General features: G+C 47.7%; 10 protein-coding genes and 2 long non-coding RNA genes across 64 annotated transcripts; 7 read left to right on the forward strand and 5 right to left on the reverse strand.

Moving 5' to 3' along the window:
* Positions 1-2,359: 2,359 nt before the first annotated feature.
* Positions 2,360-37,342, forward strand: ATXN2 (ataxin 2). Of its 33 annotated transcripts, none has more exons than XM_060691943.2 (25): positions 2,366-2,730; positions 10,201-10,237; positions 12,159-12,218; positions 14,275-14,346; positions 15,501-15,651; positions 17,464-17,588; positions 19,269-19,360; positions 19,679-19,876; positions 20,146-20,324; positions 21,668-21,874; positions 23,546-23,752; positions 24,317-24,514; positions 25,285-25,398; positions 26,279-26,349; positions 26,470-26,777; positions 27,279-27,342; positions 27,813-27,965; positions 28,275-28,341; positions 28,504-28,688; positions 29,628-29,760; positions 32,122-32,175; positions 34,438-34,583; positions 35,034-35,261; positions 35,803-35,971; positions 36,513-37,342. In XM_060691943.2, exons 1-25 carry the CDS (start codon positions 2,531-2,533, stop codon positions 36,539-36,541), a joined length of 3,447 nt encoding a protein of 1,148 aa, XP_060547926.2. In that variant the 5' UTR covers positions 2,366-2,530; the 3' UTR covers positions 36,542-37,342. The 33 variants fall into 33 exon arrangements, with proteins under 33 accessions (XP_087736253.1, XP_060547926.2, XP_060547927.2 ...); XM_060691944.2 differs by having other exon boundaries at positions 28,275-28,335; XM_087880114.1 differs by having other exon boundaries at positions 23,546-23,722.
* Positions 37,343-37,817: 475 nt separating this feature from the next.
* Positions 37,818-68,205, reverse strand: SH2B3 (SH2B adaptor protein 3). Of its 4 annotated transcripts, none has more exons than XM_060691947.2 (8): positions 68,049-68,205; positions 60,189-60,965; positions 45,592-45,693; positions 44,910-44,998; positions 44,013-44,107; positions 41,721-41,935; positions 40,808-40,979; positions 37,818-40,388 (listed from the first exon to the last, which is right to left on the reverse strand). In XM_060691947.2, the coding sequence occupies exons 2-8, from the start codon at positions 60,933-60,935 to the stop codon at positions 40,081-40,083; spliced, it is 1,728 nt and encodes a 575-aa protein (XP_060547930.2). In that variant the 5' UTR covers positions 60,936-60,965; positions 68,049-68,205; the 3' UTR covers positions 37,818-40,080. The 4 variants fall into 4 exon arrangements, with proteins under 4 accessions (XP_060547930.2, XP_060547928.2, XP_060547931.2 ...); XM_060691945.2 differs by lacking the exon at positions 68,049-68,205 and adding an exon at positions 67,558-67,719; XM_060691948.2 differs by lacking the exon at positions 68,049-68,205 and adding an exon at positions 66,531-66,634.
* A 2,480-nt stretch (positions 68,206-70,685) lies between these two features.
* On the forward strand, positions 70,686-75,141 carry PHETA1 (PH domain containing endocytic trafficking adaptor 1). 5 transcript variants are annotated; one of them, XM_034428841.3, is made up of 2 exons: positions 70,686-70,773; positions 73,318-75,141. In XM_034428841.3, the coding sequence occupies exon 2, from the start codon at positions 73,329-73,331 to the stop codon at positions 74,154-74,156; it is 828 nt and encodes a 275-aa protein (XP_034284732.2). In that variant the 5' UTR covers positions 70,686-70,773; positions 73,318-73,328; the 3' UTR covers positions 74,157-75,141. The 5 variants fall into 5 exon arrangements, with proteins under 5 accessions (XP_034284732.2, XP_034284728.2, XP_034284731.2 ...); XM_034428837.3 differs by lacking the exon at positions 70,686-70,773 and adding an exon at positions 70,883-71,046; XM_034428840.2 differs by lacking the exon at positions 70,686-70,773 and adding an exon at positions 70,887-71,132.
* Positions 75,142-77,217: 2,076 nt separating this feature from the next.
* CUX2 (cut like homeobox 2) lies at positions 77,218-171,280 on the reverse strand. Of its 3 annotated transcripts, none has more exons than XM_060691934.2 (23): positions 171,142-171,280; positions 105,191-105,301; positions 104,844-104,891; positions 98,711-98,789; positions 94,600-94,713; positions 94,046-94,166; positions 93,301-93,377; positions 92,419-92,485; positions 91,636-91,684; positions 91,412-91,516; positions 90,084-90,275; positions 89,586-89,644; positions 89,018-89,066; positions 88,123-88,222; positions 86,581-86,732; positions 86,093-86,498; positions 84,730-84,831; positions 83,074-83,867; positions 81,895-82,054; positions 81,352-81,624; positions 80,254-80,442; positions 78,930-79,203; positions 77,218-78,130 (listed from the first exon to the last, which is right to left on the reverse strand). In XM_060691934.2, the coding sequence occupies exons 1-23, from the start codon at positions 171,205-171,207 to the stop codon at positions 77,356-77,358; spliced, it is 4,362 nt and encodes a 1,453-aa protein (XP_060547917.2). In that variant the 5' UTR covers positions 171,208-171,280; the 3' UTR covers positions 77,218-77,355. The 3 variants fall into 3 exon arrangements, with proteins under 3 accessions (XP_060547917.2, XP_087736268.1, XP_087736269.1); XM_087880142.1 differs by lacking the exon at positions 171,142-171,280 and adding an exon at positions 153,597-153,886; XM_087880143.1 differs by lacking the exon at positions 171,142-171,280 and adding an exon at positions 153,597-153,724 and having other exon boundaries at positions 104,822-104,891.
* Positions 111,948-115,987, forward strand: LOC117672245 (uncharacterized). Its single transcript, XR_004593153.3, has 2 exons — positions 111,948-112,317; positions 114,022-115,987. It is a non-coding gene; the product is annotated as an uncharacterized LOC117672245 (long non-coding RNA).
* On the forward strand, positions 165,814-169,962 carry MYL2 (myosin light chain 2). The gene is made up of 7 exons (XM_034428832.3): positions 165,814-166,103; positions 166,905-166,994; positions 167,747-167,822; positions 168,606-168,710; positions 169,110-169,185; positions 169,496-169,544; positions 169,705-169,962. Exons 1-7 carry the CDS (start codon positions 166,101-166,103, stop codon positions 169,801-169,803), a joined length of 498 nt encoding a protein of 165 aa, XP_034284723.1. The 5' UTR covers positions 165,814-166,100; the 3' UTR covers positions 169,804-169,962.
* Positions 171,281-172,567: 1,287 nt separating the features above from the next.
* CCDC63 (coiled-coil domain containing 63) lies at positions 172,568-191,342 on the reverse strand. Of its 5 annotated transcripts, none has more exons than XM_087880145.1 (12): positions 191,205-191,342; positions 180,804-180,881; positions 179,551-179,717; positions 178,672-178,861; positions 177,660-177,779; positions 176,928-177,109; positions 176,188-176,369; positions 175,249-175,466; positions 174,312-174,386; positions 174,011-174,203; positions 173,257-173,454; positions 172,568-172,886 (listed from the first exon to the last, which is right to left on the reverse strand). In XM_087880145.1, the coding sequence occupies exons 2-12, from the start codon at positions 180,813-180,815 to the stop codon at positions 172,753-172,755; spliced, it is 1,671 nt and encodes a 556-aa protein (XP_087736271.1). In that variant the 5' UTR covers positions 180,816-180,881; positions 191,205-191,342; the 3' UTR covers positions 172,568-172,752. The 5 variants fall into 5 exon arrangements, with proteins under 5 accessions (XP_087736271.1, XP_034284720.1, XP_060547919.1 ...); XM_034428829.3 differs by lacking the exon at positions 191,205-191,342 and adding an exon at positions 182,151-182,364; XM_060691936.2 differs by lacking the exon at positions 191,205-191,342 and adding an exon at positions 182,151-182,319 and having other exon boundaries at positions 172,568-172,883.
* A 5,836-nt stretch (positions 191,343-197,178) lies between these two features.
* On the forward strand, positions 197,179-211,594 carry PPP1CC (protein phosphatase 1 catalytic subunit gamma). 2 transcript variants are annotated; one of them, XM_034428825.3, is made up of 8 exons: positions 197,179-198,028; positions 205,804-205,935; positions 206,576-206,806; positions 207,608-207,712; positions 208,806-209,029; positions 209,526-209,660; positions 210,339-210,399; positions 211,200-211,594. In XM_034428825.3, the coding sequence occupies exons 1-8, from the start codon at positions 197,974-197,976 to the stop codon at positions 211,211-211,213; spliced, it is 957 nt and encodes a 318-aa protein (XP_034284716.1). In that variant the 5' UTR covers positions 197,179-197,973; the 3' UTR covers positions 211,214-211,594. The 2 variants fall into 2 exon arrangements, with proteins under 2 accessions (XP_034284716.1, XP_034284715.1); XM_034428824.3 differs by having other exon boundaries at positions 210,339-211,594.
* Positions 211,595-212,758: 1,164 nt separating this feature from the next.
* On the forward strand, positions 212,759-226,146 carry HVCN1 (hydrogen voltage gated channel 1). Of its 7 annotated transcripts, none has more exons than XM_034428823.3 (6): positions 212,759-213,091; positions 217,191-217,428; positions 218,363-218,467; positions 219,386-219,617; positions 220,389-220,501; positions 220,902-221,359. In XM_034428823.3, the coding sequence occupies exons 2-6, from the start codon at positions 217,228-217,230 to the stop codon at positions 220,965-220,967; spliced, it is 717 nt and encodes a 238-aa protein (XP_034284714.1). In that variant the 5' UTR covers positions 212,759-213,091; positions 217,191-217,227; the 3' UTR covers positions 220,968-221,359. The 7 variants fall into 7 exon arrangements, with proteins under 7 accessions (XP_034284714.1, XP_060547915.1, XP_034284713.1 ...); XM_060691932.2 differs by having other exon boundaries at positions 212,980-213,091; positions 217,144-217,428; positions 220,902-226,146; XM_034428822.3 differs by lacking the exon at positions 212,759-213,091 and adding an exon at positions 213,574-216,014 and having other exon boundaries at positions 220,902-226,146.
* On the reverse strand, positions 220,713-231,046 carry TCTN1 (tectonic family member 1). The gene is made up of 14 exons (XM_034428820.2): positions 230,592-231,046; positions 229,630-229,750; positions 228,079-228,209; positions 227,395-227,564; positions 227,089-227,173; positions 226,206-226,315; positions 225,962-225,982; positions 225,160-225,285; positions 224,292-224,417; positions 223,906-223,988; positions 223,449-223,589; positions 222,906-223,059; positions 222,370-222,495; positions 220,713-222,058 (listed from the first exon to the last, which is right to left on the reverse strand). Exons 1-14 carry the CDS (start codon positions 230,890-230,892, stop codon positions 221,915-221,917), a joined length of 1,839 nt encoding a protein of 612 aa, XP_034284711.2. The 5' UTR covers positions 230,893-231,046; the 3' UTR covers positions 220,713-221,914.
* A 2,667-nt stretch (positions 231,047-233,713) lies between these two features.
* On the reverse strand, positions 233,714-235,720 carry LOC117672156 (uncharacterized). The gene is made up of 2 exons (XR_015730251.1): positions 235,538-235,720; positions 233,714-234,508 (listed from the first exon to the last, which is right to left on the reverse strand). It is a non-coding gene; the product is annotated as an uncharacterized LOC117672156 (long non-coding RNA).
* A 323-nt stretch (positions 235,721-236,043) lies between these two features.
* On the forward strand, positions 236,044-253,799 carry PPTC7 (protein phosphatase targeting COQ7). Its single transcript, XM_034428818.3, has 6 exons — positions 236,044-236,513; positions 244,330-244,509; positions 247,456-247,654; positions 250,576-250,699; positions 251,249-251,378; positions 252,300-253,799. The coding sequence occupies exons 1-6, from the start codon at positions 236,312-236,314 to the stop codon at positions 252,356-252,358; spliced, it is 894 nt and encodes a 297-aa protein (XP_034284709.1). The 5' UTR covers positions 236,044-236,311; the 3' UTR covers positions 252,359-253,799.
* The last annotated feature ends 2,855 nt before the right edge of the window (positions 253,800-256,654 follow it).

A 256,654-nucleotide genomic window follows, 5' to 3' on the forward strand; every position in this document is an offset into this window, starting at 1 on the left:
TTCCTCTCATTAAGATCGGCCGATTTTTGCTGCCCTGTTTCCTTTGCTAACCCTCCTGATAAAGTGACTTTTGTGAGGAAAGGGGGCTTGTATAGAAAACAATGGATGCCAAAGAGGCCACCGGACAAAGGACACATTGAAATCCAGCAGCCGTTCCAACCATGGGCCAGTCCTTTGTGGTGGGGGAGAGGAAGTGGCAGGGCCAGCTTTCCCTCTTGGGCACCCCGGGGGCTCTTCGCCAGTTGCCACGTAGGCACAGGGTGAAACGGTCCGTAAGCTGCTTCTGCTGGATCCTCCAATCCCATTCCGCTGTAGAAGGATCTGGAACAGCCTCCCTCATTTCCCCGATCCCTGGTTGCTGTTCTCCTTGGACCAGACTGAGAAGGCCAGTTTTTTAAGCCTTGCTCCGCAGAGGCCTCTTCCTGCGTTCAATGGGACCCATTCAAAATACATCATGGTTTTTAACACGGGGATCTCCAACCTTGGCAACTTTTTAAGACTTGTGGACTTCAACTCCCAGAATTCCAGCAAGAGTGGGGAATGCTGGGAGTTGAAGTCCAGAAGTCTTAAAAGTTGCCAAGGTTGGAGACCCCCGTCTCAGGTTAGACCAAGAAAGACGCCAAAGGGGTTGCCAAGTAGCCCTTTCAGTCTTCAAATGGCCTTAAGCGACGGAGGGCCCCTGGCTTTACAGGTGGGTTAAGCCCACTCTCCGTGGTGCCCCCCGCCCGGTGAATCGGTTGTGTCCTTTGCTCCATTGGGCGACTAATGGGCGGTGCCCCCTCGCAACCCTCTTGTCCTATCAATCAATCAATCATTGATTTTTGTTTTCTCCCTCATGGCCCAGCTGAGACTTTTGTTTTCACCTGAAGCATCTCAGACCCTTGAAGCTTTAGCTTAAGTTTCCTTTCACACTGAAGTGGGTTGCAAAAAGAAAGGTTTTATCTCTGAACGGCAAGGGATAAATTATAATTTGTTTCATGCCAATCTGTTTGGCCTCTGGACTCGGTGATCTTTCCTTGCCCCAGTCCCCGAGTCCCTCCCAATGGTGATTTTGCAGCCCCCCTCCCCTTTGCTCCCTATTTTGCTGAGCAGCCAGTTTGGGAATGAATTCTGGAAAATCACAAGATTGCTCTTCTCTCTTTTTTTTTTTTTGTGTTGGTCACAACAAAGATGTCACCTCTCTGGGTATTTAAGCAATTCTTCCCTTCCTGCAGCTAGCTTCCAACTAAACAGGAAGCAAACTCAGCTTTCTTATAACTAATTAAGCAAACATCTATTAATACACAGTAACCTTATTGTATACATTATTACATACGTAATTCACATATTGTGGTTTTTCGACTTGCAACATCCATTTCCCAGGGATCTTTGCAGATTCGAGAGGTAAGAGATCTCCGGGGGGGGGGGGGGGGAATACATGTTTTTGGCACGGCAAAAACGAATTGTGCCTTCTAGCCCCCGTTTTCAGTTGCTTGCTCCGGATCCCCACCTGTGAAGTCGGGGGAATCCGCATCTCCGCTTCTATTGCTGCCACCAATCCGGTTTTATTAAACGAGTCTTAATTCATTGACAAATACGCCCCCCCCCCCAAGTATGAAACCCGCAGATCGAGAGGTCGGCCGAGTTCAGAGCTAGGGCTGGGTTGAACCCGCTCGACACGGAGCCCGAATGGAACCGCTCGAAAAGGGAAACCAGCCCGGCCGCTGATGGGTTTTCACGTGTAGAGTTTGCGGCTCGATCTGTCGTGTGAACGGTGGCATCCTTTCGCCAGCCGGAATTAAACCGGGCTCTTGTTTCTCCCACCCTTGAAGCAAGACCCCCCCCTCCCCACTCTCTCCTTTCTCCACCACCGGTTACACTGGAGCGGGCCCGACCTCAAGAAGAGAGACCAGCCGGAGAGCAAAGCAGCAGCGCTCTTTTTGCAACCGGGCGCCCGCCGCCCTTCGCGCCATTGCCCCGCGGGCGCCTTCCCGGCTCCTGGAAGGAGAGGCAGCCGGGCAGGTCTTTTGTGTGTGTGTGGGGGGGGGGGCGCCTTTGCTTACAGACCTCCAAATTGTGGGGGGGGGGGGGAGAGAGGAAAGGGGGGAGTCCTTCCAGAAACTGGGGGGGGGGTCCTTGTAGAAAGGTGGGGGGGGGTTTCCGTCCAGAAAGGGGGATCATTGCAGAAACGAGCCGGGGGGGGGGTCCCTGCAAAAAAAAAAAAAAAGGAGGGGGGGTTGCAGTGGAAGCGAGGGTATATAGAGAGAGGCTCCACTCTGCACGTGCTCAGAGGCTGCTGGGGGGGGGGGGCGGGGGCGCGCGCGCGTGCCCGGGGCAGCAGCAGGGGGAGGAGGAGGGGGAGGAGGAGGGAAGCGGTTCCGGGGCTGGGCGGGCGCGAGCGAGCGAGGGAAGGAGGGAAGGAGGAAGGAGGGAGGGAGAGCCGAGCGAGAGAGCCGGGCGGGCGGGCGGGCAAGGCAGCCTCCTCCTCCTCCTCCTCCTGCTCGTCCTCCGCTCCGCCCCGCGCCCGGATCCCTCCGCGGGCCTCCTCGCCATGGCGCTGAAGCCGTCCCCGCAGCCCTCGCCGCCCCCGGAGCCCCCGCCGGGCCCCGCCGCGACGCCCCCGCAGCCCTCGGCCTCTTCTTCCGCCGCCGCCGCCGCCGCCTCGCCCTCCGCCGCCGCCGCCGCTGCTCCTCCGTCGGGCGGGCGCAAGGCGGGCGGGCCTGGCCCGGGAGCGCGGCCCACGCTGGGCAGGTGGGTGCCGGGGAGGGGGAGGGGGCGGTGGGGGGGGGGGTCGCCGCGTCCCTCCGCTGCCCTTCAAGGCCGGCCGAGAGGGGAGGAGAGGAGCCCGCCCGGGCAGAGGGCACCGCCAAGGCCTGCTCTGCCGCAGGGACCCCGGGCCGGCCTGGGGAAGGGGAAGGGGGAGAGGGAGGGGAGGGGAGGGGAGGGGGGGCTCAGCCCCCAGAGAATGGGGACCCCCCCCAAAGGGGAGGGCGACGGGGGGGCTCCCTGGGTGGGCTGAGGGTCTCAATCCCCCCCCCACAAATAATGCCAGCCTGGCCCTGCGTGGCCCCCCTCCTCCCTCCCTCCCTCCCTCCTGGGCATCCACCAAAGTGGGGAGGGGGCTGCGGTGGAGGAAGGCCGAGCCTGGGAGGGGGAGGAAGGTGGGCCGCCCTCTCTTATCGGCCTCTCCCTCCCCCCCCCCCCATTGCAAGGCCGCGCAGGAGAATGGGTGCGGGGGGGGGGGGAATTCTTGTGGTTTTGCAACGCTGGAGAAAAATAACTGGATTTGTTTTTTTTTTCCTCGCTTTGACCTCCGAAATTTCAGCCTTTTCAGCTAAGCTGCTGCTGCCCGGGAGGGGAGGCCAGGCCTGGGGAGGGGGAGGGAGTGGGGGTCTCTGCTTGCCTCCCTTGAGGGGCTTCTAAGGAAGAGAACAAAGTTGTGGCCGGATCAGTCGGTCAACGGGACCAGAGGTCAGCCTCTGCTCCTGGGGTGACCGACCCAGATTGGATCTTGCAACCTTAGCCCAAATATCTCAGTATTTGCCTTCCATTTGGGGGAAAAAGTTCTACCTCCTAAAGGTTGCAGGTCCAGAGGGTCTAAGTTTGGGGGGAGGGGTCTCCCCAAAGCCTTTGATTGACGGGATATTGATCATTGGAGGAGCCTGTTGGCTTTCCCAGGGAGACAGCTGTTGACCCCACTACCTTAAACCCTCCAGTACCTTTTTCGGGTTATGCAATGCCGTAGTATGAATGGATGGTCGACGGTTACCCCCAGCAAAAGCAAAGCACTCTCCTGCTTTCTATTCTGAGGCCGCTTTTCATATTTTGAACGTGACTAAATTCACCCACTTTAGACTTCCGGAGTAAAAAATCTGAAGGAAAGAAAGGTAAGCTTGTTCCACTGAATGGGAATCGCTGCTCGGTCTGCACCAAAACGTTCCCCTCTCTCGTGCTGGGAGTTTTCGGTTTGCAAGGACTCCTCTTCCTTTTTTACGTAAGCTCATTAGCAGAGAGACGGACGCAGGAGCAACTCCTTTGTAAACCGGCCTGCTGGGCGCCGGCCGAGGGCTCCTCCTGTCCTGACCCTTATAGTGACCTGGGGAGTCCATTAAATCCCCTGTGTGCGTCAACTCTAGGACGGAGATGCCCCAAAGGGGCCTTTTCAGGAGGCAACTGGACTTCCTTGGTTTTTCTTTGAAGACGTTTCCCTTCTCATCCAAGAAGCTTCTTCAGCTCCCAACAGGATAGTGGGGAATGGAAGGATTTTATATATTCCTTGCAGACAGCTGGTCATTTGCATCCTTTGAGAGGGTCGTTGAGGCCGCTTGGAGGCTTCTCTGTGTCCTCAGGGACACCTGAGCGGTGCAAATGGTTCCTGTAGTCTGCAATTTTTCCCTCTCGAAATCCGTTCCTACTCCCACCCCATTCCAAGGGTCTTCATCCCAAATTGTACAGCTAAAAAGTCTGTAGAGATTCTCAGTCCTCCATCCATGACTTGGAGGACCGAGAATCTCTACCGACTCCTAGGAAAAGAGAGGAAAGGCCCGCTAGGTGAGTGGATGGGCAGAGGGCACGGCCAAGGTTGGGAAGAGGGACAGCAGGAATTCACAAGATCTCCCAAGCATTTCTGAATGGAGCTTGGATTCTCTCCCCTCCTTTGCACCCTCTGAGACGTTCCCAAATTCTTTCCTTCCTTCCAGTTTCAAACTCAGTTTGACATTGGAACTCCTGGAGCTGAAAGCCACCAGGAGTTTCTTTGCTAGAAGACGTGGTGCCCATAATGTTAAGGAAGAAGGACGGTTCCTTGGTCATCAGCTTACTTGGGGCCTAGGTCCTGTGTCTGACATGCCCAAGGACAGCTTGGAAATACTCAACTGCTCCCCAGTTGGGTTGGGCTCCAAGCCTCCTGAGATGTGGCTTCATCTAAGACCGTTTCCTTAAGGTCAGAGTTGAATCGGTATCTGGCAGCTCACCTCAAAACTAAGTTGAAATAGGCCTGAAAAGCAAATTCTTCCCTTCTTATCATTGATTCCCCAGTTCAGGTGTTTGTATTGTGGACTTTTAAAATGTAAATTGATGCCTGACAACAACAGAACTTCAATTTTGGGGGTCATTATTTTAGTTAGATAGAAACTCATGCCTGTACCTATGCCTATCTGGTTATGTTTGGAAAACTTTTGAGAGTTTTTATATGCCAGGCCGTCCAGCTGCATTTTGTTTTATCCCTATCTGGAGCCTTGCTTGCCTGAGAGAGAAATAGTCAAAACTATTTTCAATCCTGTCTGTCTGGCCCTAAGGGCTTGATAAAAAACCGTCCTTGATTTATTATCAGAAGCATTTCTTCTTCTGTTCCTCTAATCCAGGGCTTCTCAACCTTGTGGCAGCTTTAAGAGGCGCGGACTTCAACTCCCAGAATTCCTGGCTGGGGAATTCTGGGAGTTGAAGTCCACACTTCTTAAAGTTGGGAAACTCCACTAATCTAATCTACTAGAATACTCTTTTCAGTAAAGCGAGGATAGAAAAAAAAACAACCACCCCAAAGCCATATAATTACGACTTTGGAGAAATATTTCAGACCATATAAATTGCAAGAAAGGATTAAGGCAGTCCTCGATTTACAACGGTCTGTTCAGTGACTGTTCAAAGTTACAACAGCGCTGAAAAAAGTGACTCGTGATTATTTTCCACACTTACGACCTCTGCAGCATCCCCATGATCGTGTGATCAAAATTCAGATGCCTGGCAATTGTCTCATACTTAGGACGGTTGGCGACCTTCTCACAAGCCAAGTCAACGGGGAAGCCAGATTCATTTAACAACCGGGTTACTAACTGAACACCTGCAGTGATTCACTTAACAACTGTGGCAAGAAAGGTTGTAAAATGAGGCAAACTCACTTAACAAATATCTCGTTTAACAATAGGAATTTTGGGCTCAATTTTGGTCGTAAGTGGAGGAATGCCTGTAGTGAACTTGCTGAGAAAGACTTAAATGAACAATCTTGGCGTCCTTACTGTTTGGAGCCTGAGAGTCATAAAAAAGGGGGATTTTATGCCCAGGTAGGTGAGACTTGAGGGCCGCGGTGGCTCAGTGGCTAAAACGCTGAGCTTGTCGATCGAAAGGTCGGCAGTTCAGCGGTTCGAATCCCTAGTGCCACGTAACGGGGTGAGCTCCCGTGACTTCTCCCAGCTTCTGCCAACCTAGCAATTCGAAAGCACATTAAAGAAAATGCCAGTAGAAAAATAGGGACCACCTTTGGTGGGAAGGGAACAGCGTTCCGTGTGCCTTTGGCGTTGAGTCATGCCGGCCACAGGACCACGGAGACGTCTTCGGACAGCGCTGTGCAAGGGGAACCTTTACCTTTACCTTAGGTGAGACTTGGGGCCAACCAAAAACGCTTAGCCTAATAAACTCAGTTCAAAGGATACATTTAATTTTTTTTGCATAGCGAAGCTGGGACAAAAGAGGAAAACGTGTAAGGAAGCTGAGTTTGAAGACGGCCCCAATGTTGAATGAAATCAACACTTCGGTTGTCCATCGAGAACTTAGAAGAATCGGCCCAGCTTCATTTGAAAGGAATTCTGTAAATATTTACAGGGCTCTCCAAAGAGGTTTGATAGTGTCTTATCCAGCAAACCCATTTTATTAAAAGGCAGGAGCTGAAGTCAGCTTGCGGCTCATAAAAAGGTCAGGGCTTTTAATAACATTTCACCGGCAAAGGTGCTCCCGGGATCCCAGGCCCACCTGGCAACAAAACTCCCGTTTTACGATGTCCTTGGCCTGCCTTTCCCACCCCTGCTGGAAACTTCAGGGTGCAAATTCCCAGCTTTTGTTTACACAGAAACCGCTTCGCAATACTTCTTGCTCCTGCTCCTGAAGTAGCCCTGAGCCTTGTTCGCCCACAGGCAGCCTTGGATTTGGCTTCGGGTTCAAATCCTTGGGAAATGCGGAAGGGAATCTTTTTCAGCCCAAGAGACACATACAGGTGGTCCTTGACTTGCAACAGTATATTTAGTGACCGTTCAAAGTTACAACAGCACTGAAAAAAGTGTTTTAGGACCATTTTCCACACTTACAATCTTTGCAGCCTCCCTATGGCCGCCTGATCAAAATTCAGGCCCTTGGCAACTGCTTCGTATTTATGACGGTTGCAGAGTCCCGGGAGGGCTCACGCGATCCCCTTTTGCGACCTTCCAACAAGCCGAATCCACAGGGAAGCCTGCCTCACTTAACAACCGTGTTACTAATTTATCAACTGCAGTGGTTCACTTCACAGCTCTGGCAAGAAAGGTCGTAAAACGGGGCAAAGCTCACTGAACAAATGTCTCACTTTGCAACAGAAATTTTGGGCTCAGTTGTGGTTGTAAATCGAGGACTGTACCAGCGATGAAAGGTAATTGATCCATATTCACCAATTTTTCCCATAAGCCCAGGGTCGAGTTTCAAATCCTGTTGTTATTGGTTCGCTTGTGGGCGCATCCGGGGTGGGTGGGCGGCGCCTGCTGCCGCTACCGATTTGCCCGATCCGGTGCGAACCGGTAGCAACCCACCACTGCGTGAGGCAAATGGGTCAGAAGTGACTTATAACTTAATACCGAAGACAGAAGTTTTGTAAGCAAAACCATTGATAGATTTAAAAGGATTGGTCGGTCATTGATAGATTAGATAAATTAGATAGATAGATAGATAGATAGATAGATAGATAGATAGATAGATAGATAGATAATATGGTTGTGGGAAAGGAGGCCGCAAGGAAGGATTGTGGGTGCTGCCTCCTCTGGTGCTTTGGTTACAAGTAGTTGAGAACACACCACCGAGTTGGGGGTCCTCTCTCCAAGGACCCCATAGCAGTAGCACTTAGACAGTGCTTTCCAGTCCTCTCTAAGCGGTTTACAGACTCCGCCTCTTGCAAACCCCAACAATCTGGGTCCTCCTTTTACCCACCTCGGAAGGACGGAAGGCTGAGTCAACCTTGAGCCTGGTGAGATTCGAACTGCCAAATTGCAGGCAGCCGGCAGTCAGCAGAAGCAGCCGGCAGTACCGCACTCTAACCACTGCGCCACCATGGCTCATGTGGCTGCTACAGCTTCTCTGTTGGCCACAAAGCATCTGCAGAAGCCAAAGCAGGCGGGCATCTTCACTTAGTGTCTGTCCCAGTTTGGCAGCTGGTCTAGGGACATGCCTGGTTCTTTTTCCTCTGGCTTGTGAATTGCTCCGAGGGAAGAAGAAAGGACTTGTGAGACAGTGACTGTGAGCACAAAGACGCCTTTTGCCTTGGAAGCCATCCAAGTCCTTGTTGGGCATTGGCTAAATATTCTTACAATGTCTTCTGGATTCCATTTGGAGAGCTTTCCCTTCAAGAAAATATTTTCTGGGACTTTCCTGATAGGAGACATCACTGATCTCTTTGGGGTGAGGAGATGTGTGGATCCCAGCTGGCGATTCCTATTTTCCAAGCCCTGATTTGCTTTGTCCCAACACAAGCTGGAGGATCTTCAAACTGGCTGAGAAGCCCCCTTGGAAATCCTGGGGTGGGAGCAACTCTTCCATGAAGAGCCAACCAGGCGTTGAAGCTCCCAGGACCTGATTGGGTCCTTCTTGGAAGCTGCCACCAGCATCTGGGCTGACCTGCCAAAACTTTGCTGGCTGGGGAATTCTGGGAGTTGAAGTCCACAAGTCTTAAAATGGCCAAGGTTGGAGACTTCGAGAATCCTCCTTTTGGCTGGGACCGCCTTTTTTCCAGCCTGTTTGGGTTATGGGAGAGAGGTTGAGGCCTCTGGGTGGGAAGGCACCACCATGCCCCCACCCCTTCCCAGGCTCAACAAGGGCTCTGAGTCACATGACTGAAATTTGAGTGTTTTGCTTCTGGTTGTAATGCAAGAGGAGGACCTGGTTGGGGGTAGGGGTGGAGGAAGTTACACCGAGTAGTTTGTCTTCTATGTGTACTAACATTTGCTTAGTGCTGCTCCTAACCAAAGCTCAGTTGTTGTTTTTTGATAAACATAAATTGGGGGTGGGGGAGATGGACATAGAGGGATTTTAATGGAAAATTGGGGAGCTTTCTAGGCAGGAAACGGGAGTTTTTGAGCTTGGAGAGCAGAGGGGGTCCTTAAGGGAGCAGGGAAGCTCTGAACCCAAAGCAAATGCCTTGAGTTAATTAACAAGCTTTAAGTATTATATTGGTTGTCAAATTGCGAGAGACTTTTATACAGGGAGACATAAGCATAAGCGCTTAATTACTTGGGAAAAATAACTGCGAAATGTCTGTTCTCGGGGCTCAAATCCATAGATTGGGAGAGAAAAAACAAATCGCGATAGGAAAACAGCCAAAGGTTTTAGCCCCTGCTGCATATTCCCACCGAAGGGAGTTGAAGAGCATGTTGTGAGTGAGTGCCACATTCCTGGGCTTCCTGGACTACACTTCCCAGCATTCCTAGGAAACCTGGCCGGTGGTGATGAATACCGAGCATTGTTGTCCGGCAAAATGGGAGTGTCACGGTGGCTTCTTCCTGGTGCATCGAGAGCCGCAGGGGCACCGGAGCGGTGTTGGAAGAAGGCAGGTGGCTTCTCTGCAGAGCTCAGCTGGGTCGCAAAGCATCCAGCCGCCTCCTGCAGCAAGGAAAACCCTGGCAGGATTTATTTTCATGCTTTGAGCTGGCCAAACGCCGCTCAGGAGGTTTGTTGTGCTGCGTGCACAACCTGATCGGCAGCCCCATCGGCTCGTCTGTGGCCATCACGAGCTGCATGGTTGCAGGCTTGGGTTTTTCAAACTCCAGCGAGGGAACCTCGGTTTAATTGGAGGCCTGTCTCAGGAGCCCAGGCGGCTCTTGAGACAGGCCTTTCATTTGGGGGCTCAAATACGCTTGTGGATTGTGGTTTATTGCTTCTCCCTCCTTGCGGGTTGGTTGCACTAGAAATCAACTTGGAGGCACATTACCCGAAACTTCGTTTCACCTGCGGCTTTTTAAGGGATGTTGTCAGAAAATGGGTACAATTTGCAAGCAAGCTATCTTGGCAGAGATTTTGGCTTAATCCGCGCTGAATCTGCACCAGGGTTTGATCTGTAAGAACATATTCCTGTTAACTGACATGCCTTCCAAAGTTCTGGATTTCGACATTTCTTAGCTTTCTTCATTCCTGGGGTGAACTTCCAATGTTTGGCAATGGAAACTCTTCAATTTGCTCCGATCTCATCTGTTTGTTTGTTTTTTATTATTTCAGAGGGCGCAGCAGTGGCAAAGGGCCCCCCCAACCACCAGTAAGTACCTCGTTTCGTTTTTCTGTTTCTTTGATCCTTGTGGGTTGATTCATTCTTTACAAAAGTCAAGACTCAAGGGTGTTTGATTGTTTAGAGCAATGAAGACTGTCTGATACAGTAAATACCTCACCCCAGTTAATGTCACAATACGCATACATCTGTAAGGGTCTATGCTGCGCCTTCAAATTGTCACATGGAAATATTCCCAGAGATAATTACCTAGTAAAAATTATTATTATTATTATTATTATTATTATTATTATTATTATTACTATTACTATTACTATTACTATTACTATTACTATTACTATTACTATTGATATTGATATTATTTGCCATAGGCTTTTGATGTCCTTTTGTCACAGCATCTGTTTTTAAGAAGTTATATATACTTACACTTGTGTAGTTTTCTCAATCTTCTGAGTCCCCATGGATGGTTTAGACCAGGGTGTCCAACCTGGACAACTCTTAAGACCTGTGGACTTCAACTCCCAGAATTCCCCAGCCACCATGGAATTCTCCCCAGCCAGGAATTCTGGGAGTTGAAGTCCACAGGTCTTAAGAGTTCCCCAGGTTGGACACCCCCTGGCTTCGGCATTTTCTGTTCTTAAAAATCTGCAATTACACTTGTTGGCAAGTCCAAGACTGCAGGTGGATACCCTGAGGAACACATGTTGAAGAAAGACGCGTTTCTCTCCGTTGGGCAGGCGAGGCCCCTCATCTCATCTGGTCAGGGCGCTCTGTATGTAGTTAGATACCTCATAAAATCTATCAGGGGCCCTACATTGGCTTGGCTTTTGTGCCCAGGAAGCCGTTGGGTTTAGAAACTCTCTACCGGCACCCTTAATGGAGGAATATGTTGAGTCCTCTATCATGCACCCCTTCCTACTCTCCCAAAGGGGCCCATGCCAACCTCATTGCAGATTCTGAGGAGGGATAAGACCCAGCAACCCAAAAGTCACATTTTAGCCAGGCTGCCCCTTCACTGAATAGTTTCCCCAGCACATTAATCGGTGATGTCACAAACCCCAGGCTACTTCAGTGTAAAGCAGGGGTAGACACCCACCCCCCATCCCTCCCCCTTTAGCAGAGCAGCCTGGATCACATCCAGTCAGAGGAGACACCCAGCTGCTCAAAAGGAGCGAACGATAGGATGGAGTTTCCGTTCTTCCTCCTCTCTGGCACACGAGAGTAACGTCCGAAAGGGAGGGGGAAAAAAACAAAACAATGGAAGACGGTCCCAGTTTAGAACCTCTGACCACACGACAAGGACGGCTGTGCAAGCCCACCAGAAGCAGCTCCATGGGGGACATTTCCTCTTTGCCCAGCCTGGGTGAACGAGGATCAGACGCTTGGAATGTACGTCCGTACGGGATTCTGTCGCGTAGGAAAACCTCTCTGTCCCTACGTTCCTCCCCACCTCCTAAGAAGGCTGTAGACACGTTGACGTGGTGGTGAGGTTCTAGGAAGCCTGAGGGTAGGCAGAGGCAGGTGGTTAGATTCTTGTGTTCCTGTGGTGCACCTGGACTGGCGGCAGAGATGTCCAAGCTCAAGAAGCATTAAGACCTTTAGAACTTTCTGAAGGCCCCCTTCTCAATGTTTTGGATGGCTTAGACTAGGGTTGTCCAACTGGGCAACTTTAAGACCTGTGGAATTCTGGGAGTTGAAGTCCAAAGGTCTTAAAGGTTGGACATTCCCAACCTGAGTTGTGGCTACCTTAGAGCGGTAAGGCATCCGATACGCAGACCTGGAGTTTCTCTCGATGTGCTTAGATGGTCCACGTTTTCCCATCCTTAAAGCTTTTCTCCTGGTGTCACGTCAGCCACTCCCAACTTAGAGCTTGCTGCCAATCCTGTGTTATTTGTGTGGTGTGTGCAGTTGTGCTCCGATGCGTATACCACACTCTTTTCTCTTCTTTCAGATTCCCTTTCAAGGCATATACGCAAACATGCGAATGGTTCACATACTCACATCCGTTGTCGTAAGTTATGGCTGCCTCTTTCCTTGGCGATGCTTCGCTTTTTATTGGAAATGGAAATTTTTAAATTCAGTAATCTAGCAGTTATTGGGTTTTTGTGTGTTTTGGGAAGGGTAATCTTTCTCTTTAAGTTTGCTCACATCCGCTGCTTCTTAACTTAGAGGCTTACGGAGTTTTTTTAGTTTGCTTTTTTGATGCAAAATTCAGTGTTGCTCCCAATATCCTACAGAGGGAAAAGTCATTTATTTTTTCTTTTTAAAAAATAATTTTTATTAAACGGGGCTTTTTTTAAACAAAAATTTTTTTTTTACAATTTTCTTCTTTTCAACATTTTTGCATCAGTAAACATTTCTTACATATCCCTTTTTCTCCCTTTCTTCAATTTACCATTATACATTGATTTATATACCTAAAAATAACAATATGCTCAATTTCAATCATACATTCTGTGTCCATTCCATTTCCACTTGTTTGTTACTACATTTCAACTCCTATGTCTTCCTCATTTACTCTTCCCTTGCCCTTTATACCTTTCTTCTAATCATTCATACCATTTCTCTCATACCATGTAGTATTCCGTTTGCTCCTTTCCTTGTATTTCTTTTGTGAGTTTGTCCATCTCTGCGCACTCCAAAACTTTTCTAATCAAATTTTCTTCCGTTGGTGTATTATTATTTTTCCAATTTTGTGCGTGTATTATTCTTGCCACTGTTGTAATAAGTATAATTAAATATTGTATTTTTTGTCATATGTCCCTGGAAGTATTCCTAACAGAAATATTTCTGGCTTCATCTCTATACGCTGTCTGTTTATCTCTTCTAAATATATTCTAATTTTACTCCAATATTGTTTTACTTTGGGGCACGTCCATCACATGTGTTAGTATGTTCCCTGATTTTGTTTACATTTCCAGCAGGTTGATGGGGTATTGGGGAATATTTTGGCCAGTCTCGCCGGTGGAAGGTGCCACCTAAAAAACATTTTATACATATTTTCCTTGTAGGCTACAGACATTCTCAGTTTATAGTTTTTAGTCCATAATTTCTCCCATTTCTCTAGTCATTTATTTTTTCATTGGTTTGCTGTTGCAAAGAAGAAAAAGGAATAGTAGCAAGCCCTTGCCTTCTATTTTGTGTCTTTGTCAGAGTGAAGTGAAGTGTGGTAGAAAAGAAGTAAGGCCGAGTACAAGTAGCCCTCAATTTACAACAGTTCACTTAGTAACCGTTCAAAGTTATGAAGTCACTGAAAAAAGAACGTATGGCTGTTTTTCAGCCTTATGACCATTGCAGCCATCCTCAGGGCTACATGATCAAAATTCAGAATGCTTGGCAACTAGCATGTACTTACGACAGTTGCAATGTCCCAGGGTCACAGGATCCATGGGGAAACCAGATTCGCTTAACAACCGTGGCAAGAAAGGTCATAAAATGGGGAAAAATCCACTTAACAACTGTCTCACTTAGCAGAGAAATTTCGGGCTCAATTGTGGTTGTAAGTCGAGGGCTACCTGTATCTTTTTTTTTTTTTTGACGCGTCGTTGAACAGATCAGCCCGTTGTAAGACTCGGAGTAACGTTGGGTCCGGTAATGGAAGGGGCCAGAATCTAGCTCACCTTCAGCCCGTTTTTGAAACCTTGATTTTATTGTATGTCCTATATTCTCTTGGGTTTTTTTCCCCTTCCTGTTTTGATTCTTGTTTTGCCCTTGGATTTCTATTCTCTGGATTTTGCTTTGATATATATATATATATTTGGCCTCATTGGATAATAAATTAATAAACTCAAAGCATGGGCAGATTCTGTTAATGTTGGGGGCGTCGTTTTGTATTGCACAGGGCATTGGGTGGGGGCTGCGTTTTAGGACTGAACTTTTTAGGGGAGCATGAAAAAAAATTAAGGAAGGTCAGAAGTTTTAGAGTTTAGACCCTGCCTATACATTTATGTAACTTTTATTTATTTGTAAAATTTATTAGCCGCCCATTTTACCCACATGGGTAACTCTTAATCCCAATTTTTGAGTGGATTTTCCTTCTCTTTCTCCTCTTTTTTTTTTTAACCCAGGGATCAAAATGTGAAGTACAGGTGAAAAATGGAAGTATATATGAAGGAGTTTTTAAAACTTACAGCTCTAAGGTAAATGCGTTTTCCTCCTTGGCTGAACCCAATCAAACTGATCTAAATCTTCTGGCTGGGGATTATGGTGCCTGGTGGGTCTCAGGGTTACGTAAGGTTGGGCTAGAACGAAAAACCCAGGATCGGGATTTTCCTCCACCACAGAAACTCATCATTTTCATGTAGTCCTCCTCTCTCAGCCAGACACCTGTCGTAATGATGTGGCAGGAAGCACAAGAAGGTTGGAGGCTATGTTTTGCCCTCTTCATTCTTGGAGAAAGTAGAAATCACATAAAACAAAATTAAGATGAACGGTTGGATCTTAAACTTCTCTATAATTTCATTGCTCTAGAATAGCATTTCTCAACCTTGGGCACTTTGAAGAGGTGTGGACTTCAATTCCCAGAATTCCCCAGCCAGCTGGCTGAGGAATTCTGGGAGTTGAAATCCACACGTCTGAAAGTTGCCAAGGTTGGAGACCCCTAATCTAGTGGCTAAGGGGGGGGGAGGAGAGGGGCAGAGGAGACCTTAGTCCTGAATTGGACCTCAAATGTCCAGCTGCAACTACTCCTCATGCCCATTGATATGTCCAGTTCTGGACCGTTGAGGGTCAATCATGTCTGTGGACATTTCACTCTCGGGTGGGGACAAAATGTTGTTTGTGATGGTTTTGCTCCATGAAGCTACCGTAGGCCAGGAAAATGGGCCTAATTCAGGGGTGAAATCCAGCAGGTTCTGACAGGTTCTGGAGAACTGGTAGCGGAAATTTTGAGTAGTTTGGAGAACCGGCAAATGCCACCTCTGGCTGGCCCCAGAGTGGGGTGGGAATGGAGATTTTGCAGTGTCCTTCTCCTGCCATGTCCATGCCCACCAAGCCACACCATGCCCACCAATTTTTATTTATTTATTAATTTATTAATTTAATTTATATACCGCCCTTCTCCCAGAAGAGACTCAGGGCGGTGAACAGCCAAAATTAAAAAAAACATACAAATACAAAAGTTAAGATAATTAAAAAGAATTAAATCACTAGCTTCCAATTTAAAACCCCCAAATCCATAAAATTTAAAATCCCAATTTAAAAACCATTTAGGCCACGCCCACAGGACTGGTAGTTTAAAAAAATTGGATTTCACCACTGGCCTAATCCCGATCCTGTCGGCCGTGTCTTTCAGTGTGATTTAGTCCTCGATGCTGCTCATCAGAAAACGGCGGAATCCAGTCTGGGCCCCAAACAGGAAGACATCATAGAGAGCATCCTGTTCAAGTCTTCAGATTTTGTTATGGTGCACTTTAAGGACATGGACTCCAGTTACGCCCAGAGAGGTACGGAATGAGGGTTTTTTTAAAAAAAAGCACGTGTTTGAATATTTTATAAAATTGGATCTACTTTTAAAATAGCAGCTATTGCTCTGTTGGTTTCAGTTGTCCAGAATACCATTATCTTTATTTTAAAAGAGAGTCAGAAGCCAATGTCATCTACTTAGGGTGTGGCCACTCTAGAGAAAAGAAGGACCAAGGGTGACATGACAGCAGTCTTCCAGTATTTGAAGGGCTGCCAGAAAGAGGAGGGGGTCAACTTATTTTGCAAAGGACCAGAGGGCAGGACAAGAAACAACGGATGGAAACTAATCAAAGAAAGAAGCAACCTGGAATTAAGGAGAAACTTCCTAACAGTGAGGACAACTAACCAGTGGAACGACTTGCCACCAGAAAAATTGTGGGTGCTCCATCACTGGAGGTTTTTCAGAAAACGCTGGACAGGCACTTGTCTCAAATTGTGTAGGGTCTCCTGCTTGAGCAAGGGGTTGGACTAGAAGTCCTCCAAGGCCCCTCCCAGCTCTATTCCGATGGATTGAGTTAAAACAGTTGTGATTGCACAAGAATTAAGTACGGGCCGTGAGTTCTTCTCTTGCTTCCTCCTGGCTTTGGCCATTTCAGCAATAATGTCTAGGAGAAGACGTCACTTTGAGGGGTCCTTGGTGCTCTCTTGAGCTTGCTTGTTTCAGCCCTGAGTTACAAATACTCGCCTTTATTGGAAGTCACTTTCTCCCCCTTTTAAAGGTGGCAGTTGGAAAGCCTTGTCGAGGTGCTGCAGAACATCTGGAGATCTTTTCCGGCCCAATGAGCCTGACCTATCTTGTATAAACAAATTAGTTTCCCCGCTTGGTGCCCAAATACAGTAGTTGGGTGTCTCTTCCTAGGGAGGGGTGAAGTTGGTTGAGCCGGATTGTCTACCAAGTAACCGCAGAGACTTTCCTTGGACTGGTTGAACAGGAAGTTCCTTTGAATAACAAAAGGATTCCTGAGGATCCGGTATCTTTGAGGGGGCGGAGTGGTAGCTGCATGCCAGCTCTGTCAGGAATCGCTCTCATGCAAGAAGATACCAAAGGGTTGCTTGGCCAAATGCACGGGCTCCTGGCCCCACCTGATTTTTCATGATTGATTGAGGACCAATCGAATTCCGAGATAGTAGGACACCGGTGGCTGTTTCATCGAAGCTCAGAACTTCAGTTGGGGAACGGAGATGATGATTCTGCTGTGGGGTCAGGAATAGTCATCCTTGACTCTAAATTCCTCCTTTCTGGAAAAAGAAGAAAGAGTCTGAAAAGGTTTCTGAGGTTATGCAGGGATGGCAGTGACCGTAGTTCAGACGATCAATTCTAGATCTTGTTTATCATAGGTGGCTACGTGTGCCTGTAAATTCTGGAGGTCCTGAGGGGTCCTGGTTATGGACCGGTCGGCTAGAGTTCTGTTTTAGGTTGTGGGGGTCTTTGGTGCTCTCTGAACTAGGTTGTTTTCTTTCAGACGTTTCCTTGGCCAGCTAGGTAACATCATCAGTGCTAGGAGGGAGAGGGGTTTTTGGAGAGGAAGAGAAGGAGGGCTCTGGGATCCTTGTGGCTCTTGGAGCTTGGTTGCCTTCTTGCAGACGTTTCATGACCCAACCAGGTCACGTCATCAGTGCTAACCTCTGTCCTAGGTGGTGGTTCCTTAAATTCTCCCAAATTTTAAGGGGGCTCGATTCTGACTCAACCTAGGTAGGATTCACTACCCAGGTTCCCTTTAGCCGTAACTTGCCAAAAGGTCGAATGCGCCCCAGGATATGATGTTTTCTGATGCCGTTTCCTTCAATCACAGATGCTTTTACGGATTCTGCCATCAGTGCTAAAGTGAACGGTGAGCACAAGGAGAAGGACCTGGAGCCTTGGGACGGAGGAGAAGGCGCCACCGCAGAGGACCTTGAAGCTTTAGAAACGGATGTTGTAAGCATCTCTTGGCTTTGGCTCCAGAGAGAGTGTGGGGTCTCTGAGGGGTTCACACCCCTGGTCCCAGAAAGAGAACTGCTTTCAATGACTGTCCAGCCTTCTATCCCTCGTTATCTATCTATCTATCTCTATTATCTCTGTCTGTCTATCTATCTTATCTATTTATCTATCTAATCTATTTATTTATCTATCTGTATCTACATCTCTCTATCTCATATATCATCTATATCTATCTATCTATCAGTCTCTCTACATCTATCTATCTCTGTATCATCTCTGTCTGTCTGTTATCTATTTATTTATCTAATCTATCATCTATATCTAGCTATTTATCTATCAATCAATCTCTCTACATCTATCTATCTCTTATCTATCTATCTATATCTATCCAATCCTATCAATCAATCAAAAGTATTGGTCACTGATCTTATTACAGGGAGACTTTGGGCAGCTTACTATATTAATACATAAAACTGTATAAACAGAAGACTACAAAATTATAAAAATACACAAGGTGGAGTCTGTTTGGAAAAGGGGCTTTTTAAATTCCTCCGGCTGTCAAAGAACTTCTCTTTAGTGAGTTGATCACTTGGTTAACTTCAGAAGTTTGGGGAATTTCATCTTTTTTTTTTGCTTTAATTTATATGCTGCCCTTCTCCTGAGACTCGGGGAGGCTTACAATCCGTTAAGCAATAGCCTTCATACTTTTGTATATTTATGCAAAGTCAGCTTATTGCCCCCACAATCTGGGTCCTCATTTCACCTACCTTTGAAAGGATGGAAGGCTGAGTCAACCTTGAGCCTGGTGAGATTTGAACTTGCAGTAATTGCAAGCAGCAGATGTTAATAACAGTGTTTTAGTCCACTGTACTACAGGCTCTTCCTCTTCTTAACAGAACAGGAAGAGCCAAAGTCCTCAATGAATTCATCCGGGAGCTTTGATTCAAAATTTCCCCTCTCCTCCTGGCTCTAAACCTGAGATTTTGGGTTTATTCCATTCGTCTTTAGATCCAGAATATTTACTCTTCTGGGTAGGGACTCCCCCCACCCCATGGCACCAGTGGGGTCCGTGTGTATGTGTGGGGGCTTGGGGGTTAAGTTGAACCCTTCCTCTGTTGCTGAAGGGGGTCTCTGCTTCGGAGAAGTTTCCATCGTTACATTCTGTGTAGTGTTTTATAAGGAAATTGACGCAAGGAGTCCACTAACAAAGAGCTCGATAGTTTGTGCAACTGTGTAGATTGAACTGCACGTTTCCAAGGGTAAAAACATCCCCCCCCCATTTCAAAAAGAGAAGGACAACCCCCCCACCCTCCTGTAAAGCTGAATGAAAGGGATTTTCCGGTTAGCATTTTGGCAAAAAAAAATTACGCCTGCCAGGCGTTTCCGCAGCCCGAGGCCCACAAAACCTTTGCAGCTTGTAAACCACAAGAATTCCTTTGGGCCACCAGGAAGGGAAAAAAACCAAACAATTTAATGTAATCCAAGTCAAGATGTGTTCAAGAGATGAGCATTGATCTGGGTCTGCCCACGCCTGGCTCTGCAGCCACAACTCTGGATAAAACAGGACCGAAAACTCCTTTGCAAGATTTGGGAAGATGCAGAGAGGGATTTTAAAGGCAGGGATTTTGAACCCCTGTGCCATTTTAACACTCGGAATTCTTTCTTTTCGCCTTCTAGTCCAACGGATGGGATCCCAACGACATGTTTCGCTACAACGAAGAAAACTACGGGGTGGTATCGACATATGACAGCAGTTTGGCTTCCTATACGTACGTTGCCATCGGTTGCACGGTTTTTACGGGGCTGCATCAAGATTTTGGCCTAGACCAGCCATTTTAAGAGGGGCAGACTTCAACTCCCAGAATTCCCTGGGGGATTCTGGAAGTTGAAGTCCGCCCCTCTTAAAATGGCGTAAAGTTGGCTGGCCTCAATAAACCATCGTTTTTTTCTTGTTCTGTGTACCTTATCATCAACAGATTCCTCAGAATTTTCTCCTAATGTGTGTAATCCATGGAAATGCGTATTTTTTTTTCTTGGACACACTCTGGGTCACAGATGGATCCCCTTATCTCTCCCCTTGGTTTTAGGGTACCCCTGGAAAGAGATAATTCAGAAGATTATTTAAAACGGGAAGCGAGAGCGACCCAGTTAGCAGAAGAAATCGAATCCAGCGCCCAGTACAAGGCTCGGGCTGCTTTGGAGAACGATGACCGGTCCGAGGAAGAAAAATACACCGCGGTTCAGCGAAATGCTGCCGAGCGAGAGGGAACCCTGGCAGCCCCCAGGTATGGGGATGGGGAAAGGGGGATGGTGGGGAACCAGGGACCCTTCCTTCCTTCCTCCCTTTCTTGAGTTCTTCCTTCCTTCCTTCCTTTCTCTCCCTTATTCATTCTTTCTTTCCTTCCTTTCTCTCCCTTCTTCCTTCCTTCCTTTCTCTCCCTTCCTTCCTTCCTTCCTTCCTTTCCCTTATTCATTCATTCCTTCCATCCATCCATCCATCTACCTATCCTCTTATCTTAAATGGCACCTCTGTTCCTTCCTCCACCCTTCCCAGGGAGAACAAGTACATCCCACCCAGCCAGCGGAATCGAGATGTCCTTCCTTGGGGGGCCGGAAGGCAGAACTCACCAAGGGCCGGACCGTCTGGATCAGGCCCTTCCATGTCCAGACCCGGCTCTCACTCGTCAGACTACAGCCTCAATTCAGGCACCGACCAGAGAATTGTGAACGGAGGCAAGTATTCCCCTTGACCTCCAGGCCAGCCTTTGGAAAGAGTGCCACCGTTGCGTCCTTGTAAGGGTAGCTGAACCCCTTAGCTGAAATGGGGCCTAAAGTTATTGGGGTGAATCTGCACCCATGGGACAGAGACTGAATTGTAGAGCAGTGTGTCTCAATCTTGGACCACTTCAGATGGGTGAACTTCAAGACCCAGAATTCCCCAGCCAGCTATGCTGGCTAGGTAATTCTGGGACTTGAAGTCCGCCCATTTTCAAGTTCTTCTCTGTAGCTTGACGATTCCAGGTCTTCTTACCACAAATGCTCAGGTCTGATTGGGCCTTCTGTCCACTTATAAGAAATATTAAGGAGCTAACGTCCTAGGGGTGGGGATTAGGTCTGGAGGCCTGTTGCAAAATATAGAATTTTCTGGAAGCTGAGAACGCTCTCAAATCGAGGGTAGGGACAAGGGAGGCTGGGCAATGTTGCAGGTAAGTGGAGGAGAAGGTAACTTCTCTACCAGTGGCCAACACTCTTCACCCACCCCGGAGTTCTCTTGCATTTGTGAAGCATCAAAGAATTTCAGCTTGCCAGGCTGAGGACTTCCAGGCCTACTTCGGACTGAACGAAGAAGCATTGATGTAACCATTCACACAACCTGGGCCACACCAGTAGCCTTTGGGACTTTGGGGGTGATGGAGATCTGGCATATTTCAGGAGGAAGCTGGGTTTGACGGTCATGCCTTCTAGAGAACTTTCTGCTAGGGCAAGCTGGAGTGTGCCCAGAGTTGGGGGCAGATTGGTTGCATTATTGGAAGAGTACCTACCATGACAGTCCACACCAGATTCCCAACACCATGATTGGGGAACTTCTGTTCTTCTGCCTTGTCTCTACCCATGGAAGACCTAGATCCAGCAGTCAGGGCCGCTATCTATTTAGAGACCGCCCTGTGAACCGCTTGCTTCTACCTCCACCGTTCAACCCAAGTCCTGCGACCAAAGCCTCTGGAGGGATCATCTCCAGAACTTCAGATGAGGAAGTGGACTCCAGAGGACGGCTGATCTAGACTTCATGGTGTCTTCCATGAGTTGGATTTAAGCCCTTGGTGGAAGCCCCCCTGGTCGATGGTGGCTTTCTAGGAGACGATATTCTGAGATACGACCCAAGTGACCTTCCCCCAAGCTTAGTGTGAGCGTGCAGAAACCCCCAGGGGGCTCAAAACGATATGATGAGAAATCATTTTGGTCATCTTTACTTTCCCCCTCACCCCCACCCTGTTTTTGCCCCCCTCCTTCCCCCCATGATTTTTATTTTGCTTTAGTTTTTATGCTTTCCTTCTTCATATCATTTGTTCTGTCAGGTGTTCCCTGGCCATCGCCTTGCCCATCTCCTTCCTCTCGCCCACCTCGCTACCAGTCAGCTCCCACCTCTCTTCCACCACGGGCAGCCACCCCTACAAGGCCGCCCGCCAGGCCCCCCTCGCGGTCCTCCAGGCCCCCGTCTCACCCCTCTGACCATGGCTCTCCAGCTCCCGTCTCTACTCTGCCTAAACGCATGTCTTCAGAAGGTACCAATACCACAAAAGTTTTGTTTGTTCATTGAGTTTGCGTTTTTGTCTTTGTGTTTGATTTCCTCCTCCCCTTTTCTGCGAGTGGCGGGTCAGAGGGGAGCCTGGGCTCTTGGAGAAGACCCGGTGGCTTCCTACTTGGTTGGTTGATCTTCTGGCCTCCAAAGCAGCTGGAATGAGTTGGCCCTTTTCTCAAACTGGGAAGAGGAGAAGACGCACCATTCATGGTGTTGCAAAGCCCATGTAGATGTAATAGCTTTGTGTGAGGGTTGCTCCCAGGTCTCATGTCTTCCCCAATCCCTTCTTAACAACAAGAAGGGTCAACTGTTAGGTGGACCCTTGCCTTAAGCCATCTTCAGGGCTCATGTTGCTTTTAACCAGAACGGACGGTCCATTCGGATGTGTGGTTCAACTCGTGTTTCTCAATCTTGGCCACTCATTGGCTGGGGAATTCTGGGAGTTGAAGTCTACTCATCCTAAAAGTGGCCAAGGTTGAGAAACTGGGTTAAATTGAAAACCCAGTTTATTTTCTCTTTTTGATGAATTACGAATTTTGCTCCAGAATGCAGACTAGAAGACTTTTGAGATCAAATAAATAAATTTGTTAAGAGGGATGTTGGAGGTTGTTTTGGCGGAGTGGGGGAAGGCAGATTGTAGGGCAAATTGGAGAAGATTTGGGGACTTGGATATGTAAGTTTCGGACCCACCCCAATGAGAATATTGTCTCTCTCTCTGCCCTCACAAAGTGACTGTTGGCTCCTCCACCCTTTTGACACAGATTTTTCCTTCTTTCCTATTTGCACATTCATCAGAAATGTCCCCTTTCAAATTTTAATCCCTGCACATCCCCGTTGAAGAGCCTGGGCTGTCTGGGAGAATAGATGAAATTAGGTAGAATTCCATGGGGGTCTCTGTGTTCCCTTTGAAGTCGTGGTGATTCCTAAAAAGTCTGTTTGAATGATTTGCAATGTCTCTTTGGAGAAGGGAGGCGTGTCCAGCAGGGAAGCACCGTAGAGAAGCAAAGCGCAGCTGAACTTACGTTTTGAAGGAGCAGGTGATCGATTCACCCTCCTGATGGATAGGATCAGCCTCTGATGGCAGAAATCCTATGGAAAAAAATATTGGAGATTGCCTTCGTTGCAGGGAGTTATAAAAAAAAAAAAACACAGAAGAAAACAATCAATTGAAACTGGGCTTTTGGGAAGAGATGCCCCATCTCATAAATTGCATTTTGCAAAGCCCTGAAGAGCTGTGAGGGAGGAAGACGCTGGCTTTAAATCTGGTGAAACCCCGTGTAGGTAGTCCTTGACTTACGACTACATTTGGGTACTGGAACTTCTGTTGCAAAGCGACATTAAGTGAACCATGCCTGATTTTACGACTTTACGACTGTAAGGCCAATCTGGCTTCCCCCGTTGAATTCGCTTGTGGGAAGCCGAGTACCCAAATTTTGCTCACATGACTATGGGGATACTGCAACGGACGTAAGTGTGGGAAAACGGTCATAAATCACTTCTTTCAGGGCTGTCGTAACTTCAAGCGTTCACTAAACGAATGGTTGTAAGTGAAGCATTACCTGCATGGCCACGTGGCTAAAATGTAGTTGGTGGACTGGTCAAAGGGGCTTTTTGCCTGGTGTTCACAGTTTGGGGGTTGTGTGGCTTTTTCCAGGACCCCCCCGGATGTCTCCCAAGGCGCAGCGGCACCCGCGAGGCCACCGAGTCCCGGCGGGGAGAGGCGTCATCTCCAGTGGCTTAGAATTCGTCTCCCACAACGTGCCCGGCGAAGCCAGCTCCTCCTCCTCCTCTTCCTCCACCTCTTCCTCCTCAGCCCGAGGCAGCTCTTCAGGTGGGACGTGGTCCTCCGTGGTCATGGGGGGTAAGTTGAAGCTTGGCACGCGGTAGGAATGTCCTACTCCAAACATTGGGGTTTAAAACGTCCCTGAATTTCCAGACCGGCCTCCTTGCCCGTGGTCCATTTTGGGGACGGACTACACCAGACACAGCCTTAACGCAACGCGCACACCTCCCCCTTTTGTAATGAGGAATCCTTTGGGCAGGCTGGCTGGGGATTCTGGCCCCAACAAGAGGGCCACGTTGAATCCCAGGCTGTCAACAAACATGCGTGACCAGAAATACCGGTTGCTGCATCACGCGTGTCTTAGGAAGTTCCTGGTCAGCAGCTGATGTTGCTGGCATTCATGCCCTGTGCTGCTAGTTTTATATCTCTTGTCTAGACCAGGGTTGGCCAAGCTTGGCAACTTTAAGACTTGTGGACTTCAACTCCCAGAATTCCCCAGCCAGCAATAGGATTCTGGGAGTTGGAAGTCCACAAGTCTTAAAGTTGCCAAGCTTGGCCATGTCTGGTCTAGATCATAGTGGGAGGTTTGCCTCTTAAGAGCTGGGGACCCCCGTAACAAACTGTCCTGTCCTTTCTTTCTAGTCACCAGGTCGTCCCCCAAGGCGCACAGACCCCGGTCTCCGAGGCAGAGCAGCGGGGCAGGGACCCCTTCCGGCCCGGCCTTGTCTTCCCCCCAAGCTGGCTCAACCCCGGCCGAATTTGCAGCCACCCCGGTGCCAGCGGCCTCGCCCACCCCCGCCAGCCCTGCCACCAACAGGGCAGGCACCCCATCTGCCGAAGGTAAACGACCCTGGCTGGCTTTTCAGCCTCCCCCCCTCTTCCCCGGGCTGAGCCTGACTCAGAAGGGAAAACCAGATGATGATCTAATGCAGAAGGAAATGGGGAACAGGGGCTTCCCCCAATTTTGGCCTTAGACATGAAGTGCGTTTACTAGTTTTTCTGGATGAGGGTTAGCATTTGGGCCGATATTTAATCTCTGGGCCTCGAGTGCCGTTTTTTTCCTCTACAGTAGGAAATAGATGAAGGAAAAGTTTGTTCGTGGGGTGCTTGGTGCTCTCTGAGCTTGGGGATTTTCTTGCAGACGTTTCTTGGCCCAACTAGGTAACATCATCAGTACTAGAAGGGAGGTTGGTTTACGGAGAAGGGGAAGGAGAGGGGAAGGAGGAGGACTGGTGGGTTCTTGGTGCTCTCTGAGCTTTGCGACCTTTTTACGCAGAGGTTTCATGACCCAGTTTGGTAACATCATCGGTACAAGGGAGAGTGGGGTTTGCTACATTCCCTCGCACTGATGATGTTCCCTAGTGGGGTCGTGAAAGGTATGGAAGAAAACCGCCAAGCTCAAAGAGCACCAAGGATCCCTCATTTCAACCCAGAGCTACAAATATTCTCTTCTATCCATCAAATTTTGCTTGGTGGACTTTTAAGTGGCATGGCGATCTGTTGCTCCCCTGCCTGCCTGCTGCCCCTTGGATCGTCAGGCTGCTGCGCGTGGGAATCTCAGCCAGGCGTTTGACTTACACAGCTGAAGTGACCCCAGTTTTCCTCCCTAGCAAAAGACTCCAGGCTATATGAGCAGAGGCAGGGCGGCTCCTCCCCTGCTGCAGCCAAGGAACATCTCAAGCCCAGTGAAGTTTCTCCCAATTTTAGCAAGCCGGAAAACAAAGGTAAGATCCGGCTAAATGTTGGGGTGGGGTGGGAGGGCCCTCTTGAAAACATGCTGAGATTTCTGGGGTGCTGGGTGCTGTCTGAGCTTGGCTGTTTTCTTGCAGGCCTTTCACGACCCAACTAAGGAACATAATAGCAAACCCCACATTCCCTACTAGCACTGATGACATTCCCTAGTTGGGTCATGAAACGTCCCCAACCTCAGCTCCCGGGGTGACATGAAATGTCACCCCAGGAGCCGAGGTGGCGCAGTGGTTAGAGTGCAGTACTGCAGCTACTTCAGCTGACTGCTAGTTCAGCAGATCAGCTGATCAAATCTCACCGGCTCAAGGTTGACTCAGCCTTCCATCCTTCCGAGGTGGGTAAAATGAGGACCCAGATTGTTGGGGGCAATGTGCTATTTAGTATACTTTCTTTGGTGTAAGCCGCCCAGAGTCCTCGGAGAGTGGGCGGCATAGAAATGTGACTAATAAAAATAAATAAAATAAATAGCTCAATCCTAAACTACAAATCTTCTCTTTATCGATGCTGCCATTGAAGGCCCATATTTCTGGACCTTAAAGAAGGCACATTGGAGGTGGCAACGTATAGATAAGGGACACCTCTGAGGGCATTTTCACGGAACTGTCAGCATTTGGGGAAAGTCTCAATGTTGGAGACTAATTTTGGGGAAGTGTCAGTACAGACGGTCCTCCCACTTACAACCATTTGTTTAGTGACCATTTCGAGTTAGGATGCATCTGAAAAAAGGGACTTATAATGGGGTCCTTGCCCTTACGACTGTTGCCCCATGCCCATGGCCATATGAATGAAATTGGGGTGCCCACCAAACGCCATTGGGGCGTGCCAGGGGATAAACTGGCATCTTTCCTCCAACAGGAGTTTCTCCGGCGGTTCTAGAACACAGAAAGCAGATCGACGATTTGAAGAAATTCAAGAACGACTTTAGGGTAAGGACTCTGGCGGTGCTGCCCCCCACCCTTCCAGACAGCGTCTTCCCTCTGTAAGTCCCAGATTAGGAAATAAATCCACTTTCTCCCTCCCCCCCTTTTTTTCTCTCTTTCCCCCAGTTACAATCCAGTTCTAACCCTGAAATGGTGGAGCAGCTGCTAAGTAAAAACCGGGAGGGTGAAAAAGCCCGGGAGGTCCCCAAGGAGAAGATGGACCCCACCTCTAAAGACTCGGCGGCCGAACCGGGCAGCAGCGCGGCCTCCTTAGCCGGCGGGAGCAACCCCCCGAACAGCCCGAGCGTGTCGCCCGCCATCAGCCTGGCCGAGCAGAAGGCCGGGCCGGAGGTGACCTCCCAGGGCGTGCAGACCTTGGGCCCCGGGGCCAAGCAGGAGAAGGAGGACAAGGAGGAGAAAAAGGATGCCACCGAGTGAGTGAGGCTGCCTGGGCTCCAGGGAGGGGCATTGAACCTATCTGCCAAGCTTTGCTGGGAGGGGCCGGGGGGGGGTTCTCTTTTGCCCAGCTGTGAAGGTTGGTGAGGGCTGGGACAGCAGGGCGGGTAGGTGCTTGGTTTGTCCACCAGGGGGCGCCCTGCCACTTGTGGACCGGAGAGTCCTCGGCCCTCCAATGCTTGATTCCGTTCCTCCTTTCTCTTTGCCATATTAATTCTATTTATTTTGCACCCTGCCATTTTATGCCAAGGCCTGCTGGTCTTCCTTCCTTCCTTCCTTCCTTCCCTTCCTCCCTCCCTCCCTCCCTTGTGCAACCTCAAGCCTTCTAAAACTTTAAGACTTGTGGATCTTAAATTCTGGGAGTTGAAGTCCACAAGTCTTAAAGTTGCCAAGGTTGGAGTCCCCTGTCCTAAAACAGAACCAAGATGGGTCTTCCTTGCCCTTTTGTGCAGGTGTGTTTGTGTCTTTTGTCCCCTCAGACAAGTCAGAAAATCCACGTTGAATCCCCACGCGAAGGAGTTCAACCCTCGGTCTTTTGCCCAGGTGAGCCCAGAGGACCTCCCCTCCCCCCTCTCCAAAGCAGTTCCCCCAAACTCTCCAAAATTGGCCTGTGGAGGAAAAGCGCCCACATTTTCCATGAAAGCTGAACTAAGATGGTCCTTGACTTAAGGCAGTTTGTTTAGTGGCTGTTTGAAGTTACAACGGCACTGAAAACGTGACTTTCACACGACCGTTGCAGTCTCCCTGTGGTCAGATGAACAAAATTCAGACGCTTAGCAACTGACTCGTATTGATGACGGTCGCAGTGTCACCGGGTCCCCTTTTGAGAGCTCCTGGCCAGCAAAATCCATGGGGAAGCCAGAGGGACCAGCCGAAACGTGAAGCTCGGTTGCGATCCTGACTCCCAGAAGGAGAGCTTGGAGCTCTGCGTCCTCCTGGGGTGTGTTGGGGCCCACTGGAGTTGCTCCTGAGTGGCCGTCTTGACCTCGTCCCTCCCCTCCTGTCCTTTTCAGCCCAAACCTTCCACCACGCCAACATCGCCCCGTCCGCAAGCCCAGCCCAGCCCATCTATGGTGGGCCACCAGCAACCTGCTCCGGTCTACACCCAGCCTGTTTGCTTCGCCCCCAACATGATGTACCCGGTTCCTGTCAGCCCAGGCGTTCAGGTAAGGGGGAGGCCCACCTGGGGCTTCTGTCTCGGAACTCCTCGGGAGAAGAAGATGGAGCCAGCCCAGAGGCAAGGGAGGGACCGTGGCCCAATCTTGGCCCACTTGAGGACTTCAACTCCCAGAATTCCCCAGCTGGCTGAGGAGTTCTGGGAGCTGAAGTTCACGAGGGGCCAAGGTTGGACACCTCTGCTCTAGAGGGCAATCATGCTGGCTGGGGAATTCTGGGAGTTGAAGTCCTCAAGGGGCCACGGTTGAGAAACCCTGGTCTGGCTTGCCCTCTTAACGGCCGTCCGCCTTCCCTTCCAGCCCTTGTACCCGATCCCCATGACTCCGATGCCGGTCAACCAGGCCAAGACCTACAGAGCAGGTAAAGGTGAGGAGAACACGGTGGTGTGTATGTGTTTTTGGGGGGCGCATGCAGAGGTCCCAAGGGGTTAAGGCTCAGCCGGGGGGCAGCGGGAGGGGGCCGGGGCGTGGAGGGGGCCCAGCCAAAGACGGTGCCCTCCTGGAAGTGTCCTTCTCTCTGTCTCCGCAGTGGCCAACATGCCTCAGCAGCGACAAGACCCCCACCCCCAGAACGCCCTGATGCACCCAGCCTCGGCCGCAGGGGCCCCCATGGTCGCCACGCCGCCGGCCTACTCAACCCAGTATGTCACCTACAGCCCCCAGCAGTTCCCCAGCCAGCCTCTGGTGCAGCACGTGCCCCACTACCAGTCTCAGGTACGGCTTGAGCCCCCCCTCCCCCTCCGCCCCCTGCAGCAGCGGGCCCCAACCCTCCCCCCCCACAGAACTCTGCTCTCCAGATCGAGGGGCAACCCCTCTCCACTTACAGACTGCCCCTCCCCCCACCCCTCCCCCACATGGCTGCAGGTGGCCAAAGACTTTCCTGGAGGGTCCCTCATTGCAAAGGGGTCGCCCTGTGGGAGGGAGGCATTTGGGCTGGTTCTGGATTCTATGGGGGGTGGGAGGGCCTGCTGTGGTTCCCACTGACTGGTCAGCCTCCGTGCTGTGGGCACCACCAAGTGGTGACCCCTGTCAGTAGCAGAATATTTCAGATTGGGGGGGGGCTGGTCTGGCTTCAGATGGGTCAGGGGTCCCAGTCGTAGGCTGCCTTGTAGGTACCTTCATGTGGGGCCAGAACCCACTCAGCAGCTTCCTCTGTGTATCCAGCGCTCACGGTCTCTCTCTCTCTCTCTTTTCCTCTGCCTCCTCCTTAACTTTTCCTTTCTCTCTCTCTTTTCCTCTGTCTCTTTCTCTTTACTTTTCCTCTTCCTCTTTCTTACTTTTCCTCTTTCTTCTTCCTTTTCCTCTCTTGTCTCTTTCTTACTTTTCCTTTTTTCTCTCTCTCTCTTTTCCTCTGTCTCCTCCTTAACTTTTCCTTTCTCTCTTTCTTTTCCTGTCTCTTTCTCTTTACTTTTCCTCTTCCTCTTTCTTACTTTTCCTCTTTCTTCTTCCTTTTCCTCTCTCTTGTCTCTTTCTTACTTTTCCTCTCTCTTGTCTCTTCTTTCTTTTCTTCTGTCTCTTTACTTTTCCTCTTCCTCTTTCTTACTTTTCCTCTTTCTTCTTCCTTTTCCTCTCTCTTGTCTCTTTCTTACTTTTCCTTTTTCTCTCTCTCTCTCTCTCTCTTTTCCTCTTCCTCCTTCTCCTTCTCCCCCGCAGCACCCCCACGTCTATAGCCCTGTCATTCCGGGCAACGCTCGGATGATGGCGCCGCCGGCTCACCCACAGCCCGGCCTAGTTTCTTCTCCTGCCACCCAGTACGGGGCCCACGAACAGACGCATGCGATGTATGGTAGGATGACATGATTTGCATTCTTTTTTAAACAAAAAGCACACAAAAACAACCCCACCCCTTTTTAATGCCCCCACCCACCCACCCACCACGCAGGGCAGCGCGTTTGCGGAGCTGAGGAGAGGAAAACCGGCACTTTGTGTTTTGAGTTTGTTCAGGAAAACAAAACCACTGTTCAAACGATGTTGGCTGGAAGAATAAAGTGCAATTCTAAAGCCTGGCCAGTCGTGGCCCCCGTTTCAGTCTCTGATCCTGTCTTCGGAATAGTCTGGATATCTGCCCACCCCCTTCCGGCCCAGCCGCTTCCCACGCTCCCTTTCGGCACCTCTGAACGTGCAGACCCTCCCGGCCGAAATGGTCTTGCAGACCCCAGGGCTGATGGAGAAAGAAGGGCGCTCGGCCTCTCTCCAGCCACGGGTTGGTACCCCCCCCATGGCGCTTCTCTCCTGGCGCGAGTCAGTGGGTCCCCCTCGGTGCTCGGCCCCCCTTCATCCTCCTGCACACACAGCCCCCCTGAACAATCCCTGCCTCTCGGTGGCTTCAGCTGGGCTGCTGTGCCTGCAGGCCCCCTCCCCAGGCAGGAAGCGCTCGACCGATTCTTCAGCCATGAATAGGTCTGTGTTCGCCTCCAGACGCCACAGCAGAGGCTCCTCTGTGCTCAGGCATCCCCAAGAGTGCCTGTCAGCAGCGCTCCTGGGAAGTGGGGGACCCCCTCACGCTGGTCCTTAGGACAGGAGGAAGGCCCGGGGGAGAGGGGGGGAAGCCCACCTTCCAATGACTCTCTGCCAAACTAAATTCTTTTATTTTGAGCGATGAAGTGGCTTGGATGAGTAATAAACTTTGGTTCCCATGATTTTAACATTTTTTTTAAAGATACTCCTGTTCCTCCTCCTGGGGGTGGGGTTGGGGGGCTCTGGGGCTGTTTCTTAGAGGCTTTTGCCCCTTTGTCTACAGAGAGGATTTTTGGAGGAGGGGGGGCAGCTGCTGCAGGTCTGGGTTTTCTTGCAAAATGCACAGCAGGACCATTGCAAGCAGGCAGCCCCCTTGCAAAAGAGGGTCCAAGCCATGGATACTCCTGGTTAGGAGAATCCTGAGACCCTTCTCTGCCTGATCCCCCCACCCAATTCAGCCATCCTCATCGCTAAGCAAGGTGCTTTATTTTATCTATTTATCAAATTTATCAGCCGCCCATCTTAACTTCTCTCCATTAAAACTTCCCCCCACATTCCCATTGAAAATCCAGCTATCCTGTCGACCTGGTCCTGAACAGGGGGGTGGGAGGGACAGGAACCCCTGAACCCCCGTTGTCATAGCCAGTGAAACCATTATGATCCTGGTCCCATCCCCCCCCCCCCCCCGGCAGGCTGGAGAGAGGGTCCGTTTTTAGGGAGGGGGCCTGCTTTTCCTGGACAAGAGGGTCTCGGGTATGATGCAACCCTTGAATTAAGAAATTGGTGGGGGATATTCTTGGGGCTTCAGCATTTAAGGCTACTGGCGGTGTTATGGCGGTCTTTAGCTTGTTGGAAAGGGAGAAAAATGTTGGTTAAAATCATCGTCATTAAAGTCATCATAAGCTTTGAGGGGGCGACAGCATTCAAAGGTAGTGTCTCTTAAGCTTGGCCCTCTGGGAGTTGAAGTCCGCCCATCTTCAAGCGGCCAAGCTTAAGAGACACTGCTTTAATGTGTGTCTCTCTCTGCAAAACTTAAAACGTGATGATGTTCCTGATCTCCGCCCCGAAATGTTTGCCATCTTCTGAATGTGTTGAAGCGCCAAAAGAAACGCTAACTCGCCCCTTCTTCCTTCCTCCGTTGCTTCCACGGGTCCCTAAAAGTCCCACCTAATAAAAAGCAGCGATGCCTTTGGCTCAGATTGACCCCCAATTCACCATTTAGATATAAACCTGTGTACAAAAGCAGCTTTGACGGCCAAACTAACAAGAGTTTGTTCCAGCGCCTGGGTTACATTCTGATTTTTAGTGGTTTCCTATGTCTTGATTTTCTTTTTTTCCCCCTCTCTCTGCTGGGAATCCAATATGATCAACTGCGCGGGAGCTTTGCAGGGGGGAAAAGAGAGCTCGGTTGCAGATTGCTCGAAATACGTTTGAATCCTGATTATTTTCTTTCCTGTTGTGTCTTAATCGTATGCAAAATGAACTTTTAATGATGAACGTCTTAATTGTAACGCATTCCGAATGACAATCGTAATCTGTTGAAAACTTTTGTTTTTTTTTAAATTGGCTTGTGCATGGAAAAAAAAAAAGCCATGTTAATTGACTGGTAAAACCTTTTCCAGAAGCTTGGAAAGTGGGGCTTTAATCTTACGGCATGTGGCTAATTTCCCTTTTTATTTCTCAAATCCAGCATGTCCCAAAATACCCTACAGCAAGGAGACAGGCCCTTCTTTCTACTTTGCCAGTGAGTTGAGGATTTTGTTTTTTGTACTAACTTTGATGTTACACGTTGCACAGATCTTGTCGGTAAAAGGGGGAAATCGGACGCCCTTCCCTCGGCCTTTGCACCAAACCTTCTCTCGGCAGACGGAGTTTTATTTTTCCTCTGGGGGGGTGGGGGGTGAGGGGTCGTGAACTTGTAGGATATCCAGAGATGCCGAAGGAAGCTGTCGGAGGAACTTTTGGTTCTGTTTGGCAGAGAAACGCAAGTAAAATGACCATCAGGACTGGGTCCCTTGGGAAAGAGTGGCCTCCTTATGCAAAATCCTGCTCGGTGTGTGTTTCTCATGGTCTTGTTGTTATTAATACATGTATTTGCCACCTAACTTGCTCCTCTAGGTGGGTAGGGTAGGGTAGGGTAGGATAGAGTAGAGTAGAGTAGAGTAGAGTAGAGTAGAGTAGAGTAGGAGAGGGGTAGGGTAGAGTAGAGTAGAGAAGGAGAGGGGTAGGGTAGAGTAGAGTAGAGAGTAGGAGGGGGTAGAGTGGAGTAGAGTAGAGAGTAGGAGGGGTAGAGTAGAGTAGAGAGTAGAGTAGAGAAGGAGAGGGGTAGGGTAGGTAGAGTAGGCTCTACTTCCCCCCTCTCCCAATCCCTTCCCTCCAGGCTATATTCCCTACCACTCTGAGCAGAGAGGGAGTAAGCGGGGGGGGGGGGCATTGAGTCTCATCCTGCAACAACTTCTACATTCGCTGGTGGTGTCCCAACTGCCCAAAGAGGCAGGTTCCGACTCCACCATAGATCCTCGGTCAATCCGAGGATCTGTGCAGCAGGATGGAGGGGGGGGAATACAACCCTCCTGGGGGAACTTAACACCCCCCCCCATCACCTGTCTGTCTTCCCCCTTGGGCAACCCTGGCCTGCCCACTTGGGGTCCTGACCCATCAGTTCGCTTGTGTGAAACGGAGCCCGTCCATCCTTGGGACCAGGGAATGGCCCTTTTATGACCTGTGGACTTCAACTCCCAGAATTCCATGCTGGCTGAGGACTTTTGGGAGTTGAAGTCCCCAGGTCATAAAGGGGCTGTAGTTGCCCACCCCTGCCCCGGACCATTTATGCTGGGAAAGAGGGCCGAGCTTTCTGCCTTTCAGGCAAAGTTCTTGACCATCATCTAACCGAGTTTGGCCGTCTCCTGCCTGAACGGTGGTCAGGGGTTCCTCCGAGCTCCCTTTTGGCATTCCAGTGGAACTGGGCTGCTTCCTTTCACCCCGTTCTTAGGCTCCGGTGTCTGTTGCACAATTAGCCTTTCTCCGTCTCCACCCCCCCTCCCCCAACCTCGGAGTAGCTACTCAGAGCTTTTGCAGGATTTTTTTCTGACTTTCTCTTTTCCTTCCCTTTCTTCTCCATTTTTTTTGCTGACCTTCAGTTTTTCACTTCTCCTCCTCCTCGTGCAGAATTAAGCCTCCGAACTGCTTCCTTGAGACATCAGTTTCAGGGAGGGCTGGGTCTCTCAAGGCCTGGCCTCTGCCCCTCTGCCCCCCCCTTTTTTTTTCTGGGGTGTCTAGCAGACTAGGAAGTTAAATCCAAATATTTTTCTCCTGTGCAGTTTCCCTGTGGGGCGTTTTTGGGTTCTCCTTCCCCAGAGGAGGGACGTGGTGGTGGCTGGAGGGCTACATCAGCAAGTTTCTCTCCCTGCCAGATTTTACTGCAAATGGTGGATGCCTCGTCGGTCTGAAAGGAAGGGGTTTGGGGGGCGGCAAGCCAGGATTTTGTCCTGTGGGGGGTGTCCAAAGCAGTTTGGCTTTGGGATAAACTGGAAGTTAGAGACACACCTTGGTGTGGTCCAGTCTAGAGCAGCGTTTCTCGACCATGGCAGCTTGAAGACGGGTGGACTTCCTGGAGTCCTAGGAGTTGAAGTCCACCCATCTTCAAGCTGCCGTGGTTGAGAAACCCTGAGCTGTGAAGGACCCCTGCCCAAGGACACCAGGAGGGTACTTCAGCGAATAGCATTAGCTTGAAGGACGGGGAATTGGGGGTATTTGACCCCTTGGTGGTGGGGTCTGCAGAGCCATTGTCCGCCTTAAGACTGCTGGCAGCCTCACCAGGGAAGCCCCCCTCCCCATCTTCCTCCGTGCACAGAGAAGCAGTGGGAGGGTGAAGCCAAGGGGCAGAGACCCCCCATCATGTTTGAGATGGAGGAGGATGTCAACCCCCGAAGGCGGGAGGGGGGAAGTGACCGCCTGAAAGGACGGGAGACCTTTGCCCATCCCTCTTTTCTCTCCCCCCATCCAGTTTCCACCGGTTCCCTCGCTCAGCAGTACGCCCATCCCAGTGCCACCCTGCACCCCCACAGCCCACACCCGCAGCAGTCGGCCACCCCCACGGGGCAGCAACAGACGCAGCATGGGGGCAGCCACCCGGCCCCCAGCCCGGTGCAGGTGAGTGCTTCCCTGGGCGGCCTGTGGGGGAAGGGAAGGGGGGAACGGGCAGGGGCCCCAGCAGGAGTGGGCAGCGGGGCCAAACACTCGGAGGAACGCCTGTCCGATATGGGTAGTTCCTGGCTTACAGCATCCATTCATTTAGTGACCGCTCAAAGTTACATAGCACTGAAAATGTGTGTATTTACAACGGTTGCATGTCCTGGGTGGGGAGGGGGTCACGTGATCCCCATTTGTGGCCTTCTGACGAGTAAGCGGGGAAAGCCAGATTCGTTTAATGACCATGCGATTCACTTAACAACAACTGCAGTGATTCGCCTGCCCCCCCCAAAAAATGGTAATAAAATAAGGTGTGGCTCATTTAACAACCACGCTGCTCCTAATTCTGGTCCTAAGCCGAGGACTAGCTGTCTCGCTGCGTGACGCATCCTCCTGGCCGTCTCTCCGCAGGCCCACCAGCACCAGGCGGCCCAGGCCCTCCACCTGACCAACGCCCAGCAGCAGTCGGCCCTCTACCACACCGGCCTGGCCCCGACGCCTCCCTCCATGACGCCCGGCTCCAGCGCCCAGTCTCCGCAGAGCAGCTTCCCGACCGCCCAACAGACCGTCTTCGCCATCCATCCGTCCCATGTCCAGCCTGCCTACACCAACCCGCCCCACATGGCCCACGTCCCCCAGGTAGCCCAGCTCCTCCGAGGTCTCGCCGGGCCCCTTTGCCCTCCCCGTCTTGGCTGCTTTTGGAAAAAGGGGCTTTGACCCACCTGGCTGTGGCCGGCCCTGCCAGGAGTGCCGTCCCAGGACTTGGGCCCACCCGAGAAGCTCCTCCCAGCGCCGAGGGTCTTGGGAGAAACAGGGGCCCGACAGGAGGAGATTAAGTTGGGTGTAGAGCTGAGTTTGTGGGGCAAGATGGGTGAATTCCTGCTTTCCAATCTCCTTTCTCCGCTCCGGCCTTCCTTACGTGCCTGCTGCTTAAGGGGCAAGGAGGAAGTGGAGGGGGAGATTACCCTGGACCCCTTGCCCCATCACTGGCCATCCCTGAGGGAATGAAGCCCCTTGTAGAACCTGGATCGGCAGGTAGCAGCCCCACCGCGAGTCACGACGGAGATTCCTCTTTAACCCAGGACAGAGAGCAGGAGTGCTTGTGGGGGGGAGATTGTGTCCCTCGAGGGTCCCCAGACAGACGAGGGGGGTCTCCTGACGGCCTCACCCTTTGTTCCAGGCCCATGTGCAGTCAGGCATGGCTCCTTCCCACCCCCCAACCCATGCTCCAGTGATGCTCATGACGACGCAGCCACCGCCCGGCGGACCCCAGGCCATCGCCCAGAGTGCACTGCAGCACATTCCAGTGTCGACCGCCACCCACTTCCCCTATATGACACACCCTTCAGGTGAGCCCTGCGCCGTTGGCCTAGCCGGCAAGGAAGCCAGGAGTACGAGAGGTTGCATCCAGCCGAGGGAGGGAGGGAGGGAGGCCAGGCACCACCACCAGTCCCTGCTTTGTTAATGCCTGACATGAAGACGGCACGAGAAGTGGGTCAAAGAAGGTGCCTTGTGGGCATCGTTGCCCGAGAGCCCTCTTGAGGTTGGGAAGATGGGTTTCCATCAGTGGCACCTGCCCTTCCCCCGGCCGTTGAATAAGGGTTGAGGAAAGGAGGGAGATTGGGCTGGGAGAAGGTCCGAAGACACCATCTGTTGACCAAGAGAGACTTAAGTTTTTTTCTCAACCTTGGCCTCTTGAAGATGGGTGGACTTCAACTCCCAGAGTTCCCCAGCCAACCATTTCCTGGGAGTTGAAGTCCACCCGTGTTCAAGAGAAGACGGTCGAGAAATTCAAGAGCTTTGAGTGGTTCCTCCCATTTAGATCTTCCAACATTTCTTGGGGTTTTTTCCCCCATTTTTATTTTTTTTTTCTTTCTCTCTCTCTTCCAGTTCCCACTCACCATCAACAGCAGTTGTAAAGCTGACCCGGAGTAACTGAGGCTGGATCCCTCTTTTTGTTTTCTCTTTTAAAAAAAAAAAAAAAGGCCAAATTCCTTTCTTTCTTCTCCTGCTTCATCCAACTTGGAAGCACAGAAACAAAAGCAAAACGAAACAAAAACAAACAAAAAAAACCACCTTAGTATTTCACTTATTTTTAAGGGGAGAGCAAAAAAAAAAAAAAAAAACACCCCACCCACCCAAAGCCGAGGTTTTCCCATCCGGTAGGAAAGCTAAATCGTTTCCAAGCTTTCCGTGGGAGAATTTTTGGACCGAGGCAAAGGCCTGTCGATCCCTCGGGGGGACGATTCCATGATGTGTTGTGTCAAAGAAACTAAACCCCCCCTCCCCCCCCAGTTCGCTTGCAGGAAAAAAAAAACTGGAAAAGCTATTTATTTTTTAAAACAGCCCTTCAGAGTTACGGATTCCTGAGCTTAAGAGAACAAGAACGAGAGGCGAGTCTTGTTGCTTGTTCTCACTAAAAAAAAAAAAAATAATAGCAAATAGTAATTATGAAAAATCAAGACTCTAAAACAAAAATCCCTTTTCCCCACTAACTAAACTTAAAAAGAGGTTTTGTGGGGGGGAAAGAAATCTAATGGTCAAATGGATATGGATTTATTATTTATAAAAAAAAAAAATCATGTTTGAGAGGGAAAGAGAACTGCCGTCCCAAGGCAGCGGTCTAACTTTTAAGTTAAGAGGAAAACTTACTTTGTAGATAATATAAAATAAAAACTAAAAAAATAATCATAAAAATAAAAAAAAGTTTTAAAAACTGACCTATCCTGCTGGCATCTGTGTGGTCTATTTGGTTCCCCTTCCTTTCCTTTCTCTCTCCCTCCCCCTCTTCCTTTTTCTTTCTCTTCCTTTTTTTTTTCCCTTTCTCCAAACACTTTGGCACCTGGTTGAGCAGCTTTGCCTTCAGACCCACAAGGAAGACATTGCTCTGCAACTTAGGTCAAATTTATACTATCAATGCTAGGAAACTTCCTCTCCCAAGAGAGGCGACTGCCTTAATCTTTGCTCTTAGCATAGAAAGCATCTTTTGTTGAGATTCAGCCAACAGGAGCGCCTGAGAAGAGGGGAGGATTAAAGAGATCCTAGAACCAGCCATGAACACCTCTGAATACTTTTCTTTTAAGGAAGGAGCACGTCTGAACCTCTTAGCAGGATTTGCCAGGGATGAGAACCAGATAAGAGACTTCTCTGTAAGTGAGCGGAGAGGCTGAAAAAGAACACACGGTTTTCTTCCTCAAAAGTCCAATTTGGTTTTCTTTATTATTTTCAAATGTATAATTTGAAAGAACCAAGCTGTGGAACCCACCTCATCCTGGGTGGGCTTCTGTCCCTGCAGAGGCCCAACCTCCTGGATTGCAAGGCTCAAACCCGCAGGAGGCCAAAGAACTTCTCTAACTTCTGCAGGTGGCATCTCCGCCACCCATCTGCCCCTCGTCTCCCGCGTGGAGTACAACTGGACAGTCCTCCGAGTGCAGAGGTCAGTCTCTTAAACCAGGGGTCTCCAAACGCCCCTTGTGGACTTCAACTCCCAGAATTCCCCAGCTGGCTAAGGAATTCTGGGAGTTGAAGCCCACAAGTCTTAACGTGGCCAAAGTTTGGAGACCCTAGGTTCCATTCTCCCCGAGGCCCCCCGTTTCCAACCCCCCCTCCCCCCCGGGTGTTTGTGGGTTTATAAAGCGAGGTTTTGTTCCCATTGTCCAGAAAGCTTTGGAACTCCATGTATTATCTTAAACACAAAAGAATCTCTGAAAGATGATGATCTCTTGTTAGCAAGGAAAGGGACTGAATTTGAAACCCTGTAAGGCAGTACAAAGTAGTTGGAACCCAAATGGTTGAGGCTCAGATCTCGTGGTGGTTTGGTTGGCCTCTATTTGAGGCTCTGTTGGGTGTTTAGAGATGCAGCAATGCACCAGAGAGGGAAATCAAATCATCATTGCTCTGTTTCTCAAGCCATTTTAAGATAGGTGGACTTCCAACTCCCAGAATTGAAGCCCACTGCTCTTTTACGTGGCTAATGTTGCTCCGAAATTAAATTTCAGGCTTAATTCAATATACCTCGCCCTGCCTACCTGGCGCCCTCTTGCTCCAAGGGAGCTTCTCCATTAGCTGTTTGGTGGGATCACAGAGCAAGGGAGGGGCTGCAAGGTTCACCCCTGGCAGTTCCTGGGGCTTTCCAGCCAAACTTCCTTCCAGGTTGAGCCACTGATTAGATAAAAGGCACTTCCAGTGAAAGGCACGTGTGAATTGGCTAAAAAAACCAACCCAAACCCAACCACCACAGGCCAGGTGTTTGTTGGCCTTCTCCGGGCACTGCGAGTTTGAACTTGTCTCGAAAGTCCAACTCCTTGCAGAAAACAGCCATTTCAACTTCCTCTGTTTGGTTAAGGGATGGCAACCCTGAACAGGCTTATCACTTCCCCTTTTGCCTTCCAGCTTCCTGCTGACAGCTAGATTAAGATGATTTGTGGTGGCTGTTTTGCAGCCTACAGTTCCTCCCCGAGGTACGTTCGGTCCCACAATGGGAACTAGGAAGTTCCCCCTCCTGTAACAGCCCTGGGCCCACATCGCCTCCTTTGCCCAGGCCTCCCTAGCCCACCAGAAGGGAAAACAAGAATTGAAATCCGTAACGCACCGAAATAAAAAGTCCTTAACAACGTCGACTTTTGATTCTGAGAGCACATCCCTGTAGCCGTTTGTGCATTTCCCCCCCTCCCCTCCCCTCCCAAATTAGGTTTTCGACTTCTGACGTAGGCCGACACAAGGCCGGGGAGCAGCTCTTTGCAAAAGAGAGGGGCTAGCAATGTTGTGCTTCCGTGGAAAAGGCCACAATGGGGCGACTCCTGAGCTTCTGAAATGCTGGTTTTAAGGCAGCCTTCCTGGTTTGTTTAAAGTTATTTTAAAGGGGTGGAAGCGATTTTTCTCAGGGTTTTTAAAAGGGAAGGAGCAGCTTCTGAAATGCCTTCGCAGCCAGAGGGGGACATCTTGACCCAGCAGGAAGGGAAGGAGGGAGGGGAGGGAAAGAAGGAAGGAAAAGGGAGGGAGAGAAGGAGAAATGAAAGGGAAGGAAGGAAGGAAGGAAGAGGGAAGGAGGAAGGAAGGAGGAATGGAAGGAAGGAAGGGAGTGGGGTTGGTTTTGATCTGGAACTGAAAGTGCTGGCTTTGCGTTTGCGTTGCCACAGCCAAACGAGAGGAATTTGCCTTTAACGGGTGTTGTTATCCAAGGGCATCTGGACACCCCAACTGGCCACTCTAAACTTCGCAGGTACCACCAAAAAACAAACAAAAAGGCTAAATGGAAAAGGAAGACGTGCAAACCGATGAGAGACCGGGGGGGGGGGGGGGGACACGCAGGCCGAAGGGATCCTGATGGAAAAGCTGCACCCGGAAGAGAGCGGACGCCCTTCCAAAGACGAAATGCAGCTGGAAGGGCCGAGTTTCTGGCAGGGACGTTCAGCGTCCTGGGCCAACGCCGTGGTGGTGGGGAGCTCCCCCAGCTGCGTCAGAGGGAGGTGTACTGGTTGCTGACCGCCCGGAGGTGTGCCCTGCTTTGCACGTCCATCTCGTAGTCACTGTCCCACTGACGGGCCGCAGGCGAAGGGGCCGGGGCGGCCTGGCTGGGGCTGTGCTGGAGGCTGCTGGCCAGTTCTTCGGGAGGGGGCACCAGGTGGAAGATCTGCTCCACGGAGTGGCGGCGAAGGTTGTCGGCCAGGCGGATCCGGGGGCAGCCGGCCGGATTCAGCTGGACAAAGCTGACCTCAGGCGTGCAGTGGTGGCCGGACGGAGGGAAGGCGGCTGGGTGGCCGGAGGCTGCGAGTCCAAAGGAAGGAAGGGGGCTTTACAACCGTCACAACTTACGACCATACAGGGTAGCTCCATTAGAGTCGTAAATGGGGGACTTCCTATATTTTGATTTGCCTGGGATAATTTTAGACCAGGGGGTCTCCAACCTTGGCAACTTGAAGACTTGGGGACTTTAACTCCCAGAGTTCCTCAGCCAGCAAAGCTTTGCTGGCTGAGGAACTCTGGGAGTTAAAGTCCCCAAGTCTTCAAGTTGCCAAGGTTAGAGACCCCTGATTTAGATGGCTGATCCGAGGGCTCCATTAAGCTCCAAGGGGGCTTTGCAGCGGAAAGGCTGAGCTTTGGGCCTGGTGGGGGCAGAAACCCCAGCCTGGGGGGAGGGGGAGCAGAGGGGGGGGGTCAAAGGGTCCTGGCCGGAGAACTCTTACCTTGAAGGGGCGGGATGACCACCACGTGCCGGGAGAGCTGGACGTTGCAGGCCGTGCCGCACTCGAGGGGGATGGGGCAGTGCTGGAAGTGATGCAGCATGTCTAGGATGGAGGAGAAGTGCAGGTGCTGAACTCGGCACTGGCCCCGCTCCGTCAGGGAAAGCCGCAGGTGCTGCCGGAAAACCCACAAGAGACGTTACCCTTCGCACCCCCCAGATCCTCCCCACCACCACCACCACCACCACCGCGGCACAGCCAGAGCAAGGAACGAGCCCTTCGCCCCCGCTAGGAACCCTACTTTCTACTTCCCTGGCTTCTAGACCTTCATGAGGACTAGAAGCTTTATCTCAGCAGCTCTGCATCGGGATTCCTTCTTAGCCCAAAGTCCTTACAGGTAGTCCTCGACTTACGGCCACAATGGAACCTCTTATCTCTAAGCGAGCCATTGATTCAGTGAGTTTTGTCCCGCTTTATCACCTCTCTTGCCTCGGTTGTTAAGTGAGTCACTGCCGTTGTTAAGTTAGCAACCCGCTCGTTAAGCGAATCTGGCTTCCTCATTGTCAGAAGATTTCAAAAGGGGAAATCGCGTAACCTCGGGACGCTGCAACCGTCGTAAATAGGAGTTGCCAAGCGTCTGAATTCAGATCACGCGAACGAACTCCCGACGGCCAGAAGTGTGAAAAACCGGTCATAAGTCCATTTCCTTTCCCAGCACCGTTGTAACTCAACGGTCGTTAAGCGAACTGTTGTAAGTCGAGGACTGCATGTGTTTCCAAAGGAAGGGCGGTTGGGCCCGTCTCCTAAGCAGAATCGGCTGGGAGACGTAGCGCCAATTGGGGTAAAGGCTGCCAATCTGAGCTCCCTCGGGGGGGGGGGGGGGCAGGGGAGGAGGGAAGCGCAGCCGGCTCCTCACCTTGGCTTTGCCTTGGAAGTTGAAGGTCAGCACGTATTCCCCCCGGCGGGTCTCGCTCTGCCGGATGAGGAAGACCCCGTGTCCCTCCAGGCCTTGCAGCTGGACCAGCTGGGCGGCCTTCACCCGCGAGATGGGGCCGTGGAACCAGGGGAAGGCGGACAAGTAGTGGTCGATCCTCTGGGCCGGCTGCTCGGCGGGCCTGGAGAGCAAGGCCCCTTTTGGGGGGGAGGGGGAGAGAAAGTAGGGTTTTAGTAGGGGCATCATATAGATTGATCAACAGTTTTTCCCCCAGAACGCCTTCGCTCTGCTTAACAACCAATTCCCACAACACTGTCAAATAATTTACTAAGGCTGCGTTACTATTACTCGTCTCTTCCTTACTAGTATGTATCTCTTCCCACCTATGACTATATCCATGTTGCTTGTATCTTCATATTGTTTTTATTTGTTTCCTAGTACAATTTCATAACTTTGGCTATCACTAAGTGTTGTATCTTTTTATTCTTGATGAATGTATTTTATTTTTCTTTATGTACAGAGAACGTATGCACCAAAGGCAAATTCCTTGTGTGTCCAATCACACTTGGCCAATCCTCTTCTATTCTATTCTATTCTATTCTATTCTATTCTATTCTATTCTATTCTATTCTATTCTATTCTATTCTATTCTATTCTATTCTATTCTCCTTCCTTCTTTCCTCCTCCTATTCTATTCTATTCTAATTTCTATTCTATTCTATTCTATTCTATTATTCTATTCTATTCTATTCTATTCTCCTTCCTTCTTTCCTCCTCCTATTCTATTCTATTCCAATTTCTATTCTATTCTATTCTATTCTATTCTATTCTATTCTAATTTCTATTCTATTCTATTCTCCTTCCTTCTTTCCTCCTCCTATTCTATTCTATTCTAATTTCTATTCTATTCTATTCTATTCTAATTTCTATTCTAATTTCTATTCTATTCTATTCTATTCTAATTTCTATTCTATTCTATTCTAATTTCTATTCTATTCTATTCTCCTTCCTTCTTTCCTCCTCCTATTCTATTCTATTCTAATTTCTATTCTGTTCTATTCTATTCTAATTTCTATTCTAATTTCTATTCTATTCTATTCTAATTTCTATTCTATTCTATTCTAATTTCTATTCTATTCTATTCTATTCTAATTTTTATTCTAATTTCTATTCTATTCTATTCTATTCTAATTTCTATTCTATTCTATTCTATTCTATTCTATTCTAATTTCTATTCTATTCTATTCTCCTTCCTTCTTTCCTCCTCCTATTCTATTCTATTCTAATTTCTATTCTATTCTATTCTATTCTAATTTCTATTCTAATTTCTATTCTATTCTATTCTATTCTAATTTCTATTCTATTCTATTCTAATTTTTATTCTATTCTATTCTCCTTCCTTCTTTCCTCCTCCTATTCTATTCTATTCTAATTTCTATTCTATTCTATTCTATTCTAATTTCTATTCTAATTTCTATTCTATTCTATTCTAATTTCTATTCTATTCTATTCTAATTTCTATTCTATTCTATTCTATTCTAATTTTTATTCTATTCTATTCTCCTTCCTTCTTTCCTCCTCCTATTCTATTCTATTCTATTCTATTCTATTCTAATTTCTATTCTATTCTATTCTATCTATTCTATTCTATTCTATTCTAATTTCTATTCTATTCTATTCTCCTTCCTTCTTTCCTCCTCCTATTCTATTCTATTCTAATTTCTATTCTATTCTATTCTAATTTCTATTCTATTCTATTCTATTCTATTCTATTCTAATTTCTATTCTATTCTATTCTATTCTAATTTTATTCTAATTTCTATTCTAAATCTTGTGCTTTCTCAACCTTGGGCACTAGAAGCTGTGTGGACTTCAACTCCCAGAATTCCCCAGCCAGCCTAGGGAATTCTGGGAGTTGAAGTCCACACAGCTTCTAATTCCCAAAGTTGAGAAACATGAGATTTTACATTTTGTATTTCAGGCAATAAACAAAGCCTTGCTGGGGATCAAGAGAGATCCCACCAGCTGGTGGGGCAAGAGCCCCCCACTCCAAACATAATCCTTACCATTTGATTCTCAGTCATCTGAACAAGCGGAATGGAAACCCACCCAAGGAAGGCTTCAGATTCACCCAAGTCTCTTTCCTAGGCCCGTCCCAACCTCCCCTCCCTCCCCCCCCCGGGGTCATCGGGGCTAGGAAGTCCTTTGCATTCTGCCCCCACCTGCCCCGCCCCCACCCACCCACTGACACCATCCCCCATGGCCACCAGGCACCTTGGTGCAGGGAGTCGGTGCTGCTGTTGGCAGGGCTGGGGGTGCCGGCCTCCGAATGAGGATCTGGGCTACTCTCGAGGTTGCCTCCTTCCGATCTGCAAATGAAGAGAGAGAGAGGGAGGGAGGGAGACGGATGAAAACAGGCAGGTGGGGAGCAAGGAGGACGGGCGGAGGGCGAGATTTCGTAGCAGCTGAGAATCCTAGATTTCACCTGGGCGAAAGCAGGTTTAACGGTGCTCCCGCCCATCTTTGCTGGGGTCTGGATAGAGGCCCCACAGCGCTATCAATACAGCAGAAATGCTGGAGCTCTCCTAGGGAAGAGCCAAAGCCAGGTGAGCAAAGTTCTTAAAGCCAGGTGAATCCTGGATGCTCTCTGGCCTTGGCTGTTTTCTTGCAGGCCTTTCACTGCCAAACTAGGGACCATCATCAGTGCTAGGAGAAAGAGGGATTGGAGGAGGAGGAGGAGGAGGAGGAGGATGGCGTCCATGGTGCTGTCTGAGCTTGGCAGTTTTCTTGCAGACGTTTTATGACCCAACTGGGTAACGCTATCAGTGCTGACCAAAACTCAAGAGAGCACCAAGGAACCCCACAAGTTCAATCCTGAGCTACAGCCATTTCCTTCTATCCGTCCTTCAGCCAGGGTTTCTTAACCTCGGCCCTCGTTGAGAAATCGGGACTTCAACTCCCAGAATTCCCCAGCTACAAAACGAAGTCCCGGCGCCCCGAACACCTCACTTCTACAGCCAGTTGTGGCCTTGAACAGAAAATAAAAATGGATGTGGTTTATTCCGAGAGCAGTTCTCAAAAGCCTCACCTCTTGGGAAGGCCGCATCAACCTTTTGCTCCTGCCCCCCAAAACTGCATTTTTCAAAGCCGCAGGTGCCGTGCACGACTCACCTGGGGAGGCACTGCTGAATCTCCGCTATCCAAGCGGCTAATTGCTGTTCGTCTCCAGCCTGGAATATTATTTCGGTGGTCGCATTTACCTATGGGGCAGGGATTTGGGGGCAAAAGTGAGGCATTAATCCCACCGCAGAGGCAACCCTGATGGGGGATTTCTTAATGAATTTTAAATTGGAATTTTAATTTTATATTGTCTTTTAATGAGCAACTGTGCATTTTTATCGTTGCGAGCCGCCCTGAGTCCTTGGAGATAGGGCGGCATATAAATTGCATTGTAAATAAATTATAAATAAACCCTCTCTAGATAAAATGGGGTGGGTGACATGGATGACTTCTCAGGGGGGGAGGGTCTCCTCTAATCCCAGAAGCACATTTCAGCTCTCTTAAGTGAAAAATCTGTGTTTTCAGCCAGGCAGGTGAGGGCCACTCGAGTTGGGAAAAGCATCTCTTGGGGGGGGGGGGAGAGGGTTGCAGACAGTCCCCCTCCAGCCCACCTCATGACCTCTGCTATTTCTGGGGTTCACGGCTCCCCACCTGCATTGCAGCAGCCCCCTCTGCTTTCTGGAGAGAAATCCTCTCCCCGAGCACAGCCATCCATGAAGGTCCCAGAGCGCCAGGTGGAGAGAAAACCTCACCTGCTCCCTGCTTGTAGCCATGGGGGAAGGAAGCCTCTCACCTTGACCACAAAAGTGTGCACGTGGTCGGGCATCTCCAGCCGAGTGCAGGCCCGGGTCTCTTGGATGGCCACGCAAGGGGAGCGCAGTTTGGGCCTTGAGCTCTGCCGAAAGAGAAGGACAAGCCAGAGTGAGACACGGGCCATCGGGAGGCCTGGCTCTGTGTCTGTTTCTGCAACCAAGAGTCCTGGCACGCTGTTCTTGGCTCCGAGGGGCATTGAACCAGCTGCCGGGAGAGGATACGGAGCAAGCCTGGGCCGGGGTTGGCAGTATCAGAGCAGGAGATGCAAGCGGGACCCCCAATCTCTCCCCCCCCCACTCTCTCTCTCTCTCTCACACACACACATGGGCTGCATCCTGGCACAGCCTTATCTGGGCAGGGAGAAGCTTTCCTCGGAGTTCAACTTCATGTCAAAGCGGCAGGAAACTCTTTGGATTCCAACGTCTGCGAAATCCCTCAGGGAGGGAGGGCCAAATCCCTGCTTCCCTCTCCCCCCCCCCCCGAAGAAGAGGAGGGAGACCCGTGTCTTGCCCCCCCAAAAGGAGAACGAGGGGAGAGCAAGGGCCATCGGGAAGCCCAGATTAAAACCAGGGCTGGAAAAAATCGCTCTTGAGCAACGACGTCCGGCATCAAATTCCTTCCTAAGCCTTTCTGTCAACACAAAGAAAGACACCGCAGATGCTTAAAAGCCCTTTTTAAGCTCTTTTTTTTTTCCCCTCCCTGCTCTGAGGGCAGGTCTGCTTTTATCGTTTGTTCACCTGTTGTTGCCTCTGCTTAAGACGAGCTTCAGAACTGGCCCAGGGCAGGGCTGAACTGGTAAAACTGGGCAGGTTGGGAATCCGAGCCTGACCGTATCCGGGAGATTCCCAGGACATCCAGCCAAGAGGGCATCTAAGGCCAAATCCCAAATTCCAGTCCTATCAACAGCCCCTCAGCCTGCCTCGATTTCCCCTTTGGGAATCCAGCCCCTGCACTGCCTTTTCTGCCCTCTCACTGGAAGACCCACCAAGGGGGGGGGGGAAGGGGGGGTTTCCACCATGCAGGAAAGCAAAACTGCTAAAATAGATCTATTGATAATGTGCAGGATCCGATCGGTTCAATTCTCAGCTTTTGGGACCCTCAGCCATGCTGGGCTGGAGAGGAGGGGTGCAGCCAAGTTCCTTCAATCCCTAAAAGGGGGGGAGGGGGGCTCCTCAAATATCCGATTCCACCCCCATCTCTCTGGGTCTCAGCCACTTCTGCTCCCTGTCTGGGTCAGGCAACGTCCGTTCCGGGTTTCGCCTCCTCCTGGGGCCCATGAGTCACAGCCGGTTTGCAGTTTGGAGCCAAGTGCGAGAACAGCTGGGGGGAAATGGACTGGGGGGGGAGGGTCCAGATTAATCATGCGTTGGGGGGGAGGGGCAGGGAAACAGCTTCAGTGGGGAAGGCAAGGAAAGCTTCTTCCGTTTTGCAATTTATATCCACTCCGGGTTTGTTTCTCTTTGTTGGCTTCCAACAGGCTTGGCAAATTTTCTTACTGGAAAATCTGGTCTGAAAAATGTCTTTTATCGTGAAGGAAAAAAAGATGTGAAATCCAAACAGGATGAGGCCATATTTAAGGATCCTGTGTGCAGCTGAGTTGGGAAGCCCAGCGGACAAGCAGGCCCCGGAAAAATCATCTCTTCCAAAGATCCCTGCAAACATTTTTCCCCCAAATTCAGGAGGGCCCATCTGAATATAAGTATGGCCAAAACTTTTTGATTTGGTTTTAATCCCTGCAAGTAGAAAGCTAATGCCTCAGGGAAGAAATACCTAACTCTCTTGGTGCTCTTTTCCTTATGCACTTTTTTCTATTTGCACGTAAAGAGCTGTGTTCATTCAGAGGTATATTCTATACCCTAACCCTAACCTTCAACCGTTCTAAACTCTTGGGTGTGCTACCCAAATTTACATTTCAGTTCAAAAATAGAGAAAAGAACCCTCGAATAGTAGAGAAGGAAGGAAGGAAGGCAGGAAGGAAAAGGGAGAGAAAGAGAGAGAGAGAGAAAGAAGAAAGAGGAAGGAAGGAAGGATGGGAGAGAGAGAGAGAAAGAAAGAATTAGAGAAAGAAAAAAAGGAAGGAAGAGAGAGAGAGAAAGAAGAAAGAGAAAGGAAAGAAGGAAGGGAGAAAAAGAGAAAGAAAGAAGAAAGAGGAAGGAAGGAAGGGAGAGGGAGAGAAAGAGAGTTAGAGAAAGAAAGAAAGAAGGAAAGAAAGAAGGAAGGAAGGAAGGAAGGAAGGAAGGAAGGAAGGAAGGAGAGATGGAGAAAAAGAAAAGAAAGGAAAAGAAAAGAAAAGAAAAAAAGAAAAAATTTCCCTGGGCCCCATAAGAGCCCTGGGGCTTTTGCAGTTGCTCCTCCAATCGGAATCCCGAGCCACAAAGCCACCGAAAACTCGGGAGCTGCCGTGTTTGGTGGCGAGAGATAAAGAGGCCGGCCTGCAGCCTGAACAGATGCCCTGCAAAAGGGAACAGAGCGTCCTCTGGGTGCGCAAACATCCCAAAACATCCCGACGGCAAACAAAACAGCCCCAACGGCCAGGGAGGGAAGAGGCGGCTCCTCCGCCAAGGGGAAGAAGCAGGGCGACCGACCGAAGCGAAGCCCCGGGAAGAGTCAGACGAGTCAGAGGCACAAAAGGAAATTGGGCATCCATTATCTTCTTTCCAGCCTGGGCTTTCGAAGAAGCGGGCAAAGGAGCAAAGGGACTTCAACGACTGGCCTGCATAAAGTTAACCGTTTCCAATTTATTTGGGGATCGCAACCCCCCCCAACCTCATTCCTAGCCCGAGTGTCGCAATGTCTCCCCAGCCAGAGCTGATAAACGAAACCTTCTCAGGCCCCAATGTGTGGGACTCCCTCGTCCCTCATCCCCCTCTGCCACCACCACCCCTTGCAGCCCAAGGGAGAGCCAAGAGCCGGGGGACCCCCTGGGCTCCCCAATGGAAGGGGGATCCTCAGAGAGACCGTCCAAAGACCACCACCCCTGCACCCAGACCACCTCCAACCTCCGAGCGACCCAGCATTGCGGCACAGGAAACAGGATGTCCGAGAAGCCAAAAATGCACTCAAGTTTACTCTTGGGCGCCGGGAGAGACTGTTTTCCAGGCCTGCTCAGCGAAATGTGTCAGCAGCCCCGGCTGATTGTCTTTGGCCCCCAAGAATTTATAGGCATTTTCTTGGAAAACAGAATTAAACCAGGGTCTAACAACAAACCTCCTTTAAACCACAGCCATCGCTCTGCAGGAGGAGAGTCGTGTTAATCTATCTGTTGGGATCGTTTCTCCTTCAGTGTCTTTTAATCATACGGGTAATCCTCGGCTCACAACACTTCACTCAGTGACCGTTTGAAAAGGGGCATCGGCAGCTGTAACGAGTAACTGGGGGAGCCATGGACGGACAACTCAAAAGCTGACCCATATATATATATTTTTTTTTAATATAAGGGAGAGGCGAGGAGTGGACATAGCAGATCATGGAAAGTGATTCTTCTAAACCAAGGCGAGTATCAGGACTACAACATCCATCATTCCAGCTCTCTAGAGCAGGGGTCTCAAACCTTGGCAACTTTAAGGCTGGCGGGCTTCAACTCCCAGAATTCCCCAGCCAGCTTTGCTTTTGGGTTTATTTGTGACTTAATTCAAGCTTTGCTGGCTGGGGAATTCTGGCAGTTGAAGTCCTCCAGGCTTAAAGTTGCCAAGGTTGGAGACCCCTGCTCTAGAGAGCCAGGTGTGTTCACAGCTGCAACCGTGACGAAGATTATGGTGCAGGATCCAATCTGGGTCGGTCGGTCGGTCACAAGAGCAGAGGTTCAGTCTTCCGAGCTTCTGGACTCGTGCTGGATCCCATCCTCCAAAAACCTCTCTCTCTCTCTCTCCCCCCAAAATGGAGAAGTCCAAAAGTTTGGACGAATAAACCTCCGGTCCCAGTGACCGACTGGATCCTGCAACATGACCCTGGGACACGTACCGTCTATCTGCCTTCGTTCGTGAAAATTATGGCCGTTCTTTGGAGGACCTTTAGCCAGAAACGGAGGCAATCTCCCCGGCCGAGGAGGAACCGCCATGGCTGACCAGAGAGACTGAAAAGAGGCTCTTGTGGGCCAGAAGCCAAATTCAATTTCCGGGACCTCCAAGCGGGGTTTGAGAAAGATTTGTCTGGAATCCTGGCATCCGAAACGGTTCTGGGAAAAGCGCTCAGAGGCCTCCCTGGTCAAATATTTCGGTTCAGAAGTCAGCCTCCCCATCCCAGGGTTAAGCATGACAGCGGGAGGAAGCCAAGGGGGGGGGGCTTCTATCAGCTGCACTGATGCGTCTCGTTTCCCCAAAGAAAGGCGGTTTCCAGCAATCCTAGCCTGAACAGGGAACAACACAACCCAGCATTGATAGGGACCCTAATGAGCAGCAGTTGATAGAAGTTAGAACCGGCCTTTTCTCTGGGAGCAACACCGTACCCCACAAGCATCCTGGGGGATTTGTGGCCCTCCGGAGACTTTCTCCTGGGTTTTCTTGGCAAATAGGAATAGGTATAGGATGGGGTGGGGTGGGGTGGGGTGGGGCGGAGCGGAACGGAACAGAATAGGATAACAGAGTTGGAAGGGACCTTGGAGGTCTTCTAGTCCAACCCCCTGCTTAGGCAGAAAACCCTACACTAGGGGTCAGCAACCTGCAGCTCTGGGGCCGCAGGTGGCTCTTTCACCCCTCTGCTGCAGCTCCCTGTCACTCAAAATATACGTCACAACTGCCAATGTGCAAAACCCACCAGCACGTGATTTATTGAGCTTTTCAACCCCTGATAGGCCAACCATGGATAAATCCAAGAAAAGAAAAGTTTCAGAAGAAAACAGAACATTTACTTCAACTACATATGCTAGTTTTGTGGCCGCTCAAGAAATTGTTCAGGCACGGGAAGGGTTTTGTGGCTCCCGGTGTTTTCTTTTCTGTGGGAAACGGGTCCAAATGGCTCTTTTGAGTATTTAAGCTTGCAGACCCCTGCCCTACACCAACTCAGACAAATGGTTATCTAATCTCTTCTTAAAAACTTCCAGTGGTGGAGCATCCACAACTTCTGGAGGCAAGGAGTTCCACTGGTTAATTGTTCTAACTGTCAGGAAATTCCTCCTTAGTTCTAGGTTGCTTCTCTCCTTGATTAGTTTCCACCCGTTGCTTCTTGTCCTGCCTTCGGGTGCTTTGGAGAATAGCTTCGCTCCCTCTTCTTTCCAGGGTGGTGGGCTGGCCTTTGTCCAACCCACCACCCTGGACAGGCTCCGACGTCCAACTTAAGCAGAGGAAGGCCCCTAGAGCCAGGCCTTCTGCCTCCTTTCCAAGTCCTGCACGCCGGATGCTGAACCAGGGGGGACGGGAGGGTGGGGGGACGGCTACAAGCTCCCTGCCCTCCGTTTGTTCACCAAGAGCCTCCCTGTTGCCAAATCAATACCGCTTATGGAGTTAGTGAGGGTGCGTGCCCAGCCTTGCCCCGAGCGTGCCCAAGAAGCAGGCAAGTTGGAGTCCTCGGCTCGGCACTGCACTGTGTGTCACCTCAGAAACCGCTTTTGGCCACGTGTGTTCCTGGGAGCGGAGGAAAGGAACTAATTCGAAGAAATGGCAATTCAGAGAAAGAAGAACCTCGAGGCTCTTAGAACTGGAAATGGGGCACAGAGAGAGAGGGGGGGGGCTCACGAAACGAGCCAGAACACACGAAGTTTGCAAAGAACGAAAGAGGCCTCCCACTGATAAGAAGCTTGTGGCACGCCAGGACACGCTTTCTCCAGGAATCTGAAGGACGCCGTGAGTTTGAGAGGCTCTTGGGTGGCACAGGCGCCCTTCGCAAGCGACAGGTAGCTCACATACAAGGATTTCCTACAAGATACCCACAGCACAGCCACAGTTCCTCCCTTAGGAGTAGTATGCCAAGTTTCTAGTCCTCTCCGCCTGGTCCTGGAACCTCTGAAGCCAAGGCAAAGGTGGCAGCAGCTGAGCTAATGCTATTTATTCGTCCCAAGCATGGGAATTTTATTTGCACAATGGAGCAAGCTTACTTGGTGTTAACTTTGGTGAGAAGATATTTTTTTAAAAATTACTTTATTCAGCCCATTCAGAGGTCCAGGCATTGACAGGTGCCAAAATCAAAACCCAGATGACATGTGTGATATGAACGTACAGGATCCACCCCGATTAAGCCACGGAAGAAGATCCCAAAAGGAATCTCTGTCATTCCTTCCACGTGCCTTGAATAACAGAATCATAGAGTTGGAGGGGACCTTGGAGGTCTTCTAGTCCAACCCCCTGCTTAAGCTGGAATATCTACACCATTTCAGACAAATGGTTGTCCAATCTCTTCTTAAAAGACCTCCAGTGTTGGAGCCCCCACAACTTCTGAGAAAGAGAAGAGAGGCTGGAGGACTCGGCACAATTCACAGCAATCCCGGAAAGGCGATTGCAAAGTCAGATCAAGGACGCAGCCTCCGTTGACTGCAAAAATTCCCCAGGGGGTCACAGCCAGCAGCAGCCAGCTAGACAAAAGGGCCTATTCAAGTCTTTAGAGCTCATAACCTCCTTGCATTTTAAAGATCAAAATAATTATTTTTAAAAAATCATGAGCGTTTTTGCATAATAATTTCACCCAAGAAATATCGTTTAACATACGTACATACGTCTGTCCGTCTGCATATTTTGCCAGTTGTGCACTGAATGGGGTCAAAACCCAGAATAACATTATAATAACATCCAATGCGAGGGTCTCCAAGCTTGGCAACTTGACGACTTGTGGACTTCAACTCCCAGAATTCCCCAGCCAGCAACGCTGGGAGTTGAAGTCCACCCGTCTTAAAGCTGCCAAGTTTGGAGACCCCCTGATCTAATAGATGGATTTACCAAACGGGCTGCTGGAATTTGCACGATGCCCAGCTAGGATGGAGGGCAGGGAGAGGTGTGGGTTCAACGTGTCTGCTCTCCCCTCCCCGAAGTCTCCCTCCCTTCAGTCTCCTGCACCCCTTCCCCTTAACATGGAAGGTGAGCAGGTGGATTTCACCTACGGATGCTTTAAACAGTTTCAAAAGGTTGTTAGTGTTTTTTTATACTTTCCCTGTTTGGGGTTTTGGTTGCAACCCTCTTAAGGTCGAGTAATTAGCAAGACAGAAATGAGTAACGCAATATAACTCTTGAATGTTTAAAAAAGAACCAGAAAGTTGAAAAGAAACTTCCCCCTCAAACAGCCAACATCCCACAAAAGCCTGCCTTCCTTCCTTCCTTCCTCTTCCCCTCCACTAACTTATCCAAACAATAAAAATAAATCTGTTGGGGGGTTTTTTTGCTTAAAAAAAGAGCATTTCAGGGCCTTTAAATATTCTGTGCCGAAGGCAATTCCAAACTTTCGAAAATGCAAGGGAATTTCCCTTTCGCAAGGATGAAAAAAATGCAGAAAGCAAAATAATTTTCCCCATGCTGGTGTCCCCGATGTGCTGGACTATGTCCCAGAGGGGCAGCCCTTGTAGCCTCCAGATGTGCCGGATTACAACGCCCATCCTTCCCAGCCCGCACAAAAGAGAGCAGCAATGGCACATCTCCCAAAGAAAGAAACCAGGTGGAGAAATCTGAAGGCCTCAGAGGAAGAGGAGGCCAGCGAGTTTCTCAGCCTGGATAGGAAGGAGTTGATATTGGGTGTTGATCTTCTTCAAATCGGAAAAAGGAAAGACGAACAAAAACCGCACAACTTTCATTCTGCTCAAGAGCAAAACGTGTTATGCTGCTGCTCAATTCTCTGTCAAAACAAAACCATTTTCAGGGAGAATATTTCATTGTGAAAAAGGAAAGAAGAAAGGAAAAAAGGAAGAAAGGAGAGGAAAGGAAAGGGAAGGGAAGGGAAGGAAAAGTTTTATAGATTGATTGCTTTTTCATATGGCACCTTTGCATCACCTCTCGATAAAAACGCAAGAGATAAAAAACCGATAATTTTATAGACAATAACAGCCGTAAAAAAATTCAGCCATTGGGAGCCCTTGAAAGCCAGAGGCAGTTGGTGGACCTCGCTCCAAGGGCCAAAGGCCTCCGGGCGGATTAAAAGTCCACTTTTCTTCAAATTAAAGCAGATTTGGAAACGAAAGCCGGGTGGGGGATGGGGAAGCTGCACGTTTTCGCCTTTTTTTTTTTTTTTTTGGCCAACGGGGAGTCCCGAGCCAGCCCCCCCTCCCTCCCTCCCCCTGGCCTGCCCTCCCCGACTTCCGCCGATGCTTCTTCCCACCAAGCACATGACTGCATTCAGCCCCAGAACACAGGAAACAGATGGTGCTGGTGTGTGCATCCCAGCCGAAGGAAGACAGATATGCAGGAAATCAGAACAACAAGAGCAACAACAACAAAAAGGGAGCCAGATCTGGAGAAAATGCGTCCTCCCCCCTCCCCGGTCGCCCTCCCCCAAACTGATCCCCAGGCAGTTGTGCAAGAGGAGACACCGCCGGATGAAGCAAAATGCTGAGACAGCAAAAAAAGATTCTTCTCTGTGTGTGTGTGTCTGTGTGTCTGTGTGTGTAGGAAGACAAGAGAGGTGTGTGGTGGTGGGGGGGGGGAGAAATCAGCCAATTGGGAGCAAACATCCATATAGGTGGCAAGGGAAGCCACAGGTCCCGTGTCTTTGCAAGGAGGGAGGGTGTCTCCAAGAATCAGACCCTGGATGATGGGCCACGGAGTCCCTAGCAGGAAGAGGTAGCATACGCAAAAGGCTTTTGAAGGATGGGGGGGAGAGCTTTCTGGGGGAGCTTCCTGATTAGGTGAGGGGGGGGCAGACCCTAAAACTTGTCTGAAAACTTGCAGAGGGGTGGGTGGGGGTAATCTGGAGGGTAGGAATCCCCATTAGAGGCAATGACAGAAGGAAGGAAGGAAGGAAGGAAGGAAGGAAGGAAGGAAGGAAGGAAGGAAGGAAGGAAGGAAGGAAAGAAAAAGAAAGAGAGAGAGAAAGAGAAAGAGAAAGAGAAAGAGAAAGAGAAAGAGAAAGAGAAAGAGAAAGAGGGAGGGAGAATGAGGGAGAAAGAAAAAAAAGAAAGAGAAAAAGGAAAGAGAAGAGAGAAGAGAGAGAAGAAAGAAAGAAAGAGAGAGAGGGAGGGGGAAGGAGAGAGAGAGAGAGATTAAAGGAAGGAAGGAAGGAAGGAAGGAAGGAAGGAAGGAAGGAAGGAAGGAAGGAAGGAAGGAAGGAGAGAGAGAGATTGATTGATTTGGAGAGCAAGTATCCTCCAGCCAGGTTAGACTAGTAAACCTGGAGAGCAACTACAAAAGCAGCGGAGAGATTTCGGGAGGGCTGGGGGGGGGGAGGATTATCCACTATCTGAGTTCCTCCCTGCTGACAAAATCCCGCCAGGCCTCCCGAAGGCCACGAGAAGCCGCAGTGTCGCTTCTCAAAACGTTCCTGGAAGGAATCGCTGAATTGCTGCACACAAGATAATTTCGAAAGGACGCAAATGTTGAGCTCTGTTTCCGATACCTACAGGAAGTGTTTCCTCCGTCACACGGGGTGGGGGGGCTAGTTCAGACTCTGCAGATTAGGACGTCTCGGGCTCCAAAAATTCGTTGGTCAAATAAAGGATAAAACTGATGGACTTCAACTCCCAGAATTCCCCAGCTAGCAACGCGGGGAATTCTGGGAATTGAAGTCCACATGTCTTAAAGTTGCCAAATTTGAAGATCCCCAGTCTAAAGTTAGACCAGGCAAGACTTGCAAACTTTGCAAATGGGGTGAGAAGCCGGAAGAAAACAAGGAAAATGAAGATATTCCCACATCTGGTGCTTCGTGAAACGGCACAACTGCTTTGAAAGTGTTTTGAATCCCTTTGCATTCAACGAAGGCACAACAGAGTAGGAAGAGGCAGGATCACAGCTTTACCAGCCGCCACTCTGGACAACAAGACAGGCAGCATATAAGTTTAATAAATAAGTAAAAATGCAGTCAAAAGAAAGTACATTTAGCAAACTTGCAGAGAGAGAGAGAGAAAGAAAGAGAAAGAGAGAAAGAAAGGGGGAGGGAGGGAGAAAGAAAGAGAAAGAAAGAAAGAGAAAGAGAGAAAGAAAGAGAAAGAAAGAAAGAGAAAGAGAGAAAGAGAGAGGGAGAAGGGGGCACCCCTTTGCCTAATTTCCCAGTTCCCCCAGTGTCCGGCCATACCAATGCCCCTCGTACTGGACTAAGGTGATACCTGCCCTGCCTGGCCCACTGCCCCTATTAAGCCGCCAACATTACAAAACTCTGAATTTTCCTCCCCACTTTTGCAAGCAGGCTAAAACCATCCCTTATGCAAACTTTCCATAACTTCATGGTGTTATAACAACAAATTGTAATATCCACTTTGCGCCTCGGGAGACTGGAATTTTTTCCCCAATAACCCACGCATGCAAACAAGACAGGGAAAGCATTTTTTTCCTGTGTGCGTGTGGGGGGGAAGCCTGGAAAACTGGCCCCCACCGCACTCACCCACCCACAAAAGGCAGGAGTTAACAACTCTCTCTCTCTCTCTCTTTTTTTTTTTTTTTTCCCTTTTTCTTCTAGCGCCCCTCGGAAAACAACCAACCAGCCAAGCAAGAAAACATCCAGTTCACACACCCTTGGGTAACCGAGTTTCCAAAATAAGCAGCCAGGGTGGAGTGGGGGGGGGGGGAATCTTCAGCCATGAACGTCAGTCCGTGTGGTTAAGAGAGCCGGGTCCAACCTTCCCTGCGAGCCGCCCTCCCCCTGCCCCAAACGTCCTCAACCGGAAATGACCAAGGATGGAAAAAAGTTGTGGTTTAATAAATGACAAAGCTTTTGACACATCTTGCCTTGCTTGGGCTGCTTGCAAAACTCCGCAAGGAAAAGGCACCCAGATGACACAACGCCCCGAAGCCCTGGCAGCCTTCGAAGAAAAAGGAGGGACCTCACGGCTGCCCCGAGAGAGGAGGAGGGTGGCAGGTGAAGGCAGCTCCCAGACCAGGCATCAAAGCTAGGCTGGGCCTCCAGGCTTTGCCATAAAGCAAGGATCTCCACCCCTGGCGACTTTAAGACTGGTGGACTTCAACTCCCAGAATTCCCCAGCCAGCAACGTGTTGATGGCTGGGGAATTCTGGGAGTTGAAGTCCACAAATCTTGCTGGCTGGGGAATTCTGGGAGTTGAAGTCCACCAGTGTAGCTGGCTGGGGAATTCTGGGAGTTGAAGTCCACCAGTGTAGCTGGCTGGGGAATTCTGGGAGTTGTGAACTTTTCTGCACAAGCTCAGCAGCGTTTGGAGAAACAGAGCCCAGCAGACTCTCCTGACCCACCGCAGAGTGACAACGTGGCACAGAGGGCTGAATCTGAACCCGGGACATGCCCTTCCAACAACATCTTGCGCATTCAAGAATCAAGGTGGATTTATAATGCAAAGTCTCGTTCTTCGGAGCCGAGCAAGGCCTGCCTACCCCCATTTTAAGCCACGAAACAACTGTGGCTTGCAAGCCATGACCATGATCCAACAATGCCGCTAGGGTCACTAGGAGTAGTAGACACGGAGATGTCAAGCAAAGGGATTTGGGGGGGAGGGGGCTTTGAAATCCGCAGTCTAAAGTAAGGGGTGTTATTTGGGGCACAGTCCGAGGGGAAGCCCACCGTCTGGCCCTCAGAAGGCCTCAATCCCTCATGCCATGAGTCAACCATGCAAGGAAGGCTCCTCCAGGATCTCAGATGGGCCTTGAGGGCCTCCAGGACGCTAGGAAACGGTGCGGAGAAGGAGGACAGGCGTGTTTTGAAGACGACAATCCATTTGCTATGGAAAAGGGAAGGAATTCTAAGTCTCGGATGGGGGTCACCAAGAGTTGTGGGTGGGGGGGAGGTGAAGAGGAAGAGTGAATCCTCTTTGACCCCCAGGGTGAAGAAGTCGCTTCCCACCACACTTTCTCCTCCTCCTCCTCCTCCACCTCAACCTGCCTCTGACCAGAACATCTGGATGACATAAACAACTGCAAATATTTCCATAGGAAACGCAGATGTTCCTGGGAATTTCAGCTTGGCTGTAAATACTACATTGGAAGCTAGCAAAAAATGGACAAGCCAGACCTTGAATAGGTTGGGGGGAGGATGTGGGGGAGGGGGGAGGGAGGAAAGCTTTCCTGGGGTGGCTGAGTCCAGCCTCCATCCGCTGCATTTGGGGCTGGGGTGGGACGGGGTGGGGGCTCCAGAGATGCTGAAGGCAAAGCTCCAAGGCCTGTCCTGCTCCAGCCCTTCAACTTTTTATCTTCCATCCTGGAGAACCTCAAGGCCACCAACGGAAGAAAACAAAAAGCAAAAAAACCCCAAAAACTGGCTTTGCAAACTTTGCTAGACTTGAGTTGTGCAAACGAGTAATATTTGAAGTCTCCAAACGCCGAAGAAAATGCCTTCAATGAATTTCGGAGAGGATGCTTGTCACAGACGTTCCTCTTTTGCTCGCCTCTCAAAGAAAATATGCTAACTTAGATTCGGTTGCAGGGGTGAAATTTCCGGGCTCTGCTACAAAACGTGACCATCCCATCGCTGCACTTTTATCCACGCACAAAAATCAGGTCAGGCTCTGTGTGTTCCTCTCTTTGCAACGCATTTCCAGAGAAGTGTAAAAGCGCTCTCTCACAACAGAACAGAATAAGAGAGTCGGAAGGGACCCTTGGAGGTCTTCTAGTCCAACCCCCTGCTTAGGCAGGAAACCTTACACCACTTCAGTCAATGAGCGAGGGGCTCTTTCCGAGGAAAGGCAATGTCCGAATTCTCCAGCCAAAATATTCAATATAATGACAGGTTTTTTTAAAAAAATTATCATTATTTTAGGAATATTGGGGGGCGGGAAGAGTAACAATCTGGGGCAAGACCAGGAAAGCATCATTTTAGATAATCCAAACTGTAAAAAAGGCAGGATATAAATAAAATAAATAAATACAAGAGTAAAGTAATAAAGGCCGGGTAAAATCTAATCAATCTAATCAATAAACAATCAAACTTGCGCTTTGAGGAATTGTGGATGGGCTCAACCAGTTTTTTCCACCTGTTGGCTTTCAAATTAATCAGACTGGATGTTTGGTTCCTCCCCCCCCCTTGGGAGCAGCTGCCTGACCACGGCATGGAGTCCCGGGTCTGCCCACCCAGAGGGTGCCATGCATTCTGGGCACAAAGTCAAAGATCTTGACTGAGCAGGCAGGCCAAGCAGGGCCGAACTGCCCATCGCCTTCTCTTCCTTAAGGTTCAGGCGAAAAGAGGGAACAGGCAGCCCCACCTCCACCCGAGGGAAGGCCACCCTGTTTTTGGAAAAGAAGAGGAAACCCAGAGCGCCACGTTTAGCATTCGGGAAGGGGGGCAGCCGGGCGAAGAGGCGGTGGGGGCACCCCCCAAACCAGGAGCGCCGTTTTCTGCCAAGGCTCCGCCAACTTCAGCTGAATCCCCCATTCACCGCCTGCCTGGAGGGATGAATGGATTTCTGTTCCCATCGCAGAGCTTTGTAAGAGGTGGGAGACGAGGCCGCCTTCTAAAAAAAAAAATCCATTTTCACCATCCATTTTCTCTCTAACTGGTTTTGACCTTCCTGAGCTGGTCAAAAGAAGAAGGGAAGAGGGGGAGACCATTTCATATTTTTATTATTTGCTTGGGGAAAATCCAGATTTTTTTGGCTTTTCGGTTTATTTCCTAGAGGCCGGATCTTGATGGCATCTAAGAAGCCTCCTGGCCTCAGGTCCTTGGCTCACCGGGGAGGGGGAGGACAGGGAAGGACATTTTGCAGTCACACCGAGTCTTGGCAGCTAAAGTAGGGATGGGAACCTGCAGGAACCCTTTGAAGATCCTGCCCACCACGAGGGGCACCAACCAAACGGCAACCACCAAAGCAACTCTTGAGGGCATCGGACTTGCAACTCATCTCGGTGTTTCCACCCAGGCAAAAGCAGCTAAGGAAACGGAGTTGGGGGACAATAAATTTAACAAATAAAGTAAAATATAAAATAGACACATCCAGCCATGATATTCAACTAAGGTAATCATCCCAAAACAAAGAAAAGACGAAAGGAAAAACAAGTTGAAAGAACAAGTTCTGAAACCAGAAGCCTTTAGAAGATCTCGGATGAGTTAAAGCCAGCCTTTTAAAGCAGCTGTGTCAATTGGAGATGTCCTGAATGGTTGGGGCCATCCAGAAGAGCCAACTCCCCCATCCCTCAAAAAATGCCAATTATATCTCCAAAGAGCAAAGACAACACCGAACAAACTCCGTATCAAAGTCCGTATCATTCTAGAGATCCCAAATCCCACCATCAGATCTAAGTACGAAGACTCCGATCATCCCAGCATTCATTCCTGAGATCTTATTACCCAAAGGATCACTATTTAACGTGGAGGAGGTCTCATTTGGCTGAAAGCCCATAACTACCAATATGACTTCGCTTGATTTCTCCAAACGGTTTTTAAGAGCATTTAAGCATAGTTCCTGGCCTAATTTTTAAGGTCAGCAAGATCCCAGCAACTTCATGACCTGCTGAATGAAGAGGTTATTTATTGGGTGTGTCTACATCACAGATGTTTAGAAAAGAGAGAGATCACAATGCAGAGAGGAGGGGGGGATTTGCAAGACTAGAGACTGCTTACCTTGGGGGGATCAAACAGCGCCAAGGCGTAATTCTGGCGGTCCGGAGACCCTTCCTTGTATAAAACTAACCGGCATTTCTGCCAGCGAGTCCCACTGTCCTCCGTCACCATCATGTACTTCAGATTCCCTTCTTTCTGGATCTGCAAGGAGCCCTCCCTGGAGATGGTCCACGGGAAGATCTTTCGGGCCAGGCTAGATCTCCAAACCAAGTCCGCCATCTCCCCTTCGCCAGGGCCCGGCTCCGAGGATCTCCGGCGGAACAAGCTACGCCAGCTCCTCCGTAGCCGATCCAAAGAAAAATGCCTCCTGATGGCCAACGAAGAGGCGGGTGCCGCCAGTTCTTCAGAACTCCAGGACTTGGGTAGTCCACTGGAGTGGACATCAGAGGCCCGGGTGACCTGGTCCGACAAGTCCACCTCAACCTTGGACCGAACCGTGACCGAGGAGCCCTCAGCATGTTTCTGGCCCGTCTCCCGGTAGTCCCGCACTCTGCTGAAGGGCAGGATATGGAGCTGCTCCGTACCGTACGTATCCTTCACCTCGTGGCGGAAATATTGCTGGAAGAGGTCGGCAAACTGAAGGGAGAAGTTCTCAGCAGCCAAAACTTCGTGCTGGGGGTTCTCGCTGACGAAGTGGAGGTACTCCCTGGCCAGCTCTCTGGCGGTGGTGATGGCGTGCTGCTTGCAGAACTCGTTCCACCCACCGGGGTGTCCGGAGTCACCTGATGGGACAGTGTGTCCATTCATGGCCAAGTCTGGAGATCTCCTGGTGAGGTTCTACGAAGGAAACGGGAACCAGAAACAGACAACAGGGAAGAGGAAAGGTGTGAGGATCTGGCGAGTTGTAAGATTCAAAGAGCAGATTCAAATAGCAGAGAAGGTCAGTCCAGGAAGCTGGGGGTCATGTTGGAAAAAGGATAACCCATCAAGGAGCAGAGTGAGTAAGATGCCCTCTTACTGTATACCTCATGGACCTTCAATGGTGACGAATAACTGATAGACCTATAACCAACTCAATCAACAACAACCAATCAAGGAACTACCAAGAACACTCCCACCAAATTGATGGGGCAAGCCACCTGTATGTAAACAGAGAGCAAACCCCACTCTCTTCTAGCATTGATGATGTTACCTAGTTGGGTCAAGAAAGGTCTGCAAGAAAACCAAGCTCAGAGAGACCCCGTAGTTCAACTTCGAGCTACAAAGATTCTACTAGTCTGACTGGTGAGCTCTGCAGACAATTCTTGGACATGCACCAGGGTCCCACTCTCCTCAACCCAACTTCATCGAAGTGCATAAGTCATCTCGAGGACCTTTAGCTAGGTCTCTCAGGACTATCTCCAAAAGCCCTCTCGACCCATAGGGGTAAGGCACAAGGAGGGACCGGGCCCTTCAGCGACCCAGCCCGTCTCGCCTACGGGCCCTTCCTAAACCGGTTATGAACTCCTGGAGTAGAATTGAGGTGGGTACAACACTCTTCAAACATGACCTGACATGTCCTGGAGAGAGTGAGCAAGAAGGGAGACGCCCATCAACATTCTTAGAGAGCACCCATGCCGCTGAGCTGAGCGGAGGAAGGACCAGCCGAAAGGCAGACCAGACAGGAAGCTGCCAAACCTGTTTTTGCTAAGAATTGGCTCTCTTCCCCCCCCCCCGCCATGTGATCTACGTCAACATCACACTCTTTGGATGGATTAATTAACCCCGTGTTTCTTCTTCAGCCTTGGCCACTTGAGGATCGGTGGACTTCAACTCTGGGAGTCTACATGGCTGGGGAATTCTGGGGGGCTGAAGCAGTGGTGAAATCCAATTTTTTTTTTACTACTGGTTCTGTGGGCGTGGCTTGGTGGGCGTGGCAGGGGAAGGATACTGCAAAATCTCCACTCCCACCCCACTCCTGGGGAAGGATACTGCAAAATCCCCATTCTCTCCCCACTCAATTTTCTGCTACCGGTTCTCCAGAACCTGTCAGAACCTGCTGGACTTCACCCCCAGGCTGAAGTCCACCCATCTTCACGTGGCTTCAGGTTCTCCCATCTTCGAGTGGCATGGCTGGCTGGGGAATTCTGGGAGTTGAAGTCCACCTCCAAGTGGCCAAAGTTGAGAAACGCTAGTTAAGAGACGGTTGGTGTTCCCATCTCTCCTTGCCATGGCAGACTGGGCGACCCTCCTTAGCCGATCCTCTCTGGTCTTCCCTAAACATAACAGAATAACAGAGTTGGAAGGGACCTTGGAGGTCTTCTAGTCCAGCCTCCTCTTTGCACATGCCAGATTTAAACACAGAAAATTCCCCGATCCTTCCTCCAGGACTCATCCTGCATGTCTGAATGGTGCCCAGCTGGAAAAAAAGACAGATTCTACACCACTACCACTCCACTTGCAGAATATTCCACTACTAGCTTCGTCTTCTCTCTGAGGATCGTCACGCTTGCAAAAGAAACCCCCGAGCACTCGAGGGGTCTCGTCGGGTGTGCAAAACACCTCACCCAGCCTCGACTCTGCCCAAGTGTGCAATTGAGAAGTCCACTTTGCTCCAAAACTTTGCAGAAGTTCCCAGCCCAGAAGCGGCCCTCAAACTTTCTTTCTCTCTCTCTCTCTCTCTCTCCCTCCTGCACAACCGCTTGTTTTATCGTCGTCAGGCACGGCGCTGAAACAGGAAGCCCCGGTCGTTGTGCGGCCCCACATTGCCGCCCTCGTGCGAGCAGGCCCGAGGCCTTCCTCGCCGCAGCATGGGCTGGCCAGGGAGTCACCTTGAGGAAGTCTTCCCGAGGGGCCAAAGTTCTTTTTTCCCAAAAGCAAAACAAAACACACAGTAACCGACATGTCGCTGTCCCAACTGTTGTGAGGCAGCGCACAGAATGCCTGTTTACTCCCCTGGAGACTAAACGACAGAACTGAAATGCAGGCAGATTTGGAGTGTGTATGTACACCAACACGGCCACACCCACAAACACAGCGCTTTCAACTTTCCGTTAAGCAAGCCGGGCACTTTTTGACATGCCCGAGTAAGATTAAAATCAATAGATTACGTCTCTCTTTCGCTGCGCTGTGTTTATACAGTCTGTGTGTGTGTGTGTGTGTGTGTGCACACCTCCATGTTTTCTCATACCTGTGCAAAGCACACCCCCGCCACCCATGAAAGGCGTGTCAATGACCTACTTAACACTAAGCACTAACCTGAGCTTCGCAAACCACAAGGCTCGCGTTGCGCACGTCCCACAACCAGCCCTACGCTGACCCAGCACAAAAAGGTGTGAAGCTGTGTCACCAACGTATGGCCCCGATACAAATCTTTCAAGAAATTGGGCACGCGGATAGGAACGCCACTCTGCCAGGTCAGAAAGAGAGCAGCTCTTAAAAGTTTCATCGCCCAAGGAATGACGTCCGGTCTCTCGCTTCCGGCTCTCCCTTCTCGTCAGGCCCCAGAGCCCTGCTGTAACCGCTACACCTCGCCCGGCCGGTTTTCCATTCGGGAGAGAACCCTGAATCTGGGTTTTGCCTTTTGGAGACAGGTGAAAAGAGGCAGTTCCCAATTCAGGGGTGTAGACAACATTATGAAGGAAGGAACAGAATACCAGGAGCTGGGCATTTCACCGTGACACCCCTTTCCTCCTGATGGATAAAGGGGGGGGTGTTCCAATGCTCAGTCTACAGGGCCCCTGCAGCCCTGCCTGGCTGGCGAATGAGCAGGGATGAGTGGAAGTCATGCCTGCAAAGCTCTGGAAGGGACCACCTGCCTGGTTCCCACCGGACTTTGGCTCTTGCGCACGCGCCCTCTGGCCCAGTCATGTGGCCGTAATGGGGAGACGTTGGTGGGCATCTCGTGGCTTCTAAGAGGAAAGGGCAGCAGAGAAACCAGGCTCAGCCGAAGGGGTGGAGAGCGAGTGTCCAGCCTACAGGCGGTAGGTACCTGGACGGGCTTAAGCAGCGGAGACCAAGAGCATTCCAGGAAGATCCCATCTCCTGACTTCTAAGAAAAAGGGTTGCTTTTAAGCAGCAGCAGAGGAGAAAGCAGAATTGACAAGAGTTGGAAGGGCCCCTGGAGGTCTTCTAGCCCAACCCCCTGCTCAAGCAGGTGACCCTATCCCATTTTGGACAAATGGCCGTCCAATCGAAAACCTCCAGTGATGGAGAACCCACAACTTCTGGAGGCAACTTCTGTTCCACCGATTAATGGTTATCAACTGTCGGGAAATTTCTCCTTAATTCCAGGTTGCTTCTCTCCTTGACTGTCCTTAAGTCTAACCCTCCAAAACAGAGCTCAGCTGGAGGGGTGACCAACCTACAGGCAGGTACCCAACAGGTTTAACAAGCAGAGCCTCAACACAACGGAGCGTTTATGCACTGGGGGAGTGTGTGGGGGGGGGACCAAGACACCAAAGAGCCCTCCCCTTGCAGAAGTCAGCCTCTCCCAATGGGGGGAGGGGGGACAACACTTCACTGGCTAGGCACGGCCACCATCCTTGCCAAAAAAAAAAAAAAAGCCACCACACAAGCTTTCCAAACCAACCGGAGAGACGCCAGAAGGAGCCGAAACTTCATGCCGCGGCGTTAACGTGCTTCGTGCAGCAGGTGCCCGAGTCTCTTGCCCCCACGGGGCCCCCAGCTCTGGGTCTATCTGTGTGACCAGCCTGCCAATGACTCAGCACCACGCTTCCTCTCAGACGTAACCACAACGTCCTCCCGTTGCGCGGGGCAGTGGTCCCTGGGAAACCGAGGCCGAGGGGTGGGCAGCGCCCTCCAGCTGGGTCTTTCTCGGCTTCTGCGCGGCCCGCCTGGCCGTCCCTGCCTCCCAGAGGGGCCATCTTTGCATGGGCTTTTCCAAAAGACCCAAAATGCAGAGAAGAGCAAGGAAGAGGATCAAAGGCCTGGAGGCTAAAACATACAAACAACGGTTGCAGGATTTGGGGCCAGCCAGTCAAGAGAACAGAAGGACTAAGAAGGGCACGATAGCAGCCTTCCAATCTCCGAGGGGCTGCCACAAGGAAGGGGGGGGGGTCCACCTATTTTCCAAAGCACCAGACGGCAAGGCAAGAAACAATGGATGGAAACAACTCAAGATAACAAGCAACCTGGAATTTAAGGAGAAATTTCGTAACAGTGAGAACAATTATAACCAGTGGAACAGCTTGCCACCAGAAGTTGTGGGTGCTTCATCACTGGAGGTTTTTGAGGAGAGACTGGACAGCCACCTATTTTAAATAAGATAAAGTATCCTGCTGGAGCAGAGGGTTCGGACTGAAACCAGGTACACACACCTGGTTGGGCTCCACTGCTAGAGAGGCTCTGCCTGGCCCCCGATTCTTGCAGAAATCTCGCTGGCGTTCCCATGCAATGAAGACACACACATGCACGCAAGCAGAAACACAAAGGAACGGAAAGCAGAGTCGTGCCCGTGACGCAGCCCGAAGTTACATAAGTTGGCTCCCGCGTCACAGAGCTGAGGATCTCTGTGGAGTCTGGCGGGCGGCCTGCCCCTCTGGGACGAGGAGAGCAGCCGCCGCCTTTGCAGAGCCCGCCGAGAACACGAGGCTGTGGGGAAGGCAGTTTGGCGGCTGCAGCTCTGAGCCTCCAGCCCGGTTCGGCGCAAAAAGGGACACATCGGACGCACGTCACAACAAAAATAGAAGGCTCCCCCCCCCCACACACTCTCTTTTTTGTGCTTAGAAACGCACAATGGCTTTTTTCTCCCCCTTAACTCGCACTGTGGAAGGAAGGAAGGTCCCTCCCAAACTTCCCCTTGTTATGAAAGGTGCTGGGGGCCCCGGTGGGAAGGGGAGTTGCCGTGTGTGGGAGGAAAGAGAGGGTGGAAAGAGCAAAGGACTATTCACACACACAAAAACACACACACACACATATTCAATTCACCCTGGGCACCCTCAGATGCCTAGAAAGTCAGCCCTTTTGTCCCTCTGGAACAGGAAATGAGCTTTTCGAGGGAAGAGATCTGAACGGAGCACATGGGTCTCCTACTTGAGAAGGGGGGGTGGACTAGAAGACCTCCAGGGTCCCTTCCAACTCTGATATTTCTCTCTCCTGTGCTTGGCTTTCTTCAACAGAGTCCCCACTCTGGGGGGGGTTTAAATTAGGAAAAAGCAAAGCAGAGAGAGAAGCCAAATTGAAGGCAAATTAGAGAGGTTAATCTGTCGTGTCGTGTCTTGAACCCGGGTTTGTCTCAGGGAAGTTTCTGCTGGAGCAGAGAGGGCTAAGGGCCACCCACCCTCCAAAGAGTCTCCTGGGCCAATCCTGCACAGCACCACCACCGCCGCCGCGTGCAAAGAAAGCTCGCAACGCAGACTCGCGTGCCGTGACCCGCCAAGCCCGGCTGCCATGAACCGTTACCCGCGAGCGCGATTTCTGGTGAGCTTCTGAGAAACAGCCGCCTTTTGCCCCACAGCAATCTGGTCAGGAGGAGAAGCCAGGATGGCGTGCCTTTTTTCAGATCTCGGTTTAATCCAAGGCTGTCCAATTTAGGACTTCAACTCCCAGAATTCCCCAGCCAGCGTTGCTTTTCTGGCCTGGAAGGGGCTTCTGGCGCAGCTTCTTGCTGGCTGGGGAATTCTGGGAATTGAAGTCCACAAGTTTTAAAGCGGCCATAGTTGGACCCTCCCCCTCCCCCCCCCTCTGCTTTTACTCCAAGGTTTGCAAAAAAAATAACAACAGCTACAAGTCTACAGAAAAGGGATTTGCAAGCAAGGAGAGTGCCCCATGGGCTTTGTGGTTACTCCCAACATCTTAAAAAGTCTTTCCAGTTCAAAATGCATTTCGGCCCCATCCTGGTCAATCCCACCCCCCAAAAAAATGTTCTAAGCCCAAACAAGTTCCTTTTCTTTCTCTTTTATCCCTTCCCTTTCTACCCCCCCAACTCCACCCAGCAACTCTGGGGAGCTCACCCTTCTAAAAAAAGGACCCCCCCCCATTCAAAACTATCTGGAGAAATAAAAAGAATAAAAACCTCACGCAATTTTGCATTCCCCCCCCCCACCAAGAGAGCCCGGGCCTCGTTCTTGGAAGCTGGAGCCTCCAGATGTGGGGCAGCTGTTTGGAGGAAGCCTCCTCCCTCCCTTCCCCCCCCCCCTCTCCCCAGTTGCAAGTCTTTCTCGCTTTGAATGGGGGGGGGAGAGAACCTCCCTCCCTGGAGGGGTCTCCCCCGTTTCCCCTCCTCCCTTCAGGCTGCTCCGGTCCCCAAAGGGCCGCCCGGGGGCCCCGAGAGGGTCTTCCAGCCTGGCCGTCCGGAGGGGGGGGGTCGCTCCCGGGGCTCCCCCCGCAGAAGCCCCTGCCCGGCCCCCCAAAGAGACCCCCGTCCAGGCACTCTGCACACGCTCCGCCACCCTCCGCTCCGAAAGCGAAAGCAGCCCCGCCGACCCACCTGCGCGAGAAGCGGCGCCCCTCGGCCGCCCGGCCCATGCTGCCCCCGGCCACAGCGCCGCGCCGTCGGAGGAGCCAGCCCCGAGGAGGAGGAGGAGGGCGGGCGGGGCGCCTTCCACGCCGGCCCGGCCCGACGCCTCCCCGGCGGGCGAGAGGCGGAGGCGGAGGCGGAGGAGGCGCCGGCTGGAAGGAGCGGACGGGCAGAAGGAAGCCGGCGGGGAAGGGCGGCAGCGCGGCGCCCGGGGGCGCTTTCGCTTCCTCCAGATGTGCGGCCCGCGGGGGGGGGAAGGACAGCCCGCGTGGGGGGGGGAACAGGTGCTCTCCAGGCCCCCCACAAACCCCCCACCCGCCGCCTTTGGAGCCGCGCCGGCCACGGGCGGGGGGAGCCGTCGGGGCAGCTCCACTGCGGGGGCGCCTCAGAGGCCTTAGAAGCCCCCCGCCTTCCACCAACGGGGCCGCCAAGACCTCGAGACCCCCCCCCCAAAAAAATACCTGTCCGGGGAAAGATGCGGGACTGCAGAGCCTCTTCCTCTGGGAGCCCTCGGCTCGGATGCGGGGAGAGGGGGGGTCGTCCCACCGCCCGGGGGCCTCGGAGGGGAGGATTCGCACTCGCTTCCTGACCCCAACCCGCTCAGCCACGCGGTCAGCGCCGTCTGCGGAAGGGAGGGGGGAGGAGGCACTCCAGCCACGTCCCACCCCCACTTCCAAGGGAAGGGGCCTCACCTTAAGGAGCCCCGCCAGGCTCCTGCAGCTGCAATCTTGGCAACTTTTTAAGACTTGTAAACTTTAATTCCCAGAATTCCCCAGCTGCAACTTGGCAACTTTTTTAGACTTGTGAACTTTAATTCCCAGAATTCTCCAGCTGCAACTTGGCGACTTTTAAGACTTGTGAACTTTAATTCCCAGAATTCCCCAGCTGCAACTTGGCAACTTTTTAAGACTTGTGAACTTTAATTCCCAGAATTCTCCAGCTGCAACTTGGCAACTTTTTTAGACTTGTGAACTTTAATTCCCAGAATTCTCCAGCTGCAACTTGGCGACTTTTTTAGACTTGTGAACTTTAATTCCCAGAATTCTCCAGCTGCAACTTGGCAACTTTTTTAGACTTGTGAACTTTAATTCCCAGAATTCTCCAGCTGCAACTTGGCGACTTTTAAACTTGTGAACTTTAATTCCCAGAATTCTCCAGCTGCAATTTGGCAACTTTTAAGACTTGTGGACTTCAGTTCCCAGAATTCTGGGAGTTTGAAGTCCATAAGTCTTAAACTTGCCAAGGTTGGCGTCTCCTGTGGCCCTACGGTTGCAAAGTTGCAAAGACTTTCCATTCTTGAAATCCCCCCTTGCAGCCATCAAAGACCCAGCCAACTTCATTTTTGATATTTGTTCAAGCAGTCAGAGTCACTTAAAATAATAATAATAATAATAATAATAATAATAATAATAATAATAATAATAATAAAATGAAGGTTGCAAGGGCCCAGTCTTCCAAAGTTGTTTGCCCTTATTTTATTTTAATGGCACCAGGATGAAAATTAAGAGCTCTGTTTAACCCAGGAATCCTGGCTATCCAAGCTGGGTAGTATTAAACAAAGGAGCCTGTATCTTCTGGAGGCAGGACGGGAAGTCACATTTTTGGTGTCGTCTTGTTAACTCGGTTGGCCTGATTGCCGGGCAGGTTAAACAGATTCTTGAATGGCTCAATTATTCACAAAATTCTACAAAACTCTCAAAAACTCTGGCCAAAGTTAATGTATTTGACAATTACAGCTGGGTTTAAGGGGGAAAAAAAAACAGATTCTGGTTCCCTAATGCTGGATGAGACTGAATAAGACTTGGTTAAAACACACAACAGACGCCAAAAAATCAACTGCAGTGAAATTGCTATCTGTCTGGCTATGTTTAAGCCTTTGATGTCCTTTAAGCCGACTTTTCTCAACTTAGGCCGGTTTTAAGCATGGGAGGCTTACAATGCTTGGCAAGGCGCACTTTACCGTTTGATAAGCCTGCTTTGAAGGATTTTGCTACTCCCTTAGAAAAAAATATATATTGCAAAACAGCTCTTAATCCCCTTTAGTGCCCTTGCAAATGAATATGTGGCTCAAGCGCCATCTAGTGGCCGAAACGATAACTAGCATGAGCCCATTAAAGGGATATTCTACATAACCTTGGCAACTTTAGGACTTGTGGACTTCAACTCCCAGAATTCCTCAACCAGCATGGGCTGGCTAATGAATCCTGGGAGTTGAAGTCCACAAGTCCTAAAGTTGCCAAGGTTTTGGAGACCCCCGTTCATATGCCTTAAAGCGCCGCAATAGAATAATAATTACAATAATGATAAATATATTGTAAATATACATAACAAATAGTATAGAGAGTCCTCGATTTACAACAATTCATTTAGTGACCAAAGTTACCACGGCACTGAAAAAAGTGGCTTTGAGCTGTTTTTCACACATACGACCATTGCATCCCCGCAGTCACGTGATCAAAAATCAGGCATTTGGCAACTGACTCGTATTTACGACGGTCCCAGGTGATCCCCTTTTGCCACCTCCTGACCAGCAAAGGCCATGGGGAAACCAGGTTCACTTAACAACCGAGTTCCTTATCAACGGCGCCAGTTGAAACTCCCTCCTATCGCCAAGGTTCACAAACACGGATTTAGACCAACTTTATACCCTAAATCCAAGTTAAATGGGGTCTTGCTCCCCACCTATTCCAGCCACCCAGATGTCTAGGGAGATTGTTGGTCATCCAGGACGTGGTTGTCCCAAAGGTGCTTTTTTCAAGAGGCAACTGGAGTTTCTTGGTTTTTCTTTGAAGACCTTTTGCTTCTCATCCCAGAAGCTTCTTCAGTTCTTCTTCAGAATGGAAGAAGCCACTTGGATGAGAAGCAAAACATTTTCAAGGGAATGTCTACGGAGATTCTCAGTCATCCAGGACGTGGTTGTCCCAAAGGTGCTTTTTTCAAGAGGGTTTTTTCCTTTGAAGACCTTTCGCTTCTCCTCCCAGAAGCTTCTTGGGCTCTGAGTGAGTTGTGCCTTCTATATAAATTCTGGGACTTGTTCCAAGACTTCTGTTGGTATTGAGCTGAAGGAGCTTCTGGGAGGAGAAGCGAAAGGTCTTCAGAGAAAGGGGAAAAAAAAGAACCAGAAAAGCCACTTCCCTCTTGAGCAAAAGGCACCTTTGGGACTGGGCAGCCCGCGTCGTTCCCCAGGTGAGACTTGCGCGGAGGTCGTCTGAAAGGCGCTGGGGGGGGGGAGGGAGGAGAAACCCCTGCGGGGAGGGGAGGGGGCTCTCCAGGGCCGCCTGGAAGGAACCGGAAGGCCGGGGGCGGCCAGAGCCGAAGCCAGCCCAGCCTCCCCCTTCCCAGCGCTGGAAGAGGCGGAGGCGGCGGCCGCTCATGGCAGCGCTCGGCTCTCCCGCGGACAAAGGGAGCCGGCGGGCCGGGGGCTGAAGCGGCCGGAGGAGCCCCCGCGGAGGCGGGCAGGTGAGTGCCGGGGCTCCTTGCTCCCTTTCCAGCCTCCCCCGCCCGGCGAAGGCGCTGCGATCCCGCGGAGGCTCTGCTCAGCCCAGGTTGCAAGCCAGGAGGGCCCCCCCTCTCCCCCAGCCCTCGCAAAAGAAGGAGGGAGGGCGGGTAGGTGGGAGGGAGGGAGGGAGGGAGGGAGAGGGACCCGATCAGCCCCCCCCCAAAATCTTCCCCAACCCAGGGAAGCTGCCGGGGGAGCCCCTCCTGGAAGATCCAGGCTTAAGGATTTCTGCAGAAAAGCCCCTTTCAGGTGAGCTCCCCAAGTGCAGCTCCTCCAGCTTCCAGCCTTGCTGGGCACAGAAGGGAAGGGGTGGAAGAGACTAGTTGAGGAGGGGCTCATCTTTTGCCCAGCCCAGGGACCCTCAAGATTGGGGGCGGGGGCAGGGGGGGGGCTGGTTCCCCCAGGTCTGGCATTTCGAGGTCTCCTTCCTTGCTCCTCCCTTGGAGACAATTGCTTGGCCTCCCCCTTCATCCTCTTTGCAGAGATTTTGCCCAGGGGCTCTTGGGGGAGATCGCCTGGGGTCGAGTGGTGCCAGTTTATACACAAAAGCCACGTGGAAGTAGAATTAAGGGTGGTTGTTGTTTTCTTCCCTGGCTCCTCTGAGCTGGCTTTGATTTTCTTCATCCCATTTCCAGCCACTGGGCCAAAACCAAAACAGGGCCAATGACATTCGGTCAAGAACCTGGGGAGTTGCCGTGAGATGGAAAGAGAGAACTGGGAGAAAACCCCCATCGAGAGAGTCCCCTTGTTTTCACAGAGGGCTTCTCTTCCTGTTAGCAAATTAGGCTGCAGAATTGCACACCTGGGTGAGGTAGGTGGCAACCAGGAAGGGAGGACCCCCAACTCAGATTTTGGCGACCTCCCCACCTCTCCTAGGAAGCTCAGTGCCAGCACTTCCCCCCCCCTTCTAAAACACGGATTTCTGAGTTCTGCATGCGGAAGTGGGCTCTGCCAACCAGCTCTAAATTATCCTAGTAGTCCGTTGCACCCCTTCTTCTGGATTGGCTCCACCACCAGCCGCCGTGACCCGATTGTGACTGCTCTGCCCACAATATTCTTCTGCCGGGCCATTCCGTGTGTGCTTTGAGCAGTGCTGGAAACCAGGTGATGCCTATGTGCCCAGACATCGCCCAACAAAACCCCCCAAAATACGGGTGGCCACGGAAAGGCAACCTCCTTGCCAGATTTTGAGGGTTGCCACCATAGCTTGTTGGTGGGACTGTTGGGGTTTCAGAGGCAGGTATGACGTTGGCAGTGGGTGCTTTCTGTCCTGCGGGTGCCTCGGTGCCAGGTCAGGCTGGCACGTGTTGGTCTGCAATTGTCAACAAGGTTGTTCCTTCCAAACAATTAAGTTGGCAGCCGTTACTTTGGAAGAGGATAAATGCAGGTGGCAAGGGGGAGAATTACTCAGTTCCGGATGGGCAGGAGTGGTTGGAGCTGATGAGCAGCTCAGGCCGTGTTGATTTCCATCTGTCTTCTTCGTTCTTTTAAAAGGGTCTGAAGAGGGGAACTGGCTGACCAGAGCTCTGCTTGTGAGGTTTGATGGAGCTGCATTTTCCCCTCTTCGTCATGAAGCTGTCACTGCCCTTAAATGGCCCGGGGGGGGGGGCTGAATTTATTTATTTGCCTTTTATTACTTTTAAGGAACTGAAGGCAGCGAATGTACTGTATATAATTCTCCTTCCTCTTCCTGTTATCCCCATAGACCTATGAGGTGGGTTGGGCTGGGAGAGAGGGAGTGACCCAAAGCCACCTAGATGGCTTTCATGCCTAAAGTGGAACTAGAACTCACTGTCTCCAAGTGACAGGCCCAAAGTCACCCAGCCGGCTTTCGTGGCTTAGACAGGACTAGAACTCACCATCTCCCGGCTTCTAGGCCAGCACCTTAAGCACTATGCCAAACAGGACTCTGCTGTGGATGTGTGGTAAACTTCCTTGAATTAGGTACTGGGAGTTTTATTTGATGACAAACTGCCTAGGGAGAATCTGGGAGTGGAGGAAAAAAATAGGGCCAGCTTTAAGACAGCTGGACTTCAACTCCCAGAATTCCCCAGCCAGCAGAGCTGGCTGGGGAATTCTGGGAATTGAAGTCCAGACACCTTAAGTCCAGACCAAGGTGGAGAATCACTACTACAGATGCAGTTGTTTTGAGGCTGTAAGACCCCAAGTGGCCCTTGGTGTCAATGATGGCTGCCGGGACCCACCCCTGCTTTTCTGCTTCTCCTTCCCAGGGACGCCCACCATGAAGCTGAACGAAAGGAGCCTCTCCTTCTACGCCACCTGCGCCTCTCCGGCTGACCACGCCGGCTTCTTGCACAAGAAAGGCGAGCGGAACACGGCCTACCACCGGCGCTGGTTCGTGCTGAGGGGCAACATGCTCTTTTACTTCGAGGAGCGGGAGAGCCGGGAGCCCGTGGGCGTCATCATTCTGGAGGGCTGCACGGTGGAGCTGTGCCAGGCCAGCGAGGAGTTTGCCTTCGCCATCCGATTCGACGGCCCCAAGTCCCGCACCTACGTGCTGGCGGCCGAGAGCCAGGCCGCCCTGGAGCGCTGGGTCAAGGCGCTCTCCAGAGCCAGCTTCGACTACCTGCGCCTGGTGGTGAGAGAGCTGGAGAAGCAGCTGGAGGAGATGCAGGCGGCCATCCCGGGCGCCCAGCCGGGGCTGAGACGGCGGTTGTTGTATCGGAAAAACAAAACGGCTCCCAATTTGGAACTGGCTGCCCTGCCACTGGAGAAACCGTCTCTGCCCGTTTGCATCCCCGGGAAAGAGAACGGCTGTGCCTTATGGAATAACTCCGAAGCCTTGGCCAGCTTGTCTCCTGCCTGCAGAGAGATAAACTCTTACAGCGGGGCCAAGAGCTACGATGGGGGGCTCAAGCCACCACCGTTGCCCCCTCGGAGACGGTCCCTGCCGAGCAGCTCCGGTGGGACCGGCGGCCCAAGCTCGGACGGCCCCCTGTCTCCAAGCGCAGTGTGTTTTTCCCAGCTGCATGTCTGGTACGGCCAGGAGATTGTTGAGTTGCAGAAGGCCTGGCTGGAGGATCAGAAGGATAAGGACACCAGCCTTTGAACCTCCCCGGGGGTGGACAGGCACTTCCTGGAAAAACTGAACCCACACTTGGAAACCCACCAAGGTCCATCTTGCAGATGAGACTCCTGGAAACTTTGTCTCCGGTCTGCTGATAGCACCCTTCCATGATTCATGGAAAAGTCGTGGCCTGTGCCAGCTCACATCCTCCCCACCACCTCCAAAAATCCCCCTTCCTCAAACATGCAAAACTTTCTAGTTCCTGGAGGCCTCCACCGTTAAGGGATTGCGATGAGATGTTGGAAAAGGCTTTCCTCTGGAAACACTCACAGCCCCAGCAGGCAAACGTAACGGAAGTGAGCTAGGAGCGTCTTTCGATCTCTGGACGCACAGAGGGTTGTTTCAACGAAGCCTTTGGAGCAGGGAAGGAGGACTTCATTTGCAGAAGCATCGGAGGACCATGGAAATGGTTGGGCTTGGCTCGGTTACTTCTCCAGGAGGACATGTGGTCCTTTGCGCCCAATTCAGTTAAAGGAGATTCTGGAGATCTCCAGAAAAGACATTGTGGGTGTGTCGTTGTTCAAGATTCTCGTCAATTAAAATGGGGACAAGATCAGGAGGGACCTTAAAACGCCTGTTCAGTCATGAAGGCCATTGGGGTGGGGGGGGTGTCACCATCTTGGAACCTAAAGTATTTGGCAGGGTTGCTGGGAGGCTGGGAACCAGGCGATGAGGTCCATGTGTATAACAGGCGGGGTGTATTCTTACAATCCAGAAACGAAATGGGGAACTTGCAGCCTCCTCCTTCCACAGCTGCAGCACCATCTCTTTGCCAAACCCTTGTAAGCATTTTCTTACCTGGAACAGGAATGTCTTCGGCCACCAGCGTTTATAACGGAAAGCTGCTTTCCCTGGAAAATTGGCTTCATTCGTTCTGCAGGACAGGAGTGGATAAGAGCAGCTGTTAACGAGGCGGCCCAAATCTTGAACGCAATAAACGGAGACATCAGGCTGAGGTGTTATACAACTTCTGTATTTTCCTTTTTTAACGGCTCTTTACAGAACATAATAGACCTTTTTTCAGTATTTAACAAACTCCGGTCAATCTTGTAGAAATTGTTTCAAAGTACAGTACAGGCGCCTAGAAAAAGGGAGCTGACGCATCTCGCCAGCTTCGAATACAACCAGTCTCTCTCGACGGTAGAGAACCAACACTTAAGTGCTTAGTTAAAATAATAATAATAATAATAATAATAATAATAATAATAATAATAATAATTCCTGTTCCATTAAAACTAATCTGGAGCCTTTGGTGAAGAAGAATTAATGGACCCCACTCCACATTTTATTTGGATAGGCAGAAGTTGAATTCGTTCAGGGGGTTTCTAGGTAAGTGATATTTCCAGGTGTTTCAGGCGGACAAATAGACCAGAATTTCTGGGTGAAATAAGGAGCATTAAATGTATAAAAATACTTTCAGTTCTGATAAAACAAAATACACGTAATGGGAAGGCCAAACATACATATTTTTTGGTGTGAGGGAGGTAACTGGTTTCTCTTTCCCTGCTTGTAAATTAGATTCAAAAAGGTTTTATCACATCTGGGAGAATAAATCAATGGATGGATGAAAAGCGTGAGGAGATCACTCAACTCCATTAAAAACTGAAGAAGACAGGGCTGCAGTTAAGGTCTCTTCAAATGATGAAAACATCTGGTGGAAAACTTCCATCTAAGGAAGAAACCTGCGAGTTCGGAGACAGTCCCATCAGCTCTTCATCTAGTTTTGAGATAAAAGTCAAATTGATGGGAATTACTTAAATAATCCAGGACCAGCCTCCTACCCAAACTGGCTATTTCCATCCTTCGGCTCTTTCCTTCCTTCCTCCTTTCTGGCACGGAAGATGGATCCAGAGCAGGCCTTTGGAGAAGGGGAGGAGGAGCTGGGCCTGGCTTTAACCTTCACCTTTTCTCCCAAGCCTTGAATAAATGGGGGGTGGGGGGAATTCATAGGACACTGTTATGATTAAATTTATTTGCCGCTACTCCAAGGGGCAAACATTTTCTATTCTGTTTTGGTGCTCCGTGTCAAAACGTGTCAAAATACATGCTTTCCTCCAAACCTGAAATTTTGAGCTAAGCAGGCAGGGACTATTTTCATGCTTTAAAAAAAAAAAAAAAAAGTGTCGTAATTCTCTTTAAAGTCTTCCCGGGCAGAAACCAGACTCATAACAGACTGTTCGATTTAGCAAATGCACCTTTTTTGGAAACAAAAGATGCTTTTTTTAAGTGGGAAAGAAAAGAAAAAAAACCCTTTCTGAATGCCCACTTTCTAAAGGTGAGATTCTCTGGAATTGGTGTACATCTTGTTCAACAAGGCCCTGGAAAACGTATTTCCATACAACAGCATGCAACACCTCTCTTTTGTTGTTGTTGTGTTGCCCCAAAAAGAAAGAAAGAAAAAGGAAATAAAAAGGAAGGAAACGTACCACTCAAACTAAATAGCAGACTCAAGGGGGCTCCAAATTTAGAGTCTTCGTGGACTACAAGACCAGAGTTTCTTGACGGGTGTAGCGGAGGAAGGTCTTACAGACAAACGCAGAGTCTGCCAATCAAGGTTAGTAAAGTTTTGGTCAGTCTCCTAGTGCTTCTTGATGGCTTGGATCAATGAGCCAAGGTTCCTATTTTTTAAAATTTAATTGTTTTTTTTCCTCTTTAATCTCATCCAGTGGCAAACTACAAGACTTTCAGTGGGCATTTAATGATACAACTGATACAGTTTATCTTTTAATATCAAAGCAGCTTGAGCTGTTAATAAATTCCAAAGTTTCCTTTTATTAAAATATCTAAAACAGGTCTATAAATATTATTTTAATATTTTTTCCCTTCTAAAAGTGTTCTCAGTTTGTTCCTGTGTGTCTCTTTTCACATTTAAAACCCCCAAAAGTCAGTTTTCGGTTACCTTCAGGAGCTAAGAAAGAGCAGCGATCTCTCACGTTCAAGAAAATGCAGCTGATTTTTTTTTTGGCTCTTCCTTAGACTTGATGAAATTAATAAAATATGTTTGTATGTGTGTTCATATATATATATGTATATATATATATATATTTATATTTATAGATCTTTTTTTCTATACACTCTGCTAGGACTCCCTGCTTTGTCCACATGTTCCGTGGAGTTTAGAACCCAGACAACATTATTTAGGTATTCGGTTCTGATTATTTTCTTTTTTCCGTTTAGCCCTTCAAAATTCCCACTCCAGAGTCTCCTCGCGGTTGGCAGCTCTTTCCAGCCGATGAATTATGCTGTTGAGGTTAGCCATTTTCTCGTTCCGCCGCTGGATGTTCGTAGTCAGTTTTGCAGTGGGCGGCGCGGTGCCTGTATCTGCGGCCGGGCTGGCACTCTGCCCTTTGGTGGCTGCGGCGTTCACCGGCAAGGGGGAGATGGGAGCTGAGGAGGATGGGACGGGAGAGACAGACATCAGGAGTCCCGGCGAGGAAGCGGCGGACGGAGAGGTTAGAGAAACTTCCAGGCTGCAACGGGAGGACTCTGAAGCGGATTTAAAGCTAACGGGGTCCAAGGGAGACCTCTCGTGGCAGTCGGTCTCCACAGGGTTATGGAAACTGGAATAGTTGTGGCCCCCGGGCAGGTGTGTCTTACCACGTAGGGTGCTGGCCCAGGTGAGGCTGGGAGCTTCATGTGGGCTCACACAACCAGGCTCTTCCCTGGGGCTGGATTCGGATACGGGCTCTACCTCGCCTTCTGGACTACAGGAGTCTCTACTGCTGCCCCCATCGTCTTTGTCACCAGCCTCCAGCTGCTCCTCCTTGATTTCCACCAGCGCTTTGCATTCTCCTTGGCACTCCACACTTCTGAAGGTGGGTTTCTGGTCCTCCCCTTCTGAATCGGGGCTCTGGGGCTGGGCCACCTTGAGCAAAGGGTCAGCGGGGGTCGCGCTCTGCTCTGCGTCTGTATCGTCCTGGCTTCCTTCCACCAGCATCTCTCGGCGCATCCGAGACCTAGCAAAGAAAATGACCATGGGGTTGTCGCATCCACAGGAGACACCCCCCCCCCAAAAATCCACCAGAAAGACAAACTCCAGGCTAATGTAACCCAGGAGGTTGAGAGCTACCTGAGTTACCTCAACTCCTGGACTGGGTTTGCACAACATAACTAACCCCTCCAGTTAAAGACCGGTGGGCTGCTTTCGTGCAAATCTTAAAGACCCAGGGAGTCTGGATTCCCAGGAGAGAGGGGCTGCTTTTCAGAGGGCAAAGAATTGAGACAGGGAGAGTTATAACAGCTCCTCCCTAGCAGTTCCCAGAGTATATTTATAGTTCCGCAAATAGCTGCTTTAGTCTGGCAAGATTCTGTCTAAAGGTGAAGAAGAATAAAGGAAACTACTCAAGTAACTCCACGTGCCATTCTTGGTTCTTGGGGTCTGACACAGTGGTGAAATCCTCTGCGGTTTGCTGCCCATGCATGCGTGGTGCATGCCAAATGCGTGCTGTGTGCGCATTCTCAGTGCGCACCAAACGTGCGCTTCACATGGAAAAAGGATGCTTAACAAGGTAAGTAGAACAGTGAGGAGGGACCATCTGTGCTGCTCAGATTCTCTAGAAAGCAGGATTTCCTGCTTTCTAGCAAATATAAATCTCACAGCACAGCTGATCGTCAGAAATATGATTTAGACCAACCAGTAGCTTTTTTTTTTACTACCAGTTTGCCGATCCGGTAGATTTTATCACAACCGGTTTGCCCGAACCGGTAGGATTTCACCACTGGTCTGACACAAGGCGGGGTTGACCTGCTTTTTACCTGTAATTGTGGAACCAGTTAATGACCGTGTTGGTCTTGAGGTTGAGCTGGAAGGAGAGCAGCTCTATCGTCTGCTGGGAGGGGTACGGTTCCAGCTGGTAGGCCCTCTTCAGGGTCTCCTTCTCCTCTGGAGCCAAGACCACCCTTGGCTTCTTGATCTGCAGGAGGCTGAGGTCTTGCAGCTGAAGGCTGGGACTGGGGCACTCGGAACGAGGGTTGGGGGACTCGCTGTCCGAGCCGGCACTGATCAGCCCGTAACGACGTTTCAGATACGCTGCAGACGGGAGAAAATCGGAAGGAACCAATGTTTTGGGGAGAAGTTACAATCTTCACTTTTATAAATCCCAATCAGGCCAAGCTGCCACGGATCCTTGACTTATGACCAGAATTGAGCCCAAAATTTCTGTTGCTGAAACATCGGCTAAATGAATTTTGCCCCATTTTACAACCTTTCTTGCCAGAGTTGTTAAAGTTGCCAAGGTTGGAGACCCCTGACTTAAAGGATATTGTTCTGACCTAGGCTTCCTGAGAAAGCATAAATCACAATTATAGTCCCAAAAAAACCCTCTTTTATTGAGACGGCTGTGAATTACGGTCATTCACAGCCTGTAATGATTCACAAACAGTCTGTGAAGATTCCTGACAGATGTCTGCTCGAGTGGACACAGTCTTTCAGGGTAATATTGATAAAGTACCCACCTTTATCTCCCTTGAAACGCTGCCAGAGACCTAATGGTCAATTAGTTTTGCAAGGCCAAACGGAGCACAGAGACAAACGGACTTCTCAGAGCTTGAATTGACTATATGAACTAATTGCTTCCTGCAAAGGCTCACATCCATTTGCTCCTCTTTTATGTCTTTATGGGAGGGGGCCAATCATCTCCAAGCCTTACTCCCGAGTCGCCCTTTTTTTTTTCTTAATTGTTCTTGCCTTCTGGCAGCTCTGTGCATGCGCGCATTGGGAACAGGGTCACACTATTCTTCTGCCTCGCTGATGTCAGATTCATGAGGCTCCGGAGGCAGCACATAACTCCCAGATGGCCCTGGCCACCTCTCTGCCTCCTACGCAGAGCCCTCATCCGAGCCTTCCCCAGACTCCAGGACTGGCCCATGTTCCTCCCCAACCTCCTCACTGTCCGAATCTGCTGCCACCTCTGCTGGCCACAACAGATATCATCTTAGAGAGATTTATGGTGGGTTGCCAACTCAGGTATAGTATCTCTGGAGGAGACGTGAGGCTCACCCCACTACAGGCTGCTGCACCCAACCCATCCTCTCCCTTGGCCACTGCAAGCCAAGAAGGTGAGGAACGAAGGGGCCTCACCTTTCTTCTCCAGCTTTTTCATGTCCCGGAGCTTGTCAATGTTGTGAGGGTCGTTCAGCCAGAGCTGCATGCGGACAAAGGGTTCCCTTCCCTTAAGGCTCAGTTTATGCCAAGGCTTGGGCCTTGAAAGGAGATCGGAGACCGATCCCTGCGTCAGGCCCAGGATGCTCTCTCCGAAAAGGCGCTGACCTAAGTAGGGAGAGAAATTGGAAATTGAGATGGCGGTTTAGGTGCCAAGATAAAGTCATCGTTTTAAACAGGAAAGGCCCTTTAAAAGTTGGGGTGTTTCTTTTAATTTTACACACAGCTGTTGCCTTCAGAGGTTCTCTCATCTAGGGAGCAGCAGGAAATGTTTTCTCCCTCTTCCAAAGGATTGGGGAGAAGCAGACCCACGTTTATCCTGCAGGAGTTAAAATTTTACTCGGGGCTAATTCCAGCTGATAAGGAGAAGAATTCTGCCATCAACATCCACCCACAATGTCAGCCTCCAATTATTAACTGTTTCTCTGGAATGATAGATGCTTCTCAGTCCCTGACCTAATTCCCTTCTTAATCCCTCTGGGAACATACTACAGAAATACAAATATGATTAGCCGTATTCCTGGAACGGAGAAACCCCTCAAGAGCTTTTAGTACATCCTCGATGCTGGACCCCGACGTGTGTTCTAATTAGACAGCCTCCTTCTGCCCGGAGCTTTTTAATTTAGTTATCTCCACCCTACTAAATTGGCAGAAGAGAAGCAAACTATGCAGCGCTCAGATTAAAGCAAATGGCTATGAAGTCCTCAATCCCTGAAATTTCTGACCACGTTCTCGGTGGAAACATCTTCTTGGCCTCCGTCATAGAACAAGACCCCACCCAAGGCTCCTGAGAACAGGACCACCCGTGGCTTCGTACCAGTGGTGGAATTCAATTTTTTTACTACCGGTTCTATGGGTGTGGCTTGGTGGGTGTGGCAGGGGAAGGATACTGTAAAATCTCCATTCCCTCCCCACTCGGGGGCCAGCCAGAGGTGGTATTTGCCGGTTCTCCAAACTACTCAAAATTTCAGCTATTGGTTCTTCAGAACCTGCTGGATTTCAGCCGTGGCTTCGTACCAAGGTTGTTGTCGGTTAACACCTCCTTGACTTTCTTAGTGATGCAGTAGGTGTCCAACTCGGGGGACATGGCCACGATCTCCTGGATGCCCACGGAGTTGTGGTGGTGGTTGGGGCACATTTTGCCACTCAGCAAGGAGCTGGCTTTGCTTTCTGGCTGCTGGTTTTCTTTGCTGCTCTCCAGGGCAAGGCTCAGGGCCTCCGGGGGGCTTTTCTCTTGCTCAGAAGGACTGGCTGGAGGGGAAGGAGAAGACCGGGACTCTCCGGGGCTGGCTGTGAATGGAAAAAGAAAGAAGGGAGGATCTGATGAGATCAAATACGGACGGTTATTTTCCAGTAGGTTGCAGAGAACAAGGAGAATGGGTTCCAGCACTGGAGAAGACCTCCACAGCCCTTGGGAGGGCATCTTCGTAGCACCTGAACTGATTTAAATAGCTAAAAGGCACCGCAGGAGAAGAATAAATAGGGTGGCCAAAGGTTATGGGGGTTGCTTTGGCTGCCCTGAATAAATATGAAGGGAGGGCGAAGGACGGAGGTATCTACCTTGAGGCAGGCTGGCCTGCTGGCTGATGTTTTGGCCCAGCTGGTCGGAGAGCCAAAGCTGCATCCGGATAAACGGTTCCCGTCCCTTCTGGGTGAGTTTGCTCCACGGTTTGGGCCTGGACAACATGTCGCTCACGCTGCCTTGTGACAACCCCAGGACCTGAAGGAGAGGGAGGTTGTTTGCGATTCAGGCTCCTTAGCAGTCCCCACCTGATAAAACTGAGAGGAGGCCGGGCAGAAAGAACACAAAACATAATCTAACACTCAAGGAAAAATGCAAGAGACCGGGAGGTGTATGGAGGAAAGCCTGAACTCCGACCAGCTGTGGAAACAATGGAGGGATCTCAGGAGCTTCCTGAAGGCCAGAAGATAAGGGCCCATTTGAGCCTCGTGCAGAGCTCAGCATTCAAAGTCTTCGGGGCAAATATCTCATTCAAGGAAAAAGATAAATTCAGCCAGGGCAATAACTGGATTCTAATCAAGCGGCCGTCTCAGGCTTGCTGGGAATAGGAAAAACACCGCAGGAATCAGAGCCCTCATGTTCCCAAGCAAGGATACTTTTCATTTTATTTCCAATTTCTCTGTACTTTGCCCTCCCTCAGTCACACATTTTGCGTACCTTGTACTCCCTCAACACTACACACTCCCTCGGTCTCTCTACACTGGGGTGCTTCCGGACAACACAATTCCTCGGGGTAATTGTGCAGCTCCTGTCTTTGAGGTTGGAAATGGGATCAGATTGGATCTAGTAACTTGGAAGGGGATTTCAAAGGGGACCAGAGGAACAGATGGAAGACAGATCTGTCAAAGGCCATTCGTCTTGAAGGCCCAAATGTTACCACCATGGCCGGGGAGAGCTTCCTTCCAAAAATGTCAGCTACAGGAGAACATCAGCATGTCTCCATCTTCTACTTGAACACTCTGGGAAACAAGTTAGTAGACCAAGAGGAGGTCTTGTTTGCTCCAGCACAACCGATCTTAAAACAAACAAACAAGTGACACCCTACCAGTATTTTTTCTTTCCTTAGCAATTTCCCCCCTGCTAAGAAAGAGGGTCAGGTGAAAGTTGGTGTCTTCTAGCCCATCTCTGCATGATAACAACCTTGTCTGGAAGCACCCTGTTGACCTCCCTTCTCAAGCCAGCCAACCTGGCTTCCTCGCGACTGACGATTGAGCTACCTTCTCCCCAAAGATGCGTTGGCAGATCCCGTTCTTGGCCAACTTCTCCTTGACTTGCCGTGTGAGTTCCAAGGTGTCCACTTCCTTGTACATGTACATCTCGTACTGTTCTGGGGTCAAGGGGGGGACGGTGGGCTTGAGAGTCCTTGGCACATAGGATGGGTAGTAAGACAAGCGCCCAGTTCCTTGGGCTTCAGAACCCACCACTTCTGACTTGACTTCTAGCACCCGGTGGGGTTCATCTTCCGAGGTGGGCAAGTCTTCCTCGTTTGGGCCAGAGTCCCCAGGTTCACCTCGTGGCCACCCTCGTCCGTTGGCCATGCTGGAGTAGCTGGACGAGGAAGAGAGGGAGGGTGACACCGAGGTGAAAGGCCGGTTGAGGAGGTTCCTGTCGGACGCCCAGTGCTGGTCAAAGTAGGAGCCGGAGTCCCCAATCTCAGACTTGACCTTGCGGATGATGTTCTGCACAAAGGCTGCAGGGGAGAGCACCGTCAGAGGGGCCGGGGTCGCACTGCAGCTGCTGCCACTGGCATTGGGGCCCAGCCCACCCCCTTCTTCCTGCTTGATGTAGGCACGGACAATGTTCTGGCTGAAGGAGGACAGAGGAGAGGGTTCTGCAGGGGGCGTGGAGGTGGGTTGGCTGGGGCTGCCGGATTCTATCTCAAGGAAGGCCTGTTGTTGAGCTTGCATCTCGCGACGGGCCTGTTCCAGGATGTTCTTGATGGCGTCTTCTGAGCTGCTGGTGCTGATGCCATTGGTGGCTGCCTGGGGTGCGCAGGTGCTCTTCGCCTCCCCTACGGAGCAGGGCAAAAGAGAAGAAGAACGTGGGATGGAGTTCCACCAAGTCATCGTGAACCAAAATCAAGAGGAGCTACTTCATCAGAGCTACTTTGTGTCTGCACACAGAGCAACGTGGTGTCTTAGGATGGGCCATGAGACACTTGTGATCAAATAGGGTCCTTTCCCCCCCAGACAATTCTGCTCCTTTGAATGGACTACTCAACCCAACTTCAGATTCTATGAACAATCTTTTCAGACTTCAAAACAGCAGGCAGAATCCAGAGTTTCTGAAGCGGTCCAGACCACTGACTTCAATCGGTTAATAATGCAATTGACCTTTTCACATCATTTCAGTCAATTGTAATCATTTGCGAATTGATGCTGATGACGTAGGGGCGTCAATTACGCAAATGAAGTACTAAAAAGCTGTCAGTTACGTCAATTTGAATTTAAGAGAATTTTGACTGGAAGGGACAGCCTCCCCCCTCCCCCCCAGTGGCCTTTTATTTGAGGTTTTATGGCCCGCCTCTGCTTGGACACGGAATTATTTCCTTGGCTTCAGGAACCCCAAGAGAGGTTGCAGAATTCCTACATAAAAGAACCGGCAGAGGGCAGCAGATGATACCTTAATTTCAAGGAAACTGAGTTAGTTATTGCAATGTTTAGAATATTTAAAGATTGCCCCTTATTTCATCAAGACGGAGAGAAGAAATAAGAATTTATTTAAGGAAGAATTTAAAAATGCACCCAATTAGGGCGGCCAAAGTTATGAAGAACTTAAGGCAACCTAGTCTTATCTTCCTATCTGGGCGACGGCCTCTTAATTTTAAATTTCAAAGGGCAAAAGGCCTCTACCAACCCCATTGGGCCCCTTACCTCCTTTCTGGGACTCAATCTCTTTCTTGGCCTGCTCTAAGATACTCTTGATGGCGTCGTCTGAACCAGTTTCTGGAGTCCTAATCCTTGGTGTAATGCTTCCTGATCAAAGACACAGAATAGAAGACTGTCATTTGATTTAGAGCAGCTCTAGTCACCTAAAGTCAAGGAATTACATACAGACACCTGTGATCTTCTTTTTCTCAGAAGCTCCTGTCTGAAGAAACATCTCTTGTTATTAGGGAGGGGGAATCTGAGTCTTGGACTTGAGGAATGGGAGATGACAGGAAATGAAAAACCTAATAATCCTGGAGCAATTCTTATCCTTGATTAAGAATCTGCCACAACGACTGAAGCCCAGGTCATACTTGTCTCAGAACCTGGGTCCATCTACTTCTGTAGAACCTCTGGTGGCTCTCCAGGGCTTCAGATAGGATGCAGTTGCAACAGTGGTCCATATACCATGGGTGAAATATGGAGGCCATCTAGGAAATAAGCCCGTTAAAGCTACAAACTCCCATAAATGATAAATATTGTAACAGAAACATAGACCGCTCTTTATGGAGAAAGCAACTTTTGGGTTCTACCATGGTGAGACTCAAGTTCTCTGACAGGCAGATTGGTGGTTCTAAGATACAAAAGGCTGTCTCACTGAGACAGAAGATGTTCCCAGCCCTCTCTGAAATGCCAGGGCTGATCATGGGAACTTCTGCAGGCCAAGTTGGACTGTTGAGTTGCAACTTTCCCCCAAAGAGAAAGAGAAGTCATTCTGCTTCTGAATTATGTGGTGTGACTGGTCTGGAGGTCTTGAAAAATAAGAGCTATGAATGATGTCCTGTTGGCAGCGCCAACGGGTTAACTCAAACTCCCAAATCAAACTTCTCAAAGGACATGCTTGGTTGGTCCAACAGATTTGCTGTGTGTATTTCGTGGGGCTTCAAAATTGAACTGTATCCTACTTCAAGTCAATTAGTGGTAGCAGTATTACCTTAATTAAAACTCACTTAATTTGCGGAGGAGCCAGTTGTATCACCTCTTTGAGCCTGGCTCAGTTTTAATCATATTATTGTTCTTGAACCTGCAGAATACACATTGCCTTGAAGAGATCCAGGCCAGGCCACAGAAACACTCGCAAGGGGAAGAGAAAAGGGGGGTAATCCAGGGAGGCCAAAACTGAGGGTGACTGATCTCGACTGGCTGGTTGGTCTTTGCTTAAGAAATCACAGAGAAGGTGGGAAGGCAGGGAGAACTTTGAGTTCAAAGCAGGAGGAGGAGTAGGAGTTGTGCTGAAGTGGTTCCTGGCCCCCTGAAGCAACACCCACCACCCCTCACCCCACCTAGGTTCTCCGCCTGGACCACTCACCTCTCTGGCGCACCTGAATCGTTCTCAGCGCTAGGACATTCTGCTCGTCGGAGAGGAACTGCTTCATCTTGATGAAGGGCTCTTTCCCTTTGACGGTCAGCTTGCGCCAAGGCTTGGGCCGGGCCAGGATCTCACTGACCGAGCCCTGCGAGAGGCCCAGGACGTAATGTCCGAAGACGCGTTGGCCAATGTTGTGCTTCAGCAGCTGCTCCTTCACCTGGAAAGCGATCTCCGCTGTGTCCAGTTGCTCCTCGTCGGCTGAGCTGGGATTGCTGCCTTCCGACTGGTCACTCGGGGGGCTCCCGTCGTTGGGGTTCGTGGGCAGCACCATCCCTTTGGCAGCATAGAAGGCGGAGGGGAAGCTGCCCGTGCTGTTGTTCTCGCTCTTGTAGCCTGGGGGGCCCATCTGTGTGGGAAGAGGGGAGTCTCAGGTTCGGGGTTCGCCAGCACCCTGGTGCTGAAGACGCAAATGCAGAGGTCCCCAGTACCTCCAGAGCTACAGTGGGGGCCAGCAGGGGCTGGAGAAGTGGAGGGGAGGTGGAGTCTTCCCTAGGCGGGTGCAGGAGCTGCTGGGGAGACGGGTAAGATTGCTCGGGGCCCATGGAGTCCTTCACCGACTCGTCTTCCGAGGCGTCCTCCTCTAGAGACCAAAGAGAGAGGAACACATACACACACCAACTATAGCTTCTCTGGACCATGCCAGCTGGGGATGATGGGATCTGGAGATCTGGTGGACAGCTAGGAACATTGGACAGCCTGGGAAATCCAGAGGAAGGAAGTGGTCTCCTCTGAGATGCTCACCCATGAGTTTTCTAAGGAAGACCCCGTTGTTGATTTACCGTATTTTTCAGTCTATAAGACACACTCCCCCCCCCCAACAAAAGTGGATGAAAATGTCTGTGCGTCTTATAAAGCTAATGTTGCCAAAGCCCCACCCACCTGCTCCCCCCCGCCCTTCAGCCTCTGCCTCCAAGCAATTTGCCTCCTTGCAGCAAACAGCCTGGTCAGCTTCAGCACAGCCTGATTTAGCACGAGCAGCTGATTAGCGGTTGGATCGGCCTCCCAGAATACCACAGATCAGCTGTTCCAGGCTGCAGGGATCACCACTGCCCATCGCTGTTGTCGTCACCCATTGCCACTGCCGCCTATTGCTGCCTCCCCGCACCCCGTTTTTGGCCTCTGCGCATCCTGTTTTCAGCCCGTTCCAGGCAGCGGGGCTTGCCACCGCTGCCGCCAATCGCCATCACCAGAGTTCAGCGCCAATAGGCGGCAATCGTTACTGCCTGGAATGGGCCGAAAATGGGACATGTGGAGGCCAAAAATGGGGTGCACGGAGGCAGCAATAGGCAGCAGCGGCAATGGGTGACAACAGGGCCATGGGTGGCGGTGATCCCCACAATCTGGAACAGCTGATCTGCGGTATTCTGGGGGGCCGATCCAACCACCAATCAGCTGCTCATCCTAAATCAGGCTGTGCTGAAGCTGACCAGGCTGTTTGCTGTTTGCTGCAAGGAGGCAAATTGCTGGGAGACAGAGGCAGATTTTTCTTTTCTTGTTTTCCTCCCCAAAAGCTAGGTGCGTTTTATGGTCCAGAGCATCTTATAGTGCGAAAAATATGGTATTTAAGGCATTTTTACAGCTCCTTTAGCCAATCGGAATGATTTATGGAAGAGGAATAAGTGGATAGCTGGCTGGCTGGGGAATTTTGGGAGTTGAAGTCCACACATCTTCAGGTTGCCAACATGGAGAAACACTGCTCTAAAATTACTGAAAAGGTCCCTTCCCCTGCCTTAAACCTCCCTCCTGCTGCTTCCACAATTCTAATTTATTAAGCCATCTGTGCAAAGGATTGTGTGTGCAAATCCATGCGTGGCTAGTTGGGGAATTCTGGGAGTTGGAGTCCATCCGCCTGAGAACTGCTGAGGCTGAAGAAACGCTGTTCTGGTCCATCCCTTTAACAAAAAAATAATCCCAGCAAGGGCCTTTATATTGACAGATCTTTCTTCCCCTCAATCCGTTCGCCATCCTACCAGGACTGGTGGCGAGGTTTGGTTTTTCCAAGAGATACTTCCGAGATGCGTAGAAGGAGTCTTTTTCCAGAAACAGGGCATCGGAGGGCTTTGAGATACTCTAAATAAACGACAAAACAAGACGAACGAGGATTAGAACTTGCTCCTTCTTTTCCTTCATTTTTCTTTTAAGTGGCACCCTGACTTTCTGCCCTCGCCACCCATCAACCCAAAATACCCTCATGCGTAGCACGAAGACCACCAACAAAAATAACTCAATTAAAACGGCAACTTGTTCCAGTCAACCCTAAAAATGTGGCAATTAGTTCAGCCATCTGATCGGGCACCACTTTCCTGTTTCTGCTGTGAATTTCCTGTTCTTCGGCGCTTGGAGTACCATCTGGTGGAGTAGCAGGGGGTCAACGCAAGAAATAAACAAAGGCTCAGAACTACCAATCCAAGAATTGGAAGTCTGGTGGATCCAAAGAGTTTAAATTTTAAAAAATGATCCATGGAACAAGAGAGATCTTTCTCAGCAAGGATCATCAAAACTTCAGGGATTATTTATTCTGTACAGTATCCACTGAAAATACTTCTGAAGTGGGCAGGATGCAGGCAAAACTCTTCCCAAGTCTTCCTTCCTTCCTTCCTTCCTTCCTTCCTTCCTTCCTTCCTTCCTTCCTTCTTTTTTGTGCACCATGCCCAGAAATATTCAGAAGCCAGAGAAGATATTTCAATTGTTGGGAAGTTTTTCAAGGTGCTGATTTCCCTTGCTAGGTAACCCTCCCGGTCTCAGCCCTCTTGACCTCTGACGTCCAGCAAACACTTTTCGAAAACAGAGCGCCTAGTGCCTGATAACCTGATCGAGGCTGAAGCTAAGGTGTGTGTGCACCTGTCGGGAAGGTTTCCAACTTGCCTGGGACAGGTTGCAATCGGAGGAGGCCAGCTTCATTGCTTTCAAAATGCTGCAAAAGAAAAGGGGGGGAAATTAGGACCTAAAAAGAGCTTCCAGCCAGGCCCGGTTCTTCTGCAGAGCTACATTTGAAGATAGAAAGCAGGCAGGGACCTTCACTTGTGGCCTGCCTCACATCCTCTTCATCCACTCAAATCTCACGTGCAAAGCTTGGGTCACCACCACTGAGAGAGGTAGACATCTCTCTGGGTCCCCAACCTTTCCAGCTTGGCGGCCTGGCCTGGCATGTGCGTGTGTGCGCGCGTGTGTGTGTGGCAGGCGCACGCACCCCACTCCATTTGTCCGAGTGGCGGGCGCACACACTCTCCACTTGTGTGAATGAAGCTTTGCACGCGACTGGAGTGTGTTTGAGTGGAGGGCACGCGCACAATGACCCATTCGTGCAAATGGAACTTCGCACACAAGTGGAGTTTTGCACGCGCACGCTTGCCCACCGCTCACACATGGTTAGCGAAGGCCTCCTACAGAGAGGTGGACCGTTGATATAACCCAAAGACAGGGGGAATCCTACCTCAGTTCTGTCTTGACCTCTTCGTAATCTGATTGAGCACGAAGTTTTTCTTCCAACTTCTAAAGAACACAAAAGTGCAAAAAGAGAGAGAGACACACACACAGAGAGAGAGAGATATATTTAAAAATCCTAATTCAAGGGCAGAAGTTTGTGGCCTGAAACAAATCTTAAGACGGAATGAAAAGGCAGAGCTTTCTTCCACATTTTGCTTAGCACATCGTTAGCCAAACTCAAAAATTATTAAAATGTTATCTGTGTTATAGACAATGACACCTATTCACAGCCCCCTGCGTTCATCTTTAACTAAGTGATGGGACAAAGTACGTCATTGGTGATTTGGCCAAGATTAAATGGAAAACCCTTCCATCCCATTTTAATTCTTGGAACATTTATCCGACTGTCTTCTCTTTTAACCTTAGGGAGGGTGAAGAGCAAGGATTCAATTTAATTTCCCCCCACACCCGATTCTTGGGGAAATGCCACAGAAACGATACCCACTTCGATGGCCTCGCTTTTGGCTGCCAACTGCCGTTCCAGGTCTGCAATCTGATTGGCTGAAGAATCCTCCATTTCTTGCATGGAGTTTTGCAAATGTTGAATTTCCTTGAGAAGCCGAAGAATTTCCCGATCCTTGGCGGCCAGGGCGGCCTCTAGACGTGGACCCGGGCACAAAGAATAATTCACTTTGTCCTGCAGAAAGAAGGCATCTCAAGGGAAGGATCTACTAATGCTGAGGATTTCTCTATGTTCTGACCTAGGCTTCCTAAGCACACAATTAGTCCCAAAAACCCTCTTTTCATTTCAACGGCTGTGAATTCTGTTCATTCCCAGCCCATAATGAGTCACAAAGAGTTTGTAAAAAGTCCGGCAGAAGTCTGCCACAGTCCTTCGGGATAAGGCTGATAAGCACCACCTTCATCTCCCTTGACACACTGCCAAAGACCTAATTGGCAATTTGCTTTGCAAGGCCAAATGGAGCACAGAGTCAAAACAGAGCTTCAGAATTTAAACCGATCAGCATGAACAAAGTTGCTTCCTGCAAAGGCTCACGGGCCTTTGCTCCTCCTTTATGTCTTATGGGAGGGGCCAATCATCTCCGAACCTTACTCCCAAGTCGCCCCTTTTTTCTTAACTGTTGTTGCCTTCTGGCAGCTCTGCGCATACGCGCACTGAGAACAGGCTCCCCCTGTTCCTTTGCCTCGCTGACTTCAGACTCTGGAGGCTCTGGATTCAGCACATAACTCCCAGATGGCCCTGGCCCCCTCTCTGCCTCTGACCCTCGTCCGAGCCTTCCCCAGACTCTAGGACTGGCCCATGGTCCTCCCCAGCCTCCTCACTGTCCAACTCTGCTGCCAGCTCCGCAGGCTGCCGGCGGACCACAACACTCTAGCTAGAAATAACAAGGACTACATTCTGGATTTTTTCCCCCTTAGGTCAATTCTAGACAGGCTATTTCATGCATCCTTATGAAAGACACATGTCTGCTTCTTGCAAAGTCCTCACTAGAATCATCTCTATCTTCACAGAAGGTCCTGCTCTCTCAACCAGCAGGAGAAGTCATATTAGCTGCTCCTCTTCTAAAGCTGAAGGTAGACACAAGGCCCCGAACAGCAAATGGGCTGGACCCCCTAGCTTAAGACTTGGAAGCCAACACCAAAATGAAATTGTTCCTCCACATTAGATTAGTCTGGTCTGCATCGAGCTGATGGCAACCAGAATTCGTAGAATGAGAAGTCTGGAAATGGAAGATTTGTGCTTCTGGAAATTCCCATGGGAGCCCGCTTTCCTCATTTGATTGATGAGGGTCCCCTTCTGGTCCTCCTCACCCCACTTGGTCCTTGGGGAGAACAGCAAGCCAAGCGAAGGGAGCTGTTTACAGCGGCAAGCTGTTCCCTCAGGCTCTCCACCTCCCTCTGGGCAGCCTCAGCTCTCTAGAAAAGAGAAGAATCAGAAGCGTCACAACTTTTGACAGAAATGTCATGCCAGAGGACCTTCAAGTTATTTTCATTGATAAGCCAAAGCCTTCAGTCCATGACCGGCTGTTGCTTACCTGGTTGGCTTTTTCAAGATTTGTCATAATCATGGCCACTTCATCTGTCCTAGGGCAAGAAGAGAAGAGTTAGGGTTGACTTCCAAAGCATCTACAAAGGCAACTAGGAGTAGATGACACCATTTGTTCCTCAGGGGCAAAGAAGCAGGAACCAAGCAAAAGAGGTCCTCAGGTTGTCATGGAAAAAGCAAACATCCAGAGATGTTGACCTGCCCTAGTTGAAATCTCCAGTGAATTGGGCTACATGGTGACTTAAGTGTTAGATAGTGGGGTGAGGGGTGGTGAACCTTTCCTATCACCTTGAAAAGGGATGGAAAGTAGCAGCAAAATGCCTGTCCTTCCCACTTCTCCTTCCATGCCTCCTCATTCAGCATGTACGAGCCCCGGTCTTGATCAAAGGCAACGTTATTTCACACCAGGAGGTGCCAGAAGGGTACACATGACCGGATCAAAGCCCATCTGGTTCGGTATGATACGATTAAGTATTCTTAGCACCGTCACATATGAGAGAAGAAAACGTTGGGGATTGTAGTTACAGCAGAACATCAGTGAGGATGCTGGGAATATTTGGAAGCAGGAAGGAAAGAAACCAAGCACCCATGCAACGATACGGACATTTCTACTCAGCTTCTACAATTTCTTTAGCCTCTCTACTTATTAAGGCCTTTCAAATGTTCATCCGAACATCTATTTAGACACCAGGCAACCCTCACAACCTGACTGGAAGACATAAGCTATAAGGACAAGCACCTCTGACTGGATACAACAAGCCAACCAACTTACTTGGAAGCTGCCTCTTCGTCATATTTACATCGCAGGTCAACCAGCTCCGTCTGGGTAGCCTTTAGTGCTGGCCAGCAACGGGGAGAACATAAAAACAGAGAGTAAGAAATGTACTTCCAGTGGATTGTGCTTAAAGAATGCTACTCGGGGCTAGTAAATATTCAGTCATAAACTGGATACTAGGATAATTAGGGAGAAATGGAGATATTTGTGGACCCGTTGGCTCCAACAATTATCTCCACTTCTTTCTCAACCCACTCAAGAGGCTTAAAATTGAGCAGAAGTTCTGGCAATGAGCTGCAGATCCTGGCATTTGCCATGTACCATCCTGGTTTGCATTGCTCCCTTTTAGGATGATGGATTGAGAGAGATTGTGACACTTATTCAAGTTAGTTGAGTTCAGTTAAGACTGACATTTCTGGATGAACTCAAAGGATATATTTCATTCATTGGGCAGCAGAGGGTTACATTTTCAAAACTTATTTTGAATACAAGCACTCTCTTTCTCACTTCCATGCAGGCTGACTCAACCTGTCCGAGCCAAACACTAATTTCAGGTAAGGGCTGGATGTCCTTAAAAAGGGAAGGGTTTGAGAGACTGAAGGAAAGAGAGAGGTTGGCCATCACTTCAATGTCTGAGAGAAAGCAGCAGACATCAGAGAAGCAAAGAAAATTGGATTCCTCTCTTTGAGTGAAGAGATGATCTTTCAACAGATACAAAAAAGCAGCTTTTTCTTAAAGAGCTAAATGGAGCAGACAGAAGGTGCCATGCTGAGCTTCACAAATACATGAACCCCACCAAGAATTAACATGGGCCCAGGAGGAAGCCATGGGAAATGCTCTACCATCTTCAACCATATCTCCATCGATCATTAAAAGTACCTGAATGCAGGACTTTGATCTTCTCTTCTGCTTCCCCCAGCCGGCTGGCCAAAGTGAACTGGGCTTCTTGAAGGCCCCTAAGAGAAGAGATGTATCTCCTTGAGTTGATGTGGAACCCACATCAAAGCCCAGAAGAAAGCAACCTTCTCCAGCCTGAGGTCCATCCCCTTGGAGTCAGCCTCCCATTCTTCCCAATTTGTTTGAATAATTTGGCTGAGGAAGCTGTCACTGGTTTTGAAGAACATCTAGAGAACTTCTTCGATTTGAAAGAATTAAAAGGAAAGGCCTGTCTAGAGATGCGTCTGTCAAGAGATATACTTGACTTCTTTAAAAAGATAAGCTGGGTTTTGTTCCCAAAGAAAATCTGTGAAAAGTGCTGAAAAATGTTGACAGATTTTGATTCATGGGTTTTATTATTTATTAGTGTATGGTTGAGTCTCAAACACAGCAATAGAGTCTCGTGAAATTGTAGAGGAATGGTTTTTCCAAGATCTTTGGAGCTCACTGAGGAAAAACAGGTGCTTCTTACACAAAATTCCTTCTAAATCCTCAGGCAGCATAAACGTGGTTGCAAGTTGAACCATGAAGCTGAAGCAACCTTTCTAGATCTTGGAAAAAATAGAAGGTGAAGCCTCAGGTAAGGCTGGACTTAACCACCTTCTTTTTTTGTTTGTTTTCCTTTGAGGAGAACAATTCTCCCATCTACCTTCCCATCCTCACCTCCTCCCGGCTCATACTCACGTACTTTTGCTTCTCAACCTCATTTCTCTGCAACAAGGAGTCGGTCAGCAAGGTTTTGCTGTTGAGCCCAGCAAGCTTGGCCTCTGAAACCGCCAGTCCACCAGGGAGGGTTCCTTCTTTTTGCTCTGTGGGGGAGGGGCAATCTACATCAGCAACAGGGTCGGTCTAAGCCGGAAAAATCTCAGCGAGTTATCCTTGCTGTCTGCCTTCTTTAGATCATTTCAGCTGTGGTCAACCAGCCATGGATTTCTAAGGCTCACAGAATGCAAAACCTCCTCATTTCAAGCATGCCCTTGAAGCTCTAATGCAGGGATCTCCAACCTTAGCAACTTTAAGACTTGTGGACTTCAACTCCCAAAGTTCCTCAGCCAGCTTTGCTCTGCTGGCTGAGGAATTCTGGGAGTTGAAGTCCATAAGTCTTAAAGTTGCTAAGGTTGGAGACCGCTGCTCTAATGGACCCTGACTGGACTCTGAACCTCTCCCTGTGCTGAGGCAACAGGGAAGTTACTACTACTTTACTTTAGGCTGCCAGTGGAAGAACCAGGATCACTTGGGTACCTTTGGGGAACAGCAGCTCCTTCTTCCAGGTCCGGTTCAACTCCTTCAACGGGGGTTTCTCGGGGCCAAGGCAGTGGAGTGGCTGGTGCCGCCCTTCAAGGCTGGGCACAGGATCTGATGGAGGGGAGAGGAGAAAGGCAGAGATGACCTTGGAGGTCCATCACATGTAGAAGGTACCTTCCAAAGAAAAGAAGGACAGCATTGATGCCGTGTTCCGTCAGAGGAGGAAGCCATTAGCTCGGCCCAGACATCCCTAAGAGGTCAAGCTTTCAAATTTCAAAGAATGAAGCAAAAATGTAAAATCACTAACATTAGGAGAGAGAGAGAGAGAGAGAGAATGGGTGATTAGATACAATAGATAGATGATAAATAGATATAAAAGGGAGAGAGGGTAGATGAGAGAGAGAGAGAGAGAGAGAGAGAGAGAGGGAGGGAGGGAGGGAGGGAGAGAGAATAGATGATAAGATACTATAGATGATTAATAGATAGAAGAGAGAAAGAGAGAGAGAGACCTTCCAAAAGGATTTTATGCTCCTTCCGTAGAAGAGGTATGTGCATTATTTTGTCTCCCTGGTCCTATTAAGGAGGACACTATTTTCTCAAACATTTTGCCATCCCCAAAATAGAAACCCAATGCCGGGATGTTCTCCGTGTTGAAACAGAATATATATGCTGTGTTTGCCTCTTGCAATTCGTAGGGCTCGAGGGGGGGGGGAAGAGTTGGTAAGCCAGGTCAGAAGACGAACCTTGAGGGATGGCTGGCTTCTCCTCCCCCCTCCCCATCCTTGATCTGAAAAGAAACGGGGGTGGGGGGAGAGAAGCGAGAAACTGGCCCCATTTTTCCACATTTATTAAAAATGATCCAGGCTTGTAAATTAATTTGTTTGTGTCGTACAATGGCGGTGCAGATGGACTCATTAGCATGCACACAACAAACAATTAAGGATGCATTTTTTTAGCCGGCCTTCCTAATGGGGTTTGCTGGGTTAATGATGTCAGTGTATAATTACCTTGGCCTGGGAGGCGTTAGGGAGCCCCTCCCCCAACCAGGCAGGGCTGGCTAATAACGGTGGGTTGCCCCGGGAGAGGAAGGGGCCTCTTGGGAGCACACCTGTTTACCTTGGCAGAAAACCACCACCCTGCTCTCTGCCCACCTCTGCCTAAGCAAACAGGCGTTATGGGCAATCCGTGCCGTGGGATGGAAACAGTGGCACTGAGGGGCAGACGCTCCCGAAAACTGCCACGGAAGGAGCTTCTCTCTCAGCCACCAACTGGCTCTGCCCCGCCTCCCCTCCCTTCAGCCTTTAATCTTAAGGCGGGACAGCGAATGCAAAGGGCGCCTTGTATAAAAAATATATATGTATTTTTTTTAAAAAAGATGTCATCTTCCTTACGGCTACAGATTTAATCATATACACCGCAGATTTAGCAGAGTAATCAATCAAATCTGTTTTAAATCAATGCAGAGTTCTTAATGAGACGAGAGCTTTGACCAAACCGGGGGAGGGGGTGGCGGGAGAAACCCAGCCAGATCTGCAAATACAGCATACAGCAAAACCATTTTGGCCTCGGATTTCTGCATGGGCATCAGCCACCACGGACCTCTGCAGCACAAAGATGCCGGAAGGTCTTAACCAGAGGTGTTCAACCTTGGGCCCTTTAAGACTGGTGGACTTCAACTCCCAGAGTTCCCTGGCTGGAGAATTCTGGGAGTTGAAGTCCACCAGTCTTAAAGGGGGCCAAGGATGGACACCTCTGATTTAAACACTCCCAAGCGCTCGTAAATGTTCCAGCCTTTGTCTGAGCCTGGTCTGATGCTCAGGAGTACCTGTTCAAATGGGGACCCACCAAGAGACAGTTTGCGGGGGCAGGTATCTTCCTTGCCAGGGTCAAAGAGGTACCAAGAATTGGAGGCCATAAAAGGGCAGTTGTGTCTCTTGTTAAGGACCCACGTGTTGACATATGTCGGCCACAGTGTGGGTCATCAGTGGGGGACATGGAGCATAGCTGGTCTTGGAGCAGTAGGAAATAAAGGCCGGCTAACTTCACAACTGTTAATACCATCTAAGATAACGATATGGGCCATTAAGCCACACGCTTGAAGGTGCTGGCTGATGAGCAGGAATTCCAACCGCCAGCTCTACTGGAGACGGAAGGGGCAGTTTTGGCTTCAGGAAAGAGCAAAGGGGCTTGGAGGTCCAACCTGGGGGTCACAAGCAGCCGAGGCAGGGCCAAAGGTGAGGACATGAAGATGAGTCTTCCTAGATGTGTCCAATGGTGCCCAACTGGTAGCCGGCTTCTCCCAGTAACCAACTGTTCCAGAATTGCAGCAGACTCAAATTCATGCACAATCCAAAAAATCTACCTGGCAACTTTGGGCCAGTTCCTATTTTCTAACATCTCAAGGGTTTATTAGGAGGACAGCAAAATCTTGGAAGGAGGAGAAATGAGAATAGTTCTTTTTTTTTTCCTTGAACACAACAGGCTCCCAATTCAGCCTTCCAAGAGAGAAACTGGACTCCAGTGGGTCTGGCAGCACTTTCTTTTCAAAATGCCCTCTCTGCTTTCCGTCTCTGCCTGCAGCCGGCCACAATCTGTAGCTGCTTCCCATGAAGAAATCCCTGTGTACGTCGCCTGTGGTTAAGGCCAGCTCCAACCACAGCATGCCCTGAGCAACTCTGGTTCCCGAGGGGCTCTCCAAATCCTCCCAAACACAGCCAGGACAGAAAGCCAAAGTGTTGGTCACTTTCTGCACCCAGGAGGCAGATCTTCCCACATGCAACCAGGACACCAACAGACCAAGAACCCAAGGATCCCGATTGTCCACCCAGGCTCTCTCCTTGCCTGGCCCAGGAGATGCCCCCATGAAGCCATTCGCCCTGGGGGAAATTGCTAACGTGGAGACAAGCAAAAGTCCATCTTTAGAAGGTCTCGGCTGTCTTCACTGTGTTGATTGAGGGAACCTGCTTGTTTAGCTGCATCTTCAGTCTGCAATTTTGGGGACTCTTAGAAGCAGGACTGGAGCTACACATCTTGTGGTCAACCCCCAACCCTGGCCATTTGGAGGAATCCAGCTTCTTTCTTAAACATTTCACTTAGCAGGTAAACAGAGCTGTTTTATCAAGTTTTATCACACATAAGCAACCTAAGGGGTTTAAGCTCCCAAATTTCTACTTCGAAATCCCCAGAAAGCTCCATTCTGCCTCCTGTGTAACGTATTTAGGTTTCCCTCATATGCACAGCCCGGTTCTTACTTAGCAAACTATTTTTTTCTCCCCCTGTTGTGTTCCCGTGGAGAGGGAGCGACGCATGCAAAAGACAATGAAGAAATCAGTTGTCACTGCCACACGAGTTGAAATGAGGCTTAAATCAATCCATTCTCAACAATGACTTTAATTATGCTTTTAACATTATTTTACTGCTTCCTCTCCACCCTCCCTCTCCTCTCCGTGTCCGACAGAGACGCCCGCCTAGCCTGCTTCCCCACGCCACATCTGGGTGAACAATATCAGAAAAATTTATGATATTTCCCCCCCCCTTCCTGTAATTACAGACAACGCAATCCCAGGCTCAGTGTATCAAAACACTTGCTGAGCAACACACTTTTTCTCGGGTGAGGTTTGCGCAGACAGAAGCCATTCAAGCTTCGAAAGGAAGCGAGGAAGAGGAAAGGCAGGAGGAGGAGGAGAAGGAAGGAAGAAGGAAGGGAAGAAGGGCATGTGTGCGAATCACTCCAATAAGGCCAACTGGAATTAAAATATGCGTCAGATATTGGGATGTGCAGGTATTTTTGTTGATTAAACAAAGGGCCTCGGTAGGACAATGGCTGCAGCTTGTTGTGGTCTTCAGATCCTGGAAAGTCAGAGGCCCCTCGCCTTTCCACCATTTCATTCCTAAGAGGGTCTTGTGTAACAAGGCGGTTTCCAGGCCATGAGGGCCAGGGAGGGCTTTTCTCATCCGAGATGGAGCTCCAGATCAGGGATCCCAAATGTTCAGGATCACCTTCCTTCTCTCCCTAAGGTTCCTGACTAGATCAAGAGTGCTTCCGAAGAGTGCAGTGCACACCCACCCCTTCCGAGCCTGCCTGAAGAAGGAGACCCAGCGTCCGTACCTGGGGCTTTGAGTAACTGCTTGTAAACGCTCAGGAACGCTGCCTCGGCTTCCTTGGTCCGTTTGCTGAGAGCAACCACCTGAGGGAAACATAAAAACAAGACCCCGGTTGAGAAACCCGGGAGAGAAAGGGCACCACCAGAATAAAACCTGGGAATCAGGAAGGAAGAGTTCCATAAAATTAGGAAATACCCAGCTATACTTGCAACTGCAAATATTACCCTAGAAATCCAACCTCAACCTCAGCGAAGCTCTTGTAGATACATCCCAACTTGATCGACTTCTAGTGAAGTAACGTCTGGTGGAGGAAAACTAATGTAAGGCTGGGAAGGAAGGAAGGAAGGAAGGAAGGAAGGAAGGAAGGAAGGAAGGAAGGAAGGAAAAGGGAGGGAGGGAGGGAAGGAAGGAAGGAAGGGAAAAAAAGGGAGGGAGGGAGGGAAGGGCTCTCCCACTCCATCCCCTTAATCAAATCCAAATCAAATCAAATCTTTATTGTCAATGCACAACATGTGTACAATGAGATTGAATGAGCCTCCCTTTTCATCTTAAAAGGACAAAAACAGAGATTGCAAATCTTTCACCCAAGACTGAATTTAACTGGCTTGTCATTCAGAAGGGAAGCATTTACAATTCTCCAGTCACCAGAGCGACCTGCCTTGGCTACTTCCCTCCCCTTCCTGATGGAGATCGCCTTACCTTGAGCATTCAAGCACGTTTCTCGCCTTTTTTACACATTCAGATGGAGCTGAAATGTTACCAACCAATCCGTGGTCAGTTTCCACAAACCCAGAATCGGCCTAACGCAGAAGCTTCTGTCCTGGTTCAGTTACAGTTATAAAACAGAGGAAGCAAGTCCTCCAATACAACCTTTTTTTGGAACCCCAGAAATTGTGGCCCCAAATGGTGAGGGCAAATTTGAAGGAATGATAACTTGATAGTTGGAGAAATGGGGGAAATGGTTGGATCAAAGGAGGGGGAAAAATCCACCCGGTTTGGTGATGCCAGGAGGTCCTGGACTCGCCTGTTACGGTTCTTGGACTCCCACTTTGGAAGGTGCCCCTCAACAGTCTTGAGGTTTCCCATATCTGTTCTGGAAACAGGACTAAGTCCAAGAAAGAGAGGACTTCTCCTCATTGCCCCTTCTAAGTGACTTAGATTCAGGGGTCTCCACCCTTGGCAACATTACGACTTGTGGACTTCAACCCCCAGAATTCCTCAGTTGGCCATGCTAGGAGTTGAAGCCCACAAGTCATACAGTTGCCAAGGTTGGAGACCCCTGGCTCAGATGCTGGAAGAACGGCTTGCGAGGGACCAAGTAAACCCAAGAGACCTCAAAACTCCATCCTGGGAGTCTGGCTGAGAGGTCCAGGTGTTCCATCACCTGTCCAATGAGCCAAAAGGGAAAGAAGCTCTCGCAAAGGGAAATCAGGTAAACTAAGGCTCTTGACAGTTGCTCTCGCTTGGCTGCCTGAATGAAGCGACGCATCCCTGGCACACGTTCAGTTTGCTCAAGCCCCAAGAAGACAGCGGCTACAGCCAGCCGGCCGGCCAAAGAATGCTTGCATGGTAGGCCCATCTGTTCCTAGCCCTTGGCAGAGAAGCTCTGAGAGGTTGGTCAAGCCCATTTGGGGAGTGGGCTACTACATTCATCCCCCTTGCTGATCTTCTCAGCAAGGGGAATGAATGTAGTAGCCCGCTCCCCAAATATTCTGTCCTTGCTCCCCGGAATCTGAACCCCCTCCCTCCCTCCTCTGACTTTTAAACCTCGACATATCATTAACTTTTTCCTTCTCTGCGTGTTTCTCTCTTTCTGCCTTCCACGCACCGGACTCAAGGTGAGAGAAAACACAACTGCACACTCCGCAACGACACAAGATTGATGAATTACATTTCTGCTCCGGGTCTTTTCCATGGCTGGTGATTTTCCAGCAAAGCAATTATCACCATAGAATACATAATGGCCTAATTAATTACTACTGTCAGACCGGCCTCTATGCTATGATTATACCTTATCAAGGCATCTCTCTCTCTCTCTCTCTCTCTCTCTCTCTCTTAAAGCAACACTGAGAAGCAAAAAATATTATTGCAATGGAGAGATTTTTTTTTTAAAGTTGTCTTCTGTCTCTGCCTCTCCTTCCTCCTGCCTTCAATCTTTCTGTTGATATTTTGTCTGGGTTTATACTCAAAACAGCTCAAAAATGCCTCTAAGTGTAATTATTCCCATTCAAGCTTTAAAATCAAAGAAATGCTTAACGAGAAATGGAGCAATGGCTGACTTAAAGGAGAAGAAGAGAGGAGAGGAAAAAGAGTTTTAATAATTTACACAGCCAAGAAGACGATGCCACTGAAGGAAAGGAAGTTGCTGCTGGCCATCCATTTTTGTCCCAATACTTCCTGACAGACACAATAATGCTGTGGCAAAGCTTTTTTTCTCCCAAGGATGTTCCTCTCGTTAGAACTTTTTCAACCAAGCCCATCTCTCTCGTGCCACAGGGCACCTGCTTCCCGCCTCTTCCACCCCTTGGTGGGAATATCAGCCGGGCTCAAGGATACCAGCAAGTTCTCCCAGGTCTCTGAAGGTGGCCTCAACCATAGAATGCATGCAGTCTGCTCCAAGCCCTCCTCCAAATGCTCTCGGCCCCTCAAAATCATTTCCAGCCCCCCCCCCCCAAGTCTTTCTATCAAACGTGACTCTTGGGAGCTGCTGGGGAGGATGGGTTTCAAACTCTAATACTGCCCAAAGACGAAGCATTTTCTCGCCTGAGGAGGACACAAGGGTGATGCCCAGGACTTGGTACGGCCACAGCCCGTGATTCTATCCAGGGAAGAAAATGATGGGGGCAAATGGGGTGCTCCTGAGCTCACCTTTCCATAAAGCCTGACAGGTAGATAAGGGCTGGTTTTTATTTTTAAAAGAATGATGTAAAATGCAGAGGAATGTAAGAGCAATGTCTTCAAAACTACAGCCGTTGGTCTAAATTGTGTTGACTTTCTCACACAAATTACTCAAAATCTCACTACTGGTTCTCCAGAACTGGTCAGAAGCTGCTGAAACCCACCTCTGCTCTGGAACCATGGCCGCTCTCCCTGTTGTTTTTTTTATAGGGGTCCTGTGGGGCCTTTTTCTTTTTTCTTTTCAAGTTAGCACTTTTGCATTGTTTTAATAATGGCTTTTTAGCATATGGCTGGTGTTGTTTTACGTTGGTAATTACTGCATTATGTAAATTATGCTTTTAATGGTTGTTTTTAATTAAGCTGTTTGTTTTGCATTCTTCTGACCATTAGCCATTCCTTGGTGGAAGAGCAGGGGATAAATCCAGGGAATAAATAAATATGCAAGGAAGCAGTTTTGGAGCCCTGATTTGGGAGAGAAAGCAGATTCTTGAAAGTCAGCGAGCTGAGGATGAAGTGGCCCAGAATCTGGATATTTGAAATAGTCTCAGGATGTCATCGTGAGAGAGTCAGAGTTGCCTTCCTTAACTTATTATCTTAAAATTATTTTTTTTCCAGCACCTGAGAAGAGGGAGAAATTAGCTGACCCAGCCATGATTCTTTTGACTTCTTGCTCTGCCATCAAGTCAATGTTTCACCTACATTTTCATGTAAGAAAATTTTTAATTTAGATATTTTCATCCCTCCAAGAAAAGGAGGAGGAGGAAGAGAGAGAGAGAAGAGAGAAGAGAGAGAGAGAGGGAGAGAGAGAGAGAGAGAAGGAAGTTTCAAATAATGACTGTAATAAATGAAGGTAATTAATTGTAGTTTGTTCCTTAACTGTCTAGTCAGCTTAATTTTACCTTTTCATCTAATAATGAGAAAATAATTTTTGTGCTCTGAGGGTTAATGATATGTAACTGCAAGAGCTGCTAATTGCATGTTGCAAACTATTCATCAGAATCCCCATCTGTGCTACTTGATTATGTTTGCTAAATTATTGCTTTGAATTATCTTTCATAAAGCAACTTTTGTAATTAGCAGGGCCCTGGCTCTGCTCTTTTTGCTGTCTGAAAGGAAGAAAGAAAAAAAAAAAAAGCAAACCAAGAAAAAGAACTTCGGCCATTTCAATCTGTCGTTGTTCCACTTCCGTCACCTTTTGTCTTCCCTGGGATGGAAAAATTAAACTTGGGGTCTTATTTATCGAAATCAGGTTGTGAGAGAAAGGCTGACTGCCTCTCCTGCCCACCTCCTGGGCAGAGGCTCTGCTGTTTATTCCTTCATCTCGCCCACCAGCACCAAATTTGCAGAAACCCCAGGTCTGCTAGCAATCCACAGAGCCCTCAGGGTGAGTTGGGGGTACTGCCCCTATTCTCAAGGCCAGGGGTCTGCAATGAAGGGGACAGTCACAGAGAGATCCTATTTCCCCCACAGATGTCCTTGGGTTGCAAAAGGACTGGGGGAACCCCTTTTTTCTCCTACCTTCAATTGTGTCACCATTTGGACTCCATCTCTACATTCTAAGCAACCATATTCATTGATTCGTTCCAGTGGTGAAATCCAATTTTTTTTACTACTGGTTCTGTGGGCGTGGCTTGGTGGGCATGGTGTGGCTTGGTAAGTGTGGCAGGGGAAGGATACTGCAAAATCTCCATTCCCACCCCACTCTGGGGCCAGCCAGAGGTGGTATTTGCCGGTTCTCTGAACTGCTCAAAATTTGCGCTACTGGTTCTCCAGAACCTGTCAGAACCTGCTGGAGTTCATCCTTGCTTCATTCTATCTGGAGACCCCAAAGTGGGGATCCCCTGGGATATAGATAAGCCCCCAAGTGGCCTCAACAGCTCTGAGAGCTAACAACCGACCCCCCCCAGAGTGCTAACCACCAGATGACTGCAAAGAATACAAATCCTTCCATTCCCTACCAGTTAGTTAGAACTGAAGAAGCTTCTTGGTTGAGAAGTGAAATATTTTCAAAGGGAAAAACAAAAAAGCCCACTTGCCTTTTGGAAAAAGCACCTTTGGGACAACCATGACCTGGATGATGGAGAAGCTCCATGCACATTTTACTTGGAGATGTAGGGAGGATCCAGGAAGATCAAATGCCCTTCATTGATAGGGCACACAGTCCAAGGAAGATCTTGGTCCCAAGGGCCCAACAAACTCTTAACTGAAGGAGCCAATTCCAGAGGTTAACCTCATAGATTGAGCCACCTTCTAGCACTGAAGATGTTACCTAGTTGGGTAATAGCAATAGCACTTAAACTTCTACAGTGCTTTCCAGCCCTCTCTAAGCAGTTTACAGAGTCAGCATTTTGCCCCCAACAATCTGGGTCCTCATTTTACTGACCTCAGAAGGACAGAAGACTGAATCAACCTTGAGTCTCTACAAGAAAACAACAGTTCCAGGAAAAGCTCAGATTGTTCCCAGTCACTGATCAGGATGAACAGGTCAGGACCTCACCACAAAACCATGGACTACTTCTCTTTGTCCAAGAAAACCATTCTTGGCTCTTCTTGGCTATCTAAATCCATTTTCTCTTCTTCTCCCAGAAGATCCACAGACTAAGATGAACGTCCAATGTAGTTCATAAAAATGAAACCGCTGCATCTATTGTTCAGCTGAGCCATCTTTGATTTGCATTATTTCCATACAGAAAGAGTGTTTTTCACTGGCAGGGCAGCTTCAAACACTCAGTCCAATCTCCTCATCTTAAGACATTCCGGGTGTAATTTCACAATGCAGATTCTGCTGATTATATAAAGTGGCCTTAAGGCTTAAATAGATGAAATACAGAAAAAAAAAACAAACCCACATATCTACAGCCTGTATATTTAATCTGCTTGAAATCCATATTACAGTCCTTCAGAAACTTGATGCTTGAAATAATGAAAAATACAGTGGAAGTTGTAAGATCGCAATACAAATGTCCTTCAACATGCTCAGGGACACATTATCCCTTCTTTCCATTCTCTCAACAACTTGGTAAGGAAGGTGAGGGTTGAAAGGAAGGGAGGTCTGCAAATACCACAACTTTTTTTCAGGCCTATAACAGAGGCAAGCTTTGCATTTTGAACAAGAGCTTCCATTTTTCGTTACATTTGCACCCTCTCTCAATTTGGAGTCCCCGGTTTGGTTCACAAATTTTTCTACCCATGGTAAAACAAAAAAAACCAAAAGTACCTTGTTATTGGTCTCTTCTTACCTCTGCCTGGAAACTTTTTAAGACAGGAGCCACCATATCTCGAACCTCCTGAAGGAAAGGGGGGGGGAGAAGAAGGGATGAGAATTCTCCTGTTTAGACCTCTTAAGGCAAGGAGGTTCAAGGGAATGACGTTCAAAATTTGGATCTTAACTCAGATTCCCATCTTAAACGTTAAGTGTATAGTATTTGTGGCCATATTTAAGCATTAATTAGGGGGGAGGAGGAGGAGGAGGAGGAGAAGGAGAAGGAGAAGGAGAAGGAGAAGAAGACGAAGAAGGGAAAAAAAGAAAAAAGGAGGAAGAGGTTTGACTTAAAAATTTAAGTTTTGAGGATGCAAGAAATCCTACCTCTGGTACATTTCTTTTAAATTCCTGGCTGAGTTCAATTAAATGCTTGTGCGAATGTTCGCTTTCCTCCTGACGGGCAGCCAGTTCAGAAGCCACAGAATTCAGTTCCTTCTGGAACAGAAGAAACAAAAAAGGAAACGTTACAAGAAACACAAGAATGTATTTGAAATGCAAACATTTTCCTCAGCTATTTTGCAACGCTACCTTGAGCATCAAAAGGCACAAAGTAGCAGACAGCCATCTAGTCCCGTAGCTACCCTGAGTTTTGAAAACTCTACAATTTCTTTTGGACCTTAAATCCACTCAGCTGCCACACCTGGAGTTTTAAGTCAAGAGTAGAGAAGGTATGGAATAGGACAAAGCCAATTCTTCATGAAAGGGAACATATATCTAGTGACGCCTGTCACTCCGTCTACCAATCCCAGTAGCTTAAAAAGAGACCAAATAGCGCATTTACAAAGGAAGAACAAACCCAGATCAGATCGGTTTGCATGTAAACAAATAAATACAGATGGGGGGGTCAAATTAATGAAGCACTTGAGGGATCAATATTTTTAAGAAGCAGATTTCTTTGGGCTTTTTTTTTTCTCCTTAGCAACCGCAAGGAAAACATAGAAATCGCGTCAAAATAATAAGAGCACCATATTGCGGTCCACGCTACCATCCGCTAAATGCATCAACCATGGAAGGAAGACATCCAGATTGTAACTAATTTAGGTGTGTGGCTTTTTTTTTTTTAGTGTTTGTAAATAATCATTTAAAAGATCTGGATGGCTTTTGAATTGCATGGGATTTGGAGTGGGGCTTTGGGAGGAAGTTTTTGCCGGCTCGGGAATTCTGGGAATTGAAGTCCACCCATCTTAAAGTGCTCACGGTGGAGAAACCTTGTTCGAAAGCAATTAGAACATCAACCGTGAACTAAATTCGTGGCTCTCCTTCCCAGTCCCTTCCTGCCCTGATCTTTCTGGGTCCACGGAGGAAAAGCCAGATGGTTGTTTTCAAAAAACGACAGAGCCCGGCCTCTCCCTCAGGGCAGAGATGCGGGAAAGGGTTGCCATCGTTCTGATGCAAGGAAGACAGGAGCACAAGACAGATAGCGGCACGGCAGCCTCTCGGTAGACAGGCCGATTTCCAGGAGCCATCAATCATTTTCCTACAGAATATGTAAATTCCAGATGCTAAAGATGTATGGGGCGCGTTACCAGGGGGTGTCGATGGCGTGCCCAAGTCGCCCAATGAAGCTCCTTTCGGTCTCCGGTGAACCAGAGGGATGCCAAGCTTTCTGCCTTTTATTGGATCTTATCAATATTGCCACCGTTGGGTATAAAGGAAAGGGGAGCAGATTAAAAAACATGAAAGGGGAGGAGGGGAAGAGAGGGGGGGAGAGGGAGGGAGGGAGGGAGAAAAAGAGAGGGAGAGAAGGAGAGGGAGAGTGGGGGCAGAGAAAGAGAGGGAGGGAAGGAGGAGGAGAGAGAGAGGAGAGAAAGCAGGCAGCCAGACCTGGCAACTGGCTGTGTTTTATGAGCATCGGAGCACATTCTGCAAAGACCCAGACTCGGGTTCAGAAATGCACTTTTCATCTGTTTCAGGGTAGGAGATGGGAGGCAAAGGGCGGCCCCAGGGGTCAGGCTATCAGGGAGTCAATCAGGTACATGTTCTGGCCTCGAAAACAAACCCCCAGGATTGCATCGTACCAGGAGGCAGTGATGCAAGTGAGGTGACAGCAGTGCCTTCCCATCTGAGGTGACAGCAGTGCCTTCCCGTCTGAGAATGCTCCACAGCATCTCTGCATGAGTCCCTGGCCTGGGGTGGCCTCCTTCCCAAAAGGCAATACGTAGAGAGCATAGAGTCACACGGGTGGGCAACGACCAGGCAGATATAAAAAAAAGAAATGAGGCAGGTAACAGTGGCAGAGAGAAGGGAGGGAGGGAGGGAGGGAAGGAGGAAGGGAGGGAGGAAGGAGATGGAAGAAGGGAAGGAGAAGGGAAAGAAAGGAAAGAAGAAGAGAAGGAGATAGAAAAAAGTAAGAAGAGAAGGAGTGGTGCAGAAGAAAAACAGATGGAGGAAAAGGACAACCATTTTGTGAAACAACCTATAGCAGCCTGTCAAAACTCTGCCTCCCCCCAATCTCCAAACAAATGACCCCTCCCCCCGGGACAGACAACAGGTGATGGAGTGGACAAACAGGGCCTCCAATGACCCAACTACTAACTAAGATGACTGGCCGGTGGGTTTTAATCAGAAAGCCAGAAGAACAACTAACCGGGTTGAACAGTTAACCTGGACGAAAGCACTTAGTCATTAGCACTCCAGAGTCGCCAGCAGATTCCCTCTCCTGATACGAAAAGCCTTGGATAGCACAGATTGTTCCCCCCCCCATCGTCCCCCCCCCCCGCCTGTGCCTCCCACCCTCCGGACCCCTCTCTCTCTTCCCCGAGAACAAACATCTCGCACGCCTCTGAAAACCTCTGTCCTTCCGTCTTGAGATGCCAGTACAATAATTTCGATCAAGTATCCGAAGCCAGAGATTCCATTTTAGATTAGGGGAGATGACAGCTGAAAAGGGGGGTGGGGGGAGTGAAACCATCTCGAAAGAGCTTTGTTGCGCAGGGGACGGACTCCTCCAGGAGGGGCCAAAAAAAAAAGAGAGAGAGAGGAGACTAGGGGGCTGAATACATTCAAGGTTTAGCCCAGGAAAAATGAACGGAACTGCTGCCAGATAAAAGAGGGAAGATAAAATACGATTCCTGCATCTAATGGCAATGGCCATGTTCATTCATCCTCCAGCCCATCCCAAAACTTCAAGCTTGGTTGCAGACCGGCTGAAAGTCTCAACCCCGAAGCAAACCCAACAAGTAGCCTTAAGTCAAGGAGCCCTTTCTTCTCACAGGTAGGAAGGTGGAGGGAGGAGGAACTACTGGGCTGTAGCCACCTAGACTGGTTGGTTACCTGGAGCAGGGGTCTCCATCCAACCTTGGCCTGGAGGACTTCAACTCCCAGAATTCTCCAGCCAGCAAAGCTTGAATTAAGTCAGAAATAAACCCAAAAGCAAAGCCGGCTGGGGAATTCTGGGAGTTGAAACCCGCAGCCTTAAAGTTGCCAAGGTTGGAGACCCTTGACCTGGAGGCAGGTGACAGGTCTTTGCTGATGGTCTCCTCCCCAGATCAAAGGTTGGCCAACCAAAGTCCAAAAATTCCAGCAGGGCCGAGCTCGTGTGTGGCTTGCAAAGCAAAACAGTCACTGCAGCATTCCATCTAGAGCAGGGAAGTCCGACCTTGACTATTTTTAAAACCTGTGGACCTCCACTTCCAGAATTCCCCAGCCGGCCATGTCCAGGGGTGGAGGGCTGAGTGGACAAATGCCCAGCTGGTTCCATGCCCTGCCACTGCTGGGGGATGCCAGTTGGAGACCGGAAAGCTGTCCTGCGGAGGAGAAGGTCAAGAGGCCAAAGGCTGCGATCTCATCCAGACCCTGGATCAGAACTGCCAAAATCTGGCTCAGGTTCAAGTAAGGCAGAAAGGACAGCAGCAGAGCAATTTCGGGGAAGGGGCCGTTTGGAAGAAGGTGATTTTGGTGGGGAAGGAGACCCATGGGGCTCACCCCATCTTTACCCAATCCATCTTTTTGCAAAGGGGCCGGACTACAACTCCCATCACTTCCAGCAAAAGGGGCCATTTCCAACCACTCCTCCAGGAGAATTTCCTATTCCTTTGGCCCAACTTCCTCGCTCCTTGCTCAGAGCTCCTTGCTCTCCCCAAATGGGTGTCTCCTCTCTGCCCCAAATAGTCCCTTGGAGAGGGGGGCTCCAATCACAGATGCACAGAGAGGAGAAGAAAACACCAAATTCAAGTCCTCAAAAGATATGCAAATCGGCTAATCAAGCAGACTATTATTGCAGATCCCGGCAGCAACAATCCTACGAGATAAGTGATCAACCACTAATATCCAATTGTGCACCGGCCCATTACTACCCCATAGGGATGTGTGTGTGTGTGTGTGTGTGTGTGTGTGTGTGTTAAAAAAAGCATTTCTAATTACAGCAAAATTGTCTTCTCCCCCTGAAAACATTTCATCAAGCTCAAGTTGGGAAAAAAATAAATCTGTCAGCAATAAGGATGGTGGATATTTTTTTTTCCCCATCTGAGGAGGGAGGGGGAAGAACCGTTCCTGGGGACGGGGCACAAATGGAAGGCAGCAAAACCTAACGGGGTGAGAGAAAGAGCTTTGTACCTTTCAGGGATTTGCAACAAAAGCTGGGTTTCTAGTCCTCATGGTTGAGCCCCGAAGGAAGATTAGCAAAGTAAGCAAACTGAAGAAATTCCAGACTAAGTCTCTCCTTTGTGTTAGGAGAAAACCTTGAATGGAATGGAATGGAATAGAATCTGGAAGGGACTTTGGAGGTCTTCTAGTCCAACCTACAGCTTAAGCAAGAGACCCTATCCAATTTGAGACAAGTGGCTGTCCAATGAAGCACCCACAACTTCTGGTGGCAAGCTGTTCCACTGGTTAATTGTCCTCACTATTAGGAAGTTTCTCCTTAATTTCCAGCTTGCTTCTCTCCTTGATTAGTTTCCATCCATTGTTTCTTGCTCTGCCCTAAAACAGGTTTGAATTCAAAATTATAACCATAATTCTGCTCTAGCTCTGCAGTACTTCCGATACTGGGAAATTGGACATAATAGGAAATCCCTCGCAAAACTTTCCACTTCTATCTTCTCCATAAAAAGCCCAATCAGAGACTGGCAGCTTTCCCAAAGCTTCATCTGAGTGGCAGGATCCTCTCCTGAAAATAACATATGCCGCCATTCTTTCCCCCCCCCCTAAGCAAACCCCACCCCCACCCCCCTATTTGAATGTGTCTCAGGCTCTGGCTATAACTTTGTCAGCTACAATTTAACTGCCAATTTAGGCAGGAAAGCTCATAATTAGAGTAAAGGAACGAGAGCTCTCCGGTTATTGATAGACCGAAAATCTGAGTTTCCCTGGAGCCTGCCGACGTTGTTAACCCCTTCCTGCTTTGGCATAGGAGATCGAGGCAGATCCCCGGTCCGTGGGATTTGGCAGGTAGGAGGAAAAATGCCAGAGGATGCCAGGAAGAGACTGGACGGAGGCTTTGGAGAAGGAGCCATCTCTTTCCACCGGGCAAAATGTGGGGAGGGAAATTGCTGACGGTGCCCGCTGGATTCTGGGAATGCCAAGGCTGGTCAGACCAGGAGGAGCCGTGCCCGCTGGCGGGTCTCAAGGTAAGCGCTGACATCGGTTTCCTGCCTCTGGTGGGGAGAGGCAGGGTGGGGGCTTTTAAACGGCAGGAGGAAGACGCCACGGGCCCCGGCCATTATACACTTTTATTGATGCTGTTCTGAAGAAAGCTAATCGATATATTAGATTTCCCCCAGAAAGAAAAACAGCAGCCGCTGGAGAGTTTTCCAACCGGAGTTTGCAATGGCACAGGCTGGAGTCATTGCCCACCCCACCCCTGGCTTTCCTGGCTGCCTGCGGGTGCCAACAGCTTGCCAAAGAGGAGGAGGAAGAGGAGGAGGAGGAGGCCTGATTAAACTTCTTTAATCAGCGTAAAAGGCTTTGGGTCAATGGCACTATGCTTCATCACCTGGACAGGTTTCTTGGATTTTAAAAGAAGAAGGGAATGAAGTCACCACCAAGGTTGGAGACGCCTCTGAAGCAACAGACAAAGGGCCTCTTAGAACTGCAATGGGGCCAATGCCATCTGGGGAAAGATTGTCGCCCACCACAAAGGTGAAGAAAGCTGATTTTTTTAAGAGCACTATTTCCCAAACTAGGCAACTTGAAGATGGGTGGACTTCAACTCCCAGAATTCTGGGAGTTGAAGTCCACCCATCTTCAAGTTGCCCAGGCTGAGAACACTGATTTAAAGCCTTGGTTAGGCCAACCCACTGAGCTCCTGAAACCATAGAGTCTGTTCTTTAGGGAAGCCAGATCCTGGGAATTCTGGGAGTTGGAAGTCCATCCGCCTTCAAGTGGCCCAGTTGAGAAGCACTGCCTTAGAGAAACAACAGATCTCATCCTAAGACTTCAAAATAGCTTTCCAAGACCTTTTTGGGAGTCTCGCTGTTGACTCAAAGTTGGGGAATTCTGGGAGCTGGCATTGGAGAAAGCCTTTGAGAATGTCAGCTGGGGAATTCTGGGAGTTGAAGTCCACCCACCTGAAAAGTTCCCAAAGTTGACAACTCTTGTTCTGGAGACTGGGGAGGAAGGAGGCCTGATTAGCCAAAATTTATCTTAAACCACATCAAATCTAACTCAATCATCCGTAACGCAATTACACAACCAGGGAGTGAGGGGACTTATGTTGAGAAGGCAACGTTTATCCAGGACTGTAGGTGGTTTAGGGGAACCCAAGAAACAAAGGAGAAGAATTGGGGAGGGGGGATCACACAGGCACAGAACCTGAGATTGTTTTATCTTGGGGGGGGGGAGAATGGGAAAGACTGGGGATGGGGGTCTGCATTGCATCTAATTGCAATCAACAGCAGACATCTAACGCAAGTGACGGGTTCAGCAAAAAAGAAAAAAGAAAAATTTGCTGCTGAGAGGGGCAAAATCTTTGTCTAAAAATAATCAGCCATTCCACACGGTTGTTGTTGTTGTTGTTGGGTTGGATCCCCCTCCCTCCGTCTCTCCCTTTTTGCTAGAATGGTAATCGATGCTGGAGGCTTTGAATTCCATCAATTTATAGATCTGCCCCAACTCTGCGCCTGCCTGCCTGCCTGCCTGCCTTCCTGCCTTCCTGCCTGGCGATTGTCTGCCGGGGCTGGTGGAAAGGGAGCGAGCGGGGAGGCAGGAAGGCCGCAGCTGCACACACACACACACACACACACACACACACACACACACACACACACACACACAGTGGGGTTCAGAGAAGCTCAGGGACCTTCTGCGAATTCCTCGATCCCTTCTCAAACATCCTCCGTCAGCCTAAGGCTCAAACCTGCCCATCAACCTTTGGCATACAGGTACATAGAAAATATACACAAGGTACCAAAATGCATCCAGGCAGAAGGCAGAGTTCTCCAGGCAGGTTTGCACGCATGAGAGAGAGAATGGACACAGAGCATCCCAATGGATGCACACAAATCGGCAGATAGGTAGGTATATCTCCACGCGGTGAGAAAGGGGATGTGTGTGGTTGGGGGGGGGATGGGGAGAGGCAGAAAATGGATGGAGAGAAGGAAAACGGTCCCTGGAGAGATTCTCAGCAGTTAAAGATTAGCCCTAGCTTTCTGAGACGCCAAATTTTTTGAGGGTTATCGATCAATAAATCAAATCAGCGTCCAATCAATCGGCCAATCAGGAGCGTCTCGCCGATGCATTACTGCTGGCGCCTTCAAACCCGGCCCGGCCTTCGGTGGCTTTCATCAAAACAGAGCTGGGCTGGCACGGGGCCAGCTCCCACCCTCTGCCTCCACAGACTCGGTGGCGCAGCAGCCTGGCGCAAGAACAATAAATTTCTCATCTAACAGCCGATCAAGAAACAAGGTGAACATCTGTTTTGCTGCAACGGAGACGCGTGCCGCACTTCTGGGGAAGCTGCAACCCGGCTTCGGAGGGCCCCCCCCAAGACTGCTTCTGATTGCTAGGAGTGTGCACGGCTCTCCATACAAGTGGGGGGCATTGCACGCCTGTGGGCATGTGTGGGTGTTTGTGCATTTGCACTGCCATAGGGGGCGAGAGTACCCACCTATTAATTGAGGAAGGAAACGGCTGCCCCTTGCCCAAGCTAGCTCTCTCTGCCCACATCTGCTCACCCCACTGCAAAAGGAAAAATGGAGAAAAGGCTGCTTGTCCAGTCAATAATAAAAGCTGCCCAGGGATGGAGGCGGTTTTATGATGCCCATTAAATAGCCCTGTAACTCCATTAAAAGCTGTTTATCCCCTCTAACTATGGCCAAGTATTTCTCCTCACCCATAAACGGAGGTGGGTGGGGGGTGGGGTGGGGGACTGGATCATCCAGGAGGCTACCCAGCCCACAGCAAGGATGACCAAACTTGCACGAAGGAGGACACTTCAATCCCACAGCCCCCTCCCCAAAATGGCCTGAGGAGCTTCCGCAACCCAGAAACAAGAGAGAGAGAGACGGGAAAAGTGGATAACTATTGTATCTCAGGAGGTGAGGATCAAGGATAGGCTGCCCCTGCCCCTGGAGGTTCTGCTGGGCTGCTGAGGGTAAGAACCAACCAACTGGCTTCTCTCCCACCCTATTTTGGGGTCACTGAGTTCCTGGGGCAAAAAGGAACCGTAAAAACCTCACAATGATAGATCAAATTCACTTGCCTCTTAATGGGGGGAGGGGTAGGTCGATCTGGGAGATGTAAAAAGGGGTGCAATGGGGTCCCCTTAAAAAGAGAGGGAACTGGCCGATCCCCCTTGTCCCTCCCCATCTCTCTCCCTTCTTTAAATCCCCCCTCCCCCCCACAGCCCTCAGTTCTTCCGATTCCCAGGGCATTTTGAGACACGGTTGCTTCCCTTGGGGGAGGGGGACAACGGGGGGGGGGGAGAGGCATTCATCTCTTTATGGTGAGGCTGCTCTGAGTCCAGGGACTCTTTGCTTTCAACCCCGCCATCTGCCAAGCATCAGATCAAAATCTGAGTTGGATTCCATTAAACGAAAGTCTCTTTCTTTCTTCCTTTCTTGCCTCTCCCTCTCCAGCCCCTCCACATTAAAAAAAAAGAAAAAGAAATACTTGTTTTATTTTCAATCTGCCCTGAATAGTCTCTCTCTCTCTCTCTCTCTCTCCCTCCCTCTCTCTCTCCCTCCCTCTTTGCATGCTTGTTGTTTTCACCAACCAAGAGAAGCCGCACGGAAAGCAAATAAGAAAAGAAGAAAAGGCGGTGAACAAAGGAGCCAGCCTTGAACTAGAGACGCTGAGGGTCAATGCCAAAGCCAACACAATCCCTTCTCTGGCCAGGCCAAGCCTTCCCGGCCCCACCAGAGTCACCTACCCAAAAGAAGCTCCAATCTTCACTCCCTAACCAGCCTCTTTCCCCCAGCTTAGACAACCATCTGGAAGGCTGCAGCTGGGGAGATGCCAACGCTGGGGAGAACCATTGGTGGTCCTCCTGGCCTGGAATGGTACCAATGCATAAACTGCACTTTAGGAGTCTGGGGGGATCTCAATTGGACCCCCGAGGTGCTTTCAGTGGATGGGATGGTTCTGAAGCTGTGTGCATGGAGATGTATTCCGTCTATACGCAGGGTGTTCTCAAGAGGATGGGTTCCACCATGCACAAGGTGGATACCCTCACACTACGAACGTGGCGTTAGGTATCCCATCGTGGCCTCTGTTGGCTTCCCCAGGCTCACAAGAAGACCTGCTGCTCGTTGGTTCAAGCACCTCCCTTGCGTGCTATAAGAGAGGCCAGCCTTGGTCCTGGTCACTTCTGGCGAACAAGCCTTGTGGAGCAGAAACTAAAAGACCAGCTTCTCTTCCCCACAAACCATGGCTGTGCGTGATGGGGGTTGCATCTCCATGGGTTTTGAAGGTGCCAAGTTGGCGACTGCTGGCCTCAAAACCTGATTTAGAGGCTGGGCCCCAATCGTTTGTTTAATCGTAACATACTAAGATAATCCATACTTTACAGTCACAATGGATAGGTTAAGGTGCTGTGGACAGAAGAAGAGATTGGAGAACCGTATGTCTGAAACGGGACAGGTCTCCTGCTTGAGCAGGGAGTTGGACTAGAACAGGGGTTGGCAACTTTAAACACTCAAAGAGCCATTTGGACCCGTTTCCCCCAGAAAAGAAAACACCGGGAGCCACAAAGATCCTAACCGGAAGTGCCCCGTTCAATTCTGGAGCTGACCGGAAGTCCGATTTCCCCACCATAGAGTCTCCTCATAGCGCGGCATCCTTTTTCCTCTACCTGTCCTAACTGAAAGCCCTATCAATTGTGGAGCCGACCAGAAAACCTGCCCCTTGCCATAAGAGTTTCCTCCTGGTGTGCCATGCTTTTCCCCCACCCGCCAACTGGAAGGTCCTCTCAAAATTGTGGCACTGACCGGCGACAGGGAGCTGCAACAGAGGGATGAAAGAGCCACATGCGGCTCCAGAGGTTGCTGACCCCTGGACTAGATGATCTCCAAGATCCCTTCCAACTCTTTTGTTATGCTGCATTTCAGCCTAAGGGTGAGCCTTCGGGCATGTGTGTTTCCCACCCCGGTTCAATTGTTTGGGGAAGGAAGAGCAAACACCCCACGCTTGCATTGATTAGGACAGTCCATTGTTCGCCCACAGTGAATAAGTAAGTACCTTTTAAATCCAAGGAGAAAGATATCAAAATAAGACCGAATGCTGTCCAATCCCCTCCTGCGAGGGGGAAGGGGCTTAAATAAATGTAAAAAGAGACAATTGGATTGCTTTTGCAAAAGGATGGGGAGGAAAGAGACCGGCAGCCCCGGGAGGAGGAAATCTGGAGTGATCCAATTCCCTTTGTGGTACAGTAAATAATTCTTTATTACACTTTGATGTATCTTTCCCCTAATGACTTTTAAGGGCAACACAATAAAATTGAAAAAAAAAAAAAAGGTGGGGGGGGGAAGAGAAGGGCTGCAAGGAACAAATGCTTAATATTCAATAAATGTGTCAATTTCACATAGAGAGGCAAATGGGCCTCTATTGAGGAATTGGTAAATTTCCTTGGAGGAAAGTAAGTGCATTTTAGCCTTCAAGGGGTCCCCAGCGAAATGGAAATGGAATGTGATTTGTGATAAAACTCAGCTGCTCCATAAAAGACATTAAATAAATGTTGCTCTTTCACTTGCGAGATACGGAATTGATTGCATTATAGACCTGCTCCAAGACGCGCAGTTTCTTCTCCCTCCTCCCCACAAGGGAGGATCTGGCTGGTCGGGCCACATTTTAGCAGCCGGGAGAGCAAAGGCGATTTAAATGACATCTAAACTCACCAGCTAATGGCGGCCACCAATTTGGAGGTGGAGAAGGAACGTTTTCTGCCTCTGTCTGATTTATTATTTCCCTGGACACAAGAGAGCCGCTGGCGGAGTCCTCGGTGCCGGGAAGGGGTTCGGCAACCCTGAGCCCAGAGCGGATCAGACCTGCAAGCCAGGGCCAAAAGATTGCGGGACATGAGGGGCCCTCGGTGCTCTCTGAGCTGGCTTGTTTTCTTGCAGATCTTTCACGACTCAAAATAGGCACCGTATTCCTTCATTGGGGTCATGAAACGTCTGCCAGAACTTTGCCTGGGGGGGGGAGGGGGCGGGTTAAAAGCAGAACCTTTTTCCCTGGTTCCAAGTAAAAAAAATTCACGTAGTAGAGGAAAGAGAAATGCCGGAAGGGATGACCTCACCGTGCTCACCGCCAGAACCACAAAGTCTCTGGGGTATTTCTATCCAGCTCCATAAAGCCCCAACTTGGGTGACATCTTGAAATGCAGCTTTCCTGCCTTATGTGGGAGAGAGAGAGAGAGAGAGAGAGAGAGAGAAAAGATATTTTTCCCAATTCCGGGAAAGCTTACAAAGCTTTGGGCCGGCAGATGAGACGCTAAGAAGATTGTATCAAATTCAATTTCCCCTTAATCTCCTTCTGATCAGACTCTACCGAGGCTGTCCCAGTCCTTGGGCACAATTTGAGTTTGAGTGATGGATTTGGGCCACTTTCCAAAAATTGCAGGGAAACAGGGCAGAAACCTTGGCGTTGAGGCTATATACACGTTCAGATTGACTTAATTCAATAGGATTTAATCGGATTATTCCGCAGCCACGGATTTCAGCATTGTCTCCTTTATGTCACAATAAAATCTGAGCCGCCATTCAGAGGCTTCGGATTATGCCCCTCTTAAAACCATGGGAGGGGCATGCAATAGGTTGGACACCGGCAGATAACTTTATTGGGTCACTTAGTCCAGGGGTCTCCAACCTTGACAACTTGAAGACTTATGGACATCAACTCCCAGAATGGGAGTTGACGTCCACAAGTCTTCAATTTGCCAAAGTTGGAGACCCCCAACTTAGTCCATGTCCCCCTCCTCTCGCCTCTGAGTTGGCTAAAGTTATCCCAAAAGTGCTTTTCAAAAAGGTAAGTGGACTTTCTTGGTTTTTTGAAAACGTTTTGCTTTTCATCCAAAATGGAAGAAGTTTCTTGGATGAGAAGTGAAAGGTTTTCAGCAATGGTGGGATTCAGCCGATTCGCACCTATTCAGGAGAACCAGTTGTTAACTTTCTAAGCAGTTCGGAGAATCGGATGTTGGAAGAAATCTTATTTTGTTTTTGTTTTTACAGGGCTAATCCTGTAAGGAAGGCAGGAAGGAAACATTCTGGTGGTGTTTCTAGCCTAATCTTTATTACCCTGCTTACAGAAACTGCCTCTCTGATTAACCCTTATCACATTGTAACAGCTAAGGTGAAGTGCCCATCGACGTGAATGATGTTGAGTTGGCCATGCCCACACGGTCACATGACCACCGAACCATGCCTGTCCAGCTAGTCATTAGGGCAGAGAACCGCTTGTTAAATTATTTGAATCCCACCGCTGGTTTTCAAGGAAAAAAATCAAGAAAGTCCAGTTGCCTTTTTGAAAAAGGCACCTTTGGGACAACCATGACTTGGATGATTGAGAATCTCCAGAGACACTTGGCTGAAGTTATTCTTGGCAAAACACAGAAGTGGCGAACCGGCGAGGTCTCTCTCTCTAGGAGATGCGTCCTATTGCATTAGCAATTTGGACTGTTATTAGCCCTTTCCCCATCCAATCGGATTAATATTTTTCACTGATACAATAAAGGCAGTCCTCCCGGATTAGCAACTTTCCAATCACATTAGTGCCGACAAATACAAATATGATACAGGAGGGATACGACAGGCCGGGATGGAAGGCCTCTTAACGCAAGATGACAGCTAAGGGAGAGTTGGAAGTTGCTGCGGTCCCAGGTGGGTAAAGGATGTGTCTTACTATAAATGCCAATGCGGCATCACCACGAAACGGCAAATGCCCTTCTTGTGGCAGCTTCAGGTGGGAAAATGAGCCCCCTAACCTTACTCAGAAAGGGGGAGGCTAAGCCCACCTTTTCCATTGCACCATTAGAAGATCTGAACCAGGATGGGCTTCTAGGTGAGATAATTAGCAGCCACGTTTCATTTGTTTATTTTATTGAAAAAGCTACTGGCTTACTTTGTCTGGTCGGGACATAATATTTGCATGGATCTCTAATGATTACAGTTTATTCAATAAACCTCAGTTAAACCAACCACAGTTTAGTGGAAGATATGAATTCAGCCTGCTTGTGCCCACTCACTTAAAGGAAATTTAAAACAATCAATAAAAAAGTCTATAGTATTTAAGCTGTATTCTAGTTAATAAAATACTTTTAAATTCCAACATGTCACAAGACGAAGAAGAGAAACCAAGCCTGAAACTGAAAATAATCTGGGAATATTATCTCTTTTTGCACAACCAATGCTATTTTTTGCACACCGACACCTCCTGTGCAAGGAGCAATAACAGGAAGGTTGGAGCTCAGAGAGAGGGAATCACCAACCAGCTCAATTCTTGAACATCCTGAACTACCCAGAATGGCCAACAGCCTTACATTTATGCCAGGAAATTCAGTTTTTCTGCTAGCCACCAAGAAGAAAAGAAAAAGAAAAGGCTGTTCTGCTAAATTTTGCATGGAATTGGCGTCCTGCGTTCCCTAACATAATATAAAAAAATAAACAAATCAATCACATCGAGACTGCATAAAAGGGAATGCAGCTTTTCTTGAAATGGCAGGAATTGTACTGGTGTTAATAAGGATAAATTCCCAAGCACCAGTAGCTTTCCTCAAGCTGACTAGTTTAATCAAACTAGTTATTAAGTCTGCATTACTATGAATCTTCTCATCGTTCCCATCACCCATCTCCTCCCACTTATGACTGTATGACTGTAACCTTGTTGCTGGTATCCTTAAGATTTATATTGACTGTTTCCCTATGACTATCATGAAGTGTTGTACCTTATGATTCTTGACGAACGTATCTTTTCTTTTATGTACACCGAGAGCGTATGCACCAAAGACAAATTCCTTGTGTGTCCAATCACACTTGGCCAATAAAGAATTCCATTCCATTCCATTCCGCATTCCATTCTATTCTCAAACAGCCTAGCCATAGCCTGTTCTCGGCTGCATACGCTCACTCAAGAAAGCAAGACAAGAAGCAACGGATGGAAACTGATCAAGGAGAGAAGCAATCTACCAGTAGAACTAAGGAGAGATTTCCTGACAGTGTGAACAATTAATCAATGGAACGGCTTGTCTCCAGAAATTTTGGGTGCTCCAATACTGGAGGTTTTTAAGAAGAGACTGGACAGCCACCTGTCTGAAATGGTCTAGGGTCTCTTGCTTGCCTAGAAGACTTCCAAGGTCCCTTCCAACTCTATTATTTTGTTATTCTATTATTCTTTACTGGAGTTGTTGAATCCCAGAGACTAGGAAAACCTACTCTAAATACTGACTTCACATATCATCTAAGATACACTGTGGTTTGTTGGCCTGGATTAGTATGAGCCATAAGACCTGTTATGGATTGGAAACTGGCTAGTAGATTCACACAGCCATGGTGGAAAGACATAAGCCACGATGTACGGACAAACACCACACAAACCCAAAATAAATCCACACAAGGGTTCAAGCTGGTGTGAAGCTCAGCTTGAGGACACTTATCAAAAGGTGTCATTTTGTTATTGGTGCGAGAAGGATATCTTGGCTGCCTGCGAATCGGGCCCAAAAGGTTGCCGCAGTCAAACCAGAATAAAATGTTGGCTAAGGAAGTGAGGGACAGCACTGGCTGAGAAGATGGTGGTCAATAGACTGAAGGACTGGCAGTTGTCACTGCACCGAGGAGAATGTTTGCGAAGCAACCAACTATTTTTGAAGCCCACATCAACACTGGGGAATGTTTGGCAAAGTCCCCTCTTGCAAATTGTGTTAGGCGGGATTTATAGGCGAGGGCAGCGGAGATTGTACTAGGCGTTCTTTCGGGGCCGTCTGATGACTTAATTGTTCCATCGCTCTGCAAGTTTCAGGCCCGTGCAGTCTCTTAATGATGTTAGGGTTTTTTTAAAAATAAAATTTCTAGGAGGTGGGAGGTTGCCTCTCTGTCCCACCTCCCCACCCTAACACCCAGCCAAGCACTCAGAGGGCTGGGGCTTCCGACAGAAGTTGAATGGAGCCCTCCCCCTTGGATGTCCATCTTGCTGAAAAAGCTGAGTGGTTGGACAGGCCCGTATCTGAAGGCATCCCATGAAGGGTCCATTCCAGAGGCTACTCCTGTTTCCCCCCCACCATCCTATCCTCCATCTCACGTCCCCTGAGGATCAAGGCTGGAGAGAATCTCTTTGAGATGCCCAAGAAATGGAGTTTGCCATGAGCAAAGTGGCAGAGATGCAGAAAGGTCTAAAGGTTGTAAGAGAGAATATTATCTTATGTAAGCTCTGTATTTATAAGTCAGTTCCAAAATGTAAAACTTAAACCATTTCCCACAGCCCTTCTGAGTTAATGGACTCATTGCTTTTCGATTCCTAGCTTTGAAATTGATATGGACTTACCATATTAGGTACTGAAACTACTGTACTTCCAAAGATCTAAAGGTAGTAAGACAGAAAATTGTCTTATGTAATGCAGAAAACTCTTGTATTTATCTGTCAGTTCCAAAGTTTAAAATCTAAACCAGGATCTCTCAACCTTGACCGCTTGAAGATGGGTAGACTTCAACTCCCAGCATTCCCCAGCTGACATTCTCAAATGCAAAGCTGGCTGGGGAATACTGGGAGTTGAAGTCTACCCATCTTCAAGCGGTCAAGATTGAGAAATGCTGACAAACCATTTCCCACGGCCCTTCTGAGTTAATGAACTCTTTGCTATTCAACCCCTACCTTTGAAATTGATACAAACCTACCATATTAGGCACTGAAACCACTGCTCTGAGCCAGGCTGCCTTCGGCCACTCTGGTTTTAGCTCTTCTAGCCATTGTAATTTATGCCTCCACTCCATTGCTGGTCAATTTCTGTGACATCTGCTCTTGAGCAGAGAGATCCTCTCATCTGCAACCAAACTAGCTTCCAGGGCCAGAATCCTAGAAAATTAGGAATCTGATCCACCACCCCCCGTATATCACTTTGAGATATATACCATATTAGCCAAAAGAACTGAATTATATTGCATTCATGATGCAATTAAACACTTCACTAGGAATCAATGTAAAACCGATGAGGCCTGAAAGTACTGCATATGGCTTAGAACATTATAAAACATTACCTTCACTCAAATCCTTTTCAGTAGCAATTTAAATCTTCTTACAGTTCCTGCTGCCAATGGTAAACCGTCTCCTGATTCATAACAGCACAAGGGGAACGGAGGAATTTAAAAAAGAGAAGGGGGGAGGAGGGCAGAGATTTATTCAACTACTAAATTACCCATGAAACCGGAATAGCTGACAGTAGTAATCTGAATTATTATTAGGCTTGGCAAATCATCTGCATTAGCCAATTTAAAACTACAGCTCACGGGTAGAAGCCGGTTAATACAGTCAGTGTTAAAAGGACGATCGTTGGTCTCCATTTTATTGCTGAAAAGGTTTAAAAGGTCAAGAGATAAAAATTATAGGCAGGGGCAAGCACAGAGTCTGGATTTAGAATATCTTGGCAGCAATCACTTTCTTTTCCCAGCTTCTGGGGTTTTGAGGCTACGAAGCTTAAAAGATTTGTTTCCAGAAGAAGGGTACTTGATGATATTTTTTTTTTAAAAAATCCATGCCAAAGAGACACCTTAATTTCTGCTCTTTTTCATGTCTGCTCGATAATGTCGGGACACAGCCTGAGACTCGGGGCATGGGTGGCACGATCCAATCTGGGTCGGTCACCGGGACAGGAGGTTTAGTCTTCTGAGCTTTTGGACGCATGTTGGAGCCCATCCTCACCAGAACGTGTGACACACTTGGGGCTACCCATCTCCATGCTTGGAGAAGGGTTCTGCGACCAATCCGTAGCACAGGATTTTGGGAGTTGCTCATGGATCCCAGATGGCGGTCTATGCAGATGAAGGAAAGTTGGGGACATGCATGTTGAGGACTTGAATGGGAAGACAAAAAATAGGTCATCCAGACGAACCTTCTCTGGCTGAGAGGGAAGAGTGATAAGGACATAAGGACAGGCCACCTGGGTTGCCTGCAGAAACTCTCAAGTCCAACTATCTGCTCCAGTGTGAAGATCTAGAAAAATGCCACCTGCCACGGAGGGCCAACCAGTTGGTGGCAAGGACTGGCATCGAGTTTGCCTTCCACCAGGAAATCCTGTCTCAAGTCCCCATTCACAAGGGGATTCTGGGCCAGTCACATTGGTTGCTGGTGGGGATAAACTGAAGGGAGCCCCCCCTGCTGCTTAGAGCCCCTTCCCCCAGCATTGCTAACCCTGACCGAACCAAGCTAGAGGAATGGATCACTGCCCTGCTTCATCTAAACCAGCAAAAGTGGCTGGGGAATTCTGGGAATTGAAGTCCTTCAGTTGCCAAGGTTGGAGACCCCTGATCTAAACCAACTTGCTACCTTCTTCTTTAACAGTTCAGTCATCACCTCACCCAGGTTAGAAATGTCCCAGCCCCCAGACATCACTACCCCAGGCCGAATCTTTTGTCAACCTCCTTGGGAAGGCGGGTCACACGTTCATAGCTTCCATTCCCTTGATATGGGCCCCACCAGGTCAAAATGCAAGCCGCCTCTTGTCTTGGGCGCTCTGTCTTCAACCGACCAGCAGTCCAACCTCCCCTCTCAACATCACTTCTCTTAGCATCTCTTCAAGGGCTGCAAATTCAGTCCAACCAAGCCCCTTCTTTGCCGTCCTTCTCCAACATCCGACTCTGCTGCCACAGTATTTGTTGGCATTGGTAACCCACAGAAATTTCTTTAGAAGCCAGGGAGACCATCTGAGAACAATGGGCAGATATGTGAAGAACAATCCTCCTGCCATAAATTATGGCGAGGAAAGCAGCAGGGAGCCTCATCACATTAATATAATGAACAATAAACCGACAGTCAATCAAGGCATCATAAATCCACAGGTTTTATGAAGCTGTCTGGGGTGGCGGGCGTCTCCCTCCCCCCTCCATCAGAGCTCCATTTATTCACGTCTAAACGCAGCCATCAAGGGTATATTTCTGCTCGTAGTTAGGAAGGCCGACTAAATGAAACCCAAGGACCTGCTTTAAATTGCACCAGCCAGGATTACCGCAAAAAAAGACATTTTTTTCAGCCCCAAAGTGGTGACGGAGTCCCTGGTCCCAGGATTGGCAAGGAGAGAGCTGCACATTTTGTCCAGAATGAAGGGGAAGGGATCCCATTCGATTAAGGATGGTTGCCAAGTGGCTCCATTCCAGGTTTTATCCAAGAGTGACCATAGTCCAGGCATCCAGGGGAGAGTCCTTTTATTAGGGCAGGGCGCAAAGCTGAGGAGGATCCCAACGTTCCCCAAGAAAAGATCCACTCATCAGTTGGAGGATCTACTTGGCGCCAGGAGGTGGGAGATGCCTACCAAGAGCCTTGGTAGTACAGGGGTTTAAGGCACCCTGTTATTAAGCTTATTAAGACCAGCTGCCTGCAATTACTGCAGGGTTCGAATCTCGCCAAGGCTCAAGGTTGACTCAGCCTTCCATCCTTTCTAAGGTAGGTGAAATGAGGACCCAGTTTGTGGGGGCAATAAGCTGACTTTGTATAAATATACAAAAGGATGAAGGCTATTGCTTAGCACATTGTAAGCCGCCCTGAGTCTCCGGAGAAGGGCGGCATATAAATCAAATTAAAAAATAAAATAAATAAATAAATAAAATTAAGGGCGAAGGTGGGCTCCTGCTTGCAAATCGGAGAGAATTAAAGCGCAGTCTGGAGATGCCGAAGGGGCTTTGCAAAGCTGCAGGAGAAACAGGGGCAGAACCAATGAATGGACTCCAAAAAAAGACCTCAAATTGGAAAGGGCACTGCCGCTCCACAAATGTTGCCTTATAAGCTTGACCAAACCAGCAACGAGAGAGCTGAGGCAGCACCCACACCTTGTAGGAAGCCCCCTCCCCCTGCCACTCCTTCTCCAACCACTGGCCCTGACTGGTGGGGGATGGCCCAGCCAGGACCCTCGGCCTGGCCGGGGTCTCCAACCGATGACGAATGGAGCCGGAGCAGGCCGGAGAGTGGCCAGGCCTTGTCTCTTTAGCTGAGCTGAGCCGTGCATCATCCTCTCGCCTCTCGTTCTCGGTTTTATTAGCAAAGCAGCCCAATGTTTATACTGGTGGGTATTACATTTGCCACAACAATTACAGTATGACAAATGGCGCATCAGCGTAATCCATCAAGGGAGCCCAGACAGGAATCCTTTCGGCAGGCCGGCCATTAATTCTAAGGCTCCGTTCTCAGGGGCCCCATGTTTCAGTAACCATGACAACGCCAAAGACGCCGAGTGGAAATGGCATCTCCCGCCATGAAAGATGGGCACCTCCTTGGCGCGCTGGAACTTAACCTTTCAACACCTGCCTGTCTGTCTCGGCAGGGAGGAGGAAGGCGCCGCCCGACACTCCTGGGGCTGGGAATGGACAACGTGGCTCGGTTCACCTGGGAGGCTTCACTGGGAGCCCCACTTTCACCCCCCTTTGAAGGGCAGGGAAGCAGAGCCTGGAGGTGGGGGGCCATCACCCTCTTTCCCCCTCCCACAGGGGGCATTTCTAGCCCCTGCTAGGCATCACAGTTCAAACACTGGTCGTCCTCGACTTACGGCCACAACTGAGCTCAACGTTTCTGCTGTTAACATTCGTTAAGTGAGTTTTGGCCCATTGTAGGAACTTTCTTGCCACCGCTGTTAAGTGAACCACTGCAATTGTTACGTTCGAAGCGTCCGAATTTTGATCAGCTGATTACGGAGATGCTGCAAGGGTCATTAAGTGTGAAAAATGCTCATCAGTCACTTTTTCAGTGCCGTTGCAATTTCAGACTACACAGGTGTAAGTCAAGGACTGCCTACCTGTATGCATTCTAATGTAAGCCAAGCATACGCACAGCAGCCCTCCTGCTCCAGGTACATTGAAAGAGGCGAGTCCTGGCCAAGGTGCACGCAAGTCTCTATGCAACCCAGACTCCCATTCTGGCCCCGGGCATCGAATCCCAGAGCCTTCCGTTCCTGCGGAAGTCGTCCAGCTACTGCCAAATGGAGATTGCTCTCCCAGGTGAGAAATGGGACCACCGCTCATCCCGGCTTCCGAAGAAGGCCAGGAAAACAGCAGGCGGGGTCAGAGCTACCTCTGTTTTATTAAGCCATTACAAGAATCATTTTATTCCCATTTATAATGTTCAATACATGCTCTGAAGCCTTTTCTAATGCAGTAATTAGATGGAACACTAGATAGATGGATTAAATTGGAAGCGGGTTTTATGCAACTGCGCTGTAACTTTATAGTTTGATTTAAAACTCAGAAAGTGAGCTTTAGCAAAAGGGGGAGGGAGGGAGGGAGGGAGGAAGGAAGGAGGGAAAAGAAGAGGAGAGAGGGAGGGAGGAAGAAGGGAGAGAGGGAAGGAAGGAAGGAGGGAGGGAGGGAAAAAAGAGGAGGGAAGGAGAGAGGGAGGGAGGGAGGAAGAAGGGAGGGAGGGAGGGAGGGAAGGAAGGAAGGAGGGAGGAAGAAGGGAGGGAGGGAAAGAGGAAGGAAGGAAGGAGGGAAAAGAGGAGGGAGGGAGAGAGGAAGGAAGGAAGGAAGAAGGGAGGAGGAAGGAAGAAAGAGGGAGGGAGGGAGGAAGGAAGGAGGGAAAGAAGAGGAGAGAGGGAGGAAGGAAGAAGGGAGGGAGGGAAGGAAGGAAGGAAAGAGGGAGGGAGGGAGGAGGGAGGGAGGGAAGGAAGGAGGGAGGGAGGGAGGGAGGAAGAAGGGAGGGAGGGAGGGAAGGAAGGAAGGAAAGAGGGAGGGAGGGAGGGAGGAGGGAGGGAGGGAAGGAAGGAGGGAGGGAGGGAGGGAGGAAGAAGGGAGGGAGACAGGAAGGGAAGGAAAGAAGGAGGGAGGGAAGGAAGGAAGGAAGAAGGGAGGGAGGAAAGGAAGGAACGAAGGAAGGAGAGAGGGAGGGAGGGAGGAAGGAAGGAAGGTTCCTTTGCCCAGAAGAAGACCTCACTTGCTTCACATTTTAGAGTAGGCAAAAATTACCTGCCCCCCAGGAGACCCCCGGGCTTCCTGAATGAGTCACTGCACCCAAATCTGCCCCATGCAGGGATACAACAGAGCTTGGCTTCCCGAGAAGATAATTCTGCTGCGCGGCTGTCCTCCTTCCAAGTGAGTCTCTAATTCAATCACATTCAATGGGGCAGAACGCAATGTTTCCTGGCAGAAGCACAAGGGGGGCGGGGGCAGGGGGGGCGGGAGAAGGCAAAGAATGGATGAAGCGTCCTGGATAACCGAGGCAGGAGGCCTCCTTCTGGTCTTTCCTTGGGAGTTACAGATTTTGCTTAATTTCCACTGTTGGACTCATGTAGAGGTGGTCCTCGACTTACGGCCCCAACAGAGCCCCATTTCCACTGCTAAGCAAGGCAGTTGAGTGAGCTTTGCCCCGTCTTACGACTTTTCTTGCCACCATCGTTAAGGGAATCACTGCCGTTGTTCAGTTAGGAACAAGGTTGTTAAGTGAATCTGGCTTCCCCCTTGACTTGGCTTATCAGAAGGTCGCAAAAGGGGATCATGTGACCCTGGGCCCGTCATAAATGTGAGTCAGCCACCAAGCATCTGAATTTTGATCCAGTGAATGCTGCGATGGTCGTAAGTGTGAAAAACGGCCGTAAGCCACTTTTCGTAACGTCTAACGGTCACTAAGCGGACCGTTGTAAGTTGAGGACTACCTGTACCCTAAACTCCAGCTGGGAAAAGCTCCCTGCTTACAAGACTCAAAGGGGGCTTTGGGGAAGGCCTGGAGTTCAAGAGGAACCAGCCTGGGAGCTGAAGTCCATCCAACTTTCAAGCTGCTAAGCTGGAAAAACGTTGCCCCAAAGGGCAGATTTAAAAGGCAGTTGCAGTTGGAAAGTGGGGGGGGGGCTTCCCAAAAAGCCATGGAATGCTTCAATTGGGTTTGTGTCTTGATGAGCTCTTCCCCCCCCCCCCCATTAATTCAGGGTTCAGCAACCTTTCCAAGAACGCACAAGGTACCTTGGTCAAGCTTGAAAGAGAGAGGAGGGGTGAGGAAGGGCAAAGCTAGATCCCTACACAGAATTAAGCGTTGTCAGTGGATGATTTTTATAGTAAATTCTTGCCCACGGTTGTTTTTTTTATAAAAGTAACCTCCCTAATTAGCCCCAGAGAGATGGATTCCCCTCCCTCTTCCTGTCTGTCCACAGTACTTAAATCATAGCAAAGCAGTTCCAAGCATTAATTGGTGGGATATTACACGCATAATGGGCAACGGCTATGTCGAATTACGCTATGAAAGATTAAGTTTTGTAGGGAAATGATTTTAAGCCGTTCAACTAAAAAACTAACTAGGATAAAATTAGGAGTGTTTAGCCAAAACAGCTTTTTTTTTTTTTTTTTACATTTCCAAAGACCGAAAGAGGAAAAGATGTATGGTGTTTTAAAAAATATAATTGTATAATTTGTCTCTGGGTGTGATTTGTATAAAAAGAATGGAAGACTAGCATCGGCTTGCATTGGCTTTTTTTAATGGCCTGATTTTTTTGGGGGGGGGGAAGCTACGATTAAAAGCTTATTTCTAAAAAGTTGGTTCTCTTAGATCTCTTGGGTCTCCAAACTTGGCAACTCTAAGACTTGTGGACTTCAGCTCCCAGGATTCCCCAGCCAGCCGTCCTCATCCTCCAAGAGGAAAGACCAAACTCTAATCAGGTTATTCCCACCCTGGATGGACTGAAAGCATCAACGTCTTCACTGGGGTGTTGGAATGAAAGAATCTTCAAAAAGCACAGATGTCCTGGGTCAGGCCCGGCTCCATCACCTCTCCCTTACAAAGGCACCAAGGACCGAAAAAGTGGAAGATTAGAAGAGCCTTTAAGGACCTTGGAGAGTTCCTGGAGAAAGCAGAAGTTGCACTAGCTGGAGAAAGACATTGTCGTTCCCCCTCAAAGATTTCTGGATCCAAAATCCCCAGGATGCTGACTGGAGCCCAGGGCCAAAGCATCTGGAGGCCTCCTCGCCACCTCGCCTACTCTAGTAGCACGCTGAGCGTAACCAGATGCCCACCCAGTGGTGAATAGTAAAGTGGCCTCCCGCTTAGAGCACGCTGAGATTTTCAGAAAATAGCATCAGCAGCCTCGTAGCTGCTTTCACCGGACGAAGCATGGGGTGGAAGAGAACGTGAGGCCATGGAGGTTCTCGCCGGCCTTGTAGATCGAGATCTTGCCCAACACGGGCTCTGTTGCAGAGCCAGACCTAGTCAAGGTCAGCCCCACTTTGCAATAATAATCTGTGGGAAAATAATGCCACCTAGTTTGAGTAATGAAAAGTCTACAAGAAAACCACCAAGCTGAGAGAGCACCAAGGACCCCACAGCCCTCCTCCTCCTCCTCCTCCTCCTCCCTCCTCTCCCTGTTCCTCCTCCTATCCCAGCACTACCCCCTCCCTTCTAGCACTGATCATGCTCCCTAGTTTGGGTAATGAAAAGTCTACAAGAAAACCCCCAAGCTCAGAGAGCACCGAAGACCCCCCATTTCAACCCTGAGCTACCGATATTCTCCTTTATTAATAATCATCTTCTCCAATCTAGGGAAACAGGCAGTAATACGTGGAGTTTTGCACTAACTCTCCCTTCCCAGTTCCCCAAGCAATGTTAGGGAGGGGGGCTCCCCGTCTTCTCCTCCAGCCGTTCCACCAATGGCCATGCATCCCAGCCATTAATTCATCCTCATCTTAAAGCAGGGCTCAGCATCCTGGCCTTACCCCCCCTCCCCTCCCCTCTTGATCCCCTGCTGTCTGCAGATTGATAAAAGAGTTTCATAAACAGCCCAGGCACAAGCATACATCTATCGATCATTCACGCAAGCAAATTTCAGTACGTGCACACCCGGTGACCAGGCTTCTCCCAACCAGCAGCAGGAGGCCAAGAGCAGAGCAAGGCTGCAGAAGACATCTCTCAAAAACAGCCTCATTAGAAGCCCAGAGCAGGCTTAATTATTCACACGTAGAGTGGTCTCGCAGGTGATCAATTCAGAGGGAAAAAAAAAGATTTGGAAAATCAGGCATCCTCCGCTAGCTGCCGAAAAAAAAAAAACCCCAACAAAAAACAAGAAAAAAACCCAGCCCAGGCATGAATAACAGAACAACAGCATTGGAAGGGACCTTGGAGGTCTTCTAGTCCATCCCCCCATTTCAGACAAACATTTATCCTGTCTCTTCTTTAAAATCTCCAGTCATGGAGCATCCACAACTTCTGGAGGTTAATTGTTCTCTGTTTTAGGAAATTCCAGGTTGCTTCTCTCCTGAATTAGTTTCCATCCATTGCTTCTCCTCCTGCCTTCAGGGGCTTTGGGGAATAGAGGTTGACCCCCTCTTCTTTGTGACAGCCCCTTCCTTGAGGGTGGGAGGGGTTCTTCCTCCTCGTCTGCATACGGCCCAAGAAGACCCACAGTAGCAGGAAAAGAGACCCTGAGCTTGTGCAGAGGGCTTTATCCTGCCCTACCACCAATGAAGAATAGCAATCAACTTTTCCGGGTTAACGGAATGAGACGGGTCCACCCAACAGTGCTACAAATGACATCATAACTTAGTTAGCAGAGCCGGAAAGAGGGCAGAGAGACCCAGATTCTGCCGTACAACTGAGGGGGGTCACTATTTATCTGATTTGGATAAGGTTGGACCATACACATTGCATTGAGACCCCAACCCTTGACCCTCGTTTCCATCCCCTGTTCTAAGCACAGCCCATAAACCAACCCATCAACCAACTTTTGAAGGTCAGAAGAAACCATGGCTTGCTTAACCAACTTAAGAAAGTCTAGGTCCTTGCAGGCAGCAGTAGGGTGGGGTGGGGGTGGGGGTCTTTGAGACAGGCAGAGCTAGCAAGGGCAGAGGGGTCCAAGGCTTGCAAACCCCCCCTCCTTTGCCCTGCCATGATTCCAGCTGTGAACGTTACATGGCTAGAGCTAATATTGGTGTGTGTGGTTTTTTTGCAAATCCTCTTTTATCTCCAGATATTATTTATTGGTCTGCTCCATCGCCAGCCCCCTCCCCTTCTCCCCTGGCCTGGCTCTCCACTCCCCCCCGATGTGTTCCTTTTTCAGAAGAGCGCAGACGCGGGGGCTAGCCTCCCAGACGCCGATGGAATCATCCTCTTTCAACAGCATTAATTATCTCCAGCTTTCCATAACAAGCCGGGCTGGGGGTGGGCAAGGAGGGAGGGGGGGGAGCACTCTGACCCCTCTCGCATGTCAGCAGTGCAGGGAGTTTGAAAAGCAAAATGCCTTTTATTCTTTGCAGCCGCAGAGCAGAGTTGCCTTTGATCTACCTCTTAATTCGCACCCCCCCCCCTTTTATTGGGGGCAAACCATGTCACTGATTTTATTATTCATGCTTTTTTTTTTTTCTTCATTCCTGCCAGACCCAGCCTTGGAAGGGGAGAAAGTGACAGAGGCTTGGGAGCAGAGGGAAAGGGAGATATATATAGATATAGATATGTATATATGCGTATATATAATCATATATATATATATGATTAAAGGCCTGGAGAAAAAAATATATATGAAGAATGGTTGCAGGAATCGGGTATGGCCAGTCTAGAGAAAAGAAGGATCTAGCAGTCTTCCAGTATTTGAGGGGCTGCCCCAAAGAAGAGGGGGTCAAGCTATTCTCCAAAGCACCAGAAAGCAAGACAAGAAGCAATGGATGGAAACTAATCCATGAGAGAAGCAACCTGGAATTAAGGAGGAATGTCCTGACAGTGAGAACAATTAACCAGTGGAACAACTTGCCTCCAGAAGTTTTGGGTGCTTCCGTCACTGGAGGTTTTTCAGAAAAGACTGGACAGTCTCAAATTGTACAAGGTTGGACTAGAAGACCTCCAAGGCCCCTTCCAGCTCTATTCTGATTGATTGAATAGATCTGCGGATGAATCTAATTCCTCCAGGGTCACCCCTTCCTTTCTAGGTAACGTTTCAAACTTTTGAGACTCCTTCCTCTATCCCCAAACTCTGCCTTGCCCCGGTTCGTTTTCTCTTCTCCTTAAATAAATAAATCTCTTCATGAGAAATGTAAAGAGCTGCCTGCATCTTTGCCCTGCACGTGAGCAATGGTAAACCACTTCTTGGAAAATAAAAAGGCGGGTGTGTTTGTGTGCTAAAGGAGAACACCACCAATGCTGAAAAGATTTCTTTAATTTTAAATTAAAGTTCAGGATTAAAGGCACCGGGGCCTCCACTCCTATGGTGAGAGGCTTTTTTTAAAAGTCCCAAGGGGTGAGCCTGTAATCTTCTTTTGGACGGCTAAAATTAGAATTTAAATATGCCCACACACTTCAGAGGGCTAAAGTCTAACCTCAAAGTTTACATGAAATTGGGATTTTTTTCCCCCTGCCTTTACCCCATATCACAAAAGCATTGTTCAGCTTTGAGGAAAAGATGCACGATTTGACTGAGCGGTAAACTCCTGGTTTTGTTGAATTTATTGTCAACATGGGCTTGGATATCTGCAGTCATTCTGAACATAAAACATCCGTCAGTTCCTTGATGAAAAGATTTTGGCTAGTATGGCTTCTCAGGGTATCCTTTTTCATAAGCAATCATCTACACAGCTAGAAGATTGTCACTTCCTCTATGGTGCATTGGCTGATGATTTACTGCCTAATTAGGAATTCTTTCAATACTGTGATTTAAAGAATAACAACATCAGAATCAAGTGAAACCAAAATCACTAGAATGGCTGGCCTCCTGAAGTTGTGGGCGCTCCGTCACTCGAGGTTTTTAAGGAGAGACAGGACAGCCACTTGTTTCGAAATAATGTAAGGCCTCCTGCTTGAGCAAAGGGCTGGACTAGAAGACCTCTTCCAACCCTGTTATTCTATGTTCTAACACAGGGGTCAGCAACCTGTGGCTCTGAGCCACATGTGGCTCTTTCATCCCTCTGCTGCGGCTCCCTGTCGCTCAAAATATTACAGCTGCCAATGTGCGACACCCGCCGGCACACGATTTATTGAGCTTTTCGACCCCCAGTAGGCCAACCATGGATAAATCCAAGAGAAGAAAAGTTTCAGAAGAAAACAGAACGTTTAATTCGACTACAGATGCTAGTTTTGTGGCCACTCAAGAAATAGTCAGGCATGGGAAGAGTTTTGTGGCTCCCGGTGTTTTCTTTTCTGTGGGAAACGGGTCCAAATGGCTCTTTGAGTGTTTAAGGTTGCAGACCCCTGTTCTAACATTAATGTCCACTTTTGGAAGACGTAGCTGCAACCAATCGGGGACCACGTAGGTCGATTCAAATCACAAGCTATACTTTCTATTCTCACTTCAAATGGGCAGCTCCTTCAGCCTCTTCTCTCAAGGTTGGCCTCCAATTTTAGAGACAGGGAGCTTTTTGGCTCATCAAATATTGGCCACATAGTTTTCTTTTGGTGAAGGGGAAAAAAAAAGGTTGCTTAATTCAGAGGCGAATAGGGAAGAGCAGATTCAGAGCAGGGGAGATGACCACTTGGTCCCTAATTGCCTGGGATCAAATCACCCAGGAAATTACCCCTCTGGTTACTATTTTTAATAGTAGTAACCAAATAGCTGCTAATTAGGTAGCAAACAGACAACTAAAAAGGCAAGGGAATAGGAAGAGGTTGGGGAAATATTTGACTTTGATACTGCTAGTTCTGTGCCTAAATAAGAGCACGCTTGAAAATATTCTGCATTTCACATCAGGAAGGATTTGGTGCCAGGATTGGGGAAGGTGCTTTGAACTCACCCTGGCCTAGATGCCACCAAGGAGTACTATTATGGGCTGTTTTCTTGGAGGTTCATCATAATCTGAGGTGTCATGCATACCCTCTCTTTTCAGCTCAAATTCAGTGGGCCCATGTTGATAAAAAGTCTATATTTTAACCAGTGCAATGGAATAGTGCCCATTTTGATTTAATTAAACTGTTGTGCCATGTGTTGTTTTCATTATCTTTTCATGATTGTGATCTTAACCGTCTCTGCCTGCCATATATCCCCCCCGATATAAAAAATGTCATCTTCTCCTCCAATACATGTTTTAAAAACTAAGTTCATAGCTATTTCAGATGATGAATGCTCGCAGATTTACAACTATTGTTCATGCAAGTACTATATTAGATATAAATCAATACCGTAAAGAACAATTTGCTAAAAATACCCACACCCAGTTTACTTTCAGATTATATTAATAACTGTTTGAACCTTATAGCCTTGTAACCAAAGTCCTCTGGTCAGAATAAACCCAACCAACACCGGACTCAAATTAATTAAATATGAAATAGAGCCAGCCTGCCCAGACCCATGGGCCTCGCTCCCAAGTATGCCAGTTTGCCCAACAAACCCTGATACGCAAAACTGTGCTGTTGCCCACGAAGTCACCACGGTGCTTTTCACACGTTACACAGCAGCGAACCCAGATTTATAAGTAGGTTTGCAAACAAATGCATTTCCTTCATGCTTTTATGTTTTTAAATGTGGGCTTAAACCAACTTCCCTATGAATTGCTCCTAGCACTGACCATCCCCTCCAAAAGAACGGCTCACCAGAGATCTTGCACCAGTAGTCACAGATCATTGCAACATTAAGGGGAAGCATTTGCAAACTGGAAGACAACACTCACTCCGTACGGAAGGAAAGACCCACAATGTCAAGTCCATCAGTGGGTTCAAAAGTGGATCCTTTTCACATCAGGAAACCCCCTCCCACAAATGCAAGAATTACATCAAATCTCAAATCTGGCCTACCCTGCCAGCTTTTTAGGGGTATTTCTCTGCAATTGTCATCCCCTCCCCCAGATAACAGACCTGGGGACACTGGTTTGGGGACAGCAGTTTATGAAAGAATCCCCTGCTGTAAGAATGTAACCCCTTAAACTTAAACAAACAACACTCCAAAACGGGGCCATTAAAGCAGGAGCCATTGATTCCTTCACAGCACTGGTTGGAATCATTAATTCTAGAAACTCCTGCAAACAGATTCCTGCACAGCTTTCTAATTGCAACGTGGAACAAAGCTAGAGATCCGGCGTTCGGAAATTCCCCCTCACAGCCAAGCAATAAGTGGCATTGCATGCAATCGGTTTATGGGCAAGAACTTTAAACTCCACATTTTTTATCCTGGGTTCTGCCCCCGGAAATCTCCCGTTTGTAGCTATGCCCCTTGCAGAGAGGACAGCAACCGAGTCCAATTAACGGCCACTGCCTCACCTTACCTTGTTTCTCAAAGTGGTTGCCCGCCCTTTACCTTGGCAAAGAGGGCAACTCACCCTGCTAACACAGTTTCTACAGCCTTCCCGAATGCAGTGAGCAAAAACCATTTTCTGCACCAAAGGCCAGGTGGTTTCAATTGTCATGACGGAATTCTGATCGGTTTAGCAAGTGCCAAAGCTCCTTTCCCCACTGCAACCCGCTTTGATAGATTGTGATGTGAGCAACAATCACAGACCGGGGCAGGGTGTGGGAAGAAAATCATTTTGCTTTTCAGCAAAGACTAATAAACAGTGACAACACCAAGTCTCTTCTCATTAAGGATGTTGAAAGGCGTCATTGCCGCATGCAATGTGAAATGGTTCAGAGGGGGCTCCGAGTCCAAATATTAAACAACGGTTTTGATACCGATAGAAGAGAATATTTGTAGCTCAGGATTGAACGGTGGGGTCCTTGGTGGTTTCTGAGTTTGGCTCTTTGATTGCAGATATTTCATTGCCCAACGAGTAACATCATCAGAGTAGAATACATCCCCTCCAGGGATTAACATTTAGATAAGCAGGGATTAACCCCAGACAAACAAGCAGGAAACAATGCCCCAATCAAGGAAACACTGAGGGCAAAACCACCACCAATACCAGTAGGGCCAAATGGGGAGAGAACCTCACACTCACCAACATTCACACTCAACTTACCTAGTTGGGCAATGAAATACCTGCAAGAAAACAACCGGGGAGGGAGTTTAAGATAATACTTTCCAGTCTGTGGAAGATGGACCAGCTGAGGGGATGAATCTAGAAGGATAATCTGATTGGCTTCATCCATCAGTTTCTGCCAGTGCAGGATACCAATGGAAAGCTACATACCTGCTAAATAGAACCACATTAGAGGGCACACAAAATCCTGCCACTAACAACCTAGCAATGAGCACCCTCTGGCAAGTACGCCACCTCCTTCAAGGGATTTGAAAAGTAGATTTTTATCCCTTGTACTTTACAATGAGAGAGAGAGAGAGAAAGGGAGGGATGGAGGGAGAGCTTCATTCTTGCTTCAGCCAAGAGGAAAACCCGCAAAAGCTGTGTCCTTCAGACACCAATGCCAATACAGGACCCAATCTGGCTCCATTTGCCCGCGTGGCACCAAGAATGCGGCCTTGGCATCTGGCAGCAAAGAGATTAAAGCTGGTATCAGATTCTCTCCTGCTTGCCAGAGCTCTAGATGATGATTTATTAGGTTTGATTTCATGTCCTTTAAACCTATAATGTGTCAAATAAAGCAGTAGGCTTACGGTGGCAGATCCGTTTCACTGGGGCCCCGTTAATCCCCCATTCATTTCCATCCAGCAAACCTCCACCCTTCTCCAAGGACTCTCTCTCTGCAAAGCCACACTGTCACCGCAGCTGTGATGTCCCCACAAACCTCACATGATTAAAATATCTCTCGCCCCCCTCCCCAGTTTGATGAAGTCAGCTAGAATGGGAAAAAAGAGGAGTACACCTTGTGAGCTGGTACAGATCAATAACGTATCGAGGTTCTATTTAGGAGCCATAAAGATTTTGGAGCATCGGTGCTATGGCTTTGCAGACCCATCTCTGCATCCTTCTTTCCAGCTCTCAGTCTTGGGGCGGAGGGTGTCTTGGCATCATTGGTACCCACCTACCAGCCCCTTCCTCCCTCTGATGGCAGCTGGCTGTATATGGCTGGCACTCCTCCTGACAACAGTCTCCACATCATGAGTTCAAACTTTTAATTACATTTCATTATCATTCTTGATGGTTGTCAATCAGCCCTTGACAATTGGGGACGGGGAGGGGATAAGCTGTCAAGCAGGATTAGAGGAGGTCTTCAAGATGGGGGAGAAAGACAATAGGAGGCCTCCAGAATTTTTAAGCCCTTCTTGTCATTTCACAGCTTCCTCAAAATACTTTTTATTTAACAAGTCGTTTGGGCTTGTATCAGAAACACGCTTCTTTCCAAGCGTCTCCAGGTACCGATCTGCAGGTGGGTCCTTCCAGATTGCACCTTGACATTTTCTTCATCCTTGACACAAATTCTCAGCTTTCCACAAGGATTCCAGGCTGGCTGTTTTACACCAAAGAAGGTGCAAAACCAACAGGAGAGATTCTGCCTCCCTTGACAAAACCCCAGCTCTTCTTTCTGTGCAAATTTTCTCTTTTCCTGAAAAAGCTCCTTCATTCCCCTGTCTTAGGAGGCCTTCACCTTCCTCCCATGACCTTCAAAATAAAGCCAAATCTCTAAGCAGCAGATTTAGCTTCCTTTGGGCTCCCCTTCCCCTCGGTGAGGCAAGAGCAACCCAGCCAATCACTGCGATGACCAAATCTCTCGATTCCCACTGCAGTAGACCAAACAATCCCTGGTGGCTGAAACACACACACACACAGAGAGAAAGGAAAACAAATTCTCTCTGAAATGAACAACCAACTCTGGGGCAGACAGTTTTCCAGCAGTGAGGAATTGAATTCCTTCTCCTGTCAGCAGCCAAGAAAATCCAAAAAGAACAATCAATAATGATTGTGCTTCTTTCAGTACAAATATGAATGCCATAACACTAGTAAGTAGGAGGAGGAGTGGGGTGGAAAAAGGAGGAAGAAGAAGGAGGAGGAAAAGGAGGAAGAGGAGAAGGAAAATGTGCACAGAAAGAGTGATCTTTTTCCCCCTCTGCCTTCAAAATCCACTTTCCTGTTAACCGTTCAGTTCTTCTTTGTGTAAAGGCCTTTCAGGTAGGGGAGTTTCCCCTATACCGTATTCAAGAAACGGACTGTAAATCATGGTTGCCTATCAACCAGGGTTTTCTAAAAGGCCATCATCATCATCGTTAGAACAAGATCTCCTTTGAACCAATCGCATCCTTCCTTCCGCAGCTCTGGAGCAGTAAAAGTGCCAGAGATGATATAACATGCATATTTAACCTTCCAGAGTCACGAATGTTTTTAATCATGAGCTGGTATTTCTTGCATTCCTGCCGACAGAAGAGTGTATAATAAGTCATTATGGGAGTCTTTATTGGACCTTATATATAGGACCTTATAGTGCCCCATTTTCATCCAGCATAACTGAAGAAGAGCCTGTACAAAAAAAAAGAAAATAGCTGCAGTACACTGACCTTCGTTACAGCAGCTGCTTCGGGGTGGGAAAATAAGAAAAAAATAGGATTTTTTAAAAAGTGCAGATTTGTACTTGGCCACTTCCCCCCACCCCATTACAAGTGGCCCAGAGATTGCCATCTGCACAAAGCACCAGGTAATTGAGCCTTTTTTTAAAAAAAAAGCACCTTTGCTTCCCCTCCCAAAAGCCCAGAACTGCTAATTTAATTAGGTCAGCCAATCCCTCCCTCCCTCCCCCTTTCTCCAGGGAAAAGGAGAACTTCCATTCTGGTGGAGAAGACGGAGCCTGCAGCCCGGCTGGGAGCTCTAACTTACAATACAGGTAGTCCTCGAATTATGAGTGCAATGGAGCCCAACATTTCTGTCACTAAGTGAGACATTTGTTGGCTGAGTTTTGTCCCAACGGTTTTACCACCGTTGTTCAGGGAAATCGTTACGTGAAGCGAATGGGTGAAGTGAATCTGGCTTGGCATGTCCAGGAGGTGATCAAAACCCTGGGAAAACTACAACTGTCACACAACTATCAGTTGGCAAGCGCCTCGATTTTGATCACGTGAGCAGGGGAAGGCTTGCAACGGTCGTAAGCGTGAAAAACAGTCATGTCGCTTTTTCCAGTGCCGTTGTAACTTCAAACGGTCAGTAAATGAACTGGTGTAAGTCGAGGATTACCTGTATGTCTCTTTTGGCTTGAGCTGTTCTAATCAATCTGACCCTGAGCAGCCTCTGTTTTGCCCCAAGCGGCCCAACTCACCCTCTCCGGAAGCCTTGCCAGCTCAGCCAAATGCCATCCTTTGGGCCCCCCCTCTCTCCCTTCCTCCCTCACCCATAAATACGCCGAGTTCATCCATTAATCAGCATTTCCCCACCGGCAAGTCAATCAGGGCGGATAACCGGCCTCCAACATTTAGCCGGCGCTCTTATCTCTTAAGCAGGACCCATGGATTTTTCCAACCGATGGATCAAACGTATGATTGGGGGGAGCTGGGCAGGAGTGGGGAGGGGGGAAGTTGTTTGTTTGTTTGTTTTGTTTTTAAAGACGCCGCATCGATTTTATGCGGGAGGGCACGATTGCGCCCTGGCCACGTGCGTTTTGCTCCCGACGATGAAGAAACAACAAATAATCCGTTAAATCATCGGCCATCTTCCCCACGCCCTCCACTGTTCCCCCCCACCCCACCCTCCCCGGCCTTCGGTACAATGCGACGCTCTTATTGAGTGGGTCAGATGTTCTCCTGATTAAAAATTGATCCATTTCAAAATCTAATCAAGAGAATAGGATTCTTTCATATGTTATCAAGGGGGCTGCTGACAACCATGGAAAGCCAAAAAATAAATAAATAAAAGCCCATACAAGATCCACACACGCACGGGGAAATTATTTGCCAGCCGAGAACTGGCACCTTGAGTGGGGCCTTTGCAGGCTAAAGCCAAAATCTCAAGAGGCCTTCAGCCCTCAGAGAATCTGCTACGTGACATATCAGAAGCACGAATGTGTTAGTTTAGCTCAACCTAGATAGAGCAATTTTTGCCAACCTTAGCAACTTTTAAGATGTGTGGACTTCGACTCCCAGAATTCCCCAGCCAGACATCTTAAAGTTGCCAAGGTTGGAAAACACAGGCCTGGGGACTCCAAAAACCCCAGCTCACCTCCTACTCTTCTTCTCGGCAACAGAGCTAGTAACAAAAGGTCATGGAGAGCGTTCAAACTTCTCTGCTTGTGCAACTCTGTGTAAAGGCAAAAGCTCCTTCTCGGAAGCAACGCAGCCTTAGTTGACCCCTGTCTGTCTTCCTCCTAGAAGTCCTTGTAACTTCTTAGATTGGCCTATGAGCCCTCGGGCTTCCTGGGGTCTCCATTCAGAGGTGAGAGGGATCTGCTTAGCCTTTTCGGGGATCAGCCAAGTGCTGCCTGCACATCCAAATCAGAGGAAATTGGAGCTCTCCAACCAGAAGCAAATAGAAAATACAAATTACGTTGGATGGGAACCGAAATAGAATCTGAACTGGGTTAGAAGAGCCCAGAATTATAATTTTTCAATCCTTTCTAAGCAGGCATCCATCCTTGGTTCTCTTCTCTCCATCCACTCCCCCCCCCCCTCCCAATTTGATTCATTTCAACAACCTCTTTGAGAAAAGAAAGACTAGCTTCTTACGGTTGCTAAAACACCAGGAGTCAGAAAGTCTGGCTGATTTAATGCAGAACGCCCAGAAATCTATCAATACCCATCCAATATTCCTTCATTTAGAGTCTGGCAGGTCCTTCTCCTGTCCGCTGCCCACCCCACCCCTCCTGCCTTCCCATACCAGCCACCCAACACTGGCAAGCTCCTTTGCAGAAACCCTTGGGCTGCAAACACACCCAGGTGTGCAGGCCAGGCTCTTTGGAGGGGAGCTCCAAATGTATTCCTCTTTGGGGAGGCAGCCCAGAAATTCACTCCAGGCAAACTCATTCGGGGAGTGGTGAGGGGGAAGAGAAAGGTATCCATCTCATAGACCAGTTCTGCTACAACCAGAAGACTCTGCTTCAAAGATTGGGGGTCAGAGTTCATCTGGAGACCTGAAGTGGTGACAGCAAGCCTCCTGGGACCCCAACTTTGCTCCCTTTGGTGAGAATCAACCCAAATCTTTGGGCCTAAGTGCTGCCTTGGAATTGCACTACCCCAGAGCAGGGATGAAATCTATTTACCTTCCCTACAGGTTCAGAAGGGCACGCACGCGCGTCACATGCGATTTTAGACCCTCTGCACATGTGCAAAGCCTTCTGTGCATGTGCAGAGGGTCAAAAACAGGTTACTTCCTGGTTAAAACCAGGAAGTAACGACATCCGGGCGGGTGGGCGGAGCCTCGCGCTGCTGCCGCTACTGGTTCTCTGGACCACCCGCCACCGCTGCTACTGATTCGCCCAAACCGGTGCGAACCGGTAGCATTTCACCCCTGCCCCAGAGGCTTCCTTTCGCCCCGTCCACTGAGAATTATGCCTAGGAAGGGAAGAAGGCTGGAAACATGGATTCTAAGTTCCCGTCTTTGACCCCAAAGTAACGCCGAGCAGCCTGCTCTCTCTCAGACAGCTCTGAGGCGCAGAAAGCCTGCCTTGCTAATGGCCCCCACCATGGGTGGCCTCCTGAGCCGGAAAGGGCAAGGGAAGAAGCAAATAAAGGAGATTCCTTTGTATTAAAGCAAACCCTGGTTTGTCTGGTGGGTCTCCACGAGGCCTTTGCAAAACCTCCTGCTTCTGATGCCAGTCAGGTGCAAAAGACCCTCCCCCCTCCCCCCAAAACCTCTTTCCTGCTTGCATAGAGAGTGTTATCATTAGCCATTTTCTTTTGAAGTGCAACATCTGTAGCCTACCGAGCAGCTCAAGAGGAGCACGGAGACCTTCCCGCCTACTACAAAGCAAGAGAAGGAGTTCATTACCCAGGAAGCCGTCAGAGACAATTTTATCAGCTCGGGCGCATTGCATTCCAGCACTCCGACTCCTCCTGTGCCATTCTTTGGCTTCCTGACAGGCCCCTTTCCCCTTAGAAGAGCCAAGAGGGAAATAAGGTTTTAAAAGAGGTGGGGAAGCAGAGTTCCCCTCCTTCAAAGCATGGGAACAAAGACAGGGCCAAAAACAAAGTTTCTGAGAGTCTTTGCATTGTTAATCTAGAGCAGGGCTTCTCAATCTTGGTTATTTTAAGATGGGTGGACTCCAACTCCAGAATTATACTAGCTAAGAAGGAATAAAATGTAGATGCCTGTTTAGACAAAGACCCACGTGGGCACCTCTGAGGGACAACCCAGTTTTTGTAACGGAGCAGATTTAAAGGTATTATTGTTGTTATTTCTCATCTATGGGCCTTGGACCAACGACTGGCTTGCTCACAAGCAGTCCAAGCATTCAGCTTTACAATGAGCTATCCATGGTCCTGACTAATCCTCAACGGTTATGGGGAGACACATCTCTAAAAATAAATGTTCCAATACGCCACTGCCTATAGAACAAAAGAGCCGAATATAATTTCAGGCCCACATGCAACGCTACTTTAAAAACCTGGTGATGCTAGCGGTAATCACAGCATGTAAGGGCAGGGAGTTCCGTCAGGAAGCCGTTTACCATTACGGTTATTGTTCTTTTCCAGTTGGTGTGGTCACGTTTTCAAAACCTCTCGATGATGTCAAGGAAAGTCAACTTAATACAAACCCACAATCCCAGTCTGTATTCTTTCTGGCCCATCCCCATAACCCGGTCTGTTTGATGGAGTCTTTTGAACAGACTTTCTTTTATTCCTCCAACAAATCCTTGCAGCTATTTGGGGAAATAAAAGAAACTAATTAATTAATTGCAATTAATTCAGGAAAGAACTTTGACACCATGGGAAAAAGGTGTCTGGGATGAATCCTCTCCAAAATAACAATAAATGTGTACATAAATATATAAATGTGTACCCTGTAACTCAGTGTTTTTTCAACCTTAGGCTGTCTAGACATATGGACAAATCTGCAGCTCTTCTTTATTTTCACACCTGTTATATGCATTGCAAGAGTATTTGGGAAGATGCCCTTCAAAACAAGCCTACACTCAACACAACCAGATTGCGTATAAGAAACCAAGCAGGGACTTAAACGAGCTCTGCCTTCTCTGCCCAACTTGGCCATTCTGCACGGACTGGACCGACATGGTGACGAGACAGCCCAGCCTGCCAGTTTGACAATTTAATATTTTCCCTGGTAAATGTCAACGACCCATTTTTCCTGTCACTGTCTAATGAAAATATCACACCAATTTGGAAGCCGAAGAACAGGGTGGGGTTGTGCTCCTGGATAAAAACCAGATATGCTGACATGATTGTGTGAGATGACAAGGAAGACAGTCCTAACTCGATGGAGGGAAAAGAACAGCATTTGAAAACAATATTACTTCGAAGCTGGGAAACAGAGGCAGGCACGTGTAGAGAGACGCCTGCAAAACTTTATTGGGCGTTACTGCATTGAAGGTTCACAGGCTCTGATGATGTCTAACTATCTATGTATCCATGCACCAAGTTAGCTGGAATGTTCAGGCTGAACAAGGTGATTTAATACTTTTTAAACTGTAGGGAACTCTTGGGATGATTGTGTTGTGGGTTATTATGTATTATGAGGCTGCCAGATGGCACTCGGTCACCAATCGTACCTTGCCCACCTCTAGGCCAACCCTTTCAGGTTTATTTCTGAGAATTTTAACTACAACTCAGCATACAATTCAAAAATCGAGACGGAAGCTTGTTAAGAAGGTATCATCAGCCTGTTCGGGGAGCTCTTATACACCTCAGGGATTTCAGGAATGCTGCTCAGGGCTCTTCTTGAGCTGATCTCAATATGAGAAGTGAATGAAGTGCCAATTCTTAGACTGGCACCAGGAAACTTAACCTCAGGTGTACCATCGGCTGTCAAAACTCCCTGGGTGACTCTGGGACAACCTACTTCACAGATGTGTTGTGGAGCAAAGACAGAGAAAGCGGTTTTTTACACCAAGGATATCCAACCTTGGAATTTTAAGACTTGTGGACTTCAACTCTCAGAAGTTCCCAGCCAGAACTCTGGGAGTTGAAGTCCACAGCTCTTAAAGTGGGCAAGGTTGGAGACTCCTCTTGTAGACCGCCTTAAAGTCCCAAATGAAAGGCAGGAAACAACTTTTCAATATTTATATACTAATTGTGAGCTGCCCAGAGTGCTGGTTTTGAGATGGACAGCCATGAAGAATTTGAAAGAAAAATACGTAAAATGATATTTGAAAAATGGCACTCTCGATGATCGGAAATAAAACTTCGCTGCCTATCTGACACCGTGGAACAAAAAGCTGTTCCTATAATAGCAGCCTTCTCCCAAATCTGCTGCCCTCCAAATCAGGGGTGAAATCCAGCAAGTTCTGACAGGTTCTGGAGAACCGACAGCGGAAATTTTGAATAGTTTGGAGAACTGGCAAATAACACCTCTGGCTGGCCCCAGAGTGGGGTGGGAATGGGGATTTTGCAGTATTCTTCTCCCAGGAGTGGGGAGGGAATGGGGATTTTGCAGTATCCTTCCCCTGTCACGCCTACCAAGCCACACCCACAGAACCGGTAGTAAAAAAATTTGGTTTTCACCACTGCTCCAGATGTACTGGGGACTACAAATCCCATAATTCCTAGGCATGTTGGCAATGGAATTCTGGGAGCTGGTTGCCTAACATATTGAGAGGCTGGGGAAGGAGTTCACAGATGCTGTTAAAATGATGAATTCCAGTCTTGCCTGATCCCCAAATTTCCTTCTTTACTTCACCAGCAATCCTCCCCAGAGGTCTCTGAACGATATTTGAAGAAAAGGCAAGTTATCCACAGTCACACACACACAGAGAGACCCACAATTTAGGGAAAAAAATCACATACCATTAAAAGCCTCTCCCCAAAGGCTTTGCTAATCAAACAGCCAAATCTTTCATAAGCAACCAATCCCGGGTGAGCAATTAAATATTTCCCCTTTTAAAATACTCGCTGCAGCATCGGGATTGCCACTGCTGCCACCCCCACCCCGTCATCCTTCTCCTCCAACCCCCCTCAAAAAACTTTGCAAAATTCATTTGATAAATTAATTGGGGGAGGGAAGAGAAGATGGAGAGGGTTTTTTTAAAAAACTTTGTTCTTTCTTTTTTTTTTAATTACAGAATCCACAATGCCTGAATAATGTTTAATAAGAACTATGCAAAATTCCTAACAGCATTACAACACCACACAAAAGAATTAACCTGCTTACTGTGAAAAGCTGCATATTTAATTAAGAACAGAGAGTTCAAAACTACCCAGAGACTTCCAAAGTACTTTTGCCGGAGGGGGCAAATTACATGCTTCCAGGCTGCTAACAGCATTCTGGCACACGGCCGTCCCCGATAGACCCCATTAAGTGACAACGGACGGAAGTCATCAGCTGCCTTTCAACAGGCGAACAGGAAAGGAAGCTCACACGTGGGGCAGCTGGGAAGAAGGGGAGAAGAAAAAAAAACAGCCCCCTTGTTGATAGAAGCAATAATTAAAGAATAATGTTAATTAACTGCTTTTTATAGGAATAAAAAGTACGGCAGCAGGGGAGATGGCACCAGCCGCTGTGTGCTGCCAAGGAAAATTGCAAGCTGCCCCCCCCCCAGCCTTTGTGAAAACAGCCCCTCCGAATTGACACAGTGCAGGTTTTGCTAATCAGTTATTTACTGCGGAAGGGTTACAATAGAAGAAATCTAATTATTGGGAGGGGAGGAAGAGGGAGAGCACTGTCTCTGTGAAGAGGTGTAGAGGCTTAGAAGCCCCCTTGCAGCCTGCAGAGGGACCCAATCCACATCTGCGAATTCTGAAAACCGAATTAGGGGGTCTGAGGACCAAGATAATACCTCGACTTATGATCACAGTTGTGCCCAGCATTTCATGTTGCTAAGTGAGGAATTTGTTAGATGAGTTTTGCCCCATTTTACGACTTTTCTTGCTACAGTGGTTCAGTGGAATCCCTGCAGTTGTTAAATTAGCAACATGCTTGTTAAGTGAATCTGGCTTCCCTGTTGACTTTGCTTGTCAGAAGGTGGAAAAAGGACACTGCGACAGTCATAAATACGGGTCAGTTGCCGAATGTCTGAATTTTGATCCCGTGATCATGGGGATGGTGCAACGGTCGTAAGTGTGGAAAACTGGTCATATAAGTTCACTTTTATCAGTGCCATTGTAACTTTGAATGGTCACTAAAGGAACTGTTGTAAATCAAGGACTACCTCGTATACCTTTTCCCAAGCAATAAGCCCGCCTATCGCCATGTTGGCTGGGGAATTCTGGGAGTTGAAGTCCACCCATTTTCAAGTGGCCAAGCTTGAGAAAGGCTGCATCAGAGTATCATATTTACACAGGCCACTGCTTGGTTATTTCCCCCCCCCCACTTTTTTTTTTAAGGAATCGGTGTCACAGAAGTGCTGGCAAGCCCCCGCCGTGTCTAGCAATTAATATTAAAGCAGCCCCTGCATTTGCTGTGAGTCAGTTAAACTGCAGCGAAATCGATACGCCAGAGTCCTCTTGGTGCTATGGGGAAATCATTAAATGTTACACCAAACGAGTAAAAACACACAGACAACAAAACCCAATAATTATCCAGCGAAGCAGTATTAAAAACGGCACTGCTTTGTCAACTAAGAAACAAAGAAATGATTATTTAGCCGGGCTCTTTGGCGCATCAGATCTACACATGCAAACACATAATGCGGTATAAAACATCTTCTAGCTGAGATATGTAGGAAGGGGAATCCTTCAAACTATAGCAATATATATAGAATAGAGTAACAGAGTTGGAAGGGACCTTGGAGGTCTTCTAGTCCAACCTACTGCCCAGGCAGGAAACCCTACACCACTTCAGACAAATGGTTATCCAACAACTTCTTAAACATTTCCAGTGTTGGAGCATTCACAACTTCTGGAGGCAAGTTGTTCCACTGATTCATTGTCCTCACTGTCAGGAAATTCCTCCTTAGTTCTAAGTTGCTTCTCTCTTTGATTAGTTTCCACCCATTGCTTCTTGTCCTGCCTTCAGGTGCTCTGGAGAATAAGTTGACTGCCTCTTCTTTGGGGCAGCCCCTGAGATATTGGAAGACTGCTATCATGTCTCCCCTAGTCCTTCTTTTCATTAAACTGGACATACCCAGTTCCTGCAACCGTTCTTATAGTCCCCTAATCATCTTTGTTGCTCTTCTCTGCATATATTCTCTGCATATATATATTAATTTCACTGATACGATTTAAGCAAACTTTAGGTTGCAGGATCATCTTTATGAGAGTTTTTTCGCAGCCTGCTCTTTATCAGCCTTGAGGGCTAGCAACCTGATTGTTTCAATGTCAACAAAAATGAGCAGGTTGAAATGTTCAGCGGGAAAGAAAATCCCGCACTCACAATCTGTAAGTATACAGACTACAGAAAGCTTTGTCCTATCCAGAAAAGGGGTGAGGGAAGTAGGATATGAGCGTTGGTGAGAGAAGAGAAGTAAATTTGATTGGCGTACAGTCAGAAATCTCAGCTGAAAAAGACAAGCATTGAATCCTGTGATTCATTTTGCAACAAGCAACGATCAGAGGAGCACCACACCATGGGCGAAACAAATATCATGTTTTGCAACCAGCAAGAAAGTGGGAAAACAGTTTAAGAAACAAAGTAAGGATGAAAGTAACCCATCAGGAGAATTTCCTGGGAGATGAAAAGCTCAATGTTATGGGAAAGCAATTGTTCTGGCTAAAAAGTTTCATCCTTCCCCGCACAAAGTCAACCCTCCAAAAGCTGTTGGGTTTATTTACATATCCCAAAGACCTCAATCATCAGGTCTGCTTTAAAAATAATTTACTATGATTAGCAAGCCTTCCCCCTAAGAGGAGGCTCTGGAGCTCTCCACCCCCCCCAGCCCCCCACCCCTTTCTCTGCCAATGTTATGATTATAGATGAAAAACAGAGATCAGTCATGCAGTTTAATCAGTTAATACTTATTTTCAGCTCACAGCCTCCACCCACCCAAGGGATTCCTGGCAGCTAACAATATATTTAGTAAGAACAGCAAAAACGAAAGGGGGAGGAAAAAATAATAATAGAAGAGCTGAAATTTATATAAATTCCCTGACACCATGCAAATTATCATTTTTGAAAAAGCATGTTATTTTGGTATTCAAGTATAATTATTTCAGCACAATACTCCCACAGTTGTCCGGGTAGGAGACAGAGATTCAGCTGGGTGAGAAAGGGATAAATGGGGGACTTTCTAGATTTGCATGAAGGACCATTTGTAACGAAAGAAAGCAGGGCCTGTCCCCAAAACACACCTCTGTAGAGCCACGGGTGGCCAGGTAGGAGCGTGGGTAAGGACAGGAAGCCCCCAGAATTACCCAGCCTCAAGGATTGGTCTTTGTGGATCGAATTTGCTTTAAATGTGCTTTTTTTAACCAACCTAGAACTAAGGAGAAATTTCCAGACAATTAGAACATTTGATCAGTGGAACGACTTGCCTCCAGAAGTTGTGAATGCTCCAACACTGGAGGTTTTTGAACAGCCGTTTGTCTGAAATCGTATAAGGCAGGTGTCAGCAACCTGCGGCTCCAGAGCTGCATGCGGCTCTTTGGGCCCTCTGCTGTGGCTCCCTGTTGGATGATCCCACCACTCACGCCCCTCCCCCTCCCCGTCACTCCTCGCCTGGCCTGAAAAGGTAAGGGCGACAGCGGAGGATGGACAAGCAGCTGGGGCAGAGACAGAGAGATACAGAGGGGGGGAGAGAGAGACATAGAAAAATACAGAGGGGGAGTCATGTGACTGGTGGAAGGGAATGACGTGTAGTTGGCCACGCCCACTCAGGTTTTGTGGCTCCCAGTGTTTTCTTTTCTGTGGGAAATGGGTCCAAATGGCTCTTTTGAGTATATAAGGTTGCAGACCCCTGGTATAAGGTTTCCTGCCTGAACAGGGGGTTGGACTAGAAGACCTCCAAGGTCCTTTCCATCTCTGTTATTCCCTTAAAATATACCAGCGAGGGTAAAATCTTTCTTGCTAAGGCACATTTCCTGTTTCGTCCAGTGTTCTGAGGGAGCAGGACTTCAGGCAACTGAAATGAAGCAATGGCACTGAATTTGAATAAAACTGAGATTTCTTCGCAGTCCTTAACTGACATTCTTTTTAAAATAATGCTTAAGAAACATCTGATCCTTTCCCTTGGAAAGGAGAGTGGGATTAAAATCATCATCATCATCATCATCATCATCATCATCATCATGTCATCCTCAGTAAAAAAAAATAAACCATCTTCCTAAGGATGCCATCAACTTCTCAACAAGGATATCACCATCCTCCTATTTATAATTTGGCCTTTGTGCAGAAGTAGAGCATCAGTCTGGAGATGAAAGAAGGGAGAGATTTTTCTGTCAAGCAAGCAAGAAAGGACCCAGAAGGCCAAGGACCCCTCAGCCAACGTATGGGAAGAGACCAGAATTGAGGTCCTCCTGGATCAAGGTCTTCGGTTGAGTACACACAACTTCATGATCTCTCAGCTTGGAAAACGTTATGTGGCTGAGTTCGCTCCTTGCTTTGAAACCAGATTTGCCCAAACAAATTAATATTTACTTCAGCACCATGGAGGTTGCAGTGAGGTTGCAAATATGTTCCCCTGAAAATTGGTTTAAATACCTTGTGTTCCTGTTTTTGGCCTCCTGATTCCAATTTTGAGCCAGAGATGTAAGAATTACCAGTGCTCTAACTGTAAAACCAGGAGGCACATCAACTGGTTGCCTCTGCTGAGTGGAAATGCCCTCCAGGACACCGGAGAGTAAAACAAGTCATTGGAAGGGACCAACTTGAGTCATCACTAGAGGTTTCTAAGAAGAGACTGGACAGCCACTTGTCTGAAATTGTATAAGGTCTCCTGCTTGAGAAGGAGGTTGGACTAGAAGACCTCCAAGGTCCCTTCCAGCTGTATTCTGATCAAAATTGGAGAATCTCTCGGTCTGACTAAGGAGACTAGAATTTCTGCTTTTTTTGGAGAGGCCAAGTCTAACTAAGGTGCCAATGCTGGGCCCAGTTTCTTCCAACCTTCTTTGATCTCTTCAGCTAGACAAATTCACTCCCTTTCCTCTCCCGGCTGCCCTACCCCAATCCCACCTCTGTGGTGTGCACACAATTAATTAATAGCTTTATTAATTAGGAGAGTCATCCCTCTCCAGGCTGCGATTGGGGTCATCTGTTTCCAAAGAAAGAACATCCTGCGCTAAAGATAAAACTCAGCATCTTTCCTAGCAATCTTGTCTGACAGAATCTCAATTACGCAGACCGCAAAGAGGAAGAAGGAGCACCGAGAGAAAGAGACGGCGGGGAAAAAGACATTGGGGAAACCTTCCTCGGCTCAATGTCGGTCGCTCCCAACCCCAAATGGAAGGAAGACGTTTGGGGGAGAAGGAAAGAGGGCGATTCTCTCCCACCATCCCTCTCCCACAACGTATGGTTTCCGAATGCGTCCTGCCATCCTCCCGCAGTGCCTAAACAGTTGGCCATCACAATATTGCTCTATCAATCCAGGGATGTTGCCGGCCAAGTCAGCACATTCAAGGGACGTTGTGGGCCATCCTGGCTGAAGGACATCCGAATAAGAGAAGCTCCTACCCCCAGGTAGCATCTCCCTCAAGTTCTGCTCCCCGCTTGGGACTTCTGGAGCTCTTCAAACAGTTTCCATGTCTTTTTCTGGAAAGTTTTCCCCACCACCCACCCAATTTCCCTGTCTAGCCAACAGCTCTTCTAAGAACCGAGCCAAGATCAACCAAGCCCTGCCACAACCAAAGGGGATCCCCCAACAAGATCAACCAGGTATCGCAAATGAGGAACATTCTTTTTCTTAAAGATCTCAATGAGATTGTAACCTCCTTGCTCCCATTTCCAAAGAGAGAGAAAGGTATTTCTGATGCTTTCCTGCAAATGCCTTTGGTTGGAAGAGACTTCTGGAACTTTTGGGCAGGGATAGCTAGCAGTGAGATTCACGAGAGCCTTTTTTTGGGGGGGGGGGGGTTAGCCCTGCTCTCAAGATAAGCTTAGAAGGTAAAACACATTTATTCCCAAGTGACAGTGGAACACCAAAGTAGTGAATTGCCCAAGGACCTATAGAACAGGATATAAATCCAAGTCCTTCGGTCTCTCGAAGGGGTTTCTTAAAAAAAAAAAAAATCTGTAATAGATTAACTCCGGCATAAGGAACACCAAATCTCACTCCCTCGCTCTTCATTTTAAGTTATGTTCCCCACCAGTTTCTCCAAGCTAATGGAATACGATCATTTAATCACTACTACGATTGAGAATCAAGAATGTTGACACTTGGTTAAACGCTAGCACATTACAATAAGTCAACCTGTCATGACATGTAATAGATGCCTCACCTAGCGGATACGTATGTAAAATTCATGCACTGGAATATCACGCAGGGATAATATTTTAATCAGCACCCCCACTCCCAAGCTGCGAAAAAGATGAGATCAAAGGCTCTCCAAAAGCCTTCAGAATCTGGGGTTCAGTTCCAACTACATATTCCAAAATCCAAAGGGTAAAACAACAATGTAAAAGTTTGGGGAGAGAGAGAGTAGGGGGAAAAAAGAATGGAAAAGGTATGTATCTCATAATTAAAGCTAAGGGGTATCCTGAATTAAGCAGAACCTCTCTGCAGAGAACATCTCTCTCTCTCTCTCTCTCTCTCTCTCTCTCTCTCTCTCTCTCCTCCAGAAAAAGGGGGGCTGCTCCAGTGTGATAAGCAACTCTCTGCCAGGCATAAGTTCTTTGGCTCAGGAATCTCCAATTGAAAAGGGTCAGAGGTCAAGCACAGGAAAAGGCCCAAGACCAGAGATATTAGCTGCAGGTGAAACAATATTTAATTCGCAGGCTATCTATTCCTTCCTTGAGGTAGGAGAGAAGGAAAGAGGAATAAGAGAAAGGAGGAGTAAATATGCCAGAAACTATCCATATTGAACGGTGGTCCTGCACACAGCCTGCCTCCCCCCCACCCAATTGCTTCAAGAGATTATCAGAAGGGAATGTGACTCTAACAGGAAAGGGATCCTGGTCAGTACTGGGCTACTATGATGGAAACGGTGGTTGAACATACCTGCAGGGCACCTGGGGAAGAACTGCTCACGGCAGGACTGTGAGGCATCCTAAATTCCACTCTCTCGGCTCCCTAAAAGCTGGTCGAGACAGCTGGGGTAGAAAATATGGTCCCCAACTGCCCCCTCGCTCATATTTCACTGAGCTGTTGTGGACACCCCCAGCAGAAAACAGGCTTTTGCAACCAGATGCCATAAATATGTGGTTTGAGACTATAATTTTATAAATGGATACGTATTGAAAACTGCTTTTCCCCAAAATCATCTGCTTTCTACTGGGAACTACGGAACTATGCATCACAATATAGTCAGGTGTTTTTTTTAAATCTTGTGCCCCTCCTTTGTTGGCAAAAGCAAAATAAACTACCCGCAAACATTCAAAATGTTGGAGACACATTGCCAACCTTTAAAAAGACGTAATTAAAAAAGCTAAGAGGAAGGGGAAAAAATGCAAAAACATAAATCTAGTTATGTGACTATCAGGAAACAGAAGAGGAAAGGCTCCATTAGTAATATTACCCTGTTTAGATTGTTTTCTTAAATGAAATATGCCCAGTATCATTCCAGACAGGAATTTTATCTGTCCTCATTTCCGCGAACATGTGCTGTACAAATGCAGTGTGATCAAAGCGATCAGATTATCAGCTTGTTATTACACGGACCCGCAATTTATCAAGATTGTTCAACCTTGGGCCAAAATCCTGCGTACACTTTCTTTAAAAAGAAAAAAAACTTTGTTAAAGAATAGTGTTTCTATTTTAGATCTTCCTAGCAGAAGAACATGGCAAGGTAGCCTTTAAGCCACAGCATTGGGACACGAAATAGAAAAGGACAAATTGGCAGTTAGCGGCTTGATTCACATGTGGAAATGACTCACACACACAAACATCAGCTTAGCTGGTTGCCCAGTTGTGTCAGTCTTCTCATTAAGGAGTTTTGCTAAATTCGGAAGGGTTTCTGTATCTCAGGCAGGAGTTGGTACAGATCGTCTTGCTTGATCGCATATCTGGGGGAGCCTCTTAGGAGAATGCAGAAATGTTGCTTTTCCCACAAATAATCTAGGTTTAGTTTTAAAAAAGCCTGCCTGGATTGGTGGGAAATGCCTGGGACAAAATCAAGGGGGCTGAGAGTTTTCATCAACTTCCCCCACACACAAACCCCCCAAGCAACCTCTGCAAAAGCTGAATACCTGCACCCAACCTCGGCCAGGCTGTTCAAGCCTTGGGGCCTTCTGCCAGCCCAGGCACCACAAGAAAGCCGAGGTCCTGCCAGTTTCAAAGTCTTCAGGAATCTGAAGGTCTCTTGTCTTTGGTGCAGGAGGTGTAGCACCTGAATGGGCAGGTGCGGGGGGGGGGGGAAGAGTCTAAAGCAGATGAAACAGCTACTCTGGGGGAAGAGTCTAAACCCACCGAAGAGGGAACTTGCTGGCTTTTCAGAACTGCGTGGAGGTGGGGGGGTGGGGGTGGGGGTAGAAGGAGCAGGGGGACCCTGGCTTTGCACCTAGGCTGGGGGCCTGTTCGGAGAGCCGGAAACCAGGGGGGAGAAGAGCCATGGGGGGGAGGGAGACGGATGGTCTCGGGGTGCGCCCATCGTTCCCCGTGCCCATAAGCCGTCCCTGGACGCGGTACCTCCCGTCCCCCCCGCAGTCACTTCTGAAAGCGACTTCAGACCCTTCCGGGACGCCCCACTTCTCCGTCCGTCCCCCCCGCCCGAGAAGCCGCGGACCTCAGAGAGACGCGAAAGTTGCAGCCGCCGCCTGGGTCCCCCCACCAAGCGCCGGGAACGCTCCGGAGAAGGGCGGCCGACTCCGGGAGGGAAGCGAGGAAGAGGCGAATGCCGAGGAGGAGGAGGAGGAGGAGGAGGCGTCTCGCGCGACCCTTCCCACCCACCCACCGGGCGCTACTGAGCGCTGAGCCCCCGAGAGGCTGCCGCGAACTCCGCGCCCGTCACCTGCGCTGCCCGGAGAAGTTGCGAGCCGGCGGAGAGGGAGAGGGAGCGGGCGCGCCGCTGGCTGGAGGGCGCGATCGGCGCGGGGAGGAGAGTCCGCGGCGGGACCGGCGGCGCTTCCATCCACTCTTCCCCTCTGCGCCTCCCTCGCCCGCTGCGATCAATGGGCGAAGCCGAACAAAGAGCGGCGGCGGCGGGCATCAATTCCGACCCCTCCCGGGGGGGCAGAGGAGGGGAGCAGCGGTGCCTCCCCCTCCCGGGCCCCGCGACGCCCGCCCTCCCCCCTCCCAGCCCAGGGACGCGCCGCCGCCGGACCGGGCCGGGCGGGCCACTCACCTGGAGCCGGCCGAGCTCGGGCTGCTTCCAGGACTGGACCATGGATCCCGCATCGGCGGCCATCTTGCGGGAGGCGCGGGAGAGGCAGCCCCGGACCCCGGCCGCCCTGCTGCGCCTGCCGTGAGTGCGCCCGGGCGGCGGCGGGGCGCGGGAGCCGGCGGGGAGCGCCGCCCGCCACCAGCCCTGCCCGCCCGCTGCCTGGCTGGCTGGCTGGCTGGCTGCGGCTCCTGCTGCCTCCTCCAGGACGCTCGCCGAAGCGCCGGCTGCCCTGCAACAATCGCGCCCCCGCCCGGCCCGCCTCGCTCCTCCTCCCCGCCCGCCCGCCCGCCCGGCCGCGAACAAGGCAGCGGCGAAGGGGAGGAGAGCGCCGCCCGAGGACCACAAGGGGCTGCCGCGCCCCCCGGAGTCCCCCCCCGGGTCCAGCCCCCTCCGAGGACCAGGAATTGCCGGGCAGGGGAAGTTGGAAGAAGGGGGGAGGAGGGGGGAGGACCCGACCTCTAAGTGTGTAAAGGCTCCCCCCCTTCGTCCCAGCCGCTGACCAGGGTGGCTCGGATTTGGGGGGTGGGCTAGGCTCAACTCCAGGCCCCCTCTGGGGTTTTCAGCGTCCGAGGTGTGCAGAGTTTTGCAAAGCAGCGCCCAGCCCCTCCGGGGGTGCTCAGGCCCGGGGACTTCTCCCCCCCCCCGCCCCATGGCCAAAGCCAGAAGCAGGGCTGGCTGGGGAATTCTGGGAGTTGAAGTCCACTCCTCTTAAAGCAGCCAAGGTTGAGAAACGCCCGGCTGAGCCCTCCAAGCAGCTGACTTGGTGGACCTTGGCCAAGCTGCCATTGGCTCACCAAACTCAGCCTACTTTAATCGATTCAGGGGGGAAAAAACCAGAGTTCAGCAAACTGGCCTGGGACCAGGAGCTCCCCAAACTGCTCCCTAAGGAAGAAGGGAGCCTCCGTTGGCCCAGCATACAACGGTGGGGCTGGTGCTCTCCTAAGCGCCATCCTCCCAGATGTTTAGGATGGGGCCTGGATGGCCTTCTTCCTTCTCTTCTTCCTCCTCCTCCTCCTCTTCTCCTCCTTCCTCCTCCTCTTTTCTCCTCCTCCTCCTCCTCCTTCCTCCTCCTTCCTCCTCCTTCTCCTCCTCCTCCTCTCCTGAAAGACAGCCACACTGGACTCCGATCAAATGATTCCCCCCAGGCTCGGAGAGACACATTATCTCAAGGAGCTTTAAAATCCCTCCCTCCGAGGATTATTAAATGATTTAAGTCTGTTTTGCTTTTTCGCATGCTCATGAATAATTGATGCCGTTGCTTGTTAACGTCTAAACCTATTAGGGCAGGTGATTTACTTTAGGCCCAGCTCACCTCCGCCAGCAGGTTCGCCTCTTCCCCACTCCCCCTCGCCCCACATTCAGAACTGGCGCGGATATTTTAACAGATTGCCTGGGGCGGGCAGGGAGAGAGGCTGGCGCCTTGGCAGAAAGCGCTCTCTGGCGGCAGCCGAGGAGCAATGCCAGGGGAATCGGCAAGCTGGCCGACAGAAGGAAGACGAAGTAGCCGAGGGACAAAGGAGGTGGGGTCCTCGGGGCCTGCCTTGGGATGGGATGGGATGGGGGCATGGGTGTGCCTGGCAGAGGAAGGGCAAATTTGAGTGGTGGGGTCAGTGGGCCACTGCTTAGCCTAGAAAGGCCAAAAGAAACCAGCCAACTGGGGGGTCTTCGGTGCTCTCTGACTTGGTTGTTATCTTGCAGGCTAATATAATCAGCAATTGTATTAATGATATTACTTAGTCTAGTAATGAAATGCCCACAAAAAAACAGCCCAGCTCAGAAAACACCAAGCGTTCCACAATCCTAATCCTCCTCCTTCTCCTCCTTCCCTCCCTCCTAGTACTGATGATGTTACTTGGACCTTGGGGGACCTTGGAGGTCTTCTAGTCCAACCCCCTGCTTAGGCAGGAAGCCCTACACCACTTCAGACAAATGGCTATCCAACCTCTTCTTAAAAACTTCCAGTGTTGGAGCTTTCACAACTTCTGGAGGCAAGGAGTTCCACTGATTAATTGTTCTCACTGTCAGGAAATTTCTCTTTAGTTCTAAATTGCTTCTCTCCTTGTTCAGTTTCCATCCATTATTCCTTGTCCTGCCTTCAGGTGCTTTGGAGAATAGCTTCGCTCCCTCTTCTCTGTGGCAGCCCCTGAGATATCGGAACACTGCTACCATGTCTCTCCTAGTCCTTCTTTTCCTTAAGCTAGACATTCCCAGTTCCTGCAACCGTCCTTCATATGTTTTAGCCTCCAGCCCCCCCTCCAAAGGGCCTGGTGGCTCAGCAGACTGATAGCATTGTGATTAACACCAGCTGTCTGCAATTACTGTAAGTTTGAATCTCACCAGGCTCAAGGTTGACTCAGCCTTCCATCCTTTCTAAGGTAGGTTAAATGAGGACCCAGTTTGTGGGGGCAATAAGCTGTATAAATATACAAAAGTATGAAGGCTATTGCTTAACGCATTGTAAACCGCCCTGAGTCTCTGGAGAAGGGCGGCATATAAATCAAATTTTTTTTAAAAAAAATCATCTTTGTTGCTCTTCTCTGCACTCTTTCTAGAGTCTCCACATCTTTTTCACATCGTGGCAACCAAAGCTGGATGCAGTCTTCAAACTGCTAAGATCGAGAAACACTGCTTTATGGGATTGCAACAACGGTTCCCATATTGCCTCACTTTCTTATGCCTAGAGATTTCTCACCCCTCATTCATCCCTCATTCCCAAGAATGCATTGGAAGGGAGGGGGGGGATAATTTCTTTGCAGGTCAGGAAAGCTGCCTCTCACTCTTGCAGGAGAAGATATCTGTTTTTGCATGAAAAAGGAATCTGATCAGGCATAGTTGTTAAAGTAAGTCTGCCTTCGCCCCTCCAGTGCACCCCCATGCACCCCCAGAGGCCTAGAAAACCCCTAGGCAACCACCCAGCAGACCAGAAGGGGGCAGTCCGGAGCCCAGTAGGGTAATTAAACAGCAGGGAGCTCTCTGTTCTGTACTTTGGGTTTGATTGGCAGGAAGTTTACAACTCCACCGAAGTTGCCCGTTTCCTGGGGCTTGCTATTTTCAGGAGAACAACTCAGACTTGTGGAAGATTGCTAAGAAGCAAGCGCACCGCCAGCTCTGCGTGTCTGCTCCTTCCGCCCCCCAAATACCTGAGGTACATCTATAATATGAATATTTATACCACCACAACTCCGTCACCAACAGGTCCCTTTGGCGTTCTCCCTCCGATGGAAGACATGCCTTGCATAACCAACTTCTCAGAGTAAGCCAAAGGCTCCGGCTGAACCTTCCGCTCCAGAGTTGCCTGCGCCCCACACCACCTGTTTCTACCTCCCCACACCCCCAAAGCCTTTTGGTTATTTATTCTGTTAAATTTATATGCTGCTCATCTCGCTATCCAGCAACTCTGGGAGGATTACAATGTGATACACAGCAGCGATTAAAATGATTAAAAGGGCCAAGTGAAAAGTTTAACTGAAAGTTAAAACATTAAAATAGGTGCCAGAGTGGATAAAAAGGATCGGTGCGTAGATGGGGTGCAGGTGGGGTCTGTTCTTATCTTTAATAGCTACCTCCATCAGTCATACCATCTCTGGCTTTCCTTACCTGGAAATTCAGCTGTCGTCTTTTTACATTTTAATATATGTTTTCTTTAAAATGGAAAAAAAAATCATTATCAGTAAACAAACCTACCAGCTAATGTACATAAGCAGCAAATTAAGTAGCTCCATGAATTTGTCATATCTGTCTCACAAAGCACAAACCCCTTCTGCTTGGCCTGGTATCGATTTCTGCAAATATATATTATTTTACACTGTAAGTATCAGGAGCCTGTTGTCATTAATATGACAGTTAAATTTAAAATGCATTAGTTTAATAAAAATGCATAAAGTAGAATAGGACTGCATTAGTTGCCTGGCAAAATTCAATTTCATAAATATTAGCTCATGTTAAGATGCATTGATTTCCTGGGAAATTGGATTGGTCAAGGGGAATTTATACTTCGTTGGAATGGGAATGTATCCGTTGGTGTGTGAGCGCACGCACACAATACCCATGCTCCTAGGTACACCCAAACGCTTGCATAGGTGCTAGGTGAGTCAAAAGCATCCTCCTATAAAGCTGACACACAGCGATATCTTATATAGCCAGAGAAGACAGAATTAAGCAAGATACAGATATTTTGACTCAAATGAAAATTTTGCAAACCCGTAGCTTTCAAATCCATATATACTAATCAAGAGGGGACTTTCTTCAACCCACTTGCGAACCGACTAGTATTCAGATAACGGAGCCATATGCCCATTTGGAGGGGGATTACTTCTAGGCAGGGTTCTCCTAACCAACTCTAAAAAATCAATAGCCCTAAACTGATCACTGCATTTGCCTTCAGTGAGATGCACAAGTAACCATTTCTGATTGCAGAGAGACCTGATGTTATCTTTGTGACCCACAGGGACCTAGTACTGTACGTAATTCCTGCCAGGGAAAAAAAAATCATATGTGTGTGCGTTTAAATTGTATTTAGCAGCAACAACAGCAATAAAGTGAATGTTTGGAGAAGCAACCCAACCAAACTGGAGATTGCCTTCTCCTCTTTATCTATTCCTTCCTTCAGGATCCCTTGAACTCTGGACGGCTGAAGATCCAGATGGAATCAGAGGCTTCCCTCACCCACACAGATGTAGGCACAGAGTATAGCAACAGCTGGATTTTTAACAGCCAGGCATTGGCATCTGCAGGCTCATCTGGGATCCATATTGTATCGTTCCATTTTCAGGAACAAAATAAATTCTGAGAGACGGTACCTTCTTCCAGGGAATGAGGGCTGGGAATGGGGCAACAAGACCTGTGGAGAAGCCACCGATGGCTGCTTGCAAGGGGAGCCTGTTCCATGAGCCAACTCCCAGGAATACGTTTCCCAAGATTCAAGTGAAACACGGAGATTAAATCGGACCACATCGGTAGCATTGTGAAACGAGATTCCCAATTTAGACCCATTCTTTCCACCCATTGAGATTTACTACTTACTACAAAATTTACTATTTACTACAAAAAAAAAAAAAGAGAGAGAGAGATTTACTACTTGAGGCAGGGGTCTTTCTCCCTCTTTTCCCCAAATGCACATGGGTGAAGTTAATCTGTTAATTAACATCATCCTGATTTGATTTATCCCACCTGCACAGGTGAATGCTGGACGGGACTAAGCAACCAGAGGAAAGACAAAAGCAGCTGTCCCGTCCCATGGATAGATTCACCCCAGGAGGAGAAAAAAACCCTGAAATTTCAAAGCTGAGCAGGACACCCCCCCCCCTGGCCCCGGCAACCCAGCAGAAGAGGAAGCCCATCAAACAACAGGAACACGCAAGTCACAGCAAGAGAATCAAATACCTCCCTGCTTTATCTACAGAGAATGCTGTGTTTTACATGAAAAAAGGCTTTCTAATTAATAGGCCAGCCCTCTTTCCTGCGATAAAAAAGGAGCAGAAGAAAAGGGTTGATTAACCTACTTCCCCTCCTTACCCCCCCCCCATTCCCTCCCTCCATTTTGGTATGCTCTGCCTCCTTCCCTCTTTCTTTCTTTCTTTCTTTCTGGCAGGCCCCGATAACATTCTTCTCTTTTGCAAGAAAAGCGTGATTTATCCCCTTCTGCCACAGGAGAGGGAATTCTGTTATGGAGTTAGCCGGCAGAAAGCTAGCAAGGTTAATTAGTTTGCTTGATTTCGTGTTAATTTACCCACATGAAAGGGCTGACGGCAAGCACAAAGGGGGGCCAGGTTTCCTGTTGCATGACAGAAAGCCCTAGAAGGAGTACAAACAGAACAGCGGATCTAGGGAGGCAGGTGCAGAGAACTCTTGCAGGACTCCAGTGTCACACAAACACGGCTGGTATCTCACTAAACACACACACACACACACACACATACACACACGGAGTGCCCGAGTCAGGGCATAAGGTCTATGAAAGTGTTGCAACCGAGAGAGATTCAGCTGCTTTGAGCAAGCTTGGCTCCTCAGCTTTAGAGAAAGATCCCTTTGCAAGCCCTCGAACACAAGACGCTTTCAATCAAAGAGGAAGAGAATTAACCGCAGGATTACTGAGAGCCAGGCAGAACACACGCACAAAGCCCAAAGCAAAAAAGGTTGTAGAATTGGGTGTGATTCGTTTAAAGCAGCATTGCTTAGCAATGGAAGTTTTCATCCCAATTGTAGTCATAAGTCACCTCTATAACTGCCTGGTTTGGTTCTGCAACCCAACAAGACAGATCTTGTTGGGTTGCAAAGGAACATTAGAACTGCAGAAAAAACCATGGCTACCAACCTGCCTTCCATGGAGGACCTGTACTGTATCCTGCATGAGTCAAAAAGAGGGCTGTGAAAATATCTACAGACCCCTCGCATCCTGGACATAAACTGTTTGAACTCCTACCCTCAAAACGACGCTATAGAGCACTGCACACCTGAACAACTAGACACAAGGACAGTTTTTTCACTCTGCTAAACAAGTAATTCCCTCAACACTGTCAAACTATTCAGTAAGTCTGCACTACTATTAATCTTCTCATCGTTCCTATCACCCATCTCCTCCCACTTATCACTGTATGGCTGTAACCTTGTTGCTGGTATCCTTAAGATTTATATTGACTGTTTCCCTATGACTATCATGAAGTGTTGTACCTTATGATTCTTGACGAACGTATCTTTTCTTTTATGTACACCGAGTGTGTATGCACCAAGACAAATTCCTTGTGTGTCCAATCACACTTGGCCAATAAAGAATTCTATTCTATTCTAAGTCAAGGACAATCTGGATTCCTGAGTATCTTTTTGTTTTTCAAGAGGAATTCCTCCTGTTTAGATCATTAGATCGACTCACAACCAACCAACTGGGGTAGGATCCTTGGACTCGGGCCTTCTCATCAGCAAAGAGTGAACCTGGTTCAGCTGCCATTTCAACCTTTGTCCTTGTTTCTGGTTCCTTTAAATGTACAAGTATAGAAAGTTTGCTGGCCCTTAGAAAACTCTTGTGGGTATTTTCAAGCTAACAGGTGAGTCCAGCTGAGTTTAGAATTGAAGGGGATTTGCAACTCAACAGAGGCAAAAGTCCAATAAAGTAAGAAGTTGAAATAAAATATATATATATGCACATCTTTGTGATGGAATTCTTCTTTCCTTCAACAAGTGTCCCTATTTTCGGCTGCTTGTGGTAACTTATCTGGTTCCGTTGTGCTCCTTTCTGGATATTTAAGTACTGTGCAGATTCAAAAGCGAGGCCAAAGGACCCCAGCTGGGCTTTTTTTTTTTTTATGACAAGTCACATTAAGCCATTGCATGTTACTTCCTGACATTTATAGATTTTTCCTAATGCTGGAAATTAAGATAATTGCACCCAGGGCCAATTAATCTTGCAGAACTCTGGAGGAGGAGAGAAAGAGAAGCAGCACCCAAAGCTTGATTGAAAGTGAAGGCTTTGGGGCTGTCTCGATCCACACATTGGGCTAATTTCCTCCTCACTCTGATGATCAAAGAAGGGACCAGAGAGCCATGCCACCAAACCTCCTGGCTCCAAGGAAAACGAGGTTTTAACTGTTACCATTTATCCTGCACTTCCTTTCTGGTGTACCCTGCATCTCTATTATCGGTTTCTGAAGACCCAAAAGAAGATCACCAACAAAGGTTTTAACCTCCAATCTTAGCACCAGTCTCTAGAAGTTAACTCTTTTTCATTTTACACAAAGTAAACCTGAGGCTTGCTATCGTTTTTCACAGACAGCATTGGCAGGCAAATGACAGATCTCGTCTCTGGCTCCTTTAAAGATCCAGTCTACCAGTGAAAAGTCCAAAGCTAAGCCCAAACCCAAAGAAGGGCTCGATGGCAGTGTGTCTCAACCTTGGCCCCTTGAAGATGCCTGTTCAACTCCCAGAATTCCCCAGCCAGCCATGGGAGTTGAAATCCAGGCATCTTTAAGTGACCAAGGTTGCTCTATATCTGTGATGGCGAACCTATGGCATGCATGCCACAGGTGACATGTGGAGCCATATCAGTGGGCACATGAGCGTTGCCCTAGCTCAGCTCCGGCAGGCATGTGGGCACCGACCAGCTGATTTTCAGGCCTTCTGGGCCCACCAGAAGTCAGCAAACAGGCCGTTTCTGGCCTCTGGAGGACCTACAGGTGGGTGGGGAAGGCCGCCCTCCCCAGCCTCCAAGAAAGCCTCTGGAGCCTAGGGAGGGCGAAAAACAGGCCTACCAGGCCCACTGTGCCATTGTGTGCCAAAAGCGTGGGGGTCATGTGGCATGTGCGGGGGGGGTGCATTGAATTATGGGTGTGGGAACATGTGCGTGCGACCCCCCGCGCTTCCTCCACTTTTGGCATGCGACGGCAAAAAGGTTAGCCATCACTGCGCTACAGTATATGGAATCCTAGCGCAGCACCAAGGACAGCTCTCCTTGCTAATTCACTCTTCATTTTCAGAGCAAACTGATGGCTATCATAGTTTCTCCAAGCATGTCTGGCTAAGGAATTCTGGGAGCTGAAGTCCACACGTCTTAAAGTTGCCAAGTTTGGAGACCCTTGGTCTAGGCCACAACTACTATTGTGGGATAGATTTCACAGAATTTCGTGAGACTTGGAAGAAGTTGACTTACCAAAACTGGTTTCTTAGTTTATGTGGGAAACTTCAAAGTAGAAATATCAATTCATAGTGTGGGCTAAAAATTGATATAAAGCTACCATATTTCCCCATTGTTGGAAAAAGTCTCTTCATCAAATTAAGAAATATATCTCTCTAATGAAAATACTCATTGTTGCAGAAAACTCTATCCAAGGTAACAGCTACAAATCATCAAACTCTGGTACATCAAAGATTCTTAGGACTCACCTAAAGAATCATGAGCAGCCACAACATTTTCATAAGTGGGTGACACCATCGAGGTGTGTGTGTGGGTCTTAATTAAAATAACTGCTTTTTTTTTTTGACAAGGTAAATCATATAGATCATTTAAAATATATATAAACATTATTTTAAAAGCCACTGTGGTTAAATACACTCCCAGGTATGGCCCAATGGTGAGGGAAGAAAGAATTACCTGAAGTTTTTTTTTTTAAATGAATTGTAGTGTTGTTATCAGGTTTCGTCAGAAGAGGGCAGGCAAAGCTCAGATTCCTTTTTCCTTTCTTAAATCACCATACTGGAAATCAGGAGTCTCCAACTTTGGCAACTTTAAGACTTGTGGACTTCATCTCCCAGAATTCCTCAGCCAGCAAAGCAAAGCAAAGGAAAGGAAAGCTGGCTGAGGAACTCTGGGAGTTGAAGTCCACAAGTCTTAAAATCGCCAAGGTTGGAGACCCCTGCTGTAAATAGAAAACGAAACAGCTTGCAAAATTGTCTTATTAGGAAGCTCCTTGTCCATGGATGCATTTTCTCTCTCCCTTTAATTCACAAGAGGCCCTGAATCAATGGTAGCAGATTTCTGCAGCCCAGGCCACAATAAAATGCAAACTTGCCATGCTGTTTAATCTGTTTCTGCTTTAATATCTTTTGCTGAAGCATCTCAGGGATTTAGAGGTAGTTGCCGGATACAGAAATGATGATAAAATAATAGTGCTTTGTAATGGAATTCACGTGGCCATCTCAGAATTCCCTAGCTCATAAATCGTGAACTCCAGTCTAGCATTATCTTGTTGCACTTTTCAAAAGGTAGTATAGGTTGGTGGTGGGAACAGAAACCGAAGCAGGACAGTTAGGGTTACTGAGGGCATAATCTCATCAATGTGCACACTTGGTTAATTTTTTCCCACCAGAATCCTTGGATGGGGTCACCTGTGAACAGACAAGGGTGGCATCACTACAAAAGCATCCTCTGAGGTGCGAGGGAAGTTCCACCCTCTATTTTCTGTTATCTTTTACGTCTTGCAACTGAAAAAGGATGGGGTGATTTGTGGACAGGATCACCAGGTCACTGGTTCACTGGCTCACCCCACTGAAAAGCCCCTGCTGCAGCCCCTGCACAAGTTGCATGGCTTGGCTGGAATAAGCTATCTGGACATTTATTCTTGTCCCTCCTTTGTCTTGCATGCTCGGCCTCCCTTTCTATTTAAATCCTTTTTTAAATGCCTTGGCTCTTCCCCTATCACCGAGCCTCTCTGCTCCAGAATAGCTGGGATGTTCTCCCTCCGGCTTTTCTTCCTTTCCTGGGGAGGTGACCCAGTGCCATGTCGTCTTTTCTTCCTCTGATTTCCTTTCCTTCTGTTTCTCCTGGCAGGAAGGCAAAGCACGACACTCGATGTGTAGGAATCAGCTTTTTAATTATTATTATTTTTGATCCTTTCCAAATTGTTCTTCCTGTTCTAGTTTAAGCTTAAATAAAGCTCCAGCTGAAGAGAGCTGAGATAGCATTTTAGGCCTCTAAAGCTCTTGTGAATTAGCATCTGGCTTTAGAAGAATCCGGATAAAAAAGAATAGGAATCCCTGTTGAGATATTAAAGACTGCCTTAAAAAGGTTAGATTAAGTTTTCTTTTTACATTTCTTAAGACTTCCTTTTCATCCTCAGTAGGTCAGGTCACAGTGTGAGTGACACTGTCTTTTCTATAAAACAATTATAACAAGCTTCCAATAAAATCCCTCAATATTCTGAGTCTTCAGGCCAGGCGTAGCAATGTATGTCCCTACAATGCAGAAGCTTTAAAAAGTTTATCCTAAGAAGTTTTTTTTTTTTTAATTTCCCTTCTCTTTTACTTACTAATTAACTAAGCAAGCAAAATAAGGGGGGGGGATTGGGAGGGTTTTTTAAAATTATTTTTACATGCTAGTAGGTTCACTGATTTCAAATGAATTCGTGTACAGGAGCCTGCAAATCCCAATTTTTCAAAAGTTCTGGGAATTCTGAAGCTGGCAGGGCCGAGACTCCCTTGGGAAAAGCTACCGGTACTTTAGAGATAACAATGTAAAGGACCGAAGAGGCCTATATATAGATTGTAGGCTTTGGATGGTTGAATAAGAGAATCTGTCTTTGCCTGATTCATAGGGAGATTTAAAGAGAGAGAGAGGGGGGGAGAGACAGAGAGAGAGAGAGAGAGAATGGGAGAGGGAGAGGGAGAGAGAGAGAGAAGAGAGAGAGAGAGAGAGGGAGAGACAGAAAAGCGAGAGAGAAAGAAAAGAGAGAGAAAGAGAGAAGAGAATGAGAGGGAGGGAGGGAGGGGGGAGAGAGCGAGACAGAGACAGAAAAGAGAGAGAGAGAGCGAGAGAGGCGAGAGAGGGGAAAGGACCTCAGTCCAACAGCAGCAGGTGTTCAGCCTCGCATCCATTTCCATCGTGTTTGGTTAAGACAGCTGCAGGCAACTGTGAAATATATGGAGGGCATTGTTTGGACTGTGTCACCTTCCCTGCCTGCCCATCCCTTTGTCTAAGTGTATTCCAATCCCGGGGAGGGGAGGGGAGGGGAGGGAAAATGCTCAGGAGCAGAGACCACCAGCTAAAAATACAAGTGCAAAGGATAGAAGGTGCCTGGCCTGCTGGTCAGCCATAACTGAATCTAGAGAGGCCACTTTGGCCTTGGGACACTCACAGTGACCTTTTCCTGGTGGGCTAAGATTAGTTTTTAGAAGCTTTTGAGCTTCTCAATAAGAGAAAGGTTTAAACTCTCTTCTCTATTTGGCAAAACGTCCCTGCGAGGTAGATTAAAAATCCCTTTACAGTTTGCTCCTGCTGTCTTTCAGGATTTCATTCTTGATGGTGTTTTTACTTTCTAGCCTAGAACCCTAGGATCTCCTCGGGGTCTCCCATCCGTCCACGTACTCCCCGGGACTGACTTGGCTTCTCCAAGGCCACTTAACTCCCCATCCACTGCTGACACTGAATTCATTGTTTGAGTCAATTCACACAATCCCAGAATGGGTCAGGGGAAATCAGTGGCTTGCAGCTAAGTGGGCGTCCTGGACCTCTAATTGTGAAGATTCACACCTTTCCCCATCTGCAGCGCCCCGGTTCTAGGCTCCATGTCTTGTTCCCGTTATTGTTTGAAGGGATGATCGAAACAGACATCGGATTTATATATATATATACATACAGAGGTAGAGAATGCATTGTTTATTTCCTTGTGGGCTCTCCAATGCATACACTGAAGACCAACTGACACCCACAGGTGTCCGGCTATTATCTGGCTGCCTGGGAGGACGCTGCGTCGACATCTTAAATGGAAAGGCCATCCGGGCGGCTGGCATGTCCGTAACCTTGGGGGCCTCTGTTGTTCTGGCATGTCACCACATGACAATGCAGGCTGATATTTAAGAAGGCAGAAGAGAGAATGGAGGGAGGAGAGGATTAACTCACCTATTACAGCCAAAAGAGGAGATGGGTTTATTTATAATCTGGGTTGGGCCTTATTTATTGTCTCCTCGGGCAGAGCAAAGGGGGCACCCGCCGAAGGAACCGTCTCCGAACAGCACCCTGAGCTGCACAGTTTGGTCTTAGAAATGGTGAGTAAAAGGAGGGAGGGAGGGAGGGAGGGGCCGTGAGTTGGAACGGGAAGGAAAGAAGCAGGAATCCAAGCATTCCAGATAAAAAATAGAGGGTGCCTTTCAGTGAGTGAGGATGTTCTAAAGAACAAGAGTTCCAGTATCAGGAAGAATGAGCTTACGCCCTGACATCCCTTCGAAAGAAGTGTGGATAGGCCAGTGAAGCTGGAATTAATGGATTCGTAGGGGTTTTAATCAAGACACACACATTCTTTCAAACCTAGGATGTTTATCAATACAGATGATTTTATAACTTAGTCCGAAGCAATGATTTAGTGGTGCCCAAAATGGACTCCATCCGTTTTTCCTTGCTGGCTTGACATCTTTCTCAGACCACTGCTATTATACCGGCATGTTCCCCTTCACACGTTCTGTCTCTTTCTGTACTCTAATCCTTTCTTAAAATCTCTAATTTACCCTTCTACTTTAAGCACAAAGTTTTTAGACCTCAAAATGTTAAAATCTATATATCTGTACATCTCTGTCTTTTGTGCATCTCTGCCTCCACCATCAAATGTGAAATTGTAAAACTTCTCGAGTCAGAGAAACCCCTTCGTGGACTTTTCACAGGGCATTTTCTACGGATGGTACAACTGATCGTGGTCCCATAACTCCCTTGACCAATAAAACAGTAAAGAATGGTATTGTTTTCATCTTATGGCTCTGGAAAGGAGGCCTGGGGCCATTATTTGACCCAGCAGAAGGGACATTTAGAAGTTAGGGAGATGCCGCTGAATGATGTCGTGTTTAATCTCCCCAAAGGCACCCAAGAAAGCTAAGAAGAGGGCAGAAGGTGCCAATTCTAACGTCTTCTCCATGTTTGAACAAGCACAGATCCAGGAGTTTAAGGAGGTATGTCAACAGAGGCGGTAAAATGTTTTACAAAGAGTTTGTATTACAAATCCAAAGGAGCAGAATACCCTGACCCAATAACATGGAAAACGTAGGCAAAATGCTAACATCCTCTTGGCTTCTGCTCTACCTGCATAATTAAGAGTCCGTATTTGAATTTCAGCCGTACTGCACGATCTAAGGCCTGAGGAACCGGACTCTCAGCCCATCAGGTTTTTTTAAAAGCATGGAAGTGTGTGCTTAAGTCCTGGATGATTCTACATTCTTGTAGATCAAAGGCTGTAATAACCAATTTAAAAAGACTTTATTGGAGCTTAATCTGAAGCCTGGTCTTAGTCCTGGAACCTAGCTGAAATGCCCTAGCTGAATATTGCAGCATAAAGTCTGCCAGATTCCTCGTGCACTTATAATTCCAGCCATGGAAAGTTCATTTATTTGATTTGATTTGATTTTGCCTCCTGGGTCAATGGTATAAGATTGAATTGATTTTTATCTTTTCCTAAACCTTATGCATTCCCCAACAGTCTGGAGGATCCCAGAAAGACCCTGAGTTCAATGATGTATCTTGCATAATGGCAGGATAGGGCTGTGGAAAGATTTCAAAAGAGGTATTTGAAAGGCTGGGCACACACTTCTGTGTGATGACAGCTGGGAGCGGCTTCAAAAGCGACGGTGGTCGATCTAACAGCAAGACAAGGTACTTCGTACACGCCACTCATGCATACCAGCCATTGCCGTTTCTCCCCTTTCAGGCTTTCACCATCATGGATCAGAACCGCGATGGTTTCATTGACAAATCAGATCTGAGAGATACATTTGCAGCACTAGGTAAGCCAAGAAACGCCTTTACATTATGAAAGTAATTAGTAATTAGTAATTATTATTACTATTAATTACTATTAGTAATTTATACAGAAGCCCATTGAGAAAAAATGTTTCCATTATCATTCCTTTCTCCCTGCCCAAAATCTTAATATCTAGTCAAAATTAGACTAAAATGTAGACCACGAGAAATAAGAAATCCAGAAATCCAGAACTCTGGCTTGAAATAGAATGGATAGTTCCAATTTTGACAGCGTTCTAGGTCAAGGTGATTTATATCTTTCCAAGCCAAATGCAGCTAGTATGGATGATTGGGTATCTATGAGTTTCTCAATGTTTGCAGTTTTGGCAGTAAATGTAAGAAATTCTCCATTCTTCTGCATTAGGCAGGGATGGGAGAGATGCTACTTGTCTGCTGCTTGCTTGTCAGGTAAAGCAGACAGAAAACTCCACCAGATGAGCTAATTCTACTTTAGTGTAAGGCTACATTAACAGAATTTTGCAAGACTGAAAGTCCAAAACTTCCTTCCATCACTTTTAATTGCTTCATTCATTAGGGCAGGTCCTTCCTAAATTTGTTCCTCCGACCACTACGCCACTGGGGGCTCCTCCTTCTCTTCTCTGACCTTCCCCTCATCCCCCAAGGTCACCCACACTTTGCATTGACTCAAAATAGCTACGCTTAGCACAATCACAATAGGTCTCTCAATATTTTAAGGGATTCTTTAGGAGAGATTCTTTCTGCTCCCTGCTGATGGGTTGGGTTTGGTTTGGTTTGGCCTCCTTTAGGGCGTCTGAATGTGAAAAATGAAGAGCTTGATGCCATGATCAAAGAAGCTCCTGGACCAATTAACTTCACCGTGTTCTTGACAATGTTTGGAGAAAAGCTTAAAGGTAAGATTGGAAGCTACGACTCAGTTGCAAACAGTGGGTGTCTTTGATAAGATGTTCAGGCACCCACCCACCCACCCAGACATCTGTATCTGTATCTAATCTATATCTATCTATATTGATATCTCTCTATCTCTCTAATAAAAACAATCCCATATAAAAACAAGCAGGATAAAAAACAAAGAAGCAAAGGTACATTTAAAGTGATGTGCTGGATTCCCAATCCCCCCAGAGAGCTTCCTTGTGTGGCTCAAGGAGGGTTTTATTCTGGTTCACCTGCCCGTTTATTTTCTGCGTAGCCTCAGCCTTCCCACAAACATTGCAAGAAGGAGCACTTTTATAAAGGGTTCAGCTTTCTTAGACTTTCTGTCCATCCCCTTTTATTTCCTTTTAATTTTCCAGGAGCAGATCCAGAGGAAACCATTCTAAATGCATTTAAAGTCTTTGATCCGGACAGCAAAGGCTTAAAAGCAAACTAGTAAGTATCTCTGGAGCTTCTCCGCTTAAAATGGTCAGAAGATCCCCAGAGCCCTTTCTGCTTCTCTTCAGCCCCTTAATAAGCATTTGTTTAGCATCACCTCTCTTTGGACAATCTGCCGTGATGCAAATGTACAATCAGCCACCCGCCCACTTATCCTAAAAGCAATTAAGATCTTTTTGGTCCATCCCCATGTGCTCCAGCCTGAATTTCAGCAATGAGAAAGCTATCACTTCTATTCTTCGCATCGAGCGATGGGTGGAATTGAGACTGATATTCCTTTGCATCTAATCCGGTTTTTATTTTTCAGCATTAAAGAGATGCTCATGACGCAAGGAGAACGGTTTTCAAAGGAAGAGGTAAGAGAAATTTCTGAATCATTCGGCGGCCTTTCTTGGGAATGCAATTTGAGAGTGCAGCCCATTGGACTGTCTTCAAAATGAAGATTTGCAATTTTAGCAAGAGCCGCTGAGGTATTAAAACTCAAGAGGAAATGCTCTGGCTTCTTTGTTCTTCCAGGTAGACCAAATGTTTGCAGCCTTCCCTCCAGATGTGACCGGCAATCTTGACTATAAGAATTTGGTGCACATCATCACACATGGAGAAGAGAAAGATTAAGAACTAGTGGTAGGCCACTCGGTGTGATGACAGAAGCGATACCTTCTCTGGCTAGCTAAGCTGGGCTGTTGTGTCTTCCCTGTGTGTTGTCATCCTCTTGGCAGTCCCAGCCCTTTGTCCTATCTGTACAAAGAATGCAGCCGTGTCTGGAGAAACCTATTTCTAAAATTGCCTTTGTATTGAATTATTCAGAAAATCTGAGCAGCCCTTGATGAATGATTATGGATGAGGGAATGGAATAAGCTGTGCTCACAGCAAGCCACGTGTTTCTCTGCTGATGCCAGAGCAGGGTGCGTTTCCCACTTAACACACAAGGCTGAGAGGCTGTCCAACAACAGTACGTGGAGCTGAGCAGGAGGAGGCTCTGCCAACAGGACCACAAATTTGCCACTGCTGCTCTAGCCATTTCTGAAGAGCAGGGGTGGGGAACGATGACAACTTTACAACTTTACAAAGTGGACTTCAACTCCCAGAATTCCTGAACCAGTCATGCTCAGGTTAGGTTAGAGAAAAGCAAGATTCCAACTTAGCAATAAATAAAAGACACCACACAGACACACATTGCACAACCCAATGACCCCACATCTTGAAAGAGAAAAGCATGAAAATTGGGAAAAGGCATCTCGTCTGATGTTCAACTGGAGGAAGGCATGGGTACACAAAAAATTGGCCTACAGGTGTTATCTAGGTTTGCTCACAAAGTTTAGGTCCCAGTCATGTATGATGAGAATCCCCCTGGAGATTCCCTCTTTTGATCATCCAGGAGCAACACACCAAAGCAGAGAAAAATATGCCAGGTGCGCACCTTCTAAAAGCAGCTAAGTAATCCTATTGATGGAATAAGGCAGCCATTTTCACCAGGGTATGGAAATTTGCTAGGAACCCAACACATCTATGGAGGCTTCTTACCTATTATAGCAATAGCACTTAGACTTATATACCACTTCACAGTGCTTTAGAGTCCTAAGCAGTTTACAGAGTCAGCCTACTGCCCCAACAATCTGGGTTCTTATTTTACCGACCTAAGAAGGATGGAAGGCTGGGTCAACCTTGAGATGGTCAGGATCGAACTCCTGGCAGTGGGAATGCAGAGTTAGCTTGAAATATTGCATTCTAACCATTGTGCCATCACAGCTCTATTGATCTTACTCACCTACTCTCTCTCTTAATTTCCCTCCATTGAGTTGCATTTCTATTTCCTTCTATCTCCAGAGTAACCCCTTGAAAAGGTCAGTAGGCACATCTCATCTCCTGCCGTTCATGGAAATGTGAACCCAGGATCCCTCTCCCTCCCACTCCCCCAATATGTCAGGTACTACATTAGTGTGAATCTCTTACCCAATGGAAGCACACGACTGGAACCACACGATTGTCCTTCTGGGTGCATGTAAAGTTGTCCATCATCTGCTCTTTCCAAGTAGCTGGTCATGAAGTCAGCCGTAACAGGCAGGCTAACCTAACATAGGTTGAGAGACCCATCCAAAGCCAGTGGCTGCAGAGTTTGTGTTGAGCGTCCAGGATTGCAAAACCAAATTTCCAATGACTACTAGCTTGGTGGTCTACTTTTGTGAGCCGGCCAACCTGAAATGCTCCAGCTATATTGGGATTACAACTCCCAGGCTTTTCAAGAACCACACACAGGTGCAATCTTTAAGGCATGGCATTTGCTCTCTGTTAACATGCTGTGAGATAACACAGCTCATTCACAGTGGTCTATAAATAGTAAAACTGTCTGGTACCTAGAAAAGCACAAACAATAAATCGGAGTCATGATCCTACTTCAGTAACTCCACACCCCCCTTTTCATCCGCTCTGCCTCTTAGCATTGAAAGGACCGAAGGGCATTTTTCCACTTTACATCTTAAAATGTCTTATTGAGGTGGTCTTCTGTTTTTTAAGATGTAAGAAATAAGAAAATTAGAAAGGCTTAAGATCTGATGCGTAACTGGTTTATAATGAAGCCATATCCGTATAACATCAACCCTAGGAAGAACATAAGGCAAAGCTTGGTTGACACTAAGCCATCGTGGCTTATTTAGGAGACTCTGCACCCCTGCTGACAAGGATCAACATGAGGGACCAACATTAATTCAAGAATGAACTGGAGGTCATGGATTCCATTACAGGCGCTTCACCTCTTTTCTCTCCATCTGATCTTTGCAGAGTCCTTCTGTATGCGCAGCCCAGAGGCCTTCTTGGGCCTTGCTCCTTTTTATTGGAAAAAATGAGGTGCCAGAAACAGATCCCTTAATCTTCTTTGGCTAATAGAACCTGCCAAACCAGGGAAATGGCTCGACTCTGCAACAGCCGCACAGTAAAAATATAATAACAACAGAATCAATAACCGTGCCAGGTGTTTCAAGGGCAAGGAGGAAAGTCACCTTTACAGGGTGCTAGAGGGGAAAAAATAGCCCCCGCTGAGGCTTTGGGAGTCATTTTAAGTGTTCTGCAGCATCTTTGTCAGAAGAGAGGATGTCTTAGTACATCCGAGGAATTTGTTCTCCTGGAAAAAAGGTGAGAAAATGGTTTAACTTCCGCAGTAGCAAAACAAAAACCTGATGCAACCTGAATGCAGCCCTCATCAAAGTGGGTTTCTCTGTTTGTGTTGGACTTTCACTTCTCTCTTTTCAAACTTTGATGGCTGGAGGATGATGTCCAATTAGATATTTTGAGGGCATATATAAAAAAAAGAGAGAAATTTGAGGAAACCAGAAAGACGAATGCAAGCAAGACAGCAAGCTGTAGAAATTCAAGAGACAAATGCTTTCTTTGTTAATACTTTTTTTATCCTATGCAAAGAAAATCCATCGTGGCATCCCATTTTATACTGTGTGTGTATATATATATATATATGTATATATAAAAGTAGATAACATGAAACTAAGTATGTGAAAGAAGCTGATGAAAAAAGACGGTTTCTCATCCTGCCACCCGTTTCTATCTCCGCTTCTATACTGGTGACACTTTCTTTTTATCTTTGCTGCCACTGTCCACTCTTTCCTGGGCGGAATTCCACCTGGCTTTTTCCTTCTCCTGATTCTCCAAGACCATGGCTCGCAGGTTTTTATGGTCTAGCGGTTCTGCTGTTGGGAAAGGAACGAGAAGTTCAGCGGGGTTAGTTTGGAGAAGAGGCGTTTTCTTTCTTTTTTAAAATCACAGTTTCAGTGAACCACCATGTTTACGCAGCATGAACACAACACCTGCTTGTGTTCTCCCCACCCTGAGGCTCTTTTACTGATTAACTTGGTTTTTCTTACTTTTCTTGAAAATGTCTTTGGGAAAACTCAGGGAAACCAAGAAAAAGCTTGGCGGAAAACAACTTCCTGAGACGTTGATCAAAGAGAATTCTCTCTGCCCTTCTAAAAACTTCCAAGCCAGTCTTGAATAGCCAGATCCTCATTCGTGCTGGCTCCAAATTTTGCACAGCCCTCTCTTCTTCCTGCAATTACTTACTAGGCTCGCCCAGGTCTGCAAAGGGATCCACGCTGAGAGAAGGCGGAGCCACTTTAATGGTGTCGATTTTGTTCAGAAGAGCACTCCCGCCCAAAAAGGGATTTAGCAATGGGACGGTGTCCAGCTCCCCTTCGACTTCCTTGTAGCGCAAGAAGGATTCGATCAGCAAAAGGTCGTTGCTTTTCTTTTCGATAATGCCTGCGGAGGGAGAAGCAAAGGCACCCTGAGGGTGAGTGGGGGATGTGCTTCACATCTCACGCAATGCACAAAGAAAACTGGCAGACAAAGGGGCCGTCCTGATTTGGTAGGTGTGACTGTTAGTTCTGGAGGGTTTTTTTCTTAGATCAGGTTTTCCCAATAAACTCCGTTTAATACCGATAAAGTTGGATTAAAAAGGGAATTTCTCATTAAAACCTTACGTACAAAGACTACATAAGCTATAAGACAGTGTTTCCCAACCTTGGGAACTTTAAGAAGTGGACTTCAACTCCCAGAATTCCCCAGCCAGCGTAGAAGTTGAGATCCACACATCTTGTAGTTCTCAGGGCTGGGAAACACTCTAATAAGAGGAGAGAAATCCCAGATGGAAGGACTAAGACAAATGAGGGAATGTTGGTATGCTTTACCTGACCGAAGACAGCCTCTTATGGAAGGTCTCCATTGGTCAGTTTGTATTATTTCCTCTCCTAGCTTGTCACACCTACACACAGGAAGCCTCTAGGAAACCTCTCTAGGAAAAAGGCGATTCACTCACTGAAATACTGCATCAGATTCTGATCCGTGATCTCCCCAGTTTCTCCCAGATGCTGCGTGATCGTGGTGGCATCGCAGCCGATCTGCTTGAACAGGAAAGCCACTGCGGATTTCAGCTGGTCCAAGATTTTGCTGCTCTCTTTCAGATTGTAAGCATAGAGATTGGCATTTTCGGTGGTCTTCTGCAGCTTTTCCTGTGGGCAGAAAAAGAGGCTGGTGGGGCTAGAGAGACGGTGAAAGTAGAAGTATTACCAAGCCCCCCCATCTCACCCCCCCACAAACACATCAGTTCCACTACATACCTCCATGCCTTTCAGACTGCCATAAATTATATTTTCAGCTGCCTTCTGCTGGGATTTCAGATTGCTGATTTCGTTCTACAAAGTTCAGAAATTCAGAAACACATCATTTTGGCCTTCAGGCCGCTTATGACTTTGCTAGGTGTATTTCCAAAAAGGGCCAAGTTCAGAGGATTAATTTATTTAACTTGGAAGGCTGTTTGACTCTCAAATGACCCTGGCCAGTTTTATATAATGAGAGAGGGTTAAAAAAAAAAGTGAAAGGAGAACAGGATAAGTGTGCTCAGATAAAATCACAGAAGGAAGGAAGGAAGGAAGGAAGGAAGGAAGGAAGGAAGGAAGGAAGGAAGGAAGGAAGGAAGGAAAAAGAGAAAAGAGAAAAGGAAGGGAAAGGAAAAGTAAAAAAAAAAAAACACCTCCCGGGGGCTCAACAAACTTCCTAACCCTCCAACACTTGTAATCAGAGAGTGGAATTCTGATTTGTAGAAAAGCTTCAGAGAATTAACCCAGGTGGATTTTGCTGCAGTCTCTCCCCAAGCTGCATGGAGGCAGGAGTCACCCAGGTTTGCCTATGAAAAAGGCTTCGCTTTTTAAAAGGGGCCCTTCATACTTATTGGAAGAAGAATCGCTGAGGTGCAAAAGCTCAAGACTCTGACTATGGAGATTCTCAGTCACCCAGGTCACGGATGTCCCAAAGGTGCTTTTTTTCAAGAGGCAACTGGACTTTCTGGTTTTTTCTTTTGAAGACGTTTCGCTTCCCATCCAAGTTGGAGCTGAAGAAATTTCTTGCATGGGAAGCGAAACATCTTCAAAAAAAACCCCAGAGAGTCCAGCTGCCTCTTGAAAAAGCACCTTTGGGACTCAAGACCCCTCCAAGTGCCAAGGAAGTTGCCCAGAGGCGCTTCTGAAAGGAGAGGTGGGAGGAGGAGAAGGAGCCCACCTGGACTTCTTCAATCCTCTTCTGCAGCCTTTCCATGTCATTGTTCAGTTCGGTGACGTAGCTGAAGTAGGCAAAGTTCTTCCCTTCCTTCTCCAGGTAGTCCTCCACCAGCTGCCCAATGTCCCCGTTTTCCGTCAGCTTCATCAGTCGCATGTAGGCCACCTCGTAGCTCTCGAAGCTCTCCCCTTTGGACTTGGCCCGCTTCTTGGCCTTTAGTGCTGAGAGAAAGTTGGGCTGGCTCTTTAGAATACGGAGCCAGTCGAGTTGATTCCCCTATCAAAAAACTGACCACCTAGCCAAAAGAATGCTCACTGGACATACACACCCATGTCCAATTAAATAAGGAAGTTTTGCTGTGTCTGCCGTACGGATTAATAGGTTTCGCATCCATTTTTTTTAGAGAATCCTCTGCATAGGTGTGGATAGCATGATTGCTCAAAAGTTCATCACTTGCAATACCAGGCAGCACACGCTAACTTTCGTGTGTGTGTGTGTGTGTGCTTTTGAGTCATTGTTGATTACTGGCAACTGGCTGGAAAAGTCCCTGAGTTTTCTTGGCAAGATTTTCAGAAGTGGTTTGCCCCTGTTTTCTTCTTCCCAGGCCTGAGAGAGAGGGAGGGACTCGCCCAAAGTCACCCAGCTGGCTTAGTTTGTTTAAATTTGTTTAAATTTCTATACCGCCCTTCTCCAATGTAGGACAATGTAGTGCCTGGTAGGACTAGAACTCCTGATCTCCTGGTTTCTAGCCTGGTGCTTTAACTACACCACCAAACAGGCTCTCAGGAATGGAGAATATTGAATTGCTGTGTTTTTCAATCCTAGTTTGGGAAGATCCAATGTATCTGGGGGACATCAGATGAGGGACCTTTTCTTCTTGCCTCAAATAGCATTCCCACCCACCCCCCTGACATTGGCATGAACCGAGTGGCAAAATGGTACCTTCATCCTTTTTGGCCTGTTCCTCAATTTCAGAGCGGTCCACCAGTTTGATGAGCATGAATGCCTTCAGCTTGGTTTCGTGGTTATAGATTCGCTCCAGCTCCCGAAACTCTATGTTGAACTGGGCAATATCCTTGGACCGCCGTTCGTTCATGGCAGAGATTCTTGCCAGGGCTTCAACCCTAATAAGAAACAGAAAAGCAGAGAGGATAGATAGATAGATAGATAGATAGATAGATAGATAGATAGATAGATAGATAGATAGATGGGCGGGCAGACAGACAGACAGACAGACAGACAGACACCAATTAAGGAACAAACCAGGTGGCAGGGTTCTAGAGAAGGGCATTCTATTGCTTTGGGTTGCAGTTTATAAATGTCCTTTTTAAAAGCTGCTCTACATGATTAATACTCTGCAAGTTTTGAAAAGTAAAGGATGCAAGGAGACCTGTTTGCTTATTCCTTGAAATAGAATCCGTTTTGTATCGGCAGAGAGAATTTGGGTTGGGGCAAAGAAGACATTGGAATAAGAGATTGCCCTGCCTGCCTTCGGTCATCCAACAATTAGCATTTTCCATTTTGTTGCAGAGAAGCATGTATCCCATCTTTTAAAAAAAAACACCTTTGTTTACAGAGAGATCCTCCATTAGAAGGGCAATCTCAAATTCGCCCAACAGTCAAAGTTGCAGTCCTGAAACTGAGCAGAGGGTTGCACCCTTGGTCCTCCTCCTCCTCCTCACCTCTGCTCGTAGGCTTGTGTTGACTGCTCAATGGATGCATTCATGGTCCTCTTTTGCTGCTCAAACTTCTTGTGAAGCCGTGAGTAGATGCCTTCAAAAATCGCCTTCTGGCACTGCAGGGTTTCTATTTCTTCACGGAGCATGGCATTTCTGGTCAAGATAGTGTCAAAATGTACCGTAGCCTGGAGGTCAAAGGTTAAAATTAGGAAAGGATCCAGGACGTTCTAAGGCAAGAGTTAACAATGTTTCTCAAAGTCACGGAGAAGAGCAGCCAATAATGACGAAAGTTAGAAGAAGGTGGAATTTGCAGAAGGCATCGTTCCTTTCTTTCTGCAACCCTCCATGTCTTTATTCCTTACTGACACCCCCAAATTCATGAAGTAGAAGGGATTTACAAAGGGGAGGAGGAGGTTTCAACATCTGAAAGACAAACTGATGCTGAAGTTAGACAAAATTAGGCCACAGTTCCCTGTGGTTAGCAGAGTCCAGATTCCAGTCCTAAATGTATTTTTAGGCACTCAAAAGGGAAAGTTCAAAAGAAGCCATGTTATTTTATGTTCACCATCATCTGTTATACCTGATGGTTCTAAATTTGGGGATTTTCTGCCCCCTCAAGTTTATTTTTAAGGGCTGCCATTGTGGTTCTTATTCCAACTGTTCCCCTCAAGGTGGAGACAGAGGCTAATTTCTCCACCAACAGGAAGATTAGCAAGTCTGCAAACTGTGACTTACATGATTGAGCCGGTTGTCCAGTTTGTGAATTTGCTTCTGAAGCCACTTCCCATCATACTCCTGCCTCAGCTTCATCATCAGAACTTTTTGGGTTTTAATCTTTTTTTCCACCTCTTCTATCTAAAAGCAGAGGGAGAAACATCTCAAAACTCCTCTACTCATCCAAAGAAGACGGTTGGAGGGAAACAACGAATAACTGCAGTGCATTTGCTCATATAATCTCTAAAAATCTGATGCTTAGTTGTGTACAGGTAGTCCTTGACTTACAACCGTTTAGTGACCGTTCGAAGTTACAAGGGCACTGAAAAAAGTGATAGGTGACAGTTTTTCACACATACAGTACGTCTGTAGCCGGATCCCCATGGTCACGTGGTCAAACTTCAAATGCTTGACTCATATTTATGAAGGTTGCCGTATCCTGGGGTTATGTGATCCGCTTTTGTGACCTCCTGATAAGCAAAGTCAGTGGGAAAGCCAGATTCACTTCACAACATTATTAATTTAACAACTCCGGTGATCCACTTAACAATGTTGGCAAGAAAGGTTGCAAAATGGTGCAAAACTCACTTAACAAACATCTCTCTTAACAACAGAAATTTGGGGGCTCAATTGTGGTCATAAGACAAGGATTGCCTGTATAAGAAGCAATTCCTGCTCCAAGCAACAAAAACAGAGCAAAGGAAATTGAGATTCAGAGAGCATCAAGAGAGGACAACAGAACAGAATTTCCCCAAATGCTTTTTTTCCCCCTTTGCTTAAGACTCTACAGCTGGCAATCCTGGAGTTTATGGCCTCTTGGCTTTCGAACTGGAGACGGTGTTTGCACAAGGATTAGGGCATGCTAAATTAGTTTTGATTCGCAGGGAAAATGTACCAAGGAATCAAAAGCAGAAGGCACATGTTTGGGGAGATAGGAGGAGAGCTGCGAATCTCACGTTCGCTCGCTTGCTTGCAGGCTGTCTATCGTGCTTCACAACCCCCGCTTTGTAAGTGGCACATTCTCCCAAAGCACCTTGTCATCAAGTTCTGCAATCAAATTTTTGGTGGCTCTGATGAGAGCATCGTATTCGTCTTTGGTCTGCAGAAGGAATCTGAGCTCCATGAAGTTCCGGTCATCTATGAAAAGGTGGTGGGGTGATTTGGTGAGAGTCAGCAGCAAATTAATCGCATCGTGTTCTTGTTTCAAGGCATGGATGTGTTTTCTGTAAAGGAAAAAGAAGGCCTGTATCCAAAGGTGCTCAAACATTCCAAACAAGGCTGGTAAGGTGTGAAACCCTAAACCACCGATTATAAGCTAGAGGGGCTTGAATTGGGTATGTCTCGTTTAATGAAAAGAAGGACTAGGGGGTGACAGGATAGCAGTGTTTCAGTATCTCAGGGGCTGCCACCAAGAAGAGGGGATCAACCTATTCTCCAAAGCACCTGAAGGCAGGACAAGAAGCAATGGGTGGAAACTAATAAAGGAGAGAAGCAACCTGGAACTAAGAAAAAATTTCCTGACAGTGAGGACAACTAACCAGTGGAATAGCTTGCCTTCAAAAGTTGTAGGTGCTCCATCACTGGAGGGTTTTAAAGAAAAAGTTGGACACCCATTTATCTGAAATGGTATAAGATTTCCTGCTTGAGCAGGGGGCTGGACTAGAAGACCTCCAAGGTCCCTTCCAACTCTGTTATTCTGTTTATGCCCTAAAGCACAGGTCATGATTAGCCCAAGGAGTCAACTGACCAATGTGCAAAGATGACTTAGACAGATTTAAACAGGAGCAGGTACTTTTCTCAGCCAGCAGAACATGTTATTGGCTGGCATATATCAATGTGAGCCATGCACATACATGCCCAGCCACACACACACACACTATGGCAGCTTCTGGTTCATCTCGTTCAGACTTACTCCTGATGGAACAATTGTTGCTGTGTTTTGAAACCAAGGGACTTGCGGCTCTCCACCATCATCCGAAACTGTTTCTGCAGTTTCCTTAGTTCGACTTCTGCCATCATCTCCTTTTCCTTCTCGGTATAGTCAGAGTTTTCACTCCTGGAATGAGATACTCTCCGGCGCTGCAGGGGAGATATTTTTAAAAGAAAAAGGTGTTTGTCTTTTAACTGGGCTTATGTTTCTTTTGGGATTACAATTTCCCTTTTCCCCAGGGAAGCTGTTTCCCTTCATTCAGTGTGAAATAAAGCAAAGTTATTCCATCGGAACCAACTATTAATTTCCCCAAACCTACACAAAGGAGGGGCGCATTGTTCTACTGTCATGACTAACCTAGCAGAAGAATCATTGTGCTACCATAACTTGCAGGGGAGGGGGAGAGCAGTTGCGGTTTGCAATACTTGACCAAATGGGATATTCAGCTCATCAGCCAAATCAAATACAAAAACAGGAGACATGATTCAGACTGTGCAAAGGCCGGCCCTTTTCTGCAATTCAAACAAGTTCTGCTAACCACAAATACAGCAATGGAACACGTTAAGCAAGGCTGCCTCCTTTACCTAAAGGCCTGCTCAGACTGCCTGGCTTTTGCCAATATGCTCTTGACTGGGGCAGACGGACAGACAAAAGTGTTGCTCAACCTTGTGAACTTTAAGATGGGTTGACTTCAACTCACAGAACTGGCTGGGGAATTCTGGGAGTTGAAGTCCACCCATCTTAAAGTTCACAAGGTTGAGAAACACTGAGATAGAAGATGATAGATTGGATGGATGGATGGATGGAGATATATATATATATATATAGAGAGAGAGAGAAACAGAAGGTATTCCTAAACTAAATCGAATCCAGTCTAGCTTTCATAGGGGGTGGGGGGGAGCGCTCTCTAAAATGAAACCAGCAGCCAATAGCATTTCAAGACTGCACAATAAGGCAGCTTTCTCCCACACGGTGCCCTTCACATGCGTGGGATGATAACTCCATCAAGCCTTTTCTTGCACTGCCTGGAACGATGGGACTTAAATGCACCTCTTGAAGGCAGCAGGTTGTCAAAGGCTGCAAGGAGATGGGCCCCTTGGCTCAGCCGTCTAAAATGAGAACCAGGAAGTGGGTGGTGGCAGCAGGCAGTCAGGCTCCTGTGCCATGGCTAAGCGACGGCAGACAAGGTGCAGACTCTACCATTACCCAGGCTTTACGATAACAATTGTGTTTACCAGCGTCTTCATGTTTGCCTGGATTAAGGCTTGGTGCTTCTGTTAAGGAAACCAGGTTAATCCTTCCCAAAACGAAACCTGAAAAAAAGTTAACGAAGAAGTTTTCCTTGGAAAAGTTTCTATCATCCATTTGCAAGCAAGACATCTCCCTGGACCTCTGTTCCACATCTCTTCTCCTCTCTTTTGGTATGGGACAACATGCCCAGATGGTTTCCTCAGCATATTAAAAGAACATTGACATGATGTCATCTGAGCCATGTTCACTTAAAATTAGGGGGTGGAACAGATGGCAAAGCTCCGTCCAAACCCATTCAGGACTGGGGTTTCCATAGAGATAACAAGAGAGCACACTGAAGCACTGTGCACCCTCTGCTCTCATCTCTCTGGAAACCCACACACCAAATGGACCGGATGGAACATTCGGAGAGGTCTGGGAATGATGAAGTTCAGCCAGGATGACGGGATGGCAAAGAAAGATCCAGCCCCAGAGAGAGAAATTGGCAGCTCATTTGAGTCTGCGTCTTCCTGTCTGATCTGGCACGGTTCACACACTTCCCTTAAGACCTTGCCTTAAACTCATCAGGCTCCAGATGAGCTTCTGTTTTTAATTTAAAAATCAAGTATTTTTTGAAACATGACTTTGAAAAAAAATCAGTAGATTGAAACAGATGGGACAAATTTGTGGAACCAGAAAAAGATGGCAGACTTTAGCAAGAGCCACAGCTGAATGGCAAGTGCTCAGTCTAGACTCAGAAGTTCACACATTCATCACCTCTTGTTAGTCCTGAATCGGACTGAAACAAGATGATTCAAGAGATCTGAAGCCTAAATGGATCCTTTCCATTATTTATTTACCTTATTTTATTTATTCATCAAATTTCTATACTGGCCATCTCACCTAAGTGACTCCGGGCAGCTTACAAATAAAAGCCCTGGAAAACGACATAGCTGAAAACAGTATTAAAAACAGAAGTGGAAAGTTCAAAGTTACAGAGGTTTGGAAAGTAGACCCCCATGCCAGTTGGCAGCGTTAGAGCCTGATGCTTTTCCAGAAAGTGGGGAGAGTGGCCCTCTATGTTCCAGGACATGGCTTCCCTGTAAGGTGTAGCAAACTGGCATTGCAAGTGCAGATACCTTTCTGTTCTCCTCCAACTTTCAGAATCGAATGCAAACTGCTTGGGTCGGAGAACCTGCCTTAAACCGCTTCGGGGGGGAAACCGGGGTACTGAAGTCCATTAAAGAGCATCAAAGCAGACAGGGAAGCCATGCGCAAGAAGACAGAAATCGTGACTAAGCCGGAGCTAAGGAATACGCGTGCGCCAAAGTAACCTTCCTAAAACCACCCACAGTGTTTTTCCACTCCCGGGCGCTGCTATCCCGGCGTCTTGGCGACCCCGGATTTCTCCTTTTCCTTCAGAAAGTGGGATCCGAGCAGGGGAACCCCAGCTAAGCCGCAGGTTCTCTCCGGAGCCTCAGGTTTGGCTGAGTGGAACGCGCGGACCGCGGCTGATTCCACGCACAATGCAGGGGCTCTTTATGAGCCGGCCGCGTCCCATTGGCTGCGCCGGGGGCGTTCCAGGGAGACCCGCGCCCGCCCGCCCCTTCTTTCCCCCCCTGGACAGGGGCTTAAGCCGCAGGAATTCCCGGCAGGAACAGCTCCACGAACAAGGGCGATGTTAGAAATGAAGGGTTTGGGGAAAGCCGTGAATAAAGACGAAATTAATTTGGGGGGGGGGGTTCGGCGTGAATGACCCTAACCCCAGCGATTCATGGAAACCTTGAGTTAAGAGATCGCCTGACTAGGTGGCTCAGTGGCTAAGACCCTGAGCTTGTCGATCAGAAGGGTCGGCGGTTCAAATCCCTAGTATAGGTCTCCTGCGTGAGCAGGGGGGTTGGGCTAGATGACCTCCAAGACCCCTTCCAACTCTGTTCCTCTTACTGAAATATGTTTCTCCACCTTTGGCAAGCTTGAAGATGGGTGGATTTCAAATCCCAGCTATGCTGGCTGGGGAATTCTGGGAGTTGAAGTCCACCCATCTTCAATCTTCCAACCGAGACTGAGAAGGCTAATACTCAGGCAAGGCACACAGGTGTTGTTTTCTGTAGCTGTATTTGAGATTGACCACAAACTACGGATGCAGTGAGTTCTCATGGTGCCACGATAGCAAATGAAAGGTGTTTTCCCCAGGCTCAAATTAAAGATTGTTTAAAGATTATTTCTTGGTTGGGCCATTCTGATTATATTTTGCAGATGTTTGGGAATAATTTCTCCTATCTGCCTCCCCCCAGAAGCAGAAGTTAATTTGCTTCTGTTTGCTAAAACAAAAAACAAAAGCAAAAAAAATAAATAAAAAAAACACCCTTCTGAGGCATTCTTCATTGTGTCCAGATTCTATGGGCCCTATTCTCCATTGTCTATCAGCTGCGAAGGAGCAGTCAATGAAACTGCTGGGAAAGGAATTGATGCAGTCCAGCCTCTTTGTCTGGGTCACAGGCAGCACTAGAGAAATATTTGCTTTGACCCACAGAATGACTTCCCTTTTCCCTTTCAGCCCTGCAGGGCTGTTGCTTGAAAATGGGTGCAGCTCGCGTTTGAGTGGGTTTTGGGGTTGCTACTCAACAATATAAGAAATGAGCTGGCTGCCCTGTGACTTGCCTTCCAGAAGTTGTGAAGGCTTCAACACTGGAGGTTTTTAAGAAGAGACTGGACGGCTGATTGTCCTGAATGGCATAGGGCCGTGATGGCAAACCTATGGCACGCGTGCCAAAGGTGGCACACGGAGCCATATCTGTCGGCACACAAGCGTTGCCCTAGCTCAGCTCCACTGTGTATGCACGTGCCGGCCAGCTGATTTTTGGGCCTTCTGGAAGTTGGGAAATGGGCTGTTTCCGGCCTCTAGAGGGCATTGGGGGGGAGGCCTTTTTCGCCCTCCCCAGGCTCCTAGAAAGCCTCTGGAGCCTGGGAAGGATGAAAAACAGGCCAACTGGGCCCACCATGCCATCACGTGCCAAAAGCATGGGGAACGTGGGGGGGGTCATGTGCACATGCGTGGGGCACATTGAATTATGGGTGTGGGCACGTGTGCATGCGACTCCCCCACGACCCCCGCAACTCACCCACTTTTGGCATGCGACAGCAAAAAGGTTAGCCATCACTGGCATAGGGTCTCCTGCTCGAGCAAGGGGTTGGACTAGAAGACCTCCAAGGTCCCTTCCAACTCTGTTATTCCGTTAACACACCATATTGTGGCTTACCGTAGTACAAGATGGGCAGTCAGGGTTTTTTCCCTTTTCAAGGAAGGATCAGCACTCTGGGCAGCTCCCATTTGTCTCTGCTGCCTGAACGCTACAGAAATATTACTTATATTATAGCAATAGTCACATACTTTAGCAAACTACGGTTTACCGCTCCAATGGTTGTCTGTACGTGCACATTGGTTTGCATTCATGCACTGCATCAACCCCACAAGAGAAACCACGTATAACTATGTTATGTGAATCCAGCCATTGAAGCCCACTTTGGATGACTTGCGGTAATGTGAACCAGTGTGTTATGAGTTTTTCAATAAACCACAGGTAGGAAAGCCAAGGTTTTTGCATAATGCATTAAGTTAGCATCTGGGCATTACTTAAGATCAGGTGTTCTTGGGAAGACTGTGGATTTCCTATTTTGGTAAGCAATCTTATTTCCCTGGCTGTTGAGCTCAGCAGACCTCTTCTGCATAAACATGTTTTGGATTGGACTATTAAAAGCTCCGTACTACCTCTTAAATTACAGCCTGCCGCTAACCACAGATTGTGGAATCCTGCCAGGAAAATCAGGTTGAGGCAGGGAGTTCTCAATTCAGGAGGCTGCAGTACCACCACCGGTTGCCTAGCAACCTGGATGCAAATTCCCATCCCGTCAGAAAGCATTTGTCTTTCCAGCAACGACTTGGACATGGGAGCTCAAAGGGGAGGATTGGGGGGGTGGGGGGAGCTAATGAGGTGGCTTTAAAAAGGCAGCTCCTACGCGATCTTCGGGGAGTCTCTTGGAGGCAGGGAATTCACAAGCATTAAGAAAGAAATGCTTTGTTGTTGTTTTTAAAAAAATGAACTAAAAATGGCACAGCACAAAGGGGTTCTATCACAACAGTTGCAGGAGAGCACTGAGTGAAGAACCCTCCGAAGTAAATGTTCTGGTATTCAGTATGGTAGGACTAACTCTCACAAAGTGAACTTTAAAAAAAATATCCTTAATAGTGAAGATGAACGAGACTTTCTGAAACAAGATGGAAACATCTCGTGAGGCTGCCGCTTGCTGTAATAGTTGGATATCTGCCTTCTAACGTAGAAGGAAGGTCTTCCGGTCAACATCCTATGTCCTCAGGTGAGCTGCGGTTGGCCCCGAGAGGTACAGCCGGCAGCCTAGATCAGTGTTTCTCAACCTTGGAAGCTTGAAGATGGGTGGACTTCAACTCCCAGAATCCCCCAGCCAGCGCTGCTGGCTGGGGGATTCTGGGAGTTGAAGTCCACCCATCTTCAAGCTACCAAGGTTGAGAAACACTGGCCTAGATGAATGCACGGTGAACTTGGGGCAGGCAAGGCAGCCTGCCAAATTAATAGATAATTAAATAGTGGGATATGGTATTTTGAGACGGATGACAATTCACTGTGTGATGACTTGAAAAGGACATGATAAAGGTTGCCAATTGTGTGCCTTTGAGTACCAAGGCCCAAAGCAAGAGGGAACCATGCTCTCTTCTAGGATGCCACACTGCACAAACGTTTGCAATAGGCGGTTAGCTATTAAATCTCAGCCTGTTATATAAATCCAACAGCTGTGGTTTGTTAACCATAGTTTGCGATTGAGCACAATGTATACATACCCCTGGCCATTCTGTCTTACTTAACCAAGATGGATAAAATAGTAAGCTGGTTTAGCAAAATGTGTGAATCTAGCAGGACATTGTGGGGGGAAATGAGCCCAGTCAAACGGCTACCTAGTCTGATCCATGGTTCTAAAGACTGAAACAGATTTTGGGAGGATGATATCACCGTGCTTAGAATCCCTCCTAGTTTGGGTCTAAAAATGCAGCTCCTACAAGGTTCCTCTGGGAAAAACATGAGATGGTTGACAATGACTCACACATTACCATTTGAACAGACAAGAGCACCTTTGTGAGAATGTGTCTGGGGCAGTTTCATATTTATGCTTGGCCTATTTCCTTCCATTCAGGGTTCCATTCAGAACAGATGATCTACTCCGATAATGCCTTTCTGGTCTTTGTGTTTCTAACCCCCTGACTGGTTCTTGCTGTTCCATTAATTGAGATTAATGTCTCAATCAGTTTCATAAAAGTGCAAATGTTGCTGGGAGATGAATCTCATGTCCATTGTGGCTCCAGATGTATTTATTTTGTCCTGCAATTAGCTGATTTGTCAAAGCAGCTGCCAAAATGAAAGCTCATCAAGAAGCGTGTTGCTATTGTCAAGACTTGCTTTTGGGAGAGGGGCGAAGTTTTTAAAAAACATTTCACACTTTTGTTGGATATTTTAACTATTTCAGTCTGCCCAACTAGGACTGAATGAATTTTAATTTTTAAAACTACTTGTTGCTTCTTACTTTCCTGAAAAATTTAGCTTGACGGTTGAGAGGTTAAATACCTTTCATTAATTGGGGTTTCCACACAGAGTTTAGTTTTAGTTTTAGTTTTTATTATATTTGTATACCGCCCTTCTCCCGAAGGACTCAGGGCGGTGAACAGCCATGATAAAACAACATACAAGACAAAATTTAAAAAACATATTAAAACAATTCAATCTTTGGCCAAAATTAAAACTTCCAATTAAAACCATTTTAACCTACATCTCTTATTGACCTACATCTCTTATTATTTTTCCTAGGTAGGGGAGCTGCCAGTTGCCATTCCACACATCTTGGGGAATAAAGTAGGAGCAAGCTGGCCTATATTCTTATTGTGCACTTGGGTCTTTGGGGTCTCTTTCATACCAGAAAGCTGCACTGCAAAAAAAGAAAAGTATTTTTTTAAAAAAATGTCTCCCAACAGTATTTTGACTGACTATTTAAAATATGTTTATGTCACATCTTTCTTTCCTGTAAGTGGTCAGGGCTGGTATCTCCTTAGGTGCTTGACAATGCCAGATGCAATTCACAGGCACCCTTCATATTTGAAAAGGGGAAAATTAGGACCGTCACAGACCTTCTTCTCCTTCAGAAGGCCACACTGGGTGGAGAGGAAAGTTGTCAAGCAGATTTAGGAATAGAACTATTATTTTCTGGTTTTAGCACACCCCAAAAGTGTTATATTTAGCTTCCAAGGATTTATGTAACATCTCTGACACATACTTTCAAAATGTACAAGCTGTACAAGCCATACTTCATCTCAAGATTTCATTTGATGGGTTTTATGGCAAGAGAATTCTCTCACAGTCTGGACTCTTCTAACAAGTCATCCTAATCTGTCTGGATTTCCAAAGATCTTCAATATATAATTGAGCCTCATTTTTTAATGCAAGTTGCAGTACCTGAACAATTAAGTGTCAATGATATCGTGGAATCCTGGCTGCAAGAAAGAAGGAATGGTTGCTGAATGTGGAAAATCCAATAATTCTGAGGGATGTGAAATATCAGTTTAGCAGAAGGAAACCCCTTCTGCTAAAAAGAGAGCAAAAGAAACAAAAAGAAGGTCATTTGATTCTGGGAAACTTCAGATAAAAAGCCAGTGTGATAAAAGGCCTTTGAAAAGGTGCTTTGTTGTTAGTTGCGAAGTCGTGTCCGACCCATCGTGACCCCATGGACAACGTTCCTCCAGGCCTTCCTGTCCTCTACCATCCTCTGGAGTTCATTTAAGCACCTGCCTATTGCTTCAGTGACTCCATCCAGTCACCTCATTCTCTGCCATCCCCTTCTTCTTTTGCCCTCAATCTTTCCCAGCATTAGGCTCTTCTCCAGGGAGTCCTTCCTTCTCATTAGGTGGCCAAAGGATTTGAGCGTCATCTTCAGGATCTGGCCTTCTAAAGAGCAGTCAGGGTTGATCTCCTCTAGGACTGATCGGTTGGATTGCCTTGCAGTCCAAGGGACTCGCGGGAGTCTTCTCCAGCACCAGAGTTCAAAGGCCTCCATTCTTTGGCACTCAGCCTTTCTTATGGTCCAACTTTCATAGTCATACATTGCAACTGGGAAAACCATCGCCTGGACTATACACACTTTTGTTGGCAGGCTGATAGAAAAGGTGCTAGGAGGAAAGAAATAAGATGTGCTTGTCACTGGATAATGAAAATACTGTGTAGATATCGAGTTGGGAGAAAATGCAACGTGTGTTTGTACTCTTGTCTTTCTCATTCCCTTGTTTCCGGATATCAAAAAATCCAGATTGGCTGTGCCTTGAGATAATCAGCCTCATCCTGTTAGTAAGCATTTCAAGAAAGCTCTTGGAGAAGATTTTGATTCCAGCAGAATAGATATCAAAATATTCTCCAACCCCAGTTACTCATCCCAACTCATTATGCTTGGCCACACAGAGTTTAATCTTCATTAGATGAGTGCCTTCCCAAGACTTGGCTTGGCAGAAGATCTTGTGCTTTTTCCAATCAACAGGGTGACTAAATCATTAGCCATAAGAGGTACCTCTCTTGAACTGATAGTTCTGGGTGCCTGGTTCTACTTAAATTGGAAGGGAGAGGACAGGAAGGCAGGCCTTGCCTCTATGAAAAGCAGCTACGGATTTTCTCTTCTTCATCAGTTCAAAGAATCTGTTCTTGCATATGCAACGATACCAGCTGACTGCCCAGGTGCTCTGGGTCCATATCCAGCTATCAAGATCAGATCCAGAGGAAGGCTGATCTTAGGTCTTGTAAGGAGTCATGGTTGACTGAGGACTTGAAGCCCTGTGTCCCTTCTGTTGCTGGGCGGGCAGCAGCCTCACAATCGTACTAGATAAACTGCAGATCAGAGGACGGTTTCAGTGAGTAGACAAAGATAAGGAAAACTGTTTGGAGGAGGAGAGCTCAGTTGTGGGCAAAACTGTGTTGCTGTCCTTTTGGAAGAAAAGTCTTTTCTGAGAGTTTTTTTAATCTTTTCTAAATTGTCAAATCAGACATGCCACCTCTGCCCTCCTAAAATTTATTTTCCTTTTACAAATCCTCTATCACAACAATAAAAATGATTATTGCTGGCGCACCCATTTAGATAAGAGTGCCTTCCAAGAGTACAACTGCATCAGGGACCGGGTTGTCCTGCCCTGCCCACATATTTTCTGTAGTCAGAATCAGTTGGGTGTTTCCAGTTTTTCAGTCTATTTCAGCTGCAATGAACATATACTTAGAGATGTTTGAAATAGGACAGCCTTACTGAACCGGGTGTGTTGCATTGTTCTCAGTTAGCCTTAAGTTCTTATTACTTGGTTCCAAATTATTGTGACTGATATTGCTGTATTTGGACGACCGACAGAATCACACACTCCATAAAGGAAAATGGGAAACAGCCAGTTTAGGATTTTCCCTTAGATTAAAAGATCACAAATACATAGCTTGAATGCTGGAATTTAGCTGTCAAAAATCAGATAACGGATTGGTGAAAAGAGCCCGAGGGAGGGGTTCTGTGGGAGAATGAGACAATTCAGCAAGCATCCCATGCAGGGAGAACCATATGTTGCAAGACACGCAGGAGGTTCACAAACCTGTATTTGCCGTATTATGGAAGGCCAGCAGGCGATTAATTTTCAGAGGCAGATTAATAAGCAGGCAGAGAGCATTTGATCCTATCCTTGATTTCCTTCCACCTACAGTCATTCTTAGGGGCCATTTTAATCTGCTTACTTTTATCCTACCTGGGTGACAGAACTGGGCGTAAAGTCTGGGGAAGGGAGGGGGGAGGGCAGAGGTAGAGAGTTGCCTGGGAGAATAAGGAGGCAGAGGAAGATTAAGAAGTAATGTTCTGGAGTAAATTCTGGAGGAGGGCAAACAACTGTTAGGCATTTGTAGAATGCCCATGAAAAACAGAACCTGCTGATCTACATCTGGCTGGCTGACATTCCGCAATCGAACACTTTGAGGCTGTGGTGTCTTGTTTGTGAACTGGAGGATCAGAAGCCACCAGCAGCTCAGCTTCCACTGTGATTAGCTTGATGCATTTATTAATACCAACTATTTGTCACAATGAATTTTGCATTGAAAGGACAGGAGTGGGGAGCTGATTTCCTGCCAAGGACTACATTTTTCTAGGAGCAATCTGTTGGAGCCTGCACATCAGAAGGAGGAAGACAGTGAGATGCCCAGAGTCACATATATGAGATGGGTGGCTAAATAAATAAATGGGGAACAGCGCCCAAATGGGGTACTTTTCTTTTATGATCTTTTCTGACACCCCATTTCTTTTCTGCCTGCCATTTCCTTTCCTCTTTCATATTATTTCTCCATCTGTTTTAGGCTTTAGCTGTTCTCACCCCTGCATGAGTTTAGACTGAACCCACAGGTGACTCACCCCTAAACTGAAACAGCAGGAAGTTTGTAGCTGCTGTTAGACTTGCTGAAGTCAGCTAAAGTGATAAGAAGAATACATGCATATATTTATTGGTTGTATTTCTTTTGATGAATGCAAATGGCTTTGGCACTGTCTTAGAAAACACATTTTAATTGCCGCTACATGTGAAGCTTGAAACTATAATCCCTTATCCGAGTCAGCACAATGTCAGATGAAGTTCAGACAGGCTGCCTAGGGAAATATATGTACCACTGAAGAAGGGAAGTGACAGAGCACTTCCTTAGAAGCGAATGTGGGATGAGTATGAAAAACACACCCTTATAGGCATATTTGTATAGAAGAATTTTCAGGAATACTTTGTTTCACCAGAATTCTTTTTAAAAAATGGTATCTACTTTTTTCCTTTTGGACTAAAATATCCAATAACATTTAATCTTTGTCATCCTTTATGCTTATCACTGAGTAAACTTAAGCATCCATCTTTTATCTGCAGGGAAACTTGGCCAAAGACTGCTAAATTAAACTGATCGGTCAATGTCACTTAAGTGAGATCCTATCTAGGAAAGAAAGACCAAAATCTATTTATCAAAAAAAAAAAAAAAGGTTTAAGAGAGCAACATCTCAAAAAGTTTTCTCCGTTCCTTATCATAAATATAATTGTAATTCTGGAGACTATTTCAAACATTATTCAGAAGGACACTGGGGGTCCACCCATGGACTCCTTTACACCTGTGCTCTTCCAAGCTTTGTACTTGTAAAGGAAATCCTAACTTCTTTGGTGTCTTTTAAGGAGTCATATTATTATCAAGCACTGCACAGTTACATCCCAAAAACAAGAATGCGTTTATCATGATCTGAATGTTAAGATTTATATGACCAAAGTGGGAAAAAAACAATTTGTTTGTTTTATAACTTACATTTTGTTTGCCGTTTCAGTCTCCAGCTCCTTCTAAATCAAGCTTGTCCAATCTGATGTTCCTCAAATACATTGGGACTGCAATTCCCAGAATTCCCATTCGGCGGAAACCAGATTACAAGTAAATCATACGCTGCTTGAAAATTCATTGGTGGCATCTGTTTGGCTGCAGCTGCAGAAGGGAGAGAAAGTGGGTTTAAATGGCCATTTTTCTCCTCTTCTCTTGCTGGTTCTAGTTCCATGTAAGTCAAAACCTGTATGATCTGCTGGTAGAACTATACTCGTTGTTGACAAAAATTAAAAACTACATCAGTTAAAATGGTTTAAATCTATTGAGAAATTGTCATTTTGAACAGCCTAGAATCTTAATGCAATTCTGAATCAATGAACTAAATGCTGACTCCACCAGAAGACGAACCTGAATTATCATTGATTTCCCCAAATGACATTAATAAAAATAAAAATGGACAGGAGTTGGCAGAAATTTAAGGCAAGCAACATGTCTTCTAGGATTTTAAAATCAAGGCTGTTGCTGAAACCAAATCTTTCCCTCAATTATATGACCTCCTGAAGTTATTGTACCTCAACAATTATTTTTTCTTATGATTGCTTTATGACAATAATTTGTGCGGGGGGGGAGGGGGGGAACCAATCTGGAAAACTTCTCAAAAGCATTTTAAAGCTGAGAAAAATATATGACATGTATTATACTAGAATGCAGCCTAGTGGTATATAAACTAGGGAATAGGCAAAGCACGAAAGAGACTTTCGTGGGTGTGATTGCTTTCTTTTTCTAAAAAAAGCACAGTACATGAAATGTAGAGTCACTGTCTGAACTTTGCACACATTTACAGTATAATATCGCACTAAAAAGTACATTAGCAATTGGAAGTATAATTGCAGAAGTATCCTAATTTTACAAAGTGTGTGTCTCATGGTCACATTGTAAAACTGTGGCTATTGCATGACCATTTGTCATGTGCTGTTTCATGCCCCTGCTGACCGAGAGTTGGATTTGGGGGACTTTGTGATGCTTCATCCATGGAAGGAGTTCAAATCGGCAAGAAAAGTTGATATACTGTCAACGAGGTGAGCTACAGACTGAACAGAATACTAGATCAACTCCCATGTTGATCACATGTATACTATATCACGTGTATTGGATCAATTCTCATAGTTCCTACCCAGCAACCACATAGAAATCAGTGGGGAGGCTTTCTCATGTGATAATCTTCAAGGCATTGGGAACAATTTGAAGGTAAGTGAATGACAGAAAGATGCACACAACAGCATATTAAAAAGTCCATGAATGGCTGCAAGGCTCTCTCTCAGCTGAAGTTTAATTCAGGTATACTACTAAAATCTGCTCATTCGTGCTCGTACCGTATTTTACATAACAGTTGCATCATACCTGAAGACCTGCCAGCCAGTTTATCCTAATAGAACAGTGAAGAGGAAAATATGAAGATGAAAACAAATAAAGACAGCCACTGCCAGAATAAATAACCATTATCTTCACATGTGTCATCACCAGCAGACTTACTTCATGAAAACATAAGAACATGGAAAGAGCACAGCTACATCCGTGTATCCCAGAATTCAATTGTCACTAATCAGATGTCTTGGGAAAATCCACAATAAAAACCCAACTACAATAATCCTTAGATTGGGTTCTTACACACTCTGCTAAGAAGGGAGCCAGTTATAAGGCAGGCCCCACGGTTATGACTAGCTCGCTCCTGGTTGTCCAGAGATTAAGATGGTATGAATTGTTTGAGACAAAGATAGTAAAATGGACAATTAGGCTTCAAATCTCAGCTAGCCTTCTCACTCATAATAATACATTTCATTGCCATGACAGTTCTTTTTTTTTTTTTTTAAAGAGGAAATGAAAAAATTGGTCAACATAGCAAAAGATGGTCTTATTCAGAATTCTATTCAGGTTTGTTCTCTTCCATTTCCGTTATCCTCTTCCAATCCCGGTCCGTGACCACAAAGCAGGCTTTAGCCTTACTGGGAGGAAGAGGAAAAAAGGTAAGGGAAGAGAAAATGTTCACCACTGAGTCTCACCACTTGAAAAAAAAAAAGTAGTTTCGTCTTGCGTCACTTCCTGCCTCCTCAATTGTGCAGGAAAGTGTTGCCACACTAAGAGCTCTTAACAGAGCTGCTGTCACACTTTTGCCATTTTAAAAATGTCAGATGAAAAGGAAATGCATGTTCTTCCTGACTTTCCAAAACCTATTGCGCAGTTTTATTTTTCTGATCATTCATGCTGTCTGTTGGTGCTCAGTACACCTTCTTCTTCTTGTGCCATATCTGTCATCAGCGATCATGTTGATGATCCTATTTTTATCAACAGCCACATGAAAAAGTGCTGCTGAGTTTTGTCCAAACTGGTCTCTTAGATTTTGAAGCCACGATGTTCTTCTTTTGCCTTCAATCTTTCCTTGGAAATCTTTCTTTGGATTGCCTTGAAAATCTTTCCTCCTCAGTATATCTACAGAATTTCAATGTTTGGAATATCTTCCCAAGAGAAGCTTTGTTAGGATAATTCTGTATATTCTCTTGTTTAATATACCTTTGTTCAATAAAGCCACATTTTGAATTTATTTCATAAAAAGCATGCAGTGGCCATGACATAAATATGATGTCTACAGAATGATTTTAATCTGTCACAAATTAAATTACAGCTTAATTATTTTTTTACTGTAAGAGGCAGAAATGTGCCAGGATCTTCAGTAATCAGCAACCCAGTAAGACCACAAAAAACATCCACAAAGAAAAGAGAAATACAAAAGGAAAATTAAACAAACAAGCCTTTCCAAATTGGGGATTAGGAGAAGGAGGCAGCAGTGAAAGAAATGCAAAGCTAGAGAGCAGAAGGAATAAGGTCACTCTGCATTATTTAGCCAAATTGTCATTCAAGGCTTGGGAAATGTCAAGAGAGAGGAAGAAACATTGTTTGTGGGTGCTTAGTTTTGTCAAGCAATGCAAATATAAGAGATCAAGAAGGGATTTCCTTGGAATGCGTGCTCATTAGATCCCTTCGGTGTCCCAGAGAGTTCTTTGGGGGCAAATGGAGGGGATTTCATACATTTAGGATTCACTTCTGTACACAAAGTTCTCACCAAACACATTAGGAATAGAAAGATGACACTAAACTGCGAAACTACAAAAAGGGTTTGTGGTATTTTGTTTGGGTTTCTTTTATTGGCACAATTATAGCTTTGCAAAGGAAACTAAATTTTCTTCTCTAAGAATAACTCATTCCGTAAGGCAGTTTTGTTAAAACTTAGTTGTTAAAACTTGCCTAGTCCTAAGGAATATTGTTGTTTTTAACCATTTAGTCATGTCCGATTCTTGGTGACTTTATAGGCAAGCGTTCTCCATGCTATAAATTCCCTAAAGGAATACTACTGCCTAATAAATAGGATGGTGGGATAATTCAGATAGAATAGTATGCAAGAAACACAGCTAAATTACAGAACTGGAAAAAAAATAGGATATTAACATTTTAATATATTTAAATTTTTAAATAAGGTTGGGAATTTTTCTAGCGGTGACAGGGAAGATCCTGTTGGCAATAAGTACAATGAAGTAAAAAAAGTTAAGGGAACCTGGCAGGATAGAAGGAATAATTATGGGTACAATGACCTAGACAGCAAAGTGATATATTTTCTAGTGAAGGTGATTTTATCTATGGAAGAAGCAACTGGACTGCAGATCAAGAGGAGGAGTTATATGTGTCCCAGAACAAGGAAAGGAAGCTTTGGAACTCAGAATTAATTCAAATTTAACTAACGAGATGAGATGAAGATGGGGAGTGGGGGGAGAGAGGAGAGAGAGAGAGAAATTCCGATGACTTCTTATATTTCTTCTGGTTTGATTTAATTCCTATTGCCCAAACTTAATCCACTTTTTTTTGTTATTTTAGGTAGTCATATTCTGTACATGGCGTATGATTTAACCCAGATGACCTCTATTTCCTTGGTACTGACTCTCTTCCTGACTTATTTCAAGACAAGATGACACTGCAGCTTTTCTCCAGCTCCCTGCCTCGGCTCAAAGTCTTACCAGTTCCACCACTGATAATGACATAGTTACAGTTAATGTTATTACATAATCGCCTCTGTGTTGCCTGCGCGTGTTCCAAAAATAAGTCCTCAGAGGAGAAATATTTACTTAATATTTAAAAACTAGAGTTGACATCTTTTGAGAAAAATGAAATAAAAACAAGTGCCCTATCCATTCAGGTAGTCCTAAATGCAGTAATTAAACCACATTTGGCCAAACATTAAAAACAAAAACAATTAAAACACTGGACATTCTTTCTCCTTGCCAATGAAATTAAATTAAATCCCCACTTGGTTGATTCTAATTGCTTTGAGGCTTTCCCGACAGATTTCTGCCACATCCCCAGCATAAGGCTATGAAAGCTATTCAGCAGTGGGTCAATTGGAAAGGACAAAATTTGGCCTTGACATCTACCATAATAATAGTACATACTAATAACCCAGTCACTCATGGACTGCCAATCCTCTATCCATGCATCAGAAATAGCGCTGGAAAGCCTCCCGGATGCTCGAAGCACCAAAATAAAATAGATTTATGGGGGAAAAGGTATGGAAGGAGGGGAAAGCCTCGAAATAATTCAGGAAAGATTAGGGATGTGCGGTGGCTGCAGAATCTGTGGGTGGGTGCGAAGGGAATACATGATGTGCTATACAGTATTAGTGCTGACTTAGGGTTTTGGAATTGAGGCTGGCTCTGCTTTCTATTGCTGATCTCCCATTTGCTCTTAAATTTTTAATCTTCCGGGCCCAGGCGATGCTGGTTTTAGCTGCTTTTAGTCTAGAAATGAGGCACATTTTTGGAAAAAAAGAGCAAGTTTCGTGCTGTAGCTTTCTGGATTTAGAAAGTCTCGATTCATGTTGAGCTTCGCGTAGGATAATGCAAAGACAAATATTCCTGCTTTAGTGCTAAATACTGCAAAGAGGGTCAATTCCAATTGCATTTTCAAAAACTAAATCCCTTTTACCTTTTGCTAAGTGACCCATCCCTTCTTCTCTAAAGGAAATGATGTTTCTGCACAGAAGTGCTGGGGGGGTTCCATTCCCTCAAAGGAGACAGAACTCTGTGCATTCTCAAGCATGTTCTTTCCTTTTTACTCAGCCTGTAAACAAAATTGTCATGGATATTTTTTTGGGGGTGGAGGGGGAGGTCACATTTGGGAAAATGGGTTGCAATCCCAGAAGAAAGGAAGGAGGAAAGAGGTTGTCCTTGTCAAATGGAAAAACCATTTTTTTTCCTGGAATCTAATATTGATAAATCTTGTCCATCCATCGATTTATTTAAAACAGTTCCCCTTTTTCCTTGCGACATCCTCCTGCTCCCATTTTGTACAGGGTGGAAACTACAAATTCTGCAACAAGGTTTGCAGTTGCGGCTACAACTTTTTGCAAGGGTTTTAATCTTATTTTAGGACCCCAAGACTTCCTGAACCTCCCCTTTTTTTTCTCTCTCCCAAAAGGAAAGCTCTCTCCAGGGCTTTTTTCCCACTGTGGGGGAGCTTTGGCAGGTATGGCTGCGAGTTCTAATCCTGAGGACTTTTGCACCAACTCACAATTGATTTAATTCAGTCTCTCAGTTCAGCACCTGGACAGCTTCTCTCTCCATTTTTTTTTTAAAGGCTTTTAGAGTTGGTGCACTCTGCCCTTCACCCTCAACCCCTTCAAGGTGATGGGAGGCTAAAAGTACAATATGGAGAACTCTGCACATGCTCAAGGGAACTCTTTCCTTTGACACCCCCTCCCCCAGTTGATCAATTATTAAAGCAGGACAGTCTTCCCCCCCCCCACCACCACCTCAGAGCAGTGTTTCTCAACCTTGGAAGCTTGAAGATGGGTGGACTTCAATTCCCAGAATCCCCCAGCCAGCGTTGCTGGCTGGGGGATTCTGGGAGTTGAAGTCCACCCATCTTCAAGCTTCCAAGGTTGAGAAACACTGCCTTAGACTAGGGTCCTGCCTGAGGCAGAACGCCATTCCTTCTCTCTCCCATCCCTCTTTCCCCTTCTCTCTGCCTCAGATTTCCGTCATTTCCCCCCTTTTCTTTAGCTTCTCCCCTCAGAAGCGCCCTGACAGAAACAAGAGAGAGAAAAAGATGGGGGGTGGGGTGGGGGACTCTTTTCCGCTCTCCTCCTCCCGCTCCCTTTCTATCATCTCCCTCTCTCTCTTCCCCAGGCGGAAGGATCGCGGGCGCGCGACTGAGTGAGGAGAAAAGAGAGAGAGAGCGCGCGAGCGCGCGCGCGAAAGAGAGAGAGCGAGAGCGAGAGCGCGCGCGCGGCCCGGGGTGGGAGGGGGAGCGAGGGAGGGGCAGAAAACGGGCGAGCTCTTCGCGGGCCTCCTTTCCCTCAAAGCTTCCCGCTCTTGACCCAGAAAGAAGTCCCGGCGGCCGCTTCCCCCGGTATCCCTGCGCCCGAAGGAGGTGACTGAGGAGAGGGGAGGGACGGGGCGGCCATTTTGTTCGCCGCCGTCGCCGGGGATGCTGCTGGGCTGCTGAGGCGGGCGCGATCGGCGCGGAGGAGAGAGCGAGAGAGAGAGAGGAGAGGGATCCGAGGGCCTCGCGGGCGAGAGGGTCGCGGTGGTGGGCGGAGGCGAGGGAGGCAAGCACCGGCGAGGGAGCCGGGGGCGGCCGCGGCGGCGAAGGAGGAGGAGGAGGAAGTCGACCCGGCGGGCTCCGGCTTGGCTCCTTCCCCAGCCGCGGAGAGGCGATGGCGGATATTGACAAGCTCAACATCGACAGCATCATCCAACGGCTGCTGGAGGGTGAGGAGGGGCGGCTCTGGCTGGGGAAGGGGCGAGGGGGGGGCGCCCGGGGGCGGCGGGTTGGCGGGGGGGGGAAGAGAGGGAGGGATCTGCGCCCCCTCCCCTTTGGAGATCGGGGGAGGAGGGGGTGGCGCCCCCCAAAAAACACTCCGATTGGAGCCCCTCCCCCTTCAGGAGGGGTAAGACCCCCCCCTCTCCAAACGACGCTCGTCTTTCTGCGGAACAATTCGGCGGAGGTGGGGGGGCGGCGTTTGAAGATGTACCCCCTCCCCCAAATATACACCCCCCCATCGGCATCCTCCTCTTTGCAGGCCGCCCCCCACTACGTTCTTCTCTCTGCCCTCCCCCCCTTATCCGAAAATCGGGGTTCCCCTCCCACGATTTGGGTGGGTGGGGGGAATCAGAAGCGCTTTGGACAAAGGAAGGCTGGGAAATGGGGAGGGGGCGGGCAGAGAGCGCGAAGATGACCCCCCCCACACACACTTTAAAGAGGGGCTTTTTGGGGAGCGGGGTTGAAAGCTGTTGGGGTGAAGAGAAGGGATGTTCAATGGAGGGAAGGAGAGAGCTGTGGGTGGGTTGAATGTAGCCTTCTTTACCTGGGGGGGGGTCTGTCTGTCTCTCTTTAATGTGTTTTATTCTCACCCCCCCATTTTCTATTATTAGGGGATGGATTTTAAGGATGTCCGGTGAGAGGATGGGAGAGGCTTTGCTGAATGATGTGAGGGGCAGGCAGTTAAAAGAGGTCTGAATCATTGGCCCAAATACGGTGGAAGGGGGAGAAAATTAGGGTTGTGTTTGTGTGCGTGTGTGCCTCGCACGCACACAAACACACTGAGACATAAATAAACACGAGTACTGTATGTAATTAATGAAAAATGCAAAGTCAGGATGATGCAGGTCTGCTGTGCGTTACCCATTAGAAGAAAAGGGGTCAGGGTGTAAATATATTTTTTTACCTTTGCCTCTGATTTTGCTTAGAAAATAAGATGTGTTTTGGAACGTCTTTATAGGTCGTTCTTTGCAGGGAAATGGGGTTTATGTATGCCCGCCTCTGGAGTTTCTCAATCGCCCAGGTCATGGTTGTCCCAAAGGTACCTTTTCAAAAAGGCAGTTGGACTTCCTTAGGGGGTTTTTCCCTTTAAAAATGTTTCGCTTCTCCTCCAAGAAGCTGCTTCAGATCAGAATTGAGAAAGCACCCTTGGGACACCCTCGGAATCAAAGAATCTGCTAGCTAGGTTGCAGTTTGGCATCTGTTGGGTTGCTGGGTTCTGCAACAAAGTGGGAAGTTGCTAAAGATAATTTTATTCTGGTTCTGGCTGGATCTATTTGATTCGAAGCCAGTGTGATGATGGCACAGTACTAACGTGTGAAAACGTAGGCTCAGGAGATAACTTTGAGCATTCTCTCTCGGCTCAAGAACCTTACTTACTATGTTGTTATTATAAGAGAAGAAATTATAGGAGGGAGTGGTTTATATATTGGTTTGGACTTTCTAGGGTGAGATACCATGAAGTAAACATAAATAAGAAGGGTGAGGTGAAAGTAGGCCCCTCTGCAGTGAAGGAAAAGCAGAAGAGTAGGAATGGAGGATTTCTGAGGGGGTGTGGAATAAACACCCCTCTTTCCCCAGGATCCAAAAGGTGAAATTGTATGTGGTTTTGATCTCCTTATCCTGTAATCCTTCTGCCTGGGCTTCATTGCGCTCCTTTGGTGAAGTTGTGAGAGGAAGGGAAGAAACCCTCCTGGAGGAATTGCATCCAAGATTCAGAGCCCCAGCGTCAGTCTCAATCTTTCAAATTGCCCAAAGTTTTTGAACATGATGCATTTTATACTTGGATGGTGGAACTCTTACGTGCCCCTCTAGTCTGCTCTTTCTTAGAATAGGAGCATAAGCAGTTTGTAGTGTCTGGTAGGCCTCTCTTTGTTTTGCCCTCTTTAACATAGGTGGAGTTTTGCTCGGAGGGAAGAGAGAGATTGTTGGTTAGCCCAGTCTTCCTGACACTGTGTGATTGCTGGTCCAGGGAATTATGAGGGCGTAAAAATGTTGCTCGCCTGCCTGTGCCCGTCTATTATGGCCATTAACTTTAAAAATAGGCCTGCTTCTTTGAGCTAGAGTGAACATTTTGCTTGCAAACAAATTACAGACTTAATCCAAGCATTATGACATCAGTGTGACATTTTGATTACTCTAAACTCCGGTGCTGGGTTCCAGGTGGCTCCTCTCATCTGAAGAATTTGGCGGAGTGATCCCGAGTGCTTTTCCGGGGCACTTCCAAGATACAACATTCTGTATGTTTGGGGTATTTGTCTCCAGTTTTTGTTGCAGGAGGCTGGCCTTAGATTAAACTTGAGTTGGGTGAACAGACCTGATGACCAACATTCTTTCCAACAGCAGGCAAAAATTATAAGGCAGCTACTGGGTTGATCCAGCCTTATCCGAGTCCATTCTGGATTAATAACTCAATTTGGGAATTTAATTTCCATCCAATGAAAACGACTGTCTAAAATAATATGTACTGGGCCACCTATGTATCCTTTCTATGATGTTCCTTTCACTAATCCCTCTCCTTTAGGTTTGCTGAAAGACCATTGAAAGAGAGTTAGCAATGCAAAAAATGACTGGATTTGTAAATTCAAGATGTTTGATATTAGCCTAGATAGAACTTTTTTTAAAAAAATCAAACCTTCCAGTGTTATTAGAGCTGTTCTTGCATGCTTAGTAAAAATGGTTGCTTAATCATCTCTCCATTTGTTTAACAAATTTAAATTTCAGATGACAACAGCATGAGTTCACTATAGATTAATTTTTGGTGCCCTTTAATGCAACGTGAGTTTTAAATAGGCTGTGTACACATAACTTGGAGGGATAAACGGCATATTTACACCTCTATTATCTTCTATTAATAGAAATCTTATTGCTACTTAATGCTGCATCTCTACTAATATAATTTAAATTATGCAGCAATGAGGGAATTTTTTTAAAAAAATTATTTTCTCTTGGAATTGATTAGCTATAAAAGTATCTCTTTTTTTTTTTCCTTCTGCATTGGTCATTTCAGCCCCAAATATGAAAGACTTCGGGCTCTAAAATGCATTTATCGGCATTTTATTCTAAACTGCATCTCTCAGCATCTTAGAGAAGGATGCTTCCTAATTGTGTGTTCTTCGAAGAGTTGCAATAAGATCTTGGGGCTTAGTTGTTGCTACAAAAAGAGCTGCAAAGCTTTAGCTGTCCTGCTTCCTTTCAGATCCAAGAAGAGGAGAATGAAAGTGCTGGCTTTTGTTCTGCAAAGTGCAGTTTCATATCATTTCTGAACTTTGGAAGGGTGGTATCGCTATGAAATATAATTAGAACTAAAAGCTCTCTGGTCTGTCTGCATGCTTGAGTTCTCCATATTTGGTTAATGCAGGGAAGTCAAACTTTCAGCCCCACGGATATGATAAAAAGGGGGTAGTTTTGCACTCAGAGCAGCCAGTTTGATTTTCATTTCATAGCTGGAAAAGCTACAAGTTCTCAGACAAACATTAGTGAGCCTGTTCCAATCTAGACCTTCTGGCTTTAGGCAGAGCCTACAGATTATTATAGATCTGTCCGATTAGATGGATACCTGGAGAGAAACAGTTCAGCCACCTATTTTGTATGACCAGAAAATCTAGTTATTTACTTGCTTATCAAGGCTAGTAGATGTTGAATAGCCTTTTATCTCAAAACAACATATTTTAATCCTGTCTGGGCCTTTAACAACCCAGATGCAAGTGGGAAATTATGGGCTTCTTGTTAGAAGAACAGGCTTTCACGCTTTCTCACTATTATCTTTCTAAAACTTTTATTTAACCACAGATGACTAATAAAAGTGCACATTGCAAACTATTTTATCTGGTGGTCTTTGCAAAGATGGACTTTTTTTTCTGCAGTTAACTCTGGCTAAATGTTATTGCGTGCAAGCCCCACGAGCCTGAACTCCTGCTTGACCAGGAGGTTGGACTAGAAGACCTCCAAGGTCCCTTCCAACTCTTGTCATTGTGTTATTTTCATGCCTCCTCTGCGGTTGAAAGGCTTTATCCTTTGGTTTTTTTCATATTAGGATTTTTCGGGCCATAATTATAACTATGGCCTGAAAAATCCTAATAGGAAAAAAAAGCATAAAGTTGATGCCCACACAGCACTTAGTGACCGATGGAAGCAAATTTAAGTGTACAGAACTAATTCATTTTGATCGTGCAATTTGTAATTAGTGCTGTTCACTAGTAGTCAAAGGACCAGCTGCATGCATGTTGTTGATAAATATTCTCCTCTGGAACAAATCACTAATAAGCCATATAGGCTGCATCCGAGGATTTGTCTTGCGCCAGAGGCTTCAAGGAACAAAGCAGGTTTGGCTGCCCTCTTGTCTCTAGCCTTCTCTCTCTTCGCAGGGTAAACAAGTGAAGTTGTCACCAATGAACAGCTGTGAAAAGATCAATGCAGGTAGTCCTTGGCTTACGACCACAACTGAGCCCCAAAATTTCCATTCCTAAGTAAAAGATTTGTTAAGTGAGTTTGCGGCCTTTCTTGCCGTAGTTGTCAGTTGCAGTGAATCACGGCAGTTATGAAGTTACTAACCCCGTTGTTAAGTGAATCCGGCTTCCCCATTGAGTTTTGCTTGTCAGAGGGTCACAAAAGGCGATCACATGACCCTGGGACATGGTGACTGTCATAAATATGAGCCAGTTGCCACACGTTTCCATCTTGATCATGCGACCAAAGGTCTTAAGTGTGAGAAAAGGTCCTAAGTCACTTTTTTCAGTGCCGTTGTAACTTTGAACGGTCACTAAATGAACTCTTGTAAATCGAGGACTACCTGTGTAGGTTTTACTTCTTTTTTTTTAAAGAAAGACGACAACAATCAAATTTAAGCGTGTAGATGTTCTTCTCTTGGCATGCAGAAATGAAACACTTGATTTGCTTTGAAGCCAGCGTGAGGGCACAGGACTGACTTGTGAAAAACGTTGTAAGATTTATGTCTGCCGACTGATACCAAGAGCCGGCTCTGCAGCTGCAGCCTTCACGGCCCAGTTTCACTCAGCCAGCCAGCCAGCCAGCTGGCTGCATCCCTGCCCAACAGGCCATTCCATGGCCTCCACCCCTCCTCTTGCTCTTCTTCTTTTCCAGTTCCACATTCTGTGGCACTGCTTAAGTTCAGTCCTGGGTGGGCTGCTCTGGAAATTATTTCAAAAATATTTTTTGTACTTCTGCAAATTTAATAGTTTCCTAAACAAACTACCCATTCATGTCTCCCTGGCTCTGTACGGTATCATTTGTGTACTTACTCACCACACCACATTATGCTGGGGAGAATTATAACTTAGACAGAGATTTTCCCTCCCGTCTGGTAAATATGAGGTCATCTGTTGTTTTCCATAGGCCATTGTTTTTCTCTGCTGAGTGGTGTCCATCATATTTGTCCCTCTCTTCATCAAGGAAGCTGTGCCCTCCACTAAATTCAGAATATTTTGGTTACAAGTGGGAAGGGGGGAGGGGGGCTATGCGGATTTCTATAGGATTTGCATGGCAAAACAGATGTGCGATATTTTTACTCACATGAACTGGCACTAATTCAGGGCACATGCTGTTAAAATATTTGGAACAGACAAATTTTAAGAGATTATTATAGGTTTGAGAGCCACAATGAGTGAGACTCACTTTCCAGTTTATGGGCTTGTCTGTCTATATCTTATCTATTTATCTCACCTTTCAGCTCTCTTTAAGTATCAAATGTTAGCTTGTGCTGTACTAGTTTAAAAGGGGGAAAAATGGACAGAGAGAAGTAGGTAAGTTAATTCAGGGTACCACTTCTTGTACAGTGTTATATAAAGGTTACATAACAGCCACTAAAGGAAGCAACACTGAGAAAGGAGGAATAAAGTGATGCAGGATTCCAGCTGAACCAGTCTCGCTTTTCTCTCTCTGTCCCTTTGATGTAGCCAGGTCGCCCAGCCCAAGAACTGCTTATTTTTAGAGTTAGATGCTGAAGAAATTTTGCGAAGGACCATCTCCGTGACAATCCTGGACAATCCTAGCTCCGGGAGGCCTGTTTTGTATCTCCAATATTAAAGCACTTCATTTCTGAGAATTGTGAAGGGGGTTCATAAAGAGTGAATGTTTCTGCTCTCAGCTTATTAGCAGTTAAGATGATTTGACCTATTACATTAGAGGAATTGGACAAATTCAGATGCTTTGGGTTTTTTCACTGAAAACCAGTTCCTCCGGTAGAATCAAAGCAACAGATGAATGGTCTAAGGACTGGCATTTGCAGGGATCTTGGAATGATAACAGTTGATAGAATTTGCAATAGTACATAAATTATGCTGTAGACAGTTGTGAGGACAATTGTCATTTGGTCACGTTATAAATTGAACTGTAGATCCCCAATTCAACATATACTCCTTTCAGTCATTGATTGCTAACTTCCCCCTAAAGTTTAGTCTTTGGACATCAAGTTAATTTTAAGATTACTTCTTCAACATTTCCTGGCTGGAAAGCTTATTCTGCATTAACACACTTTACTTAATTCTAACATTTAAGATTAAGAAATACTAATTGTCCTGTTGATTTTTTTTTAATGCAATTATCTTGGATTGGTTTCTATGGCTGTTTTGCTGTTAGATACCTGGCAGTTTTGTGTAATACATTTCAGGTTACCTGGTTATATCTTGGGAGCTGAATTTGAAAAAAAATTATCCACGAATCCCTTCTGCCACAGAGCAGCCATGCTGCAATGCAGAACGAAATGTTTCAGTGAGTTTATGCTCGATTATGTGTGATAGGAATTTTCATTGCTGCTCCAGTATCTTAACTGCTAACATGACTGACAGAATAAGCTAATTATAGGGCAAGTATTGGTCAGGTCACAACCTTTATTTCCTGGGAAATCTGCAGGGAATTTCAACCTGATCCTGATACGGACTCAAAGCAAAGCTTGTTAAACATAATCTTTGAGCTCTTCAGAACTGTCAGCACAAGTACTTTAAACTGTTTTTTTTTTTTTTTTTTTTTATGATATAAAACACAGATGAGAGAGAGAATATAAAATCTTCTAATCAAACTCTTGGAGAAGATAATCACAGAAGCTCGTTTGTTCCCTCTCTGCAAGCATGAAATAGGCATAAATTAGGCAAATGAGACAATTGGTCAGCAGGATTTCTTGATCCTTTGTTCTGCTGATTATGCAAATCTAAAGCTGCTACAATTCCCTTCAATGTTTTTGAGAATATTTTACATGCATTTAGATAATGCAGTTGACATCTTGAAACAGAGCGCGCTATTACTACTCTTACACATTGTGAATCACTTCAGCTTTGAATATAGCTATGCCTAGATAAAGCACTTTTAAACTGTACCCACCTATTGCAGTGACCCTTACTAATTTTAATAATGCATTAGCAGTTGTGTGTTATAGCCACAATTGTTCTGCGTGGCTATTTTGAATTTAATAAAGTATGCATTCTTTTCAGAAGGTGCAACTGGAATAAACTGTAAGGTACACCGGATAATGTATGTGGTGCTGATTGCAAAAAGTACACACCAACACCACAAAATAGGTTGGCCTGAGCTGGTAGTCAAAAAATAACCCTGCCTATCCCAAATGTTCTGTCAGTGTGAAATGAATTGATGCATTTAATTGAAGAAAGATTTGGGTGGGTGTGTCAAAATCCTCCCTCCTAATAAAAATAATTGATAGGACTTCTATGTATGTAAGATGTGCTACAAATAATCACATATTTTTTCTACGCAGTGAGAGGATCCAAACCTGGTAAAAATGTCCAGCTTCAAGAGAATGAAATAAGAGGATTGTGCTTGAAATCTCGGGAGATCTTCCTCAGTCAACCAATTCTGTTAGAACTTGAAGCACCACTTAAAATATGTGGTAAGCACCTTGTGTTTTTTTTTTTTGGTTTTTTTTTTTAAAACAGTCTAATAATGATTCACAGAATTTATTAGGTAATAACTTCAGGTGATGTATCTGAGGATGCTGGATCTGTTAGAAAATTGCAGTGGTAACCTCTTTCAGCCACATTGTTTGAGGATGAAACTCTGTCTTTGAATAGACTGCTGAAAGGAACTATTGGATGTAACTAAAAGGAAACAAGTTTCAGGAAGATCCTGTACTTATTCAGTTTTTCATACCCTGTTGAGGTCTCATAGCTGTTCTGTATATTTAAATAGTATATAATCCCTCTAACTTTCATCCTTGCCATGTCCATCTGAAAGGGGAAGTAGTTATTTCCTTTTTCAGAAATATTGGAATATACTTCTTAGATATAAAACTACAGGTGAAATTCACACTTTGATCTAATTTACCTTTACAACCACAGTCATAAATGATGTTCTAAGGTTTGGCAACACAGGGAAATTAGTTGAAAACCTGACTGAGGTCTCTGGTTACTTTCCTTAATGCTCTTACGTAACACTCCCTTTAATCTGCATATTTAAAATATGTTGCTGTGTTGGACTCTGCTTTAGTGAGCTAAACTGCACTGAAAACGGCTTTCCTCTGCTTGTTTAAGGTGATATTCACGGACAGTACTATGACTTACTGCGGCTATTTGAATACGGTGGTTTTCCACCAGAGAGCAACTATCTCTTTCTTGGGGACTACGTTGACCGAGGGAAGCAGTCCTTAGAGACAATTTGCCTCTTACTGGCCTACAAGATAAAATATCCAGAGAACTTTTTCCTCCTTAGAGGCAACCATGAATGTGCTAGCATTAATAGAATTTATGGCTTCTATGATGAATGTAAGTATGTGTGGGGATGTGATTTAAGGACGAGTGTGCCCTCATTTTTAACTATGAAATGATCTCTATCCTTAGAGGGAATTGTGCGTTAATAGGGTTGCAGAGTTGAGAGGCTACTGGAATCAGGTGAGATGTGACGTCTTTGATCTTTTTGTATCACCTTGAAGGCCTCCTGTCACAAAGGCAGAAAATAAATCAACTCATGTTCCTTTCCTGTATGAACTCCAGCTTACTCTGAATTTTTTATCATCTTCCGTTTTGGTTACAGTTGTAGAGGGAGTCCTTGACTTAAGACCACAGATTGGGATCAGAATTTCCTGTGCCCGATTTTACAACCTTTTTTGCCACAGTTCTTAAGCAAATCACTGCAGTACCCAAGTGAATCACTCCGTCGTTAAACGAATCCACCTTCCCCGTTGACTCTCCCTGTTGGAAGCTGTCTGGGAAGGTCGCAAATGGTGGTCATGTGACCCAGTGGGACATTGCAACTGTTGTAAATATACACTGGTTGCCAAGCATTCTATGGCAGTGGGGATGCTACAGCCGTCATAAGTGCAAGGTATGGTCATAAGTCAGTTTTTTCAACGCCATTGTAACTTTGAATGGCCACTGAACAAATGGTTGCAAGTCAAGGACTCTATAGAGATCAAGCCAGTCTTAACTGAAGGCAAGCCAGATCAGGCCTAGGAGGAATAGCGAGAGATAGAAAGGAGGTTTTTTTTTTTTCCTGTTCCCCCTAAACTACTCTTCTCTGTCACACTTGACTTTGAAATGACTTGATTGGCTGGTCCACTTCCCCAGGTAAAAGAAGATACAACATCAAGCTGTGGAAAACCTTTACAGATTGCTTCAACTGCTTACCAATTGCAGCCATTGTGGATGAGAAAATATTTTGCTGCCACGGAGGTCAGTAATTTTGGATGCTGTCTTAGGCCGCATAATTGATCAGAGTTGAATTTAAAGGCATTTTCAGAGACATTTGAACTCGACATTTCATTCCTTAAACATAGCTAACTTATATGACAAGGTTTGGGGGCCACCAATTTATATCAGGAAGCTGTCTTAGAATTATTTAACAGACCCTTAATTTTGTAGGAAGTCTGCGGAACATTTTTTAAATCAAAACTATATATATTCTTTATATGAGATAATTGCAGGTTACACAGACAGTTCCTGCTGCCTATATAGTATATAAATACTTGTGCTCAAATATTCTTGCCTCTTGTGAGCCCTTTAAGTGTTTGGTCTTGCCATTCCTGCCTTATAATCTAAACATCTGCAGGATGTTTTGAGGCAGAAACCTCAAGCTTGCAGTGTTGGAGGATGTGAGTGGGAGGCTACAGCCGAGCAGATGTGAGAGAGAGAAAAACACTTTGGCTCAGCTAGGGCAGGGCACTCTTTGAGACAATTGCTCTGGACCAAAATGAGGCCTATTTTGTGAGCAGTTTATTTGGTGATTCTCTTGGGGACAGCTTGCTCTAGAAGGGGCTGGGACTGTGTACCCTGTTTCCCCTGATAATAAGCCCAATTGGGCTTTAGAGTGCATGGCAATAAGGCCAAGCACTTATTTCAGGATTCAAAAAAATATAAGATGGTCTTATTTTCGGGGAAACACGGTAGATACATGTGAAGTTATGCTGGGGTCTTCCTAGCATTGGATCCAGGTTTAATTACTCATGACTTAAGTTTTCAAATTGCTCTGCTGAATCCATTTGAAGTCTGAGTAAATCTGGATACATTATCCAAGAAATGGGAGCCCTTTAAGGAATTATTTTTAATTTCTCATGTTCTGTCTTACCCTGGTCCTGTATTCGGTCCCTTGGTTGAGCATCACCTCTTAGATGAAGTTGGCCGGCTGCTCTTCCTCAGAATTGGAGGCGAAGCTGCCAGGGCAAGAGGATCTCATTCTCCATGTACTTCTGGCTATTTTGTGTTCTGTTTGTGTTGTGCACCTCCCGAGCAAGTCAAATTCAAACCAGCTGCCTCTTAATCCTCCCAGGTTTATCACCAGATCTCCAGTCAATGGAACAAATCCGACGAATTATGCGGCCCACAGACGTGCCAGACCAAGGCCTCCTTTGTGACCTGCTGTGGTCTGATCCCGACAAGGATGTGCTTGGATGGGGCGAAAACGACCGAGGGGTGTCCTTCACATTTGGAGCCGAAGTGGTGGCAAAGTTCCTTCATAAACACGATTTGGACCTTATATGCAGAGCTCATCAGGTAGGCGAAGAGTCGAAGTGTCTAGAAAAGGTTCCCCTCTGCCTCTGGCATCCGAATAGCTGCTTGGTTTTAGGAATTCTCTGCCTTCTCTCTCCTGGCTGGACTGAGAGAGAACTTCTCACGATTTGATAAAGCAATAGGCTCCCGAGCAGGACAGCACAACCACAGCAAATTGCGCCAATCGAGAAGCCGCTGGCTTTTTCTAACCCTGCCTAAAACATCCCACATTTATGTGGAACACAGTAGCTGGGGCCATTTTGGCACTTGTTGGTGGCTAGTATTATCCCTGTATTGTGACACACAGCAGCGGTGCCTGGCGCTGTGGCAATTTCAGTCGGAACCTGTGTGTTCCCAGCTCTTGGCTTTTCGCAGCAAAGGGAACCTTTTGCAGGCTTTTGAAAAAGGAGCTTACCGCATTGTCCATAAAACGGATTTCTGCTTTCCTGCCTTATTTGCCACTCCACCAGTACCAACAGAACCCTCTTTGCCTTTACAGGTAGTTGAAGATGGATACGAGTTCTTTGCAAAAAGGCAGCTGGTAACTCTGTTCTCTGCCCCCAATTACTGTGGGGAGTTTGACAATGCAGGTGCTATGATGAGTGTGGATGAGACTCTAATGTGCTCCTTTCAGGTAAAGTATCTTTGAAGCCCTGGGTGCTTTGCTTCCCCTCTTTCATTTTTTTAGCTTTTCTTCAGTGATGGTTTCCTTCCAGTCAGCCTTCTGAGCATTAGCCATTTGAAGATCCGTTCCGTCTCCTTTACTCTATGCTGAGCCACACTAGATCCAGGGCAGCTTTAATAGATTCCCTTGGAGCTGCCTTCTCCCGAGAATCCTTCCTCTCCCCGCTGCTTTCTAAAGTGACCTTTGGAGAGGAGGAAGTAGGGTCATCGCAAGCAGTGGGAGGAACACAACTGCATCCGAGTTCAGGTTCGTTGGGCTGATCTCGAAAGCCCAAACCGCTCCTGGCCTGGGATACCCTCCAGTACCCCCTCTTGGCTGTCTTCTCAGCTGAGCCATGGGTGGTGGCTCAGGAATTCTGGGAGTTGAAGTCCACAGGTCGTAAAGGAGCCATAGTTCCCCAATCCTGGCTTATGGAGTTGGAAGGAAATGCATTGCTCTTTTAAGAGAGAGAGAAAGAGAGAGAGAGAGAGAGGAAGAGATGATCCTAGTCCACTCTGGGTCTTGGATGGAGTCATTTAGCCGTATCTTTTCAGGTTTGAGCAGACCGGTGTAACTCTACCTGTGTGGTTTCCTTGTAGTAGCTGCCTGCAGAACCTGAGTCACTAAATCAGCCAATTGTCATTCCAGATCTTGAAGCCTGCGGAGAAAAAGAAGCCCAACGCAAGCCGACCCGTAACGCCACCCAGGGGTATGATCACAAAACAAGCAAAGAAATAAGCGCTCTTGGGCCTGCCTGGTTGGGACTTGTACTATAGTATATAATCTTTGTTTTTTTAAAAAAGAAAAAGAAAAAAACCCGTAACGTGTATCAGTCAGCTTGCTAAAACTAGACTTAATGTGTTGTGGTTTTTCTTTCCGATTCATTTTGGCGGATGGCATTTGCTGGATGTAGCAGCAAATGAGACTTTCTCCCTTCTGAAGAAGAGTTTTTTAAAAAAACAAAAAATCGGTCTTTGGAAAGAGAGGGAAAAAAACACAACACCTTTTTTTGTTTGTTTTTTTTGTTCTTGATGTTCCGCTGTACACTTCACAGCACCTCTCCACCTCTGCCATTCTGGGTAATTGTACAACCGACTCCTTGAACTGATAGAGACCAGGTGATGTGCAATGCCTGTTTTTATTTTAGGAGCCAACGAGGCACCAGCGTGCCGCGAGACTAGGAAACTTGTCTGACCGTCAAATCGCATACTGTTGATACGATTCACTTGTAAAACGCTTTTGTTTTTAAAGGGTTTGCATTTTCCTTGTCATGTACATGAGTCCCGTTGTCAGCTTTCCCAACCAACCCTCAAAACCTTTGCCAGCTTCACTAGTATGACGTCTGTTTTAATTGCAGCACCCTAACCCTCCCGTATACTTTGAAATCACTTAATTAAAGCCATGATTTTAAGATTTGTGTCTCTGTAAAATGAAGTTGTGCAGGGAAAGACCGGTCAGCAAGGCCCGTAGAGATGCACTGGTGTCTAAGCTGGATTTTTTCCTCTGCAGGAAGGACGACTTGAACTAGCAGAGTAAAGCTGTGAGCAGCTGAAGTACAGGATTAAAGACTTTTGATACTTCCCTTATATTCAGTGTCGAAGCGTGCTACTGTGCTCTTTTAGCCAGTTCAGGAAGTTGTAACATGTGAAGAGACTTGCCTGAGAATTAGAATTAACTTTAGGTTTTGTTTTATTTGCATCTTGAAGACTCGCTCTCTACAAAGCTTAGAAAACAACCAACTACAGCAGTGAACCAGTGTTCACCTGTTTCTATGACTCACAGTTTCTTGTGGTTTTTATTTGTTTTGTTTTTAAAGAAAAACCTGTAATCTTTTTAAACAGATGACAGTGTACAATACAAATGTGGTAAAATGCCTATTAAATGAGTAACTTGTTAAATTTTAATGGTGTTGGGTTTTTTTCAGCATTGCATTAATGAAAAGTCACTTGAAACTCCCTCTCCATATAATAGTAATAACAATAACAACATGTACCATGTTCAAGAATTTTATAAGATACATCAGCAAATTGCAGCTTCCTGCAATAACACCAGTGGAAGTGCAAAAAACTGCGCTACTTGGAATATCGTACTTCTTAAGAAGGTACTTGGTTGATCCCTAGGACGCTGGCAGCAGCCCCTATCAACTATTAGCCCCAGTCAGTGGTATTTGTGATGCATTTTTGAATGTTCAGTTGACTCAAGTTTCATGTTTAATGAATAAGATGATGATGATGATAAATAATCCTATCTAAAGAGGTGAGAACTTAGTAAAGGGAGCCCCTGGGATTTTGAAGGAAGGCAGGGCCAGGCCTGGCCTTCTCTGGTCGAGAGGTGTTCATCACAGTGGAGAAAGCTGCCCACTTTTGGAAGCAGCTTCACCTGCAGGCCCAGCCAAGGTGGAAGTGTTGGGCAGGCAGAAGACTTCTCTGGTGTCCCTCGGAGGAGGCTGCCTTATCATCCTCAAAATGTGATCTTTGCCCAGAAGTGGACAGCTACCCATAACTGGAGCAAGCCAGTAGAGACCATGGGGCACCCCCCTTCCCACCCCTTAATTTGGGCGATAAGGCAGAAGCAGCAAGGGCAGATCAAACCGGTGGCCTTACAAAAGGTGCCACCAGGAGGGGCTAAGGTGCCGTGCATTTACTAACATTTTACTCAAAGACTTCTTGGCTCCCGAATGAGGGAGGGAGGTGGGCGGGTGAGGTTGCTTCTGCAGCCACAGACAGACATCAGAGCTAGTGAGTGGTCCTTAACTAGAGCAGCGCACCTGGGTTGGAACTGGGGGGAGGGGGTGCGCTTGAAGGCAAAACGGGGGGGGGGAAACCCGGGAGGCTCAAGCCACCCCCCCCCCCCGCGCTCTCCCTAAAGCCACGGCGGCTTTGCCTGGCATGGGTCGGGGGCCTGGCTGGCCAGCCTAACGGGCAAAGGGGGCCGAATCCAACCGCCAGCTGAAGCCGACCTTTTGCCCGGGATGTTGGCTGCGCGCTCGGCCGGGCTGAAAGGCGGGCAGCGGCGCCTGGAAATCGGGAGGCGAGCCCAGCCGATCCTGCCCTCCCTGGCCAGGCGGCGGCTTCCCCGCGCATCGCCCCCTGCAGCCGCTTCGGCAGCCCCGGGTGGGAACCCGGCACAGCCCCTGCCCCAGTCCCCCGCCGGCTGCGCGGAAGAGCCCGGACGGCGCTGCCTGCCTGCTGCCCGCGGGGAGAGGCGCCCTCCGGCCAGCGGGAGGGGAGGGGAGGGGAGGGGGGGTCGGCCGGGCTGCCCGCCTCCTCCTCCTCCTCCTCCTGCATCCAGAGGCGCTTTCTGCGCCAATGGGGCGGGGAAGGCGGGGGCGGAGGCGAGGAGGCGCCCCCACCAGCCAGCCCGCCAGCCCAGGCTCTCCAAGCGGCTCGGGGCCCCGCACGGTACGGCAAGGGGGGCCCGGGAGGGAAGGAGGGAGGGAGTCGCGCAGGGGCAACCCACCCAGCCGGGGAGCCCGAGAGGCGGAGACCCCTGCCCATTGCGTGGCCGCCGCGAGCAAAAGGGGTCGGGGCCGAGCAGTCCCGGGACGATTCCCATCCCCGCAGGCCCCCCTCCCCAGTTCCCTGCTCTGGAGTCGTGGAGCGAAGGGTCCCCGCAACCCCCTGAACTTGGCTCGGGCGCCCGGCATCTCCTCGGCTCAGCCCAGCCCAGCCGGACGGGGCAGGAGGCCTCTGCTCGTCTGGAAGCGGCCGGTGCGGGCTTAGAGGTGGGGCGGAGGGGAAGAGGGAGCCGCTTGCAGGACGACCAGCGGCCTTTGGATGCCATTTAGGATTGCATCCTAAGAGGCTCACCAGGGTCCCCGTCAGCGCTCTCCAAACACGGCAACGGTAAGATTTGGTGGTCTCAACTCCCAGAATTCCCCAGCCGGCCCCCTGGTCTACATCACAAGGCCCTTGGCTTGACCAGCCAGTGTCCTTTTTACACAGAGGGGGGTGGTCCTAACCTAGCCCAGCTGGCTGGGGATTTCTGGGACTTGAAGTCCACCAGTGGCCAAGTTTGGAGACCCCCTACTCTAATAGACCCAGTGTTACCCCTGTGGCTTTGCTGCAGACACCGGGGTTCTCAAGAAATATAAATGCTGGGGCTAAACGGCACGAAACGAAAATAACCCTCCCCAGGGAGGAAAAATGCCCGCAAAATTTGTTTTTCAAATGAGAAAAAGAGGAACTTTTTTCAGTAGTAATAAAGAATACAAAAGCTTGGCTTTTTAACTGTGGAAAGAAGGGCCTTTCACTTAATATAGAAAATATAGACGGAAGCTGGGTGATTATTTAAAGATGTACATATAAATGACCTCCAATAGGATGTTAGCAGGACTATGAAAAAGGGTTGACAGAGGTTTACTTAAGGCCTGGGAAGAGTTGCCCAAAAGTCATGTGCGGCTTTTGATAAAGTGAGTTATATTGAGCCAAAACAAAAAAAGGGGAAGAATCTGGACAATGAAGAATGGCTGAAAGCATATTTTTTTAAAAAAATTGAAGATGGAGGTGGGGGGGAATGGGACAAGCAAGCAAGAAGCCCCACCTCCAAATCACAGGCCATGAAGGCAAGGAAGGTTGTTGGGGAGGGGGGTCTTCTAGATCCTAGAAAAGTTGTGAAAGTTTGTCTTGAAGGAGGAGCGGACGGATTGCAAGAAAAGTAAATAAATCCCTTTGAGTTGGTTTCAGTGGAAGACGGAGAATATTTAACTAAGGCAGATTTTTCAACAAGCTTCGGTGAGTTTCCTAGGTGCTTTGGAGTGGACAAGTTACAGCCAGCAAAGCATGGTCAGCAAAATGGAGAGGTGGACTCACAAGATAGGGGAGATGCCTCCTGGCCTTCGGCTCAAAGTCCAAAATTGGGGGTTTCGGGAAGGTGGAGGTGCCAGGTTGGGAAGGCAGCACAGGACAGAGACTGGGAGGGACCATAGGTCGTACAATGAGCAATTTGCTTGCGTTTGACAGAGAAGTGTGGCTTATTCAACAAATCATGGTTAAACGAGGCAGCCTCCCCCTTTTAGCGTTGTAGGAGGAGAGCAGATCTGCCTCTCTTCCCAGGTGAATGAAAGATGGCTAAGTGATTGTTTATGGGAAGCTAGGATTTCTCCACTGTTTTGGTTTGCCAGATGACCCAAGAGCCTTTCTTGAAAGTGAAGTCCAGGTTTCCCAGACAGGTGACAGGTGAAACATTCATTATTTCATGCCTAGAAAGGTTCCTTCTTTAAGAGTTTGGATGGGGTTAACCTTACAGCTTTCCAAGAAAACCAACCAATCAGAACAGGAGCTTTTTAGAGCCCAGGAGACCTTGAGGTTCTCCTGCCTCAGCTACCTCCCCTCTTTTTCTATGGGGTTTAGAACATTAATTGGAGACTCCTGGAGAAGACAACCAGGCAACACCTATATTCTGAGTTAAGCACCAGCTGTCAACAGAGCCATTGGTGTTTGTAATCCATGATTAATGGCTTAGGATGGTTCTTGAACTCAACCACTTTGGGTTTAGTCAAGAAACAGGTATTACTTTCCTTCTTGGAGCTGTCTATTTTAAGAGCTGGCTGCTATAAATAGGTAAAATCCTGATTTCCGAGGCTGAGCTCAGAATGGCTTTCTCTTTTACGCAACTGTTACTATAAATTGTTCCACAGGTTTGCGGATTGTGTAAGCTTGCCCTGAGCTGATGCTCCCACCCATCGGTTTAACCCAACACACTCAAGTTCAGGATGAGAGGAGGAAGGGAGAGCAAGGGCCACTATATATGAAGAAAGAGCAAACTATGTGCCGTTTGTTTGGGGAGAAACATCGAGACATTTCTTAATGCTTAAAAATAGACCGCTATCGTTTTGCAATAACCTTGAGCGTTTCAAGAGAATCCCTTGCCGATTTGGTAAACCGTGGGTCCCCCACCCCCACCCCCAGCCCCTGAAGGAGAGCGAGGTTGTTTGTTGCTAGACAATATTGAGGATAAACCCTTCTGGGCAGCAAATAGATAAGGAGGTTTTAATTCCTGATCCTGATTAGATTAGGATGGCGAGCTTTTGTATAGCGATGCAAACCTGTTCTTCTAATTACGTGGAAGCTGTTTATGAACAGGACCATAAACCAGCATTGATTGGTATTTATTTGGCCACTATTGGTACCATAAACAGAGCAGACATCTGTGCCAACTAGTTCTCTCAACCAGAGCCCGCTCCGGTGGCACTAAATTGTTTGCACTTTGGGCTAGTTTTAGCAAGTCCTTGCCCCTCCCGGTGGGTCTTCCTTCTGCAGGAGCTTCCCATGAGTCACGTAGATGCCATCTCAGCCAAGGACAAGGAGAACCCTCCTAGCCATGGTTTGTACCCACAACAAACACAGGGAGTGATTGCTTTTCTCTAAGGGCAGTGGTTGGCTAACTCAGGGTGGGCTTTCCCCTCCTTCGCCCCTCCCGGAGTTTTATCAGCAGAAAAGATTGCGCCAGAAATGTCTTATGCAAAATAAGGCAAACAGGAAACGTGGGTGGTTTTTTTTTTTTGGTTCTCTTTTGCCTCTCTTACAAGCCAGCAAAGGTCCTTCTCTAGCACGGCAGACGGGGCTCTCTCTGAGGTGGGCTTTGAGGGGTGCTCGAGTTTTGGATTGAGGTTCCTTGGCAGAAGAGAGACGGGCTTGGTGGGCGGAGAGAAAGACCTTGGACACGGTAAGAGGGAGACAATTTTGGGGGTGATCTGAGGATCAAGGCTGGCTTCCTACGTAGTGGTTATGTATCATAATTCTCTTCTTCCTAAAGGTAGCATTTTCACTCTGCTTCTTCTAAAACAGAGGTCTTCAAACTTGGCAGCTTTAAGACTTGTGGACTGGCTGGAGAATTCTGTGAATTGAAGTCCACAAGTCTTAAAGCTGCCAAGTTTGAAGACCTCTGCTCTAAAAGGATCCCTTATTTGATTTCTCCTCACAGTGTCCCGTAGGACAGGTTGGTTTCTTAATCCTCTTTTTTAAACAAAAAAGGCACATAATTCCTGGGATTTTGTCAATGCTGTGAGAACAAATTGATGCTTCGTTGAGTGTGCCTAGTTAGTAGGAAAGGTGATTCATGGGTAGTTAATTAGGGAAGTAGCAAATTTCCTGATGATGATGATTTGCTAAAATTGTATGTTATCTGGCGTCATCTCCCACCACACTTCACGGTGGTGGGAGATGGCACTCTCAGTGACTCTGGGTGGGTTTGTTTGAGTAGTGCCTAGACTGTTGTTATCTGCTGGGGAGCTGCCTTACATTGAGGAGGGATCTGGACTCAGTCCCCTAAATTGGGGATCTCCACGATTGGCAACTTTAAGGCTTGTGGACTCTTCCACTCCCAGAATTGATTCCCCATGCTGGTAGTCTTAAAGTTGGCAACTTCAGAGACCCCTGAAAAAATGATCACTTTAGCTGCATGATTCCATTTTTTCCTCTCTCTTTATACCTGCCCATGAATGTATCCCTAGGAAGGTGATTGACCGAGCCTTTGACTAACCAGGATCTGCTTCTGCAGCTGTTCTCCGGGGGTGATGTCCTTTTGAGTGACCATCATGTCGATGTATCTGAAACACTTCACGGTGGTGGGAGATGACACTGCCCAGTGGAACAACGACTACAAGAAATGGAAGGAGGAAGAGACAGAAGAGGAAGAAGGGAAGGCACCAGAGGTTGTGGTTAAAGTTGAATCAGCGCCCAGGCGTCCAACCTTCAGGGATGTTATGAAAAGGCTGTTCCAATCCCACAAGTTCCAGGTATGGACAGGGGAATCTTCAGATGTCTGTCACCTTGGGCTCTCTTCTCTGAGGTTGGTTGCACACAAGCACAAGACGATACTGATAATCTTGGGTGCCACCGTGTCATTTGCTTGATATGCTGGGTTGTTCCATTTGGTCTTCATCTTGGATTGTTGGTCCATCTTCACTTGTTTGGATTTGCATTGTAAGTCACGGACAGTAATATCCAAGTCCCAGAGATGGTTTATGGTCTTTGGCCAAAACCAAAGAATTGACTTCCTGCTATAACTAGCAGTGTGAACATAGCCATGGTTTATTTAGTAAACCGTGTAAGTAAATCATGGCATTCCATGGTTTGTGTGCACATTTCTGAGCAAGTTTTACCAATGTGGGGTCCTTGCTGCTCTCTGAGTTTAGTGGTTTTCTGGTAGACATTTCATTACCAAACTAGGTAACATCATCAGTGCTAGTAGGGAGTGGGGTTTGGTCTCATTTTATATACCAGTGGTTTGCCCTATCAGTTTAGGTGGGAGTGAATTTGCTGGTTCCTTGATTGGGTTCTTGTTTCTTGTTAGCTTGTTTATTGGAGTTGGGTTACCATTCCTGGTTTTCCAGTTAGGTGGCCAGTGCTTTAACTGGGCCCCCATGCGTGGGCTTCATGCTGGCTTGAGGAATTCTGGGAATTGAAGTCCACAGATCTTAAAGTGGCCCAGGTTGAGGAACACCGCTTTTAACTATTGCTGTTAATTTTTTCCAATCATTGTTTTGGGAAAAGAATTAAGAAATGCTAAAATGGGATGGTCCCAATTGTTCTCCCCTTCCCCTGCACTCATGTGTTGGGCTTCAGTTATATTTGCTGCTAATGTATATGGGAACCGACCTCAACATCTGGTGATGGACTTCCAAGAACATTTTATTATTTTTACCTGAATGCTTTCCCTTTTCGTCCCAGATCGCGGTGGTTTGCCTGGTGATCTTGGATGCTGTGTTGGTGCTGGGAGAGCTGCTTCTGGATCTGAAGGTCATTCACCCTGACAAAGAGAAGATCGCACCAAGGGTGAGAAAAATGGGTGAAGAGGAGAACCTCTAGGCAGGAGGTGCCTTAAGGTCATCCAGAAGGTTGTGGTGGGAGTCATATCCAGGCTCTCCGTTTTTGAAAAAGCAAAAAGAGAGCAGATTTTGAAACCTTGCAAAGATAAGCTTGGATGAGTCTGCTAGAACCTAAGAAACCAGATAATTGAAGATTTTTTACTGATTGGGATAAGAGTACATTATGTGCAATCTTCTTGTCCTGTAGGACCGTAAAAGAAACAGGGCAAAGTAAGGAGAAACTGTAGAACCGTAGACCAAGATAGTGTGAAAACGGAAAAAATGCTGAAATTATTATTATTTATTAAATTTTTATACCGCCCTTCTCCCGAAGGACTCAGGGCGGTGTACAGCCATATTAAAACAACATATACCCACAAAATTTAAAAACAGTTTAAAATATATTAAAAATTTGGCCCTTATATTAAAAACTACAAACACCCAATTAAAATTCATTTTCTAAGCCAGCTCCCTGTTATACAGGGAGTCTCAACTTAACAACCATTTGTTTAGTGGCCATTGGAAGTTACAAGGGAACTGAAAACAGGACTGTTTTTCACCCTTACCACTGTTGCAGCATCCCCGGGGTCATGTGATCCAAATTTGGGGGCTTGGCAACTGGCATGTACTTAGGACAGTTGCAGGCTCCATCTGTGAAGTGTCCCAACTCACTTCACTGTCTTGCTTAGCAACATCAATTTTGGGCTCCATTGTAGTTGTTAAGTTGGGGACTTCCTGTATTTATTGCACCTTCCTGCACAAGACTAATAATAATAATTTTTAAAAAAGGTGAAGAGCAATTGTGCCTTGTGCCATCTCCACACTCCCCCGTTGTATCCTGGGTGGCTCTGTCACCTACCTGTGGCCCCTTTTCTGTGTCTCCCAGGTCCTTCACTACCTGAGCCTTTCCATCCTCTCCCTCTTCCTGGTGGAAGTCAGCTTCAAGCTCTTCGCCTACCGCCTGGAGTTCTTCCACCACAAGTTCGAGGTCTTGGACGCCCTGGTGGTCATCGTCTCCTTCATCCTGGACATTGTGGTCCTCTTCCAGGAGCATCAGTTTGAAGCGCTCGGCCTGCTGATTCTGCTCAGGCTGTGGCGGGTGGCCAGGATCATCAACGGTACGCCTTGAAAGCCGGACGGGTTTGAAGGGAGATGTTGGGAATTAAACTCAAGAACCGTGTCCGGTTTAATCCAAGAGTGATTGAAATGCTTGAGTGGGACTTTTCACCTCCTTTGGAATTTTTGGAGTTGGCTCCCTGACCTAAAGACCGAGACTTTCGGCTGATTCTTGGACAATCTGATCCTGAGTGTTTCCAGCCTGTTTTTTTCTGTGTGTCTGCTACCTTCTTCCCTCCTGTCTGTCATCTCCTGTCTATCAAGACTGTCTTTACATGACGCCTCCTGCTTTGCCAAAGCCCATTGCTTCAGTGGGTGGGCTTTCAGACCCCCGAGTAACACTGAGTTGGAAGGGACCTTGGAGGTCTTCTAGTCCAACCCCTGGTCAAGCAGCAAACCCTAGAACACGTCAGACAAATGGCTGTCCAATCTCTTCTTAAAAATCTCCAGTGTTGAAACACCTACGACTTCTGGAGGCAAGTCATTCCACTGATTAATTGCTCTCACTGTCAGGAAATTTGTCCTTGATTCTAGGTTGGTTCTCTCCTTGATTAGTTTCCACCTTTTTGAGAACTGATAAAAGAACTAGAAAGTTTTGAATTAGCCTCTAGGTTTGTCCTTGTTTTTACAACGCTAGCCCTCCGTTCCCTTTTCTGTCCTGGCTTACTAAGCAGGATGTTTGCTGTAAATATGTTGCAGTGCTAATTTTTAAGCAGCCCTCAGGCCTGGCCGATGGTTTTGTAAACTGTTCTGTCCTTCAATTCCAACTGCAGGAATAATTTTATCCGTGAAGACCCGCACAGAGCAGCAGATCTCCAAGCTGAAGCAAGCCAATTTGCAGCTGAGTACCAAAGTCCAGCAGCTGGAAAGCAGCTGTGCAGAGCAGGTAAGTTTTTAATTCCTTCAAGAGGATTGCCCTGCATCCAGCGGAAACAATAAGATTTCTGTGCTGCTTGCCACTAAATTTATTCCAATGTAATGGTGCAGCTTTGACTTTGCTCTTGTTAAGAGCCCAGAACCCTTGGGTTTTTTTAATGAAATATAAAATGTAGCCAGGAACAAATGAAAGGAAAAGAATCAATAGCGATAGCGGAGAATTCAGATGTGATCATTTTTATTCAATAGTTAAGAGGTAATTGGTCATAGGCTTCCCTTAGAGCTTTTAAATTCCACTTTTTCTTCTTCGTCTGTCCCCCCGTCCCCCAAATGGAAAAGGGCTGTTGATAAAAAGATGCATCAAGGCTTGAGGGACACAGGAAATCACCTCATTTCTTTCTCTTCAACAGGAAATAGAAATTGAAAGGCTGAACAACCTCTTGAAGCAACATGGGCTCCTCAACCAGTCCAAATAAGATGCCTGACCTAGACCTACGGTGGCCAAATCTCTTCCTTGGATTCTGTTCTGGCCCTGAGAAGCTACTTTATGTTTACAGGGTGACCTTGTAAATAGATCCTTTGGCACATTTATCAGCGCGGGCTGCTTTCCTCCAGAGCTGATGCCCTTCAGATAGAGTGGACGCTGCCTTCCGCCATCCTCCCAATTGTGCACAGCGGGGGGGGGGGGGGGTTGGTTGGAGGGCACCCAGCTGAGACTCGGCTGGCCTAGATCTCTTTTGGAGACCCGGAGTGGTAGAACAGCTCCAGCACTCTCAAATGAGCTATGCCATTCTTTCTTGTACAGCTGTACAGTTTCCCAAGACTTAGTGGAAATAATAATGTAATAAATTCCAATCCATATTCGGAAGTGGCCTCCGGTAGTTCACAAAAGCTGCCCTTGTAAGAGTCGGAAGAGGTTTCTTAAGCTACAAGGGCAGAATCCGTCTCCAACGTCCCTGTTTCAGAATTTTAATTCTTTATTCTTCTGATGCCCTTTGAGCATCTGACATCGGGGCTCCATTAACGATTGCATCTTAAGTTCCCGAAGACCCCGTTATACTTGACTCGGGACAGAAGCAAGCCAAGCTCTCTAATCGGGGGCCTGCCGAATGCACGGACTCCATCTCCCAGCCTTTCCATCTGCGTGCTTCTCTTGCGCAGTAGCACCTGGCAGAATCCGGGCCTCGGTCCGTATTTGCTTATGAACTAGCAACAGCAGAAAGATCTTCAACCAAACTCTGCCAAGGTCCATCGTCATCCCAGCTGGGCGTCTTCCCAAAGTCGATGCTGGCAGAAGCAACCTTGGCCTCTGCTCATTTTGATGCAACAACTGTTTTCAACTTCAGTGTGGCTCTGAAGAACGATTCCCCCTTTTAAAAAACAACAACAACGAAGCCGGCATCTTCAGATACTGCAGGTGGTTTTAAACAAAAGGGAAGAAAAAATCAAAGGGCAAGTGGGCCTCAATGGTGGGCCAAGCTTTGTATCCTGGCTGTGCAGGGGCAGAGATATCGTCAAACGAGACAGAGCTGAGTATCTGGATGATGCTTTCGCTTCCTGAATTGACCTGCGAGAGAGAGAGAGACCCAATCAGACCACCATTTGCCCCCCAAATGGGATCTAGACCAGTGTTTCTCAACCTCTGCAGTTTTAAGGTGTGTGGACTTCAATGCCCAGCATTCCCCAGCCAGCCATGCTGCCAGGCGCCAAAGTTACTCTTTCAGAAGAGAATGCCAGTTTTATTAGGCAGATGTCTTAGCACCCACCCACCGTCCTTTGCGATCACAGAATGAGTGCGCTGAAGTTAAAAATTAGCTCCCAGTGTTCTTCCATTTCCCCCCACCCCTCGCCTCCCTTTCCCAGAAAATCACCACCCACCTTGGGTAAGGCAGCCGTTGTTACGATCACCGTGAGGCTCTCGATTTTAGCCTGGGGGTTCACCAAGGAGCCGTATTTAGTCCACTTCACTTCCACTGCAAAGGACACGGGGATTTCACAGGTGGCCTGAATGAGAGTCAGAAGTCTGTCAGTCACAAGGCCCACTTTGCATGAGGGGAGGGGAGAGGAGGGGCCCTCCCCCACCACCCCACTCTGGCTAAGCATGCAGGAAGTCACCTACTGCACTTTGTCCCGTAAACAGGGCTTGGAGCCTTTGAGTCAGCCGGTGAGAGCACATAAATTGTTAAGATAAGAATGAAAGTGGCACCCAAACTGCTTGGGGACATCGGTAAATTCCCCAGCCTCTTTTTGTGCTGTGTTTCGGGGGGGTTTTGTTTTACTTTGCATACATAGGATAAATGCTGTTACGTAGCCTATTTGCATCTCCCCCAAATAGTCTTGGGGTAGTGTTTCTTTTCCAGGACGGTTCTTGGGGTGAAGAAAACAACCACCCAGATGTTAGTCTGACTTCTTACCGGTTTGGTGGAATTGTAAAAGATTTGGACCCAGTCCGGTCCCTTCTGAGGCAAGGAATCTCCAAAAGAGGCCACGTAGTCTGGGAAATTTTGGCCCTTCAACACCCTTAGGATCTCTGGAGCCAGAAGGGCGCATTCGGCACTGTCGGTAATTCTTCAAGAAAGAAAATTGTCATCAGCAACCCTGTGGCGGATGCCTGTGTAAACTGATGTAATTCTGCCTGTGGAAGAGCTAAGTGTGAAACTCGGCGTGTGTTCTTTGGAATGTTGGGATGAGGTTGCCAATAACTCAGAAATAAGCAGGGGAAAGACGAAGGAGAGGGCTCTTCCCCAATGTGGTGACTGCCAGATGAAGGCAGAGAAGCCCCTCTTCTCATCCTTCCACAAAAGCCCCCTAGCAATTCCTCAGGACTTCGGGACCAGAAAGACCGGCTACCACACCTAATGGGGTAATTGTTGCAATGAACGCACCTCTCCACCTTCCCAGCATCCAGGTAAGGAGGGGAGACAACACATCAGAATAGCAGCCAGCTTATTCCTTACCGCACTTTGCATCCGGACACCATATTGTACCCAAACAGTACTGGGGTTCGGCTCCCTTCCGCCCGGAAACAATCCTGGGCTGTGGTGCTTTTCATCATGGTCAGCTGGCTTCCTTCGTTCAGGCTCTGAATGACTCCAGAGGTGAATGCAGAGAGTGAAGGAAAAACATGAAAGTTTTGGTGCAGGAGCAGCTGGGTTTACGGGTAGTTCCTTTAATTGTGGATTACCGAATTAGCCCCAATTAGTTGGATTTGCAGAATACATACATCGTAAGTTGTGGCTCGCAAACATGATGGCAGAACTGGTACAAGAAGTAGCAGAACTGATTCAAAACACTGCCCAGCTCCACAATATCAGCTACAGGTAGTCCTTGACTTACAAAGATTCATTTAGTGACTGTTCCAAGTTACAATGGAACGCTTGTGTTTTGCTTAAATAATGGAGTAAAAAAGGATATCCAGGGGATCTAAATCCGGCTCTTATTGGTAACCCAACAAGATAACCTGGGCTTCCGCTGAAAGGAACAGGCCGAGTATCTTGCTGTTAAAAAAAAAAAAAAAGTAAATGTTGCAAATTACGGATTTTTCATTCTTTGCTTTGAATACCAGATCACAAATCTCTTAGCAATGTAGGGACTGCTTTATTAAGTAGCTATTATTATTATTTCAGTGATCTGCAGTAGAGAAACAGTGACTCAAACAAATCGGAGCTGAAATTTAAATATAAATCTTTAACGCTTCCCCCTTCCTTTTGAGAAATACCCGTCTTCCAGTGTGAAGTCTCCAGTGCCCTGGGGGAGATTCAATATTTTTTTTAAAAGGATTCACATACTTTAGGAGTTACCTGTATGAAATGGATGGCAAAAAACTGCTGCAGAAGAACGACGCTGGTATGAACTGTCCCCAGAACCAGCGAGACGGTTGCCTCCACGATTTCACCTGCCTCGGTAAAGGTAATGAGATATCTGGCCTGAAAGGCAAGGGGGATTTCCTTTGACTCAGGTGCTGCCCGACTCCAAATTTCCTCCAGGTGGCTCACAACCTCTGGCTTTTATAGGGCTTTTATCTTCCTATCATCTGAATAAAGACCTGAAACAAGATGGCGAAATCGGCCAGCGAGACGAAAACGTCTCCAGCACCTCGCAAGATGCTCCGGCCACCCCAGCCCAGAGCCTGGGAGAAAAGCCAAGTATTCAGAGCTTCCTGGCATGGAAGCTGCCCAGCTCTCAGAATGGACCACGTTCCAGAAGACAGGTGCCATAATCAAGCCGAACAAAAATGTCCTTTCTTTCCCTCGTGTTTCAGAATTTTTAGTTCGACAAATGCAGCCAAGTAGAGGCCTCCTTAAACCCGGGTGGGCTTTCTGCTAGGCTCAGCCAACCTGGGATAATTCATCAACTGTCCATGGTTATCATAAACCAGGCATGTCCAACCCACAGCCCGTGGGCCACATGCAGCCCTACAAGATCGTAGACTTTTAACATTGTGTGATTTATATAGGTTAATTTTATGTTCTATGCGGCCCAAGACAATTCCTCTTCACTCAAGGCAGACCAGGCAAGGCAAAAGGTTGGACGTGCCAGACATAAATCTTGGTTTAGCGCAGAGTTTTAACTGAGGTGATGAAGACACAGTGTGAAACATTCCACGTTTTCTCTGGGATTAAGTGCAAAAGTTTGTTGTCCCTGCACGAAATAGTGAGAGTTGCCTACCTCAAGAACTACGTTGCTGCACGACTGATTATTTAACGCAGGGAGCAACACAACGTCTGCATCAGCCAGGCGAGTGCGCAGCCCCTCTGGCGCCTGAATTGTGATGGACTGGATGGTGACGTTAACCTGAAAAGATTCATAAGCAACAACCACTTGACACAACTTTACTTTGTACACCGGCAGGATTCAGACATTACGGCTGGTCGTTTAGGCCTAGGGTGTAGTTTGTTCAAACTATGATTAAAGAATGGATTAGCATAATATACTCTAGTGACACGAAAGCCCTAGGAAAGAGCAGGGAGAGTTATCTGGGAAAAACAAATATTCCCCCTTATCCTCTATGTAATTGACAGTTGTTCAAGGAAAAATTGGCATACTCCTTTAAAAAGCCCTCTCTTGGGAAAAGTTTTCTGGAATCGGTGAAATGTTTTAAGATAAAATTTTACTCCTTATGCACGGTAAAAAAAATCTTAATAAGATCATACATGGAGGTGATTAGTTTCCATTTTTCCCAAAGGAAGCAAAGATAGCAGAGAATCACCTGCTGCCTCTTTCTCCTTGGCCCTGTCCAGACGCATCTTTTGGGCTGCAGCTCCCTGCTTCCAAGGAGAGCAATTGTGCTTTGCAAGTGTTTTAAAATTCACCCACCAAAATAGAGATGTCACTCGGAAGATCCACCTAGCGATAACCGCCCCGTTATTTCTTAATTATAGTGGGAGAGTTGCCATTAAGTATCATTAAGTACAATCTGCCTACAGATGCATTATAAACGGCTCAAAGTGGGAATTAAAATTAAACTTACTGTTTGGCTTGAATTGGGTACCTAAAGGGAATTAAAAAAAAAAGAGAAGAAGTCACGTTTCAGGTGAAGCGTTGCCACATATGGTACAAATGACAAACTGGCTGGCCTTGTCCTAACCTCTGGGCATCCGTGCCAGAAAACTCTTCTCTCTCTGAATGGAAAATAAACCAGCAATTCTGACTTCACTCCCCACCCTTCCATTTGTGTTTTGTGTGTTCTGAAGGCTCCCAAAATAAGCGCTTACCACCAAAATGCTAAAATTGGTGTAAAACGGCATGCTGAGTTCGGGAAGGGTGGTGCATGCATCCATCTTCATCGCCGTGTTGCATTTTTCAGCCTGGGTCATTAAGAAGCCTGGAGAAAGCAGCAAAGAACAGGATTCAGAGGGAAATCTTCAGCTTGGTGAAGATTAGATCCATTTTAGGGATTAAGTCAAAAGCCCCAGAAGGCATGGTTTAGAGTGGGCTCCATCGCAGCAAGCTGCCTTTTCTAGAACTCTCTCATTTCTGTAATTAACACACATATGTGTTCCCCCTTACATACTTAGAAAATATTCTAAGTAAATATCTAAATATTTTAGGCTCCAGATGCACCGAAGGAAGTTCAGATTAATTCAGATTAGAAACTTGTGATAAAAGAAGCCTCATTTAAGATTGTCTTGTCCAAACTTCCCTGCAGCCCCATCTAGCTGAGGATGACGGTTGTGGTAAGAAGGATACTCTAACTGGGTGGCAACTGCTGTCCAGGGATACAATGCAGGCATCGTTTATCAATAATCCTATAGGATTTTCTATTCTGCCTAGAGCTCAGAAATCTTAAGCCCCTATCTCGTGTTTGTATTTCATCCATATCCACTAAATTTGGGCCCCCATTTCAAAGCTTCTACGGCACTGGGCCTGGAACTCTTAGAAACACAGATCCTTCAAAAAAAAAAAAAAAAAGTGAAGCCAGACAAAAACCCTTTAGCAGAGCCATCTTGTTGGGTTTCTTTCAGGAAGGTAAGATGGTGCCTATGGGAGACCCCATGGCCTAGAAAAGCAGAGCAAAACGGGACATTTTACACAGACCGCCTTGTCCCCAAACAGCAATCCAGAAGTCACTCCAGAAGGAAGAAGCTGTTCTCTGACCTGCAGGGTTGTCATGAGCACAGCGGGAAAAAAGTGGAGCAGGCAGCCTCAGAAAGCCGTCGGTAGTCTGGATGAGATCCTTAAACTGTCAGAGGACAAGAAAAGAAGCTTCATTTTCCACCAAGAAGAAAACCCACGGTCACCGTTCATCCCTGGGAAGCTTTTGCTCAGCCTTCTCCAATCCTGAGTATCAGGCTTGGGGAAACTGCTTAGAGTTAGACAAACATGGGAGGCCACCGCATTTGTCCCCTGGACAAAATCTAAAGTGGCTTCGAGAGATGGGATGTGCAAAGAGGGGCTCTTTACTTTGTATCTGCTGGTGTCGTTTGCGCCAGCCTCACGCGGCGTCTCTGACCCCGCTTCCAGCACGAGATCCTTTCCAGTAGCAAAGCTGCCCCTGTCAAATTCTTGAAGGAGCCTATCGAAATTCTGCAGAGTGGGTATTTCTGGAGCTTGGAAGGAGAGGCCAGCTTTATCTGCAAAAAGAAAAGAAAAAGAAAAAAGTTTGAGAAATTTAGTACATCGCATTGCATCAGGGCATTTCAGAGCTACATTCCTGCATGTCCTGAGCATTGTGATCATATGGAAAAAACCTTTGCTACTTGTTGTTCAACAACTTAATTGCTACCCATTGTTACCTTTCTCTCTTCAAAAATGAAAGGAAATACACTGGAACAATAAACCTTCACATTTTGGCTTAGCTCTTCAGAATGGGGGCAAACTATATAGGATTTGTACTCATGTTGCAAATCTTGGATGTGATCAGGGGGAAAAAAGCCATTTTATTTGAATTAAAACATTTCATATGCTCTCCAAACTTGGCTGGCTGAGGAATTCTGGGAAATGAAGCCCACAAATTGTAAAGTTGCCAAATTTGGAGAGCCTGATCTAGATGGCCACTCGCCTCAACAAGTGACTGTGTTTTTTCAAACACTGTTTGCTTATCCTCAGAGTGACATATTCACCGAGGCTCCGGTTTGTTCTACTTACAGTTGGAGGTCTGAAGGCAGAACACAGAGGGGTTGACTTTTTCGACTAGCTGGAATCTCCTTTCTGGTGGCTGAACTGATTGGTCTATGGAATAGAGGGCTTCTGGTTGTCTGCAGAAATGCCTGTCACCTCTAGAGAAAAGAGAAGCTTGTCAACATTTTAAGCTTTTTTACATACAGGAATGCCATTTTTCCTCCATGGAGGAAAAAAAATCCATTTGGAAAAAAAGGGTTGTCGAAACAAGGCACATAAATTATTTTAAAAACCCTCTGAAATCAAACCACCATGGGCAAATGGATTTGAAAAATATTTTAGACAATGTAAAAGCAAGGGATCAAATGTTAAACCATGCCTTCCAGAAACCTATGCATGCAACCAATCTGTGCCTCTCTACTGATAAGGTGATACTTCATTTCATAGGTAAAAATTCATCTAGTAGTCAGCTTTAACTGTGGCATATCTAACAGTTCTCAAAATACTGAGTGTAGGTGGCAAGTGGCACAGGGGCCAAATAAATGCCGGGATTAATCCCTGAGGTGGCACAATTCTTGTTCCAAAGAGCTGTGGACAATTTTCTGCAAGAAGACACGCTGAGGTGTTGTGAGGAAAAAGAAAGCAGTTGGATAAATGAAGCCAGTGGTTTTGAATAGACCTGTGAAGGAGAGATGGAAAAAGGCTACAAAATCTGTGTTGGGAGGCTGCAACAGGAAACTTGCTGGCATATTGATATTTAAATAGGACATCGCTAATCCACAAAGGTTTAATTTGGTTGTCAAATTCACAATGCATAAGAACATCAGAGGAGAAAGAAGCTGTGGAAAGGAGAGTGGGTAGGCTGCCAAAAAGGAAATGGCATACAGAACAAGTAACAATAAAAGCAGGATGCAGATTGCAATGGGTTATTAATAGTGCACCCAGGGATGCACTATTCAAAAACGCACCCCTAAAAATATCTCAGTAGCCCTAGAGGTATTTGTTCCAATATGGAAAAGCAGACAAATACCCTATCACTGTTGTTTTGAATTGCACATTAAAGTGGGCACAGAAATGCAAACAAGTGGCAATTCTATTATGTAAGGTGCTAATGCGGAATTTAACAAATGTGAAACATTTTATCTCGTGGGTTGCATTTTTGACTATGCAAATTAAATAATTTGCATAGTGTTCAAATGATCAAATTCTGCTGAAAAAAAACCTCTCTGCAAGTAAGCCTCACAGGTTAAGAAAAGCTTTCTCCCCAACACGCTGGTTTTTCACTTCACAGGCACTGCGACTCCGTAAACCTTTTAATGAAACACCTCTGCCCTCTGTATTCTGCACCGGGACTATTTTATGAGGAGACTCTGCCACTTCAAAAGCTGCTTATTTGAACCAGATCCTATTTTCATTCTATTAATATACATTTTTTGCTTTAATCTCGAGAGACATTGCCCCAGGGTCTGCGTCCTCAATTTGCTATTCTGACGTGGCAAGTTCAAACAGAGTGCATTAGAGATCTCTGTGGAAATGTCTAAATGCACATTTGCATCAGTCTACAACTGGCGCACGTACGTGACAACAGGAACCGAACAGGCAGTAAAGATGCTGAAATCCGCAGCCGTGCAAACAGGATCGCAACAACAGTTTACGTCACATTGATTCTCCAGCAGGTCACAGACGCAGAGCTCAGTCACTGAAAGACAGATTTGACAAAAATGGTAGTGAACAGTTCAGTAATAACATAACCTTGAATGCAACCCCTTGAACGCCATCAGCATTGACAAATCTCATCAATCAATTGCAAAAGGCAAATTGATTTGGTGGAATAGCTGACAACCTGCGATGATATCTTAAACACCATAAAAAAAAAACACCATCTGCATAGGTAGCTAAAATGTCGAATTCAGACTGAACATGTGGCTGCCTGTGCAATGAACCATATAGTTTATTAAATATGCATGTCCTCCCCCACTGCCAGAAACAGTAAAAATTATTTTGCATGAACTATTTCAATTCAGAGCAATTGAACCAAAAAAAAAAAAAAAAAATTCAGCTCAAGGGTTCTTTTCTTATAACCATGGGATTTACCAAGGAGAAAAACGATGAAAATAAGGGCCTTAAGATGCTCTGGAAGAGCTCCAGATGTCGATGACTGACAACTAAGTTTTTTTTTTCTTTTTAAGAAAAATTATATTATTATACTTCCATTGTTTTTGTTTTTATTCCTTTGCTATTGTTATCTTTACACTTTGTTTTTAAATCATTTTTCCGTTTTATTGTTATAAGCCGCCTAGCGTAGCCCCATGGCAAGATAGGCGGCAAATAAATTTAAGAAATAAATAGAATAAACAAACTCCCAGATTCCTCTGGTTTGCTTCCTATAGCCCAGGATGCTGAGAACTGTAGTCCCGCCTGCCACAGCCAGACCACCCCCGCTCTTCCCGCCAGCTTTTTTCCGCCTTTCCGCTGGAAGCGCCCGACCGGCGTGACTGCTCCTGTCCATGGAGGCTCCATCAGTCCCACAGGAGACCCACCCTCGGTGACGGGCGCCGGCCACGGGCCGACGTGAGACGGCGTTTGGGGAGACGTGCGACGCGGGCTGGATGCCTCGACGGGGCCCGCCGTCGACATCGCCTGGCTGAGGGGCGAAAGAGGAGGAGGGGGCTCTGATGTCGACCCCGCCGCGGTGGCTCCGCCCGGACTGGTGGCCGGCTTCGAAGGGGCTTCGCTCGTCGGCCCCGCCGTGGACGGGCAAACCCCTGGTAGCAGCAGGAAGAGAAAGAGAACGGCCCGCCTCGGGAGAAGCGGCGACGCCGGCCCGTCCGGTCGCCTCATCCCGCTTGCTAGGCCGCAGCGGCCTAGGCCTCAGTTGGACGCCCGGGGCTGGTAACCATGGAGACGCGCAAGGTACGCCGGGAGCCTTCGGAGCTCTAGGCGGCGATGGGCGGATCAACTGCGCTCGAAGCATGTCGGGAACGCGTTGCTAGGGAACGGCTTAACGTTGTAGCCCCTCCCTCCAGTAGCAATTTTTTTCCCCTTGTTAGGAATTCTGGGACTTGTAGTCTCACCAGGTTTTGCTCCACTTCCCACAGCAGGTCTTCAAACTTGGCCGCTTTAAGACTTGTGGACTTCAACTCCCAGAATTCCCCAGCCAGCATGAGGCTTAAAGTTATGATACTTATAAAGGAGAACGGTTGTAGCTCAAGGTTGAAATAAGTCGATGCACTGATGATGTTACCTAGATTGGTAATGAAATGTCTGCAAGAAAATAACAAAGTTCAGAGAGCACCAAGGACCCCCACAGTTCTCCTCTTCCTCCCTGCAAACCCCATTCTTTTAGCACTGATGATGTTACCCAGTTTGGTAATGAAACGTTTGCAATAAAACAACCAAACTCAGAGCGCTCGGGACCTCTTAAAGTTGTGTTTTTGGAAAGTTTAATTAGCATCCGAGTGGCTGGACTTGAAGGGCACCTGCTCTCTCTAAATAGCTCCCATCCTAATGAGGTTCAGAAAATTGCTAAAAACATAGCTATACTCCCACGTTTTGGGATACAGCAGTGTTGAGTTGTCATTGGTCATGGATTGTTTTGGCTGGATGTCTGACTTTCTTGATTGTTCTTGCTTTTAAAACTGTAAGCCATCCAGAATCTTGTGCAGCCAGGGGCTTCTACCTTGTAAAATTAAATTAAATGTTCATCTGGTTATTAAATGAAAAATTCCCTTTGTCTATCAAGGTCCCAAGAGAGAGCGTTTTTAATACGCCTCTGTAGCTTCACCATTTCAACTGCAGAGGGAGTCCGGTACCAGAAGTTATTTTGACAGTCCTAAGAAAGCTAGAAAAATACCAGCTGTACAGGAACAAAACGAAGGAAAAAAAGTTTCAGCTCATGTGCAAATGTCAAATTTTCCACCGCTGTCAAGTTTGCCACCAGTATGCGCTGATGACTCATTCCTTACCCAAGCAAGAATAGATGTATAATGAACCTCAAACTTCTCATTTGAAAAACATTTTTTTGACCCCGCATCTATCTTTGGCATTAAGGAACGACTTTTGCACATTTTACAGTACACTTAACTGCTTGTGTTTGGTCAAGTTTGAGACTCCCACCCACTTCCCTCATGTGCACTGCTTGTCCTGTCATGAGCCTAATGACTAACAAGCTCAGTATGTGGTTATGTAAATCGGCCTCAAACTTTCCAAAATTTCTCAAAATGAATGTGAAGCAACTCATATGCACCTCATATTATTAGGAATAACAGATTCCCCGTGGAGCAGACTGTTCTTAATCAAGAATCTTCCATTCTTAGTTCAGCCAAATATCTTCACCACTAGTATTTCCCTCCTCCCAGGTTTTCAGATGTTCTTGTTGGGAGACAAAATCACAAACTCTTTGATTTGAAATTAAAATGTAGATGAAAGGACTGCTGATGGCTATCATAGCCGTATAAAAACCTTCACATCCAGAAGTATATTTCCTCATAGAAGATGCTGGAGCAATGTTTCTAAACCCCAGCAGGTTCTGGATCTGTGGACTTCATCTCCCAGAATTCCCCACTCCCCATGGAGCCTGGGGAATTCTGGGAAGTACACATCTTATAGCTACACTTTTTCTAGAGTGTAGCCGAAAAAGAAGGCTGTTGTGCTTGTGGGTTTATCAGGAATGTGCGCTGAGGAATAATGGAATTGTAGTGCCAAAACTATCTGGAGAGATTTGATTTATGCAATTACAACTTTAATTCATGTCATTCCAAATTGCTTGGATCCTTGGGAGGTGGCAGGTGGGAGATTTATAAGCTGATGTAATCAAACAAATAAGACTGTCTATTGCTAAATACAGTGTTATGCCTCAGCAACATAAATTTTGGGCTCAATCATGGCTGTAATTCGAGGACATGTATACAAAGAGTAATTTACTCCCTTGTCAAAAAAATTGGCCTGAAATGTCCTCAGATCCTCCCAAATTTGTCCCCCCACCTCCCAAAAAGGAGCAAAGTGCATGTCTTTGGTGACGCTGCAAGAAGACGATCCTCCCTATTCAAAGTCCACATTGCGGGTTGGAAAACAACATTTTGCTTTGCAAGGAATGTCGCATGTCAGAGCTGCACCGGGCTTTAAAAAAAACACACACAAATTTGATCGTAAAAAGGCCCACAGCCCTTAGTGCAGCGTGGTCCACAAGAGATTTGAAGCAGGCCAGGCTTGCCTTTGATTCAGGGTTTAAGCAAGAGGAAAAGGTGGTTGAAGCTGGTACAAGGTTTCCCAGTTTCAACAACTGTTAAGATGTGCGGACTTCAACTCAATGGGTGCTGGAGAATTCTGAGAGTTGAAGTCCACACGTCTTAAAGAGTTGCCAAGGTTGGTCAATCCTGCTCTCTAAACCAGGGGTCTCCAACTTTGGCAACTTTAAGACTTGTGGACTTCAACTCCCACAGGGCAGGGGTCTCTCGGGCAGGGGTCTCCAACCTTGGCAACTTTAAGACTTGTGGACTTCAACTCCCACAGGACAGAAGTCTCTCGGGCAGGGGTCTCCAACCTTGGAGGTTGGAGTTCTAGGGCAGGGGTCTCCAACCTTGGCAACTTTAAGGCTTGTCACAAGTCTTAAAGTTGCCAAGGTTGGAGACCCCTGCTCTAAGCTACAATTAAAAAGCAGGTGAAGAAGAAACCGTTTATTTCGGATTGGTAACAGTAAACTCCTAGATTCTCTGTACTTAGAAAAAGCTGGAGTGAAAATTGTGCTTATTCTTTTTTTTAATGGTTTGCAAATGAAGAACCAGAGGGCGTTTTCAACCAGCCTTTCTCCATGGTAGGAGAAAGAATCCATTTGATGCAAGCCTGGCAATTAGAGGAGCAGCTATTCAGGCTGAAGAAGAATGCTGAGATGGGAGCCGATTAAAACACTCTACGGGGGTTAGGAAAAGGGCGAGGCGGGATTCCAACTTTGCTTCCGCGTCCTCCAGCTTGAAAATGACATGCCAAGGACAAGGAAGGCCACACCTGAATGGAAACAGAACAAGGGTGGTGAAATCTTTCCTTGGCTAAGATCTGATCGACTTCCAGATGCTACTTTTCAAAACTGGGAGGAGAAGGAGGAGGAAAGGGGGAGGTTGGCACTTCAGCTCTCCCGATTGCAAAATTGCACTCCTGAGTTGTCCATCCTGCCAAAAGAGATCTGGGCACCCCTCAGCCTCCATTCAGCCTCTGACTGCTCTTATCTTTTTGAAAAATGTGTACTGCTCTGGTAGCTTTCCTGAGCCAATGAAACCACTATCCCGTCTTCCTAAATTTGCAAAGTCGCCCAATTTTCGGGTGCCTCTGAGAATTCCTCCTCCCCCTCCTAAATCAAGGCAAACCATGTGTCATTTTTCCATTTACTCATCCTGTTTGTTCCGTCTGTCCAGATCTTCTTGTACTTGGTCCCTGACAGAACTCGCCATGCTTATGTTTATGTCTGTGAAGGTAATTTAGCAATGCCCGATGAAAAATTTAATACATTGGCACATCTACCCTGCATCAAAGTTCCCCTCTATCTCATTCTCTCCCCCCCACCCCCCCCAGTGATCATGCAAAAAGACACACACATTGCAATAAACCAGAGTTTCTTGAACAAGACAACATAATAACTGGGATTTCTACATTCTGCCAAGCCACAACCAAGAAACCAGTTTATCCATTTAGTTCTCTAGCATCTTGGTTGCAAGAACCTGATGCAATTATACTTCTGGAATTCTTCCAGTTTGTTTCTCGCCGGCAAAAGCCATATAAGAAAACCCATAGGAGCCCTTCCTTGATTTTTCAAGCATCCTTAAAAAGCTATATATAGGGGGGGAAAATACAGATTGAAACGCCATGTTTAATTAATGTGGCGTCTTTTAAACCAGAGATTAAGAGGGAGAGAAATACAGGCATGGTAGAGAGGGCAGCTTTCAAGCATTACCTGAGGAAAGGTAACTGAATCTAGCAGGATTGCTTTTTGAGTAAATATGGGTAAGATAAATGGGCAAGAAATCAGCAAGACAGGGTTTCCTTGCTTCTTGCTTTTCCTTTTGAAGGCTAGAATAGAATAGAATAGAATAGAATAGAATAGAATAGAATAGAATAGAATAGAATAGAATAGAATATTTCTGCAATGGTGGGAAGAGTCCCCCCCTTCAGGGACAACCTCTTGTGCAGGATGTCTAAATCTCAGCAACATACACACACAAACACACACATACTTAAACTCCCAGAATTCCCCAGCTAGCATTGCTGGCTAGGGAATTCTGGGAGTTGAAGTCCATATATATCTTAAAGTTGCAGAAACCGAGAAACTGGTCTTGCAACTGCAGGAGAGCCAGGATAACTCTGATTATTGGGGGGGGGGGTTATTTCCCACCCTCGACCCCCAAATCTCGCAGCCAGACCAATTCCCTGCCCATTTGCATAGGCAATTACGGAGAAGACGTCATAATTGGAAAGAGCCCCCCCCCCGAGGTAAAACCTCTGCCCGTGCTCCTTTCGACCCGTCGCCGCACTTTCGCTTTTGCTTCCCGCTTTGCAGAGGAGAAGGTGACCCGCTCCCGGTCTGCGCACGTGCTCCAAAAGTTAGGAAGAAACACCACTTCCCGGCAGGACTTGCGCCGGCCGAAGACGGGAGAAGCCGGCCATCCCTCGGCCCCGCGGCATGCCGGGACGGGTAGTCCGAAAGGCGAATGGTAGCCCTGGAGAGTGACACCCGAGCAGGGCGAATCGTCACCGGGGCAAGGGCGGGGTATGTAAATCCCGAAGGCCGCGCCGCCAATGAGGGCCGCGCGGGGCGGCGTCCTCGAGAGCCCGGATGCTGAGGAGCTCAGACCGACTCCGGGCCGGCGCGGAGGCGGAGCTGACCTCGCTCGTCTCTGCTTTCCCCTGAGGAGCCGGTGGCGGCGGCGGTGGCGGCGAGGCGGGCGATGGCGGCGGCCCTGAGCGCCTGAGGAAGGGCGGCCCCGGCTAACGAGAGAGCGAGCGGCAGAGGCCTCCCCCTCCCCCCTCAGAGAGCGGCGCCTTCGCCTCAGGGGGCTCGCGGGCCCCTCCCCCACTCTGGCGGGGGGGCAGGGTCGCCCCCCGGGCCTGGGCCGCGGAGGAGGGGGCTGCCCGCCGGAGGAGGAGGAGGGGGCGCCCCGCGGGAGCGCCATGGGGGCCTCGGCCCGGCCCTGAGCAGGCGCAGACCCCCCTCCTCCCCCTCCCCCCCCCTCCCTTCGCAGACAGCCCCCCCGCCCCTCCCCCACCCCCCAGCATGTTCTCGGTGCTCTCCTACGGGCGGCTGGTGGCCCGCGCCGTCCTGGGCGGCCTCTCGCAGACCGACTCCCGCGACTACAGCCTGGTGACGGCCAGCTGCGGCTTCGGCAAGGACTTCCGCAAGGGCATCCTGAAGAAGGGCATGTGCTACGGCGACGACGCCTGCTTCGTGGCCCGGCACCGCACGGCCGATGTGCTGGGTGAGCCCAAGCGGGGAGCTGGGAGGGCGGCGGCTGCCCCTCCTCCTCCTCCTCTCGCCTGCTTTCCTCCCTTTCCCTCTTTTCCTCCCTCCCTTCTCTTCCCTTCCTTCCTTCTTTCCCTCCCTCCTTCTGCTTCTTTCATTCCTTCTCTCCCTCTCTCTCACTCTTTTCCTCCTTTCTCTTCCCTTCCTTCTTTCCCTCCCTCTGCTTCCCTCTCTCCCTCCCTCCCTCTCCTCTTGCCCTCCCTCCCTCCCTCCATTCACTTCCACTCTTTTCCTTCCTTCCTCCTCTTCCCTTCCTTTCCTCCTTTCATCTCATCCCTCCCTTCATTGCATTCCCCCTCCCCTTTCACTCTTTTCCTTCCTCCCTTTCTCTTTTTCCTCCCTTCCTCTCCTTCCCTCTGCCTTCCTCTATCCCATTCCTCCTTCCCTCCCTCTGCTTCCTTCTCTCCCTCCCTCCCTCTCCTCTTGCCCTCCCTCCCTCCCTCCATTCACTTCCCCTCTTTTCCTTCCTTCCTCCTCTTCCCTTCCTTTCCTCCTTTCATCTCATCCCTCCCTTCATTACATTTCCCCCTCCCCTTTCACTCTTTTCCTCCCTCCCTTTCTCCTTTTCCTTCCCTCTGCCCTCCTTTATCCCATTCTTCCTTCTCTCCCTCTCCTTCCCCTTCCTTCTTCCCTCCATCCCTCCCTGGGCTTCTTTCTCTCCCTCCCTCCCTCTCCTCTTGTCCTTTCTCCCTCTCTCCATTCACTTCCCCTCTTTTCCTTTCTTCCTTCCTCCTCTTCCCTTCCTTTTCCTCCTTCCCTCCTTTCATCCCATCCCTCCCTTTCTCTTTTTCCTTCCTCCCTCTCCTTCCCTCTGCCTTCCTTTACCCCATTCCTTCTTCCCTCCATCCCTCCCTGTGCTCCCTTCCTTCCTTCCTCCCATTCCTCCTCTCCTTCCTCCCTGCTTGCACCAACTCCCAGCTTGGGAAAGAGCAGCCCCAGGTAGCAGTTGCTGGGCCACCTGGATTGCATATCTAGAGGCGCTGGGAAGAACCAGCTAATTGCCGATTAAGCCTGATGCTGCTGCTCCTCCTGCTGCCTCACTTACCACCGAAGCTCATCCGGATGCCCAGCCCAGCCGTAGCATCCTAAACCCCCGGCTGGCAGCCTCCGAGCTAAGCCTGGCAATCCCCGCTTGCTTTGCTCCTTGGCAGAGCGCTGAAGAGGTCACCGGCAGGGCCAAAATGGCAGCGGGTTTTATTCTTTGAAAGCCGCCGTTTCTAAGTGGTGCTTTTGCCTATCTGGATTACAGTTGGGGGGGGGGAGGCTCTCCCTTAACCTTGAACCCAAAGCCAAGCCTTTGGAGGTGAGGCTTCCCCGCCTTGTGACCTTGCCAGGGGCAAAGGTGAAGTGACACCTGCATGACATTGGGTGGGGGTGCCAGAGGTCAGACGTGGCTTGCCACACCCGCCCCACGGGGTTTCGGGGCTCCCTCCGGAGGGGCAGCTCAACAGCGGCAGGAGAAAACTGCAGCTCCCCTGCGAGGGGAGGGGGCTTTCCGGACCCCTTTCAGGCACTTTTGAGAGAACAGAATTCCAGGTTACGATGTCAGCCATTGGGGCTTTGGGACGTGTGTTTAACAGTGGCCGTTTCTCTTGTGTCTGAAATGTATTTTATGAACATTGCCGGGGTAGCCTTACGCAGGGAGTAAACCCTAAAGAAATGCAGCCAATGAGCTGAGCTGGTCTTCCAAGCCCGGGCACATGGAAGGGAACGCTGCAGCTGCTGAAATGCCCATAGGAGCATCAGAAGAGGGCAAAGGTCCTACAGGCTGCCTTTTCATTTTTATTGTCCAGTTGTCTTTGGCTTTGGGCTAGGAGGCCCAGCGAGATGGAGATCCCCGAGGTGCCCTAACCTCTGCCTGCAATCTTTTCTTAATTCGGTTGAAACTGAGTAGGATGTGGTGCAGCCCTGTCTCTCTGCAGAGGCGCATGGGCTGAGTGGGAAGGCGGGGAGCGAACTCGGCGTGATTCATCCTGGTTCTGCACTGCGTTTGAGGGCTGCACCTCTGGGGTGCCTTGCCTGCCTGCCCACCTCCCCTAATTGATGGCGCTGCAGGGCCTGAGGCTGCTCACAGCATCACAGGTTCACCCGCACCGTAGAGAGGGAATTCTGCTTTAGATCCTCCCCGTTCAGGATTCTTGGCAGTACAGATGCTTTGGGGAAGGGGAAGGGATGGATCTTGCAATCCAGCTGCATCAGAACAAGCGCAGGTAGTCCTCGACCTGCGGCCACAATGGAGCCCAAAATTTCCGTCCCTAAGCGAGACATTTGTGAAGTGAGTTTAACCACCTTTCTTGCCATGCTTGCTCAGTGAATCCCTGCCGTTGATAAGTGAGTAACCGGGTTGTTAAGCAAATCATGCTTCCCCGTTGAGTTGGCTTGTCAGAAGGTCGCAAAAGGGGATCGTGTGACCCTGGGATACGGCAACCGTCATAAGTATGAGTCGGTTGCGTCTGCATTTTGATCACTTGACCTTGGGGGATGCTACAAGGGTTGTAAGTATGAAAAACGGCCCCTTAAGTCCCTTTTTTCAGTACCGTTGTAACTCTGGTCACTTAACGAACTGTTGTAAATTTGAGGACTACCTGTAGATGGCTTTAAAGCTTTTGGGGTGCCCTTTAGCAACTTGGTGGAGTTTTTTGGTCGATGTGAAGATGTTTCATACCTGCCTTTTAGCCAAGGCTGAGTCCAGCACAGCCGGCCTCTACAATCCACAGGGGCCTCGTGTTGGGTGACTGGTGTGATATTGGTGCCTTGGGACCCCCCCTCTTTCCCCCCCCCCTCAAATGATCTCGCTTTCAACCAGGAGGCGCTGCAGATGGAACTGGGTGGGTTGAGGTAAAGATGGACATTTCTTGATTCCAGCTCAAAGCCTACAATAAGGAGGATTCCGGTTGCTGCTGTCACTTCTCAGTTCAATCTCTTTGCATTTTTTAATGGGCTTTTTGTGGGTGTGTGTGGGGGGGAGGGTACCTCATGGCATCCTTTCCCCCCTCCCCCCCTTCTGCTTTTCCTCGGTGTCCTCGCTTGACCTCTCTACCCTTCCCTTCTTGCCATCCGCAGCTCCGTGTTTTCCTATCTGAGATGTCTTTAATTTATGCTTCTCAAATGCAACGGATGACACATCGCTTATTTTGGCACCCTGGACATTTTGATCCTTTCGGAGTCTCTTCAGCCAAAAAGGAAGGAAAAACAAAAAAAACAAAAACCGGGCCTTATTATGCCAGTTTCTTTTTTTCCATCTAGGCCCTGAATTTTTTCTCTCTTTCTCTCCCCCACCCCAGCCTCCCCCTCTCGATGGTAGGAGTTCCTTGGCTTTCTGCTTGGAAAGCCTCTGTTCACTGGGGAAGGGTGTGGAAAAGTCAGAGGAGATATTCCTAGGGGGTGGGACCTGAATGGGACACCTGGAGCCGGCCCAACTTCCAAGCCATGACCTCGTTTGACTGGAAGTTGGGGGGAAAAAAAGTACACACAACTTTTGCCTGTGGTGTAATCGTTGTGATCCGAAAAATACACTGGTCAAGGAGTCTGCTCTGTGCATGAGAGTGAACTGTGACCCAGTAAGTCTTCCCCACCAAGGCCCAAAACTTTGGCAAAGTGCCCAGGTCCTCCAGACAACAAAGTCCTAAAATTCTCAGCCAGGGTTTTGGAAGGAGTGGCAGGCTGGTTTTAGATAAGCCATCAGGATCTTTTTGAGTTTCAGGCCTCGCCTCGCCTGCAATGGAGAAGCATCTGTAATGGACTGGCAGATTAAGTCATCCCGTATATTAAGGCAAGCGTCATATAGGTACCCGGGGAAATCTGGGTCTTACGCCCTGTGTTTTATGTGTAATATTTATATATTGCTGACTCCTCAAGGACTCCCTTCGGTTTACAATCTCGCATGCAAAATCAGTTAATGTATAAAAACATCCGCCTCTCTCCATCTCTACAATCCAGCAACAATTTAGGTATGAAAGCTTCTGTCCTGAAGGCCACAAGAGGTGCACCATCTCAAATTGAGGGAGAAGTTATTCCAGGGAGGATAGATTGAAGGCCCCAAACAGTCCCCTTCCCCACATTTCATAAATGGGGGAAGACTCTCGACATCTCAACTTAAGACAAGCGAATTGGGTAGGAAGGTTGTACCTGAAGGAGGTGATACTCTGCATACAATACTTGGTCGCAAAATAATTAAAAGGCTTTGCAGATTAAAACCAGCACACCTCTTTGCATGCATAACATCCTCACCCATATTTGCAAATATGTGGATTTAGGAATCGCATTTCTCAACTTTTGATTGTCAAAGGTGATCAATTTTCTAGGTGAGGGGGGAAAATGCTTGTTCACCCTTATGACTAAATCGTTTTTTCTACATTTTTTTTTAAAAAAAGACTCCTGTCATCACCAGGAACACATTTTTAAAAATTCTGCAAGGTGATCCTTCCATTTCCCCAAAGGTTAGAGTGAAGTTACGACGACAAACGTCAACCAGGTCTGGCTGGTTTCCTCCCGAGTCTTATCTGCTGAGTTAAATTCTAGAAGATCTGTTTTAAAAAGAGAACTGCGTGCCAGACCAGTTAGTAATCTCAATCAGGTTGGAAAGATAACACATTTTTGAAAAGACGGAGGAAGCGCGAGAACAGATGAGGAAGTTGTAAGCCTCTTCAGGGAATCTAGTTGCCCAAGAGGCGTCTCTCGTGTTAAATAATCAGAAATATTTAATTGAAGGACATTTCCTTCAGCGAGGGAGATGTCCTGTGTAATTTTGGCACCTTTAAGATGGGTGGACTTCCATTCCCAGAATTCCCCAGCCAGCATAACACAGCATACCATAGCTGGCTGGGGAATTCTGGGAATGGAAGTCCACCCATCTTAAAGGTGCCCAAGTTGAGAACCACAGATCTAAGGACACCTTGCCTTCTGAAACCCCTTCAGGTAGACAAAATTTAAGCATAAGAGGGTGAGGTGTGATAGAGGCTGTTAGTGTGTGTGTATGTGCCTTTGAATTGTGTGTACTCCCAAGTCAGACAAGGTGAAATAAGTCCCTGGCATTTGGATTCTGGGAGCGCCGGCTCTGATAAGAAATGCCAGAAGGTGACTTTGCCAGTTGAACCAAAACAATAGCCGGGACAACCTCCTTCGGCACACGCCCGCTTAGAAGTCAGAGCGCCATTGTCTTAACACCCCTTTACGTCTCTTCCCTTAGCAGCCTTGATTTCCTCAGCCCTCCTGAGGGTGGGAGGAGGTGCCCGTCCCATTATTCTGCCGAAATTGTGCCGTCTCTCTCTCTCTCTCTCTCTCCCCACAATCTCATTGCCGGTTTCATCAGGGTGATCTTGCTTAATGAAAGAAAAGAAGAAAAAAGGAAGACTCTCGTGATGCAATTGACTTTGCAAATCAGGAAGTCTCGTTTGAAGGACAGCCGGGCGACAGATGAAGGGATTATTTCCCGTAGGCTGGGAGGCAAATCACCCAGGAAGGCCTTTGAACTTTGCCACCCTTCTCCATTACTCAGCTGGGCTGACCTTGGCATTGCCTTTGTGCTCAGCCTCAAATCTGCTGCTCTGCTGCCGCGTTTTCCTCATCCTGGAGAAACCGCAGGCCGTTTACTTGCGGGAGGCGTTGATTGCCGACTGAGGCCGAAACGGGGAGTAGTGAATCTTGATAACCCTTTGCCATTTGTAGGCATCGTGGCCATCTTTCATGAAAAGGTTCCTGCCGTTGCTCTTTCTCTTCTTAGTCATCAATGGCTTTTTGCAAACGGGAATAAAAAGCTCAAACCAGCTTTTGGGGGGGCGGGAACGCTGGAAGCTTTCTGCCGATTCCCCAACGCCTCCCTCCCTCTTGGCCTTGGGTTGCTCGGCGCTCCTGTCATCCTCTGCAGCTGGCCTCGTCATTGAAATCCACGTACATAACGTGTCACAGGCGGTAACTCCGGGGACCACGCCGGCCGCCTTCTCTGCAGATTGTAAAAACACAGAAACCGACTGAAGGCAGACAACAAAAACCCACTTCGCTCTCCTCTTGAGAAATCGGCGACTTCCCCGCTCTGTTTTATCTGTGCATTCATAACTCTGAGAGTTGGGTCAGCCCAGAGGCAGAGCACAGATTCTCACTGGGTTGTCGTTTGAAGAGTCAGCTTGGCTTTTGAGTTTCATGTTCAGCACATAGATGTTTAGGAAGGAAGGAAGTAAGGAGTGGAGAAGGCAGGAGAGATGGAAGGAGATGAGAAGGAAAGAAAGGAAGGAGTGGAGAAGGAAGGGAAGGCAAGAGAGAAGAGATGAGAGAAGGCAGCCAGCTAGGCAGTGCAATTGTGTTTTGTTCTGGCTGGCATAGAGAAGGGGGATCCTTCGTTGCTGTGCTGATGCGAATACTAGAAAAAATACTAGAAAAGAAATAAACTGGACACAGCCACACTGGGACTATTTTGGGGGTCGGTTGACGCTGATCTCCTGCAACATGTTGGCAGAGCCCCTGGGCCATGCCACCGTCAGCTTTAATGGCTGTTTCAGCCGGGAACATAAAGAAAGGGCAGTTGGCAGATTAGCAGACTTCATTTTATGTAATAAATCAGTTTTAACTTTTTGGCCAGAGATTAGTGGCTCTTTGTTCCGAAGGAGATATGCCTGAAGCAGATTTCCTGATTAGTGACTCATGCAGCCTCCTGAGCGATGCTATATGATGATCTATCTTCACATCTGCGGTAAAAGGTTGAATTTTTCCTGTGTTAAATCAGTCAGATGGTTTTTTCCAAAGAAAAATGCTGCATTCTGCCTTCCCCTGGTTGTTATTTCTTATAAGTACTGTCATTTTCTGGAACACAAAGTATCAGCTGATCCTCCTGCTGCTGCTTTTCCTTACGTCGGTTTGGTGCTGAAACCCTGCGAAAATTATTTTCAAAATTACCTTTGGGACTAGGACATCCTCTGCCCCGAACGTGTCTTGTCCCTTTATTCTGCATTTCGTAAACGCGTGGCTAACGTAGAAATGAGAATGTCTTTTGTAAAAAAAAACTCCAGAAAAGGCGTTCAGAGGGGCTGTCCTTGGTCCTGTTGAGAGCAGCTGCTGCTCTACTTTCCCACTTCTGCAATCCTGACATCACTGCATCAGTTCCTCCTTTGGGCTTTTGCAAGGAAAAAAACCCAAAACTGGTGCTTTATTGAGGTGTTGGGTGAGGAACTCTGGGAGTTGAAGTCCCCAAGTCTTAAAAGTTGCCAAGGTTGAAGACCCCTGTTCTAGTCCAACCTCGACCCAAGGCAGGAGTCCTTATAAATGGTTGTCCAGCACCCACAATTCCAGCAGACAAGCTGTGCCATTGCTGTCTCCTTGCCAGGAAATTCCTCCTTAAATCCAGGTTGGATCTCCCCTCCCACCCCATTGCTTCTTGTCCTGCCCTCAGGTGCTACGAAGAACAAATTGACCACCTCTTCTTGTGACAGTCATTGGAAGATGGCAATCGTGTTCACCCCCTAAGTCTCCTCTTCATTAAGCTGAAAGCACCCTTGGTACCTTTTGCTAGTCCTTCTCGTGTGGCAGGGGTTCTCCAAACTCTGGGAGTTGAAGTCCACAAGTCTTAAAAGTGGCTGAGTTGGAGACCCCACTGTACCCCATCAATTCAGAAGGCAACTAGAAAGTCCCTTTTAGAAATTGTTTGTTTGTTTATTCAGCATGTGGCAACTACAGAGGTCATGCAATCAGTGATGTGCCAATTTAGTTTAAATTAGAAATGGTGGTAAACCAAGAATAAACCAGTCAGGGCTGACTTTTCTTTCTCTCTCTCTCTTTTGAAGGGGTGGCTGACGGCGTCGGAGGCTGGCGAGACTACGGCGTCGACCCGTCTCAGTTCTCAGGGACTCTGATGCGCACTTGTGAACGTTTGGTCAAGGAAGGACGGTTTGTGCCCAGCCACCCGGTGGGAATCCTCACCACCAGCTACTGTGAGCTGCTGCAGCACAAAGCCCCCCTGCTCGGTAAGAGAGAGACCCCTCCCCCCCATAGCCCTCCACTCTAGGGGGTGGTGCTCATCTCCGTTTCAAAGCCGAAGAGCCAGCGCTGTCCGAAGGCGTCTCCGTGGTCATGTGGCCAGCATGACTCAATGCCAAAGGCGCACGGATCGCTGTTGCCTTCCCACCAAAGGGGGTCCCTCTTTTTCTACTTGCATTTTTTTTGACATGCGTTTGCTAGGTTGGCAGAAGATGGGACAAGTCACGGGAGCTCACCCCATACACAGCGCTAGGGATTCGAACCGCTGAACTGCCGACCTTTCAATCGACAAGCTCAGCATCTTAGCCACTGAGCCACCACGTCCCTATTACAGATTTATTAGGCATGTCATATTGGCACATCTGGTGAAAACCCGACTCTGAAGGTCCCGGGGTTTCCCCCATCCAAATTAAAAGTCAAAGTTCTTTCCCCCCCCCCCCCCCCAGTCCACATGTCCATCAGATGGCCCAAACCGGTCACAGCCCCAACCCCAGTTGGTTCCAGTCCCCGCCTGCCCAGCCTCTGGGGAGATCGTCCTCGGTTCCCAAGAGAAAGAATTTTATTTTGGCTACAAGTCCCCAGCTGTCTCTATTCCCTCCCCCACTCCCGTTCCCACAGCCCCAACCAGCGTAACTGTGGCAGCCCTGAAGATGCTCCAAAATGGCTTCAGGATTGACACCTTGGGCATCTGCTTCCCCTTTTATCTTGAGTCCCCAGGACCAGCCTGGCCGAAGGGAAACGAATGAATGACCTTTTGCCCAGTGATGACTCCGCTTGCTGCTCCTCACCTGTTTTGAGGCTTCTGTGCCAAGAAATCTCTCCCCACCCCCACCCCACCCGGTCTCTCTCTTAATGTGGGTTATTTTTAAGTGCCCTCCGCTGATCCCGGGAGGAGGCACTGTCCTTGCTGTGACACGTCTCCCGGACAGCCTTTGCCCCAGAGAATGGTCTCCTTGGGTCCGTTCAAACGCTCCTTCTCCAGGGGGGCCCATTCTCCAATGCCATCCGGTCGGTCTGGGGGCCCAGGTCCTCCTCTCAATGGCACCTTGCCAAGGAAGGCCCTCTTGAGGAGAACGCCTGCTCAGATCTGCCCCCTCCACGAGGACCACCGAGGCTGTCCCTGGAGGGATGTATGTTTAGAATAGAAGAAGAGAGTTGAAGGGACCTTGAAACGGGGGTGAAATCCAGCAGGTTCTGATAGGTTCTGGAGAACCAGTAGCGGAAATTTTGAGCAGTTTGGAGAACCAGCAAACACCACCTCTGGCTGGCCCTAGAGTGGGATGGGAATGGAGATTTTGCAGTATCCTTCCCCTGCCATGCCCACCAAGCCACGCCCACACAGAACCGGTCATAAAAAAAAATTGGATTTCACCACTGCCTTGGAGGTCTTCTAGTCCAACCCCCTGTTTAGGCAGGAAACCCTATTCCACTTCAGACAAATGGTTATCCAACCTCCTCTTAAAAACCTCCAGTGTTGGAGCATTCGCAGCTTCTGGTGGCCAGCCGTTCCACCGGTTAATTGTTCTAACTGACAGGAAATTCCTCCTTAGTTCCAGGTTGCTTCTCTCCTTGATTAGTTTCCACCCATTGCTTCTTGTCCTGCCCTCAGGGGCTTTGGAGCAGGGGGTCTCCAACCTTGGCAACTTGAAGACTTGTGGACTTCAACTCCTAGCTTTGCTGGCTGAGGAATTCTGGGAGTTGAAGTCCACAAGTCTTCAAGTTGCCAAGGTTGGAGACCCCCTGCTTTGGAGAATAGCTTGACCCCCTCTTCTTTAGGCCATTTCACTCCTTCATCCCTTGGGATTTTTTATCTTTTCTCCAAACGGCTAGGGAATTTCCCCTTATCCAAAGACCTGCTCCCCAACCGGTTGGTTCCTGCATTGATGGCGCTGGTCCCACCATCCAGAGGTTTTATCTAGCTTTGTGTGGGTTGAAGGCAGGGAAGGAGACCCCCTTCCCCCTGGTTGAAACGGGGGCAGAGGTTTCCCCCCTTTGCAAATCCTCAGCAAAAGGAAGCCGGGACTGCAAGGCACCCAGCTGGCTGTTTTTCCTTTCGGGGGGGAAGAATTCTGCTCCTGCTTTCAAAGGGGCTTGAAATACCGGCTTTAACCAGAGCGGTTTTGACTTGTCAGGAAGGAGAAAACAATCTGCCTTCCCTCAAAACTGCAGGGGGCAGCGGATTTAGAAATCAGCTGGAAGCCCCTGGCCAAAATTCTCACCTCAAGGACCTTGTTTTTTTATACCTCATTTGCGCCTGGCTCCAGGTTTTGTGCCAAGGGGAGTTTGTAACTGCTGGTGTTTCAGAAGCTGGACTGCGAGTCTGGCCTTTTTGGGTAGACCTCGACTTATGATCAGAACGGAGGCCTCCCCCCCCCATTTCTGTTGCTAAGTGAGACCCTTGTTAAGTGAGTCTTGCCCCATTGTACGACCTTTCTGGCCACGGTTGTTCAACGAATCTGGCTTCCCCCATAGACTTTGCTCATCGGAAGGTCGCAAAAGGGAATCACGTGACTCCCCCTCCACCCCCAGGGCACTGCAGCCGTCATAAATACAAGTCAGTTGCCAAGCCTCCGAATTTCTGTTTTTCTTCTAGTTTTAAAAAGGTTTTATTAAATATAAAAAATTCAGTGTCCACGTAAACGATGTGCTGTCTGAGTACAGTCACTTTTGAGAAATAGTAATCACAATAAAAACCATAATGACACTTGGGCTCTTATTGTCTTTATTGTGATTGCTATTTCCCAAAAGATCAAGGGACCACGAGGATGTTGCCACGATTGTATGAAAACCGGCCCTAAGTCGCGTTTTTCTGTGCCGTCGTAACTTCGGACGGTCACTAAACGAGAGGTTGTGAGCCAAGGTATCAGCCAGCCAGGTTAAAAGCAGCCAGATTGACGTTTCCCGCCAGGTGAATGTTTGACTCTCCATCCTAGGGAGCAGCACGGCTTGCATTGTCGTCCTGGATCGGACCACGCGGCGCCTGCACACCGCAAACCTGGGCGATTCGGGCTTCTTGGTGGTCCGGGGGGGCCGAGTAGTGCACCGCTCCGACGAACAGCAGCACTATTTCAATACTCCGTTCCAGCTCTCGATAGCGCCGCCCGAAGCCGAGGGAGTCGTCTTCAGCGACAGGTAAGGCCTTTCCCGTGTGATTTTGCGAGGAGGGAAGGCAACCTGCCCCTCAGGTGGGTCTGCAGGGAAAGTTCAGGAGGAGCTGCGTTTCCAGCTCAGTTTCTACCTGGTGGAGACCGGATTGGAGTTGACGCTCCCGAGTGATTTAGCTGCTGATTTTTCTTTCCATTGTTGTTTTTGTTATTTGGTTTGGGCCTTCCAGTGATGGCAAATGCTGTTTGGTTATTTGTGGCATGGGGAAGGACTCTTTAAATCAAGGTTTGTCTGTCCTGGGAGTTTTCAGATGGGTGGACTTCAACTCAGCCGGCTGGGGAATTCGGGGAATTGAAGTCCACCCATTTGATAGCTCCCAAGGCTGACCAACACTGATTTAAGTAGATTAAATTCTTTTGCTAGTGTTTGGCAGGGCTCTATTCTCTTGCAGTATTCCTCACTTCCCTTTCTGCAGCCGGTTATCAGTTCGCAGAGCTAATTTCTGGCAGCTATTTTTAAGTGCTCAGGCCCAGCTGATGCTTTCCCTCCTTCGACTACAAAGGCCCAGGCATCTGATTCAGTCCTTCCTATTTCCCCCCTGGGCGACTTGTTTGCAAAGCAAAACCACCGTTACGTGTTGTGAGGGGAAATATTGACACGACGGTAGGGAGTGTGTTTGGTTTTCAAACCTGGCCGGGTACATGCCGTATTGTACCCAGAGGACATAACTCAGTTACAGGGATGGGAGGTGAAGGAATGTGAGAGAAAAACATTAAAAAATGTTGAGGCTGCTGGCCTGCTGATGGAAATGGGGGTGCCGAATAGGTCAGCATAACAGAGTTGGAAGGGACCTTGGAGGTCTTCTAGTCCAACCCTCCACTCAAGCAGGAGACCCTATACTATTCCGGACAACAGGTGGTCCAATCTCTTCTTTAAAATTCCCAGTGTTGGAGCACCCACAGTTTTGGAGGTATCCCTCTCTCCATCTGTCATGTATCTTTATCTATCTATCTATCTATCTATCTATCTATCTATCTATCTATCTGTCTATCTATCATAAAATCCTAGGGATGGAAGAAACCTTGGAAGTCTTCTAATCCGTGCCCCCAAGCAGGTGACCCTATACCATTCCAGACAAGTGGCTGTCCAATCTCTTTTTAAAAAATCTCCAATGATGGAGCACCCACAACTTCTGGTGGCAAGCTGTTCCACTGGTTAATTGTTCTCACTGTCAGGAAATTTCTCCATAGTTCTAGGTTGGATTTCTCCTTGATCAGTTTCTACCCATTGCTTCTTCTCCTGCCTTCAGGTGCTTTAGAGAATAGCTTGACTCCCAATATCTCAGGAGTTTGTGGCAGCCCCTGAGATATTGGAAGACTGCTACTGTCAAGTTGCAAAGCTTTTTTTAAATTCGGAGTTCTTAAATTTTTGGGTTTTTTAGCTAATTTTGGCCTTAAATGTAATACTTTTAATAATTTTTTAAATTTAAATTGTGATATTTGTATTGTGTTTTTACCTGGCTGTACACCGCCCCAAGTCCTTTGGGAGAGGAGCGGTATAGAAATAAAATTATCCTTATCCTTTCAAGTTGCCATGAGCAGGAGGGAGGGAGAACTGATGGAGCTGATTGAATTCCCTAACTGAAACTACATTCCACAGATGTTTTCTTTTCCCGCAATCAGTAGGAGAGTTTTGGGTTTCACAGACAGCCAAAGTGGTTAATTGGAGAATGTGATTTAGGATACGGCCAGGGAGGAGGGGGGAGAGAGGGTCATAGGCGAACGTAAATCTACGTGGGATTAGTTCTAACTGCATCCGAATATTGCCGAAATGGTGCTCCTAATAAATGACTGTATTTCTTTTGAAGTTTGGCTCGTGGCTCATGAATTAATTAGGGCACCTTTCGGAAACTTCACAGCTACCATGTCAATGCAGCTTGACTTTGCCTGTGAAGGCTGTAGTAGCTCCAACACAGCCTCGTTCAATCAGGGGCTTCTCCTCCTCCTCCTCCTCCTCCTCCTCCTCCTTCTCCTTCTTCTCAGATTTTGGGAAAGGTTCTGCGGCTGCTTAGATATTCCTGCAGTGAGACAGTACCTCCTGACAGCCAGAAAAGGGGAGGCACATGACTGCCGCTTGTATTTCAGCCCCCTTGAAAGTTTCCAGCCGTGCTGGATGCCCCATCCACTCCCCCTTGGCAGAACCCCAAGATCTGGCAGGGAAGCCTTGGAAAAGCACATTTTGTCCGACTGGAGCCCCGGCTGCAAAGGGCACCGCCATCCTGCAAAGAGCTGGAGCAAGAGGGGAAAAATTGCAGTGCTGTGTTGATCAAGGGAGGGCCTTTTGCATTCCTTTTGGGGACCCTCATTTGGAAAGTGTCGGGCAAGGTGTCCTCCTTGGCCCTGGGTGCCTAAAACCTCCCCCAGTGGCTCAGTCAAGCATCACCTCCGTGCTGGTCTTAAGGCAATTTAAAAAGGCCCTGGGCTCCATGTTGATTAGACTGGAGAAGTCTGTAGAGCAGAGGTCTTCAAACTTGGCAGCTTTAAGACTTGTGGATTTCAACTCCCAGAATTCTCCAGCATAGCTGAAGTCGAGTTGAAGTCCACAAGTCTTAAAGCTGCCAAGTTTGAAGACCTCTGCTGTAGAGATTCTCAGTCATCCAGGTGCTTTTTCAAATGTCCAGCAGTCTGCAAGGACAATAAATCCTTCCCCACCATCCAGTCAGAGCTGAAGAAGCTGCTTGGATGAGAAGCGAAACGTCTTCAAAGAAAACAAAACAAGGAAGTCCAGCTGCCTCCTGAAAAAGCCCTTTTTGGGATTAGACTGGGGGAGCCTGCTCTAGCTGCAGGATCTTGCTGGCGTAGGGGGAACTGCCCTTCCTGTACAGCTTAAGCATGAAAACCCCCCGAGCCTTTCAACTCACTCTCTCTATTCCCTCAATGTTTTCTCAGCCCGGATGCTGCTGACAGCACCACCTTCGACGTGCAGCTGGGAGACATCATCCTGACGGCTACGGACGGGCTCTTCGACAACATGCCGGACTACATGATCCTCCAGGAGCTGAAGAAACTAAAGGTAAGAGGAGAGGAGCTTGCAGTGGGTCCCACCTGGGAGAAATTAAAAGCGCATAAGGTCCCCTGACAGATAGCATTTCTTCCACAATTGTCCTGGTTGCCTTGGCGTTAAACGGCAGGGTGCAACTTTGGCTCAAATCTTGGTGGGTTTGGCAAAATCTCCCGGTCCTCCGCTTCATGAGCCTGTGACCTTCTGAACCTTTTCTTGGGGTTCAAAGGTACAGCCAGGAGCCGAGTAAAAGTTTAAAAGTTGAGGGCAGGTTTATCTTTTAATCTGCTCTTGTGCATCCCCTATAATTCCTGAAGCAGACAGGCTGCTCTCGGAGAGCTTAAAAATAAGCTTTTCAGAATCGGATCCACTCAAATTGGCCACCGTAGGGATTTGTCCTTGGTTTATTTAGCCTCGTGAGCCCCAGGTGGACCCGCCTCGCGAGAAAATCCAATCCCTTTGTGTTAGCGGTCCTGTTATACCGCCTGCTTTTGCGGCAGGTGAAAGGGAGAATCCCTTTGAACGTTCACACGGTTCCTCTTCACCTCCTCTTCCACCCAGAACTCAAATTACGAAAGCATCCAGCAGACGGCGAGCAGCATTGCCGAGCAAGCTCACGAGTTGGCCTACGATCCAAATTACATGTCTCCCTTTGCACAGTTCGCGTGTGACAATGGACTGAATGTAAGAGGTAAGAGCGGCTGAGCGGCCGGAAGTCAGCCCTCCTGCACGGCTGGGTTTCTTCCAAGGGCTCCGGAAGCCATGTTGGCTAGAACTCAGTTTGCAGAAGTGCGTGGAACGAGAGATGTTAACCCACATGCTAATTTTGATCGGGCAGGCATCAATGCATGCGCGCATATTTTTATACCTGCCACCGCATCATATGATTCGATTTTGTTTTGTTTGTGTAGAGATTTGTCTCAATTTCTTGGCAGGTTTGAATTGCTGGAGCTGGAGACAGTTCCCAAAGAATTTAGGGGAGGCTGTTGATACGTTTTGACGCCTTTTGGGGTTAAGTTTCCTTTTCCCGGCTGTGTGCTTAGGGGCAGGACTATTTAATTTTGCTCCTGCAGTTTTATAGCACCAGGTCTTCAGCTGCAAACTTATAGAATAACAGAGTTGGAAGGGACCTTGGAGGTCTTCTAGTCCAGCCCCCTGCTCAAGCAGGAGATCCTATACCTAGGATCCTAGACAAATGGCTGTCCAGTCTCTTCTTAAAAGCCTCGAGTGATGGAGCCCCCACAACTTCTGAAGGCAACTTCTGTTCCACTGGTTAATTGTCCTCACTGTTAGGAAGTTTCTTCTTAATTCTTGGTTGCTTCTCTCCTTGTTCAGTTTCCATCCATTGCTTCTTCTCCTGTCTTCAGGTGCTCTGGAGAATAGCTTGACTCCCTCTTCTTTGGGGCAGCCCCTGAGATATTGGAAGACTGCTACCATGTCTCCCTTAGTCGTTCTTTTCATTAAACTAGACACACCCAGTTCCTGCAACCGTTCTTCATAGGTTTTAGCCTCCAGCCCCCTAATCGTCTTTGTTGCTCTTCTCTGCACTCTTTCCAGAGTATCCACATCTTTTTATAATACTTTAAAAACTTCTCCCCGTCTTGCTTTTTAGGTGGGAAACCTGATGACATCACTGTTCTTCTCTCTATAGTAGCTGAATACACAGACTGACCAGCTGTGACACTCAGCTTTGAAAGACTGGTATGTCTCCAGCTGTTCTCCGCTTCACACGTACTATTTTCCTGCGGGCAGGAAGTCTCCTTTCTCTCTCTCTCTCTCTCTCTCTCTGCATCTGACCTCAGTGGCTAAACACACCTTACGTCCATTGCCTGTTCTAAGATGCAGTCAAGACCCCTGGCCCAAAACCTCAGCTGGAGGACACCTGGGGACACCTCCAAGCAAGAAATGAAGAAATTTTCAATACTTGAAGCCTTGTCTTTCAAAATTGGACTCAAGAGTTATCGCGTAGAAAGCGGGGTGGGGAAGGGGGGCTGAAGAGGGAATAACCTTTACTTATGGCTCTGAAGAGAAAAGCGAACAAACAAGAACGTCAGTTTAAAACTAATTCTGGGGAAGGGGTTTTCCAAATCGGCAAACAGGACCTAGTGAGGTCCCGAGAAGGTATTGCTGGAAAAAGCCCATTTCTCAAATCGGTGGAAGGTCAGTACGTCCTGTCCCTGGCTGAACATGTTGGAAAACTTGTGTTTGTAGCTGAATTCTCCATAGGCTTTCCAAGGGCAGTGAGCCTTTTGGTCTCTCTCTCTCTCTATACATTTCGACCTGGGCGACTTGGAAGATGTGCTGGCTGGGGAATTCTGGGAGTTGAAGTCCGCCCCATCTTCAAGTCACCCAGGTTGCAAAATATTGGTCTGCCTGCTATTAGCCAGGAGCTTTCTTACTCAATTTGGAACGCACAACTCGTCTGGAATTGTGGTGCGCATGTGTGAGAGAGAGTTTGTGAAGGTGCTAAACTGTTAATACCAGTGGAACGTCGGCCTGTGGCAAAACGGGGCCCTTTTCGTAGCTGAATTGTTCTGCCAGATCATCGCCTAACGCTCTCTTCGGTTGCAGAGAAAGTCTCAAGATGTCGAGGGAGGTTGAGCACCGGCTCGGGTGCTGAGCGCGAACAGGTTTCCCCGAGAAAATACATGTTTACAGGGCTCTAATTGCTAATTGGCAATATCGTAAATTTTATTAATTTTTTTTTTTTGCATCCACCCACACTCAGTCCAACTTCTCAGTAGCTATAAGTTCCCCTACCCCGTTTTTCTAAGCTCGTGTAAAAAAAACAAACAAAACCACAGCTGTTTTTATTTATACATAACACCTAAAGGTATGTATAAAAATCTTGGTTAGTTTTTCATAATTTTTTGTTGGTGTTTTTTTGCCTGTAGGAGAAACAAAAGTCCTTCGCAACGAAAAGCCATGTTTTATACAGCAAGTTGGGTCACGTTGATGTTTAGTTGATAATCTTGGCGAGTAAAAGCAACCGTCCTTGTTTTTTAAAAAAAAAAACTCACAAAAATGGGGTTTTTTTTACTGCCAGGTTTATTCTGTTAAAACTGTAAGTTTGAGGTTACCTCAGCCTGTTTTAAAAATTATTTTTTGGTGGTTGTATTGTACATTTGCATTATTGTGTCCGACTTTTTATTTATAATTTAACATGTACCGTGTACATGTGGTTCGTTCCTGCTTCTAACAGGCATTTCATTTGCGACGATAAGCGGCAAAAACAATAATAATAATTCATTTTTTAGAAACTGTTCCAACCAACTTTTCCAGTTATTTTTTAAAATCACCTTTTTTTTTTCTTTTGTCCAGATTGCCTTAACAACGTAGCTTGATGAAACTGATCGGTTTGGGGGGGTACGGATACAGGGTGGCATACGGTGAATGGATGAAAATTGCATAATATATATTTTAAAAAAAACCACGGCCCATTATAACGTTGTACAAACCATTTCAATCCCCTTTTCCCCCTCATCCTGATGCTGAACCAGCTGGGCCTAAGTACCTTCTGCTAGAAATTGTATATTAATAGGTCTTTATGCAACCCGTTTCCCACTTCGTTGGAGGGGTAGGTGAGCTCTTAATTGGGAATCCGCGTGTCGCTGGTGCCATCTCATATTTTGAGCAAATCCTGAAGAGCTACCGACTCTCCCCACTGTTTTTCCCATTGTCCTGGGTCTCTAGAGATCATCAAGCAGGGGTTAACATTCTTGCTGCCATACTCTTTAGCCTTTCTGCAATGGTTGGCTGACTATGGAGGGGAAGGTGCTTTAAAACACTGTTTCCCAACCGTGGCAGCTTTTAAGATGGGTGGACTTCAAGTCCCAGAATTCCCCTGCCAGCTGTGGGGAATTCTGGGAGTTGAAGTCCACCCATCTTAAAGCCGCCAAAGCTGAGAAACGCTGCTTTAAAAGTAGCAATGGGATTCGTAAGCCTTGGTTATGTTTCATTTAGAGCAATTTCTACTCTGTAAAGCCATTTGTTCCTTAGGACCGTTTTTTTTTTTTTTAGCTATGGTCAAATTGAATTTTTAAAACTTGCATTGTCCCCCTTTCCTCCCCTTTGGGACACCAAAGACCCCCGTGGAGTTTATAGCTTTCCGGCCATCTGTTTTTTAAAAGCAATACTGTATTTTAAAACAAATTCTATTGCATGCTTGAGATCTCCCGCCCACCCCCTCCCACCCCCTATTTTAAGATGAGCCTTCAATCCTAATAGACCCCGATTTCTTCCCTGGGAACTTTAAAGCTGTCTGCGCACAAGAATTTTATTTTTTTACAAAAAGGAAAAAAAAAAAAAAACCCAGGAAAGGAAAAGGCGAAGTCTCCTGGCCTTGGTAACACCATCTTCACGCCGACCCTCCAAGCCGTAGTGCTTCTATTCCGGGCAATCTGGGCTTAGGAATTGGCACATTCCATTTTCCTTCCTTCCCTAAAAACCGGGGACACCTTGACGGCCAGACCCCAACCTGCATTTGAGGAGGGTGGGAGCCCATGTGTGAGAAACCCCTGATTCATTGGAGCAGCTCCGGGGTCGTTGCATTTTGAGATGCAAAGAGGGTGGTGGAGGGGCCTCTGCCGCTCTGAATGAGGAGGGGGTTTGCATCTTGGGCTCCATTTTCTTCGCTCAGGCTGGGGGTGGCAGCATCGCCTGTGGGGCCCAGAGCTGCCTGGCAGAGAAGCAAACTCTGATTTCTCGAGGGTGGGATGGGCGACGGTTTTCCCAGCCCTCCCCTTCTCTGTAGCACCTCTGCCCTCTTAAGTCTGCTGCATGGCAGGGGGTCCCCCAAAAGCTGGAGATGGGAATGCTAAACATCTTCACCCATCTCTTCCTTGAGGGGGGGGCTTGGCAGCCTCCTGCTTCCCCCCTCCTCTGCAGAAAGCTCTCTCCTGCTTTCTTAGGAGCCCCTCCGGATCCCGCTTGGTTTCCCCATTCGATCTCTCTTGCTGTAGTAAGGATCGAATAGGAAAAGAAAGCAACTTGAAATCTGGGACTTGAAGGGGAAAGGGATCTTAAGAAACTGTCCATGGTGGAAGCAGAGATAAGAAATCATGGGAACGGCTCTTTTCCTGCAGGAGACCAGACTCGATCCAGACCTGGGTTTTTGCGTTTTTAATTTCGTTGTTTTTTTTTTTAATTTCCTTCTGACGAGGATAGCTGATCTAATGAGGATGCCGTTTTTTCTTGTTAAATGAGACTATCGTGACCTGTAACTTACCTATAAAAAGGAAATTTAAATTATGTGAATTGAATGTCTGGAGTATAATTTGTGCGAGAATAGTATCTGTAAATACATTTAAATGAACTGTAAAGATATTTAATAAATATAGTATTTATACAATATACAGGGGCTTCCTTGAATTGTAACTGTTGTGGTTGCTCTGTTGCAATTTTGTCTCCCCCGCACACCCACATTTTCATCAATGCTTCCGAACCTTGGCAGCTTGAAGATGTGTGGACTTCGACTCCCAGAATTCCCTAGTCATCATGGGGAACTCTGGGAATCGAAGTCCACACATCTTCAAGTTGCCAAGCTTGGAAAACACAGATTTAAACCACCAGGCCTCAAAATGGCCCCTCTAAAAGCCAAGAAAGAGCTATTCCAAGTATATACAGCATGTCTGCCTTTTAATTTCTTTCACTAAGAAAATTCCTAAAAAACACATTTCATTGCTCAAACAGGCAACATAAAAGGAATATATTGATCTTTCGTACAATATTTGCTTTTGTTGTAATATTTAGCCAGTAGTTCCCGGCAGGTCATGCGTCCTTAGCAACAGCGAGACACTAAAATTAAAAAATTTTAAATCTTGTGTACAATGAGGAATTCAGTGGAAGGAGCAAAGGAATATATGTCTTTCTCCAAAAAAAAAAAAAAAAAAGCATTTTATGGACGTTTGGGGGAGTTTAATAAGCGCTCTGCTGCTTGAGAAACGGTTCTCCATTTTCTGTTCCTGG

This window comes from Pantherophis guttatus, chromosome 17 (assembly GCF_059756535.1).
Source record: "Pantherophis guttatus breed Tessera chromosome 17, ASM5975653v1, whole genome shotgun sequence".
Lineage (NCBI taxonomy): Eukaryota > Metazoa > Chordata > Lepidosauria > Squamata > Colubridae > Pantherophis > Pantherophis guttatus.

Excerpts from the sequence above, each read along its gene's own strand:
- ATXN2 (XM_060691943.2), top strand. The coding sequence starts at position 2,531 with ATGGCGCTGAAGCCGTCCCCGCAGCCCTCGCCGCCCCCGGAGCCCCCG. Across the intron at positions 20,325-21,667 it reads CCAGAGAATTGTGAACGGAG|GTGTTCCCTGGCCATCGCCT; the intron begins GCAAGTATTCCC and ends TTGTTCTGTCAG. Across the intron at positions 25,399-26,278 it reads TAGCAAGCCGGAAAACAAAG|GAGTTTCTCCGGCGGTTCTA; the intron begins GTAAGATCCGGC and ends TTCCTCCAACAG.
- SH2B3 (XM_060691947.2), bottom strand. The coding sequence starts at position 60,935 with ATGAATGGACACACTGTCCCATCAGGTGACTCCGGACACCCCGGTGGG. Across the intron at positions 45,694-60,188 it reads CGCTGTTTGATCCCCCCAAG|AGCTCAAGGCCCAAACTGCG; the intron begins GTAAGCAGTCTC and ends CTCTTTCGGCAG. Across the intron at positions 40,389-40,807 it reads GGTCATCCCGCCCCTTCAAG|CCTCCGGCCACCCAGCCGCC; the intron begins GTAAGAGTTCTC and ends TTGGACTCGCAG.
- PHETA1 (XM_034428841.3), top strand. The coding sequence starts at position 73,329 with ATGAAGCTGAACGAAAGGAGCCTCTCCTTCTACGCCACCTGCGCCTCT.
- MYL2 (XM_034428832.3), top strand. Across the intron at positions 166,995-167,746 it reads AGATCCAGGAGTTTAAGGAG|GCTTTCACCATCATGGATCA; the intron begins GTATGTCAACAG and ends CTCCCCTTTCAG. Across the intron at positions 167,823-168,605 it reads AGATACATTTGCAGCACTAG|GGCGTCTGAATGTGAAAAAT; the intron begins GTAAGCCAAGAA and ends GGCCTCCTTTAG.
- CUX2 (XM_060691934.2), bottom strand. The coding sequence starts at position 171,207 with ATGATGGACAACTTTACATGCACCCAGAAGGACAATCGTGTGGTTCCA. Across the intron at positions 86,499-86,580 it reads CCCCCACTGTAGCTCTGGAG|ATGGGCCCCCCAGGCTACAA; the intron begins GTACTGGGGACC and ends CTTCCCACACAG. Across the intron at positions 84,832-86,092 it reads GATTCAGGTGCGCCAGAGAG|GAAGCATTACACCAAGGATT; the intron begins GTGAGTGGTCCA and ends GTCTTTGATCAG.
- CCDC63 (XM_087880145.1), bottom strand. Across the intron at positions 173,455-174,010 it reads GAATCTGATGCAGTATTTCA|GCATTATCGAAAAGAAAAGC; the intron begins GTGAGTGAATCG and ends CTCCCTCCGCAG. Across the intron at positions 172,887-173,256 it reads TGCAGACCTGGGCGAGCCTA|CAGAACCGCTAGACCATAAA; the intron begins GTAAGTAATTGC and ends CTTTCCCAACAG.
- PPP1CC (XM_034428824.3), top strand. The coding sequence starts at position 197,974 with ATGGCGGATATTGACAAGCTCAACATCGACAGCATCATCCAACGGCTG. Across the intron at positions 198,029-205,803 it reads CATCCAACGGCTGCTGGAGG|TGAGAGGATCCAAACCTGGT; the intron begins GTGAGGAGGGGC and ends TTTTCTACGCAG. Across the intron at positions 209,661-210,338 it reads CTCTAATGTGCTCCTTTCAG|ATCTTGAAGCCTGCGGAGAA; the intron begins GTAAAGTATCTT and ends TTGTCATTCCAG.
- HVCN1 (XM_034428823.3), top strand. The coding sequence starts at position 217,228 with ATGTCGATGTATCTGAAACACTTCACGGTGGTGGGAGATGACACTGCC. Across the intron at positions 217,429-218,362 it reads TCCAATCCCACAAGTTCCAG|ATCGCGGTGGTTTGCCTGGT; the intron begins GTATGGACAGGG and ends TTTTCGTCCCAG. Across the intron at positions 219,618-220,388 it reads GGTGGCCAGGATCATCAACG|GAATAATTTTATCCGTGAAG; the intron begins GTACGCCTTGAA and ends TTCCAACTGCAG.
- TCTN1 (XM_034428820.2), bottom strand. The coding sequence starts at position 230,892 with ATGAGGCGACCGGACGGGCCGGCGTCGCCGCTTCTCCCGAGGCGGGCC. Across the intron at positions 223,060-223,448 it reads GTGTCCGGATGCAAAGTGCG|AATTACCGACAGTGCCGAAT; the intron begins GTAAGGAATAAG and ends TCTTTCTTGAAG. Across the intron at positions 222,059-222,369 it reads CAACGGCTGCCTTACCCAAG|GTCAATTCAGGAAGCGAAAG; the intron begins GTGGGTGGTGAT and ends TCTCTCTCGCAG.
- PPTC7 (XM_034428818.3), top strand. The coding sequence starts at position 236,312 with ATGTTCTCGGTGCTCTCCTACGGGCGGCTGGTGGCCCGCGCCGTCCTG. Across the intron at positions 247,655-250,575 it reads GGAGTCGTCTTCAGCGACAG|CCCGGATGCTGCTGACAGCA; the intron begins GTAAGGCCTTTC and ends ATGTTTTCTCAG. Across the intron at positions 250,700-251,248 it reads AGGAGCTGAAGAAACTAAAG|AACTCAAATTACGAAAGCAT; the intron begins GTAAGAGGAGAG and ends TCTTCCACCCAG.